Here is a 267,794-nt window from a genome sequence, read left to right as displayed (position 1 = left end):
TTCAGTTGGGAGAAAATGCAAATGTAGAAGAAGGTTGCCTTTTTATGTTTTCTTGGAGAGAAAAAAATAACAAGTTTACATTGTCTTTTCAGAGACCCTCAAGAGTGGAGGGTCCTAGGAGAGAAACAGTGCATTGGAATTAACCTACAGTTCTCCTTCTGTGTCTTTCTTCTGTGCTTCTCCTTTGCTACTCACACGAAACACTTCACCTCTGGTCACCAAGTATATGGAGGTTTTTCCCACGCCAAGTAATTCCCTACCGTACCAGCTGGGTACCCTACAATTTAACTCAAATCTAACACTATCTACCTGGAGACAATGTCAGATCCCAGAGGTTGAGGGCTCAGTCCTACAAGACTGCTCCCACCCTACTTCAGATGCCTATCCCAAGTAGCAGTTCCCCAGGTTACCCACAACTTCGGTCTGATTTCCCACCACCCCCTTCCCCTTTGATTCTATTATTTGCTAGAATAGCTTACAGAACCCAGGGAAGAACTTACTGATGTTTACCAGTTTGTTAAAGGATAAGTAAGGGATACAGATGAACAGCCAGATGAAACCATACATAGTCTGAAAGGGTGCCGCCGCAGAAACCCCCATCCCTGTGGAGCTGGGATACATCACCCCTCCAAAGGTGAATGTATTCATTGGGCTGGAAGCTCTCCAAAGGGTACCACTGGGATTACGGAGGCTTCCTCACATAGGCATGATCAATTATTAACTCCATTTCCATCCCCTCTGCCCTCTCTGGAGAAATGGGGAGCAGGCCTGAAAATTTCAAGCTTCTAAGTATGGCGTGGTCTTTCTGGTGACCAGCCCCCTCTAGGAACCCAGTCAGAGTCACTGCAATAGAACAAAAGATGCTTCTAGTACTCTTGCCACTTGAGAATTTACAAAGGTTTGGGGAACATTGTGTCAGGAACCAGGGAAACAGACCAATATATATATTTTCTATTATCTCACACACAGACTCTAGACTGTACCATATTTGATGCATCTGATACACTAAATATTACATTGCATTTATTGAGGAATTTCTACTATGCTTTATCATTTCCAATAGTGAAGAATTAAATATTTAATTTGTAGTTTTATGTTGCCTCAGATCAGTTGCTGAACATGTTAGAAACAATGTTTTATCTGTCAGAAGTCTATTTCAATAAACTTTTTCACCTACTTCATTTTGTCCCTGATAGAAGTATAAATTTTTATTCTCTTTTGCCATAACAGTCGTATGAACTGTTTAGAATGTATGATGTTAAGTGTACATGAAATACATAGCTCTTAAAAGTGCTTTATATTTTTATTAACTTTCAAGAAGAAATTTCATTGTTAGAATGTGGGGAAATTTTGGTTATGCAAATGACAGATATTTTGCAAGCTCTACAAATGTTTAATGGTAACAATTTCTTTGGCACACTATAGCCTTTATTAGTTGGTTTCCATTTTCATATTTTACAAGCCAATATCCTATATACATATATGCTATTGGCACCTTTAATGTGAAGTTGATCTGTATTATTACATTCCCAAAACAGCTGTGGAGAAGTTTCATTCCATCTAAAAATAAATGTTAAGACCCAATGATGTATTTAAGAAACAATACAAATCCTCTCCACAAAACTGTATTTTTTTCCCACTTTTCATTACAATGAAAGAACATGAAGATTGAAGTTATCAGTTTCCTTTCCGGTAATAGTATGAGTGTCCAAGGATACATAGTGATTTCATTCCACCGCCAAGGAAGTGGGTTTTCTTTTGCCCAGATTCCTCAACTGTAGGAACTTTCTGATGCCCATTATCCTCAACTGTAAAATGAGAGAACTGAATTATCTAAACTTCTTTCCAGCTCTATAATTTTATTATTTTTAATATTGTATGTTCTACAGAATGCCCAGAACAACCAACAGTAACACTTTCTAAAGATCATAAATATTAGAGGAAGGAATCAATAAGCAAGTATAGTACATTGGGCAACTTATTTTTTATCATGCAACCATGCCCGTTTTGAAAAGTTGTATTGTATAATTCCACTACTCCTTCAATTTTGTGCATTTTTAGTAATTACCAGTACCTAGAAAAATTGCAAATCTGATGATATAATACATATTTTTTAAATCCCATGTTGGTATTTCCTTTTTATAAAGAAACTTGCCTGAAACAGTAAATGTATGAAAGCCACTGTTGCTTGTATAATTCAACTTAATGTTTTAAAAAAGCCATGTACACCATCAAGACTTTTTTAAATGGGAGAGGATACAGGGATGAGTACAAGGATACCCAAATCTCTTAAGATTGAACCTGATTCTGAACCTGATGTAGATAATGGTTATGAACATAGGTCTATCCAGTTAGTTCTAAACATACACTGAATTTTTGTGCAAAATCAGTTCTAATGAATCAGATCACTCTCCTAGATATGTAATAGACTTTTTTCCTGAGGCTGATCCCTGTCTCAGTGAATGGCACCACTCTGTCCACTTGTCCGAGAAAGAGATCTGAGAATCATTCTCGACTTCTCCCCCATTCCAGCCCCCCACAAATCCATTCTCCCCGAAGTTACCAGAATGGTCTTTATAAAATGCAAATTTTTACATGAGTCCCTCTTTTGCTAAAAACCCTTAAATGGTTCCCTACTGGCCTGAGGATAAACTCTTAACCCCCTCAGTAGAGTTTCAAGGCTCTTTATAGTTGCCTCCCTCCCACACCCCGACCCTTGCCTTCCTCTTTAGCCTCTCCCCTTTTTGCCAAGCCCACCTCTCCATCTTCTGCCATGGCCCTTGCTCAGTTACTCTGACTTCCCCCAAGTACAGGAATGTCTCTTGGCCCACTCACCCTGAAATGCTCTTTGGCTCTTTCTTCCCTGGCTAGCTCCTACTGTCCCATCAGGTCTCTGATTAGATGACTTCCTCCAAATAGCCTCCCAGGTTCCCCTCGCACCAGCCCTCATAACACCACACTGTAACCCTACCACAGCCCTTACCACACAGTACTGTAATCACCCATTTTCCTCCAGTTCTACTAAGCTACTAAACCGTGCCCTGAAGGAAGCTACATGTGGCAAGAGTCTGAGCTTTCAAATCAGAGAAACCAGTTCCTGCAGGTATAAGTTGTGTGTGCTTCAGCAAGTTTTGTAATCAGCCTGGGTCTCAGTTTCCTATCTGTAAAGAAAGAGGACCATTATAAAGATTAATGAGACAATGTGTAAAGTATTTGCACACAGCTGGGCACTTAGTAGATGCTGAATAAATAGTAGTTACAAATGGTAACAATTCTGCCCCCCAAATCTCCTCCATAGACTGGACTGCCCTCAAGAGAGTGAACACCTTCTTATTACTACCAAGTAGAAAAAGATGAAAGAGAAAACTGATTTTTCTGACCCCCTCCAAAAGATCCTCATTAGCTACATATACTTAAAGGAGGTTATCTGACTAGGTCTTTCATGCCTCAGTTTCTTTATCTGAACATGCCATGTGTAATCGTTATAATCATAGGATAGGCATGAAAGTATTTTGAACAAATACAACATCTTGAAATGATACATCCCCTTGCTTAGTATTTGTTGAAAGAAATATGATTTTCTTTTGGCTGCGCCACACGGCTTGCAGGATCTTAGTTCCCCGACCAGGGATTGAACCCAGGCCACCTCAGTGAAAGCTCCATGTCCTAACCACTGGACCACCAGGGAATTCCCCCAAAAGAAATGAGATTTTAAAACATTAAAATATTGAAACTAGGGACTTCCCTGGTGGTTCAGTGTTTAAGAATCCACCTGCCAATGCAGGGGACACGGGTTTGAGCCCTGGTCCAGGAAGATTCCACATGCCGCAGAGTAACTAAGCCCATGTGCCACAACTACTGAGCCTGCACTCTAGAGCCCATGAGCCACAACTACTGAGCCTGAGTGCCACAACTACTGAAGCCCATGTGCCCTAGCGCCCGTGCTCCACAACAAGAGAAGCCACCACAATGAGAAGCCCGCACACCACAGAGAAGAGCAGCCCCCACTGGCCACAACTAGAGAAAGCCCACGTGCAGCAACAGAGACCCAACGCAGCCAAAATAGATAAATTAATTAATAAATCAAAGACCAAAACTATATATATATATATATATATATATATATATATATATATAGAAACTAATTGGAAGCTAAAAGACCATAAATAATGTAAAACAGTAAACCCTCACTTTTAGTCATGACCCGTAACATTTTCCTTTCTGTATTCTTTTTACCAGAAAAGACAAGTTGTAAAACAGGTTGCTGGGAATTTCACCACACTTTCTGCCCCCATCTACTATGACAGTAGTGGAACTAAGCAAGTGAGTGGCCAGCAGAGGAAGCCCTACTAGTCAGGAAAAGCTATATTCTGGGCAACACAGCCATGCATAATTGAGATTAAGTTTTTTACAATTTATCATCAATCTTAGACTCACAGGCTATTAGAACTAAAAAACACATTAGCTTCTAGAAAAAAAAGAGAAGATTGAGCACATATATATTTCATTTCCTTCCCTCCAAATTATTCAAAAATGACAGTAAAAAGATTGTGTTAAAACACACAAGATAAAAAGAATGAGAGAGGAAGTATAGCAACAAAATGTTGTATGCTGGAAAATAGTGAATGCGTGGTAATTGACTCAGATAGCTGACTTAGATTTAAATCCTAAACCTGCAGAGGGAAAGCTAAGAAGCAAACCAGTTCCACTACAGAATCCCAGGAAGGTCTGGGGTTGGCAGCACCAAGTACCTCTGAAATAGGACCAATATAGGCCTACTGAGGGATTGAGTAAATTTCTGTTTAAGAAGCAATTAGACCCTCAGATCACTCTTTCCCACTCCATGCAGCAGATCAAATGTTTCTCTACCACCCCATCCAAATACTGGAAGTTTACTCTCTGGAGATAGAAGACAGTTTCTGGACATTCGGCCCAGTTGAGAGTACTCTACCCAGAAGTAGTAGCAGAATATTTATATAGTGAAAACGTTGAGAAGACCCTACACACACCCCTCCTCAATCTCTTTTCTTGATGAGCTCCAGAATGAAGGGAGCCAGGGCTATATCTTCGAAGCAGGAAATTGGAAAATACTTCTCTAGAGAACATGAGTAGTCCAAAATAATCTCTGCAGATATGACAAAATTTTCTGGCCAAATCACCCTGCAGTGAATCCTATCATCAACAAGCCCAGAGCTTCCAATAAGCTCAGAGCCCTTAAATATAAGCAGACGGCCAAAGATCACCAGATATCTGAAGGAAAGTCTGTATCACAAAAGACAGAAACTAAAACAAAGGAATGGGTGGCGGGGGGTTCAGGGGAGCCAACTTAGGAAAAAAGGAGACCATATAGGCAAAATAATGCCTTAAATAAATGTAATTAAAGTGCTCAAAGAGGAAAAGCTATTTTACCCGTAGAAAAAGAAAAAGGCACTATCCAACTTCAAGACTTACTATAAAGTTACAGTAATCAAGACAGTGAGATATAGGTGAAAGAATAAACAAATAGATCAATGGATCAGAATAGACAGCCCAGAAATAGACCCTCATAAATATAGTCAGCTGATCTCTGACAAAGAAGTAAAGACAGTATAATGGAGCAAAAAAATGTCTCTTCAACAAATGGTGCTGGAAAAACTAGACATCAAGATGCAAAAAAAAAAAAAAAAAAAAAAAGAATCTAGGCACAGACTTTACACCCTTCACAAAAATTAACTCAAAATGGATCATAACTTAAATGTAAAACACAAAACGATAAACTCGTAGAGGATAACATAGGAGAAAACCTAAATGACCTTGGATACAGTGATGCCATTTTAGATATGACACCAAAGACATGACCCATGAAAGAATTGATAAGCTGGACTTCACTAAAGTTAAAAACTTCTGTTCTGTGAATGACAATATCAAGAGAATGAGAAGAAAGCCACAGAATGGGAGAAAATATTTGCAAAAGACACATCTGATAAAGGAGTGTTATGCAAAATATACAAAAACTCTTAAAGTTCAACAATAAGAAAAAAACAACTCAATTAAAAAATGGACCAAAGACCTTAGCAGACACCTCACTGAAGAAGATATACAGGTGACCTATAAGTGTATGAAAAGATACTCTACATCATATGTCATCAAGGAAATGCAAATAAACAACGAGATACTATTACGTACCTATTATTGTGGTCAAAATCTAGAACACTGACAACTAAAATTACGAAAAAGAATGCGGAACAACAGGAACTCTCATATACTGCTGGTGGGAATGCAAAATGGTACAGCCACTTTGGAAGACAGTTTAGTTTCTTACAAAACTAAACATATTCTTACCATACAATCCAGCAATAATGCTGCTTAGTATTTACCCAAAGGAGTTGAAAACTTATGCCCACACAATAATCTGCATAAGGTGTTTATAGCAGCTTTACTCATAAGTTAATACTTGGAGGCAACTGTGATATCCTTCAGTAGGTGAATAGATAAATGAATTGTGGTACATCCAGGCAATGCAACATTATTCAGTGCTAAAAAGAACTGAGCTATCAAGCAATGAAAAGATATGGAGTAATCTTAAAATACATATTACTAAGTGAAAGAAGCCAATCTGAAAAGGCTACATTCTATATGATACAAACTATATGACATTCAGGAAAATATAAAAATATGGAGACAATAAAAAGATCAGTGGTTGCCAGGGATTAGGGTGAGGTGGGTGGGATGGGAGATGAATAAGCAGGACACAAAGGATTTTTAGGGCAGTGAAAATACTCTGGATGATATTACAGTGATGGGTACATGTTATCATACATTAGTCCAACCATAGGGTGGACAACACCAAGAGTGAACTGCAATGTAAACTATGGACTTTGAGTGATTCTGATGTCAACGTAGGGTTATCCTTAGTAAAATAAAGTACCACTCTGGTAAGCGATATTGATATTGGGAAAGCCTATGCATGTGTGAGTGCAGAGAGTATATGGGAAATCTCTGTACCTTCCTCTTAATTTTGTTGTAAACTTAAAACTGCTCTAAAAAATAAAGTCTTCTTTAAAAGGCATTGTTTAAAAAAAAGAATAAGATGTTCTTGTAAAAAAGAAACGTTCAGGAAACCAAAAGTTCTTGGAAATTACATGTATAATAGTACAAATTAAAACTCAATAGAAGGGCTAGAAGATAAAATTAAGGAAATCTTCCAGAAAATAGAAAGCAAAAACACATAAAGTACTCACTTCAAAGAACATTTATCAAATTGGAATGATACAGAGAAGATCAGCATGGCCCCTCACAAGGACAACACACAAATTGGTGAAGCTTTCCATATTTTTAAAAAAGAAAGGAAGAAAAGAACAAGTAAGAGTGTGGAGAAATTGGAATTCTTGTGCGTTGTTGGTAGGAATGTAAAATAGTACAGCCACTATGCAAAACAGGCTGGCAGGTCCTCAAAAAATTAAACATAGAGTTCCCATATGATCTAGCAATTCCACCTTTGGGTTCATACTCAAAAGAATTGAGGGTAGGGACTCAAACAGATATTTGAACATGCGTGTTCATAGCAGCATTATTCACAATAGCTGAAAGGTGGAAGCAACCCAAATGTTCACTGACAGATGAATGGACAAATAAAATGTTGTATATACAAATAGTGGAATATTATTCAACCTTGAAAAGGAAAAGAAATTCTGACATACACTACAACATGGATAAACCTTGCGGACATGACACCAAGTGAAATAAGCCAGATACTAAAGGACAAATATTGTATGGTTTCACTTACATGAAGTTCCCAGAATAGTCAAATACATAGAGACAGAAAGTGGAATGGAGATTACTAAGGCCTGGGGATCAGGGAGACTTACTGTTTAATGGGTATAGAGTTTCAGTCTGGGATGATGAAAAAAATTTTGGAGATGGATAGTGAAAATGATTGCAATACTTAAAATGGTTAAAATGGTAAATATTATATATATTATACCACAATTTTAAAAACAAGCAATTTAAGCATATAAGTTAGAGACACAGAGGCAAATACTAAAAGAAACAGCTCTAAGAGTTGGAAGTGTTTCCCTCTGAGGATGGGAAGTGGTGGGGGAAGGGATGCTGTTTTCAAACAAGCTTTGTAAAACTACTTATCTTTAAGCTATGTGCACATAAAATTTTGATAATACTATAAAGAACAATCATAGCAAATTTGAAATAATTTTTTAATCCTTCACTTTTATAGATAACCAAATCATGAGAGAGTAGAATCCTTGGCTAAGGTAACTCAAAACAGTGAGTAGCAGATTAAGGAGTTGAACCAACCTGCTCTAAATCAAAGTTCAGCATCTTACCATCACAACACATTGCACCTTACAATAGCATCTTCCTGAATATCTTAAACTTTTGGGAGTCCTGACTAAAGCCTTCTTAAATTACTTTTCTTCATGGTTTACTGAATATGTAATAATAATACAGATTTTCCCATTTTGCCTAGCATTATTTGTTAAAAATGAACTTTTTTCTAATCTGAACACACTTTTGAAATAACATGTCTTTCCAAATTTGCTCCTCTATCTTCATAATTCAAATTGAACAGGATTTTTGAGTCCTGCAGTGTTGCTCTGAGTGGCTAGAAAGGCTTTGCTATTTATGTAAAAACCAGTGTCCTTTACTTTTTTAAAAAAATTGAAATACAGGCAACGTACAATATTATGTTAGTTTCAGGTGTACTACATAGTGATTTGACATTGTCCTTTTTTTCTTGTGTGGAGTATTTTTTACTGAGTCTAAAACCTAACCATAGTAACCTGTATGGCAACAGGAAACATTTCCATTTCAATTCAAGTCACCAGTTTAATATTAATTTTATGTTGATTTTTCCCATTAGAAAAATGATATTATTATAAAGAGTAGTTACATTAAGCAATGATATATAATTTACCAGGCTTCAGACTTTAGAATCAAACTCCATGTGAATGCTTCTTCCAACAATACTCCATTAGTTATCAGTTGAACACATAATAATGGGCACCTATAAAATAATTTTTTAAAGAACTGTAAGGACCTATCATATGCATATCCTCCAACACTGACAAAGTACCTTTTCCCAGAATAATGTGCTTGATAGGTCATCAGTCTTAGAACTCTAAATAAAATATATTGCGTTTAAAATATATATATATTGTGCTTTTAAGATATCACTCCTTATTACAATAGTGTAAATTATTGTGTACGATTTCTAATCTTATGTGATTGTGTGCTGTCTGAAGGCAAGGTAGCACAGACTGCATATGTAATAAATGCTCATTAAGCATTTGCAATGATTAAGTAATGAATCAGAGTATGGAATCATGGAACATTAAAGCTGAAATGTGCCCCAGGGATCTACGGGTCTAACTACCTCTTTTTACAATTAAGAAAATACTAACGAACATTTGAGTGTGTACAGTTATGTCACACATTTCTTGTGCATTTGATCATGGCAGCCCTACTAGACAGATAAGGAAAAAGAATCAGAGAGGTCAGTAACATGCCCAAGGTCACACAGCTAGTCAGTACTAACACTGGGACTCTGACCAAGGTGATTGAAGACCAGAGCTTGTGCTTTGATGAAGCCCCAAGACAGATGTTTACTGATTTACATGTGATCATATGGCTGGCTGCTGACAGAGTCAGGCCCAGAATCAGACTAGCTGACTGCCCAGGGTAGTAGCTCACTGTCAGACCCATTAGTGCGTATATTAAGTTAAAAATGGGTTTCGGAGGGGATTCAAGATGGCGGAAGTGTAGGCGCGGAGATCACCTTCCTCCCCACAAATACATCAGAAATACATCTACATGTGGAACAACTCCTACAGGACACCTACTGAACGCTGGCAGAAGACCTCAGACCTCCCAAAAGGCAAGAAACTCCCCACGTACCTGGGTGGGGGCAAAAGAAAAAAGAAACAACAGAGACAAAAGAATAGGGACGGGACCTACACCAGTGGGAAGGAGCCGTGAAGAAGGAAAGGTTTCCACACACTAGGAAGCCCCTTTGCGGGCGGAGACTGCGGGTGGCGGAGGGGGAAGCTTCAGAGCCACTGAGGAGAGCGCAACAACAAGGTGCGGAGGGCAAAGCGGAGAGATTCCTGCACAGCGGATCAGTGCCGACCGGCACTCACCAGCCCGAGAGGCTTGTCTGCTCACCCACCGGGATGGGCGGGGGCTGGGAGCTGAGGCTCGGGCTTCTGTCGGATCCCAGGGAGAGGACTGGGGTTGGCGCTGTGAACACAGCCTGAAGGGGTTAATGAGCCACGGCTAGTCGGGAGGGACTAAGGGAGAAGTCTGGAGCTGCCAAAGAGGCAAGAGACTTTTTCTTGCCTCTTTGTTTCCCGGTACGCGAGAAGAGATTAAGAGCGCCAATTAAAGGAGCTCCAGAGACGGGCGCGAGCCGCGGCTCTCAGCACGGACCCCAGAGACGGGCATGAGACGCTAAGGCTGCTGCTGCTACCACCAAGAACCCTGTGTGCAAGCACCGGTCACTCTCCACACCTCCCCTCCTGGGAGCCTGTGCAGCCCGCCACTGCCAGGGTCCCAGGATCCAGGGACAACTTCCTTGGGAGAAAACACGGCACACCTCAGGCTGGGGCAACGTCGCCCCGGCCACTGCCACCACAGGCTCGCCCTGCACTCTGTACCCCACCCTTCCCCCGGCCTGAGTGAGCCAGAGCCCCCGAATCAGCTACTTCTTTAACCCCGTCCTGTCTGAGCAAAGAACAGATGCCCTCAGGCAATCTACACGCAGAGGCAGGTCCAAATACAAAGCTGAACCCCGGGAGCTGTGCGAACAAAGAAGAGAAAGGGAAATCTCTCCCAGCAGCCTCAGGAGCAGCGGATTAAATCTCCACGATCAACTTGATGTACCCTGCACCTGTGGAATACCTGAATAGACAACGAATCATCCCAAACTGAGGAGGTGGACTTTGGGAGCAACAATATATATTTTTTTCCCCTTTTTCTCTTTTTGTGAGTGTGTATGTATATACCTCTGTGTGTGATTTTGTCTGTATAGCTTTGCTTTTACCATTAGTCCTAGGGTTCTCTCTGTCCGTTTTTTTTTTTATTTTATTTTACTATAGTTTTTAGCACTTGTTATCATTGGTGAATTTGTTTTTTGGTTTGGTTGCTCTCTTTCTCTTTTTATTACTTTAATAAAATTTTTTAATAATTATTTTTTATTTTAATAACTTTATTTTATTTTATTTTATCTTCTTCTTTCTTTTTTTCTCCCTTTTATTCTGAGCCATGTGGATAACAGGCTCTTGGTGCTCCGGCCAGGAGTCAGGGCTATGCCTCTGAGGTGACAGAGCCAAGTTCAGGACATTGGTCCACCAAAGACCTCCCAGCTCCATGTAATATCAAATGGTGAAAATCTCCCAGAGATCTCCATCTCAACACCAAGACCCAGCTCCATTCAATGACCAGCAAACTACAGTGCTGGACACGCTATGCCAAACAACTAGCAAGACAGGAACACAACCCCACCCATTAGCAGAGAGGCTGCTTAAAATCATAATAAGGTCACAGATACCCCAAAACACACCACCAGACGTGGACCTGCCCACCAGAAAGACAGGATCCAGCCTCATCCACCAGAACACAGTCACTCTTCCACCAGGAAGCCTACACAACCCACTGAACCAACCTTAACCACTTGGGGCAGACACCAAAAACAATGGAAACTACAAACCTGCAGCCTGCGAAAAGGAGACCCCAAACACAGTAAGTTAAGCAAAATGAGAAGACAGAGAAGCACACAGCAGATGAAGGAGCAAGATAAAAACCCACCAGACCAAACAACTGAAGAGGAAATAGGCAGTCTACCTGAAAAAAAATTCAGAGTAATGATAGTAAAGATGATCCAAAATCTTGGAAATAGAACGGAGAAAATACAAGAAACGTTTAACAAGGACCTAGAAGAACTAAAGAGCAAACAAAAATGATGAACAACACAATAAATGAAATTAAAAATTCTCTAGAAGGGATCAATAGCAGAATAACTGAGGCAGAAGAACGGATAAGTGACCTGGAAAATAAAATAGTAGAAATAACTACTGCAGAGAAAAATAAAGAAAAAAGAATTAACAGAATTGAGGACAGTCTCAGAGACCTCTAGGACAACATTAAATGCACCAACATTCAAATTATAGGGGTCCCAGAAGAAGAAGAGAAAAAGAAAGTGACTGAGAAAATATTTGAAGAGATTATAGTTGAAAACTTCCGTAATATGGAAAAGGAAATAGTTACTCAAGTCCAGGAAGCACAGAGAGTCTCATACAGGATAAATCCAAGGATAAACATGCCAAGACACATATTAGTCAAACTATCAAAAATTAAATACAAAGAAAACATATTAAAAGCAGCAAGGGGGAAAACAACAAATAACACACAAGGGAATCCCCATAAGGTTAACAGCTGATCTTTCAGCAGAAACCCTGCAAGCCAGAAGGGAGTGGCAGGACATATTTAAAGTGATGAAAGGAAAAAACCTACAACCAAGATTACTCTACCCAGTAAGGATCTCATTCAAAGTTGACAGATAAATTAAAATCTTTACAGACAAGGAAAAGCTAAGAGAATTCAGCACCACCAAATCAGCTTTAAAACAAATGCTAAAGGAACTTCTCTAGGCAGGAAACACAAGAGAAGGAAAAGACCTTCAATAATAAACCTAAAACAATTAAGAAAATGGTAATAGGAACATACATTTTGATAATTACCTTAAATGAAAATGGATTAAATGCTCCAACGAAAAGACATAGACTGGCTGAATGGATACAAAAACAAGACCCATGTATATGCTGTCTACAAGAGACCCACTTCAGACCTAGGGACACATACAGACTGAAAGTGAGGGGATGGAAAAAGATATTCCATGAAAATGGAAATCAGAAGAAAGCTGGAGTAGCAATTCTCATATCAGACAAAATAGACTTTAAAACAAAGACTATTACAAGAGACAAGGACACTACAGAATGATCAAGGGATCGATCCAAGAAGAAGATATAACAATTGTAAATATTTATGCACCCAGCATAGGAGCACCTCAATACATAAGGCAAATACTAACAGCCATAAAAGGGGAAATCAACAGTAACACAATCATAGTAGGGGACTTTAACACCCCACTTTCACCAATGAACAGATCATCCAAAATGAAAATAACTAAGGAAACACAAATTTTAAATGATACATTAAACAAGATGGACTTAATTGATATTTATAGTACATTCTATCCAAAAACAACAGAATACACTTTCTTCTCAAGTGCTCATGGAACATTCTCCAGGACAGATCATATCTTGGGTCACAAATCAAGCCTTGGTAAATTTAAGAACATTTACCAAGAATCAAGTATCTTTTTTGACCACAATGCTATGAGACGATATCAATTACAGGAAAAAAATCTGTAAAAAATACAAACACATGGAGGCTAAACAATACACTACTTAATAACCAAGAGATCACTGAAGAAATCAAAGAGGAAATCAAAAAATACCTAGAAGCAAATGACAATGAAAACACGACGACCCTAAACCTATGGGATGCAGCAAAAGCAGTTCTAAGAGGGAAGTTTATACAAATACAATCCTACTTAAGAAATAAGAAACATCTCAAATAAACAACCTAACCTTACACCTAAAACAATTAGAGAAAGAAGAACAAAAAAACCACAAAGTTAGCAGAAGGAAAGGAATCATAAAGATCAGATCAGAAATAAGTAAAAAAGAAATGAAGGAAACGATAGCAAAGATCAATAAAACTAAAAGCTGGTTCTTTGAGAAGATAAACAAAATTGATAAACCATTAGCCAGACTCATCAATAAATGGGACCTAATGAAACTGTAAAACTTTTGCTCAGCAGAGGAAACCAGAAACAAGACGAAAAGACAACTGTCAGAATGGGAGAGAATATTTGCAAATGAAGCAACTGACATAGGATTAATCTGCAAAATTTACAAGCAGCTCATGCAGCTCAATATCAAAAAAACAAACAACCCAATCCAAAAATGGGCAGAAGACCTAAACAGACATTTCTCCAGAGAAGATATACAGATTGCCAACAAACACATGAAAGAATGCTCAACATCATTAATCATTAGAGAAATGCAAATCAAAGCTACAATGAGATATCATCTCACACCAATCAGAATGGCCCTCATCAAAGAATCTACGAACAATACATGCTGGAGAAGGTGTGGAGAAAGGGAACCCTCTTGTACTGTTGGTGGGAATGTAAATTGATACAGCCACTATGGAGAACAGTATGGAGGTTTCTTAAACAACTACAAACAGAACTACCATATGACCCAGCAATCCCACTACTGGGCATATACCCTGAGAAAACCATAATTCAAAAAGAATCATGTACCACAATGTCCACTGCAGCTCTATTTACAATAGCCAGGACATGGAAGCAACCTACGTATCCGTCAACCGATGAATGGATAAAGAAGATGTGGCACATATATACAATGGACTATTACTCAGCCATAAAAAGGAACAAAATTGAGTTATTTGTAGTGAGGTGGATGGACCTAGACTCTGTCATACAGAGTGAAGTAAGTCAGAAAGAGAAAAACAAATACCGTATGCTAACACATATATATGGAATCTAAAGAAAAGAAAAAAATGGTCATGAAGAATCTAGGGGCAAGACTGGAATAAAGATGCAGACCTACTAGAGAATGGACTTGAGGACACGGGGAGGGGGAAGGGTAAGCTGGGACAAAGTGAGAGAGTGGCATGGACATATATACACTACCAAATGTAAAATAGATAGCTAGTGGGAAGCAGCCACATAGCACAGGGAGATCAGCTCGGTGCTTTGTGACCACCTAGAGGGGTGGGGTAGGGAGGGTGGGAGGGAGGCTCAAGAGGGAGGAGATATGGGGATATATGTATATGTATGGCTGATTCACTTTGTTATAAAGCATAAACTAACACACCATTGTAAAGCAATTACACTCCAATAGAGATTTTTTTAAAAAATGGGTTTCCATCTGGTGATGCTCTTGATTATAATTCCTCATTTTCATATAGTGAAATTTGAAAAGACTGTACATGTAAATTACTCCTGCAAAATTGTTTCTCTGAAACATGTATCTTAGAACAGAAAAACGTCAGCTTCGATTCTCTTTCATTTCTTAAATAAGGCAGCAGAGGCTCAGAGAGAAGAAACTAATTTAAGATCCTGCCACAGCTAAGGGAAGACAGGGAACTGGGACAAGGTCTCCTGAGGCAGGGCTGCCCCACTCCCACACGCGCTAGTTCCATGCATTGATAGAGACCTCTGGCTCCCATGTTCTGTAAACCCATATCCTAGACATATCGTTCTGGGACTTTTCATCTCTCCAATTAATTTCATTTGTATTTACAGATATTTCCAACCTCTGAGTTACTCCTTACCCATTACTATCTATATCAGATGCAATTTATGTGCATCCTCACATGGGCTCTTTGCCACTTGCAACTTGAGAGCTCTGGCTACTGCCACCATTGTCGCTCCACCGAACACCGGTGAAGTCTCCTTCTTCTACGGGGGGAAGACTGGAGGCTGGCATGACCTCCATCATGCCCACCATAGCAGAAGCCATGGCAGCTCTTACAGACCCACAAAGGCTCTGAGCTGCGAAGCATGGGATATGAATTTCCCATCAGATGTCCAAAGGGGTCAGGTAACACAACAAAAATGGGGCAAATTTTGACCGATGAGAGTCATAAGGAGGGAACCAACAGGTAAATTCATACTCCAACCACCTCTTTTATCAAACTCTCACAAACCAAGCCAATATTCCCCCAGCCCTAAATCACTCCAGAGCCAGGTACTAGATTGCTAGGAATCACTACTATAGCCCAGAACCTGAAGAAATTATTCAAACTACCCAATCCTAAACTATTTAACGTGCCCTGCTTTGCCTTTCCTGAAGAGATCACAGTAAAGCTTGTGCCCATGCTTCCTCCTCTTCCTTCTGCCTCCTGACCCACCCTGGTGCTTCCCTATGCAGCCCTGCATGGAATGTTGTGCCTCCTGTTTCCAGACATCTATGAGTATAAATTTCCTCCTGTATGAAAATCATTTCTGTCTGCATGTCTTACCATACCTAAATTTTAATATAAATTTATTTATTTATTTATGGCTGAGTTGGGTCTCTGTTGCTGCTCACGGGCTTCCTCTAGTTGCGGTGAGCAGGGGCTACTCTTCATTGTGGTGCACAGGCTTCTCATTGTGGTGGCTTCTCTTGTTGCAGAGCATGGGCTGTAGGTGCACGGGCTTCAGTAGTTGTGGCTCGTGGGCTCTAGAGTGCAGGCTCAGTAGTTGCAGCACATGGGCTTAGTTGTTCTGTGGCATGTGGGAGCTTCCTGGACCAGGGCTTGAACCCGTGTCCCCTGCATTGGCAGGCAGATTCTTAGCCACTGTGCCACCAGGGAAGCCCTCCATACCTGATTTAAAACAATCCCAAGTACATTTCTCAACACACCAGCCTAACAGCACCCCTCCTCAGAGACCTGACTTTCAGCTCCAGGGGGCTTCCCCTCTTAGTTTCTAAGTCTTAATAATTTCAACTTCTTTCCTTTGTTTCCCTAGTCCTAAGGTGGTGGTAGCTTCCTGCTACATCCATGACACTGAGTGCTTCCTTTACCTTTTCAATAAAGACTCTTTATATCTTCTTCATATTAATTTTTCTCTGTCAAAATAACCATTGTGTTTTATGCCTCTTGACTAGACCCTGATGAATACACAATTTTATGGTTAATCCTGGCACTTAGGTTTGCATCAGAGCTTAATAATTTATCAATAGCTCATGAGATATTGCCAAGGTAGAAGGGGTGGTGTGTGGAATAAACTCAGCCAGTAAAAATTCTGGGAAATCAAAGCGATTCAGATCAATTTACAATGTGTCATTCTCGAGAAAATAATGCTAAATTCCTCATACCTGCCAATTCCTCATCTTATGCAGAAATGCTATTCTACATCTTCACATTTTATTAGATCAATACTGGAGACATATCCAAGTATTTGTGGTCAATAAAGGTCATGATACATTTCTAATCTTATGAAAATCAAGAAGGTTTCAAGAACTTATGTCATTGTCAGTTTGGGCCATTATAACAAAGTACCATAAGCTGGGTGGCTTATCAACAAACATTTATCTCTCATAGTTCTGTAGGCTGGGAGTCTGAGATCAGTGCCAGCATGGTCGGGTTCTGGTGAGAACCCTTTTCTGGGTTGCAGACAGCTGAAGGAAAGAAAGTAAGCTAGCTGTTAGCCTCTTCTTATAATCCCATCATGAGGGCTCTACCCTCCTGACCTAATTACCTCTCAAAGGCCCCACCTCGTAATACCATCACATTGGGAGTTAGGATTTAACATATGAATTCTGGGGAGACATAAACATTCAGTCCACAACAACATAATAGAGAACAAGACCTTGCTCTGTGAGAGGATATCCTTATCTTCTAGTATGTAAGAATGACTCAGGTATGCCAGCTATTACTGTGATGGTGGGTAGTGGGAAGTACTCTGGTAGATGGCAAAGTACCTGGGTTCTAATCCAGCTATCTATCCAGCTATCTATCCAGCTACTTCATAATAACTTTGTGACCTTGGGAAAAGCATTAAATTCTCTGAGCCTCAGTTTCCTTATCTGTCAAATGGGATTATTAATTATTATTACTTATTCCATGTACCTTACAGGCTTACTCAATTCACTAAGTATTTATAGATCATCTATAGGTAAGTATTCCAAGATATACAAAGAGAAGTAAAGCATGGTCCCTGACTTCAAGGAATTTATACTCCAGTATTTTTCTATGCATTCAACAGTTATGGAGCACCTCCTTCCAGGCACTGTGCCAGGAGTTAAGAATACAGAGATGTCTAAAATATGGCTCTCTAATTCAAGGGGCTCACAATCTGATAGAGAGCTAAAACAAGGCCACAGATAACTAGAACAAGTGGTAGAGTGTGCAATTAAATTTGAAAGAAATCAGCGTGGCAGTTAATGAAACACAAGGCATACACGTAGTTAAGAGAGTCAGAAGAGGCTTTGTGGGTCTAGTGCTATTTGAACTGACAGTGAACAAAAACCTGAAAGAAGGAAAGATGGAGGGAATGACCAGAAGAGCGAGCCTAGTTAGCTGTCAATAAGAGTCTGGGGCTTCCCTGGTGGCGCAGTGGTTGAGTGTCCGCCTGCCGATGCAGGGGATACGGGTTCGTGCCCCGGTCCGGGAAGATCCCACATGCCGCAGAGTGGCTGGGCCCGTGAGCCAGGGCCGCTGAGCCTGCGCATCTGGAGCCTGTGCTCCGCAACGGAGAGGCCACAACAGTGAAAGGCCTGCATACCGCAAAAAAAAAATAAGAACCTGGAGTGGAGAGGAGTTAGTAGAAATCAGACAGAAGAAATGAGTATAAGTGATACGAGATGAACAACGCTTGGAAATTCAGGGGTGATAATTATAATAGTAACTGAGTAACTGGTAAGGATACAACGGTGAATAGGTGGGCACGGCTTCTGTTTTCAATGAGCTTTAGATTAGTTGGGAGTAGGAAAAAAATTTTTAATTTCCCTAATATGGTCTCTGTTTTAAAATATAGTATAGAAATAGGATATTGGAGGTTCAATAAAATCAAAAGGTCAGGAGACAATTGTCACTGAAGAGATGGTTTGTTAAATTCACAGATCCCAAGAGAAGGGGGAATGCCATGCCACACCACAGGGGACCACAAGGGGAGCACTGGGGTCTGTCAGGAGGCAGAGGGGGAGGGGGAAATCATGGGCAAGGGTCTTTATTGTGGTTTCCAGTGGTTTCCACCAGAAGGAAAAAGCAAGGTAGGGTAAGCAGGCTTAGGATTGGCTAGCTTGATTAATTTCAGCAGGCTCTGGGGCTAGGGGTTGTCCCCGTATGTCTGCTACATGGCTCTGCAGTGATTATGACAAGCGGCCCAGAGTATGAGAACCTGATAAAGAAGGTGATGTGGGTGTGACCCTTCCAGGGTCAGCAAGCCTGCAGATGTCAAACCAATGGAGTACAGAAAATAAAACACACGGTTAATATTGATACAATCTCCTTAAAAGTATGGGAGGGAGTTTATTTAGTTTTGTGTCCCTAACACCCACCACGATCCTTTGTACATAATATGGAGAGACTCAGTAAAGGTTTGTTGAGTGACAGGTTAATACATCCTCTCTTTGACTCTTAAACTTTGCTGGAGTTGGACAACTCTCATATACGATTGTGTGTCATCTCAGTGGTGGTCACTCTCTCAGGGAGGCCCTCAGACTAAGGTAGGCATCCCTGAGGTGGACACTGCAATGCATGGCCCCAATCCCCCTTCGTGAAGGAGGGCTGACAGCAGACAGCCTTCCAAGTCTGCCTTTGGGAGATTGTGAACAAAAATTATATAAGTGATACTTTTAAAAATTAAAGATATTATTAAAATGAAAAATGCATAAGACTGCTTATTTCTTTTATGACAAAACTACTTTGTATCATAATTAGTGTTCTTTCAATTTCAAGAGACAGAAATCTAACTCAAACTTGCTTAAGAAAAAAAATGGAGGGGGGAAAGATAGGGAGAGGGATAACTGGGAGATTGGGATTGACATATACACACTAGTATATATAAAATAGATAATTAATAAGGAGCTACTGAATAGCACAGGGAACTCTATTCAATACTCTGTAACGACCTATATGGAAAAAAGATCTAGAAAAGAGCGGTTATATGTATATGTATAACTGATTCACTTTGCTGTACAGCAGAAACTAACACAACATTGTAAATCAACTGTACTCCAATAAAGATTTTTTTAAATAGAATTTACTGATAATATGCCTGGAAAACTGTCTTTAGGCATGGCTGGATCTAAGGGGTCAAATGATGTCATCAGAATTCTCTTCATCTTCGTTTGTCTCTCACATCTATTTATCTCTATTCATGACCTCATCTTTTTTTTTTTTAAACTCCAAATAGCTTCTCTGTGTTTGGGGACAATGGCCTCAAGCAGCTCCAGCTTACTTTATACTTACAGCTCTCGATTCTATAAGGAGAGAAACCATCTTTTTTCCCCCAGAATCCCTATGTAAAACTTCAGAGAGGAAACTGATGGACATTTACATCAGTCAGTATCCAGTCTGGAGATAAAAACCACATTGGTTATTGGATCAGGGAACAGGTACAAAGCAGCAGTTATTTACTTTAGATTAAGGATGACTGAACAATAAAAGACTAAGGACCAAAGGAGCCCCATCTCCACCCAGGGTGAGATTCAGGCCTCTTTGAAGAGGGCAGAACTAACACAAGGGGCAGAAGCTTGCTGCTGGCCAAGAAACTTGCCATAGGGCACCAGCCAGGGCCAAGCTATAGAAGCAGCTTGCCCTTGAGAGAGGGTGTGGACAGGCTGCAGCCGATCTGTACAAGAGTCAACTGTTGCCAGAGGGGATAGGTGACTGCTGTTGAGGAGAGCATGGCCTGAGGGCACAACTAGAATTCTCCTGTGCACTTGCTAGGCTCCCATCCTAAATAGTAGTAATGATGGAGGACCAGAAGCTGGAAGGGAAGTATCTTCCTGCTGAGATTGCTGTGCAGGGTCATTCTATTGCCTTCTGTTGGTGAAGTTTAGTATTCCATTAGCAGGTAAAGGAGAAATGTTTACAGGGCCCAGCTTTAAGATCAAAAAGCAAGGCAAAGAAGGGTGGCTTTGGAGAGACAATAGGTTAGGCACCATCCTACTTGGATCACCACACAGCCCCAAAACAACCAGGTTCAGGTCATAGATTCCCCTGTGACCAGCAGGCCAGGGTCATGTGCTCATACCTGTGCTGTGACCAACCAAGTGGTAGGAGGAGCAGCCCCACCACTACGCGTGGAGTGGCTTCTCCATAGAACAGATGGATTCTTCAACCAGAAGAAAGGAGAGTGTTAGGCAAATAAAAACAATAGCTATCCTTTGTATATTGACCTTAAAAAGTTCGGTTTTATTTGGATTTGTTCATATAGGAAAGGAAAAATTAAAGCCTTTCTTTAAGAATGATAACTGCATTTTAATTCATTCAAGAGACATTTACTAAGCACCTACTGTAAGAAGAGGTCATCCTCACTAGTTCTGGACCACTGACATCTTTGTGGACACAGGCTGAATTAAAAGGTCTAAAAATGAAAAGGCAGTTGGAAAAAAGGCTGAGACAAGAAAATGGTACCTTTATTTACAGATTAAATGTCCTAAGAGATGTATCTACACCTTTGTAGCAAAGTTTTAAAATACTACTCATGGGGCTTCCCTGGTGGCGCAGTGGTTGAGAGTCCACCTGCCGATGCAGGGGACGCGGGTTCATGCCCTGGTCCCGGAAGATCCCACATGCTGCACAGCGGCTAGGCCCGTGAGCCATGGTCGCTGAGCCTGCGCGTCCGGAGCCTGTGCTCCGCAATGGGAAGAGGCCACAGCAGTGAGAGGCCCATGTACCACAAATAAATAAATAAATAAATAAATAATAAATAAAATAAAATACTACTCATGGTCAAATGATAACAAGGCAGTATGACCCCATGGTTGAGAGCACAGATTGTAGAGCAGGGCTACAGGAACTCAAATCCAGTCTCACTACAATGTGACATGGGGCAGGGAAGTGGTAACTTGTATGAAAGTTTTCTCACATACAAAATTTGAATAACAATAATACCTACCTCCTAGGATTGGTGGGAAGATTAAAAAGCTAGCATCAGGGTTTCCCTGGTGGCGCAGTGGTTGAGAGTCCACCTGCCGATGCAGGCGACGCGGGTTCGTGCCCCAGTCTGGGAAGATCCCACATGCCGCGGAGAGGCTGGGCCCGTGAGTCATGGCCGCTGCGCCTGCGCGTCGGGAGCCTGCGCTCTGCGATGAGAGAGGCCACAACAGTGAGAGGATCGCGTACCGCAAAAAAAAAAAAAAAAAAAAAAAAAAAAAAAAAAAAAAAAGCTAACATCTGTAAAGCTCTTAGAATAGCTCTTGTCACATAGTAAGTTAAGTACGATATGACCATTAGCACTTATTATGAATTTGCCATTAGTAGCTGGATATCAAGTAATGAGACTTTCTCTCCATTAACTAATTTGAAATGCTTTTATCTTCAAAATAAGAAAAAAAATATATTTTGTGTTTAAAAATATCTAACTGCTATGTATATTTTAGCACCCACAAAAGAGGCCATTCTATAAAAATAATTTTATTCTTTTCACTACCTTCTGTCTCTCTTTATGAACATAAATCATGTATCCCATGGAATCAAGTAAAAGCAAACAAAAACTGGTTCTATGTGTTATTCCACAGCATATGGAAGAAAATACAAACCTTTCCTTTATCATCTCTCTTTAAATGTTTATAAAATTGTATGAAAAGACAAACTCTTCCCTGAGAATGGATTTGTGTATATATCTTGTCAAAAGAACATTTTTTCACAGAGTACTTTTAGAACTTCTTTTTTGTTTTTAAAAGGAAACTGCCTCTGAGTATTCCGAGCGAGAAATGTACTCCTTCTCTGGCTGAGTCAGAGAAACCCTTTCCTAATGAGGACTCTGGCACTGACTGTGAACCACTGAAGCCTTCCAACAGTGACACATTCTGCAACATTAGTGATAAACTGAAGTCTTAGATACTGAGTCTCTCAGCAAGGCCTCGTCGGTGAATGTTAAGATGTCAGGGAAGAATGGGCCTGAAAAGAAGGAACTGCATTCCTTCTCCTCTCAGGGATAGGGCTGTGCTCTCTAATAACTCTTAACAACAGTCAGAGTTATGGGACTATATGGAGCATCCATACCTGGAAGAAAACAAATAGAAACAAGAGAAAACACCTTACAAAGTACATCCATTTGGAATCTATCCTAAATCATCAAAGTGTGTACACACACACACGCACACACACACACGCACACATGCACACACACACTCATGCTTAGTCTGTTCGGGCAGCCATAACAATACTATAGACTGAGTGGCTTAAACAACAGAATTTATTTCTCATTGTTCTGGAGGCTGGGAAGTTTAAGTTCAAGGTGCCAACAGATTCAGTTTCTGGTGAGGGCCTGCTTCCTGCTTCTTTTCCCTGTGTCCTCCTCACGGAAGGGGCAAGGGAGCTCTCTGGGGTCTCTTTTATAAGGACACTAATCCCATTCATGAGGGCTTCACTCTCATGACCTAATCACCTCTCAAAGTCCTCACCTCCTAATACCATCACACTAGAGGTTAGGCTTTCAACATATGAATTTGAGGGGGCATAAATATTCAGCCCATTGTACACACTCACACACACACACACACACACACACACACACACGCAATGTCCCTAAACTAGAATTACCAAGGAATTCCTTGATTAAAGAACAAATATTTGCTGGATTAAGTAAAATATGATATGGTACAATAATAGTTTTTTGTGTATAAAAAAGGTTAAATGTTTTGATACCAACACGATCCTGATTCCTGCAATAAAAGTTTAACAAATACAACATAGAACTGGCATTTTTCAATCTGGTATAGAATCACACATAAAAAGGTATCAAGTTCATGATCTATGAATGAAGATTTACACAACATTTCACTACTGAAGATATTCTTACCAAAGGTAGAAGCTATAAATGTGGGACAGAGGTGCATCATCTTCCTCATCAAGCTTTGAGGAAGGCTACCATGTTTCCACAGAATACTCTGTTTCCTAAGAGGAAAACCGGGGACAATCATATCTATCTCTTAGCTTTGTTGAAAGATTAAACAACATGTATTGCAAAGGCCAACACGCAGAGTCTGGCAATGATTCCTGCTGACAAATAGTATTTTCCCTCCTCTCCTGGAGGCCACTCCAGGACTTACTCACATGAGGGTGGACACAACCAAAGCATTTTGCTGAAGCAAAAGGGATGTGGGATGTGAGTCTGAAAGAAGACACAGAGTTGGGGCCCAGCTTATATTTATAGTGTTTACCACTACTTCCTCAGGCACGCTGAGAAGAACAGAACTTTGGTCAACATACTCCCAACTAGTCCAGATGTGTAATTCCTGAAGACCAATGAGCTGCCTTAGCCCTGAGCTCTGTGGAGACCTACCCTCCTTTAATTTGTGAATGTGCAAAAGGGAGAATCATATTACCATTTGAACACTGTGATCGTGTTACTTATGGACAGGTAGGACACTTGCTCCCCGATTTCTTCAGCAAATAAATCATTCTGTGGTTGCAAGAGAATGTAAAATTTTTAAAGACTGTGTTGGAAAGTGATTAAAGCAAGATTCCAAAACTGGAAATTAAAAGAAAAAGACTTCCTTGGTCTCTGAAAAAGAATAGTAAGAATAAAATAGGTCTGGACTGTTTTATAGACTTAGAAATTAGTCCACTCTTGTAGTTGTGGGTTTTTAGAATCCAGGCTTCAGTTCTGCAGTTAACACAAAAGTTCCTTAATCTATGAGTCTTATAAGCAAGGAAATCTTTTCTTCTGAGTAGTTGGCTTCCCTGTACACCAGCTGGGCTATATCTACATACACATGAGCTGCATTACTTTACCCAGGATTGTGGACTATCAGGGCCTCATTAGTGAATCAACGAATTTTTAAAAATTCTTTCCCGGTTGGAAATATATTTAGGGAATGTTGGAGTTTTAAAAATAAGTGTTTCCAGGGCTTCCCTGGTGGCACAGTGGTTGGGAGTCCGCCTGCCGATGCAGGGGACACGGGTTCCTGCCCTGGTCCGGGAAGATTCCACATGCCACGGAGCGGCTGGGCCCTTGAGCCATGGCCACTGAGCCTGTGCGTCCGGAGCCTGTGCTCCGCAATGGGAGAGGCCACAACAGTGAGAGGCCCGCGTATTGCAAAAAAAAAAAAAAAAAAAGTGTTTCCAGAAATATGCCATTTTGTTATGGTTTTCCCCTCATCTCACTGACAATTCTATAGCATTTCAGAAAATAAATTTAGAGACTAGAATAATCTTTGGCTATGAAAAAAGACTATTTTAATATCTCTATTAAGTATCTTAATGAACACTTTTGGGAGGGTCTATTTGTTTTTTTTCTATTACCTCTTCTGTTGATGTTTCCAAAGGGTTAGTACTGTACTCCTCTTAAATGACAAAGAAATTACCGTCTCTAAAGATATTCCTTATTTCCACTTTTAATGAATTGTCATTTGCATTTCTTTTAAGTTTGATTCTTTTGATTCTTTATAATGTAGATAATGCTTTGATAGATCGTCCTTGTAGAATTATTTAAAACCTTAAAAACGACATTTATTATCATTTTGACACGATTTTCCCCTGTCAACCAAATTGATACTTTAAAAATATTCAAACCAGCTAGCAAATCATTTTCAAACACACTTAGTTGATAGCAAACATTTCATTTTGGAACTAAAAGCTCACAATGTCAGTTCCTGAGCCTCTAATTTCAATGTTATTTGAGACCACTCTGGAATACACAGCCACTCTTTTCTTTTTCTTTTTTATTAGTTATCTATTTTATACATATTAGTGTATACATATCAATCCCAATCTCCCACTTCATCCCACCCCTACCCCCACCCCACTTTCCCCACTTGGCCTCCATACATTTGTTCTCTATATCTGTGTCTCTATTTCTGCCCTGCAAATCGTTTCATCTGTACCATTTTTCTAGATTCCACATATATGCGTTAATATACGATATTTGTTTTTCTCTTTCTGACTTACTTCACTCTGTATGACAGTCTCTAGGTCCATCCACATATCTACAAATGACCCATTTTCGTTCCTTTCTATGGCTGAGTAATATTCCATTGTATATATGTACCACATCTTCTTTATCCATTCATCTGTCGATGGGCATTTAGGTTGCTTCCATGACCTGGCTATTGTAAATAGTGCTGCAATGAACATTGGGGTGCCCGTGTGTTTTTCAATTATGGTTTTCTCTGAGTATATGCCCAGGAGTGGGATTGCTGGGTCATATGATAATTCTATTTTTAGTTTTTTAAGGAACCTCCATACTGTTCTCCATAGTGGCTGTATCAATTTACATTCTCACCAACAGTGTAGGAGGGTTCCCTTTCTCCACACCCTCCCCAGCATTTGTTGTTTGTAGATTTTCTGATGATGCCCATTCTGACTGGTGTGAGGTGATACCTCATTGTAGTTTTGATTTACATTTCTCTAATAATTAGTGACGTTCAGCAGCTTTTCGTGTGTCTCTTGGCCATCTGTATGTCTTCTTTGGAAAAACGTCTATTTAGGTCTTCTGCCCATTTTTGGATTGGGTTGTTTGTTTTTTTAATATTGAGCTGCATGAGCTGTTTATATATTTTGGAAATTAATCCTTTGTCCGTTGATTCATTTGCAAATATTTCCTCCCATTATGAAGGTTGTCTTTTCATCTTGTTTAGAGTTTCCTTTGCTGTGCAAAAGCTTTGAAGTTTCATTAGGTCCCATTTGTTTATTTTTGTTTTTATTTCCATTACTCTAGGAGGTGGGTCAAAAAAGATCTTGCTGTGATTTATGTCAAAGAGTGTTCTTCCTATGGTTTCCTCTAAGACTTTTATAGTCTCTGCTCTTACATTTAGGTCTCGAATCCATTTGGAGTTTATTTTTGTGTATGATGTTAGGGAGTGTTCTAATTTCATTCTCTTACATGTAGATGTCCAGTTTTCCCAACACCACTTATTGAAGAAACTGTCTTTTCTCCATTGTATATCCTTGCCTCCTTTGTCATAGATTAGTTGACCATAGGTGCATGGGTTTATCTCTGCACAGCCACTCCTTTCTTAAGAACGTCCAGAGACAGTTTTAATATTTATTTCCTTCAGAAGTGTATCTGAGTCTCACAGCTAAAGTCCATGTGTTCATGGCAACAAGAGCAAATGCATATTGATACAGGATAAGTGATTGGTAAGACTAATTAATGTTGGAGCCCAAGACAGTCTGCCCCAAAATGTGCCTCAATGACATATTGATTATTTTGAATTAAAGTTACTTGAGAAACAGCCAGTGGGAAAAAATGATGTTAAAAAACCAACTCTGACCCCTTTCTGTCCCCCTGAAAGCAGGAAATAAATCTCCCATGTGAAGTTATTTTCCCTATACCAGGAGGATAGAAAGCATCCTTACCACTGTTAGGGAATTCAAGGTTAAGAATGCTGTATAGAAAAACCCTATTACTTCTCCATTAGTCTGCTACCCCAAGCACAATCCTCTTTTTTTTTGTTAAATCTTCACAAATAATTGTTTCTTTATCTAAAAATGATATGTATACAGCCTGCTTTGGCCACTTCAGGAGTCCCATTTCTATGAGACCTCCGTGTGTACAAATTAAATAGGTTTTTTTCCTCCTGTTATTCTGTCTTGCGTCAATTTAATTATTAGACCAGCCAAACGAATTCAAGAGGGGTGAAGGGAAATTTTCCCCCTCCCCAGCACTAACAGCGGTCTGCTCCAGCTGTGAAGATATTTCACTGCAAAATCAGCTGTGCAAAAAAAAAAAAAAAAAAAAAATTTAAGTCATTAGAAGACTGTTTGATTCTTATTTGTTCTTTTAGTAAATTGTTACAAATAAATTGGGTGAATAAATGAATGCAAGAATGCCTATGATGTGCTAGGTATTGTGTATCACATACCCTGGATGTATAGTGAGTAGGAAAAACATGGGTTCCTGCCCTCAAGAAACTTACAATCTAGGAGGGGAGAAAAACATAAAACAAAGAATCACATAAATAAATATCTAATCAAATATTTATGACAGTATTGCTGATGAGTTGTTCTGATTGTCATGCCAGTCTTTCTTTTCCTCCATACGAAAATAATTTTTTAAGTGAAAGCTGAAAAGAATTCTCTGAAAACCTAATTCCCGTGATGTGAATCCATTTACTCATTCTCTGGGTGAAAGTGGAAAGTAGTTGTGTCATATTGACTCCACCTTCCTCCTTTCACATCCAATTAGGTGCCACAGCTTATTGATTTTATCATCCAAATATATCTTGTATTCATTCCTTCTTCTCCATTTTCCATACCCAAAAGCAGAGTACCAGTTATCTGGCCCTCTTACCCAAATTATTTTAATAGATTCCCAGAATCACAAACAGAATAGTAGATATTAAAGTAGGAAAAGAGCCTAGAGATCATTCTTCAGATAAGGAAACAGGCTCAGAAAGGCAAATGTCTCACCCAGGACGCCACGATTCAGCCAAGTCACACATGCCATTAACGTTTCTTAGGGGAGCCACGGACGACACTTTTGGCTGCCTGCTTGCAGTCATTCCCAGTCCTTCTTCCTTGTTAGAAAATCTGTCTTCCCATGATAGGAACCAAAAATGACAAATTCTGGCTTTCCTAGGGATGGCCATGTGACCCAGTTATGGCCACCAAGAGATATGGCCACAAGTCTGTTGGCTGGTTTCTGAGAAAGAGTTTGCTTCTGACAAAAAGAGAAATCAAGGACAGCAACCACCACTCCTCTTTCTTCCTATCTCTGGAGCTGAACAATAGTGGCCTGAGGATAAAAAGCCAACCTCTGAGGACGGAAGATCAGAAAATGGCAAGCACTTGGGACCCTTACCTATGAGTTCTGAGCTAAATTTGGGACTGCCTATTTGCAGACCTCTTATTATGAGAGATCGTTAAAAGTCCTTCCTATTTACAACTTGATGTCATGTATTCTGTTACTTGCAGCTGAGCAAACCTTGGATGGACTCCTGCTTTGTTTATTTATTGTCCATCTACCCCACTAAGCTCCAGAAGAGCAAGGAATGGACCTATTTTCTTCATTGCCATATTCCCAGTCCTAGAGCAGAGCCTGGCACAAAAATCAGCCCTTGAAAAATATTTGTCGAATGAATGAATGCCCCCAAATCTTCATTGGTTCTCTACTTCCATAGAATAATATCCAAAGGATTATTCTGGCATTCAAGGTCCTTCATGAGCTGGTCCCACTCAATTTACCTTTCCACCCTTATCTTTTACTTCCACAAATTATATAATTTAAGCAAACTGGACTGCTTCCTGTCCTCCCAAACAACCCCTGTGGCTTACTGATCAGAGCTTTGTTCCAACATTCCTTCCACAGAATATGCATCTCCCCCTCCTCCACTTGGATACTTCCCTCTCACCCTTCAAGTTCCAGATCTTCCCCCATAGCACTGTCTCTGATACTCTCCAGGTACAAATAACTTTTCTATATTTCCTTTCTCTTGTGCCATTTATCACTTTTAAACATTTATGATAATTATTTGGTGTACTCATCTCTATTAGATTATAAGCTTCTTGAGGATAGGAAATCCACCCTCCCAAGAAACAGATACCATGCTTTGCTGCAGTAGGTACCTAGTAAATTTCTCTTTGTGAGTAAAGAAATGAATAACATTAAAGTAAGCCCATTTAAAAAATAATTTGGATGCAGGAATGGATGCTGGCTCTCTTGAAAACAAAGGTCTGAATGAATTGCAGGAGGGGAAAGAAAGGAGGGAAAGAGACTTGTTGGAAGTGTCAGGAGAAAGCACGAGTGCTTTTTCTCTTGCCGATGACGGCAAAGTTCTTAATGGAAGATGATCCCAATCGATAGAGCCAGACAGCTGATTTATGTAACGGAATCAAGCTGAAGTAGTGGTCTTCTGTAGAATGATGTGAAAGGAGAAAAGGTTACTAGACTAGGGAGACCAGGGGACTCCACAAGTGTATCTGCTGGTGTTCATAAATATGTTCCCCATCCACAAACCACAGGAGAGCTCCAGAGAGCAGCCTCCTTGAGCCTGGATGCTGGAGAGTGACAGCGGGGCTGATGCCGCTGCTGTATTTTGGCTGCCGCAGCTGCTGCCACTGGGCAGATACCGCAGTGAGGGGGTCTGACCGCCCTGAGTGCCCTCAGGAGCCTGGGTCTGGCTAGGAATGAGAAGTTGAAAGTGAGGGTTGGGAGGTGGGCAGGACTCACCGAGGAGCTGCAAACCAAAACAAGAAATCTAGGGAGCACAAGGAGAGAAAGAGTGAGCTGGAGCCAAGAACTCAGGCCAAGTGGAACTGGAGGAAATGTCATCATTGGTAAAGGAGGACTTGGAGAAGAAACTGTTTAAGCCACTCTCGCAGAATCTGTACGAGTTTATTGAAATAGAGTTCTCGGTCCAGGACAGGTATTACCTCTGTTTGTCAGGTAATCTGTTCTTTCTGTTATCATTTCAAAATGTAAATAACCCTAATTTGCTTGGGTGATAGAAGGACATTTTTGGGTGTTTATTTTCCTATGTAATAACAGCAGATGTATCTTCTTGTGATAGAACTTAACCATGTGAAGATTACGAATGTGGATTCTACAGAATTTTTTTTAAGTGCTACAATGGAAGACAAAAAAATATTGTATTAAGAATATTTTGGTTAATTGTTCAGAAATGAAACTGAGTATGTGCTTTTGCTGATTTGATTATTTAGTCTCCAGTCTTTTACTTAATTCACTTGCATGGCATGCAGTTTTCTTGTGTAAGAGCTTGTTTTAAAAAATTCAATGGAGGGCTCTCTATATATTTTTAAACATATTGGAGAATTGAGTTATACAACTGTATTTCCAACCAATCTGGACAACTAGGGTTCTTTCTTTTCATGCTAGGAAAGAAAAAAAAAAAAAAAGACCTTAGATTTTCTTCTGAGGCTTATTTAGACTTCCTAGTGGCTTATTTTGAAAAGAGAAATGATCTTTTAAAACTTCTTTCTCACAGTATGCTCACAGAAACTATATTTTAATGATAGAAATTAGTTCATGAAGATGGAACTTTAAGGAAATGTTCTCTAATTAAAATATTTTCCCTCATACTTTAAAAATTCATGAAAATTGTCCAAAGGTAGGAATAAGCTTTTGCACTTAATTATGATTTACCTAACCTGTAATTTTTGTGCTGAATTTAGACAGAAATCCTTGTGCTATTATTGAATTTAATATAAGCATTTCCTTTTCCCAATCCATGCTTTTTAATAGTTTTCAGGGGCTTTGGAGGAAAGAGCTTAGAAACTCTAAGTTTTCATTGTAGACTTTGCTTTTTAAGGCACACAGTTCAGCATTTTCAGAAAATTTGTTATAATTCCTTTCCTGATAATTTGCTTAGAAGAACTTTCAATAGTTGTCAAGAGGGGGTACTATAAGGGAAGTAGAACATCTTTAAAGAAAGTGCTAAGAACTCTTTAAAATTCTGTAATTCCTAATAAGTATACTAATATTTACTTAATAATAAGAATACTAACATTTATCTAATACGTTACCTAGCATATTTTGCCAAATAAATAAAAAGTGTAAGGCTTAGCATATCAGCAAGGTACAAAACTTAAAATCAGTCTGGGAAAAAGAAAGAAATCAAATGGAAAAAGGTCAAATGAAACAATTTTAGAAACTGTATTATATTCAAACGATCAGATCACTATATCTCAAAGTATCTTGACTTAATATATTAGAGAATATGCTTATTCCAACATTAAAATTTAATAATTTTATACCTATTATAATCCTACTTTATAAAACTAATTACTCATCACATAACATTAGTGTATACGTGTTTTTTAAGAAACTTATAAGAAATAGAACAATCAATAATGTATATTTATTTACCAGGCATTATTTACACCTAATTTACCACATGTATCTTAATGCCTGCCTCCAATGATATAATTAACTTGTTCTATCTGGCATGGAAAAAAACCAAAACACTCCTAGAATTAAATTTTGGGAAATGGATGTAATTTTTTCCCCAATATCCTCAAGTTCTGAGAAAGACACTGTGGGTTGGGGTCACCTGTTCTCTGTTGTCATAAATGACATGAATCCTTTTAACCAGGATTGGAACAACAAGGGGTTGGCATTGTTAACATGTGTGAAGGCAACCTCTTTAGGGTTTAATGTTTTCACCTGGACAATGACCACATAAAGTAGGTGATCACTTTCATTAGTAAAATTCAATGATTCTGTCATGTTAGAAGCAAAGGAAAAACAAGGTTCTCTTAGATGTGAGAAAGAGAAGACAATATTGTGATATTCCAGGTAAAAGTTAACATTATAAGTCATGTTCCTTCACCAACTTTATGACTCTTCTATGTATCACATCCATCAACTTGAGAGCACTTTCCCCAAATGTGGCATCTCTTTATGACCATTTCAAATGCAATTAGACAGAACAATAATTTAAAATAAAGTCAGTGTGATGCTTGCTAGTCCTAACTATTTGACTATGCTTTACTCAGAAAATCTCCATTGATAGGAATCAAGCAGGCCATATCTCAACTGTTGAGGCAGGTTACTCCAGGTTTTGAATGTTGGCCACCTTCTGGGAGTAGGGAGATGTATAGTTATGATTTCCTCTTTATATCCTACAATCCAGCAGTTCTAAATTTGTGAGAATCAAGTCTAGAGTGGTTAAATCTATCATGCATTTCTCAAATTAAAGAAGATATGTTTAAATAAGTTAAACTTTCTATTTATCCAATCAGAGTCTGTCTTTTGAAGCGGTCGCACAACCAAATGATTGTGATTTACTGTTGCCTTGATAACTTACTTGGTCAATGTCAAAAAGCAGATGTCTTAAATTCTGTCTCCCTCTCTGAAGTTTGCTAGGATTTACATTGGGGATTTCCTGGCACCTCTGTCTCCTCCCACATCAGGGTTTACATGGTCATTTCCCCTGGAAATTAGCTTCCCCTAGCCTAGAACATCATTATCCCTGGCTGTTAAAAGTGGCAACTTATTAGGAAGGAGGGAGGAGCTCTATAAAGTACGGAAAAAGAAAGGGACAAGTCAGTTGTGCAGTAATGAGAATGCAAATGAGTTAAGAAATTCTGAAGGACTTGAAATCGCATGTAAAGTGATTATGGCTGATTGGATGGGAAGTAGAAGGGCATGGTGGAATGGACCTTGGAAGGCTAAGAGTATGACACAGCTGGTGTGAAACATGACTCTGCTTTGCCCACCTGCCAGCTGTGATATATGGGGCGACACTCTGGCCTCGGTGTTGACCTCTCTGAACCAGAAATAATAACATTTACATCTACACATAGTGCTCTCCTCTTAAATCCTAACTAGGTGGAAAAAAATAATAAATTCTATTCCAAATAGGGCTAGACTTTTATTCCAAATTGGAAGGTGGGGTTATATTGTTAAAATTACAGAAAAGAATGTATCTATTGTGAAAACATATGCTGAAGTATTTATGTATAAATAATATATGCTGTAAATAAATATTTATAATAAAAATAAAATATACAGTAAACATATGGAAGTATGTATATTTATATTTTATAAATAAAAATTGTATACATATTCAGATACAGATTTAAGTATTCACATATATTTAGAAAAACATTCTCCATTCACAGGTAATTTATTTGAAAATAAATGGCATTTGCCAGAATTATGAAGATAGTATGCATAAACTCTCCATACCTATTACATGTTGATGCCAAAAAAGAACTTCTTCTCTGTGAACTGGAGAATTGAATAATTTTGTGAAATCATTTATACTGTTAACAATAAGAGTGTTAAATAAGTTAACAAGAAAAGGAAACAAAATACTAGAGACTGGGTGGCTTATAAACAACAAACATTTATTTCTCACAGTTCTGGAGGCACCAAGAACATGGTGCCTGCAGATTCGGTGTCTGGTGGGGATCTGCGTCCTCATAGACCACCTTTTTCTCCCTCTAACCTTGCAGGGTGGAAAGGGCAAGGGAGCTCTCTGGGGTCTTTTTATAGGGACACTAATCCCATTCATGAGGGCTCTGCCCTCACGACCTAATCACCTCTGAAAGACCCCACCTCCTATTACCATTACCTTGGGGGTTAGGATTTCAACATAGTAATTGAGGGGAAGGAGGGACAAACATTAAATCTAGAGTACCCAGTATTGCGCCAAAATCGATTTGATTAAAATATTTCTAGAAAAATTATTTGAAAGTTATTTTTTTGATGAAATTAGTAATAGCATTCTCAACAACCCCAAGACATCACCAATACATTGAAACATTTTCACTGAGGCTTCTTGTCTTTGATATCTCATGGTAGTTTTTCCCTATTACTTAATTTCAATGATGAAAACAATTATGTAACACTGGGACTATAAAATGACAGTGGTTTATGTATTTAAAGTTTTTCTGTGCAGTTTACTCGTGAGCTACTATTTTTCTTGTTCTGCCAAATTACATTGGTTCACTTGGTCAATCTTCTTTCCGCTTAGCCTCATGAATAATAGTGACTATTTCACCGTGATAATAGAGGCAGTTTTTAACAACAATGTTTATTTTGAAATTAAAAGTGAAGATAAGTTGTTAGCGTGAAGTTAAGATGGTTGTTCTGAAAATGCTAACTAAAATGGTGATACTGGAGCAGGTTCATTTCTGAAAGTCCCTGGGTCTATAGATATCACTAAATCATAATTAGATAGCAGCACATCTGATGTTACGGAAACCAACTCTGTTAACATATTGACTATATAAACACATTTCTGTTTTAAGACAATGTGATGTTTCCACTTTGCCACTGCCTTAATGTGAATACGGCCATTTAATTTTAGCTGGCAGCAGAACTCAAGTATGGAACTTAGGGATTGGGTCCACTTCAGCCTGAGCAGACTTTCACTCTCGACTAAAGACAGTTCTTGGAACCTCCTTGGCTGCAGAGGAGACTATTTTGCCAAATTAAGGAGGTTGTACCGTCTCTGCGCTGCATCACTGTATCAAAAGGTTAACTTTTAAAGCATGCATTTTATTTTCTTAGTTTGTTATTAGTGGGACAGTGACCATTAATGTAAGAAAACTTGATGACTGGTAGATCCTACCTTCTTTACGTCTCTTTCTTCATTCCCTCCCTCCCACCAATCCTTTACAGAACTGCCTGAGAAAACTTTCTAAAATGTAAAGCTCAGCCTGACCATTCACTTAAAGTCCTTCAGTGACAACACTCCTCACCCTCAGCAATCTCCCCAAAACCAGAGCTTTCAGGATAACATTTGAACTCCTTAGCATAGCATTCTAGAACTTTCAGGAACCAGCTCCTGCCTACGCTGCTTCGTACCACCTATTCACCCCTACCCTTCATGCCAGAAATACTAAATGCCTGTAAGGACTCAAAAGATTCAAGTATTTTATGCTTTTGTACACATGCAATTCCAGAACTCCCTTTACCCCTTTCTTCATTCTGCTAACTCCCATGGTCCTTTACAACTCAGATAACCTCCTTCAAGAAGCTCTCTCTGACCCCTAGTGGGATGAAGACGTCCCTTCTCCATGTTCCTATAAGACCCTGTCCATGCCTTATTCACAGCACTTGATCGTGTGTTTTCTCTCTGAAACCCCACTCTCTGTAATCTCAGCAAGAGCAGGAATGGTGCCATAGGGGAATGCACTTTTTCAATGCCTAGCCCAGGGCTTTGTACAAAAGGGGCACTCAAATACTTATCAAATTAATGAAACAAATCAGTGGGTCTACAGTCAATTAGCTGGTTATCATAACATGTAGATGAGGCAGTGGAATGATATTTTTATACAGTATCCAGTTATTTCTCCCCATCCCCATCCTCTCCCACTTCCTAAGTTGCCAGTGAGACAGCTAGACAGAACAAGAACATTATTATTTGGTTCTGAGGTAGAGCCTTTGTTGGGACAGACAATTACCTCCTAGTGGAAGGAACTGCCTCCAAAATCTTGTCCTTAGTAAGTATGACAGAATCAACCATGCTTCCACTTCAACACACCAGCCTAATGGCTTCTTTTCTCTTTTCCTTTCCTCTTCCCAAAGCTAACATCTAGACCAGTGGAAATGGACCTTTTTTAGGGTTGGAGAAGTGTACACGGACAGAAACCCACCAAATTTTGCACAGTTTCAGGAGACTCACAGTCTCTGAGCCAGTTTTCGTACCCAAGGTTAAGATCTTCCACACTAGGTCCCCTACAGGACATGCCCCTCAATTACTCCTTTTGTCCTCAAAATATGCAATCACTCCTCTTTCCAAACTCTTGGAATATGTGATCTAAATCATAGCCTTTATTCTCTTATCTCTCTTTCTAAACCCTACCTAACATAAGAACTGGCACATAGTACACACTCAGTATAGTTAGTCCATGAAGGAGCCCTCTATGAGCTGTTTTCTGCCCTCCCCATTCTAGAGAAACTGCCCTCGGGGAAGAAATCAATGATCTTCTCTAAGTCAGATTCAGTGCCAAGACTAAACAAAGTTACCCAACAAAGTAACTTCATGGGATTGTCTCCAACTCTTGAAATTCTCTGGCCTCTTGATTTCCATAGCATTGCACTGTTGGGCTTGTCTCTTTTCTGATGGCCCCTTCTTAGACCTCTCTGCTGGCACCTTTTTTTTTCTCTACTCTGTTTCACCTCTTTCCTCTGCTCTTTTCCCTATAAACCTAGTTTTGGAAACCTGTCCACACAGAAAAATCCCAAGTCTGTATCTTCATTCCTAAACTATAAACTTCCATCATCTCCTTCTCTTCTGAGATAGTTTATGGAGCTCATCTGTACATCAAAGACTAAATTCACTATTCCGCCCAACCATGCTTACGTATTTGGTTTTCATCCAGTGTTTTGAATGCCTCATTTTAAATCTAACTTAGATTTACCACTTCTATTTCCATTGCCTACATCCTATGCCTAGATTCCAACAACAGCCTCATAAACAAAACAAAACAAAAATGGAAACAATTACTATAAACCAGACACTATCCTAAGTCATTTATATACTTTAATCTTTATACCCTGTGGGTTTGTATCACTCTGATGTCCACTTTCCAACATGAGAAAACTGAGGTTTAATCTCTCTAGAGATTAAATAATGAGATTACAGACCACAAGAAGTGGTGTCATGATTTGAATCCAGAATGTTTAATGCCAGAGCCCACTAAGACACACTGCCTCTTCTAGGGACCTCCAGTTCTTCTCTCTTTTCTTCTTCAATGTATCCTGGGCATCAGTGATTCCAGAAAAATACTCCTTCAACAGGGCACCACTGTCTTAGTATCCTGTTCAAGGAGGAAAGAGACTTACTGAATATGTATTACAGTATGAGCTTTCACTGAACTCCTGACATAGTACCCTCTTCTTAGATTTGTCAACCTGCTCAGACTCCCTTCTCTGGGAGACTGAGCTCAGCTTCATCATGAAGTCTAAACTCAACTGGTTGCCTTAATTTCAGTATCACCTGCACTTATAGAGGATAACTACTCCCTTCACCAGTCCCAACTCTGGAGCCCTCACTGTCCAGGCCAGATTCCAATCCCTCCCATCAGAGGGGGGTTGAGACACCATGAGTCCACAGTGGTTTCTGTCACTTTTCAAAACATTTTCACAATCTGGTTAACCTTGTTGTCCACCATATCCTAACACCAATCAATCTATACAATCCACTATCTCTAATCATACCTGGTGAAGTTCAGGGTCTATTGTCTACTCATTTTGTCATACTGTCCTTCACCTAGAAATGCCGTCAGTATCATCCTTGCCTTTACTAATTTTAAAGCTCTATCTCCAATTCTATTTCTTCCATAATTATTTCCTTAACTATTCAAATCCTCTCCCTTCTTAGAACTTCTGTTGAACATATAGTCTGTTCCATATTGCTTATCTATCACTATGATTATATTGTAATAATCTTCTTAACTAGGAGATCATGCCAAAGTGATGCTTTCCAGAACCAAAAGAGAGTCTTCCCCAAAGACAAATTCCAGTCTCATTCTTTTCTTTTTTTTTTTTTTATTTTTTATTTTTATTTTTTTTCCTGTTTCCCCCCTCATTCTTTTCTTTTAAACATCTTTATTGGAGTATAATTGCTTTACAATGGTGTGCCAGTCTCATTCTTAGAAGACAGAACCACCTTGTAACTCTCCAAGTGACATCATCCATCTTGAAAGTTTAAGATATTCAATTCCCGGCTTCCCTGGTGACACAGCGGTTGAGAGTCCGCCTGCCGATGCAGGGGACACGTGTTTGTGCCCCGGTCCAGGAAGATCCCACATGCCGCGGAGCGGCTGGGCCCGTGAGCCATGGCCGCTGAGCCTGCGCTCCGCAACGGGAGAGGCCACAACAGTGAGAGGCCCGTGTACAAAATAAATAAATAAATAAATAAAGATATCCAATTCCCACCGCCACCTCTTTATAATATACCTGTATACCTTCATATTATATATTTTATGTGACACGTATGTTAGCCTTGTCTCTTCAACAAAACCATAAATTTCCAGAGGGCAGGGACCATGTCTCATACTTGTACCCTCTGTGACATTTGTAATAGTTCTATCAGGCAAATAGTGGATACCCAGTAAATACTCCCTTGGGAACTCATTGATAACTTTCAGCCCAGGAACTCTAACATCAAGTGTTGATTCTTCTAATGTGTTCATATGAGACCAAACACAATGATTTTAAGACCAGGAAATTATTTCCCTCATGTTGTTCACATAAAATAAGCAATGATTTTCCCATACCTTTCAAAGTATAGTACTAAAGTTTTTTGTCTCAATGGCACATTTTGAATACTAGGATTTTGGATACACACTACAGAGGATTAAAAATCTCAAACAATACCAAATAGGTCAGTAGTTGCTGTTTTGCAAGCACTCTTACATCAAAAATCTCGCAGCAACTTAAAAAAAAAAGTGTGCACTAGTATTTTCATGGTCAGTCTTCAACAGTGGGTTGCTGTGTGAGCAGAACTGTTTACTTTCCTGTGCTCATTTTCTTATATTGTCATAAATTAAAATTCCATCTTGTTCTGGTAAACACTTTGGCACTGACTGTATGCTCACACTAAGCCTCCTATTTCCTGCCCTGAGTTGAACTCTATCCTCCACCACAAAGCTCAGAGCTGAAAGCACAGAGCTCGGTGTTCTATCTGACAGACATTACCGCGGCTGTATGTGACCACAACTGCAGTAAAAATAAAGTTAACACACTGAGGAAATTTGAGGGCAGACTCATGAAGCTTCAGATACCTCGGGGTTCATAACTGGGGTGCAGATACAATGTACGTTCAAGTTTATTATAGGAAAAGGAGATTCATAAATACTGAAAAGTATGACGATGAATAATTTATTATCTTCTAAGAGTCTATGTAAACGAAGTGTTTTTCTGTCCTACAGTGACCAAAAATGAAGAAGTAAAAATAATTATGGTGAAACACTACAGAATAGGTTTAGATGAAAAATATGAAGTAACCAAAAAGTGGTCTTTGAACGATCTGCAGATGATCGATGGAAAAGAAGCAGATACAGTAAGTGTTATGTTTTGTAAGGGAGATGTGGGATCAATATGCTGGAGACCTTTATGGTTAATATCTTACTTCATATATTTTTGGCAAGTACTGAATGTTAAAATGACATATTATTCTTAAGTGGTAGAGTTTAATCTACTGGGATTATCTACTGGTTTGTTTGTTCTGTTTTTATGAGTTTAAATTTGAATTTTGTCTATGAGATTTAAAGCATCTTTCCCAAGTTCTTCTTAACAGGTTAAACACAATCTTCCAGTCAGTTCTGAAACTTTAAATATCTGATGCTTCCACCACCACTCTCTCCCCAGCCCAGTTTCCTCTGTAAGTTGTGGGGATTCCTTTCCTCATCTTCAGATTTTACTGTCAGTTAGCTGCTTGATCCTCTGGAAGGATCAATAACCCTTGGAAATCCTACAACCTCAGTGTTGAAAGTGGGGAAAGGGTGTGTACTTTAATCTCTTGTATGACCACTTGAAAGTGGTTTTCCCAGTCTCTCCTTGAACTCTTCTACTGATGGAGAACTCATTACCACATGAGTAAATCCATTCTATTTCCAAATTAACATCCTCTATTTTTACATGTCCCACTTATGTTTAACTAAAATCTCTTTCACTATAACATCCACCCATCAGTCCTAGCTTCGTCATTTGAAGCAACCAGAACAAACCCAACCCTCCTTTCGCATAGCAGCCTTTCCAATGTTTGAAGACACTAATAAGCTTCCCTCAAGTTTTCTCTTTTCTGGGTTAAATGTAACCATTTTATTCTTTAAATAATGTTCATATGAAGATCAAATAAGATAATATGACAGGATTATACAAACACTAAGAGGTCATAGTACTGTTGTTATTTTCTCCCATGACATTGCTGCAACACCCTTCACTATGCAATTTCTTCTCCTCTGGAATGTTTCCGTTTTTCCAGAATTAAATACAATACTTTAGAATTAGCATGACCAGTTTGTATTTCCTTTGATCTGGATTCTTATTTCTAGTAAACATTCAACTGAGACCTCAGGTCTTTTGGGCATGAATTGCCATTTAACCTGATCTGCCATACCTTCTACATACATGGAATAAAATCTAGATAAAAGCCCTTCATGATCTGGCTTCTTTACATCTGGTCATTTCCCCTAAAACTTTTTACAGCAAAAGTACTTTAATACTCTTGGAGCTTAGAAAGCTCAGTCACCTCCATCCCTCACCCCATTCTCAGATTCCCCATGGAGTAAAGTCCTACTCATGTCCCCCTGCCCTATAACCCCATTGCACAGTGGATGTAAATAATCCAACAAACTGCAACTGTTGGCTTACTCTGTCTTCCCTCTGGATAAAAAACTGTAACCATTCCTTTTCATCTTTTATTGTAGGCTTCTGCCTGGCAGTTATCAGAGACTCAATAAATATTTCTGTTATTGTTGGATGAATTAGAATTTAAGCTCATTTATTCTTAATCTGATTAAATGCCATATTCTTAGGTTGGTCTATTGTTCCTGCCTATCAAATCTTCTAATATTTTTATTTTTTAATATTCACTATAGTATGATGCAGATTTAATGCGCACAGCATTTAGGACTTCATTCAAGTCAATAATAAAAATGATGAAGCAGGCAGGGCTAAGTGCATACCTCTAGGTAATTGATAGGTTATCATTACTACTACTAATATTACTTCTACTAGTAGTACTGCTACCTGCTACCATCTCACACTCAGTAAACTCTTACCAGATGACAGGAACCACAAAAAGCTCTTTCCATATAAAACTTCACATAATTGTCACAAAAATCCCATCAATTTGATTCTATCATTACTCCCGATTTACAGATGAGGAAAATGAGACATAAAGAAATTAACTGACTTGCCTAAGGTCAAATAACTACTCTAGAGATGGAACTAGACTTTACCTCCAAATCTATCAATTTGTCTTCTTTGGACTGATTGTTTATCATCTCTACAAATTTGTGTATTCAGTCATTCACTGAGAATTTATGGTATACCAGGCTCTGAGGATACAGTGGTAAGTTAAATGGACACAAGCTCTTAATTCTGCCACTTAATTCTGCCTTATTAATTATCTAGTCTGAATATCTAAATTTTTCCCTTAAGATCTTTACTGAAATCAATATATGTTATCTGCTATTATTTTATCACCTAGGAATCTTATTTTTAAAATTTGGTGTGTTTGGCATGACTTCTTGGTGAAAGCATGCTGGATTTCATTGCTTTCTTTCCTAAGTAATCACATAGCATTTTTCTTTCTTTTTTTTTTTGCGGTACGCGGGCCTCTCACTGCTGTGGCCTCTCCCGTTGCGGAGCACAGGCTCTGGACGCGCAGGCTCAGCGGCCATTGTTCACAGGCCCAGCCGCTCTGCGGCATGTGGGATCCTCCCGGACTGGGCCACAAACCCGTGTCCCCTGCATCGGTAGGCGGATTCTCAACCACTGCGCCACCAGGGAAGCCCTACATAGCATTTTTATGATATTATATTCTACCTAAATGTTCAACACTTAGGAAATAGTTAAATATATTTTTTCATGTCAATATGCTGGAACATTACATGGTCATTAAAAGTCATGTTTCCAAAAGAATACCTCAGAACACATTTGTTCACCATTTAATAAGTTTTTTAAAAATCAGCTAAATACAAAACTTTTCTATAATATTATCTCATTTTACATATTTAATTTATCATAGTATTGAAAACTGAAAGCTGAACCTTAAATTTTAATACCAAAAAATGTATGTGGGTATATAAATGTATATATGAAACTAACCAGTACTTTAACAATAATTATCTCTGTGTCATAGGAGTACAAATTTTTAAAGTATTTTCTTCTATATACTTTTAAGTATTTGCCAAAATTTCTATACTGCATTGACTTTTATACAAGTCAGTGTCAAGTTCACTAAGCTGTAGTTTCAAGAATTAATCATGCCCACCTCTTTTTTGACCATTTTCTTATTTTTTTCTTAAGTTCTCAAGTGAATATAAAATTTATTTAGCATTCAAACTTCATTAAGACATGTGCAATATGGCAATTTTACTGGGGGTTTAACCCTATCTAGGATGATTGTTTTCTGGGGCTTAGCAACAGGGTCCAACTTAGCACTAATTAAATACTTTATTGAATAAATATAATACCAAACAAAATGCATTCAAATGCTTTCTACAAAAAATCAATTTTAAAGGCTTTCTATTCAGGCTAATGGCAAACACAGTAAAGGTAGATATGCTAGTTTAACATAATTGGCTGATTTTATACAGCCAATTATACAGCACTTATATATTTTAGTCTGCAAATATATTATTAAATGATAGAGAACATCTAATACAACCATTTCTACAGAACTAGGAAATAAATTTCTAAGAAAGAAAGATTTTACAGACCCCATCTTTTATACCCACCCCAAGAGTAATACCCCAAATGTTACTAATGTCATAATTATTTTCTATAAGCTTGGTCAGTGCCTGGGGATGTATTAATCAAGACTGCGAGCTTAGATTCATTGGAAGCAGCCAGCTCTGCTCTATTTTCTCCTCACCTTTCTGGCCTTTAATTCCATCTCTATGTTGTTAATTATTCCCTTTCCCATTTGAAGATTGTTATCTTTCATAGTGAACTAGATACAAAAGGGAAATTGAGTATTTCTATTTTTCTGATCACTTTAGGGCCTAAAATATTAAATTGTCAGAAGAAAACCTATAATATCCAAAGAGTATTTCTTTTAAATATTTCTTTTCTGTGGATGAAGTAAAAATATCTCAGTTGTTCTGGGAATTTCCACTTGTCTTCGCTCTTGTAATTGAATCCTCAGGAGTCAGCATTTATTATATTTTTCTCGATAGCAATGATTCAGTTTTACATAGAGCTATTTAAAGCCAAAAGCTGTCAACTTTAAAATGGAATGGAATTGAAATGGAAGTCAATTTATAAAGCAGAAATCAGAATGACTGGGGATTTGGAGACTGACATGGTGCAACAGAAGAGAGAATGATGAAGCAGGAAATGGGGTTGGGCTGAGTGAGAGCTTAGTCCTTGTCTTGGCTCTGCCAATAACTACATGTGTGACCTGGGCTTCACCCCTCTGTAAACTATTATTCACTATCACATTACATTATATTATATTATATTTAATCTACTATAAACAAGGGATTACTGAATGATCTATGAGATTCCCTTTTAGCTCTATCAAAAGAAAGAAAGAGAGAGGAAGAGGGGGAGACAGAGGGAGAGAGGAAGGAAGGAAGGGAGGGAGGGAGGGCAGGAGGGAGGAAGGAAGGAAGGGACAGATGGACGAACTTGTATTCTATGTTCATGCCTGCCTAGGCTTCAATTATTCGGCTAATGGAAAAACTTAATCCTCTCCAAGTATCTCAGAAGAACAAAGGATATTTTCTACATGATAATGAGTAAATGTTTCTGTGAGGAAACTACATAAGGAGTATGATTAGTATCTGGTGACGGAATGGGTGTGATTTCCTTTCATTGAGATTCTCTAAAGAACTGTCCTTCAATCTACAATCATGACAGCTAGGAAACATTTTGCAAGGTGTGACTAGAGAACATTGTACTTAAAATCACATCACCCTTGTACATTCTTTTTCTTAAAGTATTGTTTTGTTTTTTAAAAGTGTTAATAGTGTAAAGCAAGGTGATATTAACACCAGTATCACAATCTTTGGGGACAGATTTGGGAAAAGGAACTATCATTCATTAAGCTCCATACTAGTATCACAGTTTAAATGATTAATCTCATACAAACTTCATAGCAAACCTATCTAAAAAGTGAAGGCCAAATATAACAAGTGCCCTGCCCATGGTTACATCAGAGTCAAAATGGTTGGCTAACTCCAAAACCCTTGTTCTTTTTCCTGTCTCCTCTAAGAATTTTCCTATTTGAAAAAGAAATTGCAGATACATAAGTTCTTATATACAAACTTTACACACTGCATGGTAACAAGTCATTAATACTTTTGTTTGGTCTGGTCTCTCTCTGCCTCTTTATCATTTAGGGCAATGTTTACCTCCACTTCTCTTTTTATAGGATGACTTCAGATCAGTTCAACACACATTTGTTGAGAACTTAGTAGTTGCTGTGGAAACACAAAAGATAAATAACTGAAAACCTCTGCCCTCAAAGAGAGCTAGGAGTTAGGCAGATAATGAATGCTAAAGCATTTAGTAAACTGAAAAGCACTTTATAAATGCAAGGTATAGTTGTTAGTGCTATTAGTAACAGTAGCAATGATTATTATTTTAACATGTAGGACCTAGATCAGGTTTGATGCCTACTTTTCCCTGAAACATCTCCACTATAAGTATACAGCCTAGAGCAATCCAGGGAGTCAGTCTTTAGTAAATTGTCAGTTTCAGTCAAATGATTTAATGATCCTTGCTATTAACTTTAAAAGTAATTACTTGCTATTAACTTCAAAGCCAGCAAGTTGGTGATCTGTTGTATGCCAAAGGCTGATTAGCCATTCTGTATTTCCCCCTTCTACCATTGAAATAGCACAAGGGGCCAACCTCCTAGTAGAGAAAAGGAGAAACCTTTTCTCTCCTGTGGAAGTCTATAATTGGGTTTATTCTTTTCTTCCATCCCCATCCATCCTCTCAAATTCACTACCTTGGGAAGACTTGGTAACTGCACATTTTGACACATATTTATTTGCATAATTGAAAAATCACAGATGCTTCAAAAATAATCTTTCTTATTGTTGTTCTTTGTAGAAGCAACATGTTTGAAACAGGTAGTTTTGGAAAGCTCATTTGTAAATTTTGGGAAAACGTTTGATACTGATACTTTACAATCAATACAACAATCAATATGAGAGAATCCAGGAAATCTAGCTACTTTCCTGGCTACAAACAAAATCATGTCTCTCTTTTTCTTCTAGGACAATCCATTTTTTGATCTGCATTTCAAGAAAGTGTACAGTTTGGAAGCATATAGTTGTGCTTCCAAATATGCCTTTGTTCGAACTGTAAACAAGCTGAATCATGCATACCTCAAGAAGGACTTACAGATCGTGAACTTTGATTCTACTTACATTAATGATGATTCCATTTGGTCCTCCAACAACAAGGATTGCTTGGTCCTTATGAGAATATGCTTTTATGCTTTCAATCTAGTGTGCTTGTCCCTGTGTCCCCTGCCACTCTGAATATGTATACCATGTTCCTTCATCAGTGTTCTATGAAAATGATTCCCTAAGTAAATACTGATAGTCATGATTTTGTTTTTTCCCTTTATCAGTGACTACTATTCATATGAAAATAAAGCGATGCTTTGTGAATTGCAGTGAAATGTGTTTTGATGCATTCATTCAATATTCTGGACTTTTGCCCATGTGTTCTTTGGTAACTTTGGAAGGAATTGGATGGTTTTGCCTAAACTAGTATTCTACTAAGGGGTATAAAAATTATCTTGAAAAGTCTAAATAAGTGGAAATACATCCTGTTTTCACGGACAGGAAGATTTAATATTGTCAAGATGTCAGTACTACCCAAAGTGATCTGCAGATCAGTATAATCCCTATCAAAATTCCAGTGGCTTTTTTGTAGGAATGGAAAAGTCAATAGTCAAATTTATATGGAGCTGCAAGGGACTCCACACAGGCAAATGATCTTGAAAAAGAAGTACAAAGTTGAAGGACTCACACCTCCCAATTTCAAAACTTACTACAAAGGTATAGTGATCAAAGCAGTATAGTACTGGCATAAAGATAGACATACAGACGAATGGAATAGAATTGAGAGTTCAGAAATAAACTCATACATCTATGGTCAACTGATTTTTGGAAAGGATGCCAAGTTCATTCAAAGGAGAAAAAATAATCTCTTCAACAGAGAGTGCTGGGACAACTGGATATCTACATGCAAAAGAAAGAAACTGAACCCCTTTCTTACAGCATACACAAATATCCTTAAAATGGATTAAAGATGTGAATATAAAACCTGAAAACATTAAACTCCTAGAAGAAAACATAGGGGTAAATCTTCAGGACCTTAGATTTGGCAATGGATTTTTATGACATCAAAAGGAAGAGCAACAAAAGAAAAATTAGGTAAATTGGACTTCAACAGAGTTACTTTTGCGTCAAAGAACATTATCAAGAAAGTGAAAAACAAACCTACAGAATGAAAGAAAACATTTGCAAATTATATATCTGATAAGGGTTTAATGTAAAGAACTCCTACAACTCAGTAACAAAAAGACAAACACCTAATTCAAAGATAGACAAGAAACTTGAATAGACATCTCTGCAAAGTATACAGTAAGCACAAGAAAAGAAACTCAGCATCATTAGTCATTAGAGAAATGCAAATCAAAACCAAAATGTGAACCCCCTTCACACCTACTAGGATGGCTATTTTTTTAAAACACAGAAAATAAGAAGTGTTTGCAAAGATATGGAGAAATTGTAACCCTCATATATTGCTTATGGGAATGTAAAATGGTATAGCCATGGTGGAAAACAGTTTGACTTGTCCTCAAAAAGCTAAACATGGAATTACCAAACAACCCAGCAATTTCACTCCTAGGTATATACACAGAGGAACTGAAAGCAAGGAGTTGAATAGATGTTTGTACACCAATATTCATTGCAGCATTATTCCCAGCAGCTGAAAGATGGAAACAATGCAAGTGTCCATCAACAGATGAATGGATATACAAAATGTGATATATCCATACAGTGGAATATTATTCTGCCATAAAAAGCAATGAAGTTCTGATACTTGCTACAACATGGATGAACATAGAAAATATGTGAAGTAAAATAAACCAGATACAAAAGGACAAATATTGTATGCTTTCACTTATATGAAATATATAGACTAGGCAAAATCAGAGACAGAAAGTAGATTAGCAGTTACCAGGGGCTGGGAGGAAGAAAAAATGGGGAGTTATTACTGAATGGTTATAGAGTTTCTGTTTGGGGTGATGAAAACGTTTTGGAAATAGATAGTGGTGATGGTTGCACAACACTGTGAATGTAATTAATGCTGCTGAATTATACATTTTTAAATGGTTAAAATGGCAAATTTAATTTTATATATATTATACCATAATTTTTAAAAATAATGTAATATGTTAAAAATAATTGAATTGTTCACTTTAAATTGGTGAATTGCATGGTGTGTTAATTATACATCAATAAAAATGTTAAAAAGAAAAAAAGGACTACTTTAAATCTACTAGAGGAAAACATGGGTGAATTTTTTTATAAACTGAGAGTGGGGAAAACTCCTAGCTATCACTCAAATCTAGAAACAATGAAGAAAAATGATTAATTTAACTACATCAATATAAGAAGACTTTGCATGAAAAGAAAAACTATATTCAATCAAACAACAAATGACAAACTGGAAAAAGTGCAAGTTATGTAGCAATACACTTATATCTTTCATATACAGATTGCTCCTAAAATTGAAGAGTTAAAAAAACTAACTGCAATTTGCTGAAAAATTAGTAAAAGATACATACGTAGAAAAAGAATTGCAAATGACACTTAAACATATGATAAGATGCTTAACCTTGCCCATAATAGGAGAAATACAAATTAAATATACAGTGTGATCCTGTTTCTTACCTCTCTATTGGAAAATTTTCAAAACTTTGACAATATTCCATCGGGAATGGGAAAACAATTCCCCTCATTCACAGCTGTTGGAAATGCAAGAGAGTACAAATCTGATAGGAGAGGAATTTGAGAATATCTTGCAGAACTACGTATACATTTACTCTTTGATATGTAAATTTTATTTTATTTCTAGGACTCAAAGGTATCCCAAAGGTACTTTGGCAAAGATACAGAATGACAAATGCATAAGGCATGTGACATTGTTTGCAAGAGTAAAATATTTCAAATAGTCCGAATATCCATCTTTAGAGGAAGAGGCCTGATTGGAGGTCATTGGCATGAGGGAAGTGTTGGCGGGCTAACAAGAAGCCAAGCATACTAGGTGATTGGTTAAAGGTATGTATATGGCTTTCTCTATAGTTGGTCCTAAGTCAGAAATGGGGGCCAAAATTAGGGAAGCTGGGTTATTAATCAAGTCCTGGTCGTTTGGGGCCCATTACTACAGGGGCTATTATTAGGCTTTCTAGATTGGTTGCTACAGATAGTAGTTTGACTTCCTGGACTGGTTACTGAACATACTAGTTTGGCTTCTTCAGCTGGTTGCTGCAGGTTGTGGGGCAGAGTTCTATTTTTATATATAATCTGGCCATTGTCCATTTGTATATTCAGAAATATCTTGTTTATGGTGGTGGTTACATGACTGTGTACATTTGTCAAAATCCATCAAACCTAAAACCATATCCAGAAGCTTAATTGTTAGTAATATTGGTAGTATTATTTTGACAGTATCATAGGAGTGTGAGTATTGTAAGATTAACACATGTTATCACGTTAATGTCATTAGAAAGTGAGATTTTTAAGCCTAACAGAGGGAATATACAAGTAAAAAATCAAAGAAATTAAAGCCCAGTAACAGTAAATTTAACTGGAAATGGTAATATAAACTTTCTAATATAAACCCCTCTTTTTTTTAAAAAAAGCATGCATTTTCTAGATTTGTCTACTGAAACTGTGAAGCAAAGACATCGTGAGGCATGAGCATCTTAGCATGCAAGAGTGTTCTGCAAATACCATCTCCCACTGAAAAGACTGGAGACTATTTAAAGAAATTACTGATTCCAGGCCTGGGACAGAAAATGTACAAGATGAACATGGGACATCTTGATGTACCTGGAAGAAAGGAAGCTATCAAAGTCAACTGGGGCCAGTCCAAGGACACAGGAGCCAACTTGAAGTAGCTCCCACTGGCCTAAGATGAGACAATTTGAGCATAACAGGAAAATGACTATAATAGAATGAAGCACAACAGATATATTTAAGTTCATGAATTTACAATACTAACAAAAATATATCATTTGTTGTCACTGAAATATCTGAAAATAGACAAAGGATAGACTCAAGCATCTATCTTGTCGTTCCCGTAGGAACTGTATTTCAGGTGACACATGATGAGGGGAACTTTTAAAGAAGAATTCCAAATAGTGAGTGCTGTAGGAATGATAGAACTAGAAAATTACCATTTTTCAATCTCTAATGAAATAATAGATTTAGGCAACAATTATCAATGAATGTTAAAAACCATTAGGTGAAAGGTTATGGGGAATTTTATAATGGAGGGAGCAGGCTGATTCTACCCGAACCCAGTGAGCAATCTTAGTATCACCAAAAGTGGGTCAGCCAGCCTGAAGTGCTCATGATGTGATGTGGTAAGAAGTACATAAGTACCATCAATGAAGGAGTCTTATCTTAAAAATGAATGTGGGGCTTCCCTGGTGGCGCAGTGGTCGAGAGTCCGCCTGCCGATGCAGGGGACACGGGTTCGTGCCCCGGTCTGGGAGGATCCCACATGCTGCGGAGCTGCTGGGCCCGTGAGCCATGGCCACTGAGCCTGTGCGTCCAGAGCCTGCGCTCCACAAAGGGAGAGGCCACAACAGTGAGAGGCCCGTGTACCACAAAAAAAAAAAAAAAAAAAAAAAAAAAAAAAAAAAAAAAGAATGTGAATCTAATCAGTCTTCTAGGTTTAGATACTGAGTTTTAAGAAATATGGGAAATGAAGGAATAAGCTAAATGGCATGCAAATACAGAATGTGAAATTCTATAGCACCAATGACTCAGTTTCTCTACAAATCAATTTTTTTAAGTGTGTTGGGGGAAGGGGTAGGGAAACTGTTTATTATTATCTTATTTTGTAATATAAAAGAGACAAGAAATATAACATCCAAATATAGCATGTTGGATGCTATCCAGGGACCTGGTGTGGATGGACCCTGATTTGAATATCCCAAGTATAAAAAGACTGAAACAGGGAAATTTGAATTTGGAGGGTATTAGATAGTAAGGAACAATGGTTAATTTTCTTAAGTGTTACAAGGCTGTGATGAGTATGTTTTATAAAAGTCTTTATAAATTAGATAAGACAGTTAGATACTATGATATTTACTGGGGATATGGCATGAAGGGGGGATTTATTGTCCAATGTTGCAGGAATTAAAAATGGAGAACAATGTAAAATAGGATTGTTATAGCCATTATTGAAACTGGGTGATGAATCCATTGGAGTTTATTATACCAATCTCTCTACTTTTGTGTATGTTTTTAATTTTCATAATAAAACATTTTAAAATACTTACATCTATAATTCTGAAACAAAGGTTGAAGATCACTTTGAAATACCATTCTCTTTTACTTGAGAATGGCTGGGGCAAGGAAAATACTAGATGAGCCCAGAACATCTAGGTGCCAGAGGATAAGAAAATGCTCAAAAAAGAAAGAAAGAAAGAAAAGAAAAAAAAAGAATGAGAGCAAAAATACACAGGAGAGAACTTTAAATAGTACAGGAGAGAACTTTAAATAGTTCCCAATAACCAGCACTGGAACAATTTGAACAACAAAACAGAATAAAGTAAATATCTGAGTCCATACTGACAAAAATGAATGAATGAGGGAAGAAGGGATAATTCTTCCTTATGGTATAATTCCAAATAAAAGAAGTAGAAGGAATGAGGAAAGCTAGTAAGTGTAGAAAAATGAGGGAAATAGAGAGTCACCATCAAAACACCACAGTAATAATTGCTGCAGGTAAGATAAATAAATGTGTGTTAAATTAGTGAATGAAAGTTTAAGGAGAAATAGAACATTTTCATAGCCTCAAAGTATCCTTTTATTCAAGAAAGGCCCATCACCTCTGTGCTATTCTTCCCCCAAATCCAAAACTTTGTCTAATTGTGAGAAAACATCAGACAAATCCAAATTGAGGGACATTCTGTAAGTTACTACTCTTGAAACATAACAAAATGAAAAGGCAACCTAGTGAATGGTAGAAAACATTTGCAAATCTTAGATCTGATAATGGGCTAATATCCAAAATACATAAAGAAACTCATACACCTCAAGAGCAAAAAACTAAGCAATCCAATTAAAAAATGGGCAGAAGATCTGAATAGACATTTTTCCAAGGAAGACATTCAGATGGCCAACAGGCATATAAAAAGTTGCTCAACATCATTAATCATCAGGGAAATGCAAATCAAAACCACGGTGAGATATCACCTCCCACCAGTTAAAATGGCCACTACCAAAAAGACAAGAAACAGCAAGTGTTGGTGAGGATGTGGAGAAAAGGACACTCTCATGCATTGTTGGTAGGAATGTAAATTGGTACAAACAGTATGGAAGTTCCTCAAAAAACTAAAAATATAACTAACATATGATCCAGCAATTCTACTTCTGGGTATTTAAAAATACCCAGAAAATGAAAACACTAACTCAAAGAGATATATATACCCCATATGTTCACTGCAGCATTATTTATGATAGTCAAGATATGGAAACAGCCATAGATAGATGAATGGATAAAGAATATGTGACATACATGCACACCACACACACACACACACACACACACACACACACACACACACACAGTGGAATATTATTCATCCATAAAAAAGAGTGAAATCTAGCCATTTGCTACAACATGGATGGATCTCGAGGGCATTATGCTAAGTGAAATAGGTCAGACAGAGAAAGATAGATACTGGATGATCTCTCTTATATATGGAATCTTAAAAAAAGAAAGAAAGGGGCTTCCCTGGTGGTGGGAGTCCGCCTGCCGATGCAGGGGATGCGGGTTCGTGCCCCGGTCCGGGAGGATCCCACGTGCCGTGCAGCGGCTGGGCCCGTGGGCCATGGCTGCTGAGCCTGCACGTCCGGAGCCTGTGCTCCGCAATGGGAGAGGCCACAGCGGTAAGAGGCCCGCGTACTGCAAAAAAAAAAAAAAAGAAAGAATAAAGCTCATGGCAGGGGGTGGGCGGTGGTGGGAGAAATGGGTGAAGGCGGTCAAAGGTAAAAAGAAAAAATAATTACAATAAAGTAAATAAAAATGAAAAAACAATAAGATCAGCTTTCTGAGCCAGGCAAAGGGAAAGAAAGTAAAGGAAACAAAAGTATAAGGTGTGTATATTCCGTATAATTTCCTGACTTAATTGACTTTTTTCAATTATCTGGCCAGAGCTGTGAGGAAAGAATCTATTCCAGGCACCTCTCTCTCTACAAGATGGCTTGTAATGGCCATTTTCTCCGGTGTCTTCACATGATCTTCCCTCTGTGCATGTATCTGTGTCCAAATTTCCTCTATTTATGAGGAAGAGTCATATTGCAAAGAGACATACTGCATTAGAGCCCACTTTAATGACCTCATTTTAATTACCCTCTGAAGACCTTATGTCCAAGTAAGGTCATATTCTGAGATACTGGGGATTAGGACTTCAAAACATGAATTGGGGAAGGCAAGGGGTGGGGTGTAACAATTCAATCCATAACACTGAGAAACAGATTGGAGAACACCTAAGGGGACATGACAACTAAATGCAATGTGGGGTCCTGGTTTGGAGCCTACAACAGAAAAAGGATATTGGTAGAGAAACTGAAGAATTCTGAATAAGATCTGGAATTTACTTAGTGATATTATACTAAAGTTAATTTCTTAGTTTTGATAATTTGACTATTGTTATGAAAGATGTTAGCTTTGGGAAAAGCTGGGCCAAAAGTGTATGGGAGCTCTCTCTACTATATTTGCAATTGCTCTGTAAGATTAAATGTTTTTTAAAAAAATTAAGACCTATTTGAGTTGATTTCTATGAAGCAGCTAAAAGATGAAGAAGGCCATCGTATACAGATAGTATCAAATTGTGGGAAAATGAGTTAGCTGCATTTCCCTCCCTGAAACCAAATCACTGCTTTATCTAGTTATGCTGAAAATGGAAAATGCCCTATAGTTAGGACAACAGGTAAAAATACCTTTTATCAAAGCAGGCAGTTCAAATGAGGATATGCTTGAAAAATCTCATATGTCCTATGCCAAGTCTCACTTTGCTCTCTCAAACTAATAAAAAACTATCCATATAGCTCACGTGTTTGCTTCTCAGGTAAAAAGTTCAGAATGTGGTCAACAAAAGTGACCACTTCCCATGTTGGAGTGATGTCTTTAAAGAGAGAATAGAGTATTATTTATGTTTGGATCATACACTGGAGGCACTCAAGATATGTGTACTTACTTTCTTGACATGTAAGCCTTGCAAAGGAAATCTGACTTTTTAGGTACTTACTGAAAATCGGATCACATTATCATTATGTTATGTTTCTTCTCTCTCTTGCCTTTGCCTTCTCTGTGTTCTTTTTTCCCACCACTCTTTTAAAGTTTAATTCATGTGCAAGCCAAAATGTCTTTAATTCTCTAGACCCTGTCAAATATTTTTTCTTTTACTCCTCTTTTACCTAAGCCACTACAATCAGTTTGAAACTCCTAGTGCCTAGTAAGCCAAGACTAGCAGAATCACCCATATAGTACTTCAGGTTGTACACCACACGAGGATCATATCTAAAGGAGAATCAACCCTATCATTGATAAAAATTAATTGAGATGACATAGGCTCTAGGCATGCAGGCTTCATTAGTCGTGGCATGCAGTCTCAGTAGTTGTAGCTCACGGGCTCTAGGGCACAAGGGCTTCAGTAGTTGTGGCGCACAAGCTCAGTAGTTGTGTCTCGCAGGCTCTAGAGAGCAGGCTCAGTAGCTGTGGCACAAAGGCCCAGTTGCTCCACAGCATGTGGGATCTTCCCGGACCAGCGCTCAAACCCGTGACCCCTGCATTTGCAGACGGACTGTCAGCCATTGCACCACCAGGGAATTTGCAGGTGAAATCTACAATTTCAGGCCACTCTGTTGAGTTGTGGAATGGTTGGGGCAAGCTCCCTCCTTCATAAACACCCATCTGCACTCATAGAGAGTACCAGTGAACTGGCACACACTCTAGCAATTGTCCACACTGCCACTTGACTACATTCTGAGCATCCCTTTGTATCAGCTGGCTATTTTCACAATAATGCCATATAACAACTCTAAGTTGGAGTGGCTTATAAACAACAAGCATTTAGCTCTAGCTCATACATCTTTAGGTTTGCTGGAATATGGCTGATGTAGGCTGGGCTGGGCTAGACTGGGCTGGGTTGGGCACCAAGCTTCAGGTTGAATTCAGGTTTACTCCACATCTCTTTGTGGTATATATATATATATATGTATATATATATGTATACATATATATACACAGACATATATAGTATATATGTATATACATATATATACAATAGAATATTAGCCATAAAACAGAATGAAATATTGCCATTTGCAGCAACATAGATGGGCCTTGAGAATATACTAAGTAAAGTAAGTCAGACAAAGACAAATATTATATCACTTGTATGTGGAATCTAAAAAATAGTACAAATGAATCTATCTAATCAAAAACAGACTCACAGACATAGGAAACATATTTATGGTTATCAAAGGGGAAAGGGAGCAGGGGAGGAATAAATTAGGAGTACAGGATTAACAGAAACAAACTATTATATATAAAATAAATAAGCAACAAGGATTTACTGCATACAGCACAGGGAGCTATGCTCAATATATTGTAATAAACTATAATGGAAAATTATATATATATATATCTGAAAAAAAAAGTATACTGCCTGCCCCAATAGAGGTCTTATAAATATAAAAGTAAGATTTTGTTTAGAACACCAGATTTTTTTTTGTAACAGAGACCTACATTTTAAAGGCGTTACTTTGCTAGTTACCATACTTCTCATTTGCAAATGGTACTTTTTTATTTTTATACTTAAGCAAGTAGCAAATAAGTGTATGATCCTGAAAGTCCATTGACTTGTTACTCTGGAAGTCTGGTTGTGGGAGAAACTTGAAAACTTTCAATTTAGGGGTAAGTAGAGCCAAGTTCTGATAAAGGAGAACTGCTGGGACACTTTGGCTACTTGTTTCCACACTAAGAGTAGCTTATTCAGGAGCTGAGAGCCACCATTTTCCCCTTGGGGAAATTTGAGAAAAGAAATTATGAATTCATTATTTCCCTGATACTGTAGGGGTGCTTAAAAAAATTTTTTTAAATCTTATCTAATATTTTTTAATCATCTAAATCTCTATCCCAAAAATTCTATTTCAAGAAAACTTCACTACAAGTAGAATAGTGATTGTCAGGGACTGGGAGAGGGAAAATGAGGAGTTATTGTTTAATGAGTTTCAGTTTTGCAAGATGAAAAGAGTCATGGAGATGGATGGTGGTGTTGGTTGCACAACAATATGAATGTACTTAATGCCACTGAACTGTACACTTAAAAATAGTTAAGATGGTACATTTTATGTTATATGTATTTTACCACAATTTTTAAGTTAAAAAAATTGAAAATGTAAAGAAAATGAACAATCCACTGTGCTTTCAAATTTCCCACCCTTAAACAAATAACAAGACAACCTAAAAAACATAAACTATCCCCCAAATTAACACTGCTGAGAATGTTAAGCCAAATAGAAATACCTGTACTGTAATTCTCCACCAATGCAAATATTGACAAGACCCATTTACGTTTCACTGTCAAGAAAACATAAAATAAATTTTGTAGACACCTACAGCTTTCAGAAAGAAATCTTTTTTTGTGTGGTACGCAGGCCTCTCACTGTTGTGGCCTCTCCCGTTGCGAAGCACAGGCTCCGGTCGCGCAGGCTCAGTAGCCATGGCTCACGTGCCCAGCCGCTCCGCGGCACGTGGGACCTTCCCGGACTGGGGCACGAACCCATAGCCCCTGCATCGGCAGGCGGATTCTCAACCACTGCGCCACCAGGGAAGCCCCAGAAAGAAATCTTTTATTTCAACCATGCTGATGGAAATCGTTCCAGGTAAACTAAGTTTTTAGTGATGGCTAGCTAGTCTTAATATCAAGTTTTTGTAAGTTGTTCTAACATAACCATTTCAGACTGGACAGCTTATAGCAGATCACTTTTATTGAATTTCTCCTAACAATCATGCTTTTCTATTTCATGGTTTGACTATCCCTTTTTTGCTCACTACCAACTTTAAATATTTTGCCTGACGAGTCTGTGGAAAAATAGGTAACAAGCTTATTATAGAAGTCTCAGAGTTTATACACAATTCTAGGGAAAAAAACAGTCTTGGAGACTCTAGTAGAAAGCCCTTGACCCTCAGGGCCTTCATTAATGGTAAAAATTAATGATCTACACTACCTATCACTAACTAACAATGACAACAGCAAAACCTTATCTTTGTACAGTTTAAGTGCCACTTACCAGAAAGTTACTTACTGACTGCTGTTTAAACACTTACGACTTAGTATATGTGACAATATAACGTCCCACTGAATTTTATCCATACAAATGGTAAACAATTTAATAACTCCTTGGGACAAAGAAAGGATATAAGTTTAAAGCAGTTAGAATAGTCAACATTAAATCTGATTTTCCGTAAAAATGAACACAGGGACTTCCCTGGTGACGCAGTGGTTGGGAATCGGCCTGCCAATGCAGGGGACATGGGTTCGAGCCCTGGTCTGGGAAGATCCCACATGCTGCAGAGCAACAAAGCCCGTGCACCACAACTACTGAGGCTGCAGTCTAGAGCCTGCACTCCAGAGCCCATAAGCCACAACTACTGAGCCAGAGCGCCTAGAGCCCATGCTCCACAGCAAGAGAAGCCACCGCAATGAGAAGCCCACACACTGCAATGAAGAGTAGCTCCCGCTTGCTGCAACTAGAGAAAGCCTCCGCAGCACCGAAGACCCAGCACAGCCAAAAATAAATAAATAAATAATAAACAAATTTATTTTAAAAAATGAACACAGTCAAGCCATTAATATTTATCTTGATTTGCTTACACTTCTAGGGTGCAGGTCTAGGCTTGCCAGCAGCATTGCTCCTGAATTCCCCAAGTACAAAGAGGAGAAAAATATTGTGTCCAAGGCTTGACGTGAGTGTATTAAAGAAGTCACCCTGAGAATCATTAACCTGCACTTCAAGCCACAATATGTGGTGTATTTTTGTCCATGGTAGTCAATTCCCAGAAGAGATTCCGAATTAGGTGAGAGATGATCTCTGCACTTCTGAGAGAATCTCTCCAAACGTAAATAGGGAGCTTAGCACTGTGCCTTTTATTATAATATCACCCTAAAATACGTACATTGAATCAGGTAACTGCATTTAAAAACCTTGGAGATGCAATGCAATTCTGCAAGCCAACCTCTGCCTTCCTTATAGTATTCGTATGCCTTGTTGTATTACTTTTCTGTGTTTTTCAGATGTGTATCTATATCTAGTTAATATCTATTTTTAGTATTTATTTAATTAATAGCAATACAGGTAATTACCATCCTCATTTAGTGTCTCCTGACTTCCTTCCATAAAGCTGCAAAGATATGGAAAGTATTCTGTGGGGATATTTACATCTGTTTCTAATAAAACCAAAACAAACACTGATTGCTTTATGTGCATAATAGCAGAAGCTCTTCTCTCATCCAATCACTGTTAAAGCCATTTATAATGAAAGAATCTAGAAAGTGGAGCACTGTAATCCTCATTGTTCCAAAAAATTTTTCTTGGCATTCTTTGTGTCGATACTAATGCTCTGACGTCTCTGAAAAATTGTTCTTCCTTCCTTAGAAAGGAATGTGCATAATTGAGTTATAAGAAAACAAAGCTAAGAAATAGAAAAGAGAAATACCAAAGTAACTGTTGTAAGAAAAAAGTTCCCAAAATTAGGGATAAGGAAAAAATGAGATTAAATAAACCCATATGATTTCTTCAAAATATAGAGATCCCTTGGCCTCACACTCAAATTAAAGTCAATTAGACTTAAATTAAGGGACAGTTGGGACTGCAGTAAAAGTGGGCCATGCCTCAATCCACTTCCGTGAGATCTGCGGGGTTTCTCACCAAACTCCTCAAAGCCAGTGGCGCTGCCCAGCTGTTGGTACTTCATCATGCAGAGCTCTGTGTTCAGTAGGACACTTCTTTCCTCCTTCAGGGCTTTCAAAATGAGGAAAAGGGACTCCCCCGTCCCTCCAAATGGGTGAAGTGAATGCAGGTTACTCTGAGGGCTCTGAGATCAAGTCTCCACAAGCTTCACACCTCTGCGTTATTGGTGCAGGTTTCAAGAGTGAATTCTCTGAGGAAACAACTTCCTGCCAATATTGTTGGGTAATTTTGCCAATACTTTTTTACAATTTTATTTTATTACTATTTTTTATACAGCAGGTTCTTATTAGTTAATCTATTTTATACACATTAGTGTATACATGTCAATCCCAATCTCCCAATTCATCCCACAATCACCACCCACCTCGCTTTCCCCCCTTGGTGTCCATACGTTTGGTCTCTACATCTGTGTCTCTATTTCTGCCCTGCAAACTGGTTCATCTGTACCACTTTTCTAGGTTCTATGTATATGTATTAATATATGATATTTGTTTTCCTCTTTCTGACTTCACTCTGTATGACAGTCTCTAGGTCCATCCACGTCTCTACAAATGACCAAATTTCATTCCCTTTTATGGCTGAGAATTATTCCATTGTATATAGGTACCAAATCTTCTTTATCCATTCATCTGTCGATGGACATTTAGGTTGCTTCCATGACCTGGCTATTGTAAATAGTGCTGCAATGAACATTGGGGTGCATGTGTCTTTTTGAATTATGGTTTTCTCTGGGTATACACGCAGGAGTGGGATTGCTGGGTCATATGGTAATTCTATTTTTAGTTTTTTAAGGAACCTCCATACTGTTCTCCATAGTGGCTGTATCAATTTACACTCCCACCAACAGCGCAAGAGGGTTCCCTTTTCTCCACACCTGCTCCAACATTTGTTGTTTGTAGATTTTCTGACGATGCCCATTCTAACTACTGTGAGGAGATACCTCACTGTAGTTTTGATTTGCATTTCTCTAATGATTAGTGATGCTGAGCAGCTTTTCATGTGCTTCTTGGCCATCTGTATGTCTTCTTTGGAGAAATGTCTATTTAGGTCTTCTGCTCATTTTTGGATTGGGTTGTTTTTTTTTAAATATTGAGCTGCATGAGCTGTTTATATATTTTGGAGATTAATCCTTTGTCCATTGATTCGTTTGCAAATATTTTGTCCCATTATGAAGGTTGTCTTTTCATCTTGTTTATAGTGATGTTTAAGTTTACAGCTTTGCTGTGCAAAAGCTTTGAAGTTTCATTCGGTTCCATTTGTCTATTTTTGTTTTTATTTCCACTACTGTAGGAGGTGGATCAAAAAAGATCTTGCTGTGATTTATTTCAAAGAGTGTTCTTCCTATGTTTTCCTCTAACAGTTTTATAGTGTCCGGTCTTACGTTTAGGTCCTTAATCCATTTTGAGTTTATTTTTGTGTGTGGTGTTAGACATTATTCTAACTTCATTCTTTTACATGTAGCTGTCCAGTTTTCCCAGCACCACTTATTGAAGAGACTGTCTTCTCTCCATTGTATATCCTTGCCTCCTTTGTCATAGATTAGTTGACCATAGGTGCATGGGTTTATCTCTGGGCTTTCTATCCTGTGCAATTGATCTATATTTCTGTTTTTGTGCCAGTACCATATTGATTACTGTAGCTTTGTAGTATAGTCTGAAGTCAGGGAGTCTGATTCCTCCAGCTCCGTTTTTTTCCCTCAAGACTGCTTGGGCTATTTGGGGTCTTTGTGTCTCCATACAAATTTTAAGATTTTTTGTTCTAGTTCTGTAAAAAATGCCATTGGTAATTTGATAAGGATTGCATTGAATCTGTAGATTGCTTTGGGTAGTATAGTCCTTTTCCCAGTATTGATTCTTCCAATACAAGAACATGGTATATCTCTCCATCTGTGTCATCTTTAATTTCTTTCATCAGTGTCTTATAGTTTTCTGAGTACAGGTCTTTTACCTCCTTAGGTAGGTTTATTATCCTAGGTTTATTCCTAGGTATTTTATTCTTTTGTTGCAGTGGTGAATGGTATTGTTGCCTTAATTTCTCTTTTTGATCTTTCATTGTTAGTGTATAGGAATGCAAGAGATTTCTGTGCATTAATTTTGTACCCTGCAACTTTACCAAATTCATTAGCTCTAGTAGTTTTCTGGTGGCATCTTTAGGATTATCTATGTATAGTATCATGGCATCTGCAACCAGTGATAGTTTTACTTCTTCTTTTCCAATTTGTATTTCTTTTTCTTCTCTGATTGCTGTGGTTAGGACTTCCAAAACTATGTTGAATAACAGTGGCGAGAGTGGACATTCTTGTCTTGTTCCTGATCTTACAGGAAATGCTTTCAGTTTTTCACCATTGAGAATGATGTTTGTTGTTGGGTTTTTCATATATGACCTTTATGATGTTGAGGTAGGTTCCCTCTATGCCCACTTTCTGGAGAGTTTTTATCATAAATGGGTGTTGAATTTGGTCAAAAGTTTTTTATGCATCTGTTGAGATAATCATATGGTTTTTATTCTTCAAGTTGTTAACATGATGTATCACATTGATTGATTTGTGTATATTGAAGAATCCTTGCATCCCTGAGATAAATCCCACTTGATCATGGTGTATGGTCCTTTTAATGTGTTGTTGGATTCTGTTTGCTAGTAATTTTTTTTTTTTTTTTTTTTTGCGGTACGCGGGCCTTTCACTTTTGTGGCCTCTCTCGTTGTGGAACACAGGCTCTGGACGCACAGGCTCAGCAGCCATGGCTCATGGGCCCAGCCACTCCGTGGCATGTGGGATCTTCCTGGACCAGGGCACAAACCCATGTCCCCTGCATCGGCAGGCAGACTCTCAACCACTGCACCACCAGGGAAGGCCTGTTTGCTAGTATTTTGTTGAGGATTTTTGCATCTATATTCATCAGTGATATTGGTCTGTAATTTTCTTTTTTTTTGTAGTATCTTTGTCTGGTTTTGGTATCAAGGTGACAGTGGCCTCATAGAACGAGTTTGAGAGTGTTCCTTCCTTTGCAATTTTTTGGAAGATTTTAAGTAGGATGGGTGTTAGCTTTTCTCTAAATGTTTGATAGAATTCACCTGTGAAACCATCTGGTCCTGGACTTTTGTTTGTTGGAAGAGTTTTAATCACAGTTTCATTTCATTACTTGTGATTGGTCTGTTCATATTTTCTATTTCTTACTGGTTCAGTCTTAGAAGGTTATACCTTTCTAAGAATTTGTCCATTTCTTCCAGGTTGTCCATTTTATTGGCATAGAGTTGCTTGTAGTAGTCTCTTAGGATGCTTAGTATTTCTGCAGTGTCTGTTATAACTTCTCCTTTTTCATTTCTAATTTTATTGATTTGAGTCCTCTCCCACTTTTTCTTGATGAGTCTGGCTAATGGGTTATCAGTTTTGTTTATCTTCTCAAAGAACCAGCTTTTAGTTTTATTGATCTTTGCCATTGTTTTCATTGTTTCTATTTCATTTATTTCTGCTCTGATTTGATGATTTCTTTCCTTACGCTAACTTTGGGTTTTGTGTGTTCTTCTTTCTCTAGTTCCTATAGGTGTAAGGTTAGATTGTTTATTTGAGACTTTTCTTGTTTCTTAAGGTAGGCTTGTATGGCTATAAACTTCCCTCTTAGAACTGCTTTTGCTGCATCCCATAGGTTTTGGATAATCATGTTTTCATTGTCATTTGTCTCTAGATATATTTTGATTTCCTCTTTGATTTCTTCAGTGATCTCTTGGTTATTTAGTAACATACTGTTTAGCCTCCATGTGTTTGTGTATTTTATATTTTTTCCCTGTAATTGATTTCTAATCTCATAGGGTCGTGATCAGAAAAGATTCTTGATATGATTTCAATTTTCTTGAGTGTTCTTCTTTTCCTTTAGGTGTAAGGTTAGGTTGTTTATTTGAGATTTTTCTTGTTTCTTGAGGTAGGCTTGTATAGCTGTAAATTTCCCTCTTAGAACTTCTTTTGCTGCATCCCATAGGTTTTGGATCATCGTGTTTCATTGTCATTTGTGTCTAGGTAGTTTTTGATTTCCTCTTTAATTTCTTCAGTGATCTCTTGGTTATTTAGTAATGTATTGTTTAGCCTCCATGTGTTTGTGATTTTTATGTTTTTTCCCCTGTAATTCATTTCTAATCTCATAGCGTTGTGGTCAGAAAAGATGCTTGATATGATTTCAATTTTCTTAAATTTACTGAGGCTCTTGATTTGTGACCCGAGGTGTGATCTATCCTGGAGAATGTTCCATGTGCACTTGAGAAGAAAATGTAATCTGCTGTTTTCGGATGAAATGTCCTATAAATATCAATTAAATCTGTCTGGTCTATTGTGTCATTATTTAAAGCTTGTGTTTCCTTATTAATTTTCTGTCTGGATGATCTGTCCATTGGGGTAAGTGAGATGTTAACGTCTCCCACGATTATTGTGTTACTGTCAATATCCTCTTTTATAGCTGTTAGCATTTGCTTTACATATTGAAGTGCTCCTATGTTGGGTGCATATATATTTATAATTGTTATATCTTCTTGGATTGATCCCTTGATCATTGTGTAGTGTCCTTCCTTGTCTCTTATAACATTCTTTATTTTAAAGTCTATTTTAACTGATATGAGTATTGTTATTCCAGCTCTCTTTTGATTTCCATTTGCATGGAATATCTTTTTCTATTCTCTCACTTTCAGTCTGTATGTGTCCCTAGGTTTGAAGTGGGTCTCTTGTAGACAGCATATATATGGGTCTTGTTTTGTATCCATTCAGCTATTCTGTGCCTTTTGGTTGGAGCATTTAATCCATTCACATTTAAGGTAATTATCAATACGTATGTTCCTATTACCATTTTCTGAACTGTTTTGGGTGTGTTTTTGTAGGTCCTTTTCTTCTGTTGTGTTTCCCACTTAGAGAAGTTCCTTTAGCATTTGTTGTAGAGCTGGTTTGGTGGTGCTGAATTCTCTTAGCTTTTGCTTATCTGTAAAGCTTTTGATTTCTCCATAAAATCTGAATGAGATCCTTGCTGGATAGAGTAATCTTGGTTGTGGTTTCTTCCCTTTCATCACTTTAACTATATCATGCCACTCCCTTCTGGCTTGTAGAGTTTCTGCTGAGAAATCAGCTGTTAACCTTATGGGAGTCCCTTGTATGCTATTTGTTGTTTTCCCTTGTTGCTTTTGATAATTTTTCTTTGTCTTTAATTTTTGTCAATTTGATTAGTATGTGTCTTGGCATGTTTCTTCTTGGGTTTATCCTGTATGGGATTCTCTGTGCTTCCTGGACTTGGGTGGCTATTTCCCTTTCCATGTTAGGGAAGTTTTTGACTATAATGTCCTCAAATATTTTCTCAGGTCCTTTCTCTCTCTCTTCTCCTTCTGGGACCCCTATAATACAAATGTTGGTGCATTTAATGTTGTCCCAGAGGTCTCTTAGTCTGTCGTCATTTCTTTTCATTGTTCTTTCTCTATTCTGTTCCACAGTAGTGATTTCCACCATTCTGTCTTCCAGGTCACTTATCCGTTCTTCTGCCTCAGTTGTTTGCTATTGATTCTCTCTAGTGTATATTTCATTTCAGTTATTGTATTGCTCATCTCTGTTTGTTCTTTAATTCCTATCTAGGTGTATGTTCTTTAATTCTTCTAGGTCTTTGTTAAACATTTCTTGCATCTTCTCAATCTTTGCCCCCATTCTTTTCCTGAGGTCCTGGATCATCTTCACTATCATTTTAATGAATTCTTTTTCTGGAAGGTTGCCTATCTCCACTTCATTTAGCTGATTTTCTGGGGTTTTGTCTTGTTCTTTCATCTGGTACATAATCCTCTGCCTTTTCATTTTGTCTACCTTTCTGTGACCTTGGTTTTTGTTCCACAGGCTGCAGGATTGTAGTTCTTCTTGTTTCTGCTGTCTTCCCTCTAGTAGATGAGGCTATGTAAGAGGCTTGTGCAAGCTTCCTGATGGGAGGGACTGGTGGTGGGTAGAGTTGGGTGTTGCTCTGGTGGGCAGAGCTCAGTAAAACTTTAATCTCCTTGCCTGCTGATGGGTGGGGCTGAGTTCCCTCCCTTTTGGTTGTTTGGCCTGAGGCAACCCAGCACTGGAGGCTACAGGCTCTTTGGTGGGACTAATGGTGGACTACAGGAGGGCTCATGCCAAGGAGTACTTCCCAGAGATACTGCTGTCAGTGTCCTTGTCTCTGTGGTGAGCCACAGCCACCCCCTGCCTCTGCAGGAGACCCTCCAACACTCTAGCTGGTAGATCTGGTTCAGTCTCCTATGGGATCACTGCTCCTTCCCCTTGGGTCCTGATGTGCACCCTACTTTGAGTGTGCCCTCCAAGAGTGGAGTCTCTGTTTCCCCCTGTCCTGTTGAAGTCCTGCAATCAAATCCTGCTAGTTTACAAATTCTGAATCTCTGGGAATTCTTCCTCCCGTTGCCAGACCCCAGGTTGGGAAGCCTGATGTGGGGCTCAGAACCTTCAATCCAGTGGGTGGACTTCTGCGGTATAATTGTTCTCCAGTTTGTGAGTCACCCACCCAGCAGTTATGGGATTTGATTTTATTGTGATTGCACACCTCCTACCATTTCATTGCGGCTTCTCCTGTGTCTTTGGAGGTGGGGTATCTTTTTTGGCAAGTTCCAGGGTCTTCCTGTCGATGATTGTTCAGCAGTTAGTTGTGATTCTGGTGCTCTTGCAAGAGGGAGTGAGAGCACATCCTTCTACTCCACCATCTTGAACGAATTTCAATTTTTCCAATATTGCTCAAATATCAATACTCACTACTCCTGGCCATTTAGAAGAAACTTTTCCCTTTGAACTCATTAACAATGAAAAATTTATTCCATGCTATCCAAATAGGAGATTGCCTCATATATGATATATGTTAATATATGTGGCCTTCTGCCTATGAAAGGGAAGCAGGACTGCAGGGCCTGAGTGACTATTTCATGTCTTTTGAGAACATAAATCTACCCAATTTAATCTTCTAACCAACTTGCATATAAATAATAGCTACCACTTATTGAGTGCTTACTATGTGCCAAGTGATGTGCAAGTGCTTTACAAGAAATATATCTCAGCTACTTGCAGGACAGTCCCAAAAGATGGCATTTATAATTTTGAATTTACAGATGAGGAAACTCAAGCTCAAAAGAGTAAGTAATCTGCCCTGTGACCACTGAACCAGTAAAGACCAGATTTGAACCCAGGTCTGCATGACCCCAGCAACCATGTTCTTTCCACTGTCTTATGTTGCTTCCCAAGTGTACTTTATGCAGAGAACTATAGTAATATAAAGAGATATTTGCTGAAATAATACTATGTGCCTACTATGTATCTTTGGGCTAAATAATCTGTGTCATTTTCTAATCTTTAAAATAAGGATTATAAAGATTCCCACCTCATAGGACCAAAGTAGTTAATACATGTAAAATGCTTAGAATAGTACAGAGAACATAATAAGTGAACTGATATGCGTTCTAGGAACTGGTAATACATCAGTGAGCAAAACAGAAGTCTTCGTCTTCATAAGGCTTCATTCTGGTGAAAGGGAAAGAATAAGTAAACAAATAACATATGTTAACTATATATATATAGTTATATATATATATATGGCATTATATCTGATATATATATATATATATCAGATATAATGCCATAGTATTGCAAGATGTAATAAGAACCATGAAGAAAAACAAAGCAAAAATGAAAGATAAAGAATGCTAGGTTGGGGCACTATTTTAAATAGGGCTATCATGGAAGGCCTCATTGAGGTAACCTTTGAGCAAAGACATGAAAGGGATGCAGTAGTGAGCCATGCAGATATTTAATGGAAAAACATTTCAAGCAGAGGGAAAAGCAAGAGCAAAAGTCCAGTTTGCCTAGACTTTTCAAGGAACAACAAGGAGGTCTAAGGAAGTGGAGTAGAGTGACCAAGGTGAGTAGTAGAAGATGAAGTCCTGGTGGGTGGGGAAATGGGGAGATTGTGCAGGATCTTGTAGGTCGTTGTAAGAACTTTGACTTTCACTCTGAAGCTACTGGAGGGTTCTGAGCAAAGAGTAACATGATATGGCTCATGTTTTAAAAAGGATCCCTCTGGCAGCTGTGTTAATAATACACTGTAGGGAGATAAGCAGTAATTCAGGAGAGACGAGATAATGGCAATAATCAAGAAAGAGTAGCAATGGAGATGGGGAGAAGTGGTTAGATTTCGGAAATATTTTAGAGGTAGAACCCATAAGATTTCTTGAGTGACTGGATGTAGAATGTGAGAGAAAGAGAGAAGTCAAGGACCGGCCTAAGCAGCTGAGAAGATAGAGATACCATTAACTCAAATGGAGAAAACTCAGGGAGAAGCCATGTTTAGAAATCTTTAATGCATTATTTTATTTTTATTTTTTTATTTTTTTTTTTAACATCTTTATTTGAGTATAACTGTTTTACAATAGTGGGTTGGTTTCTCCTTTACAACAAAGTGAATCAGTTATACATATACATATGTTCCCATAAGTCTTCCCTCTTTTGTCACCCTCCCTCCCACCCTCCCTATCCCACCCCTCTAGGTGGTCACTAAGTACAGAGGTGAACTCTCTGTGCTATGCTGTAGCTTCCCACTAGCTATCTAATTTACATTTGGTAGTGTGTATATGTCCCTGCCACTCTCTCACATCGTCACAGCTTACCCTTCCCCCTCCCCATATCCTCAAGTCCATGCTCTAGTAGGTCTGTGTTTTATTCCCTCCTACCACTAATCTCTTCATGACATTTTTTTTTTTTTTTATTTAGATTCCATATATATGTGTTAGCATACGGTATTTGTTTTTGTCCTTCTGACTTACTTCACTCTGTATGACAGATTCCAGGTCTATCCACCTCATTACAAATAACTCAGTTTCATTTCTTTTTATGGCTGAGTAATGTGGCACATATATATAATGCATTATTTTAAATCCTTTCAGTCTCACCTCTTATTCCAGGTGTTGCTGCAGTGACCAATTCTGTGCAGCCCTCAACCTCAAGATCATCTCCCAAGAACAATATTCCAGCACCTTGCCCCTCTCACTCCCTGCCTCTAGTGTGGGATACTGCAGAAACCAGCCCATAGTGCACATGCGCAATTAGAAGCATGTGGTGCAAGCTTAACCAATGGCAGACAGGAGCTGATAGATAAGTACGTCCTCTTTGTTCTTCTTCACTTCAGTACAGAATTCTGAGACCCATTTCGCTAAGTCTTCTCACAAGGTCCCACAGTATCAATCAACAAATCGCCCACTGCATTTGTCAACTCAATAATGCAGCCTTGTATTAGCTTTTCCACTTTCTCTATTTTGTTTCCCCTGGGCCCCTTAGTCTAGTCCCTGAACTCATTTTCTCAAATAAACTACTAGCACCTAAGCCTTTGTTTGGGGCTCTGCTTTCAGGGGAACACTGGGCATCAAAATTGACTGCAGAGACCCTACTGTATAGCACAGGGAACTCAGTGCTCTGTGGTGGCCTAAATGGGAAGGAAATCCAAAAAAGAGGGGATATATGTATACATATAGCTGATTCACTTTTCTGTACAGCAGAAACTAACACAACGTTGTAAAGCAACTATAATCTGATTTTTTTTAAAAAGGTGACTCCAGAATGTAAAGCCTCAGTATGGGATTTTGGAGGCTGATCCTCCAGCACTGATCACAAGACAATAAGGACCCCTGCTGGTGGTTAAGTAGTTGGTGGTAAATTGCAAGTGGTGACAACCCCTGGCATACAGTAGCATTGCTAATTACCGTGACTCTACTGTTGCAGATTAGAATGAGGTGAGGACAGAAGATGAAACATTGAATTACACGTGGCTATGGTACTTGAGTGTGATGGAGCAATGACAGTCATAAAGTGGGCTGACTTCTGTTAACTGCTTTGGAGATCTTAAGGAGTATAAATGCACAGCCTTAAAATATTACCCGTGTCAAACCTAGGGCCCTGATAGGAAAATAATGAAACCTTGAGATCTAGAATGGGGACATTTGTGTGCACATGTTTTATAATCTTAAACCCCCAGAATTTTTGTCATCCTCTGTGCCAACAGACTCCTTTCTCTTGATAAAGGAAAGCAGCCTCTTCTTGTCTGGAACTACTTCAAAGAATAGATCTGAGGCAAGAGCCTAATTTATTACCTTAATTTTCCCAATATCTTCCCCCAACGACCACTGCCTCAAGCCTGTAACTAGGGTCAGAGCTCAGCAAACCTATGTGGGGATTGCAATCCCTGCTCCAGGGAGAACTAGACCAGAGTTCCTCAACCTCAGCACTAGTGACATTTGGGGCTGGATAATTCTTTGCTGTAGGAGCTGTCCTGTGTATTGCAGCTTGTTCAGCAGCAGCCCTACCCTCTACTCACTAGATGTTAGTAGAACCCCCTTGGTAATGACAACCAAAAATGTCTCCAGACATTACCAAACGTCCCCTGGGAGTCAAAATCATCCCAGGTGAGAACCACTGAACTATAGATGAACTCAAAAAGAATTGCAAAACTGTCTAATAGAAACCAGGGGGTTATTTGTAAGAGTGAATATTTAGAGCAGTAAACCAGAGAAATCAGGTTATAAGTCTGGATATGGGAGAATTTATGACATGGGGCCATTCACCTGTGATTCTGGATTTAATGTTTTGGCAAGGACACCCGGACCCAGTCCTAATACAAAGCCTTGGTGCCTCCTTAAAGCTTGGCTATGCTGATGGCCTGTGCTAAATGAGATGTTATAGAACAATTCTGAACGAGTATTGAGAAAGGAATCAGAAGACTCAGGGAAGCAGAAGTGTTAGAATGAATTTTTTATGTGAGATGAGAGAACCACGAGAATATGTTTCCCAGAAGTAAGGATGTTGGAATGAACTTATTGTAAAACTAAAGTACCTATCGGTTGGATATGTTGCCCAAAAGGGCTATGATGCTAGTTGCCTAATGCTCAGGCCATTTGTTCCCGCAGATCTAAGGGTGCTAGAGGTATCTGTGATGGATAAGAGCCCTGTGTGAAATCTCTGGAAAGCCCCCAGTAAGAGTTGCATCACAGAGCCTTAGTGTTCTACAAGGCCATGCCTGAGGAAGAGAACTATTCTCCATTGGGAACACTAGAGCTACCTATCATGAGCTGGATATTATCAGATCCACTAAGTCATAAGTGCATGGGTACAGTAGCAATCCACTGAAGTCTGTAAATGGTATAGGACTGAGCCTGAGCAGGTCCAGAAGACACAGGTATTGTAAATTACATGAATGGGTGACTCAGACTCCCATGGCACTTCTATAGCACTGGTATCTCTTCCTCAGCTCACTCCTATGCCCTCTTGGAGTTCCCTATGACTACCTATCTCAGAATAAAACATTTGAGCCTGGTTCACAGATGGGTTGGCACGTTGTGTTGGTGTGTAGGAAAAACTGGACTGCTGTTGCACATAGCCCCACTCAGGGGTGGCTTTAAAGAACAAAGGTGAAGTGAAATCTTGCCCGTTGGTAGAGCTGGGAGTATTCTTTATTGTTAGCTTTGTTTATAGAGAGAAGTGGCCCAAAGTACAAATATTTACAGACTCCTAGGTTTGTCTTTCCTGCCTGAAGTGACTCTGCCAACATCCATAACATCAGAATTATAGTATCCTGATCAATGCTACTTTAACCAAGGAATCCATTTTACAGCCTCCTCCTAAAAAAGAAGGTGACAATATACACATGACCAGAGACTCCACTGATATTGCCATATCCCTCATCATTCAGAAGTAGCCAGCTTCTGATGTGGTAAATGCTTAAAACCAAGCAATAGTGTCCCCAACAGCTAAAGACATAGGTCTGGAAACCCCAGAATGGGAGCAGGATTGGCCCATTTTATCATCACTTCCAGTGACGCACTCACAGAATTTGTGTTTCCTGCCTCCCAGATTTAGGCTTTGCTAGATTACAATAATTAGCTCTCCACGAGTTGGGTGGAGGATGCTTCACTGAACTTGAAACTCCCTCACTATCATTTGGTTACTTGGTTTCCCATGGCAGTAGTCACGTAATAATGGAAAGAGTTACTACAGTAGTGGGAGTACTCAACTGTGACTGGCAAAAAATATCTGGGATTGTTGCTATACAATAACAGTAGGGAGGAATAAATCTGGAAGGAATTCAACTGAGGCTTATCTTGGTGTTTCTGTACCCAGGGATAAGTTGGACAGGCAATTATGCAATCATGGCCCAACCAGAGCAAGGTAAACAAAGGCTGAAGGTTCCAGTTACCTCCCTGAGGAAACAACCTAGATCAGCTGATGTGCTGGCCCAGGGTGAAGGGAGGTTAGGATGGGTAGTAGACGAGGGAGTTAATGAAAACAAGCACAGTCTTGGCATCAGGGTAGCAGCAGGGACTGAAGCTTATTCCACCTACTCTCTTATATTAAGTCTTTGCAGAGAGTAGGTGGCCATCACCTTGAAGGGGACTCTGTAAAAGACCAGACATAACGAAGGGCCAAGCAGATGCGAGTGGTACAGAGAGTGGACCGCAATGGACAGCATCTGTGTATCTTCTGTCACCACCTCAAATCCTTTCAGCCTCTTATTCCAACCACTGCTGCAGCAAACTTTTCTGAAGAGAGTTTGATGAACTTTGGGCAAGTACAACATGACTGCACCTCTCTTCTTCCTCAGGACTTCTCTGATGTGGAAGTCAGCTTGGCATTCACAATTTTGCATTTGGGAAGTGTGGAGTAGTTAGTGGCCAGGGGCATTAACCTTTGATCAAAGGGAGACAGGAGCTGACAGATAAATGCCTCTTCCATTCTGGCTTTCAGTGGACAGTTTTGCAAATCATCTCATGAAGCTTCCCAGAAAGTCCTAAGGGATCAAGAAAACATTCAGATATGGTGACAACGACGAACTCAATAACACATCCTTATACTGCCTCTCCCTCTTCCTTGTTTTACTTCCCCTCCCTCTTCTCTCACTCTTGCTCCCTGCTATCAAAGCCCCAAATAAAATACTGCACGTAAGCCTTTGTTTCAGCCTCCACTTTGAGGGGAATCCAGGAGGGGAGGGGAGAAAGGATAATTTAATTTTTAAATTTTAGTTTGAGATGCCTAATAGACATCCGAGTGGAAATGCTGGGGAGGCAGTGGATACACAAATCTGGAGTTCACGTTGTAAAGCAACTATACTGCAGTAAAAATTAATTTAAAAAACCAAAAAACTAGAGAACAACAACAACAAATCTAGAGTTCAGCGAAGAAGTCCAGGCTTCTGAAAAGCAATTCACTTCCCAACTTTGAAGAGGGATGTAAACATACAGGCAAAAAAAAAAAAAGAAAAGAGAAAGAAAAAAGAGGACAAAATAGCACATGCAAATGTCATATAAAGAGTATCCACGGGGCTTCCCTGGTGGCGCAGTGGTTGAGAGTCTGCCTGTCGATGCAGGGGACAAGGGTTCGTGCCCCGGTCCGGGAAGATCCCGCATGCCGCGAAGCGGCTAGGCCCGTGAGCCATGGACGCTAAGCCTGCGAGTCCGGAGCCTGTGCTCCGCAATGGGAGAGGCTACAACAGTGAGAGGCCCGCTTACCGCAAAAAAAAAAAAAAAAAAAAAAAAAAAAAAAAAAAAAAAGAGTATCCACAGTAAACCTTCTGGGAGTGAGCAGGAAGGACCCAAGAGGTCTTTCTAAAGATCAGATCAGATCCTGCTCTTAAAAGGGAAGTCATTCAATGAAACTGAAAAGCATTTCAGGTAGCATTGACTAGAGCATATTGATCTCAGTAGCAAACAGGTCCCTACTATGTTTGCTGATTTTTCCACCAAATTATATCTTCAGCTAAACACTGAAAGATACTTTGCACAGCTCATTTGTCCCTTTCTCAGTGAATCCATCTTGACAGAGTGAGTTACACCCTCTTTTGCATTCCTATGGTGCTACATCTCTTTTTTTCTACATTTGTTGTTTACCACACTAGACTGTAATTTATCGCTCTATTTAATTCTGTCTCTCCAATGACGGTGTGTCTCCTTCTTAGTGGGATCCCTGTCTTTGTATCTCCACCACCTAATACAGTGCCCAGCAATGAGGTGGCTCTGTTTTCAAATGAACGAATACTTGCATTGAACGGGTCCCTGCAGAACCCTTGCAAAGGACGGTATTGAGCTAGAGCAAAGAAATCGCTCCTCGGAATTACCAGCATATTTATCTGACCTGTATCTCTCTTTGGTCATTTATTTTGTCTTATTTTATATGTATTTGTATGTATACCTTGTTTGGCCCTATCATACCGGGAACGTCTTCAGGGTGAGATTCATGTCTGAATAACCTCTGCACCTCAATCAAAGTGCCTGGCATAAAAGAGGTGCCAAACATATGGAATAAATAAATCACTTGTCTTGCAACCAGCAACACTGGCATCACCTATGTTTCTCAAACTTAAACGTGCACAGGAGTCATCTCGTTAAGATGTAGATTACCATTCAGTAGATCTGAAGTAAGCCTGAGAGGCTGCATTTTCTAAAGAACCCCAGATGATGCCCAAGCAGCTGGTCCACAGACCACATTTTAAAATACCAACGTCACTGTATCAATGGTTCTCCACCATAGCTGCATATTAGAATTTTCCCCAAAGATGTGAAAAGTGCTGGTGGGAACTTCCCTGGCCGTACAGTGGTTAAGACTCCCCCCTTCCATTGCAGGGGGTGCGAGTGCGATTGCTGGTGGGGGAACTAAGATCACGCATGCTGCGGGCCTGGAAAAGTAAAAAAAAATTTTTTTTTAAGTGCTGGTGTCTTGGTCCCCCGCGTCCCCACCCCCACATTCTGATTTAACTCATTTAAACTCTCCATGCCATAAGCAGCAAGTATCTAGAGTTAACAGAGCTTTACGTGTGCAAGAAAGAAAACATGTAATCGCATCTCTTCTTAAATGACCTGCTGAAAACCGCTGAATAAATAACTCTTCAAGAGAAACTAACACGCATCACCACATGCCCCAGCTCCCGAGTCAGTCTCCGAGCGACGGGGTCCCGCCCCTGCCTGTCCTAGACACTCCCCTACGGCGAGACCCGCCCCCCAACCCTTCGCCAAGGCCTCTGCCGCTACTCCTTCCGGCTCTACCCCATCGACTTCCGGCGTGGAGGCTGGTCACGTGCCCGGATATGGAAGGTGGGGGCTATCGGCCGTTTCCGGCTCGCCGCTCGACAGAGGAGCGCGTCCTCGTAGCCGTGGCCGCTCTAGCCCCGTCCCATCTCTGTCGTGGAGGACCCGCCTCGGCACAAGCGGGCCCGGTCCGGCCTTGCGGTAAGCCTTCGGCCGCGGCTGCCGAGCAGTCCTGGCGGCGGCGCACCGACGAGCGGACGGGTGGATTCCAGGGTCTGAGGCGGCTCCTCAGTTCCGCTGCTGGCCCAGCACCGGGGGGTCGGGTGCCCCTCCCTCCGCCGTCAGGGCCCGCTTCTCTTCCTGCCTGTCTGGGTAAGACGCAGAGTCCGGTAGGAGCATCCCCCGCCCCGGGGCGCTGGGAGGGCAATCCTCACACCCCTTTCCGGTTCCGCCCTTGAAAACCAGATTTCACTGTAAAAACGGCCCTGATCCCTTTGCTCTCTGGCGTGAACCAGGAGGGGTCCAAATCCACATTTTCTTCTAAATCTTTTAAGTGCATTTCCCTGGCTCCAGGCACCGTGTTCTCTTCTGGAGGACAGTGCTCCACGCGCTAAGATGTCTCGAGAGCATACAGGGCGCAGCCCACACTCACTCACTGACTTGGCACTCCTACAGACAAGGTACCTGCCACACCCTGTAATAATCCAGCTGAATTTAAGGAAACAAGAACCAACGTAGAGTATTGTGGCTGACTGCCACTGGAACATGGTCAGTCATGGGTTCTTAAACGGGGGAAATAGTTTTGGAGGACCTCTAATGGTTCATTCACTGACTTACAAAAAATGTACTGTAAAGACTGGAGAGTTAATCACTCCACCCTGAGAATGTAGATGCCATTGGAGGCATGGCTCTTCCTGTCTTCATGGACGTATCTGTCATATACACCACTGTAACCTAGAATTGTGCCTGGCACTTCGCAGGCATCGATATTTGCCGAATGAATGAGAGTCGCATAGTGCTTTTCATTATGACTAACTCCTTTATGAACTCTGCCCAGTCCAGTCTTGTTTTACCACTTACCATACAGTCAGTCCTTTGCTTTTGACCAAAGAGGGACTGGGTGATAGATGCTGACCACTATTAGTCATTCATTTAACCAGTTTTTACTATTCAGTTCAAGTTACCGCAAGAGGTATTTGTTGAGTACCCACTAATAAAGGACATAAAACTATGCTAAAACACCCCCCATCCCCCCTTTCTTTCAAGAGAGTTGTTGAGATCCAGGAGTTTGTGATTTTATTAACCAGTTGGACAGCAAGTGATTGTTTAGTAAATGCAATAAGTGCTGTAGCAGTTGAGAGGAGAGATCAGTTTGGATTAAGATCTTTATTGAATCAACTTCATGTAAATTATGGAGTGCAGTTAGGGTTTGGATACATGATACTCCCAGCATGGAAAAACTCCTAAGCAAAGATTTTAAAAGACCAGAATGAACAGAGAGCTTGGAGTGGAAGGTTTGTATTTGGGAACATTAGGAAAATGTTGAGCAAGGGCATATTGTGATGAAAGCTATGTTTTAATATTTGTCGAGAGTTTGGGGGTTGTAGAAGCTTGCAAAGAGGTAACCAGATGCTGTGGTGTTTAATAGATGTGGTTGACGTGAACCTGGGTTAGTGTGTTGGCAGCAGGAGCAGAAAGGATAAATTAGATGAAGGAAAATCAGCAGAATGCTTTAGTTGTCATGTTATTTGGTACTGTCATTTTGGTGAATTTATTAAATGCCTGGTATGTCTTTGCCAAGTTCTTGGAATACAAAGATAAACGTGGTCTTGCCTGCAAGGAAATAGTTTTTTTTTTTTCCTTCGGTACGCGGGCCTCTCACTGCTGTGGCCCCTTCCATTGCGGAGCACAGGCTCCGGACGCGCAGGCTCAGCGGCCATGGCTCATGGGCCCAGCCGCTTCGCGGCATGTGGGATCTTCCCGGACCGGGGCACGAACCCCTGTCCCCTGCATCAGCAGGCAGACTCTCAACCACTGCACCACCAGGGAAACCCCAAGGAAATACTTTTAATGGGGGAGAGAATACAACTAGCTAGACAATATGGTTTTTAAGTGCTATGTTAGCAGAATAGAGGAGAAATATTAGAGAAGTAGGAAAGGAATTTTTTTTTTCTTTGAGTGTGTGACTACTTCACAGAAGAGGTGACATTTCAGCAGGATTTTAAGGATGAATTGGAATTTCCCAGGGAGAAAAGAATTTCAGGAAAAAGAAATTGCACAAACAAGAACCTAGAGACAGAAAAGCAAACTGGCCAGTATCCAGCATGGCTTGGGCATAGGATAGAGTTGAGCTTTTAACACAGTGTGTAGGCCCTCGAACATATTAAGGGATAGTAACATGGACATTTTATAATAGGTGGAATGGAGGTTAAGATGGATAACAATGTAGAGAGATGAAGAAGAAAGCAGTTGGGAAAACTTGCTCTTCATAGCTTTTATATTCTCTGCAGGGTAGGTGGTGAAGTCATTTGCAGAGAGGGAGGAGGCTGACACCAGAGTTGGGGGTTGAAGGAGAGAAATAAGGATTTGCAATACTGATGGGGAGTAGGAAGAGGAATCATCAAAGAAGGTGTTGAGGAATTGCTGAGCAACTTTGAAAGTTTAGCTTTGATTGGATTTAAATATTTGTAATGAACATGATGATGAACATGGATATGAGGCCTTCTTAAATGGCATATGGTAGCCAAGAGAAGTAGAGAAAAAAGACAGTTTATGGAGATTGGTGAACAGAGTGAACTGGTCTACAAATGGAGCAAGATCATTGAAGGGGATAGTGTGGGTGTAGGGAAATGAACACTGCCTCTAGGCTAGGTTGGGAAAGAAATTAAGCTTGGAGAGGCCAGATGGACTAGGAGAACAGGAAGGAGGGGGCTGTCAGGAGACTAGAGGCAGAGATGAGGTGAAAGAGGGATAGAAGTGTGATTTTTGTGAGAAAAGCAGTTTTTTGAGTTGGAGCAGAGATAGAAGTTTTACAGATTGAGTAAACTATAGGAGATACCTATAGTTTACAAAAGTGTCCATGTGTTATAAAAATTCACTCTAAGTCATTTATTTATAAGTCATAATTTCTTCATTTTCCCATAGAAGCAGTGTTAGAACTAGGAGTTAATTTCCTAAGCAAGCTCACATGTATGAAATACTATACATCTGCATTGGAAATAATAATGTATATACACACAAATATATATATAAAGTATATTCAAAAAATAAAGTTGCAGTGAGTTTTTTTGAAATATGTAACTTAAGTTATATTTGAAAAAAGATGATTAATATACCATAAAATTCACCTTTTTTCAGTATATAATTCAGTGGTTTCCAGTATATGCAAAGGGTTATAAAAACATCACTACTGTCTAATTCAAGGACATTTTCATCACCCCAAAAAGAAGCCCCATACACATTTAGCAGTCACTCCCCATTCCTCCTTGCCCTCAGCCCCTGGCAACCACAAATCAATCCATCTGTATGGATTTGTCTACTCTGGACATTTCACATAAATGGAATCATAAAATATGTCGTTCTTTATAACTGGCTTCTTTCACTTAGCATCATGTTTTCAGGATTCACTGATGTTGTAGTATGTATCAGTATTTTGTTCCTTTTTTATGGCCAAATAATATTCTACTGTATGGATATATTTCATTTTGCTGTTCATTAGGACATTTGAGATGTTTCCACATTTTGACTATGGTGAACAATACTGCTATGGACATTTATGTACATGATTTTTTGTGGACATATGTTTAGCAGTTCTCTTGAGTATATACCTAGGAGTGGAATTGCCAGGTCATATGGTAAACCATGTTTAACTTTTTGAGGAACCACCAAGCTGTTTTCTGAAGTGGCGGCAGCATTTTATAATCACCAGCAATATATGAGACTTCCTTTTTCTCCACACCTTTACCAACACTTGTCTTTTTAATTTTAGCCATCCTAATGGTGTAAAGTGGTAGGTATCTCAGTGTGGGTTTGATTTGCATTTCCCTAATGGCTAATGATGTTGCGCATCTTTCCATGTGCTTATTGGCCATTTGTATCTCTTCCTTGGAGAAATGTCTATTCAGATCCTTTGCTCAGTTTTTAACTGGGTTACTTGTCTTTTAATTATTGAGTTATACGAGTTCTTTATATAGGAAATTTATATTTGAAGATTGGGCATGGGTTTTTTAATTTTTTCCTAAATTTTTAAAAAATATTATAATATTTGGTGAACACTTCCAAAGATTTTAGAGTTTGATATCACTGGTTCTCTAATTTCTTTTCCAAACATACAGCTTTTTATTTTTATGATGTAGGTGTACTAATGTATTAAATCATTCATCCTACACCTGTTTGCCATAAATAAGATCATTTTTTTAATCCTAAATGGGACAATGTAAGATAGAATGATTTGAGAATGAGTATAATATCTATACTCTGAATTTTTTCAGCTGAGTAAAGATGACAGCAATCAAGCACGCATTACAAAGAGACATTTTTACACCAAATGACGAACGCCTGCTGAGTATTGTCAATGTCTGCAAAGCAGGAAAAAAGAAAAAGAACTGTTTTTTGTGTGCCACAGGTGGGTATTTAGTAAGTCAAGGTTCTTGTTTGGCATTCTTTTATTCCCTAGGGGTCATTTCCTCATTGTTTAAAATATTCTCGGACTTCCCTGGTGGTCCAGTGGTTAAGAATCTGCCTTCCAATGCAGGGGACATGCGTTCCATCCCTGGTCAGGGAACTAAGATCCTAGGTGCAGGATCCACGGGGCAGCTAAGTCTGCGCACCACAACTAGAGAAGCCTGTGTGCTGCGACGAAAGATCCTGCATCCCACAAAGAAGATCCTGTGAACTGCAACTAAGACCTGATGCAGCCAAATAAATAAATTTTTAAAAAGAATGACCATGTATCGCTTTAAAAAAAGAAAAAGAAATTCAATTTCAAAAATAAATAAATAAAATATTCTCATTGTTTCTGTGATTGGAAAATTGGGCCAACAAATTCGGTTTTTTTCAATTGTCTTTAATTAAATCTTGAGTAGATACAAAAATATTTCTTTTTAAAAAATATTTATTTATTTATTTTTGGCTGCGTTGGGTTTTTGTTGCTGCACGGGGGCTTTCTCTAGTTGCCGCACACAGGCTTCTCATTGTGGTGGCTTCTCGTTGTGGAGCACAGGCTCTAGGTGCTTGGGCTTCAGTAGTTGTGGCACGCGGGCTCAGTAGTTGTGGCTCAGGGCTGTAGAGCACAGGCTCAGTAGTTGTGGCACACAGGCTTAGTTGCTCCGTGGCATGTGGGATCTTCCCAGACCAGGGATCAAACCCGTGTCCCCTGCATTGGCAAGCAGATTCTTAACCACTGCACCACCAGGGAAGTCCCACAAAAGTATTTCTGTAACATACATACAAGGTGTGAATACTTATATATACCACTATCCAGAATAAGAAGAATTTTACCATTAACTTTGAAGTCTCCTATGTGCCCTGCCCTGCTCCTGTTCCCTTCCCTCTTTAAGAGGTAACTAGTATCCTGAGTTTTGATTTACTCTTTCCTTGATTTCTTTATCATTTTACCATATGTATTTGTAATCTCGAATATACATTGTTATATTTGCGTGTCCTTGAACTTTACATAAATTGAATCATAGCACAGGTATTCATTTGTGACTTTTTCCACTCAACAGTATGTTTGTGAGTGTTATCTCTTGTTTTTCTCCCATAGCTGTAATTCTTTCATTTCCACTGCTGTGTAGTTTTCTACTCTGAGAGTACTGCTGTTTACTTACCCATCCTACCAGCGATGACCAGGAGGTTTGTTTCCAGGTTTTGCTATTCAGGCAGCACTTCTGTGAGCATGTTTGTCCTTGTCTGCCAGTGTACACAGGCAAGAATCTTCTAGGGTAGACACCTAAGTGTGAGATTGCTGGGTCATAGGCAGTGAATGGTCAACACTACCTTAATAGCAGATTATTTTCAAAAGTAGTTGTACTGGTTTTCACTCCCACAAGCAGTGTGTGTTTCGGGTTCTCCACATCCTAGTCTAAACTTGGTTTTGACAGACTGTTGTTTCCAATCTGGTGGGTGTGAAATAGAAGCTCGTTGTGGTTTTAAATTGCATTTCCCTAAATAATAATGAGATTGAGCCTCTTTTCATGGATTTATTAGCCATTAATTTTCTGGCCTAAGAAATTTGCCTGTTTAAGCCTTTTACTCATTTTTCTATTCTGTTGGTTGTCCTTTTACTGATTTCTTTAAGTTCTGTATGTAATTTGGATACTAATTTGCTGATTGTATGCATCCCAGTTTATGGCTTATCTTTTCACTTTTTGTGATGCATTTTAATGAAATCAGATTAATCAGTCTGATCATTTATGGCTTCCCCTTTTTGTGTCTTATTTAAGATATCCTTCCATACCCTGGAGTAATAAAAGTATTCTCCTATATTACATTCTACAAGTTTTATAATTTTACCTTTTGCATTTCAGTCTTTGATTTACCTGTGTCCATGTTTATAGTGATGAGTGTGAGTGTGTTTCTGGGTCCTTTCTTATATCTGGATTTTATGTTGTCTTGTGTTTTACTTTGTTTTTTCATCTGAATTTTAGAATCAAGTTCCAAATTTTGTTGGGATTTTGATTGGAATTGTTTTGAATCTATAGTTCACTTTGGAGAGAACTTGCATTTTATGATATTAAGTCTTCTTGTTTGTGAATATGGTGTGGTTCTCCATTTATCTTGGTCTTCTTTAATGTCTTGCAATAAGGTTTATAGTTTTAAAGACTTTCAATAAGTTTTATAATTTTATTATTATTATTTTTTAATGTTTATTTATTCATTTGGCTGCACCAGGTCTTAGTTGCAGCACGAGGGATCTTTGTTGCCATGTGTGGGATCTTTAGTTGCAGCATGTGAGCTCTTAGTTGCGGCATGCGGGATTTAGTACCTGACCAGGGCTCAAACCTGGGCCCCCTGCCTTGGGAGCACAGAGTCTTAACCACTGGACCACCAGGGAAGTCTCAAGTTTTATAATTTTAAAGGCTTTGCACATGTGTTATATTTAACCCTAGGTATTTATTTATTCCTAGATTTTTAATACTATCATAAATAATAACTTGTTAGCATTAATACATTTTTAAGACTTTATTTTTTTTAGAGCAGCTTTAGGTTTATAAGAAAATTGAGAGGTAGGTACAGAGATTTCCCATATGCCCCTTTCCCCACACATGCATAGCCTTTCGCTTTGTTAACACTACTCACCATGGTGGTACATTTGTTACCAAGAACGAACCTATGTTAACAAATCATAATCACCCAAAGTCCATAGTTTACTCTAGGTTTCACTCTTGGTGTTGGGTTTGGACAAATGGATAATGTCATATAGAGTATTTTAACTGCCCTAAAAATCCTCCGTGCTCTGCCTGTTCATCTATTCCCCAATCCCTGGCAACCACTGATCTTTTTACTGTCTCCACAGTTTTGCCTTTTCCAGAATATCATATAGTAATTGGAATCAAATAGTATGTAACCTTCTCAGATTGGTCTCTTTCACTTAGTAATATGCATTTAACTTTCCTCCATGTGTTTTCATGGCTTACAGCTCATTTCTTTTTAGTGCTGCATAACATTCCATTGTCTGGATGTACCACAGCTTATTTATCCATTCACCTACTGAAGGACATCTTGGTTGCTTCCAAGTTAGCAGTTATAAATAAAGCAGCTATAAACATCCGTGTGCAGGTTTTTGTGTGGACCTGTTTTCAGCTCCTTTGGGTAAATACCAAGGAATGCAGTTGCTGGATAATATGGTAAGAGTATGTTTAGTTTTGTTAGGAAACTGCCAAACTCTCCTCCAAAGTGACTGTACCATTTTTAATTCCCACCGTCAGTGAATGACAGTGCATGTTGCTTCACAGCCTCACCAGCATTTGGTGTTGTCAGTGCTCTGGATTTTGGCCATTCTAATAGGTGTGTAGTGGTATCTCATTGTCATTTGAATTTACATTTCCCTGATGACGTATGCTGTGGAGCATCTTTTCATGTGCTTATTTGTGGTCTATATATCTTCTTTGGTTGGGTGTCTGTCAAGGTCTTTGGCCCATTTTTTTAATCTGAATTTTTTTTCTTAATTTTGAGTTTCAAGAGTTTTACTTCTCAAGTAATCTGCCTCTGACCTTCTAGTCTGATTTAGATTCTTCCATTAGTATTCTGTGTATTCCTCAGTCATAGCATTTGTTATGAAATACTGTTCCTGTTTTAGTATTGTGTACAGGCACCTAACAGCTGTGTTTGCAATGAATGAATGAAGAATGAGGAAATGAATAATGTCTCTAATGAAAGTGTGTGTTTTATTCAACAGTGACAACTGAACGTCCCGTGCAGGTGAAGGTGGTCAAAGTCAAGAAATCTGATAAAGGAGATTTCTACAAAAGGCAGATTGCTTGGGCCCTTCGAGACCTTGCTGTGGTAGATGCCAAGGATGCTATTAAAGTATGTTTTTGTTAGTTCTATGACATGAATTCTGAAAGTGTCTTTCATTTTATAACATAGTATGTTGTCTTCTAAGATGATCTAAACTTGTTTTGTGACCCAGTAGTTCACCACCTAACCAGCAATTAGTCTAAAGTGTATTATCCATTCTTCCATTCTCTCACTTCTCATTCACAGGCTACTTAAAATAAGTATGTATGTAAGCTTGTTTCATTGTGCTTTTTTTTTTGAGCTACAATTATGTTTGTTCACAGGCTACATAACTAGAGCAAAATAACCTTGACTATACATTTCTGTATTTAGATTAGGTATACTTAGTATAAAATCCATAAATTAGTATGGATTTTAAAGTAGTGTGTTGTGTGAGTAGTTTTTTTAAGAATCATTTGGTAAAACCTAGTTCAGAAATCACAGAAAATATAACCAAAGTGAATCTTCCTTAGGGAGTCCTTAAAAATAGTGTAGAATCACCAACTGAGGCAGCCAAGCTGGCCCTCTGAAGCTATGGTTTGAATATTGTGGCTCAAGTGATGGCAGTAATAGTGAGTTTCACCCCTTATTTTAAGGACTTTGAAGAATAAGATATAAGACATTAAATAAGATATTAAAGAATAAGATACCTTACACCTTAAGTCACACTCAAACTCCAGGAAAGTTGAATAATATGATAATCGTGATAAAGGGCCACCTTTATTCCTGACATTTCAAGGCTTTTCACAGCAATACCCTTTTTAAAAAAAAAAAAGAAAGAAAGAAAGTAGAGCCCCTCAGGTTAAAGTAGGTGCTTCTTCCTCTTCTGCCTCTCTAACCCTGCCCCTCATCTTCCTCTGCAGCCCAGAGGCACCTCCAGAGCTCTAGGGAATGCCTTGCACCACATCTACTGTACTGTGGATGGGGCTGATAGCAAGGCTTACAGTACTGTAACTACATGTGCCCATTGACTGAACTCTACAAGTCTCATACAGTGATTAAAAAGTCACAGAGAAGTGAAAACTACCTTTGTAGAGCAGTCTGATAAAATAAAAGTCTGGTTTTATGCTGACCTGGTACAAACCTCTGAAGAACTAAAAGCTGGACAGAATGACAGGCAGTTGAGTCAGGTGCAAGAAGATTTTTTTAATGAAGCAGAAACAGCTTTAGGAGAGTCCTGCATATCTGTAGAGTTGAGATTTCTTCCAGAATGTAGAGAATGCCTTTTCTTTAAATATTTTAGGCAAACTGGGCCTTTGCTTTATTCCTAAAAAGCACCCAGTTTTTAGAGAAATGTGGGATGTGGAAAACGGGGTCTGACAGGTGCTTTGAATGTGGATGCGTGTATATGTATTTGGGAAGAACATGAAAATGAGACTTTTAAAAACATGTCAATTATTTAATAATTTCTTTTATTATGGAAAGGATCAAGAGTAGAGATTTTCTGTTTAAGACAAAATACTTCAAAGGCTTTTTAGAAATTCACCTTTATTAAAAAGCCTTTTTCTCTTCAATAGTTCCACACTTCATAACCCCACTGACTTGTGTAATTCATTAACATTGCTGAATGCTTACTTGAATGCTTTCCTCAGCTGACACCTCATTGCTGACTTGCTTAATGGATTTTTTTTCATTTTATGCAGGCACCTTGATGTGTGTACGGTACATATGGATATAAAGCATAAAATTTTTATACATAGCCTAACATTAGCCATTTTGCATCACACATTAATATATATTTTTTTAAATTATTTATTTATTTATTTTTCGTTGTGTTGCGTCTTCGTTGCTTCACGCAGGCTTTCTCTAGTTGCAGTGAGTGGAGGCTACTTTCATTGCAGTGCAGGGGCTTCTCATTGTCGTGGCTTCTCTTGTTGCGAAGCACGGGATCTAAGCACATGGGCTACAGTAGTTGTGGCACACGGGCTCAGTAGTCGTGGCTCCTGGGCTTAGTTGCTCCGTGGCATGTGGCATCTTCCCAGACCAGGGCTCGAACCCGTGTCCCCTGTGTTGGCAGGCAGATTCTTAACCACTGCGCAACCAGGGAAGTCCCTGCCTCACACATTGATTTGTGTGAGTGTTGCTGCTGGAGCAGTCAGCCTCTTTTATGGCATTATGTGAAATATTCCCAGGGAAGAGATCATTTCCTTTCAATCTTCATATGAGTTGCCAAGACTCTTAAGATTTCTTTATAAATACTAATGCAATTATTTTTTTTGAATTTTTGAATTTTATTTATTTATTTATATAGCAGGTTCTTATTAGTCATCCATTTTATACACATCAGTGTGTACATGTCAATCCAAATCTCCCAGTTCATCACACCACCACCACCACCATGCCCCTCCACCACTTTCCCCCTTTGAGGTCCATACGTTTGTTCTCTACATTTGTGTCTCAATTTCTGCCCTGCAAACCGGTTCATCTGTACCATTTTTCTAGGTTCCACATATATGCGTTAATACACGATATTTGTTTTTCTCTTTCTGACTTACTTCACTCTGTATGACAGTCTCTAGATCCATCCATGTCTCAACAAATGACCCAATTTCGTTCCTTTTTATGGCTAAGTAATATTCCGTTGTATATATGTACCACATCTTCTCTATCCATTCGTCTGTCGATGGGCATTTAGGTTGCTTCCATAACCTGGCTATTGTAAATAGTGCTGCAATGAACATTGGGGTGCATGTGTCTTTTTGAATTATGGTTTTCTCTGGGTATATGCCCAGTAGTGGGATTGTTGGGTCATATGGTAATTCTATTTTTAGTTTTTTAAGGAAGCTCCATAGTGTTCTCCATAGTGGCTGTATCAATTTACATTCCCACCAACAGTGCAAGAGGGTTCCCTTTTCTCCACACCCTCTCCAGCATTTGTTGTTTGTAGATTTTCTGACAATGCCCATTCTGACTGGTGTGAGGTGATACCTCATTGTAGTTTTGATTTGCATTAGTGATGTTGAGCAGCTTTTCATGTGCTTCTTGGCCATCTGTATATCTTCTTTAGAGAAATGCCTATTTAGGTCTTCTGCCCATTTTTGGATTGGGTTGTTTGTTTTTTTAATATTGAGCCGCATGAGCTGTTTGTATATTTTGGATATTAATCCTTTGTCCATTGATTCATTTGCAAATATTTTTTCCCATTCTGAGGGTGTCTTTTCATCTTGTTTATGGTTTCCTTTGCTGTGCAAAAGCTTTGAAGTTTCATTAGGTCCCATTTGTTTAATTTTGTTTTTATTTCCATTACTCTAGGAGATGGATCAAAAAAGATCTTGCTGTGATTTATGTCAAAGAGTGTTCTTCCTATGTTTTCCTCTAAGAGTCTTACAGTGTCCAGTCTTACATTTAGGTCTCTAATCTATTTTGAGTTTATTTTTGTGTATGATATTAGGGAGTGTGCTAATTTCCTTCTTTTACATGGAGCTGTCCAGTTTTCCCAGCACCACTTACTGAATAGGCTGTCTTTTCTCCATTGTATATCCTTGCCTCCTTTGTCATAGATTAGTTGACCATAGGTGTGTGGGTTTATCTCTGGGCTTTCTGTCCTGTTCCATTGATCTATATTTTTGTTTTTGTGCCAGTACCATATTGTCTTGATTACTGTAGTTTTGTAGTATAGTCTGAAGTCAGTGTCTGATTCCTCCAGCTCTGTGTTTTTCCCTCAAGACTGCTTTGCCTGTTTGGGGTCTTTTGTGTCTCCATACAAATTTTAAGATTTTTTGTTCTAGTTCTGTAAAAAATGCCATTGGTAATTTGATAGGGATTGCATTGAATCTGTAGATTGCTTTCGGTAGTATAGTCATTTTCACAATATTGATCCTTCCAATCCAAGAACATGGTATCTCTCCATCTGTTGGTATCATTTTTAATTTCTTTCATCAGTGTCTTATAGTTTTCTGCATAGAGGTCTTTTGTCTCCCTAGCTAGGTTTATTCCTAGATATTTTATTCTTTTTGTTGTAATGGTGAATGGGATTGTTTCCTTACTTTCTCTTTCTGATCTTTCATTGTTAGTGTATAGGAATGCAAGAGATTTCTGGTGAATAGTGGTGAGAGTGGACATCCTTGTCCACAATTACCTTTTTTTATTTTTTATTTTTTGCGGTACGCGGGCCTCTCACTGTTGTGGCCTCCCCTGTTGGGGAGCACAGGCTTCAGATGCACAGGCTCAGTGGCCATGGCTCATGGGCCTAGCCGCTCTGCGGCATGTGGCATCTTCCCGGACCAGGGCACGAACCGGTGTCCCCTGCATCGGCAGGTGGACTCTCAACCACTGCGCCACCAGGGAAGCCCACAATTACCTTTTTTTAAAGAAATTTATTTTATTAAGTATAGTTGATTTACAATGTTGTGTTAATTTCTGCTGTACAGAAAAGTGATTCAGTTATACATATATATACATTTTTTAAATATTCTTTTCTATTATGGTTTATCACAGAATATTGAATATAGTTCCCTGTGCTATACAGTAGGACCTTGTTTATCTTTTCTATGTATAATAGTTTGGATCTACTAATCCCAAACTCCCAGAACATCCCTTCCCCACCTCTCCTTCCCCTTGGCAATCACAAGTCTGTTCTCTATGTCTGTGAGTCTGTTTCTGTTTCACAGATAAGTTCATTTGTGTCACATTTTAGATTCCACATATAAGTGATATCATATGTATTTGTCCTCTGTCTGACTTACTTCACTTAGTATGGTACTGTCTAATAGCATCCATGTTGCTGCAAATGGCATTATTTCATTCTTTTTTATGGCTAAGTAGTATTTCATTGTATATATGTACCACATCCTCTTTATCCATTCACCTGTCGATGGACATATAGGTTGTTTTCCTGTCGTGGCTGTGGTAAATAGTGCTGCAGTGAACACTGGGGTGCATTTATCTTTTCAAATTATAGTTTTGTCTAGGTATATGCCCAGGAGTGGGATTGCTGGATCATATGGCAACTCTATTTTTAGTTCTTTGAGGAACCTCCATACTGTTTTCCATAGTGGCTGCACCAATTTATAATGCAATTATCTTTTCGTTGTAAGTGAAAGTTTTTAATCTTTTGTCACTTTAATTCTGTTTATTGAGCTATAAATTCATTAGTACATCCATGCTACTGTAATATGATTGTACCATAGGTAAATCTTGATCCCTAAATTATCCCAGATCTTCACAGTGAAAGTCATATCACTTTCCTTGCCTACTTATGGTCTTTATTACAGTTTATTCCCCCTAAATAACACTTTAAATTAATTGAATACATGATTAGCCTTATATAGAACATTAAAAACATTTGAGCCTATCTTTAATTCCTTGGATGTGAAGGAAAGTATACATCCATATGTTTTCATATTTTATACAGTAGTCAAGTAGTTCTAAATTCAAGGGAGAATACCAAGGCATGAAAATATTTCTGTAATGTGACTTAAGAGACATGTAGAGAGCATAGTGCAGTTCTCTCACACCAGTTGAACTTCTTTTTCATTTGAAAGGACCTTAAAAGGCCAGTATTTTTTACTTTTGAGACACCTTTAATTGTTCTGTATTTTCAAAATTGTAAACAGGAGCAGTCCCTGCTTTTCACCTCATTTGTTCTTGGATATCACACTAGGGTATAGATTGTATTTTTTCTCACATGTTATAATGAGAAGATTCACAGCTGTGAATAACAGCACATTATCCAAAAAAAAGTATAACTCTAAAACCCCATAGGCAATTTTTTTTTTTTTTTTTTGCGGTATGCGGGCCTCTCACTGTTGTGGCCTCTCCCGTTGCGGAGCACAGGCTCCGGATGCGCAGGCCTAGCGGCCATGGCTCGTGGGCTTAGTTGCTCCGCGGCATGTGGGATCTTCCCGGACCAGGGCACGAACCCGTGTCTCCTGCATCGGCAGGCGGATTTTCAACCACTGCGCCACCAGGGAAGCCCCCCATAGGCAATTTAAAAAGAAAAATTAGGTCCACGTCAAAACCAGAAACCATTGTCATCTTATAAACTAGGAAGCTGAGACACAGGCCATTAAGTAGACATCCTGTACTTTCACTCATAGACCTAAGGGGCATAGAAAGGAAATTACCAGAACACTATGTTGTTTTTAATCCAGCTTCTTTTGAGAGGTAAACAAAATTTGTGCTATAAATTGAATTCTCCGAACCATTCTCTGCAAGTCACTTAGTCAATTGTGTGTGTGTGTGTGTGTGTGTGTGTGTGTGCAGTTCTTTGCCATTTTATTATGTGCGGGTCCATGTAACCACTGCTACAATCAAGATACAGAAGTATTACAACACCTTAAAGAGCTCCCTCATCTACCTCTTTATAGCACACCCATCCTCTTTCCTCCCCCCAACAATCCCTGACTCCTGACAACCACTAATCTATTCTCCATCTCATCCATTTCAAGTAGAATTTCATTTTGATTTATTTGTAGTTACTGGAGAGTATCTCTTTGTGTAGATATTTAGGTATGACATTATATAAACATAACTTAGTTCTGCTTGTGTTGACATTACCAGTTTCAGTGGGGGAAAAAACCTTTTAGTCGTTTTTTTTTTTTGATGCATTGGATCTTCGTTGCTACGCGCTCACTTTCTCTAGTTGCAGCGAGCGGGGGCTACTCTTCATTGCAGTGCATTGGCTTCTCATTGCAGTGGTTTCTCTTGTTGTGGAGCACGGGCTCTAGGCATGCGGCCTTCAGTAGTTGTGGCACACGGGCTCTAGAGCACAGGCTTAGTAGCTGTGGCGCACGGGCTTAGTTGCTCTGCGGCATGTGGGATCTTCCCGGACCAGAGCTCGAACCTGTGTCCCCTGCACTGGCAGGCGGATTCTTAACCACTGTGCCACAAGGGAAGTCCCTCTTTTAGTAGATTTGTAATGGTGCTTTTTTTCCAACAACAGCTTAAACTTCTTTTTGTTTTATTGAAATATGTATTTTACAATAATGAAGAGGATATGATCAAAACCAATATCTTTTGTATATTTTTATTTCAGGAAAATCCTGAATTTGATTTACATTTTGAAAAAATATATAAATGGGTTGCCAGCAGCACTGCTGAAAAGAATGCATTTATTTCATGCATTTGGAAACTGAATCAGCGATATCTCCGGAAGAAAATTGATTTTGTCCATGTTAGCTCACAGCTTTTGGAAGGTAAAGTTAAATAAAAATGTATTTGTAAAATCAGGTGTATCTATAAGTGAATATATAATTTGGCATTGCTCAAAGTATTTAAAACTCTGAATTATCTTTTTTGTAAAGGAATTTTAAGATAATTTTTCTTATTGCAGAAGTGATACTTGTTCATTATAGAAAACTGATTCATTAAATTAAATGAAAATCACTTATAAACTTAATCCTTGGAGATAACTATGCATTTCTATGCATACTGAAATGCTTTTTTTAAAATAAAGAAATTTATGTTGCTGCCTAACATGCCTTTTCATATAATGTTTCATGAACATTTTCCATGTTATTAAACACTTACTCCAACATTATTTTTAATGGCACCATAGTATTCCACTGTATTGGATATACTATAATTCTTTAATCACTTTTTAAAAATTTTCCAATCTTTGCTTATCTTAAACAGCTCTGAGATGAATATCCTTGTAGTTGTATTTTTGTGTAGAGTGTAGGTGTAGTGTTTAAGAAACAACGCTGGAGTCAGACTGCCTGGGTTCAAATACTGGCTTTGTCACTTACTATAGCTGTGTGATCTTGGGTTGCTCTATGTTTCAGTTTCTTGTATGTCAGAAACAGAGATAATAATAGTATCGACTCCATAGAATTGTTTTAAGGATTAAATTAATATATGAACATGATGAGAACAATGCCAGATACATAGTAAGAACTCAATTATATATTAATAATTATTATTCTGTTATCAGGATAAAGTCCTAAGACATGAGGTTAATTAGGGTATTTTAGATAAGTATGTCTTCAGGAATATTACTAGGGATTATTTTGTGTTATAAGACAAAAACTCTACTATTAATTGTTGAAAACATACAACGAGGTTTTTTTCTTTTAAAATTTCTTTCATAAAGACATACACATTGTGAGAAGATGGGTTCTGTGTGCCTCGCGGATACAATTTGTGTTGCATTCTTTATCTCAGAGAAAGCAATTGAAGTAACAGCAGGTGGACAGAGTTGTTGCCCCTCTTTATTGAGGAAAAAAAAATTAGATTTGTTCTAAATTATATATTAGAAAGAAAACTTAGATTTGTCCTAAGTTGTATATTAGCATTTCAAAATAGAAGCTTCTGTTCTGTCAAGTGAAACATCTGAAATTGCCAATATTCAACCATTTTGACCTATAAAAATGGCAGTTTCAGATGCTTCAGACTATTCCTTGACTTAGTCACTTGCCTCTGTCCTTTCTCCATTTTGTTTTACTTAATTCCTTTGCTGTTTGGTCATCTATCTTTCTCTCCTTAAATGTAGTATTCTTGTCCATCACTTATTAATTAGCGAGGCCATTACTGGTTTCAGGCTTGATGCTTGGAACTGGCAGAGGCAAGTCACATCTCTCAGGCCACATGCTTCTCCCTGCAGTGGGGCTGGCCTTGTGTTGGAGCCCTCAGGGTTGCCATCTCACCAATATTAGCCTCCAGTGTCTTGGTGGTTGAGTGTGCTGAGGGAATGACCTTTAAGAAATTTATGGTAATATTCCATGCCTTGAATAGTGGCTTAATTTGTTCTGAGTAGCTTTTTCTTTTCTTTTTTTTTTTTTAACCATTTCAGGGTTGAACATTCTGATCAGTGAATGATTCATAAGCTTTCTGTTCTGTTTTCGAATATGATGTGTTTCCAGATGTTACTTATTGCCTAAGATGTATTTTAAACCAATATATTTCATTCAGTCAACAATATGGGCAAGTACATACCTACTTGTATTTACCTCATTAAGGAATATTACCAAAATCAATGAGAAGAGTATTGCTGTTTTTTGAGGATGAGGTGACTAGCTTTAAAAAAAGATAAGACATTTAATTTTTCAGGGCCTTAAACGAAGGTGTAGACATTTTTATTTTTATAAATGTCACTTAATTGAGATCAATTTTAAGAATACTGAGATCCTTAAGGAACACATTTTGAAAATCACTTTCTATAAATCAGTAACTGTTGCTTTGGTTTAATGGAGTTCATATAGTAGCTTTATTAATGTCCATAAACCTGTTTAATGTTTTACTGGACTTTAAAATCATGGCCGCTAACTCCCATTTTTAGAAAAAAGTCTCTAAGCTTTGGGTTATGTTAGAAAACAAATAAGAAATTATCAACATCTTTTAAGCGCTAAGTAACCATTCAAATAAGTCAGACTGTTCATTGGGAATGTTAGCAGTAGCAGCTTTAGTAGTTTTTATTGGTGACAGTTGAATGTTCATGCTAATAATTAGAGCTTCTTAGTAGAATAAGTTTCTTAAAACAGGACTTTGTTAGCAGTTGAAGTAGAGTGAAGTTTTTGTTTAGCCTTTTCTTTTTCATTCTTGCAGCCAGATTATTTTTTAAATCTTTGACTTGAATCCTTAAAAGCCAGCTTGAACTGATAATTGCGTGTGTGTTTTTAAACTGCTTCCATCTTGTCCTTTCTAACAATGTTTTATGACTAATCCATTGTGAGGGAGTGTCTGGGTAAAGGTTTGGGCCTTGAGTGAAAATAACTAGACTAAATGCATGAGTCAAAACTAACCTGTAAACAATCCCCAGGAAGTGATCTGTTTCCCAGTTTTCTCCTCCAAGGAGTCAGCAGTACTGTTTCATAAAAGACTAAGAGAAAATAGAAAGATAAATGTATTTTTAGTCACTGTCAGAAAATGAATAAGAAAAATGAACACTGGAAATTTAGCTTCTTGTGGATATTTCCAGTTTGTAGTTGTATTTGACATTGTCTTTTAAGCTTTAATGTAGCCTGAAGTTCGAATGAAATATGGGTAGTATTTTTAAAATTTAAACCTGTGTACGTTTCTAGCAAGCTAATATTCTTTGCTTACTTTCCTCTGCTTTTTTCATACCTTTTTACTCTCCAGAACTGCCTAAAGTTACAGAAGGTGCGTAACACCTTTTCTTCTTATTCTATTCCATAGATTTTTATTACTTGACATTGTTATGTACTGTTGGTTGCATATTTTATGAAATTGTGTGCAGGGAAAAATATATTACTACATGATCCATATGGTAATAAAAATCGATGATAGTATTCATTATTGACTTCCAAAGGGCTGTTTTATGAAAGAGAAAATACTTCTGAAGCAATTATGATCATTTAAAATCTTTGTTTATTTTTAAATATTTACTTGTGCAAGGAGCTGTACAGAATGGTTTAGGCATTCCCTGCCCCCTAGCGGCTAAGAAGCTGTCACACATGACAGTTTAACATTTCCACAGTGACTGTTTCAAAGGACTAGGAGCTCGGCGATGCTACTGTAAGGAACTTATATTTATATACTGTAATCTGTAATTGCCTATACCAAAAGTTTTATCGCCCTCCTTTTTTTTCTGGGACATTATCTAAATCGGCCTAATTGCCATTCTTAAGAGTAAACCATTTGTTACTTTGAATTAGGTGTTTTTTGTCCTAGGACAAATGAACATATGTCATGTCACACTGAATGCAAATATTCATTTTCATACAAAATAATATTTCAAACATCCAGTGTTTGTGATTTTAACGTGTCACATGAGTTGATGAAAATCAGTGACTTTGTTTCGAGGTTTATTTAGGGGTAAAAATTATTTTTTTCATTTTACCTCTCTTAACCTCAAGATTTATATAAATCGCACATGTTGAGTGTATTCTCTCAAAAAACTGAACTGAGGCATTTACCCAGAAAGCATCTCAGATTTGACCTCGTGGTCTTTTGTTTTGAAGCAGGGAAACAGTTTAAATTTTTGTAATTTCACTCAGCCATGTAGTTGTTGCTCTTCTTACTACAGTATACAGTTACTGAGAAAGTTTCTATTAGCTGATCTTTAGAAATTTTATTAACACATGTGAAAAATTTTTAAAGAAAGAAATGGAAAATTCAGTTAATATTTTCAGTGCACAAAATAAATTGTAGATGCATTTTTTAAATTTCAATTGAAAGTTATTTGGAGGAAAAAACAAAGCATAATAAAGACAAAAAGAACAAAGATAACAGAAGAAAATGCTACCTGGGAAAAAAAGGGAAGCAAATTGTTTTTCATGTGTCCTGAACTCATAATCATTGTTTTGTTAGAGCAACAGTTACTTCAGGTAGGGGGAAAAGGTTAGTCTTGCATACGTGCTTTGTTTCTGGTTTTGTATTTGTTTTATAGTTTGATTATGTTTTGGGAAACTGTGACTAAAGCCTATTTTAACACAAGTCAGTGAATTAGACTGCATGCTTTTGTTATAATAGATATTATGTTAACACATGCGGTTCTTCATAATAATAAGTGGTTTTTTCATATATTTTGAATCATTTTTCCTATTTTTCAGCCACTAAATGTGACCTGTGCTTATAACTGACCTTACCTATAAGTGCAGTGCCTATTGTCCATCCTACTTTATTTTTAATTTTTACCTTCTTTAAGAATCTGTTCCAAGTGGAGAAAATCAGAGTGTGACAGGAGGCGATGAAGAAGCAGTGGATGAATACCAAGAGTTAAATGCAAGAGAAGAGCAGGATATTGAGATAATGATGGAAGGCTGTGAGTATGCAATTTCGAATGCCGAGGCCTTTGCAGAAAGGTTGTCCAGAGAGCTGCAGGTGTTAGATGGGGTAAGCCTTTCTTGTAATCTATGATTAGTGATGTGTGTGTAGTGGATTGAGGAGACTGATGATGTTCATATTTTACTGCCTGAGCACTTAAGCCTGGGTAGTGTGATTATTGCTGTCTTTCTCTATAAGTGCATTACCAGCTGCCATCAGTCTTTCACTGTTCTTGTTCAAAAGACAACCATACCTAATAGGCCAATGAAGGCAGTTGGCTGATTTGGGGAGCTTCTTGATTTGAAGTGATGGAAGTAAAAAGTAGCCAACCTGAAACCAACTTGGGGGTTGATTCCTCCAGCCTATGAAACACCTTAGAATAGTTCAGTACAAAAGAATAGCATTTTTGTGGTTTGGAAAAAAAAAATAGGTACAGGTTAGAAGGAGAGAAATTGGGCTGAAAGAAGTGAATCAAAGAGAGCAAGATAGTGTGGTGAAAACAGAGAGCCAGGGGAAAAGGATGTTTGACTCCCCTGCTGAAATGTTTTGGAATAGACTCTATTCATTTGTATGCACATTTCTAAGTTTGTATCTAAATATACATCTTTATTTACTTTTTTTAGAAAGTAGAAAGCTGCAAGTAGCACCTCTGTTATGAGAAAAACCTAAAATGGGAACATTTGGGGTTTTTTTGTTTTGTTTAGACAAGGTATGCATTTAAGAAAAACCGTCAGAGAATAAAAAATATTTAAAAACTTAAAGAATGTTGGCCTTTTATACATGAAAGGTACAGAAGTTATGAGATTGAACTCAGGCCCAGAGATTACATGAACAGTCCAAGCTTACAAATCTATAAAACTCTGGAAGTAAAGCCTAGAAGAGACTTTAAGATGTTAAAGTAGAAATTGTCAAAAAAAAAAAAAAAAAAAAGAAAGAAAGAAATTGTCCTGGGTCAGTTCAAGCCCCACCTCTGCTGCTTGATGTCAGTGGGTCTGAGCCCTGCTGCCTTTACAGTTGGGCTGCACCTACAATTGAGTTATTATGAATAGTGTATAAAATAACACATGTTAAATTATAGCATCAACTGTACAGTGATACGCTTAATTCCTTGTCCAGATTTTTTCCTCATATTGTGTTATCTGCCTTCTTAATGTGGCTTAGTGGTTTGTATTTTCTTTTCTAGTTAATACTGCATCTGTGTTGCAAGTCATCATATTACTTTGCAGTTTAATTTTGGATTTGAAAGCTTCCATATTTCAGGGAATTCAGAATCAATAGTCAGAATCATTTAGAAAACATTAATAAAGGGATGGTGGTTTGTTACTGCTCTGCCTCAAAAAAAAAGTAGTTGCAAATGAGAAAAGAAAGAATACCATGGAAGGTGCTATCTTATGGCAATAGGCTCTTCCACATCCAGTTAGTACAAATCATACAACAGTTATAAATTAGTTCCATGAATTCTTCAAAGACTGGCATACTACTGCTACCCTCTTGACTAAGGTATTAACATAGATGATTATGCTTTTGTTTAGGGTTTTATGTAAATATTACAGAGTATAGAAAATTTCTATAGCTGATAGAGTTGGAAGAAGTATCAGAGATGACATAGTGTAATGCCACTTAATTTATAGAAATGAGAATATACCATTACTGATGATACATCGTGGGGCAGAGCCCTACTTGTTCAGTCTGCAGAAATATGCAATACTGAGGTATGGTCCCTAACCTTGATATAAGGGAAAGTGTACTTTCCTGAAATACTGTGTAAAAAAGTCGAATGTAAACACAAAGTGATAAATTAGATGTTTAAATGTGTATGTCAACCTTTGTTACTCTGCTGTCAAAGAGATTTATCAATTTTTCATTTTTTTACCTCTTTTACACATTTGAAGAATACGAAGTATTACTTATCTTTTTCACTTTGTAGGCCAACATCCAGTCAATCATGGCCTCCGAAAAGCAAGTAAACATCCTAATGAAGTTGCTGGATGAGGCTCTAAAGGAGGTGGATCAGATTGAATTGAAACTGAGCAGTTATGAGGAAATGCTCCAAAGTGTAAAAGAACAAATGGATCAGATCTCTGAGAGCAACCACCTGATTCATCTTAGTAACACTAATAATGTAAAACTCCTATCAGAGATAGAGTTCCTTGTGGTAAGCATGATTATAAATTACCAACAACAATTTTAAAAAATCTAATGATAATATGTAAAGCCCATTTGTAAACATTTTCTAATTTCCTTAGGAGAGCAAGATTTAAAAATACTGAAATTCCAAAGACTTAGTAATAGGATTGAGTAGCATCTTACCTGTAAATTTCCTGAAGAGTACATGTACAAACGGTGTATTTATGTGTATTCCAGAACCACATGGACTTGGCCAAAGGTCATATAAAGGCCCTTCAGGAAGGAGATCTTGCTTCCTCCAGGGGCATCGAGGCCTGTACCAACGCCGCAGATGCCCTTCTGCAGTGCATGAATGTGGCTCTTCGACCAGGTATGACAATAAAATCTGCCTAAGAACCTGAGACTAAGCCTGTGACTTAGTATAAAGCTTTTGACAACAAGTGCATGGGGCAAGTGGTTTAGGGTTACATTCTTAGCTATTAAAACAAGTTTCACTTATTATCAAACATAATTCATATTAGCACTAAGAAATTTTTCATTTCAATTCCTTCTGATTGACCATCAATGACTCTGGTTAACACCAGGATTTTTCTTCAGTACTGTCCATAGAACCTAGCACAAAGTAGATGACAAGGTTTTGCTACGCCAGCAGTTCCAATACTTGAGTTTGCATCAGAATCACCTAGAGCAGGGGTCCCCAACCCCTAGTGCTGCGACTGGTACTGGTCCACGGCCTGTTAGGAACCGGGCTGCGCAGCAGGAGGTGAGCGGCAGGCAAGTGAGCGAAGCTTCATCTGCTCCTCCCCATCACGCGCATTACCTCCTGAACCATCCCTCCCCCCCGCATCCGTGGAAAAATGATCTTCCACGAGGCTGGTGCCTGGTGCCAAAAAGGTTGGGGACCACTGACCTAGAAGGCTTACGAAAATACAAATTGCCAGGTGCCACCTCCAGAATCAGTAGGTCTGGGCTGAGACCTTGGAATCCATATTTCTAACAGTTCCCAGATGATGCTGAGGCAGGACCACACTGTGAGAACCACTGTGCTATACTATTTTTTTCCCCTTACCTTTCTTTTACAAAGCATACAAATAAACCAGTAAAACTATGGGTTCTTCAAAACTGAAATATGGATACTGTTATAAAAGTATTCATTAAACATCGAGGAACTCTTTTTACACATTAAATAAGTCAAAGAATGTTATGATTTCAGGCCATGACATGCTTCTGGCGGTCAAACAGCAACAGCAGCGTTTCAGTGATTTGCGAGAGCATTTTGCCCGGAGACTAGCCAGTCACCTCAACAATGTTTTTGTTCAACAGGTAATTTTATTTTATTATTAATACTGGCATGTTCCTGTAACTTGTTTATATGTATATTAACTTAAAATTAATATATATTAGCTTAAAATTAAATTCCCAGAAAAAATTAGTGTGTTTAATTGGGATCACAGTATATTCCTTTACACATTTCTTTGATTTTAATATTTTTAATAAAGTTTTAATATTTGTAAATACATCTATGAGCAAATATGTGCATATTTGCTTGTAGATGTATTTGGGGCCTCAGTGGCCTCCTTAGGAAGACAGTCTAGTTCCTTTTAGCTAAAGCTCCCTGAGTTTTAAATAACTATGCTTCCATGTTGCATATACCATTTAGAAGTTCTTATTTATAAAAATAAGTCCAAACCTGTTACATGTTTACTGTTTGGCTTGTTTTATTTTTCAGTATTTTGAAGTGAGAACTAGGACTTCATTCCATGTTTGAAGTGTTTCATTGGCTTCATGTACTTACATATATGAGAAAAATGACTAAGTCAGTTGTAAATTCCAGTTGATTTAATCTTATATAAACCCTTTGTCTGCATTTTTATATGGAAAGGGATGTTATAATTAAGGTTGTGGCAATGGTAATAATGCTAATAATATTATTAAGGGTACCTTAGAAGGATTTGAATAGAAGGCATTTTAATATCTGGGCGTTTAGGTTTCGTATATTTTTCATCTCCTTTATTTTAATAGGGTTATTGGGCAAAAAAAAAAAAATTGAGGGAAATTCTGTTCATCAAGAAATGCTGTCTGAAATACTGGATTCTTATTTTGTTTTCACTTTGGAGTATTCTAAAACAATTGTATTTACTATATTTTATTTCTGATTAGTTTACTCAGGCCCTCCTTCAACTCTATAACAGGTCCTACTTTCTTTCGGTGCCTGTGAGTACATCAACTTTGGCTCCAGCTTCTTTGATTCTTTTCTTTTTTCTGTAAAGTTTACTAAACTTAACAGCAGCAGAATCTTTATAGATTATAATTTACTGATTTAAGCTTCCTGTTAACCATATTTATAGCAGTTTTTTAATGTCCCATAACAAAAAGTTTATTTAGGCCAAAAAAGCATTTAATCTCATTCTGCTTGCCTTTCTTCCTGTCATTCTATCACTCACTCATTTTCTCCTTCATATATTTAGAAATCATTTGCCAAGTGATTAGAGATGCATACCAGACATTTACTTGGAATAGATGAGAGGCTGATTCTGCCCTCAAGTCACTCACAGTCTAGAGAAGGGAGATATAATAGACTGATGGACTGAGGGAGAGTATACGTTATGATAGTGGTACTGTGGGAGCATAAAGGAAGACCATCTAACTAAGCATGCAAGGGGGAAATTGGGGGAGACTCTCTTAACATTTTACTTGACGTGAAAAGCATCAAGAAAAAACTAAACCTAGAAATCACATAGGAAATACTAATGCACATTTTACTCACACTATTATTTCAATAATATCTATTTCTACACAGTTCCCTAGTTTTTAAAAATAATCCTGTTGACAGTGATATAGGCCACATTTGTAGATGGTACTGAAAATACTAGTCAGTAAACAATAATCCTTTCTGCACCCTTAATTGTTTGTTGTAACATGCTACTATTTATGATTTTGCTTCCTTATAAACTAATGGCTTTGTTTAAAGTGAATGCTTCCGAGTTCTGAAAATCTAATACGTATTGTTACATGTGAGTAATGCATGTTGAAAACCAGAATGTTGCAACAACCTAGAATGTGCTGAAGAAGGTGGAGGATGATGTTCCACGTATAGAAAAGAGATTTTCTGTGTGTTAAATTTAATGCATTGTGTCACCTAGCAAAAGAGTTGGGAAACATGGGTATTTTCATTCCTGGTCGTGGGACACACTAGCTGGGAAAATTTGATTACTGCATTATGGTTTATCTCTTTGTCAGTCACCAGATTTTTATTGCATGCCTATTTTGTACTGACTGTCATCCATATATAAGAATAAGAAATGACTCCCACCCTCAAGATGCTTATGAGGAGGTGTTAAAAATAATGTACTTAAAGCTCTACAGCAGTGTATACAGAGTACCTTGGAGACATTGAAGGTTCAGTTCCAGACCACCACAATGAAGTGAATATCTCAATAAAGCAAGTCACACAAATTTTTTTGTTTCCCAGTGCATTTAAAATTTATGTTTACACTATATTGTAGCCTATTAAGTGTACAATAGCATTATGTCTAACAAAGGAGTGTACACACCTTAATTTAAAAAATACTTTATTGCTAAAAATTGCTAACCATCATCTGAGCCTTCAATGAGTCATAGTATTTTTGCTAGTGGGGGGTCTTTCCTCAATGTTGATGGCACTGAGGGATCAAGGTGGTGGTTGCTGAAGAGTGGGGTGGCTATGGCAATTTTTAAAAATAAGACAATGAAGTTTGCTATAATGATTGACTTTTCCATTTCCAAACAATTTCTCTGGGGCATGCAATGCTGGTGATAGCATTTTACCAGCAGTAGAACTTCTTTCAAAACTGGAGTCAGTCCTCTCAAATCCTGCCGCTGTTTTATCAACTAAGTTTATGTAATAGCCTAAATGCTTTGTTGTCATTTCAGTAGTCTTCACAGCATCTTCACCAGGAGTAGATTCCATCTCAAGAAACCACTTTCTTTGCTCAGCCATAAGAAGCAACTCCTCATACGTTAAAATCCATTAAGGGAGATTATAGCAATTCAGTCACATCTTCAAGCTCCACTTCTAATTCTAGTTCTCTTGCTGTTTCTACCACATCTGTAGTTACTTCCTCTACTGAAATCTTGAACCCCTCAGAGTCATTCATGAGGGTTGGAATTAGCTTCTTCCAAAACTCCTGTTAATGTTGATGTTTTGATCTCTTCTCATGAATCACGAATGTTCTTAATGGCATCTAGAGTCGTGAATCCTTTTCAACAGGTTTTCAGTTGTCTTTACCCAGGTCTATCAGAGGAATCACTATCTATGGCAGCTGTTGCCTTACAAAATGTTATTTCTTAAATAATAAGACTTGAAAGTCAAAATGACTCTTTGGCCATGGGCTGCAGAATGGAAATTGTGTTAGCAGGCATGAAAACAACATTAATCTCTTTATACATCTCCATCAGAGCTCTTGGGTGAGCAGGTGCCCTGTCAATGAGCAGTAATATTTTAAAAGGAGTTTTTTCTTCTGAGCAGTAGGTCTCAACAGTGAGCTCAAAATATTCATTAAAATATTCATGTTGTGAGCAGATGTGCTGTCATCCAGACTTTGTTGTTCCATTTTTAGGGCACAGGCAGAGTAGATTTAGCATACTTCTTAAGGACCCTAGGATTTTCAGAATGGTAAATGAACATTGGCTTCAACTTAAAGTCACCAGCTGCATTAGTCCCTAACAAGAGAGTCAGCCTGTGCTTTGAAGCTTTGAAGCCAGGCATTTACTTCTCCTCTCTAGCTGTGAAAGTCTTAGATAGCATCTTCTTCTAATAGAAGGCTGTTTCATCTTGGAAAATCTGTTGTTTAGTGTAGCCACCTTCTTTAATTATCTTAGCTAGATCTTCTGGATAACTTGCTTCAGCTTCTACATCAGCAGTTGTGCTTTACCTTGCACTTTTATGTTATGGAGATGGCTTCTCTCCTTGAACCTCATGAACCAGCCTCTACTAGCTTCAGACTTTTCTTCTGCAGCTTCCTCACCTCTCTTAGCCTTCATGGAATTGAAGAGAGTTAGGGCCTTGCTCTGGATTAGGCTTTGGCTTGTGGGAATGTTGTGGCTGGTTTGGTCTTCTCTCAAGACCCCTGAAACTTTCTCCATATCAGCAGTAAGGTTGTTTTGCTTTCTAATCATTCAAGTGTTCACTCGAGTAGCACTTTTAATTTCCTTCAAGAACTTTTCCTTTGCATTCACGGCTTTGATGTTTGATACAAGAGGCCTAGCTTTCAGCCAGTCTTGGCTTTCAATATGCCTTCCTTAGTAAACTTAATCATTGGTTTAAAGTGAGAGATGTGTGACTCTTCCTTTCACTTGAACACTTAGAGGCGATTATCAGAGTATTAATTGGTATAATTTCAATATTGCTGTGTCTCAAGGAATAGGGAGGCCGGAGGAGAGAAATAGGGGAATGACCAGTTGATGGAGCAGTCAGAACACACAACATTTATCAATTAAAGTTCACCACCTTATGTGGACACAGTTCATGGTGCCCCAAAACAATTACAATAGTAACGTCAGGGGCTTCCCTGGTCGCTCAGTGGTTGAGAGTCTGCCTGCCGATGCAGGGGACACGGGTTCATGCCCCGGCCCAGGAAGATCCCACATGCTGTGAAGCAGCTGGGCCCGTGAGCCATGGCCGCTGAGACTGCGTGTCCGGAGCCTGTGCTCCACAACAGGAGAGGCCACAACAGTGAGAGGCCCGCGTACCGCAAAAAAAAAAAAAAAAAAAAAAAAAAAAAGTAACGTCAAAGATTACCAATCACAGATCACCATAACAAATATAATCATGAAAATGTTTGAAATTTTGCAAGAATGATCAAAATGTGACACAGAGACATGCAGTGAGTAAATGCTTTTAGAAAAATGGCGCCAGTACACTTGCTTGACACAGCGTTGCCATAAACCTTCAATTTGTAAAACATTCAATTTCTGCAAAGCGCAGTAAAAGCAAAGCACAATAAAATGAGATACGCTTGTATATTAAATTGCTAATTGTAAGCCACATATACATAGTATTCATATGTATAAGTGCTAAAGAGGTTTAATCAAAAGTGAGTTTACTGAGGATTTAAATAGTCAGATATGGCATCACAGATTAAGACAAGTCTTGAAGAGAGTTCATGCAATGCAGTTTATAGCAAATGTATAGATATCATAATATAACTACTGTACAGAAGAGTCCGGTGGAAATAATCTAATGACCACAACATAACAGTGATTTAAGAGTACTGATTTCTGGTCTTTTTAAAATTCACACATCAATAAAATTAAATTTGGAGACTGACCAAGTCACCAATTTATTTTACAAGTAAAAGTCTTAAAAAAGAAGTATCTCCATCTGCTTTCACTATCGTTTTATTTTTTAAATGACATTTGGTACTAAAAGAAAAAAGGAAGAACATAATTTCATACTTTCTAAATTAATACATTTACCTTTATGAGAAACTGGCTCCCATCCTTTTCTTGTTTTCTTATTGCTGCGGGCCAGTGAGAACATCTTCACGTTTGGGAATCACTGACTCAGAGCACACTCTCTGTGATGCAACTTTCACAGTAATACTTCCACATAGCTATATTTTACTGAAACTTGAAATGTGTCTTTAATATTCACTTCTTACTGTAACATAAGAGTAATGTTTTTAACAATTGGCAAAATTTTTTGGCTCTTTTAGATCTTTTTACACACTCAGCTTCCATTGAAATGATAGACTCTTACTCATAACTTACACATTTACTAGGGATTCATGTATCTAGAAATATATTCATCTGGTGGAATCAGACCAGTTACACTAATTGGTATTCCGATATTGGAAGCAGACAATCAAATTAAGGCTAATAAAATTGAGGAAATATTTGCAAAAGGGTTATGTCATTGTAAAAAATTTTTTGGTTTTTTGAAAGATTTGTCTTGAAAGGATAACTGTTCTCTGCCCCTTTTCTCCCTTTGGTTCTACAGAGACCTCATGATTCTGTGCTCCACCTTTAGCAACATAAGACCAATTATGCACTGAGCTAAAAGTATAGCCAGGAAAAAAACTGAAGTTGTGGGAGGTTTTGCTATATGCTTAAATTTGGAAATTTTTCTTTCAACATATATTTACAGAAACATTATATCGCAAAATAAAACCTGTGTAATAAACCAACAATATTCAGTTCATAACACAAAAATTATTTCCTTAAGCACATTTCACAGTCTTCTAAACATAGGTTGATGTGGTTAAAAACTTAGAAAGAACTATGATTACTTAAGATTGGTTTTCATGTTTGTTGAAACTTTGCTCATATTTTCTTTTTTCTTTAAGAAAATAAAAATAAACATGCTATAACATAGAGTTCCCAAATCTTGAAAATTTGCTCAGTATTTAACATGAATGTGTCATTTCTGTTAGAAGGTCAGTAAAGCAAAGTGGTTAAGAGTATGGATGCTGGAGCCAAGTTTCCTGGATTCCAAATCCTGATTCTGCTGCCTGAGTGACCTTGGGCAAGTGAACCTCTTTGTGCCATTTTAGTTGCCCTATCAAATGAATGGGGGTAATAAAAATACCTACTTCTTAGGGTTGGTATAAGGATTAATGTGTTGTTATATGCTCAGCACTTAGAACAGTGCTTGGTTTTAGTAAAGTGTTCGAAATTAGCTAGTTTTATTATAAATTTTAGTTATATGTATATATATTATATATATACATTACATATTAATATATATCATATATTATAATAATACATATTATATTATAATGTATATTACATATACACATATATACACACACACTAATGAAAATTTATAATTCACTAAGTTTTTAGAAAATGTATTTGTCTTAGCTTAATTTGGAGAAAATCTAATATATTATTTTAAAATTATGTTAATAAAAGGGTTTTGCTATTTTTTAAATGAGGAGAAAAGTAGTCTGCAGAGTTATTGTAAGGATTAGAATTTATATATATAAAGAACCTAGCATGGTAGTAGGCATTCAGTAAATTGTTATTGTTACTAATTTACTTATCTATAATAAGAAACTTTAAACAATGTCTTAATTTTAAAAATATATGAAGAATAAAATTCTTAGCACATTTGAGTTCTAGATGTGATTGTTTTCTATATTGTTTTAAAATTTATTTTATTTGTTGTTTTTGGCTGCGTCGGGTCTTAGTTGTGGCATGTGAGGTCTTTGTTGAGGCATGCGGGCTCTTCGTTGTGGCATGCAGGCTTCTCTAGTTGTGGCATGCGGGTTTTCTCTCTCTAGTTGTGGCTCACGGGCTCCAGCGCACATGGGCTCTGTAGTTGTGGCGTGCAGGCTCTGTAGTTTGTGGCACACGGGCTCTCTTGTTGAGGAGCACAAGCTGAGTAGTTGCGGCACACTGGCTTAGTTGCCTAGCGGCGTGTGGGATCTTAGTTTCCCTACCAGGGACTGAACCCGCCTCCCCTGCATTGGAAGGTGGCTTCTTTACCACTGGACCACGGGGGAAGTCCCTCTATATTATTGATTGAACTAAACAGTTTAAGTATTTGATTTTCCTGTTTCCTATAGGTATTTTGGAAACATTTTCTCTAAAATCTTTCTGTTCACACTAATAACATTTAATATATCTTAATAGTAATAGTTTGAAGGTAATGATGTTCTTTATATCAGAGTGAATTTTCAAATGATGGTGACCTTTAAAATGCTGTTTGCAAAAGAAAGCTTTGAATAGTAATATATGTGAAAGATCTTTGTAAACTGTAAAATCCTCTGTAAATGTTAACTCTTCCATTTTGCAGGAGAGGTGAAGGTTTTTAATTGAAGAGCTTTCCTGACATTAAATTAAATAATATAACAACATGTAATGGTCTGAGTACACAGTTGTAGAAGAACATAAACAATGATTTTGAATCTTAAGTCATTGAGAAAAATTAATGAGGAAGATTGGGACAATGAAAAGATATCTAATATTGTTACTAATAAAGACAGAATGTTTGAAAAACATTTATAAGCTATAACAGTTTTGTCAAATGTTCTTTGCTTTTAGTCAGTGTAACTAGTTAAGACACAATTTGGAGACCTTAGCAGACTTAAAACTATAATATCTATTTATGCTTAATATCTAATATCTGTGATTTAATGGAATCCCAGTCATCCTTCTGATGTGGCCATTGGAAAACATTTCTGTAATGTAATATTTGTATTGACCTTTGGCAATTTTTGAGTCTGGTTAAAATGATTTTGTTTGACATGTTTTTAAAAGAAAACAGAAGTGAGACTCAGATGACTAAGGTTCAGATTCTAGCTTTCCTCCTGTGTGACCTGTGCAAATCACTTAACTCTTTGAGTTTCAGTTTGTTCTTCAATTTTTCTATTGTATCAGATGATCTACTAGTTCTATATACTCTAAAACAAAAGTCAGGAAACATTATCTATCTCAGGCTGTTTGAAAATGTATTAATTTATGTAAGTCATGTCAAGGATGAAAAACAAAATCATATATTTATTTGCTTAATAAATCATTGGGAAAATTTAAATTACATTATTATCAGAGGTTATCCTGGAAAGCCCAGGTTTTAGTCATCTGTAGTCCTTCCTAGTTCTGAAATTCTATATCCTATATATTTTCATCTGTTGCTTTGAATATTGTAGACTCCAATGGAAATACCATAGATATAGACAATTTGTTTTGAATTACTTCCTTATTTGCTGTGTTTCTTAATACAGTTTGTATCATGATATTTATTTGCTTAGTAAATTTTAAAATGATATGGGAGAGGCAAGCTTGATTAAAACATTCATTCTCAACTCCTTTAGAAGATAAAACAAGTAGTTGATTTATCAGAGAACCATTCTTGTGTGTTTATGACTGTTTTATGGTGGTGGTGTTCAGTTCATATACACAGGATGATAAAAGAAGCCAAGTAAGTACTCAGTTCTTATTTTTCTATGTGCTGTTGGTTTTGCTTGGCCATATTTGATCACTGTTTAGAATTTTTAGTTACAACAATGTTTCTTTATACCCTCAATGATATTTATTTACTTACTTACTCATTCTAGGGCCATGATCAGAGTTCAACTCTTGCTCAGCACTCTGTTGAACTGACTTTACCTAATCATCATCCATTTCATAGAGACTTGCTCCGATATGCCAAGCTGATGGAGTGGCTAAAGAGTACCGATTATGGAAAATATGAGGGACTAACAAAGGTATGGATTTGATGCCAATTACTGAGTATAGAGCATACTCTTTTAGAGTCAAGAGGCCATGTGTTCAGTTCCCCACGTGACATTTGAAATACTATTGTATATTCTTAGCAAAGTAGGAAATAATTGAATTTCTAAGTGCTCATTAGCCAGGAAGAACATTTATTTTATTTACTTGGGTGGAGAAGAGCTAGATTTTGAACTTCCAATATAATGTAGTTTTAGGCCATACTGTAGCTTGAAGCATCATTCAGTTTAGTTAAATGCTATAATTATTTCCTGAGTTTCTTTATATACAATATAGAAACTAGGGAGTATGAAGATGCTGTAAGTGAGACATTTGCCCTCTAAGAATCTATAATCTGTTCTTTTAAGCAAGTGCAGTGTGCCTCTTTATTAAGCAAACATTCCACTCTTCTAGGCACACAGAAACATGGGTATTTCTATTCCTGGTTGTGGGACAACTGGGAAGAGCAATTATAATTAAAACGATCAGCAAAAAATTAAGTGCTAAACTGGAAATGAGTTTAAATATGTGGCAGTTTAGAGAAGGGAAATCCATGACTGGAAGCCACGGGGGAAAACTTAATGGAAAACATTGGACTTGAATTGACTTTTAAGTAATGAGTGGAATTAAATTAGCCAGAAATAAGAGGAAGGGCATTCCAGGGATGAGGAGCAAGATGTGCAGACAAAAGGGGGAAAATATGCCCTTTTCCCAGGACTATAAGAAGGCAAGCCTGATTAAAGCAGAAATTCCATATTCTGGAAGAGTGAGAAGTTAGGTTATAGAATCTAAGCCTTGAGACCTAACAGCATTCTTCACACATGGGAAAAGCCTAGATGGGGGAAACTAATTTAAAACTTAATGTAATAACTGAAATGAAATGAAATCTTGAACCAGAAAGATGATAATAGGAATAGAGAATACAAACCAAAAGAGAGAATGCAAAGACAAGGGACAGGATGATGCCAAACTTGCTAGACTTGGAGATTAGAAGAACAGTGGTATATACCACTGACTAAATATCAGCAAGTGGACAAGATAAGAGTCATTCATATATTCATTAAGCAAATGAATTGAGCACATGTTATGTGCTAACACTGTGGTAAGCACTAGAGATGCAGCGCTGAAGGAAGTAGGTGAACACTTGCCTGTTCAGAGTGCATATGCTGGTGGAGAAGGACTGACACAAAGGTCAGTTGTATAGCCTGTTGGAAGTTACTCTAGAGAAAATAAAGCAGGGAATGCCAGGACGTCAGAAAGGTTTGCAGTTTCAAAAAGGATGGTCAGAGAAGGCGTCATGAGAAGGTGACATTTGAGCACAGATTTTAGAACTAAGGAGGGGTGAGCAGTGGGAGTTTCTAGGGAAGGCTTTCCCGCACAGTGCAAGTGGCCCACGCAAGAGCAGCCTGGAGCACTTGAGGAGCGGCAAGGAGGCCAGTGAAGCTGGAGCACCGCGAGCCAGGTTCAGGATTAGAAGGGCAGGTGGGAGAGGTAAGGTGGGTGTGGCAGGGCAGATCTGGAAGAGACTGCGCAACATTGTAAGGATTTGGCTTTTACTTTGAGGGAGATGGGGGAGTGGTGTTGGTGGGCTTTGAGTAGTGGAATGACACGATCTGACTTAGATACGTGGCCATCGTAGCAGGAACCCATGGGTTCAGTACTCTACTGTTGTGTGTTGTTTTGTTTTGTTTTGATTCAGCACAATTCTGATTTGGAGATAGCTTAAAGAAAAATATTTGCATTACTGGAATCTTTGCCTTTTGAAGTTTTAAGAGGATTAATATTTTGGATAATTAAACATTGTTACATCTCCTTAAGAGTTTTGTGCCAACAAGTGCTTTGTCCCCTAGTGAGTATTCAAATGAGTAAAATACTCAATAAGCTTTTTTGCCTAATTGTGTTCTCAGTGAGTATTATTGCCCTATCTTTATATATTAATGTATTCATGAATGTAATTTAAAGTGAAGAAACATGACGATAGCCAATCTAGCACTGAATTATGGAATCATTCTCTGCTCACAGTATATTTTTAATTGACATTATTAATGTGCTTTTTTAAATGAAATTGACTTATTTCCCAGGAATATTACTTGATTCTGTGTTTTGAACCTTTGACAGACCATGTATTTTATGCCTCATAATCTAATTTGGTAGCTGAAGTGTTTTCATAAACAGGATTTTATTAAAAAGAAAGAAGGAAAAAAGGAATGAAAGAAGGAAACAGACTAAACCAGTGTTTCTTTAGTAAGAAATGATAATTAAATCCAGGTACTATTTGCACTTGGTTGGGTGTACACAGCTCACACTTTCTGGCAGGACCAGGAAATGCCTGTTTTAAATTCTTGAGGGATAAGAATCACTAGACCCTGCCCCAACTCTACTTATGGCTGAATCTAAGCAAAGCCCTGATTTTTGGTATACATAATTAGAGCTTAAGGAAAATAGAGGTGCCTTGATCATGTAATGAGCTCTGCTGTCAGAGTGCTTCCTCCCCAACTGTGGTCCTGGGTTATGCATGTAGGGCAATTCATAATGGAGATGGTCCATCCATGCTTAGGTAGGAAATGAGCTTTCCTCTCCTAATAGCCCCCTGAGGTTGGCAGTCAGTCTTGAAGATTGCTCAGACATCTTCTCTTAACCTCAGTTTTACATTTGTGGAATTTTTTGTGTGTGTAAAGAGAAAGTAAAACACGGAGTTATCTGTAAGGCTCTACAGTCAGAAAAAAATAAAGTTGAAAACACTGCCTGAAATAACAATATTTATACTCATAATAGTTAAATTTTAAGTAAGGTGCTGTATGCAAGGTGCTAAGAAGAACACTTACTCACAGTGAGAGAGATATCTGTCAGAATTTGGTAAATGAATGAACTGAGAGTCACACCTGTCTGTGGCCTTTCCCACCAGTGAATTCTGTTGAGGACCTGGAGGAAGCTATTCAGTCATTTGAATTGCATTGAAAACGAAGATGATTTTCAGTAGTCTGCTCAAATCACTGTTTTCACAATACCAAAATAGCTGTTTTGAAACTGTTTAAATTACTTGGGTCATAATGTGCTCTTTAAACAATTTGGGTATTGGAATGCAGTCTGTAATATTGAGTGATTTGAGTGGAAACCACTAATGATTTTATAAATTGTAAGAAGCTAATTTCCCATTTGTCTGTCAGTCCTTTACGGTGATCAATATTTTTATGAGAATTTAAACTTGAAAAAATGAGATGCTGAAAAGGTGAAACAACCCAATGAAATAGGAATAATTTTAGGGTATATTTTAATTCATATTTCCTTTTAAAGTTACATAAAGATCCCAGGAAAGAATTTCCTGTTTGACTAATTTTCTTACAGAGACTGTGTGGGAATGTGTATGGCCTACAGATAGAAAAAAGCAGGATCTATATTATGTTTTATCCAAAAATTGTTTTATAAGGATATACCTATAAAATATCTAAAAAAACATCAGTGGTGGACTATGAATCAGTATACAAATATTTAAATAATGTATACCTTTGAAAGGTGCATCTGATGTTTAAAGCAAAGTAAACCTGCTCTAAAACTGGGTATGTTAATTTGAAATAATAAAGGAAGTAGTGTAGATTCCATAATAAATTTAAAAGAATAGCTAGGTACAGCAGTTTTTCTGCTGTAGATTTATTTAAATTTAGTGAAACTCTACATATGGCACTTAACTTAGGACTTGGAAAAATACATGGTCTCCCACAGTTGAAGAATCTTTCGTAAGGGTATAAGATGTTTTTATGTGATGATAAGCAAATATGATGAAGAAATGAGTTTGCATGTTAAATGATAGATTTTTTTCATTTGAACTAGAATAAATTAAATTTGCTTTTTAAAAAATAAATTATTTAATTATGAAAACTGTAAGATGTATCAATTAAATTCTTGTTGAAAGTAACCTATTTGGGGGTAATGTAATACCCCATACTGGCAAGGTATGGTAAAACTCTGTACTCCTTCATTGCCATTGACAGTGTCTATTGGTATAATCGTCTTTAAAGCAACATGGCAGTATGGAAGAAGAGTTATAAAGATTCTCTTATTCTATGGCACTGTAATTCCACCCTTAGGAAATGATTCCAAGGAAACAATTCATAAGAGATGTAAAGCTTATTGTAACATTGTATATCATAGCAAAACATTAAAACCACTTAAGTGGCCTGTGTTAGGAGATTGGTTTACTAAATTGTGGCATATCAACAAAGCGTAATACTGTGCAGTCATTAGAGTGGGAGACTGGAGAAACATAATTGCTGTAACCCAAATACCCTACACAGTATGATTGCAACTATATTTAAAATATATGAAAGGTAATATGTAAAAATGAAAATGTAAGTGTGATTATGTTCAACTTCATATTTTTGTAAATTCTTAATGTTATGTGTTTAATTTTTTTAAAGGACAGAAAATAGCCTTCTTTTTATATCCTATGAAATGCATCAAAGTTTTAAGAGCACATGTAGAGAAAAAACGTAGGGACACCAAGTGGGGAAAGCCGGGATGTGTTGGGGGGGCGGTGATGAACTGGGAGGTCAGGATTGACATATATATACTAATACGTATTACTGAGAACCTGCTGTATCTAAAAAAAAAGTAAAATTCAAAAAAAAAATTTTAAGACCACAAAATTCAAAACAAGCACAAAGGACTTGGGGGGGGGGTTGAAAAATGGAAATTGTTATGTTTGTTTTATTAATAAGAAGTATGTGTTACTTTTCTTTTTAAGAATTACATGGATTATTTATCACGACTCTATGAGAGAGAAATTAAAGATTTCTTTGAAGTTGCAAAGATCAAGATGACTGGCACAACTAAAGAAAGCAAGAAGTTTGGTAAGCTTAGGCACCTCAGTCCCTTGTTTTCTATTCTACTAAAAATGGTTTTATTTTTGTTTATGACAAATAATTCTGAGACTTTTTAGGCAAGGTGGAAGGAGATACAGTAGAATTCATGAAAGAGTAAATCTAATGCATTGGTTTAATTTATAGGTATTTCATAGAAAAAATATGTCTGTAAATACATTTTTTTACTAATTAAAATTCTACAATATGTGAATCTGACAACAATTGTGTATTCATGCTATGTTTAAAAGTACAATTAGCCTCATATCCGCAGCTGTGCAATCCATAGATATGGAGGACCGCCTATGGGACTTGAGCATCCATGGATTTTGATATCCACGATGGATGCTGGAACCAATCCTGCACAGTAACCGAGGGACAACTGTGTATATTCATAGGAGAAGCAGTTGACCAGAAAACGAAGTGCAATCTGGTAGAGAAAAGAACTAAACTAAGAGACACATGTTGAAAGTTCAGTTACTGATTTCCTAAAAGACTTTTCATAACAGTTGGAGGCAAGTCTGTGATCTCTTAAGTCATTGCTCTCCACAGGGAAGTGAAAGTGATTCCTGGCTTCTTACTTCTCACTGGCTATTTTGAATCAAAAAGAAGGTTTTAAGTGTTTTCTCCCCTGCCAAGGGGCTATAAAAATGTCACCAAAATTTCTCCTGTAATTATACCTTATTTTTCCAAAGAGATATTTTTGAAACAAGTTGGTTTTTGTTGCTTCTAAATATGTTAAACAGACAAAAACATGATTTAAAAGGATAACCAGTGAAAGTATCAAGTTGCGAGGAAGTAATTTGCCGAGGCCATCTGCTCTTGCATGTACCCATCTCTGGACTTCCTTTTGGATGGAGTTCTGTGCCTACTCAAGTCAAAACCTGGCCTTAAATGGCTACAGTGTGTACTCAGTGTGTCTGCATAGCTCCCCTTTAGAACCATGAGTTTAGCATTTGCTTGTTGAAAGGAGCCTATGCCCTAAGCAACTTCCATAATCAGTAGATAGGATTGAAATTGATAGCTCATCATTCCATTATTTTCCTTAGGACAAAGAAGACTATCATTAGTGGGTAATTATTTCATGATTCACTGGTTTGTGGTTGTTTTTTTTAAAATCCAACACTAATATATTGATGATACTAGTCCAGATTTTTTAAATGGTTTGAATCTGTGTACAAATGTATTGATTACACTTTGGTAAAGACACTGATAAGAATCTTGGGACAATAGGCTTTTGGAAACAGAAATGCTAACTCATCCTAAAGGTTAATTGTTTTTAAAAAGCAGTGTGTTTATATCCTTGTTAATGTTTCACCATGGGTATGTTATACTTTTTTTTTTTTAGTAAATGACATATTAATACAGCTACATGTTTAATGTTTTCATTTAGTATATTTGTCACCACTTGTTAGTGAACCATTTTATTTTGAGAGAACTCTTCTACAGTGAAAACTGAAGTAAAAGAGAAATCTTTCTAAAATTATCTCCTCAGGAGGTTATTAATGCCGATATCATAATCAACCCTAAGATTCTCATTGAGATAAATGACATAATAGAAAAGTAATTTAAATCAAGTACAGTAGTATCTTAATGGTATCATTGCATTAACCTGAAACATTAAGTTTTTTCTTTTCTTACCCCTTGAGAAGTTCTTTAATTATCTTGTTAAAAAATTTTTTTAATTAACCTAATACAAGATACAGAAGATACTTTTATAAGTTTAAAAGTGTTAAAATTATATTTCTTCTATGCATCTATTAAATAATAAGGAATAGGAGAATATAAGTTGATGTAATCAAAAAAGTTATAGTTTCTATTACTTCGATATTATCAGTTACAAGAGAAGAAAAACTAAATAATAAACAATTCAGAAGATAAAAACGGTTTTGTTCATCTTTGAAGATCTAACTTATTAGTCAACATTTAAAAATAAATTTCAAGTTAAATACAAATGGCTTAAGAAGTTCTTAAATAGGTAGAATGTAAACTTTCTAAAGGTATCTTTTCAGTGATTTAAATATGTTTAAATTAGTTTTTAGTAGTAATTATGATTAAAAGGGACACCTAAAATTTTGGGAAGATAATTTTTCAATGAATTAAAATTAAGTAATTATGAGTAAAATTTTAATTTGTTTTGTTTTTGACTTGCTCTGAAAATGCTGGGTCACAGATACTAATAAGAGTAGGAAGTCAGATTGAATGTGTTTTACAAATGGAAATTGTGTAGTCAATATATAGTCATGGAGATTCAGGGGAATTCTCTCTTTTTCAATCACTCTTGACTTAAATCTTTAACATCTATTTAGTTCAAATAATTTAAAATAATGTTAAAATGCCAGTAAAGTACTTTTTCTTTGTGATAAGGTCTTTGTGTAGGTCTGCCTTTTTTGATCTGTAGGTTTACTTTGATATCATCAAAGGTGTGGAATTTTCCCCCCAAGATTGATACTTTGGTGTTTTGTTTTCCCTTTGTATTCTACAGATGTACTTAATGAAAAGGCAGGAAAATGAAATTTAGTAATTATTTTTTAAATTGCTTTTTTTTTCTTTCTGCAGCTGAGATAGACACAGATACATATATTATTTAAGCCCATTAACACATATATTTACATAATTACTTCCTCATATTTATAATCCAACATTTAAAATTGATATGCCTGAAACATTTTTACATTGTTTCTCCACTAGATTAAGAAATCTTGTTGATTCCAAAGGGAGTCTTGAATGCAAGACTGAATTCAGTCCTGACTGGAATGGAAGATTCATTCAATAAATGTTTATTAATTACCTATTATATAATAAGCACTGCTAGGTACTGAGAATCCAGCAATGGGCAAAGACCCTACCCTCTTGAAGCTTATAGTCTAGCAGGAATTATTTAAAGATATTTAAAAGTTTACCAGCACATTGTTGCTTGTTGGTGATAATATACACTATTTATGAGCCCCAAATGGGGCACAACTAGTAACTCTGTATTCTTTATTGACTACTAAAAAATATATATATATATATATAAAGCATTAGGCTTTGCTCTGGAGTTGGTGAACTTAGTAGAGTTACACCTTAAGGCCACCAGAAGGTACTATTCAGGATGGCCAGCTAGTAGCTCTAGCATATCCCTCCTTGCTTGCCACTTTAATGTCCAGCCTTATTGTTTCATATCCCCTTGAGCTTTGGGTAGCCAAGGCTGGGAAGATTCACATGTCTCTGTTGTGGCAAGTTAGTACTTCATACTTGGGATTTTGCCTTGAAGTTTGGCAGGAATAGTGACAGTTGACACATTGTTTTCTATTTTTTAAATATTTCTAGATTAAGAGTTATATTCTTTAATTTTCTATTTCATTCTGTAATTTCTTTCTTTGCCTTTCAAATTAACTTCTAATTGGGGTTTAGAATGTTTCACAAGATGATCTCTACAATTGATCTAATAAATATTAGAGAGAGATTTTAGATAAAAGAAGTGCCAGATGACCCTAAAAGAGCTCCGGTTCCTGCATTAAACCTTTTCCCTCAGCTTTATCCTTCCATCTACCCATCTCCTAATAATTAGTATTTTGATACATACCTTTCATTCTAGATGTTCACAAAGCCAGTTTAAGTTTCTTAGTAGTTCAGCTTGTTATTCTAAAATGGTTTTAAAGCCCCACTTGTATAATGTTCTGTCAGATGAAGTATACAGTTATTTAATACAGTGGAGATTCCTTTCAGGAGCTTTCAGTGAATACAAGAGTGTTAATGCATTTAAAGTCTAAATCTACAACTTCATTCTGATAAATTTTCACTCTGTTTTCTTCAGAAAACAAAACTTGCAAATATAGTCTTTAAATTTAAGTACATCAGCTCAATAAACTTAAAAAAAATCATTTTAAAGTGTGGGGGAGGCTTACAGATGTAGATATTTTTACCTGAATATTTGCATAAAACAGTACATTAAAAGACTAGTAAAGTTTTTTCTCTCATATAATTTTTCAAACAATAGCTGACCAACTAAACATACATTGCATCTCTCGTTACTTGATGCTCATGGTTCTTTGCATGTGTCTTTTAAACTAGAGCTTTAACTTCCTCTTGTGCATGGTTTGTGCAAATTGCAGTTTATTAACTTGTCTTTGTCTTTGATGCTTGCAACCTAATCCATCACAGCTACACTGCCTCGAAAAGAAAGTGCTGTCAAACAGGAAACAGAGAGTGAGTATGCTTAGTGTATTAGTAGGTATTCTCAATGCATATTTGTTTAATGTCTAGAAATTAGTTATTTTTCTTGAAAAAAGTTACACCAAAAATACTGATTTCTCTGAGTTGCCAGGTATTGGTGAAAGAAAACCAACATGATGGTAGTGGTATGACTATGACTACATCCAAGAAATACATAATATAGTTAAAAATATTTGGTGGGTAGTCAGAAATTTATGAAAAGTCTTAACCATTATACTTTTGTTTTCAGGCTGTGTTTAGAAACTATAATAATTCTTGAAGATATGGTCAGATTTTACATAATGAAACCAAAGTTTATCTCTAATTGTCCTTATATCTTTTTATCACTTATTATATCATTTGTCCCTCCTGACCATCAGCAAATAATAAAGGTTAGCTGAGAAATATTCAAGAAGAATAAAATGTTTTTATTGTTTAAATTTAATTTAGTAAAAATATCACATTTTCCTGTAAATGGAATCTTTTAATTCTTTTATATATGTAGGATATTCTCCAGACATACTTTCTCATGTTTCCCCATGGCTACGATAGATACCTTTGTTTATACCTAAACTCACATGTCCCATATTAATATAGTTAACGATGGAGGAAACCTGCACAAGCCTCTTAGATAGCCTCATCCACCAGAGGGAAGACAGCAGAAGCAAGAAGAACTACAATCCTGCAGCCTGTGAAACAAAAACCACATTCACAGAAAGACAAGATGAAAAGGCAGAGGGCTATGTACCAGATGAAGGAACAAGATAAAAGCCAAGAAAAACAACTAAATGGAGTAGAGACAGGAAACCTTCCAGAAAAAGAATTCAGAATAATGATAGGGCTTCCCTGGTGGCGCAATGGTTGAGAATCCGCCTGCTCATGCAGGGAACACGGGTTCGTGCCCCAGTCTGGGAAGATCCCACATGCCGCGGGGCGGCTGGGCGGCTGAGCCTGCGCGTCCGGAGCCTGTGCTCCGCAACTGGAGAGGCCACAACAGTGAGAGGCCCATGTACTGCAAAAAAAAAAAAAAAAAAAAAAAATGAATAATGATAGTGAAGATTCCAGAAAAAGAATTCAGAATAATGATAGAGAAGATAATCCAGGACCTTGGAAAAAGAATAGAGGCAAAGATCGAGAAGATGCAAGAAATATTTAACAAATATGTAGAAGAATTAAAGAACAAACAAACAGATAAATAATACAATAACTGAAATGAAAAATACACTAGAAGGAATCAATCACAGAATAACTGAGGCAGAAGAACGGATAAGTGACCTGGAAGACAGAATGGTGGAATTCACTGCTTTGGAACAGAAAAAAGAAAAAAGAATGAAAAGAAATGAAGACAGCCTAAGAGACCTCTGGGACAACATTAAATGCAACAACATTTGCATTATAGGGGTCCCAGTAGGGGAAGAGAGAGAGAAAGGACCCGAGAAAATATTTGAAGAGATTATAGTCGAAAACTTTCCTAACATGGGAAAGGAAATAGCCACCCAAGTCCAGGAAGCACAGAGAATCCCATACAGGATAAACCCAAGAAGAAACATGCCAAGACACATACTAATCAAATTGGCAAAAATTGAAGACAAAGAAAAATTATTGAGCACAGCAGGGAAAAACGACAAATAACATACAAGAGAAATCCGATAAGGTTAACAGCTGAGTTCTCAGCAGAAACTCAACAAGCCAGAAGGGAGTGGCCTGATATACTTAAAGTGATGAAAGGGAAGAACCAACAACTAAGATTACTCTACCTGGCAAGGATCTCATTCAGATTCGATGGAGAAATAAAAAGCTTTACAGACACACGAAAGCTAAGAGAATTCAGCACCGGCAAACCAGCTATATAGCAAATGCTAAAGGAACTTCTCTAAGTGGGAAACAGAAGAGAAGAAAAGGACCTACAAAAACAAACACAAAACAATTAAGAAAATGGTAACAGGAACATACATATGGATAATTACCTTAAACGTGAATGGATTAAATGCTCCAACCAAAAGACACAGGCTTGCTGAACGGATACAGAAACAAGACCCATATATATGCTGTCTGCAAGAGACCCACTTCAGACCTAGGGACACATGGAGACTGAAAGTGAGGGGATGGAAAAAAATATTCCATGCAAATGGAAATCAAAAGAAAGCTGGAGTAGCAATACTCATATCAGATAAAATAGACTTTAAAAATAATGAATGTTACAAGAGACAAGGAAGGACTCTACATAATGACCAAGGGATCAATACAAGAAGAAGATATAACAATTATAAATATATATGCACCCAACGTAGGAGCACCTCAATAAATACATAAGGCAACTGGTAACAGCTGTAAAAGAGGAAATCGACAGTAACACAATAATAGTGGGGGACTTTAACACCTCACTTAACACCAATGAACAGGTAATCCAAAATGAAAATAAATAAGGAAACAGAAGCTTTAAATGACACAATAGACCAGATAGATTTAATACATATTTATAGGACATTCCATCCAAAAACAGCAGATTATACTTTCTTCTCAAGTGTGTATGGAACATTCTCCAGGATAGATCACATCTTGGGTAACAAATCAAGCCTCAGTAAGTTTAAGAAAATTGAAATCATATCAAGCATCTTTTCTTACCACAATGCTATGAGATTAGAAATGAATGACAGGGGGACAAATGTGAAAAACACAAACACATGGAGGCTAAACACAATGTTAATAAATAACCAAGAGATCACTGAAGAAATCAAAGAGGAAATCAAAAAATACCTAGAGACAAATGACAATGAAAACAATGATCCGAAACCTATGGGATGCAGCAAAATCAGTTCTAAGAGGGAAGTTTACAGCCATACAAACCTACCTCAAGAAACAAGAAAAATCTCACACAATCTAACCTTAAACCTAAAGGAACTAGAGAAAGAAGAAGAAACAAAACCCAAAGTTAGCAGAAGGAAAGAAATCATCCAGATCAGAGCAGAAATAAATGAAATATAAACAAAGAAAACAGTGGCAAAGATCAATAAAACTAGAAGCTGGTTCTTAGAGAAGATAAACAAAACTGATAAACCATTAGCCAGACTCATCAAGAAAAAGAGGGAGAGGACTCAAATCAATAAAATTAGAAATGAAAAAGGAGAAGTTACAAGAGACACCACAGAAATAAAGCATCCTAAGAGACTACTACAAGCAACTCTGTGCCAATAAACTGGACAACCTGGAAGAAATGGACAAATTCTTAGAAAGGTATAACCTTCCAAGACTGAACCAGGAAGAAATAGAAAATATGAACAGACCAAGCAAAAGTAATGGAATTGAAACTGATTAAAAATCTTCAACAAACAAAAGTCCAGGACCAGATGGCTTCACAGGTAAATTCTGTCAAACATTTAGAGAAGAGCTAACACCCATCCTTCTCAAACTCTTCCAAAAAATTGCAGAGGAAGGAACACTCCCAAACTCATTCTGTGAGGCCACTATCACTCTGATATGAAAACCAGACAAAGATACTACAAAAAAAGAAAATTACAGACAAGTATCACGGATGAATATAGATGCAAAAATCCTCAACAAAATATTAGCAAACAGAATCCAGCACCACATTAAAAGGATCATACACCATGATCAAGTGGGATTTATCCCAGGGATGCAAGGATTCTTCAATATACGCAAATCAATCGTTGTGATACACCATATTAACAAAATGAAGAATAAAAACCATATGATCGGGCTTCCCTGGTGGCGCAGTGGTTGAGAGTCCGCCTGCCGATGCAGGAGACACGGGTTCGTGCCCTGGTCCGGGAAGATCCCACATGCCGCGGAGCGGCTAAGCCCATGAGCCATGGCCGCTGAGCCTGTGCGTCCGGAGCCTGTGCTCCGCAACGGGAGAGGCCACAACAGTGAGAGGCCCGCATACCACAAAAAAAAAAAAAAACAAACCATATGATCATCTCAATAGATGCAGAAAAAGCTTTTGACAAAATTCAACACTGATTTATGATTAAAAAAACTCTCCAGAAAGTGGGGGCATAGAGGGAACCTACCTCAACGTAATAAAGGCCATATACGACACCCACAGCAAACATCATTCTCAATGGTGATAAACTGAAAGCATTTCCTCTAAGATCAGGAACAAGATAAGGATGTCCACTCTCACCGCTATTATTTAACATAGTTTTGGAAGTCCTAGCCACAGCAATCAGATAAGAAAAAGAAATAAGAGGAATACAAATTGGAAAAGAAGTAAAACTGTCACTATTTGCAGATGACATGATACTGAATCCTAAAGATGCCACCAGAAAACTGCTAGAGGTAATCAATGAATTTGGTAAAATTGCAGGATACAAAATTAATGCACAGAAATCTCTTGCATTCCTATACACTAATGATGAAAAATCTGAGAGAGGAATTACGGAAACACTCCCATTTACCATTGCAACAAAAAGCATAAAATACCTAGGAATAAACCTTCCTAGGGAGGCAAAAGACCTGTATGCAGAAAACTATAATACACTGATGAAATAAATTAAAGATGATAGCAACAGATGGAGAGATATACCATGTTCTTGGATTGGAAGAATAAATATTGTGAAAATGACTATACTACCCAAAACAATCTACAGATTCAGTGCAATCCCTATCAAATTACCAATGGCATTTTTTATGGAACTAGAACAAAAAATCTTAAAATTTGTATGGAGACACAAAAGACCCCGAATAGCCAAAGCAATCTTGAGAATGAAAAATGGAGCTGGAGGAATCAGGCTCCCTGACTTCATACTATACTACAAAGCTACAGTATCAAGACAATATGGTAGTGGCACAGAAACAGAAATACAGATCAATGGCACAGCATGGAAAGCCCAGAGATAAACCCATGCACCTGTGGTCAACTAATCTATGATAGAGGAAGCAAGGATATACAAAGAAGGGAAGACAGTCTCTTCAATAAGTGGTGCTGGGAAAACTGGACAGCTACATGTAAAAGAATGAAGTTAGAATACTCCCTACACCATACACAAAAATAAACTCAAAATAGATTAAAGATCTAAACGTAAGACCGGACACTATAAAACTCTTAGAGGAAAACAGAGGAAGAACACTCCTTTACATAAATCACAACAAGATCTTTTTTGATCCACCTCCTAGAGTAATGGAAATAAAAACAAAATTAAACAAATGGGACCTAATGAAACTTCAGAGCTCTTGCACAGCAAAGGAAACCATAAACAAGACGAAAAGACAACCCTCTGAATGGGAGAAAATGTTTGCAAAGAAATCAACAGACAAAGGACTAATCTCTGAAATAGATAAACAGTTCATGCAGCTCAATATAAGAAAAACAAACAACCCAATGCAAAAATGGGCAGAAGACCTAAATAGACATTTCTCCAAAGAAGACATACAGATGGCCAAGAAGCACATGCAAAGCTGCTCAACGTAACTAATTATTAGAGAAATGCAAATCAAAACTAACACCAGTTGGAATGAGGATCATCAAAAAATCTACAAACAACAAATGCTGGAGTGGATGTGGAGAAAAGGGAACCCTCTTGCACTGTTGGTGAGGCTGTAAACTGATACAGCCACTATGGAGAACAGTATGGAGGTTCCTAAAAAAACTGAAAATAGAATTACCATATGATCCAGCAATCCGACTACTGGACATATACCCAGAGAAAACCATAATTCAAAAAGACACATGCACCCCAGTGTTCACTGCAGCACTGTTTACAATAACCAGGTCATGGAAGCAACCTAAATGCCCATCAACAGACAAATGGATAGAGAAGATGTGGTACATATATTCCAATGGAATATTACTCAGCCATAAAAAGGAACGAAATTGGGTCATTTGTTGAGACGTGGATGGATCTAGAGACTGTCATACAGAGTGAAGTAAGTCAGAAAGAGAAAAACAAATATCATATATTAATGCATATATGTGGATCCTCGAAAAATGGTACAGATGAATCAGTTTGCCGGGCAGAAATAGAGACACAGATGTAGAGAACAAACATGTGGACACCAAGGGGGGAAAGCTGCAGTGGAGGGGGGGATGGTGGTGTGATGAATTGGGCAATTGGGATTGACATGTATACCCTGATGTGTGTAAAATAGATGGCTAGTAAGAACCTGCTGTATTGGATAGAAAGCCCAGAGATAAACCCACACACATATGGTCACCTTATCTTTGATAAAGGAGGGAAGGATATACAGTGGAGAAAAGACAGCCTCTTCAATAAGTGGTGCTGGGAAAACTGGACAGCTACCTGTAAAAGTGTGAAATTAGAACACTCCCTAACACCACACACAAAAATAAACTCAAAATGGGTTAAAAGACCTAAATGTAAGGCCAGACACTATCAAACTCCTAGAGGAAAACATAGGCAGAACACTCTGATATAAATCACAGCAAGATCCTTTTTGACCCATCTCCTAGAGAAATGGAAATAAAAACAAAAATAAACAAATGGGACCTAATGAAACTTAAAAGCTTTTGCACAGCAAAGGAAACCATGAAAAGACAACCCTCAGAATGGGAGAAAATATTTGCAAATGAAGCAACTGACAAAGGATTAATATCCAAAATTTATAAGCAACTCATGCAGCTCAATAACAAAAATCAAACAACCCAATCCAAAAATGGGCAGAAGAACTAAATAAACATTTCTCCAAAGAAGATATACAGATTGCCAACAAACACATGAAAGAATGCTCAACATCATTAATCATTAGAGAAATGCAAATCAAAACTACAATGAGATAATCATCTCACACCGGTCAGAATGGCCATCATCAAAAACTCTAGAAACAATAAATGCTGGAGAGGGTGTGGAGAGAAGGGAACCTCTTGCACTGCTGGTGGGAATGTAAATTGGTACAGCCACTATGGAGAACAGTATGGAGGTTCCTTAAAAAACTACAAATAGAACTACCATATGACCCAGCAATCCGACTACTGGGCATATACCCTGAGAAAACCATAATTCAAAAAGAGTCATGTACCACAATGTTCATTGCAGCTCTATTTATGATAGCCAGGACATGGAAGCAACCTAAGTGTCCATCAACAGATGAATGGATAAAGAAGATGTGGCACATATATACAATGGAATATTACTCAGCCATAAAAAGAAATGAAACTGAGTTATTTGGAATGATGTGGATAGACCTGGAGTCTGTCATACAGAGTGAAGTAAGTCAGAAGGAGAAAAACAAATACCGTATGCTAACACATATATATGGAATCTAAGAAAAGAAAATGTCATGAAGAGATTAGTAATAGGACGGGAATAAAACACAGACCTACTAGAGCATGGACTTGAGGATATGGGGAGGGGGAAGTGTAAGATGTGACAAAGTGAGAGAGTGGCATGGACATATATACACTACCAAATGTAAATTAGATAGCTAGTGGGAAGCTGCTGCATAGCACAGGGAGATCAGCTCTGTGCTTTGTGACCACCTAGAGGGGTGGGATAGGGAGGGTGGGAGGGAGGGTGATGCAAGAGGGAAGAGATATGGGAACATATGTATATGTATAACTGATTCACTTTGTTGCAAAGGAGAAACTAACACACTATTGTAAAACAGTTATACTCCAATAAAGATGTTAAAAAAATAAAAAAATTTTAAAAACCTGCTGTATTAAAAAATTAAATTAAGAAATTAAAAAATATATAGTTAATGATGTATGTATTATGTTTTAGTTGTATTTTAAATATAACAAATTTTCAGGGTGTTTTTTTTTCTCTTCATTTTGTTTAGTTTTTAAAGAACTTGAATCAGTTCATTTACTGTAAAAGCAGAGTTTCTGGGTTTAGGAGTGTATTAAGTTGGATCGTGTGTAATTGACTTTTTTGGTATGGCAGGAATAATTTGATATGCTTCCACCTAATGTGTTGATTTGATGTGGAGGTGAGTAATATTGGGATGTGGCAGTTTTATTCGGAAATATAACTGTCATGTGAACTAGTACCTTAGGGGGTTGGTGACTTTCATCCATAGTCATGTCATTTGAGTGGGAAAGAAATCCTCATCTACTTTAGTCTAGAGAAATCATCAGGCAGCTTAATCTTTATAGTGAGACTGGGCCAGGCATAATGTGATCTTTAAGATATTGTTCAGTCCTATTCTGTGATTCTGTATAGTTTCACTACTCTTTACAGTATGTTCAGGAACAGGACACAAATGTTAATGAAAGAGAAGGACAGCCTACACTCTGTCCCATGTGGTAGATTTGTGCCCTAACTAGTATGAGCCCCAGAAGACCAAGACAGTATAGCCCTGATTTATGCTATGGATCTTTTATTCATGAAGGTCACAACTTTTAAAGTTTTATTATTTCTTAGGTCTTCATGGAAGTTCCGGGAAATTAACTGGATCTACTTCTAGTCTAAATAAACTCAGTGTTCAGAGTTCAGGGAATCGCAGATCTCAGTCATCTTCCTTGTTGGATATGGGAAACATGTCAGCCTCTGATCTCGATGTTGCTGACAGAACCAAATTTGATAAGGTAAAGTAAAATAACAAGTACTTCTTAAACATTACTACTAGTTTTCTATCATCAGTTTTTTATTCCTTTCATTGTGTTCAAAGATTTGGGCTCCGTTGGCTCTTTTAATTAACCATATCTTACTTTACAGTTCTGAATCTGAAAAAATATTGTCAAATGTTAACTGAAATGTGATTTATCAATTAAATGATATAACAGTTTTATGTACGTTTGTTATAAATCATAAAGTGCTTGCAATCATAAATCCAGTTATTTGAGCAACTACAGAGTAAAGAGGAAATAGCTTTTATGAAGCTAAACTGTTCTCTGCAATGCATTAAATAAGTTTAAAAAGTTTATCTCGTAAAGCAATTATACTCCAATAACGATGTTAAAAAAAAAAGTTTATCTCTGTGTTCCTCTTTCCAGATTTTGAGTAAATAATTGTTGTTAGTTTTATTTTAAATATGTTCTGGCCCTGTTATGCCTTGATAATACTGTATTGTCCTTTCAGTCTTGAAAGTGTTTGTTTTGAGGATTCTATTGAGATAGATGAAGCATCCCTGGTACCTGCAGAAAAGTAATTAAATGTGGAATGTTATTTTAAGCATTTTGGTTCAGTTCTTTGTAGGATCATTTTGGTTTTCTTCAGATCTTTGAACAGGTTCTGAGTGAACTGGAGCCCCTGTGTCTGGCAGAACAGGACTTCATAAGTAAATTTTTCAAACTACAGCAACATCAAAGCATGCCTGGAACTATGGTATGGCTCACATTTATTTATTGGCTAGTATTTATGACCTGTAGCATAATTAGCCTAATTAATATATTGCCACAATTTCAATATCAGAACAGAAAAAGACAAAATTTATAATTAAGGTTTTTTAAAATATATTTTGTCATACAAGATAATAAAAACAGTGATAGAGTTTGGGCATCTAATCTAATATTCCAGACTATTTTAGGCCTAAACATTGTCTAAATTAGTAAGGGGGGAAAATGTCTGAATTTACTTTGCAAAAAACTTTTTTTTTGTGGCCATGCTGTGTGGCATGCAGGATCTTCCCAGAACAGGGATGGAACCCAGGCCCTGTGCAGTGGAAGCGCCGAGTCCTAACCACTGGACTGCTAGGCAGTTCCCACAAAAAACATTATTTAAAAAACAGTTTTAGTAATCATCAAGAAAAAGTAGAATTAAAAAAATAAAAAAGATGTTTGCGTATATATTCCATGGTCTTTATAAAAAAGAAAGTAAGAAAGAAAAAAAAATGGGGAGGCCTCAAATCTGAATCTTTCTTATGGCTTTGTTACTAACTAGCTATGAGTCCTTAAAGCAATTATTTAATCCCTGTTTTTCCTCATCTGTGCAATAGGTATAATAATACCTATTCATCATGCCTCTCTGATGGCATAAGTGTAAGAAAGTAAAATGAGAGATTTGTAAGAATATTTTGAAGAACTTAAAAGCACAGTGCAAATTGAGTGGTTTGTTTTTTTTTTTTTTAGATTAAGGTCGTCTTAAAAAAGAGAACTGAGACTTCCCGGGTGGCGCAGTGGTTGGGGGTCCGCCTGCCGATGCTGGGGACAGGGGTTCGTGCCCTGGTCCGGGAGGATCCCACGTGCTGCAGAGTGGCTGGACCCGTGGGCTGTGGCTGCTGGGCCTGTGTCCAGAGCCTGTGCTCCGCAGAGGGGGAGGCCACAGCAGTGAGAGGCCCGTGTACCGCAAAAAAAAGAGAGAACCAACATATCAAAAGCAGGCCTAAAATGAATGACAAATTAATTATTTTAAATGGTTAGGGATTTGTTGTTGTAGGTGGTCCAGGTAGTTAATATGTTTACTTGTTAGCTTCTGTAAGAACTTTGTATAGCATTTTTAATACCAAAATTTTATTAAAATGATCATTGAGATTTCTTTAATTTTTAAAATTCTCTCTTGAAAGTTGTTTCTGGATGTTTTTAGCTTTTTGTTGAGCTGGCTTTCCATTCCCATGCTTCCTCTGAGCCTCCTCAACCTTCTCTCTCCTCCTTTCCCCTCATGTGCACACACACAAACACAACTTCTCATGCCACAGTAATTCTCAGATAAAATCTAAGAACAAAGCACTTCCTGAACATTCTCCCCCCCCCCCGCCCCCCGGCATGCGGGCCTCTCACTGTTGTGGCCTCTGCCGTTGCGGGCGCAGCCACTCCGCGGCATGTGGGATCTTCCCAGACTGGGGCACGAACCCATGTCCCCTGCATCAGCTGGAGGACTCTCAACCACTGCGCCACCAGGGACGCCCCCCTGAACATTCTTAAACAGCATACTAAATTGTATAGTTTTGTCGGTAATACTGCCTTTAAAAATCATTATTTCTCATAATATATTCTCTCCTAGGAATTTTAAGACTGAGCAGGCTATTGCTATATAAACTAGTCAAATTGTTGGTCTTTTATTATATAAAGTACCTGAATAATTTTTGCAGACTGAAGCAGAGGACCTAGATGGAGGAACGTCGTCACGGCAACATAATGCTGGCACACCACTGCCTGTTTCATCTGAGTATGTGTTTGTTACTATCTGTTGTTTATTTTGGAAAAAAAATAAACTTTAAATTGAGCAGAAAGGAGTGCTGCTCAGTGAGGAGTTCAGATGACTCTCCATAACTGACAGCACTCAGAGCATCAGCGTGTGTGCCCGGTGTCTTATCAAACATCTTACTGAAGTAAAATTCGTCCTGTTTATGGCTCTTCGGCTCTTCTTTGTTATAGCAATCACAGAAATGCAATCAATTTTGATATTTGCTGGTAGGAAGTAGCATTTGAATTGCAGTGTATTTCTCAGAAATCACAAAGTACATTTCAGGACCCAGTTTTACAAATGACCAAGTTATTTTGAGTGATAATACTTAACTTCAAAAAAATATGTTTGTATTGGAAACCACTATAGAATAATTAGTTCGTCATATTTGGACAGTGTTAGTTGAAATATCAAATTTTAGTCATTTTGTGTACACCCGGGGGATAAAGTTGAAGATGAATACACCTGAAGCTTGTAATAACTTTTCTATATTTTGTATGCTTTCTGAACAGGAAAGATATGATTCGCCAAATGATGATTAAAATATTTCGCTGCATTGAGCCAGAACTGAACAACCTGATTGCATTAGGAGACAAAATCGATAGCTTTAACTCCCTTTACATGCTAGTCAAAATGAGTCATCATGTGTGGACTGCACAAAATGTGGATCCTGCTTCTTTTCTAAGTACTACATTGGGAAATGTTTTGGTGACTGTCAAAAGGAACTTTGATAAATGTATTGTAAGTTCATTTTTTTTGTTTTTTGTTTGTTTTTTAATAACTTCGAATTCTAACCATTGCAAAAAAATGTATATAAACCAAGAGATTTCCAGCTTTCCACTGTGGGATCTACTGCCCAAAGCCTTGAAGCAAGGTGTTGGCTATGATTTACATGAACATCGTTAATTGGATGGTGCTGTGCTAGCTAGTTTCCCATCTACACTGTGAATCTTGGCAAGTTCTGGAGTAGGTGGCATAGAGGCAGTAGCTGAATAAGAGATCCACTAAGTAACTGAAATCTCAGTTGACTATTAATGATCATAGATTTAATGAAAGAATTGAAACTATCACTTGAATTTATTGTTTTTCTTCTTTTAATATACTCCAATAAGATAATTAATAACTGGATTATTTTAGTTGCTTATTTAAATTAGTTTAATAGCTTTAATTAATAATCATATTGCTTTATTTTAAGAATAAATTGTTCTTATGTTAACTTTTGGCAATCACCATTTTCCTCCTTCTAATAGGGAATAAAAATCATTAACTTTTTTTTTTCTGTTAGGTTTTGGTAAGCTTGTAGGTATGAACTGGACTGGGCCAGGTTCTAAAAAAAAAGTTTCATTTTATTAATATATTTAGTATATAAAAGTGGATATTTATCATCTGAATTTTTCAACTATGTAACCTCTAAGTTAAATCCAGCTTTTGAATAGCCATAGAATAATAGGAGAATAATAAAAATATTAAGGGCAATTAAAATCATATCATTTTTTATACTTTCTAAAAATATTTATTGAGATTCTAAAAATTTAAAAACAGTCTGTGTCCACTGTAGAAACTTAAATGTCATCTCAACAGTCTTGTACCTCCTTCCCTACCAAGTGCTTTCACTTGGCATTTGAAATATTATGAAATTTAACCATTTAAGGCTTATCCTCTTCCCTACCCTGCCTTCTCCAGAGGTGATGATAAACCTGGAAGGTCTGATTGCAAGCTGATAGCCAAAAGGAAAAGGAAGAACTACCAAAGGCTAAGATAATGAGTCCCGTTTGACATAACTGGAACACTGAATCATGAGGATACTATATATTTACAGAATATGAAGGTTCTGTTGCTTTTATCAGGAAAATATAACTATATAATACCTCTCAACCCAATAGAGCATAGTTGTTGAAAGCATAAGATGTAGTATCAGGTAGATGTAGACATGGGTTCAAATGAAGTGCTTAGCACATTGCCTGGCACAGAATAAGAGCTTACTAATGGATCACTTGCAATGGTGGTGGTGGTGGTGATAATAGTACTAGTAATTAATAATAGTTTATTAAAGATTGTTCATGTTACTCTCAAGACTGGGAAGTGAAGAAATTAACCAGAATTAACCTAGACAAAGGTATAAACTCATTTTCTCCTAAATTGCATGTATTTCTAAAGGATATACCTCTTATCACCAAAGGGAGAAGGATGGTTCCTTCTGCTGGCTGTCATCACTCTGTTTATTATTTTAACTCACGTCTTCTCAGTGTCTGGTTGATTGTGTTTGCTCAGTAAGTGTTATATGTTTTGGTACATGGGACAAGATCAGAACCTAGGGCATAATGAATGGGTAATGAATGGGTCTTTGTGTATTAAGACAGAAACATGAATGTCAGATGACTGCAGAAAGTGGAATAGATAGCACCTGAGTTTGGCACTTTCATATGGTGGCCAAGCCCAAACTATTTTTCAAGGAACAGTGCTAAAAATGTTAGCCTAGCAAGAACCAGAGATAAAATTAGAAAGTAACTGACACATCAAGTACTACCAAGCTGGACTCTGCAGTCTGGTACATTTCTTAGCTGCATTTGGTTTGCTTTTCAGGATTCCTCACACTATAGTGACATGGATTTGCACTCTTAAACCTTTGAAAATGATAAGATTTGGCTGTCTCATCATTGTATATTCTTGCCTTCTTTATCGTAGATTAATTAACCATATAAGCACAGGTTTATTTCTGGGCTCTCTGTTCTGTTCCATAAATCTATGTATCTGTTTCTGTGCCAGTACCGTACTGTTTTGATGACTGTAGTTTTGTAGTATAGTTTGAAACCAAGGAGCATAATACCTCTGGCTTTGTTCTTCTTTCTCCAGATTGCTTTGACTATTATGGTCTTTTGTGTTTCCATACCAATTTTAGAATTATTTGTCCTAGTTCTGTGAAAAATGCCATTGGTATTTTGATAGAAATTGCATTGACTCTCTTGATTGCCTTGGGAAGTATGGTCGTTTTAACAATATTAATTCTTCCAATCATTGAGCACGGTTTATCTTTCCATTTGTTTGTGTTGTCTTCAGTTTTTTTCACCAGTGTCTTACAGTTTTCAGAGTACAAGTCTTTTACCTCCATAGGTAGATTTATTCCTAGGTATTTTATTCTTTTTGTTACAACTGTAAATGGGATTGTTTTCTTAATTTCTCTTTCTGATGGTTCCTTATTAATAATATAGAAACACAACAGATTTCTGTATATTTACTTTGTTATCTGAAATCTTGCTGAATTCATTTATTAGTTCTAATAGTTTTTTGGTGGCATCTTTAGGATTTTCTGTGTATAATATCATGTCCTCTGCGAATAGAGTTTTACATCTTCCTTTCCAATTTAGATTCCTTTTATTTCTTTTTCTTACTTGATTGCTGTGACTGGGACTTCCAATAACATTGAATAAAAGAACAATTACTTTTCTAATCCACATGTCATATGGTTTTCAGGTTTTACCCCCAAAACCTCAACACAGTGAAATTTTAGGTAAGAGTTGAAAATGATCCAACAATACTTGGCAATGTAATTCTTACTGTGAATAGACCTAGATAACCTGAGAAGTACATAGAACCATAATTGAACCCACGGATCATTTTGAACCCAAGTGTCTAGATTCTGTCTATATGAAACTTCCCTTTTGCACTTTGTCACCATCATACAGAAGCACTTTGCTTACAAATTTAGAATAAATAACTAATAGATACATGGAAAATTATATAATGCAAATCCATAGTAGAAATGCCTGTTTTCCTTCTCTGTTCTCATACCCCAAAGATACAGAACTTCTCTATCCAAACAAGTTTTAGGCTGCTGTGATTTGGAAATAAACTGTGGTTCTCAAACTTGACTGCATAGCCACCAACCAGAAATAATCTTGAGAAATCCTGTGTGTGCTCTGATATCTGCTCTGCCCCAGAATGGACTATCACTGTATACCTATCTTTTGTAAATGATAAAAATGTTTATTGGTTGTTTTTACTTTAAACAAAGACCTGAGGTTCACAAGCTTTGATTGCATCTTGTTTTAAATAACTCTATATATTTTTCCTTGACTTTATTTTCTTATGTAAAATATATGTACTTTTTAATCTGTAGAAATAGTTTTTCTTAGTTATCCCTATTGTGTTAATCTTTATTTAGTAAACATTCAAAATTTTCTAGGTATTAAATTATGTCCTGTCTCTATGATGTATACATTTGCTTTAAATTATATGCTGTTTCTAAGTTGCTTGGCTATTTTTCTCCTTTGCATTCTGCCTATCTTTAGAGTAACCAAATAAGGCAAATGGAGGAAGTAAAGATCTCAAAGAAGAGTAAAGTAGGAATTCTCCCATTTGTTGCTGAATTTGAAGAATTTGCTGGACTTGCAGAATCAATCTTTAAAAATGCTGAGCGTCGTGGAGATCTAGATAAAGCATATACTAAACTTATCAGAGGAGTGTTTGTTAATGGTAAGCTTTTGTTACATTCTAAAGAAGTTTTTGGTTGGTTTTCATTATTTCTGGTAAGTTAGAAGTTGGAGACAGATGTATTTATTATTTTCCATATTCTATAGTCTTTTTTAAGTTTTCTGAAATTAAAGATTTCTTAATTTTGAAAAATAAGCAGTACATAAAACCCATTTGTATTCACCAGGAACCACTTATATTTTAGCATTCATATGTGCTTATCACTATGCAAAATTGAAATTCATTGTTTAAACACAAAAAATGATCTCCCAGATTACATTGCTTTTTAGCAAGAGTCTTCCAGAGATGATCAGCAGTGATGTCTGTGTAACCTTAAAAAATTCAATTCACTTCTTTAGGCCTGTTTTCATATGTGTCACATAAGGTAGATTAATGCTAAAATACTATAATTCACCGTCTTCCTATGTCAGATCACACAATTAAGTTACAGAAACAGTGTGGATGTGTTGTTTAATTTTAAATGATCTGATTGCATCTATTCAGAAATTTATAAAGCTAAAAAATTGACAGGAAGTGGAATTATCTCACCAGTTATAGATAACATTTTCAGTGGAAACAGGTTTAGGGGAAAGATAGATAAATTATATGATTGAATGTTTGTATGGTTGATAGTTCTTCTAAAATTCAAAGTAGCTTTGCTTTTTCTGATTGTAAAGTAATATATGCTCATTACATACCCCCCAAAATCAGCAAACTGATTTTAATAATCAAGAAGAAAATAAGGATAATTTGTAATCTAATCATGCGAAGATAACATTTAATTTTTTCCCTGCTAAACTTTTGAGTATATCTCTCTCGCTGGTGTATATGTGCATATTGTATGTGTGTGTGTTCTCTAATTTTAAAAGTTTTATCATACCTTACACACTGTTTTGGAACCTACTAGACTCTATACTTCAGGTGTCTTTCTTTGTCTATTAATGTAGATAACCATAATCATTTTTAATGATTGCATAGTATTCCATGTATCATTATTTATTTACCAGATCTTTTGTTAATAGGCATTTAGTTTGTTTCCAGTTTCCTCCATATATTTTTGTATACTTGTCCAATAGTTTCCTTAGGATCAGTTATTAGAAATGGAATTACTGGGTCAAAAGTTTTGTGTCTGTGTTGAGGCTTTTGCCAAATAGCCACACAGAAAGATTATACCAGTTTAGTGCTTTGAGCATTTGGTGAAAGTTTCTATCACATCTGCATCAAAGCCCAATATTACTAGGTATTATCAATCTTTATATTCTTTGTAAACCTGAAAGACTATAAATCAGTTTTGTTTATGGTATGTTTTACCATGCAAAAGCTTTCAAATTTTATTTGAAATATTTATTCATCATATTTATTCGTCTTCCTCTTTATGATTCTAAGTTTGGGGCCATTCTTAGAAGTTCATACTATCACAAAATTATTTCTTTAATTGGTTTTATTTTTCTTAGTACTTATGATTGTATTCATTTATTTGCTTTTAACATTTTAAGTACTTGAGCAATTTAGAATTTGTTTGTCTGAAAGATGTGAAATAGGAATCCAAATTTAATGTATTCCAAAGGACCAGCTAGTTGTCCTAAACATTTTGAATAATTCATCATTTCCCCACTGATTTGAAAAGCCACCTTTATTCTATACTAAGTTTCCATATGTATATATTTAGGACTGTTTTAGAATGATTTTTTATTAGGTTTAGGTAGATGTGAAGATCCTTCAATACAATATATTTTATTTTATTAAGTCCGGAAATGTGCTTACTTCTTCAACTTACAAATGAAAAAAATCATGTAAATTTTTCCTAGCTAAATATGGTTATACTTATGTCATGATGTTACTATGTTTTTTCTGTTTTCATTTTAGTGGAGAAAGTAGCTAACGAAAGCCAGAAGACGCCCAGGGATGTAGTCATGATGGAAAACTTCCACCATATTTTTGCAACACTTTCTCGTTTGAAAATCTCATGTCTAGAAGCTGAAAAAAAAGAAGCCAAACAAAAATACACAGATCACCTTCAGTCTTACGTCATTTACTCTTTAGGACAACCTCTTGAAAAACTAAATGTAAGTATATTTCCATTCAGTATATTTTTCCTGGTTTTGAACCTGTGTACATGTGAATAACACAACAGACATTTGTTTTAAATTTGCTCATATATTGATGTAGGAAGATAAGGAAGGAGAGACTCGGATACTTAAGCTGCCAGTGTGCCAAGACACTGCTAGATGTTTTATATACATTATTTCTTTTAATTCCTATAAACAGTGATGTGGAGTAAGATGGTATTATCCCCATTTTACAAACAAAGAAACTGAAAGTAAATGAAAAGTTATAATAACTGGAAAGTAGCAAAGCTGGGGGTGAACCGTAGATTTAGGCTTTTCCATTATACCAGAATCTTTTATTTCTTACCTCATAAATGGCTAACCTTTATCCCTAGTTCAGGTGAAGATTTTGAAAACTTTATCAGGATAAAAGGAAAAACAAAAATTGTTTTGTTCGTTGCCTTTTCTTTTCCCGACTTCTCATTCCCCAGAGCAAGTCTTATCATTAAAAGTGAGAAATGAGGGACTTCCCTGGTGGTCCAGTGGTAAAGAATCCGCCTTCCAATGCAGGGGACACGGGTTTGGGGAACTAAGATTCCCACATGCCGCGGGGCAACTGAGCCTGCATGCCACAACTACTGAGCTCGTGCACCTCAACTAGAGAGCCCGAGTGCCGCAAATCAAAGAGCCCACACGCCCTGGAGCCTGTGCGCCTCAACAAAAAAGCCCACATATCACTAAGAACCAACACAGCCAAAAAATAATAAATAAACAAAATAAATATTTTTTAAAAACTGAGAAATGATAGTTTTAGAGAACTGTGCAACATAGTAGAAGCTTAAATGGACCCTTCTAACTAACTTTGTCCACAATATGATTAGTCATCTTCTATAAGTTTTTAACTTTAAATGAGTCAAATAAAATTTATGTATTTGTTGTCAATAATTCAAAGAATTGTTTTGATTAAAAGACATTTAATCAAATGCAGAACCAGTTCTTTCTAAAACTTAAGAACAGACAGATATTCCTTTAGGGTAGAAGGTTGGTCTCAGACCTAAAGCCTACATGATACTTACCTGCAACATAGAGGCACTTCCTTTGAAATCAAATTTAAAGCAGAAACATTGATAGACCCCTTATTATTTAACATTGTTATGGAAGATCTAGCCAATGCAATAAGACCGAAACATAAAGATATACAAAGGAGAGTCAAGGTTATAATTACCTATATATAATATGTTGGAATTATTTTATCTGGTAAATTAACAGGATTCAAGATAAATATATCAAAAATATAGTTTATTTCCTTTATGTTATAATAACCAATTAAAAGTCTCTGTAGAAACAAAATTTTAAAATTACCAGGGATAGACTTGTCCAAAAATTACTGTCAAAAAATTAATAATTTATAAGAGTAAATAATAATTGCTAAGAAAATTTTAGAGAAAAGTAATGACTGGATTTGGCTTCTCGGTATTAAGTTATATTGTGCTCAGATAAAGACTTTCCAATCAATATGCATATTAAAAGACCAATTATACTTAAAAGACAACCTGAGGAGAATATGTAACACCATGTCAGTATATTTAATCTAAAAGATCTTTTTAAAATCAATGAGGAAAGCACTAAGACCTCAACATATAAATGGGCAAGGGTTCTGAATGTACCACTAAGCATCTGAAAAGCAGGTTAACTTCATTTATAGCCAAAGAATTGTGAAATAAAATGACAAACTTTTTTCACTTTTTAAAGTGGCAAAGATTTGTTTTTTAATTGTGCTAATGCTGATGATAGTATGGTAAGATAGTATGGTAAGATGACAGTCTCATATACTGTTGACAGAAATATAAACTGCTTAATATATAAATATAAACTTTTCTGGGAAGCAGTTTGTGTATATGAAGAGTCCTCAGAATGCTTAACAATTATACTCCTCAACTGAGGAATTATAGTCTAGAAATTTACGCTGGGTAGTAATCAATAATGTGGGTAAATACGTACATATGAAAGTTATTTGTGACAACTGTATTTATAAGAGATTTTTTTTTTGATGAGTAGATTTTGCCAACTCCAAGACAAAAGAGTGAAAAATATTAAATACTCAATACTGGAGGAATGAATAAACAAATTGTAGTTCAGTCATTGGATGGAACATTATACAGCCATTAAAATTTATACTTTGGGAAAACATATAAAATATTAAGTGGAAAAACAGCATGCAGAATTATAATCTCATTTATGTACTCACACATCAAAAGACTAGCAGGAAATCTAAAATGTTGACAGTGGTTATCTCTGAGTGGTATAATAATAGCTGATTATTATTAAATCCTTTATATTTTCACACATTGTCTTATTTTTACATAATGAATATATACTATTTTATAATCAGATTTTTTTTAAGTGGTAATGAAAGCAGTTCTTAGCCATTATTTCTTTCCATTTCCTCGAAGCATTTCTTTGAAGGCGTTGAAGCTCGGGTAGCACAGGGTATAAGAGAAGAGGAAGTAAGCTATCAACTTGCATTTAACAAACAAGAACTCCGAAAAGTTATTAAAGAGTATCCTGGAAAGGAAGTAAAAAAAGGTCTAGATAACCTCTACAAGAAGGTTGACAAACATTTGTGTGAAGAGGAGAACTTACTTCAGGTATGCTTTAGTTCTTTGAACCATCCTAGATTGCACATCCTTATATATATCACTTTTCTCCAAAATATTCCTCTAGAAATACTATGCATTTTCTAATTTTAGTGTAGGAGTAAAGTTCCACAAGGTACAGACCAGAGTAATGAATTGTGAGGGGAAGAAAGGAATAATATTTATATAAGTTTATATGGCTATTCCTGTTTATTTTGTATTTCTTTTTTATTGTTTTAAGGCATTAAGTTGTTTTTCTTTTGTTTGGGGATGGGATTTTTTGTTGCTGTTTTGTTTTGTTTTAGTTTTGAGGGTAGCAAGGAAATGGAATGGTGTATATAAGTACAGTGGAGTGATTCTGAGCATGGGGGTTGGAGCTGGAAATGGGTTCACAATCTGGCTCCAGATAAAGCTTCATGGTTTGGGGCAAATTACTTCACCTCTCTGAGCCTCAATTTCCTTATTTGAAAAGTAGAAATAATACCTCTCCTGTATAGTGGGCACTACTATTATTGTCATTGCCATTTTATACATGAGAAAATCAAAGCTTAGAGAGGTGGAGAAATATGACCATGATCTCATAGCTAATGAATGGTAGAGTCAGATTTAAACTGCCAACTGAGCCATCATTCTTTATAAGCCATACTGAAAGGCCCAGAGATGAGTGAGAATAATTCTGATTTTAACACCATGGAAGGCTTCATGAAGGAAAGCACTTGTGTTAGCCTCTGAAAGTCATATACTAACTTAACAGATAAAGTAGGAGAAGTGGCCTTCCAGGTGGATGAAATTCCATGAGCTAAAAGATGAGAAGCAAAAAAAGTGTAAGTAAAACTGTTTAGTAAATAGTCTTAAGTTGTCTATTAGGAATTGAGGGTTTATAAGGAAAAATCCCCTCAACTGGCAGATAGGGATGATTTCATAGTACCCACCCTCACCAGGTTGTCATGAGACTTAAAAAGGATAATGTTTACATAAAGCACTTTGTACTGTGCTGATATGAAATAAGTCAATAAATATAACCTATTACTATTAGCTAATATGTCAATGTGTGTATCAGATTCTGTCTTGATAGTTGTCTGCATCATGATTTCCACTTCCAGGTTATAAATTCCTTTGATTGCAGATGATTGGTCTGACTCATCTTGGTGTCCTCCATGGCATCAAGCAATGTTTTGCATCATCAGTTTTAGATAAAGAAATTGTTAAACTTTCATGTGAAATGAAATTTAAGCATTCATTGTTGCATTTCGTTTAATCATTAGTCTTAGTTTCATACATAGTTGTGCATATCCAGATCGGTGTTGGATATTGGAGTAAATATAATAACAGCTAAATGTAATGAGTGCTTACTGTGTCACACTGTTCTGAGCACTTTACGTGTATCCACTCACTTAACCTCACCTGAAGCTTGTGAGGAAGGTATTATCATTACCCCAGTATACAGATAAGGAACTTGAGGCACAGAGCAATGATGTAACGTACTCAAGGTCACAAACCTTATAAGTGGAAGGAGCTAGTTTCTAGCTCCAGAATGTATGTTCTTAACTATTATGCTATTCTAAATCCTTAGAATATATCTTGACATTATTTCTACATACTTGACTGTGTATTATTTCCATTCACAGTTTAATGACTCTTATTTTCATTTTTTATTATAGGTGGTGTGGCACTCCATGCAGGATGAATTTATACGCCAGTACAAGCATTTTGAAGGTTTGATAGCTCGCTGTTATCCTGGATCTGGTGTTACAATGGAATTCACTATTCAGGACATTCTGGACTATTGCTCCAGCATTGCGCAGTCCCACTAAACCTTACAAAAGAAGAAAAGATAAATGAAAAAAGCACTCTGAGTACACCATACACTATTCAAAAACATCAAGCAACCGTTTTGAGAACCAGACTTGAAATTTTATGTTTGAATGTCAGATAAATGGGTAATACCATACCACAAATATTCAAAAGCGAAAGTGCCAACCTATGTGGCAGTTTCATTTGCCCAATAGGTTGTGTACTAAAAGCATTTATCTCGGGTTTCCTTGGTGGTGCAGTGGTTAAGAATCCGCCTGCCAATGCAGGAGACATGGATTCAAGCCCTGGTCCAGGAAGATCCCACATGCCGCGGAGAAACTAAGCACGTTTCCCACAACTGCTGAAGTCCATGCACCCTAGAGCCCATGCTCTGCAACAAGAGAAGCCACTGCAATGAGAAGCCTCTGCACCACAACGAAGAGTAGTCCCTGCTCGCCGCAACTAGAGAAAGCCCACATGCAGCAACGAAGACCCAATGCAGCCAAAAATTAATTAATTAATTAATTAATTTAAAGCATTTATCTCATCATAAATGCCTTTATCATTTTTCTAGACCATCCAGGAAATTTTCCTGTATTGCCTCTCTTCTTATATTTGAGTGGTTATCCTATGTGTAATGCATTAGGAGTTCTTCAGCTTTCACTAATTCAGTATTGCTTACAAATGTAACTACTAAAATTTTGTATAGAACTTTTTCCCTCTAACTAATGTATATATGGATAGGGATCTTGTGATGATCAGTTGTAAACTTGGAATTTGAGGATTATGTGACTCTGTGTAGCAGTGAATCTAAAATAAAGAAGTTTTCAAAAAAATTAAAATTTGGTAGTATTATTCTTAGATCTATCATGCTATCATTTGTATAAAAGCAAGTTCTTATAAAATCAGTATATAAAAATGAATTACACGTCCATTTACCATAAACCACTTAAAAGTATAATAAGATAATGAAAATAAAACCATTTATAATGGCATTAAAAACATTTAGTATTTAGGACTGAATCTAATGAAACATGTGCTATGGACTGAATGGTGTCCCCTCAAAATTGCTATATGGAAGCCCTAACCATGCCCTGCCATGTGACTGTATTAGAGATAAGGCCTTTAAGGGGGTGATTGAGGTTAAATGAGGTCATAAGGGTGGACCCTGATCCACCCTTAGGGTAGAACTGGTACCCTTATGAGAAGAGACACCAGAGCCCTCTCTCTACAATGTGAGGACACAGCAAGAAGGTAGCCATATGCAAGGCAGGAAGAGAGATACCACCAGAACCCAGCCATTCTAGCACCCTGATCTCAAACTTCCAGCCTCCAAAACCATGAGAAAATAAATTTCTATTGTTTAAATCACCTGATCTCTGGTATCTTGTTACGGCAGCCTGAGCTCACTAACACAAGATGAGAATAGACCTTTATGGAGAAAATTATAAAATTATTAAAAGATATTTTAAAAGCCTTTAATAAGTAGAGGACTATTTCATGTTTCCAGATAAGAACACATAACATGGTAGAAATGAGAGTTATTCCCAAATTTAAAAATTCAGTGCAAACTTCCAGCTTCCAGTCCAGCAAGTAAGAAGCTTGAAAGTCACCTCTCCATCCTAACAAGTAAAAAGCTGAAAAAACTTAAAAGCAACTTATTAGATCTGTAAGAGAAGCAAGGTCACAGGGCAAACCACTGCCACAATTGGAGAGATCGATAGGAGAACAGGGAGAATTACAACTTATTAAAACCTCCATAGGAACCAGTGCTAAAGTAGGAAAAACAACTGTAATTGACAAATTGCTGGAGATGAGTGTGGATAAGTCAGAGAAATAAAAACTCTGGGGGAACCCAGTCTTTGGGGGTAAAACTTTTGTGAGTTTTACCTCCTATAGCTCTACCGAGTTCTCACATTGAATATCGGAGAAAAATTCCCTTGTGCTTTTAGCAAAGGGAGGGAAAAAGGAACCAATTTGAAATATGCCAGAATATTCTACTCTTAACAAAGTCTGCTGTCAGGAGAAATTATTTAACCAGAGCCTAACTGATCTGGGAGAAGGGAAATACCCAACTCCAGTTGGCTCAAGCCTTCCACATGGAATGGAAGAGATACCCAACTTCAGCCCACTCTAGTCATCCTTTTCCAACTAAAGCGGGAGAGGGCACTGAAAAGCACAGGTAAAGTTCACAGTCAAGAGTACAGGCTCATTAAAAGACTGAGACCTTATCTTAGGGCTATAGAGCGCTTCCTCTCCCTCTACACCTCACCATCACATTACTAAGACCTATTTACAACAGTTCTTTTTACCCAGTAAAAATCATTATTTGACTACCAAGAAAAAATTATAAGACATACTAAAAGGCAAAAAAAAGTTTGAAGAGACAAAACAAGCATTAGAGCAGACTCAGATATGGCAGGGATGTTGGAATTAATCAGATCAGGAATTCAAAATAACTATGATTAATATGCTAAGGGGTCTAATGGATAAAGTAGAAAGCATGCAGGAACAGATGGGCAATGTAAGCAGAGAGATGGAAATCCAAAGAACCAAAAGAAAATGCTATAGATAAACCTCTACAACAGAAATGAAGAAGGCCTTTGATAGGCTTACTGGCAGACTAGACACAGCCGAGAAAAGAATCTCTGATCTCAAGGATATCACAATAGATACCTCCAAAACTGAAAAGCAAAGAGAACAAAGATTAAAAAAAAAATGTCCAAGGACTATGGGACAAGTACAAAGGGTATAACGTGCTTGTAATGGGAATGCCAGAAGGACAAGAAAGAAAGGAACGGAAGAAATCTTTGAAACAATCATGACTGAGAATTAACCCCAAATCAATGTTTGACACCAAATCACAGATCCAGGAAGCTCAGAGAACTGCAAGCAGGATGAATGCCAGAAAAACTATACCTATGCATATCATTTTCAAGCTACAGAAAAATCAAAGATAAAGATAAACTCCTGAAAGAAGCCAGAGGGGAAAAAAACATATTAGTTATAGAGGAACAAAGATAATTACATCCCACTTCTCAGAAACCATGCAAGCAAGAAGAAAGTGGAGTGAAATATTTAAAGTGTTGAGAGAAAAAACCAACCTAGAATTCTGTAACCTGTGAAATTATTTTTCAAAAGTGAAGGAGAGAGAAAGACTTCCTCAGATAAATAAAAATTGAAGGAATTTGCTGCCAGTAGAACTGCCTTGCAAGAAATGTTAAAAGAACTTCTTTAAAGAGAAGGAAAATGACACAGTTCAGAAACTCAGATCTGCATGAAGAAAGGAAGAACATCAGAGAAGGAATAAGTGAAGGGAAAATTAAAACTTATTTTTCTTATTCTTAATTGGTCTAACAATAACATATTGTTATTGTTCAAAATAACAATAGCAACAATGTATTCAGTTATTTATGCATATATAAATATGCTTATGTATAAGTGAAATGAATGATAGCAGTGATAGAAAAGGATGAGAGGGAGGAATTAGGATTATTTTATTACTATAAGCTACTCTTACTATTCATGACACATTGTAGGGTTATTTGAAAGACTTGGATTAGTTGTAAATGTATATTGCAAACTCTAGGGCAAACAATAAAAAAAAAATTTTTAAAGAAGTATAACATATGCTAAGGAAGGCGAGAAAATGGAATCATATAAAATGCTCAGTTAAAACTACAAAAGACAGAAAACGGAAGAATGACAAAGCTAGGAACAAAGAACAAGGGCAACAAATAGAAAACAGTAACATATATGGGTAGCTACTAGTCCAAGTGTATCAAAAATCATTTTGAATGTCAATGGTCTAAATGCACCAATTGAAAGACAGAGATTGTCAGAGTGGATCAAAAAACAAGACCCAACCATATGTTGTCTACAAGAAATCTACTTTAAATATAAAGACATATACAGAATAAAAGCAAATGAATGGGAAAAAATATACCATGCTAACACTAATCAAAAGAAAGCAGGAGTAGATATATTAATTTCTGACAGAGCAGACTGCAGAGTAAGGAAAGCTGTCAGGGATAAAGAAGGGCATTACATAATGATAAAAAGGCCAATTCTCCAGCAAGACCTAACAATCCTTAATGTGTATATGCCTAACAACAGAGCATTGAAATATGTGAGGCGAATACTAACAGAATTGCAAGGAGAAATAAACGAATCCACTATTATAGTTGGAGATTTCAGTATACCTTTATCAGAAATGGACAGATCCAACAGGCAGAAAATCAGTAAGGACATAACTGAACTCAACAGTACCATCAATCAAATGGAGATAATGGACATCAATAGACTACATCCACAACAGCAGAGTACACATTCTTCTCCTGATCATGTGGAACATTCCAAGGTAGACCACATTCTGGACCATAAAAAATGGTTCATAGTAAATTTAAAAGAATATAAATTATCTATTGTCTACTTTCAGATCACAGTGGAATTAAACTAGAAACCAAAAACAGAAAGACAACAGGAAAATCCCAAAATATTTGGAGATTAAAGACTCAATGCAATTCCAGTCAAAGTCACAAGTGTTTTGGTTCAGTTGGTTTTCATGGGACCCAACAAGCTGTTTCTAAAATGTATACAGAGAAACAAAAGGCTAATAGCCAAGACACTCCTGAAGAATGAGGTAGAAGGAATTTCCTTATCAAGAATTATAATTAAAGCAGCATTGTATTGGTGCAAAGATAAATAAATAAATAAACAAGTGGAACAAAACCAGAAGTCCAGAAACAGACCCATACAAATAGAGACCCTTGCTTTATTACAGATGTGGCATGGCAAATCAGTGGGGGAAAGATAGACTTGGAATAAATAATGCTGGAACAGGTTGTCCATAAGAGAAAAGGTAAAAGTCGAGCCCTTATCTCACACCATGTACAAAATGAATTCCACATGGATTGGATTCCTAATTGTGAAATGTAAAACTATAGAACTTAAGAGAGTATCTTTTTACCTCAGGAATGGGAAGGATTTTGTTAAACAAGAAGAAAAATGCAAATCATAAAGGAAAAAAAGTTGATAGATTTGACTATGTCCAAATTAGGAACTTGTGTTCATCTTTCATGAAAATGAAACAGCAGACCACAAACTGAGAGATGATAACTGCAACACATATGACAATCAGCATCCAAAACTTATAAGGAACTCCTAAAAATCAGTTTAAAACAAAAAAGACAAACCAGGGAATTCCATGGCAATCTACTGGTTAGGACTCTGAGCTTCCACTGTAGGGGGGAAGGGTTCCATCCCTGGTCAGGGAAGTAAGATCCTGCAAGCCACACAGTGCAGCCGAAATAGAAGAAGATAAACCAATAGACAAAAAGGACAAAAAAAAAAGTACAGGCATTTCACAGAAGAAAGTGACAGTATGACTAATAAGCACACTAAGTGTTCACTTGACATCAGGGAAATGTTTTCCCTGATTGAATTTAAATTAAATTTAAAAGGATGTGAGGTCAACAGAACACAAATGCTTCTGGAGGAAGCATAAGTTGGTATAATCGCTTAAACAATTTAACACTGTCTAGTAAAGTTAAAGATGAGTGTAACCTATGACTCAGCAATTCCACCTCTAAGTCTGTGCTCCAATGCAATCAATCTGAATTCAAACTACACCTGGTTAGAATCACCTGGTGTGCTTATGTAATACAGGTGCCTGGGACATTAAATTTCAGCTGAGGGCTTCCCTGGTGGCGCAGTGGTTGAGAATCCGCCTGCCGATGCAGGGGATACGGGTTCGTGCCCCGGTCCGGGAAGATCCCACATGCCGCGGAGCGGCTGGGCCCGTGAGCCATGGCCGCTGAACCTGTGCGTCCGGAGCCTGCGCTCCGCAATGGGAGAGGCCACAACAGTGAGAGGCCCGCGTGCCACAAAAAATATATATATATATTTTTTTTTAAATAATAAATAAATAAATTTTTAAAAAGTGAAAAGGGAGACCTGAATCGTTAATGCATGGAAGGAGGAAACCTTCAGGCGTATTTCTTTACGATTCTCTTCTATGTCTACATCATGACCATATTCTTTTTTTTTTTTTTTTTTTTTTTTCTGCAGTACGCGGGCCTCTCCCGTTGTGGAGCACAGGCTCAGCGGCCCTGGCTCACGGGCCCACCGGACCGGGGCACGGACTCGTGTCCCCTGCATCGACAGGCGGACTCTCAACCACTGCGCCACCAGGGAAGCCCACGATCATATTCTTGAAAGTAAGTTGCATTAGGGCAGAGGCTCTGCCTGCTTTGTTTACTGCTTGAGCCCAGCGCTTAATGTGCCACCTTGCATTAAGTGCTCAGTAACTAGATGTGGAAGATAATGTTCATTCTAGGTGCTGAGTGAAGGAACTGTTATAAGGAAATTGAGCCACTAGATAAAGCAAAAAGAAAAACTGCTCTACTCCCTGTTTTTATACAGGGTCTTGCACAGTGATATAAATTCAACAAAGACTTGATGAATTAGATTCATGGAGGACCTAAATAAACAATGTCTTCTGTAGATTTCAGAAATGCTCTTTTGGGGAGGAGGGTTTTCTAGATATACTGTCAATTCCTCTGATAGACACTGTGGGCTGTGGCGTCTGCCTACTCTTCCTTGCTAACAGAGCTCTGCTTTTTACACAGTAGGAACACGCCAGACAAAAGTGAAAAATCAAGGTTGGCGTAAACCCTTGGATCTCAACCTGCTGCATATTACAGTTGTTGGGGAAATGTTTAAAAATACTGATATCTGCACCCCACCCCGGCCAAATAAATAAGAATCTCTGAAGGTGGAGCCCAGGTTTTTTACAAACCTCCCGGGTGATTATAATGGGCAGCATGTTTGCCCTGGTCTAAGCCCGCCATGACAATCCAGCTCTCCTTTGCCTGTAGTTAATTTAGGAATATGCATCCATGCGACCCAGTTCTGGTCAGTGAGATGTAAGAGGAAAACCTGCTAAGGGGTCCTAGAAAAGATTTTCCACCCTGATATAAGAGGAAGTTCATAAGATATGCAGGGTCTTTATGTCTTCTTCCTTCTTGGTACGTTGTGACATGAAGAGATCATGAGGTAGGATCATGAAGGTAGGAGGATTACCTGAGCCATCAAAGAAAATGTTAATCATGGAATGATACATGTCAAAAAATAATATGTATATAAACAGTAGAGAGAGTAGGTACAATTATTTGAAATTTTAGGGTATTGAATTTAATTTCTTTAATGATTATCTAAATGTTACTATTAATCATTAGAGTTTTCTATTTAATTTTCATTGCACAATCATGATCCTTTTAGCTTTGTAGATGATGTAAAGAATAGTATTGCAAACAGGTCTGAGAGTTCTTTGGAAGAAATTTTATGTTGTTTTATTAGAATTTAATATTTCTTTCATTTGCTATAGTTTAAAAGAACCCTTTATCTCTGGATATTTTTCTGGACCAACAGCTCTTGTTTTACTCCCCCAGACTTTGCCAAGCTGTAACTAAGCCAATATCGATTCTCTGCAACTACTTTGAGGTTAGGTTGACAGTCAATATTGTAGCACTTAGGGAAAGAAAACTTTCTAAAAGGATTTCTAAGTAGTGGAATAATACAGCATTTAATGCAAAACACCCCATACTTTTCTAAGACAGTTTGTAGGCCCTAAATTTAATTTGAAAAAACAAAAAATCTTGAAGTGGTTTGTATTAAAATTTACTCATTATTATTTTACTTACTTTTTTTAAGCCAAGTTTACTTTAAATTAACTACAGCTATAAATGTACTATATCTAACTTGTGCTCATAAAAAGTCACTTCCATATTTGTTTATTCAGCAGGAGTAATCTGCTGTAAGATTGCTCAAACCAAAACATTTATCACAGTGAACAGTTCTCTAAGTAGAAGAGAGAGGAGGAACAGTTAATGAGAGTGTAATAGATGAATACTTTAACCTATACTGATGTAGCCTGAAATTATGCACCTCTCCCTAGGGCATCACCTTAAGAATTGTGATTTCTCTTCTTATTCTCAGGGTCCCTTGTCTTTTAAATAATTTCCTGCCTCTTAGCCTTGTCTTTGGACCACAGATTTTTTTTTCTGCCAGAAAAATTATAGTATTACTGTTCATCAGGGCGTATAAAATGTATCAAAATAATCTAGAAATGAATTGAACTGTTTCTCCTTCTATATCGTAGTAGAATCATTCTGGATCCTGGTAAGACCATCCATCACAGTCTCCATGCTCTACAAAGATTAGGCAGATGACTATATTAGCTGGCCCAATCAGACTCTCTTTCTCTGCCAGGAATCTCAATCTTGGGCAGAGTGACGCTGAGTGGAGTGAAGGCACTTAGAGTTAAATCATTCCAATGGTCACACCAAAAGAGACCACCCATAAATGTCTTCTATAAAGATCTCCAAAGTTGTCCTGGTTTCTATTCCTCCCAAGATCAAGTGGTTCTGTTTTCCTCTGAGTCTGTGACTCACCCAATATTCTTCCCATATTGCAGTCAGGGAGTGGTAGGGAGCCCTTAAGTTAGCTGAAGTTAGTTTCTGTAGCTTGCAACCAAAGATCCCCAATTAATGCAGACTGAAACATGTATGTACACAAAATCAAACAAACTATATAAGACAATAAATGATAGACGCCAAAGGTATGATACAGACAGTAAGTGTTGTAATAGCTCAGAGGAGTTAGATATATCTGTGGTCTGATAAAGTCAAGAAAGACTTTATAAAGGAATTGGGATATGCATCACTGAGTTACTGCCACCCATCCATTGGGCAGCACCCATGAAGATAAATAGCAGTGTAACACTGAGCTAAGAGCTCAGGCTCTGAAGTCAGAGAGAACTGGGCTCAAATCCTCCTCTCTCTGGCTGTATGATCTTGTTCAAGTAAGTCAGCCTTTGTGCCTCAGTATCCCTATTTCTTAAATGCAAAGAGTAGTACTCCTCTCATAGGTTCGTTGTAAGGATTAAACCAGATAATGTTTGTAAAATGTTTAGCACAGTACCAGTAAGCATTCAATTTTAAAAAGAAACAAATCAATCATGCATTTCTTTGCAGTGGTTGAGAAATCAGACTCATCTCTCCAGGGTGAGTGGATGAAATGGAGGAACGTCCTTGAGCCAAAAAAATGACAACACCTAACAGGGATCCACTCCTCTCCATTACCCACAAAGTCTTTGTTAACTTGCTAATGTTATTTCATTAGCCTTTCGCAAATCTGTGAGACAAAGCACAGAAGAAAGTTTCTAGCTTCAACCAGACTTCCAAGAAATTGGTTTCAAATTCCCCCAAATGACATGGGAAAGAAGCTCATTCATGGATTCTGGAAACTAGGTATGAACTGGATCCTGCTTCTTAATTCATACACCAATAATCTATTCACTAGATTGGTATGTCTCTTCTGCCATTTTATTTTTTATTTTATTTATTTATTTTTTTGCGGTACACGGGCCTCTCACCACTGTGTTCTCTCCCGTTGCGGAGCACAGGCTCCGGACATGCAGGCTCAGCGGCCATGGCTCACGGGCCCAGCCGCTCCGCAGCATGTGGGATCTTCCCGGATCGGGGCATGAACCCGCGTCCCCTGAATTGGCAGGCAGACTCTCAACCACTGCGCCACCAGGGAAGCCCTCTTCTGCCATTTTAATCAGACCAGCAAAGTTACGTCCTTTTTAATTTAAAGAAGAATTATTACCTTTTAAAACATTGATGAATCCAATTGCTCAATCTCCACAGTTCATTTTACTTGAGCACATTAGATAGCAGAGTATGTATTGCATATAACTTATAACACATCAAAAATAAAATAAACCATGAAGCTGTGGACATTACTGCTATGGTATCAGATATTCACACAAAAACGCAAAAACCTTGATGAATTGCTTTGTCATCATCCAAACTCCTCATTCTGTTACTCAGGATAAGGTTCCTTAAGTATGATGGGAAGAATTTAAAAGAAAACTGTAAACGAAGCATCATAATTTAATTGCTGTTCTATTTTAATCAGATGTAATCCTATGAAGAAAGCCCCAAAAGTAACTAAACTAGCATCTTAACAAGTTTACATAACAGCAAATTTTTAAAACATTTCATTTACTTATATTATTTGATAATTCATTATTCAATCATTTATTCATTCATCAAACACTAATGGCCTGTGGGGCTACAGAGACAAGATCAAAAAGCGCATAGTGTAATGGTAGAGATGGGCAAGTAAAAATATCCAACCCAAATGCTTACAGTCATTATCTTTAGAGAAAAGAGTAAAATGGGGGACCAGAACAGGGAAAATATTAGAAGTTTTTTGTGACTTTCGATTTGTAATCTCCTGTATGGTTTGAATTCCTCTACAAGCATATACTGGTTGATAAATTTGAAACATGGTAAAATGAAATGTTAATAAGGTTAATATCTTAGACATCATCAACATAATTGCTCTCTTTTGCTTTTCCTAGCACATATTTTTATAGTTGGCCCAAGACATCAACCAGTTTCAGAAGGAGACAAAGAGATCTGTTACAGAATGAGAACACTGAGTGCTCACTGGGCGCCAGGCACTGCTCTAAGCAATTTACATGGAATGCAAGGAGAAAGAATTAATACTCAGCTTCTGGCCTTCAAAATAAGATTGTGCAGCCAAACAATAGTTCAAAAGCCAGGCTGTTGTATTGGGAGGGGATATTCTAAATTCTTTTATTCACCTTCAGCCCCCATCCATTAGCTACTAAGCCTGGATGCCTTGGCTCAGAGAGTTCTCACCTGGGGTAGAGAAGACACCCCTTAGAGAGGGTCTAATTACTCTCTGGTGGAAGGAAGGTGTGATACAGAGGAACAGGAAGGGGAGCCATTCCTCTTCAGCCCCAGGACTGTGGGAAGGAAAGAGCAAGAGAGGAACAGAGTGGTCAGACACGCATCCTGGCATGTAGTACCAGCTAGGGAAGACGTCAAAGGCGGAAGGGGGCGCTTATCTCCACTCCCCATTTGAGACTCGGAGAAGAGGCCTCATTCCAGCCTGCTTCATATCAACCCTAGTGGGGCCAGCATGACCAGGCAGAGGGAGGTCATGAGGTTTAATTTTAGAGTCGGCTATACTCTCTTCATGGCGCCCCTGTGACCAAGACTCTCCAAGAATCTGGCTGGGGACTCATAGTGCCAGTGAAGTGGGTGATGGCCTGCGAGATGGGCTGGGACAAGTCACAGCCAGAAGTCAGAGGAATAAGTTGCGTTGGGAGGAGCCCCAGGGAGGCAGAGAGAGAGTGCCACCAGGGAGGGAAAGAGAGACCCATGCCTCACACCAGCCACAGGCAGCTGCAATGACGGCGACGGTAAGAGCAACCAGGTAGACAAGGGTGGAAGAGGTTCCCAAGGCCCGCAGTCTTCCCTCAGCTACAAGGTGAGGCAACTCCATACCTCCCCACATGCGTACACCCAGTTCACGTCTTGGAGCCCAAAGGGTGAGAAATCTGACAGACTGAGCTTTTATTTTCCTACACATACTAACAACCCCCTTTAAAGGGAGTGTTTAAATTACTGGGTCAGATATAAACATTAGTTGTTTTGTTTTTGGTTTTGTTTTTGTTTTTTTTAACATCTTTATTGTAGTATAACTGTTTTACAATGGTGTGTTAGTTTCTGCTTTACAACAAAGTGAATCAGTTATACATATACATATGTTCCCATATCTCTTCCCTCTTGTGTCACCCTCCCTCCCACCCTCCCTATCCCACCCCTCTAGGTGGTCACAAAGCACAGAGCTGATCTCCCTGTGCTATGCGGCAGCTTCCCACTAGCTATCTACTTTACGTTTGGTAGTGTATATATGTCCATACCACTCTCTTACTTCGTCACAGCTTACCCTTCCCCCTCCCCATATCCTCAAGTCCATGCTCTAGTAGGTCTGTGTTTTATTCCCGTCCTACCACTAATCTCTTCATGACATTTTTTTTCTTAGATTCCATATATATGTGCTAGCATACGGTATTTGTTTTTCTCCTTCTGACTTACTTCACTGTGTATGACAGACTCCAGGTCTATCCACCTCATTACAAATAACTCAGTTTCATTTCTTTTTATGGCTGAGTAATATTCCATTGTATATATGTGCCACATCTTCTTTATCCATTCATCTGTTGATGGACACTTAGGTTGCTTCCATGTCCTGGCTATCATAAATAGAGCTGCAATGAACATTGTGGTACATGACTCTTTTTGAATTATGGTTTTCTCAGGGTATATGCCCAGTAGTGGGATTGCTGGGTCGTATGGTAGTTCTATTTGTAGTTTTTTAAGGAACCTCCATACGGTTCTCCATAGTGGCTGTACCAATTTACATTCCCACCAGCAGTGCAAGAGTGTTCCCTTTTCTCCACACCCTCTCCAGCATTTATTGTTTCTAGAGTTTTTGATGATGGCCATTCTGACCGGTGTGAGATGATATCTCATTGTAGTTTTGATTTGCATTTCTCTAATGATTAATGATGTTGAGCATTCTTTCATGTGTTTGTTGGCAATCTGTATATCTTCTCTGGAGAAATGTCTATTTAGCTCTTCTGCCCATTTTTGAATTGGGTTGTTTGTTTTTTTGTTATTGAGCTTCATGAGTTGCTTATAAATTTTGGATATTAATCCTTTGTCAGTTGCTTCATTTGCAAATATTTTCTCCCATTCTGAGGGCTGTCTTTTGGTCTTGTTTACATTAATTGTTTTTACTCCTTACCAGCAGGTGGGGACCGGGGAAGAAGGCTGGATCAGTTAACAAAGGGACCACAGTTTCTCCAAACTTCCGAGATGTGGTGTGAGTTAAATTCACAATCCTGTTAAGTCAGTCTAAAAATCAATTACAATTCAGGGTATTAAATGCTATGAAAAGAAGCTGCTATGGGAGCTCTATGCAGCAGAAGTAATTAATGTATTAGATCAGACGCACAGAACATCCCACGCGGGATTTGGTCCCCCCAGGGAAACCAGCACACGTGTGCTGAGGGGCCGAGTGAGGGAGCATGGTTGATTTTGACTCGGCATTTCATTAACTGGAAACTTAAGGCTATTCCTTAAAATATCACCAGTTTGGCATCCAGTGATTTCTACAACTCTCCTTGAACATTTTTATACATCTGCACCATTTCTTGGAGGCTTTAAATCTCTGTTTAGAGGCTATTTTGGAAAGTTCTGTTCATCATCACCCAATTTTGGTGAGTTAGGAAGAGTGAGGCAAGGCAGGTTCTCTGTGTATCAGCATCTTCCTCTTCAGATGGTTTTTCCCCTACTTTGCGAAAAAAGAAAGCCACCATGTTTATTTATGTTTGAGGTTTAGAGAGTAAGCATAGTTTGCTCAGAATGGCTCAAAACATAAGTTTTATTTCCTCTCATCCAGTTCTTCCTCTTGCCCCTGGATAATAATTCAGGCAGAACCCATGACTTTTTTGGTGTCTCTGAAGAAGAAGAAGTCCTTGGTTAGTAATTAAAATACCTACAACAGTTCCCTGTCATAAGCAGAACATTAAATGTGGCTTGCTGGTCAATGTTCTCACCCTTTTCCAGCTTGGGTCCGCTGCTGGCAGAGAAACAAAGGGAAGTGGTCCCTTGTTTTCCTCTTTTCCCATTACTACTTCAATTCCTCCTCCACCCAAATTGCTACAGGAGGGAGAGGAGGGAAGAGGCAGGGAAGTTCTTACTTGACCAGTGTTTCTGTGCTCCAACGTCTGCTCTCAGGTGTTTAAACCTGACTCTTTCTTTGTTGTTGCAGATGCTTTGGAGACCCTCCTCCCTGCTCTGTAGGTTTCTCACCTACAGCTCATTTGCCAAGAGTCAGTGCATCTCAATTCCCAGTGGGCTCTTATTCCTCTGCCTCCCAAACTGGCACCAGCCCCAGCTTCCCTCAGCAGAAGACTCCTCGTCTTCCTGCCAGCCTTCCTAGACAGGACCTTCTTCTGTTAGGGTTTAGTTGCAGACCAGAGAAACCCCTCTAGATTGTTTCAGTAGAAATGGACTTACAACCAGGTTGCAGGAGGCTTGCAAAATTGTTTGGAAGGGATAGAGGAACAGGCTCTAGGCAGAGCTTCTAGAAACAGCTCCCACTCCCAAGATCACATCTCCTTTGTGGTCAGGAAAGCTTCCACCAATGCTGCCGGCAGCTCCTGAAGCTACCTGCTCCACCACCCATCCCAGCCAAGTGGATGCCTCCGTCCCCCACTCTCCTTCCTTTATCCCATTCCTAATGTGCCTCACATGAGTGCAGATGCTGGTGGAACTTCAGCTGCAGGCAATCCAGGAAAAACAACACTCAGCTTTCCAGCCTCTCAGACAGGAAGACATGCCAGGAGCCTGGAGTTGATGCCAAGGGACCCAATTCACAGGATCTGGTACAGGAACAAAGATCTCTCACGTGAGGCTCATACCTGATTGTGGAAAAGATACGACAAAGTCTGAGAGGGCGCCCTTAACTCAGGATTCTCTCCTTTGTTCAGGGGACATGAATTAAGTGGTCTCTTTAAGTGCCCTCTCTCTTGATTTGAGATGAAGAGAGAAGTCCTCCAAAAATTCCTGGATCACTTCTAACATCTGGTTACACTTGTTAATAGAACCCTAATTTGGTATGAGAATAGGTCATAACTGATTCAGGCTTTCTTTGCCAGTGACTGCTCTAGCAGGGGGCCTGGAACCTGGTTCTGGCCAATAAAGGGAACTTTACCAGTGGATTCTGGGAGATATTTCTCTTTGATGAGAAAAAGGCCTATGAGGAAAAACCTTTTATTTTCTTATCATGAAATCCCTGCTCCCTGCCCTTGCTTCTTGTTTTGGGTGCTGATGCATGTGGACCTGTTACTTAGACTTGTGGCAGCCATCCTGTGACCATGGGGCAAATGGTCTGAGGATGAAAGTCACCCACTGAGGAGAGAGAGTGGAAGCATGAAAAGTGGTCAGATCCTTGATGGCGCCATTGAACGACAAACCAGGACAGGACTTGCTTCTGTCAGGTATTTTGTCAAGTGAGACCACGAAATGCTTTTATTACTTAATCAGTTCTTAGTCAGGCATTCTGATACTTGCAGCCAAATGCATGTTGACTGACACTCAGGGTGAATCACTGGAACCCATGATAAGTGAGAGAGAGAGAGAGAGATTTGGAGCCCAAGTCAGCAAGTGAGTATTCTCATGTTTCTGCACAGTTAGGACTTTCTGAGTAAGATTTACCAGAACTCGGGTTAAAGAACAAGGCTTGGAAGTTTAATTATGACTATGACAGAATAGATAGTGAGAAAACTCTGGAAAGAGTTACCTCCCTGGAGGTATGTGTTTACATTTCAAGTGGGGGCAAAACCTGGAACTAAGGAGACCTCCCAGGATATGTAAACCAGGAGAGACTTCACTTGTCTTCCCCCAAACATCTATTTATATTCCAGAAGGTCAGAGCCCAGGACCTTTCCCTTATCTTCCCAAGGAAAATTAGTGTTAACTAGGCAGCAAAGCTTTCTCTCCTTTTCTCAAGAGAGGAAGGAAGAGAGCTATTCTGCTCATACATAAACTCTCAGATTCTTATTTGCGGGGGGAGTTCCTCTCCTGCAGTACAAAACCTGGTACATATAGGGCAGCATCTGACTCCCTTCACCTTGCCCTGGGGGGTTGGGCAAGGATAGTTATTGATGTAAGTAATAAAAACTGATCTCTGCGCCAGAAACCTCATATATGCATTCAGGATAATATACATAAATATAGATATTAAAAAACTGGTCAGCTGTAGAAAGAGGCTCGTGCATGGTTCTTCACTGGAGAATGTGACTCAGTTGCTACGAAGACTAATGTGATACTAGACGGTATTAGGATACGTTGAAAGTACTGTGCAGATATTGCAAGGGAAACAAATATATCCTAAGCTTCAGTCCTAATCTGATGCAACCATTTCTGGGTATAAATCTCAATAAGAAAACTGAGAAACTACAGTGTTTCTACTCCAGAGGAAGTAGCCAGATAAGTGATGGGCTTGGAGACCCTGTCGTGAGCAAAGGTGGAAGGGATCTGAGTATTCTGAAAGGTCATCCCACGTATGAGGGAAAAGATCCACTTTCTTTTGATTGCTCAGAACAAGTTGCTCACGCACAAGGAGAGGCAGATTTTGGCATCACATAAAGAAGAATTTTTCTAACAAAGATTTCAGCAATAAAATGAGCTGCTTTGAAAAGTAGTGAGTCCTCTTGTCATCGTCAGGTGGCAGCTGGGATGGCCATCTGTTGGAGAGGCTGTGGAAGAAATCTGTGTTTGATGTGGGAAGTTGGTCTAATTGACATTTTAGGACCCTGACAACTCTATGTCTCCACCAAGTTTAATTGATCATCATCTGAATATTCTCCTTTTAGTTATTGTCCTATAGCATTCCCTTCCTTGATTGTCTGCCAAATTCAGAGTTGTTTTAACTTCCAGAGTTAAAGTCAAGGCTCTATCGCTTACTTTGTGACTCCTGGTAAATTATTTAATCTCATCTGTAAAATGGGGATACCAATACTTCCTACTTCATAGGGTTAGTATGGTGATTAAATGAAATAGTACCTGTAAAGCATGCACAGCACTTAAAATAGAACCTAACAAGCACTCAATACCCAATGGTTGTTATTAGTTTTTTAGCATCTTCACTTATTGTCTTTCTCCACCTTTCACTTGGCTACCTACTCATCCTTCAAGTCTCTGTTGGTTTTAATGTATATGTCTCTTATTTTCAGTGAGTTTGAGTCTCTTGTCACATGATAAAGAGCTATTTGAGCAATTATATTTTCATGCCTTTTTCATTTAAAAATTAATTTCCTGATATATTCTATCATGTGTTAGTCATTTTACTAGCAATTTGTAGGAGCTTTTTATATATTAGGTCGATGATAATAGTTGTAACATTTTCCCCAGCTTATCCTTTGTCATTTGGCCATAGAACTTTTGAAGGTTTCTTTGAAGGTTTCTTTGAAGGTTAGAGCATGTAGAAGGTTTTTAATATATATATTAGTGTTTATTAATATTTTTATTCATGCAGAGCCCCCGCTCTTATCTCTATGCTTACTGACTCCAAAAGGTGATTAAAGATGTAGTTCCTTGCATTAAAATTATGAAATGAACATTTTGATGTCTTTGTAGACACACAAAATAAACTACTCCATCATCGAGATGCTTCAGCACTGTGATTTTAAAAGGGACTCGCCCTTTCTTGCCAATAATTTTCCAGTGTCTCTGCTGCTAAAGAATAGCTTTTCATAGCACCTGATTATTTTTTAGCCAACTCACTACAGAGGCTCCACTGCAAGGCTCCAGACAGACTGGAACTATCATAACCATTTTCCTTATCTGCCGGTAAATAATGAACTTGCCAGCCAAACTATACACCTCTGACAATAGGGAAATTGAGTCCCTGTTGTTTAAATAAAAGGATCTGAATTCGTTGACAGTAATGTTGATATTTCAGCCCCATCTTTAGGCCAGTTACTGAAAGGAGGCAGCTCTGCTATACTGGAATTGTATCAGAAGGCCTGGTTCATTCAGTTCAGTTCTGTTCAATTCAATTCAGTTCATACATCCTGATCTTTTGTTAAGTGCCAGACACTCTGCCTGGGTTATAGGCACAGAGAAGAACACATTAGTCTTCTGTGTACTGTCAGGGGCTCACAATCTAAAAGGGGAAACAGGATAATCTGTGACTACAGTAGAGTGAGTTAGCAACATCCAGATACACAGAATATGTTTTGAATATGCAGAGCAGAAACCTGAAAAAGGAACCTCAAGTTATCTCTCAGTTTCTCCTAGATGTTATCTGCATACACCCAGCTGTTTCCTGGTGAATTTTCTTTACTCACAACACTTTAAACACCAAATGAGAGGGTTTTTTCCTCCTGACACCCAAATACGTGGTGTCTTTTCCAAAACCACTTCTCCAACTCTCTTGGACACCAAGCGGTCCAGAATTCAATTCATTTCTTTTTAAAAAAATATTTATTTTTAAAAAATTTTCCTTATTTTTTTGGCTGACTCAGGTCTTAGTTGCGGCATGCGGGATATTCATTGAGGCATATAGGATCTTCCATTACAGCACGCGGTCTCTTCACCGCGGCCCTTGGGCTGTGGCATGCGGGCTTCTTCCTAGTTGTAGCGTGTGGGTTTTCTCTTCTCTAGTTGTGGCGTGCAGGCTTAGTTGCCCCGCAGCATGTGGGATCTTAGTTCCCCGACCAGGGATTGAACCCGTGTCCCCTGCGTTGGAAGGCAGATGCTTTACCACTGGACCACCAGGGAAGTCCTCAGAATTCAATTCATTTCTGACACCAACTACTTACTACTGTGTTAGTAGAGACCCCACAGGTTAAGGGCTCAGTCCCACAAGACTGTCCCTATTTCAGATGCCAGTCACAAGTCCCAGGCCTCCCATATTTCTGACTGACCAGCTATACATCGGATATTCCTGTAACCCCCTCTCAGGTTAGATAATTTACTAGAACAGAACCCAGGAAGACACCTTACTTACTATTACCAGTTTATTCAAAAGGATACAATTCAGGAACAGCCAAATGGAATTGTGCCCAGGGCAAGGAAGCAGGGAAGGGGCACAGAGCTTCCAAGTCCTCTCCAGGTGCTCCACCTTCCAAGCACCTGATGTGTTTACCCACCTGGAAGCTTTCTGATTCCCATAGTTTAGGGTTTTTACAGAGTTCCAGTAGGTAGTTCCTGCCCATTCTTGCTTTGTAATATTTCTCACATTTCCCTCAGGCCTTTATCTCATCATTAAAATAATCTCTTGTCCTAGACGATCTTGCTTTCTGCACCATTCACCATTCCATCCTTCTACTACCCAAATTAACCTTCCCCAAACTAATTTCATCATGCAATTTTCCAGTTTAAAAGATGTTCAGTAATTCTCCATTATATATTGGATAAAATTCAAGCTCTGAAATCTAACATTCAGTGACTGTTTTAGTCTTTTGATATCACTTTTTTTTTATTCAGTGCTCATTTTCATGTCTTTTAAAATTTTTTAAATTTAATTTAATTTATTTATCTATACAGCAGGTTCTTATTAGTTATCTATTTTATACATATTAGTGTATATATGTCAGTCCCAATCTCCCAATTCATCCCACCATCACCACCCACCCCCCAATATCACTTTTCATTTCCAGTGTTATCATCTATGCCACTCTGCTAGTCCTTGACCCCATCAGTTTGCTGCCTTTGTTATTACTGAAGCAATCATCTTCCCCATAAGTATCTTTCTCATCATGTTATCTCCTCTCCTCCTTTTCCTCCCTCTCCAAATCTCTCTCTAACGCTCTTCTTTTTTTAATACTCAAGATCTTTATTGATTTAACTATAACAGCAACCACTGGTGAGAATTTAATTTTTTCCCTAATTTCCAAACACCTGCTGGTTCGGAAGGACAGTTACAAAAACAAGATACAGAAAAACTGATCATGAAGGAGTCACACAGGACTGCCTGGTGCCCTCTGCTATCCATCCACAACAGAGAGATGAATGGGATGTGTAGGGGAACTTCCAGATCAACAGAGATGAAGAGAAGACCAAGGAAAGTACTGGCAGTCTCTGCTTTTCCATTCAGAATGGATGGAACTGGGCCACTGGTGGCACTAAGACAGGGAAGGGTGTTTAAAATATATATAAAATATTTTAAAGATGCTTTAAATGGACACCTGCAAATGAGAGTGTCCTCTAGGCTCCGCAGGACACCTTTTGGATTGATCCCTGGGGAAGCAGAGGGTCTCCTCACCCAGGTGGAAAGAGATGGGCTCCATCTTCAGGTGAAGGAGAGGCACTGGCTCCCAGTCCTCGGTGACTTGGATACAGACAATGGGTGCAGAATGGCTCACCACACTGCTTGCCCCTTATCTCTACAGTGTCCCTCCCCAGGTCTCCTGGTTTCCTGTAAAATTACCCTTGGTCTGGGCTAGAGGTTTCGCTTTGTTTTGTTTTGTTTTAACATTAAGATAGAGAGTAAGTGGGTACATTGGAGCAAGAATGGATATTCTGTGCTAGATTCGTGGGAGTCTCTAAGTTTGAAGTGTCCAGGGATTTTGGTTTCAAGCACTGGCAAGTGCTCCCTTTGGAAATTTCAGTGTGGCCAAATGACTATCAGGCATTTCATCTCCTCGCTGCCAGCCTCCCACTCTTAGAAAGATGGCAGGGTGAGAGTTATTGTTTGGTTTTGTTTTTTAATTGAAATATAGTTGATTTACAACATTGTGTTAGTTTCAGGTGTACAGCAAAGTGATACGGTTATACATATATATGTATCTATATATATATATTATTTTGGGGGTATGTGGGCCTCTCACTGTTGTGGCCTCTCCTGTTGCGGAGCACAGGCTCCGGACGCGCAGGCTCAGTGGCCATGGCTCATGGGCCCAGCCACTCCGTGGCATGTGGGATCTTCCCGGACCGGGGCACGAACCCGTGTCCCCTGCATCGGTGTATCTATATTTTTTGATTCTTTTCCATTATAGTTTATTACAAGATATTTAATATAGTTCCCTGTGCTATACAGTAAATCCTTGTTTATTTTATATATGGTAGTGTGCATTTATTAATCCTATACCCCCAATTTATCCCCACACCCTCCTCTTTGGTAACCATAAGTTTTCTATGTCTGTGAGTCTGTTTCTGTTTTATAAATATGTTCATTTGTATCTTTTCTTTTAGATTCTGCATATAAGCAATATACAACATTTGTCTTTCTCTGTGTGACTTACTTCACTCAGTACAACAATCTCTAGGTCCATCCATGTGGCTGCAAATGGCATTATTTCATTCTTTTTAATGGCTGAGTAATATTCCATTGTATATATGTACCACATCTTCTTTATCCATTCATTTGTCAATGGACATTTAGGTTGCTTGGCTGTTGTAAACAGTGCTAGCAGGCTGCATTCTAATGGAAATGTTTGAACTGAGACAGTAAATTCTGAGAGTCCCAAAAAGCTGCTAACCCAAACAGTTAAAATAAATAAATAAATAAATAAAAGACCATCTATTTTGACTCCATCTCAAAATCAGAAGGAAAAACAAAATTTATTTAAAAGTGCTTTAAAGATGAGCTCCTGACTTGTGGAAGAAGTACTTTTTTTTTTTTTTAATAAGCTGCCTCAGCAGCAATGCTTCTTATTCAAGTATATTCCAAAGCAAGCAAGGCTATAGATAAGAATATGGTAGGAAGAGGCAGAGCATAAACCTAAACAGAAATTTGCATCTTGAAGATGTCTGAAATCTCTAAAAACTTGGTTGGTTAGAGGTGCCAGAAATACAGTAGACATTGACTAAGAATGTGTTGAACTGACAAGCCTCATATAAGTTTCTCTTGAGGGTGAAGACAGGACTGGTTCTCTTCAAGAACACATTTCCATCAGGAAGCCCAGGACAAGGGGACCCCATAGAGTTAACCTGCACACTGGATTTAAAGGAGCAGTCAAGCACAGACAGACATTTCTAATTCCCAGATGTTCCCTACTTTATTGAGAAGTGGCTTCTTGGATGGGAGAGCCTGCTCAAGTCTGTTTAAGCTAGTGTGGTTGGAGAGATTAAGTACCCAGCATTGATTCTGGTGGGGACCTGACTTCCAGATACTATCATCTATTTCACCCTGAATCTGAACTGTGAACTTTTCTTCAGCCCAGTAACCTAATATCTAATTCACATTTCCTCCCTTTGCTTGACAAATCCTTACTCCAATTAAATCAGCTTTAGTGGCTCAGCTAGAAGGATCCAATTCCCTTTCTTTGTCAATTCCTTCTAAGGGAGACAGCAAATAATTGAGTCTCAGAGACACCAAGCCAAGGACTAGCAAATAAGCATCTTTGGGCTTCTGGCAGTCAGGCAGATGTACCAACATATCTCTCAGTGTACCGTCTGGTTTAAACCTACCCCTGTTGACCTGGTTTCATCCTCTATTGGGAATGTGATGGTTTTAAGATATATCCACAAATTGTTTGACACTGCTCCATTCAGTAGGTGGGGTATAATTCCCTTCCTCTTGAGTATAGGCTGGCTTAGTGGCTTGCTACCATGGAATACATGAAGATGTGATGATGATGATGATGTGATGATGATGATGATGATGATGATGATGATGATGATGATGAAAATGGAAGAAGTGACTGTGGGTGCTTTCGGAGACTGTCATAAAAGGCAGTGCAGATTCCTCCTTGACCTCTCTGTCTCTGGGATCACTCACTTGGGGGCAAGCCAGCTGGCATGGTGTGAGGACACTCCTGCTGCCCTACAGAGAGACCCACATGGGAAGAAACTAAGCCATGCTGCCAATAGCCACAAAGAGAGGGCTTGGAAGTGGTCTGTTCCTCTTCTCTATACATCTAAGTTCTAATTGTTTCAAGGTTCAACTCCAAGTTCCATCTGATCCATGAAATTTTGGTTACTCTTTTCCTCAAAGGATTTTTTTTCTTTTATGAATTCCTGAGACACTTATTCTGTGCCATCAACTGGTAGTTAAACATATATGTATTAGTGTGCTAAGACTGCAGTAACAAAGTAGTTCAAATTGGGTGGCTCAAACAACAGAAATTTATTGTCTGGAGGCTAGAAATCTGAGATAAATGTGTTGGCAGGGCTAGTTCCTTCTGAGGGCTGTGAGGAAGGATCTGCTTCATGCTGCTCTCCTAACTTGTGGTGGTTTGTTGGCAATATTCGGCATTCCTTGTAGACAGCATTTTCCCTGTCTTCATATTGTCTTTTCTCTGTATGTGTCTCTTTCTCTTTACATAGTGTGTTCTTTTTATAAGGACACCAGGCATATTGGATTAGGGGCCCATCCTACACCAATATGAATTCATCTTAATCAATTATATCTGCAATGACCCAATTTCCAAATAAGGTCACATTCTGAGGGGCTTAGGACTTCAATATATGCATTTTGGGGAGGACACAATTCAACCCATAACAATATATAAAGTTCCAACACAAAGCACTCGTTTAAATTCAGCAAAATGCTCTCAGCCAAGAACTATAAAAATAGGAAGAAAGGAAAAACACAATCTGAATAATCTAGGCAGCTTTACCCACTATTTTATTTTATGCTCCCCAGGGGAAATTGAGATGCAAGATGAGATTCTGCTGTTCACTCAGTCAGATGCAATTTCGTTTTGCTTCTTGGAAACTCAGCATCTAGTCACTCTGAATGTGATCTAGTGTTTAAAAATATGTATTTGATAATATGTGATATTTGCCCTATAGTCTGGCTTTATAATCTCACTTCCAATGAGATGCTATATCCTATTTTGCTGGGCTGCTCTATTTCACTATACAGCAATGACAGAATAATGCTTTTACACTTCACTGAATTCTTTCACTTTTACCTGGACAGCCCTCTCCATCCCTCTCCCACCTCAGCCATAACTAAACAAATAAGCAAATATGGAAAGTTATCAGCTTTTAAGTGAAACAGAAAGGGAGGGAGTGAGGGAGGAAGAAAGGAAGGAAACAAAAGATGAAAAACCTTATGCAAGTGTGAGGCTCTGTAGGATACATGACATGGTCTTTTGTCTTTCTGCTCACTCAGACTAAATAAAAGTGTCAAAAACTAGGGGAGTGTGGTGGGTTGAATGGTAGCCCCCCCCCCCCAAGAGACATGTCTACATCCTAATCCCCATAACCAGCAAACGTTACCTTATTTGGAAAAAGGATCTTAGCAGATGTGAAAAGTTAAGGACCTTGAGATGAAGAGATCATCTGGATCATCTGGGTGGGCCCTAAATCCGATGATAAGTGCCTTTATAAAAGACACACATGGACTTCTGGCCTCCAGAACTGTGAGAGGTTACATTTCTGTCGTGGTAAGCCACCCAATTTGTGATCATTTATAATGGCAGCTGAGGAAACTAATACAGGGAGTAAAAGTAAGGGAGGATCAGATGGACTTAATAGAATCAATATCAAAGCCCAGAGCCTAGGAAATCCCTGCCTTCCACAGCCCCACACACTGAACAAGCAAGTGCCAAGGAGCTTCTGGGAGACAGGTTAGTTTGTGCGTGTATATCACTGTGTCTAGGAGCTTTCTCAGTTGTCTTTCTCATTACTATCTGGAGAGCATCCCACATTGATAGCAGCCAGCAAATAGCTTGCTGATGGCCAGCATGAATAATTCCTGTCTGTACCCACAGAGTTTGCTCAGCCTGCAACTGATCCATCCTGCTGGGGGACCTGTAATGAAGTAATGAAGGTGAGGGGGCAAAGAGCATCTACTCCTGATGAAGGTGGAACTACATGGAACTAGCTCCAGACTGCCTACAGAGCAAGACAGTAGGAAACTACCAAGAACTCTGCTGCTGTTAGCCCCCTCAGGGCTACCTGATACTGCCAGTTTCTGGGTCTTGGGGTTTCTGCAGAGTAGTTAGCTTACTTCTTAGCTTTTACCACTGCTGTTTGGGATTCTGATTTTTCAAGGTTGAGAAGTCTGTCTTCTGTTGTCCAACTGCTTCCCAGTCCCAAAATTTTACTGATCTTGTCTCCTCCACTATTCTATTGGTTCTAAAGCCTTTTAAAAAGTACTTTTGGACTTCCCTGGTGGTACAGTGGTTAAGAATCTGCCTGCCAATGCAGGGGACAAGGGTTCAATCCCTGGTCCAGGAAGATCCCACATGCCACAGAGCAATTAAGCCCGTGCGCCACAACTACTGAGCCTGCGCTCTAGAGCCCAAGAGCCACAACGACTGAGCCCACATGCCACAGCTACTGAAGCCCATGTGCCTAGAGCCCATGCTCCACATGAGAAACCACTGCAATGAGAAGCCCGCACACCACAACGAAGAGTAGCCCACACTCACTGCAACTAGAGAAAGCCAGAACGCAGCAACGAAGACCCAATGCAGCCAATAAATAAATAAATAAAAACAATCTGCCTGCCAATGCAGGGGACACAGGTTCGAGCTCTGGTCCAGGAAGATCCCACAAGCCGTGGAGCAACTGAGCCCATGCGCCACAACTGCTGAGTCCGTGTGCAACAACTCCTGAAGCCCGTGTACCTAGAGCCCGTGCTCTGACCGCAATGAGAAGCTCACACACCGCAACGAAGAATAGCCCCCGCTTGCTGCCACTAGAGAAAGCCCATGCGCAGCAACAAAGACCCCATACAGCCAAAAATAAATAAATTAATTAAAGTACCTTTACTGTCATTTTAAAAGGATGAAGGAGGGAGAGAGGGTGAGAGGAAGGCTGAAGCTAATGTGTACATTTAATCTGCCATCTTTAATTAGAATGATGCAAAATTTTTATCTGAAGATTTGTATCTTGATTCAGTTCTGGAAAATTCTTAGCGATTATCTCTTCAAACATTGCTTCTTTACTGAATTAGTGTTTCTCTTCCTACTGTAACAAGTCACCATAAACATAGCAGCTTAAGACAATACAAATTGATTATCTCATAATTCTGTAGGTCAGAAGTCTAGGTAGGCCCTGCTGCCAAAATCAAAGTGTCAGTAGCCTGGCTTTTATCTCAAGGTAAGAGAATAAAGGAGGAAATCTGCTTCCACATTCACTTAGGTTGTTGGCAGGAATTCCGTTCCTTGTTCCTGGAGGGCTGAGGTTCCTGATTCTCTGCGGGCTCTTAGCCTCCCTCAGCTGTCCTAGGATCCCCGCATTCCTCACCACACTGCACCCTCCATCTTCAAACCCCCAACAACCGTCAAGTCCTGCTCACACTTGTCTGTTTTTAAGGGTTTGTGCAAATGCATTGGGCCCACCTGGAATATCCAGGACAATCTCCCAGTTTTAAGGCCTTTAACGACCTTAATTATATCTGCAAAATCCCTCTTGCCATGTAATATAACATATTCATAGCTTCCAGAAATTTGGGTGTGGACACCTTTGCAGGGGGCGTCTGCCTTTCATAGCTCTGGGGCCTTCTTTGAGTCTCTCAAGCTATTATTTGTATTTCTTAATTGCTTTCTAAATATATTTCTTTGCACTAGGTTCTAGGTAAATTTTCTAATTCTTTTCACTATATCTAATCTACAGTTCATCCCATGTAATGTAAAAAAAATTTGATGACTGTATTTTTATTTTACAATTTTTCTGATTGACTCCCTTTCATATGCATCTGTTCTTGTTTCATTTGACAATTCTTGTTCTTTCTAATGGCTGTTATTCCTTCCATCTATCTAGACCAGTGGTTCTCAGCCAGGAGTGATTTATCCTCCCAAGGGACAGCTGGCAATGTCTGGAGAGATTTTTGGTTGTCAGAGCTTGGGGGATGCTACTGGCATCTAGTGGGTAGAAGCCAAGATTGTTATTAAACATTCTGCAATACACAGGACAAGCCCTCTAAAACAGAATTATTCAGCCCCAAATGTCAAAAGTGCCAAGGTCGAGAAACTTCGATCTAGATCACCTTACACATATTCATTCTAAAGGCTTCATCAGACTCTTTCATTTCTTCTAGAGAGAATTCATGTTTTGATATTTTATTTTGTTGGCTATCCTTGTTAGCATTAGATTTCTTCATTGTTTTTGGTTTGTAAGCGCACTTTCAGTGAAAGGTTATTTTTTTTTCTCTCTGCATCTGGCTCTCCCTCCCCCCAGTTATCAGTTTTGAGGGTGGCCCCAACAGGATTGCCCCACAATTCACAAAACAACTTATTAAAGCACATGAGAAAACAGACAAGGCACACACAATTAAAACGGTTAAAGCAATATATGAATGGGTACAAAGTATTCACAACCCACAGAGCAGTTAGGTGATACCCAAAGATTAGGTACATTTTCAGAACGGAAGTCCTACTTGGGAGAGTAGTAAATAGAAAGGAGGAAATTAGCTCCTCTCTGATCATCTAGAAGTTTTCACGCGAGAAATGGAATTCTAGGATTTGACCATGTGTTTTCTATATATGAGCAGGCTCTCTATAACCAGTTGATTTAAATGTAATTCCATTCACAAATGTTTACTGCGGTCGGTGCCAGAGAAACTAGCTGAGTAAAATAATCTTGACTCAAGGAATTCAAAATTGGAGGAGGCAGGGAGAGACATATAAACAAATAATTACATTTTGACAGGATGAGTTATAACTCATGGGAACAAAACATAGTGATATTATACTCATCGTAATGGGATGAATATAATATAAGGGTCTACACATCGGGGACATGGGTGTGGGTGGTTCTCAGGGAAAGTTGCACAGACAACTGGCTATTTAAGCTGGAGTTTACGTGGTGAGTAGGCGTCCCTCTAGTGGGTGAAGGCTAATCCGCAGCAGGGACCAGGGCTGGGCAGGGTTTTAACCCCGCGTTCAGAAGGTTAAGGCACCCGACGGAGAGGATGACACCGTCTCTGGCGCCCGCTGAGGTTCGGGGTTCGCCGGCCGCTAGGGGGCGCCGCTGCCTCGCGCCGTGCGGGCCGTTGCGTTTCCGGGCCGGGCCTAGCGCCGCCATAGCTATCTGGAGCGTCCCAGCCGCGCGCGGCGAAACGACTGCTGCTCCCGTTACCGAGGCAACCACGGCACCTCCTCCGCGCCGGCCCGGATAGTCTCTCCGCGCCATTTTCAAACTGTCCTGGAGCCGGAACCGGTGTCTGGGGCGGAAGGAGCCAGCGAGGGAGGCGAGGCGCGAGGGAGAATGCGACCGCAGGCGGAGGGAGCAGCGGCCGGGGCTGCGGGTGAGCGCGGCGCGGGGCGGTTCCCGCTGCCGGGAGGGAGGCCGCGTGGCCTCGGGAGGAAGTGGGGCCTGGGTGGGGTGGCGGACAGGGCGCGGAGACTCCCCGCCGCCCCGCTGCTGACACCCTTTCCCTTCAACACCCGACTGCGGAGCTGCGGCCCGGAGGTCGGCCTGGGGCCGCGGGAGGCCCCTGTTTCCTCCTACCCCTCTCACCGCGAGCGTCTGTGGGGCTCCCGCGGACCCGCCTCCTACTGACTGATGGGTTGATTTAAAAGTTAAAATGCTCTTTTCGTATAAGAATCATACAGGCTCTTTGTAAAAACCAAAGTGCCCAAAAGCGTAGGACGACAGTCGTTTATTAACCATTGTCTGGCGCCTTAGTAAACATCCCCTCTTGCTTCCACTCTGAAATGTGTGAGGATTCCCGAGATAAACTCAGTTAAGGTTGGTTTTGGGGTGTGTTTTGTTTTGTTGGCCCCTGTGCATATGTACGCACAGGATATTTTTGCAAAAATAAGATGTACTGGCTTTCAGACGTCAACCTCTCAGAGTTAAGCAAGTGGCTGGTTCTAAACACGTATGCGTGAAGGACCTCCAAACCTTACCATTTATGTTGTTTTGCTAGAAAATGTCAGTATAGCCAGTGTTTGGATAATGGAGATGGGGTTGGTGGTGGAGGACAGCAGCCTATAGGGTGGGGAAAACCTAATACGTGTTTTTTGTCCTTGTTGGGAGGATTTTAATCTTTTTCATCTGTCCTGTGTGTTGATGATTTTTTGATTCATATTCATATTCTCCCTCTGTCTCAGAAGGATGTGAGGAAGTATTATTTCTGGATAACCAAAGTGGGTTCCAAACAAAATGGAGAACTGTTTGAATGTTGAGGCCCTACTAGTTCTTGTTTTGACAGGTGCATTTCTGATGTCACCAGGACTTTTTCTAGAGCACCCTACATCAGTCAGGTCCCTCTTGTTGAAGGAACCTAGAAAGAACCTAGTATAGAATGGGGACGCCATTCAAAGAACAGGCTAGCAAGAGTGTGGAGAAGGAAAGATTTGTAGAAAGGAGTAATCAAGGAGAGGTACTAATTTAGGAGTGATTTGGTAAGTTGAGGCAGCATAGTACAGAAACCAGAGTGCTGGATCAGGACTCAGGGGACCTGAATGCCCACCTACTTCGTGGCCTTGTGGTTTGGGAAAATAGTTACTCTCTTTTTATCTATCTATTTATTTATTGGCTGCCTTGGGTCTTCATTGCTGCGCGCGGGCTTTCTCTAGTGGAGAGCGGAGGCTGCTCTTCCTTGTGGTGTATGGGCTTCTCTTGTTGTAGAGCACGGGCTATAGGTGCACGGGCTCAGTAGATGTGGCTCGCAGGCTCAGTAGTCGTGGCACGTGGGCTTTGTTGCCCTGCGGCATGTGGGGTCTTCCCACACCAGGGCTCGAACCCGTGTCCCCTGCATTGGCAGGCAGATTCTTAACCACTGCGCCACCAGGGAAGTCCCGGAAGTTACTCTCTTGAGGTAGCCTTACCTTATCTTTGAACAGGGAGGGTGTCCTTCACCCTGTCTTCCTCACAGGGTTGTTGTGAGGATCAAATTTTGCATGTATTCATATACTTGCATGTTTTATAAATTGTGAACAGTAGAGATGTAAAGCGGTTTTTATTTGGTTTAGAAATATGAGTATTAGGACCATATTTACCTGGCAAAGTTAGAAAAGAGCACATTTTTCTAAAGAAGTGATCTTTGGATGACTCCATTTTAGGGCAGGTTGATAGATAATATATTCATAAATATTTAAAAAGACAAGAATAAAACATGTACAGAGATACTTATGCGTTTGTGTCTTTTTTTTCTAATCTAAGTAAAATTTACATGGTGAAATGCACAGATCTTAAGTGTGCTATTTGAAAAGCTTTGATAAATGTATACACTGGTGTGACGTCTGTCCCCCTCAACACAATATTTTCATTACCCCAGAAAGTTCCCTTGTAGCCCTTCCAGTCAGGCTCCACCCGCACCCCCATAGCCCTAGGCCACTGCTATTCTGATTTCTGTGCACATGGTTTAATTTTGCCTTTTCTTGAACTTCATATAAATGGAATCATACAGTATATGTATCTTCTGTAACTTATCTTTCCTCTATTGATGGATAAATAGGTTGTTTCCAGTTTGGGGCTATTATGAATAAAGCTGCTTCGAATATTCTTGTATAGTCTCTTTGTAGTTGCTTATTTTCATTTCCTTGAGTAAATATCTTGGCATAGAATTAGAGAGTCATACGATAGAAGTATGCTTAACTTTATAAGAAGCTACCAGGCTTTTTCCACAGAGATTTTACACTCCTGTCAGCAATGTGAAGATTCTTGTTACTCCAAGTCCTTGACGACATTTGGTATTGTACCTTTAATTTTAGCCTTTCTAGTATGGGCATAATTGTATCTCATTGTGGTTTCAATTTCCCTGATGTCTAATGGTATTAAGCAACTTTTCATATGATTATTCCTATTCAGATATCTTTTGCAAATCTTAGCCCATTTTCTTACTGGGTTGTCTTTATTATTGAATTGTAAGAGTTCTTTCTGTATCCCGTATACAAATCCTTTGTTAGATATTATGAATATTTTTCTCCTACTCTTTTGTTTTTGTTTGTCAAATAAAGGCATATTTTGATGAGCAGACTTTTTAACTTAAAGAAATCCAATTTATCAAGTTTTTCCTTTGTATTTAGTGCTGTTAAAAGAGGCTTTTCTAAGTATTCTCTGCCTGTCTCAGGCTTGGGAAAATATTCTTTTTTTTTTTTTTTTTTTTTTTTTTTTACTAGAAGTGTTATTGTTTTACCTTTTTTTAAAAAAATTATTTATTTATTTTTGGCTGCATTGGGTCTTCGTTGTGGTGCGCGGGCTTCTCATTGCAGTGGTTTCTCTTTGTTGCGAAGCATGGGCTCGAGGCGTACAGGCTTCAGTAGTTGTGGTGCAGGGGTTTAGTTGCTCCACGGCATATGGGATCTTCCTGGACCAGGGCTCGAACCTATGTGCCGTGCATTGGCAGGCGGATTCTTAACGACTGCAACACCAGGGAAGTCCCTGTCTTAACTTTTCCGTATAGGTTTATGAGGAGATGTTTATTTTAATGCAGCAACGTGAATATCATAAACATTGGATTTAAATCAATCTAAATATTCCAGAAGACTGCCTACCTGAAAAGAAACAAAGAATAATTGCTTCATATTAAAAGATTCTTTTCTTCTTAATGTGAAACAATAATAATAGCTGATAATAGAATGATGTTTCATTCTTTTCTTTTAGGATTTTAATTTTTGGAAATGAATAAAACTACTTTGGAAGACAAGATGACTACAGCTGCAGAAAGAAAATATATTAATATTAGGAAAAGATTGGATCAGTTGGGATACTGCCAGGCTCTGACAGTGGAGTGTTTACCTTTGGTAGAAAAACTTTTCAGGTAAAGATGAAAATACAGTTCTAAACCTGTGTGATCCTTAATCCCATTTATCTAGTTTCTGATTGAACTTTATCCTTCAGTAGAGAAATGGGTAGATTTTTTAAAAGTCCTTAAGTCACCTGAAGTTTCTCTATTCTTCTTAGATTCTACTCTGCTGTCATCAATTCAGGGCCTCCACATTGCAAAATTCTAGGGTTACCATTCACACTATACTATTCAGAGTGAATGTTTCTGCAGGTTTTGTCTGTGAGTAAAAGTACAATTTTTAATGTGATTTTCTGATCTAGTTGGGAGTTCTGTAACTGCTTTATTCACTGGTCTTTATTTTTTTATTGAAATATAGTTGACATTATGTTAGTCACTGGTCTCTAATTACTGTTACATTTATAATGTTTCTCTAATGTGGTTGACCATGACTTTAGCTGTTACTTGTTACTTTAACTGAAAGAGTCTTTGTGATTTTTGTTCTTTTCCGCATGAATTCTATAACTGTGATTTGAGACTAGAGCAGGGAATTGGCCTAGGAAGCTTTTGCAGTAGGACTATAAGTGATGGTGATGGAAAGGAGAGAATGGATGAAAGATACTTTATGGTCTTTAGCATGGCCTACAGAATCCTTCATGATCTAGTACTAGATTGACAATTTGGAGTTATAGGGTAGAAGTATATTTAACTTTTCAGGAAACTGACAGACATTTTCCACAGTGATTTTATACTCGTACACCTTCATCTCCCATGTATTAACCGCTTGAAGCTCCTAAACGTGTTCATTTTCTCCCTTGGTCTCTCCATATGCTGTTCTATCTGCCTATAAAGTCCCTTTCTCCTCTCCCTCCTGCCTTGCCCTTATGTTCAGTTAGCCATATGGCCTGCCGGACTCTGTCACATCTGCTGCATGTTATTAGCTATTATCATTGTTGGAAACTTGTTTTATCTTCCCGATAGAATGCAAACTCCATGAGACTAGAGACTGACTTTATAACTGGCATACCTAGAACAGGCTGAACACATTGTTGGCACTGAAATATTTGTTGAGGTTATCACATAGTATTATAACTTTTGACAAATTGTTAGTAGAGTATAAGATCCGTGATAGTGGGTTCTTTACCATGTCCCCTGCTCAGTAAATGTTGATGGAGTGAATATTCCACTGGTCTGTGTTCTTAGAGGTCGGGAACTGACTTATTATTTGTTGTGTCCCTGACACAGCATATAGCAGGCATTCAGTAAATGTTTGTTGAATGAACAAATAAGTTTCACAGATTCCACAGGATCAGGTGACTAATTAGACATGGGGGGGTGAGTTAGAGGGGAGATTGAAAGATGATTCTGCCTGTGTGTATATGTTTCATAACTTTTAATTAATCCTGTTTTGGGACTTCACTGGTGGCTCAGTGGTTAAGAATCTGCCTGCCAATGCAGGGGACACAGGTTCGATCCCTGGTCTGGGAAGATCCCACATGCCGCGGAGTGACTGAGCCCGCGGACCATAACTACTGAGCCTGCGCTCTAGAGCCCGTGGGCCATAACCCCTGAGCCCATGTGCCACAACTACTGAAGCCCACATGCCTAGAGCCTGTGCACCACAACAAAGAGTAGCCCCTGCTCGCCACAACTAGTGAAAGCCTGCGCACGGCAACAAAGATGCAACACAGCCAAAAATAAAATAAATTTATATTTTTAAAAAATTTTTAATTAATCCTGTTTTAAGAAATTTTTGAGTACTTCCTGGTACCTTGAAAGACTCCTAGTGTTTTTTTTTGTTTGTTTGTTTTAGATTTGAGCTCACTTAACATTAACATTTATTTTAAGTCTTTTTACAAATATGTTTTTAGTTTTTAAAAGTTAATGGAATGTTTCCTTGTATTTACATTTTCTGTTCTTGAATATTAGTGATCTAGTTCATACAACAGAAAGTCTTCGGAAATCAAAATTATCTGCTGTGAAAGCTGAAAAAGAAAGTGCCAATTTTGATTTTGTATTGGAACCTTATAAACTTGAAAATGCAAGATTGAGTAAGGAAAATAATGAATTATACCTGGAATTAATGAAACTGAGAGAACAATCAGGCCAACACATTAAAGGTAAAATTTTGTGATTTTAAAAATGCAATATTTTTGCCCTTTTCATTTTATATGTAAGAAAGACTAGTCTACCTTTAAAACAGTTGATTAGAAAATGAGATAGTCATCCTGTTGACACCTCTTGAAATATTGTAGGGTGTGTTGAAGAGTTTCCAAGAAGGAAAGTAAATATGCATTCCATAACTGTATTCATTTTTACTTTATGTGGATTAAATTTTTAGAATTAAAATTGCTGTAGAGGGCCCTCCCTGGTGGCACAGTGGTTAAGAATCCACTTGGCAGTGCAGGGGACATGGGTTCGAGACCTGGTCCGGGAAGATCCTAGCAACTAAGCCCATGCACCGCAACTACTGAGCCTGTGCTCTAGAGCCCATGAACCACAACTACTGAGCCTGTGCTTTAGAGCCCGTGAGCCACAACTACTGAAGCCCACGTGCCACAACTGCTGAAGCCTGTGTGCCTAGAGTCCATGCTGTGCATGGAGAAGTCCGCACACAGCAACGAAGAGTAGCCCCCACACGCTGCAACTAGAGAAAAGTCCGCATGCAGCAACAAAGACCCAACACAGCCATAAATAAATAAATAAATAAATTTATTATTTTTTTAAAAATTGCTGTAGAAAATATTAATGCTGGTACTGAAGAAATGTTCTTGAAATAACTTTTGTTTTTCTCTTACTGAGAGAAAGCCATGTATCTGTTGTTCTGATTCTTTAATCTGAAAGGTGGAATTAGAATGATTTCAAAGGTACTGGGCAAGGGGTAATTATATGGCTAACTTATTATAAAATCTTTTTATATTCAATAGGAAGCCCTGTCTGATACCTGGCATGAATTCATAATCCTTTAGCTTCATATTCAATTTACTGGATCAAAAGCCATGATTTATATTAGGCTCATACCACAGAAGAAAAATATAATTCCTTTTTGTGCTGGTGACTTATTTGCAGTTTGTTAATAGTGGTAGAAAAGGTATAGCCTTTCTAACAAAGCATACATGAGAATCAGGTGGAGCCTTTCAAATTACTATGACTTTTTGTATTTTGTGAAATGGAAGAGTTTCTAGATTGTAAAATACTCTGAATCTTTTTCATTTTAAGAGTTGAAAACCACATTGAAAAAGTGTGCACGTGAAACAGCTGATCTGAAATTTCTAAATAATCAGTATGTTCATAAACTCAAACTTCTGGAGAAAGAGAGTAAAGCTAAGAATGAAAAAATTGAACAACTTCAAGAAAAGAATTTGCAAGCTGTAGTACAAACTCCAGGTGAGTCTGTGCCCTCTCAAAACAAATTGTACACATGTAATATTTTAAAGATATTAGAACTGTTGACTGAAATGGGACTTTGGATTTTCATGCTTAGACTTTAGTATTTTAAAAAATATACTTGGCTAGTCACAAAAATTTTTAAATTTATTTCTGAAGATCCAGCTTATACTCTATACATGTGCTTAGAAATTTATGTAATAATAACTTCTTAGATACAAGTAGTCTGGCTTCAGTGCCTAGAGTTTTATTTCTTTAATCATTAAATTCTTTTTTCTATTATTTTTATCATTATTTCAGTTATAAAAGTAATTCATACTCATTAAAGAATTTGGAAATGATGTACTTTCTTATTTCTTAGTTTATTTTACTCTTTTTAGCTTTATGCTCAGTAGTTCTCAAGCAAGAAAAAAGAAATGATGGGGTATATGCAGAGTTGATGGTTGTCTGGGCATAAAGTCAGTGGAAGAATCTCCAGTACTAGTAACTAGATCATTGAGATGTCTAAACCATGGGATTAAGATTATGGAAGTAAGTGAGGTGTAGGAAAGTGCTGAATTATGAGACTAGGTAGAGACTGAAGTAATTTGGTCAGAATGAAGATTGCCATCAGAAGAGAGTTGAAGATCTGGGCACTGGCACAGTTCTAACCAGTGACAAAGTCCAGGCGTAATCATGTTATTGTGTGCCTATAGCTGAGTGAAGAGGAGACTCATGAGAGTTAAGAAATTGTGAACCGAGGGGTCAGGGTGGGGGAGGAATCAGTGGGACTTGAAATGGCAGGAAATGAGATGGAGAGGGAGGACCATAAGCCAAAGGCAGAAAAGATGGAGAAATGTGGGAGAAGATCTCAGAAGTACCTAGAAGATTAAGAAAACAAAAAAGAGGATAGATTTTCTGAGAAAAGAGTGGGACAGATTCAAGAGAGATTTAGGAGGTGTAATCTCTAAAATTTAGTGACTGAATGTGGTAGACTTGGGAAGCAGAGGAATTCCTAAATTTGTTTGAAGGGAATGAGTGGGTGGATGATGGTAGTATTTCTTAAGATAGAGAATGTGGAAAGCAGAACACCCTTCACAAAGGGTGTGTTGAGTATGTTATACCTACAGGACATTCACACTGAGATTTCTAGTATGCAGTGGGATATGTAGATCTGTTCTCAGAAGTATGATCCCAGACGGAGATTCACATTTGGGAATCATTGGAATATCATGAGAATTGAAGCTCTGAATGTGGTAGGAATTATCTAGTAAGATTATGTAGACTGGAAAGAGAGGAGAACCAAAGACAGACCCTAGGAAATTGACATTTAAGGCACAGGTGGAAGAAGAGGGTCTTTGAAAGAAACTGAGGAGCAACCAAGGAGGAAAACCAGGAGATAAGGGAAGAAGAAAATGGTTTACCTGTTCAGGTGTGTATACAAGCAGGTCATTTAAATGCTTTTGACCCAGTTTCTTCATCCTCAGAACAAAAGATTAGGAGTATAAAAAATTTGGATTCTAATGAAGACAAAGGATTCTAACGAAGACAAAGTTGAGGGTTATGTTTGTTCTTTGTGAGGGTCAATTAGTTTTTCAAGTACATGTCTAATCTTGGCCAGATACTGGAAAAGGTAAATTATCCATGTGGTTTGGACCAAGGCAGGATATATCTAACCATAAAAATAAATTACTCCTGCTAGTTTTAAGGATAATTGAGACAATATACTAATTAAGAAATTATACTAATTCAGGTTATACATTCCGCTGTATACTAATTTTGCTTCTTAAAGTTTCAGTTATCTTCTCCTTTGGCATTGCTTAATAAGCATGTCTATTTTAGTTGTCACTACCTTAAGCTCCTCGTTTGACAGTTTTCTGCTGGTGATGATTTCTTGAGCTTATAATAGCAAATACCACAAGGCACACTCAACTTTTAATCTTGTCGAAGTCTGGTCCTCATCTCCTGAAGGAACAGATTAAATCTGGGCATATGTACCAAGCATGCAGAAAATAAAGCTTGTTTTATAGCCATATCTTGTTGAGGTTTTCAGGAATGCATTGTTTAAAGATCAGGTGGGTATTTATATATAAGGGAGAAAACATTTTATCAGTATAATATGAGCTAGAGACACACTTTATAACTAAAAGGCTAACCTTCTGAAATATTTAATTCTGAGACTGTTTTGTTTTGTTTTAAATTTTTTTGAAATACACATTTGCTTTTTTTTAGGTGGCAAGAAAAGAAGTATTGCTTTCAGGCGCCAGCGTATGCAAATTGACGAACCAGTCCCTCCCTCTGAAGTCAGTTCTTATCCAGTTCCTCAGCCAGATGACCCTTACATTGCAGACCTTCTGCAAGTGGCTGATAACAGGTGCATTAAATAATTCTTTGTTGGCTTTAGTTAATTGATCACTTGGTTCGCCTTCAGTTTCTTCATAGTAGGGCTTCTGTCTTCTTAACTAGCGTATCTCTGGTGCCTAGCACAGAACTTTGCACAAGCACTCAGTAAATGCTTTCTGAGTGTATTCTGAATACAGAAGGTTTTTACTTGTTTTGAAACTTTTGATTTCAAAGAGGTCATATATCTGATGTTTCTGTCCATATTTGATTTAAAACAATTTAGTGCCATCTAGAGCCTATTTCAGTAGAGTTGCTTTGACATTTAGTTTCATCTCCCAGTAAATCTTTTACGGACTCTATTACTTCATATTTTTGTCAAATACCAGTAGACATGAGTAGACTTGTAACTGGCTTTGAAATTCTGCTTCATGATTCTCTAGCTCTATATGTTGATATTTCCTTCAATTGGAATCAGATGTAAATTCTGTTTTAATTAAAACTTCATTAAGCTTTCTGGAAAAGGCACTATGTAACTGTTCTTGGGATGTAAAGATGAATAAGGTGGTGTTGCAGCTTTTGAGAAGCTTATAACCCAGTATAATAAAGATGAGACAAGGGAAATATACAAAATGCCATTAAGAAAATTATATAAGAGGTACAGAGGAGTGAGAGAGCACTAGTGACAGCCTCTGTGGTCATAGCTACAGAAACAGTTTAAAATATGGAACACTAGTGGAAATGGTTAGTGCAGTTAGCTTTTTACTTTGTAGATTACGCAGAAAATATGGGGAAGTTTTCTACTTTATTAATCTCAATATAGCAAAAAAAAAAAAAGACATTGATTGAGGGACTTATTAGGCTCTTTTAGCTCAGTTCTGCTCACACAGTATTATGTACTTGTATTTATATAGTTATCTGACTTACCCATGAAATATCTTGGGTTTTGTTTTTCTGGTACAGTTATAATCTAAGACTTAGACAGTGTGTTAGTATTATGCAAGAAGTTTTTGGGGGCTACATGTGTTATCATTTTCTGTCTTTTTCTTTTGCCTTAACATTCTTCTTCATTCTTCTTTTCTATCAAACCATCATAGGTAGCATTAGTCTCTTGATTATCTTGTTTGTTTTAATTTGCATGTGCACATTTAACTGTATTCAGAGTCATTTGTGCATATATAAGTGTGGTTGCATACATACTCCTCTCCTACACCTAGATTAGTAGGAAATGTTGGTTCCAGTAATGGCAGGGACGAGCAGTGTTTAGCCTTACTCCCCCTACTCCATGGAAAATCTCTCTTAAAAGCAGACCTGGCTTCAGGCTTTATTTTTCCAGTATGAAAGTGGTTGTGTCATATTTATGTTAATGCGTGGCAAAGTTTGATGTAAAACAAATACATTTGGGCAGTTGCAGAATTCAGATAATTTAGACAAATCTTGTTTCTCTTAGAATTAACGAGTTCCGGAAAGGAGTAGATTTTTTGCTGTAGTTACTTGGAAAATGGTAGTATTTCTCAATATTTTTCTTTTTTCTAGGATTGCAGGATAGTTCATTGGAAAATACAGGATCATGTAGGGTCCCTTATTTCACTTTTTTGAATTTTGGACTAGACGCGTAGTTCCCTGAACCTGAGAATTGGCAACAGTACCTGGAAGAGTTGTCCTGAGGATCAAAATGCAGTAGTAGGCATAATGTATCTGAGTTTCAAATTATTTACCACTCAATTTTTTATCTATTCTTGGAAAATTAAATCTGCAAGATGATGTACTCTACGCTGTGGCTTTGGAACCCTTTGGCACAGCACCTCCTACCTCACTGAGAAACAAAAAGTAGAGGGTTTTTAAGAGAAGGCATCTAGTTTCACTTTTTGTTATTTTGTATTTCTTAACAAAAATATATTGGTATTAGTTGTAAATGTGTTTCAGAATTCAAGAACTTCAGCAAGAAGTCTACCAGTTACAAGAAAAGTTAGCAGTGATGGAAAGTGGACTGAGAGATTATAACAAGCAGGTAGGATTTTTATTTACTTGCATAGTAGGTGTGATTGTAAGTGAAATTAAGTTATATTTGATATTACTGATACTGAGTTTTTAATACAGCTCTTCTTTTTCATAAATTTGTTAATATTTAGAATTAATAGATGGAATGGCTTAGATGGCTTCAGGGCATTCAGTCCATTCCCTTCATTATGCATGGAGGTGAATAGTAGTTTTTTGTTTTGTTTTGATTTTTTAAGGTGAATCATCTGTCTCCCCAAATATAACCATATTAACTGTTTCCATCTCAGGACGTATTTTATTAAAGTGTGTTATGCTTTGTAATGGTATTTTAAATAATTTTTTAATCTTACTATAGATTTTGTCATTTTGAATATAAGGCTCTTTGAAAGTTACTTTTCTGTGTTGCCGTATTTGTTGCATGTTTTTGCTACAAGCACTAGTACCCCATAACACAGTTTTCTAAAGACGCAGGGGAATTAATAGATGCAGAGTTAGATTATAACTTTAACAACCTTTGTTCTTTCCTACTTTCTGTTGGTGTCTTGGCTAAATTCTGACTTGGATATTTATAAGCTTTCTTTCTTAACATGCTTACTGAAGTTTAAATTGGGTAACATGTTTTTCATTTTCTGCACATGACTACGTTTTTTTGGAGTGAAGAAATCTGCACATACAAATATAGATGTAACTTATGTGTTGGTGTAACTGTTAAGTTTATAAAGTACTTTGAAGATTACTTGGATAAAATGGAGTTAAAAGGAATTGTTATAATGTCAACCAAAAAACTTACTTCATGGAAAGATGTTGAACATGTCAAATATGCACATGAGATGAATTGTATTGATATTTTTCAATTAATATTCAGTCATTCTTTCATCATATTTTTTTCCAAGTACTTCATGAACATAAACTGACCGATCTTTACTATCTCTGCATGAGGTGGCTGGGGTGTTTGGAGAAAATAACCTGACCATTCTGATTGAAACCACCAATTTATTGTGGTTATCAATCTTGATTGAGTCTACTCTGCATTTCCTTTCTTCTCCTAGGATATTGCTTTAATCAATTATTCCTTAACAAGCTTACATGGCCGCTTTACAATTATAAATTTTTTAGTCTTTTGAGGAGGCACTAGTGTCATCACTAATATCCCTTTAAAAATCTCTTCTAACTACGTTTCCCTCTTGCTAATTAATGTCTTCTCCCTCATAAGTACTTCTCTAAAGAGTATCTTATTCTTCCTTCTCTGCTTCTTCACCTCCTGTTCACTCCGTAACCTTTTGCAGTCTGGCTTCTGTCCCACACTTTATAAATTGATCTAGTAATTGATACCACTGACACTAATTGCTCTCTCCAGAAGGATACTTTAAGTCTTCATTTTCATGACCCACTCTGTAGTATTTGACATCATTCACAATTTTTCTTTGAAACTCATCCATGGCTTCATTTTCTTTTGGTTTTCCTTTTCTTGCTTTTTTTTTTAACCTCTTATAATATCTTCTTTGCTTTTTTCCTTTGTCTGCTCCCTAAAATATCACTGTTTCTCAAGATTCTGTCTTTGACTCCTTCTCCTCTCCCTCTGTGTTTTCTCAAATAGTATCATCCACTCTCTTAGTTTATTACCTGAATACTGATGACTCCCCAGTGTCTCAGGCTCAAACCTCTCTGCTGAGGTCCAGACCCATATACCCAACTTGACACTGGGCATTTCCACTTGATTGAATGCTCTCTGTACACATATGCCTAGTACTGAACTTGCCAACTTCTGTCTCAAATCTCTTTTTCCTCCTATATTCTCTACTTTGGTTGGAAGCATCAGCATTTGCCCAAGCCAACATTCTGAAGTCTTTCTAGATCTCATTCTCCTCCTGCCACACACCACTCACCATGCTCTGTCAGTTCTGAGTGCTTCTTAAACTTACTCTTCTGCTCTGCCCTATACCACTGGCCCTAATCATCTCTCATATATTCCTACAAGAGGTCTTCCTGCCTCTGGTCTTATTCTTATCAAATTCATCCTTTAGTCCAGAGTAATATTTCTCCCAGTGAAGTATTCAGTGCTTATCATAATTAGTTCCTGCCTAATTCTTCAGACTCATCTCTAACTATTAGTTTCCTCGCACATTACAGTCCAGTCACACTGAGTCATTTCTGCTCCCTCAAACATATCGTGTTGCTTTATGCTTCTTTGTCACTGCCTGGAACATCCCTCCTTTCTTCTCTGCCTAGCATCATTTATAAGTTTTTTAGACTTGTTTATTTGATAAGGCCTTCATTAATTTCGATAGACATGACTATATTGTGGAGTCTAAATCAATTTATTCCCTTGACTACTTTGGTACCATATACCTATTTGTATTTTTCTACCATTGAACAACATATTAAAGCAATTATTGGTTAGCTTGCTTGCTTTTCCTGTAAAGCTGTGTGTTCCTGAAAGTAAGGGACTGTGTTTTATTCATCTTTGTATACTCAGAACTAAGCTCAATAATTGTTTGTTAAATTGAATACTTGGTTTTTGTTTTCAAATTTTTGGAAAAGAAAACCAAAGATTGAAAGTGTGTGGGTTATTCCAGATTCTTTTTTTTTTTAATATTTGAATTTTATTTTATTTATTTTTTATACAGCAGGTTATTATTAGTTATCAATTTTTTTACACATCAGTGTATACATGTCAATTCCAATTGCCCAATTCATCACACTACCACCCCCACCCTCCCATGGCTTTCCCCCCTTGGTGTCCATACGTTTTGTCTCTATATCTGTCTCTCAACTTCCGCCCTGAAAACCGGTTCATCTGTACCATTTTTCTAGGTTCCACATACATGCATTAATATACAATATTTGTTTTCCTCTTTCTGACTTACTTCACTCTGTATGACAGTCTCTAGATACATCCACGTCTCAACAAATGACCCTATTTTGTTCCTTTTTATGGCTGAGTAATAGTCCATTATATATATGTACCACAACTTCTTTATCCATTCGTCTGTCGATGGGCATTTAGGTTGCTTCCATGTCCTGGCTATTGTAAATAGTGCTACAATGAACATTGGGGTGCACGTGTCTTTTTGAATTATGGTTTTCTTTGGGTATACACACAGGAGTGGGATTGCTGGGTCATATCTTAGCTCTATTTTTAGTTTTTTAAGGAACCTCCATACTGTTCTCCATAGTGGCTGTATCAATTTACATTCCCATCAACAGTGCAAGAGAGTTCCCTTTTCTCCACACCCTCTCCAGCATTTGTTGTTTGTAGATTTTCTGATGATGCCCATTCTAACCGGTGTGAGGTGATACCTCATTGTAGTTTTGATTTGCATCTCTCTAATAATTAGTGATGTTGAGCAGCTTTCCATGTGCTTCTTGGCCATCTGTATGTCTTCTTTGGAGAACTGTCTATTTAGATCTTCTGCCCATTTTTGGATTGGGTTGTTTGTTTTTTTTAATATTGAGCTGCATGAGCTGTTTATATATTTTGGAGATTAATCCTTTGTCCGTTGATTCGTTTGCAAATATTTTCTCCCATTCTGAGGGTTGTCTTTTCATCTTTTTTATGGTTTCCTTTGCTGTGCAAAAGCTTTGAAGTTTCATTAGGTCCCATTTGTTTATTTTTGTTTTTATTTCCATTATTCTAGGAGGTGGATCAAAAAAGATCTTGCTGTGATTTATGTCAAAGAGTGTTCTTCCTATGGTTTCCTCTAAGACTTTTATAGTCTCTGCTCTTACATTTAGGTCTCGAATCCATTTGGAGTTTATTTTTGTGTATGATGTTAGGGAGTGTTCTAATTTCATTCTTTTACATGTAGCTGTCCAGTTTTCCCAGCACCACTTATTGAAGAGACTGTATTTTCTCCATTGTATATATAGCCTTGCCTTCTTTGTCATAGATTAGATGACGATAGGTGCGTGAGTTGACCTCTGGGCTTTCTATCTTGTTCCTTTGATCTGTGTTTCTGTTTTTGTGTCACTACCATATTCTCTTGATTACTGTAGCTTTGTAGTATAGTCTGAAGTCAGGGAGTCTGATTCCTGCAGCTCTGTTTTTTTCCCTCAAGACTGCTTGGGCTATTCAGGGTCTTTTGTGTCTCAATACAGTTTTAAGATTGTTTCTTCTAGTTCTGTAAAAAAAATGCCATTGGTTATTTGATAGGGATTGCATTGAATCTGTAGATTGCTTTGGATAGTATAGTCATTTTCACAATATTGATTCTTCCAATCCAAGAACATGGTATATCTCTCCATCTGTTGGTATCATCTTTAATTTCTTTCATCAGTGTCTTATAGTTTTCTGCATACAGGTCTTTCGTCTCCCTAGGTAGGTTTATTCCTAGATATTTTATTCTTTTTGTTGCAATGGTAAATGGGAGTGTTCCCTTAATTTCTCTTTCAGATTTTTCATCATTAGTGTATAGGAATGCAAGAGATTTCTGTGCATTAATTTTGTATCCTGCAACTTTATTGATTTCATTGATTACCTCTAGTAGTTTTCTGGTGGCATTTTTAGGGTACTCTATGTATAGTATCATGTCATCTGCAAGCAGTGACGGTTTTACTTCTTCTTTTCCAATTTGTATTCCTTTTATTTCTTGTTCTTCTCTGATTGCGGTGGCTAGGACTTCCAAAACAATGTTGAATAATAGTGGCGAGAGTGGACATCCTTGTCTTGTTCCCGATCTTAGAGGAAATGCTTTCAGTTTTTCACCATTGAGAATGATGTTTACTGTGGGTTTGTCATATATGGCCTTTATTATGTTGAGCTAGGTTCCCTCCATGTCCACTTTCTGGGGAGTTTTTATCATAAATGGGTGTTGAATTTTGTCAAAAGCTATTTCTGCATCTGTTGAGATGATCATATGGTTTTTATTCTTCATTTTGTTAATATGGTGTATCCCATTGATTGATTTGCGTATATTGAAGAATCCTTGCATCCCTGGGATAAATCCCACTTGATCATGGTGTATGATCCTTTTAATATGTTGTTGGATTCTGTTTGCTAGTATTTTGATGAGGATGTTTGCATCTATATTCATCAGTGATATTGGAATGTAATTTTCTTTTTTTTTTTTTTTTTTTTTTTTTTTTTTTGTATCTTTGTCTGGTTTTGGTATCAGGTTGATGGTGGCCTCATAGAATGAGTCTGGGAGTGTTCCTTCCTCTGCAGTATTTTGGAAGAATTTGAAAAGAATGAGTGTTAGCTCTTCTCTAAATGTTTGGTAGAATTCACCTGTGAAGCCATCTGGTCCTGGACTTTTGTTTGTTGAAGATTTTTAATCACAGTTTCAATTCCATTACTTGTGATTGGTCTGTTCATATTTTCTATTTCTTCCTGGTTCAGTCTTGGAAGGTTATACCTTTCTAAGAATTTGTCCATTTCTTCCAGGTTGTTCATTTTATTGGCATAGAGTTGCTTGCAGTAGTCTCTTAGGATGCTTTGTATTTCTGCGGTGTCTGTTGTAACTTCTCCTTTTTCATTTCTAATTTTATTGATTTGAGTTTGCTCCCTCTTTTTCTTGATGAGTCTGGCTAATGGTTTATCAATTTTGTTTATCTTCTCAAAGAACCAGCTTTTAGTTTTATTGATCTTTGCTATTGTTTTCTTTGTTTCTGTTAAATTTATTTCTGCTCTAATCTTTATGATTTCTTTCCTTCTGCTAACTTTGGGTTTTGTGTGTTCTTCTTTCTCTAGTTCCTTTAGGTGTAAGGTTAGGTTGTTTATTTGAGATTTTTCTTGTTTCTTGAGGTAGGCTTGTATAGCTGTAAACTTCCCTCTTAGAACTTCTTTTGCTGCATCCCATAGGTTTTGGATCATCGTGTTTCATTGTCATTTGTGTCTAGGTAGTTTTTGATTTCCTCTTTAATTTCTTCAGTGATCTCTTGGTTATTTAGTAATGTATTGTTTAGCCTCCATGTGTTTGTGATTTTTATGTTTTTTCCCCTGTAATTCATTTCTAATCTCATAGCGTTGTGGTCAGAAAAGATGCTTGATATGATTTCAATTTTCTTAAATTTACTGAGGCTCTTGATTTGTGACCCAAGATGTGATCTATCTTGGAGAATGTTCCATACGCCCTTGAGAAGAAAGTGTAATCTGCTGTTTTTGGATGGAATGTCCTGTAAATATCAATTAAATCTATCTAATCTGTTGTGTCATTTAAAGCTTCTGTTTCCTTATTTATTTTCATTTTGGATTACCTGTCCATCTGTGTAAGTGAGGTGTTAAAGGCCCCCACTATTATTGTGTTACTGTTGATTTCCTCTTTTATAGCTGTTAGTAGTTGCCTTATGTATCGAGGTGCTCCTATGTTGGGTGCATATATATTTATAATTATTATATCTTCTTCTTGGATTGATCCCTTGGTAATTATGTAGTGTCCTTCCTTGTCTCTTGTTAACATTCTTTATGTTAAAGTCTGTTTTATCTGATGGGAGTATTGCTACTCCAACTTTCTTTTGATTTCCATTTGCATGGAATATATTTTTCTGTCTTCTCACTTTCAGTCTCTGTGTGTCCCTAGGTCTGAAGTGGGTCTCTTGTAGACAGCATATATATGGGTCTTGTTTTTGTATCCATTCAGCAAGCTTTTGTCTTTTGGTTGGAGCATTTAATCCATTCACGTTTAAGACAATTATCGACATGTATGTTGCTATGACCATTTTCTTAATTGTTTTGGGTTTGTTTTTGTAGGTCCTTTTCTTCTCTTGTGTTTCCCACTTACAGAAGTTCCTTTAGCTTTTGTTGTAGAGCTGGTTTGGTGGTGCTGAATTCTCTTAGCTTTTGTGTGCCTTAAAGCTTTTGATTTCTCCATCAAATTTGAATGAGATCCTTACTGGGTAGAGTAAACTTGGTTGTTGGTTCTTCCCTTTCATCAGTTTAAGTATATCATGCCACTCCCTTCTGGCTTGTAGAGTTTCTGCTGAGAAATCAGCTGTTAACCTTATGGGAGTTCCCTTGTATGTTATTTGTCATTTTTCACTTGCTGCTTTCAATAATTTTTCTTTGTCTTTAAGTTTTGCCAATTTAGGTACTGTGTGCCTCGACGTGTTTCTCCTTGGGTTTATCTTATGTGGGACTCACTGTACTTCCTGGACTTGGACGGCTATTTCCTTTCCCACGTTAGGGATGTTTTCGACTATAATTTCTTCAAATATTTTCTCGGGTCCTTTCTCTTCTCCTTCTGGGACCCCTATAATGCAAATGTTGTAGTGTTTAATGTTGTCCCAGAGATCTCTTAGGTTGTCTTCATTTCTTTTCATTCTTTTTTCTTCATTCCGTTCCGCAACAGTGAATTCCACCATTCTGTCTTCCAGGTCACTTATCCATTCTTCTGCCTCAGTTATTCTGCTATTGATTCCTTCTAGTTTATTTTTCATTTCAGTTATTGTATTGTTCATCTCTGTTTGTTTGTTCTTTAATTCTTCTTGGTCTTTGTTAAACATTTCTTGCATCTTCTCGATCTTTGCCTCCATTCTTTTTCCAAGATCCTGGATCATCTTCACTATCATTATTCTGAATTCTTTTTCTGGAAGGTTTCCTGTCTCCACTTCATTTAGTTGTTTTTCTGGGCTTTTATCTTGTTCCTTCATCTGGTACATAGCCCTCTGCCTTTTCATCTTGTCTATCTTTCTGTGAATGTGGTTTTTGATCCACAGGCTGCAGGATTGTAGTTCTTCTTGCTTCTGCTGTCTGCCCTCTGGTTGATGAAGCTATATAAGAGGCTTGTGTAGGTTTTCTGATGGGAGGGACTGGGGATGGGTAGAGCTGACTGTTGCTCTTTGGGGCAGAGCTCAGTAAAACTTTAATCTGCTTGAATGCTGATGGGTGGGGCTGGTTTCCCTCCCTATTGGTTGTTTGGCCTGAGGCAACCCAACACTAGAGCCTAGTGGGCTCTTTGGTGGGGCTAATGACACTTGGGATGGCTCACACCAAGGAGTACTTCCCAGAACTTCTGCTGCCGGTGTCCTTGTCCCCATGGTGAGCCACAGCCACCCCCCGCATCTGCAGGAGCCCCTTCAACACTAGCAGGTAGGTCTGGTTTAATCTCCCCTGGGGTCACTGCTCCTTCCCCTGGCTCCCGATGCACACACCACTTTGCGTGTGCCCTCCAAGAGTGGAGTCTCTGTTTCCCCCGGTCCTGTCGAAGTCCTGCAGTCCAATCCCACTAGCCTTCAAAGTCTGTAAGTCTAGGAATTCCTCCTCCTGTTGCTGGACCCCCAGGTTGGGAAGCCTGTCGTGGGGCTCAGAACCTTCACTCCCGTGGGTGGACTTCTGTGGTATAAGTGTTCTCCAGTCTGTGAGTCACCCACCCAGCAGTTATGGGATTTGATTTTACTGTGATTGCACCCCTCCTGCCGTCTCACTATGGCTTCTCCTTTGTCTTTGGATGTGGGGTATCTTTTTTGGTGAGTTCCAGCATCTTCCTGTCGATGATTGTCCAGCAGCTAATTGTGATTCTGGTGTTCTCAGAAGAGGGAGTAAGAGCACGTCATTCTACTCCGCCATCTTGGTTCAGGTTCCGGTTTTTCCAGATTCTTCTATGTGAATTTGTGGTTGGTAGTGATGTTTTTAATCATAGTCTGTTGTTTTCTAAATAATAGATAATTAATTAAATTCACTCCAACCTCATATCCTTTTTAATATTGAGTTTCAGTAGCAAATCACTTTCCTTTGTGTTTTACATTCATTTGTTTATCCCACATTTATTCCACCAGGCAGTGAAGTAGTTCAGACTCAGTTCCAGTAGTTAGTAGTTTCTTTTTATATAAACATTGCCTACTCTTAGAGGAGGGAAAAACAAAACAAAAAAATTAAATTAGGAAGAATCTCTTCAATAAAAATACTTATGAAACCTATGTTGACAATTCTTAGGTTGATATTTTCTGTGTATATTTTTGCTCTGCATAAATGCATTTCATAATCCCATTTATGTGTGGGTATATATATGAACGTTAATCTTTTGTATATATTGTGGGACCTAAGAAAAATGGAAGTATATCCAAATAAATGTTTGTCCAGTGTTAATCATTTTAGTTGAAAACCCGAGTTTTTAAAATGATAGTATGACTTTATGTCTTCAGATTGAACTAAGAGAACGAGAAATACAACGACTATCGGTTGCATTGGATGGGGGTCGCTCCTCTGATATCCTTTCTCTGGAGAGTAGAAATAAAGCCAATGAAAAGCTTATTGCTCATTTAAATATTCAGGTAATGACTCATAATTATTTCACTGAGCATATAAAATCCTAAGTGTTTATGATTGTCTATGGGTTTGTGAAAGTGACGGTGTTGTTTGCTTTGCTATTATTTACAGTGGAAAAAATTTGATGGACTCAAAGTATACAAAATTGGGTGCAGCTATTGAAAAATCATGTTTTTAAAGAATATTTAATGAGGAATATATACACCATAATGATAAATATTTAAAAGAAGAGAATAAACCATAGGTAAAATGTAACCTTCAGTTTGCTTTAAAAAAATGTGTGTGTATAAAATTGATGACTAATAAGAACCTGCTGAATAAAAAAAAAAAAAAACACTAGGTGAACACACACACACAAAAACAATGTGTGTATGCATTCAGAGAGAGAGAAAACGCTAGAAGAGAATATACCAAAATACACTAACAAAGTTTATCTTTGTGTGATGGGATAGTCTTCTTTATGATTTTCTCCATTTTCAAAATTTTTATGATAGTATTTCTTTTATAATATAAAAAAGATGATTTTTTTAAATAAATGTAAAAATTAAACATATAGTTTTCACTTACCTATGTAGTGGTTTCCCTTGTCATGCATTTGACCTAAGAGTGAAAGAACGAGAGACTTCTATGAAGCATGACAAATAACCTTTAGGAATTTATTTGTTTTTTAATTGAAGTATAGTTGAGTTAGAATGTGTGTTAGTTTCTGGTATACAGCAAAGTGATTTAGTTATATGTATTATATATGTATTCCTTTTCATATTCTTTTCCATTATGGTTTTTTTTTTTTTTTGGCGGTATGCGGGCCTCTCACTGTTGTGGCCTCTCCCATTGTGGAGCACAGGCTCTGGAGGCGCAGGCCCAGAGACCATGGCTCATGGGCCCAGCCACTCCGCGGCATGTGGGATCCTCCCAGACCGGGGGACGAACCCGTGTCCCCTGCATCAGCAGGCGGACTCTAAACCACTGCACCACCAGGGAAGCCCTTCCATTATGTTTTATTACATGATATTGAATATAGTTCCCTGTGCTATACAGTAGGACCTTGTTCTTTATTTTATATGTAGTAGTTTGTATCTGCTAATTCCAAACTCCTGATTTATCCGTCCTCCATCACCTTACCCCTTTGGTAACCATAAGTTTGTTTTCTATGTCTCTGGGTCTGTTTCTGTTTAGTAAATAAGTTCATTTGTATTATTTTTTTTATTCCACATGTAAGTGATATCATATGGTATTTGTCTTTCTCTTTCTGACTTACTTCATTTAGTATGATAATCTCTAGGCCCATCCATGTGTCTGTAAATGGCATTATTTCATTCTTTTTTATGGCTAGGTAATATTCCATTGTGTGTGTGTATACATATACACACCACAACTTCTTTATCCATTTCGTCTGATGGACATTTAGGTTGTTTCCATGACCTTCAAAAATTTAGATGTCACTGCTGCCTAGACTGCAACCAGAATAGAGTAAGCCCCAAATAATCAGCAGTAATTCTCGAAAAGTGCTGTTCAGTAGAAATAGGATATGAGCCACATATGTAATTTAAAATTTGCTAGTAGCCTGATTTAAAAAGTAAAAAGAAAACAGATGAGATTAATTTTAATAATGTATCTACCTAAATATATCCAGAATATTACCATTTCAACATGTAATCAGTGTTGTCAAATATCATTGCAACATTTTACTTTTTTTTGTACTAAGCCTTTGGGATCCTGTTTGTATTTTACATTTATAGCACATCTCTGTTTGGACTAGCCACATTTTAAGTGCTCAGTAGCCATGTGTGTATGCTAGTGGCTGCTATATTGGACAGCACTCTTGACTAATATTATCATATAGTGATAATCTTGTGATATTTTTTAAACTCTGTATTGGGAAAAAGTTCACACAAATTTCTTACTTACCCTTTCCTTCCATGCTTGAAAATTGAAGACAGTGGGTATATATTTTTACTAAACCACACATTGTCAGTTTTGCAAATCAAAACAGTATAAATTTGCAAATGTAAAATAGCTGGGGTTTTAAATTTTGTTTTTTTAAAAAAATATAGTATTTTGAAATATTTTGGAAGTTCAGTATTTTAATAATTTTCCAATTTATATACCTTATGAATTACAAATTCAATTTAGGTTGACTTTCTTCAGCAAGCTAATAAAGACCTGGAAAAGCATATACAAGAGCTTATGGAAACCAAGGAAACAGTAACTACTGAAGTTGTTAATTTAAGTAACAAAAATGAAAAACTCTGCCAGGAATTAACTGAAATAGACCAGTTAGCACAGCAGTTGGAAAGACATAAAGAAGAAGTGCTCGAGACTGCCGACAAAGAACTTGAGGAAGCAAAGGTGTGTCTAGGTTTTGGAGGTGCTCATTAATTCTTCTAGAGTATGGTGAGCTTGAGACCTTTTGATGTCCTATTCAAGCCTTTTGGTTTGTTTTATAATTCACGTTTTTCTAAGGTATTGTTTACATCCCCTAAATTCTTGCTCTTTTTCTAGTTGTTTGTCTTTCTGAAGCACATCTCTTCCTAGGACAGCTCTCCAGACTCTGTCCTCTTTTCCTGAAAGATTTTCATCTCTGTCCTTTTATCTCTGCATTGTGAGCAGTCTTCTGAAGTTTATCCTCTAGGTCATTTTGTGCTCATGAACCTTTAAGGGTATTTTTTTTTTTTTTTTTTTTTGTGGTATGCGGGCCTCTCACTGTTGTGGCCTCTCCCGTTGCGGGGCACAGGCTCCGGACGCGCAGGCTCAGCGGCCATGGCTCACGGGCCCAGCCGCCCCGCGGCACGTGGGATCCTCCCGGACCGGGGCACGAACCCGTATCCCCTGCATCGGCAGGCGGACTCTCAACCACTGCGCCACCAGGGAAGCCCTAAGGGTATTTTTTTAAACTGTGTATGTCCTTGCACATTTTTAAGTTGATAGCTAACATTTTTCATCTTCAAGTTTAAATAGATGCAAAGGATGTAATTTCTAATCAATTGTAAGTATTGATCTCTTAAAACTGTCATATCATTCTTTTAAATATAGCCAGTATAATCCAAATGATCCTTCTTGAAATCCTCACAAAATTTTATCCTATTTTAACATATTTTATGCTTGAATATCTTTTTATAATAACTCATATCAAATGTCTCTGCAATTAAAAAAAATACATGAATTGAAATTTTTTATTTTAAAAAATGTCCTGCGACTGTAAGGTTCAGAGCGTTAGTATTTTCTTCTAAATAGTGTTATCATTATAATTATTAGTAATCAGTGGATCAAAGTGACAACTGTAGTACAAATGTTGATAAATACTTATGAAATAAAAAAGTAAAATTTTATTGGAAATACATCTCTTAGTAAGATATAATGGGAGAAAATAGTGTCTTAATCAAAGGCTTCGGCCAGCTCCAACATTTCAGGTTATCTTTTTGTCTGGTGCTTCGGAAGTTTGGTGTGTTTTTTTTGTTTTTTTTTTTTGTTTTTGCAGTACGCGGGCCTCTCACTGTTGTGGCCTCTCCCATTGCGGAGCACAGGCTCCGGACACACAGGCTCAGCGGCAGTGGCTCACGGGCCCAGCTGCTCCGCGGCATGTGGGATCTTCCCGGACCAGGGCACAAACCTGTGTTCCCTGCATCGGCAGGCGGACTCTCAACCACTACGCCACCAGGGAAGCCCCAGAAGTGTTTTATAAGTAGAGATAGAATTACATTAGATGCATGCCCTTCTTTTGAAAAGTGGGGAAAAGGCAGTTTTGGAAGGGGAGGTGGGAAAGAAGAACTCACATGATACCTAGAGCACAAGCAAGTTCTCAGGTAGATAATTTTTAAGAAGGACTGTATGTGCAAATTAAGAATCCAGATATTGATTCCTTAAAACTGCATATATATATAATTTTTATATTGTAAATAATATATTATTTATATATATATATGATAATTTTACATAGTACTTGGATAGTCTTTATGTTATCCCAGGAATGAGTATAACCTAGTTTGAAGATCACTACTTTACATCAGTTGAATAATATGAGTTAATATTATAGTGTCACCTCCACTAATTAGGGGAATAGAAGGAAACTACCTCAACATAATAAAGGCCATATTATGAAAAGCCCACAGCTAGCATCATACCCAGTGACAAAAGACTGAAAACTTTTCCTCTAAGGTTAGGAGCAAGAGAAGGATGCCCATTCTCACTACTTCTATTCAACATAGTACTGGCAGTCCTAACCAGAGGAATTAGGCAAGAAAAAGAAATGAAAGGCATCCAAATTAAAAGAAAGAAGTAAAATTATGTTTCCAGATGAGATGATCTTATGTGTAGAAAACCCTAAAAATTCCATTAAAAAGAAAAAAACAAAACAAAAACACAACTAATAAATTCAGCAAACTTGCAGGATACAAAATCATTGCATAAAAACCTGGTGCATTTCTATATGCTAGTAATTAAAATACAAAAAGGAAATTAAGAAAATAATCCCATTTACAATAGCATCAAAAAAGAATAAAGTATTTAGGGATAAACTTAATCAAGGAGGCAAAAGACTTGTACCCTGACAGCTATAAAACACTGCTGAAAGAAATTAAGACAGAAATAAATGGAGAGATATCCTGTGTTCATGGATTGGAAGACTGTATACTGCTCGAATGTCCATACTACCCAAAACAATGTGCAGATTCAGTGTAATACCTCTCCAAATCCCAATGGCATTTTTTACAGCAATAGGAAAAAAATCCTAAAATTCATGTGGAATCTTAAGGGACCCAGAATAGTCAAGACAGCCTTGAAAATGACGAACATAATTATTGCGGTTTTAATTTTGCTTTTGTGGCTTTAGTTTCATTGCAGCACTCCTATATCTCCTTCCTCTCCTTTTCCACTTCCTTTTGCGTATTCTGTGCTGTGCATACAACATATTGAACACAGCTTCACGTGTCCCATTGGCAGTAATCAAGAGTAACAACTTGGCTCAATAAAAGATTCCTATTAGGTTATAATATTTTAATCTTGGCATTCAGCACTCTCAGTTGCAGTATAGAGGATCCAGGTTGGTAGGAGCAGGTGGTGAGAAAGCAAATAAGATAGGAAAATCAGGAAATGACAGGGCCACAAGATGAATCTTAAAAATCAAGGGTCAAGGAAAGTCCTACAAGTATACAGATAGAAAAAGATTTTCAAGTAGCCCTCTCGTTTCACATGTTACAGATAGGTCCCTGTGAGCATTCAGGATACCAAGAAATTAAAGAGAAACCTAAACTTTGCCTCCTCCTCATTGAAACTGAGGCTTGGGGCTGGCTAATGCCTCAGATCTCACTGGTAAGAGGGAGTATGCACTTCTCGAAGGATGGCTTGGTCTCATTTGCACTGTGACTTAGTGATAAGTATTCTTGACTTTTAGGTATTTACCTAATAGGCTTTTTATTCCTAGAAAGAGATTAAAGAAAAGCTATCTGAAATGCGGAATCTTGAAGAAACAATGGGAAAACTTCAACTGGTAAGTAGGTGTTATATTGCAGGGGTCCCCAACCCTCGGTCCGTGGACTGGTACCGATCTGCGGCCTGTTAGGAACCGGGCCCCGCAGGAGGTGAGCGGCGGGTGAGTGAGCTTCATCTGCTGCTCCCCATCACATGCATTACCACCTGAGCCATCCCCCACATCCGTGGAAAAATGGTCTTCCATGAAACCAGTCCCTGGTGCCAAAAAGGTTGGGGACTGCTGTTATATTGAATTGCCAGCATTTTCATCAAGAAAATTTTTATGTTTTATTTTACTTTTTTTTTTACTAAGATATAATTAACCTATCATGATATTCACTCTTTTAAGTGCACAATTCAGCAGTTTTGGTATAGGCACAAAGTAGTGCAACCATAGTTTGTCCAAATTATGGAAGACATTCTAAACCATGGCAGGATGTTTGGATTTTATTCTAGTGGACAATAGAAAGCCATCTAAAGTTTAAGCAGAATAAGATAAAGGCATCAGAGATTCAAATGAATGAACTGTTTTCTTAGAAAATGTGTGAAAGTAATTTAAGGTATTAAAATGATCTTCATCTCTCGGGTCTCATTGCTACTCTGCTCCCACAGTTTTGTATCCACTCCCTGAGGGGCTGTCTGGTCAGTCTTTAACTTGCCATTGGCAAGGCTGGCGTGGGCAAAAGAGTAAGGAGGAAGATAGGAGGTGCAGTTGTTTTTTCATTACTATCTAATTCCAGAACATTTTATCACTCCAGGAAAAAACTTCATATCCATTAGCAGTCACTCCTCATTTTCCTCTCCTCAGCCTCTGACTACCACTGGTCTGCTTTCTGTTTCTGTAGTTTTGCCTATTCTGGATATTCTGTGTAAATGGAATTATATAATATGTGACCTTTTGTGTTTGGCTTTCACTTACACAATGTTTTCAAGGTTCAAGCATGTCATAGCATGTATCATTACTTCTTTTTATGGTCAAGTAATATTCCATTGTATGTATATATTTCATTTCATTTATATTTTTATAATTCTTTAATATTATATATAATAGATAGCAAGTTACACTCAAATTTGGAAAACCTGTTAAGAATTTTATACTCTTTAAATGACTTCATGACTTGTCAGTTTACTAATATTTAAACTAAAAATTGATAGTTACTTCATAAAATTTCATTGACTTTTATTAAAAGCACTCAGTTGTCTTTTAATAATTTTGTTTGGCATTACAAACCATTTTACTAGTCATATTGTTTGTTCTGGTGGTCTTCAAATGAGAAAACTAGTAATCATCCCAGCATAAACCTAGATATAGCATGTAGTCTTAGAGTCTAGAACTGGCAGAAAGAATGTCTTGCTTACAGGTAGAAACTTCTAGGTGGTCATCCAAAAGATTGTTAAGATTTTTTTTTAATAGCCTGTTAAATTGGATGAGTTTCCACTAATATTGCAAAGACTAGTACTAATTTCCAACTTTTCTCATTACTTATACTCTTTTTACAGTCAAGCTGTAATGTTCTGGTGGCAGTCATAAGGCAAATTAAAAAACAAAGCCATTTGTGATATGCTGGCACATAGTAGATGTTCAAATACTTGTTGATTTTTATATGCTCACTATGAACAGTGCATCACAGTGGCTTCCTGTTTTATTCAACTGCAGATATTCAGTTCAGCTCAATATTGAATAATTGAATTAGCTAAACCTGCTAAATGTTGTCTACTCTTGAGTTTCATAGATATTTAAAAATTCTCCAGTGAGGTCAATAAATGTAAAGTAAATGTTTTGAAGATGTTTTCACTGCAGTGTAAGCTCCGTGAGGACAGGGATTTTTGCTGTTTGTTCACTGCTGTTTGTATGCACACTGTATACAGTTATATGTGATTCATAATGCTTGTCTCAGAACTCTGACCAAGTTTCAGTATTGTTGCCTGACAGCAAGATGTTGCTGTACTTCTGACCTTCTTATTTTTTTCATTGGTACTACATTTTATGTATTTTTAAGGTAAATACTAATGATATTATTAGCTAACACTTATTAAGTACTTGCCATGTGCCGGACACTGTACAGAGTGCTTCACATTCATAGAGTCATCCATTCATAGGTGAATCCTCAGTGTCCAGGTACTGGTCTTATCCTCATTGTGCAGATGAGGCTGAGAGAGAAACCTTTCTACTTATGTATACCTATGGTAGTCTTAGAGCACTGTCTTAACTTCTGCTTTCCTTTAAACATAAAAAAAACTTAAAAATTTTTTTATTGCACAAGTACTTTTTTTTTTTTTTTTGCTGTATGCGGGCCTCTCCCATTGCAGAGCACAAGCTCCGGACGCGCAGCCTCAGTGGCCACGTCTCACGGGCCTAGCCCGTGGCTTGTGGGATCTTCCTGGACCGGGGCACAAACCCGTGTCCCCTGCATCGGCAGGCGGACTCTTAACCACTGCGCCACCAGGGAAGCCCCCATATTCATTTTTTAAAAAGACAATATGCTAAACAAATTAAAAGAACATAAAATCCAGTAGTTCTACTACTTTAGAAAGGAGCACTGTTGAATTTGAGTTTTATTGTTGCTTTTAGCCACAATTGATAATTAACTTTCATTGAAACCATATATATTTGACTGACTAAAAGTGTGTATGTGAATTACTCTTAAATAAATGTGCTTACAAATATCTATTTTAAGTACTATATTTATAAAGTTGCTAGAAATCTTAATTATAGTGTTAAAATTTTCAGGAATTAAACTTGTGTCATAAAGAAAAGGAGAGACTGAGTGATGAACTCCTTATAAAATCAGACCTGGAAACTGTTGTTCATCAGCTTGAACAAGAAAAGCAAAGACTTAACAAAAAAATTGAAAGTTTTGCAGTTACAGGTAAAATATAAAATGTTGATAACTTAAAAAGTGATTGTGATTTCTTCTTAATGTATTATTTTTAGTAGTAGATCTTTCATTCATTCATTCAATAAATATTTATTGAGTGCTTGCTGTGTATCAGAAACCAGAGTAGGCACTGAGATACAGTAGAAAACCTCTCTGCCTCAAGGACCTTACAGGGGCCTTTTACATTCTGACTAGTTGGTACAGGGAACCCCGTTTGAATATTTTTCAATGTACATATATCCTTCTTTGAGGCATGCAGTAATAGAATTAATTAAGACTACACGGAAGACCATTCTGAAATAGTGGAAAATTGAAGTTTAGAATCTTTTTAAGTAAATGCAGTTTTATCACCTTAAAGTACACACACACACACACACACACACTTGAAATAGGCTTTCTGCCAGGTATCCCATCCTAAAAGAGTTGGTTTAAGGAACTTGTAAGAATTCATTCATTTGTTCATTCATTCATTTGACAAGTGTTTATGAACCGGTTTTGGTTTCAGGGTACATAATGGTAAACAAGGTACACAAGGCCCCTGCTCTTCGGCAGCTTTAATCTAGTTAGGGAGACAAACTAGTAGCACATAAGTGAAGAAGTTAGTTTTAGGTGATGAGGATTTTCAAATACAATGGGAGGGTATGCTAGAGATTGACTGATCCAAGGGCTTAGTGACCTGACACCAGCCATATGAAGATCTGGGGCAATTTTCCAGGCAGAGGGGATGGCAAGTGTGGAAGCCTGGTGCCATCAAACTCCATGTAGTGAAAGAAAGCCAGTTTGCTATTTTAAGAAGAAGCTATATCCTAGGCTCTTCAGCATTCATGTGGATAATCTGTCTGACCTTCTCTACTTACCAGCTGTATGACTTGAGCATGTTACTTAGCATTGCTTCTGTTTCCATATCTATGTGGTTAATGATGGCACCTAACCCAAAAGGTTGTTGTGAGGATGAAATGGGTTAATATATTATTAAAGTGCTTAGACCTACATATAAAAGTTTGCAATTCACTTCCTTTCATGCTAGCTCTATCCTGCCATTTCAGTGTAATTTTTCAGATACCTGAAACTCCCTCGTTCCTTTGTGTTTTGATTACATCCCCCTGCCCAAAACCTAGCCATGGATCAACCAGAGCACTCACACACAAGCAGCTAAGCATTCCTTGTGTGTGCACCTGACGGTATCGACGGCACGGTAACTTGTATCGTCCCAAACCACAGCACCCACCCCTCAGTGATGTATGGAAATCTTACTCTATACTTCTTATTGCTTAGTTGCCCAGTCTCTGCAGGGAACATTTTCAAGTGTTTTTCATTCTCAGTAAACCCATGCTAAGAGGATGATCTTAACTTTTGGTTTCCCCTAAGAAAATGGAAGCCATCCAGGAGGCACTCCGTAGGTTTCCTGTCCCCAGATCTTGAACCTGTCCATCTTTATCTTCCCTCCTGTTACTTATACCTCTTATGAAAGGCCACTGCCTCCATCTGTTCTCTAGATCCCATTCTCTCTAATTTTAAAACGCTTTCATATTAATTATCTCCTTTCCTAACTTTAGCCTTCGTACTGTTTTTTCCCATTGGTATTCAAACATGCTTACCCTTCTCCCATTCTAAAAGCAAAAATTGTACCCATTCCTATCCAGCCACTCTTTCCTTCTCATCATAGCTTTAACATCTTAAAAGTCATCTATACTTTTCTGCTTGATCACCAACTACCCTTTAGCACCTCAGTCCACTCCAGTTGGCTCTGTCCTCACGTCACCAGTAAAACAGCTCTTGTGAAGGTCATCACTCACCTCCATTATGCTAAATGCAGTGGACACTTTTCCATTCATCAATTTATTTGACTTAGCATTTAACACATTTGCCTGTTTCTTCCACTCTCATACTTTCTTACCTTTCTGGTCACTCCTCAGAATGAATTCCCCTCTTCATCCTCCAGATTGCATTGCATGCTGTTCTTTTGTAGCTCTTGTCCTACTACAACTAGAATAATTATTTGACCTTGACTATGTTTTTCATGCTTGTATCCTTAGCTCATGCTGGGCATATAGTAAATACTCAATAATTATCTGTGGAATGAATGAAAGAAAAGATGGGAAGTGAATCAGAATATGTCTTGAAAATCATTTCATGCTTTAGAGTTGTAAAGAATATCAGTTAAATTGAACTATATGAAATTGCCAGTATTAGGCTACTTTTGACTCCAAAAAGGTGATTTCTGTGGTAAAAGTTAATAATTGTGTTTATTTGAAGAAAGACTAGTTGTTTTGACCTCTTTGTGTATATACTATATTAAATTCAAGCTTAATGTTAAAATTGCACACAGTATGATCAATTGTTTACAGGTAACTTTTCTTTTAGTGCATTTTCAGGTCATCAGAACGTACCATGTGGTGATTTACTGCTTCACTGTGTAGTACTAAATAGTACCTATCCTTGTATATGACAAAAGCAGAGGACTTTGACTTATTGGATTTTATTTAAACTTTTAATTTTTGCTTTTTTTTTTTCTCTTTTCCTTTCAGCATTTACCTCTTTGATATCTGGCAGTTATAGGTGATATACGAAGTAGATAATGATTTTTAGTAACTTACATTGTAAAAGTTATTGATATAATTTATTTGGCTGATTATACGTTTTATATGCAACATTGTTTCAATATTTTATACTTTAATTTGCAGAAAGAGAACTTACTTTGGAAGTTGAGAGGATGAGGCTAGAACATGGAATAAAAAGACGAGACAAGTCACCTTCTCGTTTAGATACGTTTCTGAAAGGTATAGAAGATGAACGAGATTTTTATAAGAAAGAGCTAGAAAGACTCCAGCATTTAATACAGCGAAGATCTTGCTCTCGAAGTCATTCTACATGTGAAAAAATTCCAGTATTTAAGACACTAGAAAAGGTAATATCTCTTTATGATAGTAATTGATAAGGCAAGAAAGTATCTTTATGAGCAAAATTTTATGGTTTATTATTGTATTAAATGTAACGTTATTCTACTTGCTTTTAAGAAGTCTTTCTTAATTTTGATTTTTGTTTTCTTCCATGACCTGTACTTTAGGAACACTGCATTAATTAGGAAAACTACTTAAGAACAAAGCAAAGCATACTGACTCCTGGAAATTAAAGAAAGATTGAATAGCTCATTATATATATGGGAGGAGTGCAGGGGCATCTGAGCTTCCAGAAACTGGGACCAGGAACTCATGCTATTGGACATTTCCTCTCTTTCTATCCTTTACTTTCTGTATCAGATGCATGTTGTCTCTTGAAGCAGAGTGGCTTTGTTTATATGGCTTCGTGCCATTCCCAGCCTTGGACCAATCAGAAAGCCAGGCCACATTGTACAGATCAGTCATCTTCCATGATAACTATGCAACAGGGGAAGGTACAAAATGTCAGTGAGTGCTGGACAGATCATCCCATTTGTCCACTACAATCACATGTACAACTCGGTGGTCTAAAGACATATAGTACTTAAAGTTAACCATGATTTATAAGAGATTAAAAGCATGTGTCTCTATTTTAGGTCTTAATTATTTTCAACATTTTATGAATATCGTTTGGGTTCTTTAGATTTTCTTTGTTTTAAGCTTTGGAGCTATAGGAGTCCTGGAGGCTTATGTGACCCTAACGTCTACACACTAGATAAAATTAGGGGAAGTTGGGAGTAATATCATTAAAACTCAGAACATTTGATTTCAGACTTGGCTCTATTAACCAATTATGTCATCTTTTTCCTGAAGATCTCTGTCCATTGTCAAATGGTTTTGAGTCATTTTCTGATTAGACTTTTTAACCTTATTGGCTAGTGGCTGAATTTGATTTACCAAGTTTAGTTTAAACACTATGCTATGTTATCTGTTACAAGCACAATGAATTGGTGGAAAATGCAGTGTAAGTTAATTTATGTGTACTGAGTTATTTTTCAAGCTCCATATATACCTAGGGATCAGGAAAAAATCACTGAATTGATTACCTTCATTGTGTCAGACAATCTTCTACAAGGTGGTTGATGAGTTTAATCAAGTATTTATTAAATAGAACTGAGTAGATAAGTACCTCAATGCTTTAAAATATTTGATTTGGTTGCTTGGTGTGAATTCATAATTGAAAGACAAATTGAGATATACTGGTAAGGTACTGGTGAAATTAGAAGAGACTTTCTCCCTCTTCAACTTATTTACTTCTTGAAATATTCTAATGTTACCTGACATAGATAAAGAATTCACTTTTTAAAGTTTAGAAAGTTGGGACATTGATAGCATTTTAAAGTCCCAGTAATAAATTTCCGGCATGGTAGGGAATAATAGGTGATGTACGGTGAGTGAAATGGATGGAGTGTAAGACAGTTGTGAGTGCTGGGAACTAGAGTAAATTCCCACCTAAAATTGGGTATTTTAAACGTGTTTAGAAACACTTGTTGGCAGACAACAAAGATCTCTCTATAGCTGAATTAGGTACAGGCTGTGAGTTTTCAACCCCTGCTTTATGGCAAATTGTTAGGCAGAGTTTCTTGGGATTGCAGCAACTCAGAAAAATATTGACATTTTTAGTATCAATGACTTTTGTCAACAGTACACCCATTGATTCTCTGTTGTCTGTGTAGGGATGGCACTGTCCTCTTTCACCTTGTACTCACTAGGGTTCCGAATGTGAGTTTTGAGTATAGTGTAGCGGAAAGTGCTTTGGAGTTGGAAACCTGATAGAAGTTTCAACTCTGCACACTGGCTTTATGACCTTAGACAAGTTACCTTAGACAAGTTACCTAACTTCACGTTTCCTCATTTGCAAAGTGAGGAAAGTAACTACAGCCTCTTGTGAAGGTTACATGAGATAATTTGTAGAAGGGTTCAGCATAACACCTAGTTCCTAGTAAATGTTTCATTTCCTTATTAGTTGCTGGTTCAAAGCACATGAGGTCTAGGTAGAAAGTTAGGTTCAGTTCAGTAGACATATACTGAGAATGTACTATGAATGAACACCCAGAATATGAGATAAAGAAGACCTATTTCCTATCCTCACAGTCTTTAGCGTTGTGTGTACACGTGTGTGTGTGTGTTAGGAACCATGGAGTGGTAAAAGGGAATTATTAACACAAATATAAATACCTACATACAAGATATATTTGGAAAAGTAGGGAATTCATTCATTTTACTGGGTACCATGCTAGGTGCTGAAGATGTGGTAAGACCAGATACCTACTGGGTCCCTGGTAGAGCTTACATTTTAGTGGTAAAGACACATTAAACACTCAATCATGTAAATAACTTTATAATCTCATGTACAGTAAGTGTTAATGAGGCAAGAATACAGGAAAGATTCAGAATGCTATGAGTACATTGAGGGAGATCTGAATTAGGTTGGAGAATCCTGAAGGACTCCTTAGAGAAAGTGATGTTTAAGCTGAGACCTAGACAGTAATGAAAATAGACTGTCAAATCCTTACTCATTGAGCTCTCCTTTTCTAAAATATAGGCAGCCTACCTCCTTTCTGTAAGATATTTTTATTTAGATACTGTAATCGTTATTTAAACCTTGATTAAGTCCTCACCCTAATTACTTTTGTCCTATAATACATCTTGTCCTTTAAGGTGTCCAGATAGCTAATCTCATCCATTATGCCTTGATTTTGCTTGTTTACCCAAGAGGATAACTTATTTCCAAGTGGCAGGTGAAGGGAACTTCACAGATATCTACCATTTACCAAGTCTACATTGGTCATGGTATGTGCACAGTAGATATTGAATAACATAGATCAGGATGCTTCCCAGTGTACCAGATTATCAGATTATCACTATCTGGAGCTTCTGCATTTAGTACTTGAACATTAATATACCACAGATCCCAAGTCTACATTTACCATGTTTATTTTCTACAATAGCTATGAAGATAGTGGATTTTTTGAATTGTACTGGAATAATAGGCATATCTTGTCTTAGAAATGTTGGAAGTAGTTGCTTATTCAGTGAACGTACCTAATGTACACCATCTGGTAGAAATATTTATATTGGGACTTTCCTGGTGGTCCAGTGGTAAAGAATCGGCCTCCCAATGCAGGGGACGCGGGTTCGATCCCTGGTCAGGGAACTAAGATCCCACATGCCGCAGGGCAGCTAAGTCTGCGCGCGCCACAACTACTGAGCTCGCCCGCCTCAACTAGAGAGCCCACGTGCCACAAACTACAGAGCCCATGCTCCCTGGAGCCTGCACGCCACAACTTCAGAAGAGAAAACCCACACTCCACAACTGGAGAGAATCTCGCATGCTGCAACGAAGGGCCTGCGTGCCGCAACTAAGACCCGATGCAGCCATAAATAAATAAATTAAATAAATCTTAAAAAAGAAATATTTATATCGATCTGATTGCAAAAATAGACCTCGCATAGGTTTGAAGCTGGGATAGTTGGGGGTTGGTGTGCTAGGGAAATTGATCTTAGATTCAGTCACAGAAGACACTGAGGAATGTGCTAGGCTGTACAGTTACTTGTACTGGATGAGCAGCTATACACATACCCTCTTAATTCCTCCCCTGGAGAGGGTTATAAACTAGGGATTCCCAACAATCAGTATGAATCAGAATCACCTGGAGGGCTTGATAAACCAGTTACTGGGCCCTGTCCCCAAAGTTTCTGATTGAGTAGGTCTGGGGTGGGCCCCCAAACTTGCATGACTAACAAGTTCCCAGATGCTACATGCTTCTGGTCTGGGAATTATACTTTAGTTACCACCAGTGTAAACAACTCAGGGAGAATGACAGTTGAAACATCTCATGGAATCTGATCAAGTAGTATCAGTGGCAACTGGGTCCCTTGCTGGGAACTTGAAGGCCAGGAAATTTGCCCCAGTACTGCCAGCACTCTCTCTCCTTCTCTCCTTATAGATTAAAAATTGTGTTCCTTAATTACATTAAAGGAAGTTGTGTTCTTTTGTCTGTTAGCATCTTTCAGTCAGTCTCATCATCAACATCCTTGTGGCAACCAAATGGTGATAATTACAACAAATGATAACTTCTGTTTTTGAATTATGTTTCAGGGTGATTACAACTCAGAAATTCATCTGATCACAAGAGAAAGAGATGAACTTCAGCATATGCTAGAAAGATTTGAAAAACATATGGAGGATATACAGTCCAATGTTAAACTATTGACAGCAGAAAGAGATAAACTAAGTGTCCTATATAATGAAGTAAGATATTGATTATAATTAAGCCAACAGATTATATAGCACCAGTTAACTGTAATGGTACCAGTATATATCCTTTAAATTACTGTAATATATGGACCTTAGTGATTTTCCTTCAGAGTTAGAATTAATAAGTAAGAGTTTCTGCTATCATCCTGTTCCCAAAGCAGAGATTTCTATTGCTTTTTCATATTTCTTCTTCTTTTCTAGCTTATCTATGGGTCAGGTCAGTTAGGGATAATTCCCTATTTCTAAAACTACTGAATGAGTCTCAGCCTGACTCTGAGCCAAGTGTATCCTTGGGATTCAGACAGGTTGGGATATGTCTGTGAAACAGTGGGTAGCACTCACTAATTGGATATTAAGGACTTTGCCTCTAGGGATAGGGAGGGGAGATTCAATACAGTTTGGGCTAATTCTAAAGCCTCAGTTGTTAGAGGGCAAGGTGAGTCTGAGCAAAGCATGGTGTTTATCACCAAAATTTGTTCCCATACCAATCTCCCGTGAAATCCTATTGCTGTTTTGAGCAGGAGAGAAGGACATACGGGTTAAGAGGCCAAGTTGAAAAAGCCGTTTTCACTTCTGGTGCTTTTTTGGGATTCTGCAGTACAAATTGATCCACTTCTGGGCTTTTCCCACTGTTGGCTTAGATTTTTGCTTTCTTGGGACTGCTTAGTTTATTACTAGTTGTCCATCTGCTATTTGGTTTCCCAAATTTTGTGGCTGGCACTTCCCTCAATCTCCTTGTCCTTTGTTTTTATCATTACTATTATTACATTAATCCTTTTACTCTCATTTTGGTGGCATTTGGGAGGAGAGCAAAAGTAGCATATGTTTAGTTTGCCTTTCTTTAACTGGGAACATATCCAATGTTTTTTAATTTACATCTTTAATACATTAAGGCTCAGGAAGAATTATCTGCGCTCAGACAAGAATCTACCCAAACCACAGTCTCCCATAATACTGTTAGTCTTATGGAAAAGGAAAAAGAACTTGCATTATCTGACTTAAGAAGGATTATGGCAGAAAAAGAAGCTTTAAAAGAAAAGTTAAAAGTACGTATTGACTTAATTGACTTATTTTTAAAAGATAATTTATTGAGAAAAGGGGAGGTCTTTTTATATGTTTTCCTGTGACATGACTATTTTGAATCTAGATCAGGGGTTGGCAAACAATGGCACATGAGCCAAATCCAGAACGCTGTGTTTTTGTATGGCCCATGTGCTAAGAATGGTTTTTACATTTTAAAATCATTGAAAAAGTATCAAAAGAAAAATATTTCTTGAGACGTGAAAATATTTTTGTGCTGCAGTGGCAGAGTTGAGTAACTGCAACAAAAACTGTATGGTCCACAAAGCCTAAAATATTTATTATCTGGTTCTTTATAGAAAAGAACCAACTTCTGATCTCAATAGGAAGTCCTTCATGTGGAGGGGCGTTATCTTTTTTTGTAAAACAACTTCATTGAGATATTCACTTTACAATATAATTCACCCACTTAAAGTGTACAATTCTTTGGTTTTAATATATTCACAGCCTTGTTCAACCATCACCACAATCAATTTTAGAGCATTTTCATTACCTCAAAAAGAAACCCTGTACCCAATAGCAGCCACTCTTAATTTTCCCCAGCCTCCTCAGGCCTAGACAACCACTAACCTACTTTCTATCTCTAGATTTACCTACTCTGGACATTTCATATAAATTGAGTCATTAAGTTTGTCTTTCTTTATGTCTGGCTTCCATAGCTTAGCATAATGTTTTCAAGGTTCATCCATTATGTAGTATGTATCAATACTTTATTCCTTTTTATTGTGGAATAATATTCCATTTTATGGATAGAAAATATTTTATTTATCATTGGGGTGGTTTCCACTTTTTGGCTGTTATGAATAATGGTGCTGTGAACATTTGTATACAACTTTTTGTGTAGCTATGTTTTCATTTATCTTGGACATATACCTAGATTCATATGATAACTATAACTAACCATTTGAGCAACTGCCATGCTCTTTTCCAAAATGACTTTACCATTTATATTCCTACCAACAGTGTATAAGAGTTCTAACTTCTCTACATCCTCACCAATACTTGTTATTATCTATCTTTTTTATTATCATCATGCTGGTGGGTGTGAAGTAGTAGTATCCGTTGTGGTTTTTATTTGCATTTCTCTGTTAGCTAATGTGCTTATTTTCAGTGCTTATTTGGTCACTTGTATATCTTCTTTAGTGTCTATTCAGATCCTTTGCCCATTTTTAAATGGGGTTGTCTCATTATTATTGAATTTTAAGAATACTTTATATCAGTATATTCTCAATACAGTCCCCCTATCAGATATATGATTTGCAAATACTTTTCCCCATTCAGTGGATTGTCTTTTCATTTTCTTAGTATTGTCCTTTGAAGCACAGATAGTTTTTAATTTTGATGAAGTCCAATTTATCTGTTTTTTCTTTTATTGCTTGTGCTTTGGGTATAATATCTAGGGGCAGTATTTTATATTTCATAATCTCCCCCAAATTTTGATATACATAAAGCACTTAATACTGCTCAGTACATCATAAGAACTCAATATTAACTATTACTGTTACTATTACAGAGTCCATAGTTTACTTCCAATAAATATTATTGAATTAATGCTTAGAAATTAGTCGCTAAGATTAAGAATAAAAACATTTAAGTATTATAAGGGTAGTCTTTATGTCATAAATTTTCAGTTAAAGTTTTACCCCTACAAAATACTTTTAATTGGGATCCTTTGGAATATTGCCTTCCAGAAAGTGCTTTTTAATAAAAATAATTGTTAAAATTACCAAATGGAAAACTTCTGTGCAATGTGGCAACTTTTAGTACAAGCTACTGGTTTAGCCTTTTCCATATCGTTGAAATGACTAAGGAATGTAAAAACAGGATTAAAAAATGCACTTGTACCAAAAACTCGGAAGAAGTGACATTCATATTACCAGAATCTTTCTGGATTACAAGAGTCAGGATTTATGAGTTTACAATAAGTCTTTTACATAAAAACTGAACTAATCCTCTCAGTCTTTAAGTCTTCTCTAGTAGTTTCCTGTTGTTCCACTATCTATCTACCCAGTTGTTGAACCCAGGCACTGAGTCCTCTTTCCCTGAAAGTTCCTATCTCTCATTTAATCACAAAGTCCTATTGATGCTACCTCTTAAATAATAGTTAACATTTATTAAGCCCTTTCCATATGGAAGCTCTGTTCTGAGTGCTTTTTACAAGAGCTGTCTCAATAAATCTTCACAATTGCGTTTTTAGTCGGGTAATGCTTACAGATGCGGTCTCTGAGTTACAGGGAGTTTAAATAATTTGCCCAATCAACAGACACGTGAAAAGATGCTCAACATCGCTAATCATCAGAGAAATGAAATTCAAAATCGCAACGAGATATATATCACCTTATACCTGTCAGAATGGCTATTGTCAAAAAAAAACCACAAATAGCGAATGTTGGCAAGGATGTAGAGAAAAGGGAACCCTTGTATACTGTTGGTGGGAATGTAAATTGGTGCAGCCACTGTGGAAAACAGTATGAAGGTTCCTCAGAAACCTAAAAATGCAACTACTGTATGATCCAGCAGTTCCACTCCTGAGTATATATCTGAAGAAAATGAAAACACTAATTCGAAAAGATACATGTTCATAGCAGTATTATTTATAGTTGCCAAGATATGGACGCAACTTAAGTGTCCTTCAACAAATGAACGGATAAAGAAGATGTGGTGTATATATATATATATATATATATACACACACATACATACACACACACAATGGAGTACCCACTGAGCCATAAAAAAGAAATAAATTTTGGCATTTGCAACAACATGGGTGGACTTGGAGGGTATTATGCTTAGGTAAGTCAGAGAAAGACAAATACTGTATGTTATCACTTATATGTAGAACCTGAATATAACAAAAAATAATCAGACTCACAGATAAAGAGAATAAACTAGTGGTGACCAGTGGGGAGAGGGAAGGGGAGAGGAGCAAAATGGGGTAGGAGATTAAGAGGTACAAACAACTACGTATAAAATAAGCTACAAGGATATATTGTACAGCACAGGGGATACAGCCAATATTTTATAAAAACTATAAATGAAATATAATCTTTAAAAATTGTGAATCACTGTGTTGTACACCTAAGACATATAATATTGTGAATCAACTATACCTTAATTTTTAAAAAGCAGTAATAATAATTTGTCCAAGATCACCTGCTAATGAAGTCACAAAGAATCTGGCTCCCCAGCTCACACTGGTTTCTCTTCAATAAGCCTTGTTTCTGTTCCCCTGCTACCATCCTATTCTGGCCATTATTCTCTCTCAACTGTACTAGTGTATTAGTGGCCTCTCAAATCTGTATTTCACACTGAAGTCAGAGTCATCTTTCAAAGATATAAATCCGATCACATCACTTCCTATTTAAAATCCATTAACTGTTTTCAGGGACTTCGATGATTGGCCCTTGCCTACTTCAAGGTCTAGCTTCTTTTCCCCAAGCTCATCCCCCCCATTCCTCACCCCTCAGTTTCTCAACGCCAGGCTTAATGGACTTTTTCTTGCCCCCAACTTTCTAAGGAAAAAATCCTTTACCCCTTCCAGTCCCCTCACCTGGCTAATTCCTGTTCATCCTTTATAGCCAAGTTAAACGTCATTTCCTCACAAAGGAAATGAACCCTAGATCCTAGACTCCCTTTCAATATGTCACCATAAAGTTCCTTTTCCTAGCAGAATATTCATGGATTTTATTTTAATATCTTGTTTAAGGTTTGTCTTTAATAAACTATAATGTCTATGAGATCAGAGACTATCCATTTTACTGTATTCCTAATACCTTACTTGGTGCTGGGTATATAGTATGTACTCAATAGCGGTTGAATGATTTAATAAACAAAAAAATGCATACAGCACAGTGACCTTTTCAATGAAATATATAATCCAAACATCAGATGTCTTTACTTATTTTTAATGAATAACATGGATGGAAGTAAGAATTTGCACGAAAAATTCTCACAGAACACCAATATATCACTTGTCCTAGACTTAGCATCAGCAAAAGTTGGATAAGGTAATATAACCAAAAATAACAACACTCTTGTTTACACTGTTGACCAGCTCATTGTTGAAACTCTTATCTCTTGCATGGCCCTGTAGTATTCTCCTTCCTGTGTCTTTCTGATCCCATCTGTTCTTCCTTTATACTCTGTTCCTCTTAAATCTCCTCTCATGAGGGCATTCTCCTGTGCTTACTTAAACCTGCTCGGTTTTTCCCTTTATAGCTGTGCTAATGGATTGATTTGTGTAAATCTTTGTAAATGAACCCATACCAATCTGTGTCTTCTGTTATACATGGAGGTAAAGCATAAAAGATGAGAACCTCTTGTGTTTTTGTTTTCAACCAAAAGCATTGTTTTTGTAAAATTTCTAATGATTTTCTTTCTAAAACATTTCTATGTTATAAAAAGACAGATAAAATAGTACTGTAGACTTGCATTGCTTACTTTGGTAATTTTGTTTTATTATCTGATGTGAATGAACATCTATAAAATTCTCTTACAGCATCTCCATGAATTGAGTATTTTTGGAAAATCAGAATTAGAGAAAACTGTTGAACATTTGACATGTGTTAATCAACAGGTAACTTATCAAACTGAATTTGGGGTATATTTTGTTGTATGAATGACTATTTTAATTATAGTTTTAATGTACTGTATGTTTTTAAAATTACAAAATAATATGTTAGAGAAACTGTATAACAGTGACTAGGAGTATGTACTCTGAAGGTTGACTACTTAGATTCAAATCCATCTTTGTCACCTATTACCTGTAGGCAAGTTTCTTAAACTTTTCATCCCCTAATTTCTTTATTTGTAAGATAGAAATGGTGCTAATACTTACTTCTTAGAGTTTTTGTGAAAATTAAATGAGTTAATAGATATCAAGAACTTAGTATAGTTACTGGCATATCGTAAGCACTCAGTAAGTGTTAGCTATGATTATTGTTGCTTTGCTCTTGTTTAAAAAATCATGTATGTAATACAGACAGAGTAAAAAGTGAAAATCAAGAGTAAAAAGTGAAAATCATTTTCATTCCTTATTGCTCTCACTAGAGATAGGGCTTTTAACAAATTGGTATGTGTTCTGATAGTCTTTTTTTCTTTCTGTGTTTTGTTTTGACTAGTTTCCTTTTCCCTGTCTTCACTGTTTTTATTTGTCTACTAATTCTATCATTGTTTCTATCAGCTTTGGAGCAGTTGATTTTTTTTCCTCTTCCTCATAGGTTGTATTTTCCTGCTTCTTTGTATGCCTGGTAACTTAAGATTGGATGTCAGACATTGTGAATTTTATTTTCTTGGTTGCTGGAGAGCTTGTATTCCTAGAAACACTCTTGAAGTTTGTTCTGGGATACACTTAAGTCAGATGGAAGTAGCTTGTTCCTTTTTGGTTTTGCTTTTAAGCTTAATTAGGTGCGACTAGAATGGTATTTAGTTTTGGACTAATTTTGTTTTACTACTGAAACCAAATCTTTCTGAGTACGCTCACTACCTGTTGCCTCATGAATTATGAGGTTTTCAAATGACTGATGGGAAAAGAAGCTATTCCTGGCCCTGCATGAGCCGTCAGTACTGTTTCCTCTAATTCTTTGATGGTTCTTTCCCTGGCCTTGGGCAGCTGTCTGTGAGCTGTGCTCTACTCAGCTGAAGTTTCAAGGGGCACCCTTTATAGATCTCTGGTGCTCTTACTCTGTGCAGTTCTCCTCTGGTATCTGCCCTGCGAATTCTAACTGCTTTGGCCTCCCTTGACTCTCAGTCCTGTATTCTGAAGTTAGGGGAATCACCAGGCCCAGCTGATTTCTTTCCCTGTGCCACAGCCTGGAAATTCTTCAGGCAATAAACTGGAACAATTATAGGGCTCATCTCACTTGTTTCATCTCTCAGGGGTCACTATCCATCATTGCCTAATGCCCAGTGTCTTGAAATCCATTGTTCCATATACTTTGCCCAAATTTTTAGTTATTTCAGGTAGAAGGGTCCCTGTCACTCTAGCCTGCCCAGAATCTGAAAGCAAGAATTAATGAACTGGAAAATATATCTGAAGTACTAGAAGTCATTGAAAAGAGACTAGGAGATAGAAAATATAAAATAAGTTAAAGCCTTAGAGAATAGGGTTTCCCTGGTGGCGCAGTGGTTGAGAATCCGCCTGCGGATGCAGGGGACACGAGTTCGTGCCCTGGTCCGGGAAGATCCCACGTGCTGCGGAGCGGCTGGGCCCGTGAGCCATGGCCACTGGGCCTGTGCGTCCGGAGCCTGCGCTCCTCAATGGGAGAGGCCACAGCAGTGAGAGGCCCGCGTACCACCAAAAAGAAAAAAAAAAAGCCTTAGAGAATAAAGTGAGAAGGTCCAGCATTTATTTAGTCAGAATTCTAGGAGAATATAATAAAATATGGGAGAGGCTGTATTTGAAGACATAATAAGATACTTTTTTAGGTATGATAGAAAACACAGGAATCCTCTGATTTAGGATGTACAGTGAATTCCAGTAGCATGACAAATCCCAAGCAAGATAGATAAAAGGAAAATCCATACCATTTTTATAGCAATAAATAATACAAGATACCTATGTATAATTTTGCAGGATCTTAATAGAAAACATTTTGCATCCTTACTGAAATATATTAAGGAAGACCTAAATAAGTGGAGAGATATATCCAATTTATTTAAAAGGTGACAGATATTATGTTTATAAAAAATTGTAAATTCTCCCCAAATTCATCTGTAGAGTTGGTGTAGTTTCAGTTGAAATCCCAAGAAGATGGGTAGGTGGGTGGATGTGTGTGAGAGTGAACACTGACAATAGATTTTAAAATTTACATGGAAGCAAAGAGCCAAGAATCACAAAGAAATTTTAAAGAAGAACGTGGTGTGGAACTTGTCTTACTAGATATGAAGGCTTTAGAGTCATTAATGAAGATAGGGTGGTAGTGATCAGGGATTAAGAGAGTAATAAAACCCAGTAGAGAGCAAACCCACAAAATATGGAAATTTCATATGTAGAGGACTCAGATGAATGGGGTAAGAGAGGATTATTCAGTAATTTATTGTTTCTGGGACAATTGTTCATATATATGTATGTAAAAAAGTAATTGGGGACTTCCCTAGTGGTCCAGTGGGTAAGACTCTTCACTCCCAATGAAGAGGGCCCAGGTTCGATCCCTGGTCAGAGAACTAGATCACACATGCATGCCGTAACTAAGAGTCTGCATGCTGCAACTAAAAGATCCCACATGCCGCAATGAAGATCTCGTGTGCCGCAACTAAGACCCGGCGCAGTCTGGATGGATGGATAGATGGATAGATAGATAGATAGATAGATAGATAGATAGATATTATTTTAAATAAAAAATAAAATAAAAGAGGAATTGGGGGCTTCCCTGGTGGCGCAGTGGTTGAGAGTCCGCCTGCCGATGCAGGGGACACGGGTTCATGCCCCGGTCCGGAAAGATCCCACATGCCGCAGAGTGGCTAAGCCCGTGAGCCATGGCCACTGAGGCTGCGTGTCCGGAGCCTGTGCTCCACAACGGGAGAGGCCACAACAGTGAGAGGCCCATGTACCGCAAAAAAAAAAAAGAGGAATTGGATCCTACCTAAAATATACCAGACCCAAAAATCAGCTCAAGGTTACTTGCAGCCTTGAATGTTCAAGAAATAGCTACAAATTTTAGAAGAAAATACAAGAGAAAAATCTTTTTTACCTTGGCATAATAATAATTATAACAATCATTTATATAGCATTTACTGTGTGTCAGGTACTTTTCTCAACATTTTATATATATTCATGTATATAATTTTAATTCTCACAACAATGATAAGAAGTAAATGCTAATATTATCCTTATTTCACAGATAAGGAAACAGAGGGGAAGCTTGCCCAAGATCACATAGCTAGCAGGTGTCAGGTGCCAGTGTTTGCTCCTAAACAAGACACAAATAAGTTTATTCCTTTAAAGAAAACATAGATAAATAGGACCACATTGACAAGAACATCTTTGTTTATCAAATAGCCATAAATTGAAAAGACAAGCCACTAATGCAGGGAACAACTTACCATGCATTTAACCTAAAAAAAACTCAACAGAGGGGTTTCCCTGGTGGTGCAGTGGTTGAGAATCTGCCTGCCAATGCAGGGGACACGGGTTCAAGCCCTGGTCTGGGAAGATCCCACATGCCACGGAGCAACTGGGCCCGTGAGCCACAATTACTGAGCCTGCGCGTCTGGAGCCTGTGCTCCACAGCAAGAGAGGCTGCGACAGTGAGAGGCCCGCGCACCGCGATGAAGAGTGGCCCCCGCTCACCGCAACTAGAGAAAGCCCTCGCACAGAAACGAAGACCCAACACAGCCAAAAAAAAAAAAAAAAATCTCAACAGAAGATGTGAATTGACACATCATGGCAGAAGAAACTATAAATGATTAATAAATATAAAAAGATGTTCTACCTCAATAATAGGGGAAATACCAGTTACAACTACAGCAAAATCATTTCACATCCATCAGGTCATCAGAAATTAACAAGTTATAGCTAGTATTATTAGTTTTGTGAATCTTCTGGGAGTGCAAACTGGTGGTACCTCTTTGGAGAATAATTTGGCATTGTTCTGGGTTAGCAAAGGCATACTGTATTAGCCAGCAAATCCATTTCTAGATATGAACCCTGGATCAAAGTCAATAAACTATGGCCCCTAGACCAAATCTGGTCTCCAGTCTGTTTTTGTAATAAAGTTTTTATTGGAACACAGCCATGATTATTTGTTAATACATTGCTTATGGCTGTTTCTTTGTTACAGTAGAGTAGTGGCAAAGGACCATATGGCTCACAAAACCTAAAATGTTTACTCTCTGACAGAAAAACGAAAACAATCTGGATGTCAGTTGTGAGGAAAATAAACAGTGGTAAGTCATACAATGGCGTGTTACAGAGCAACAAAAATGAATGAATAATAGCTGCAAACATCAACATGCATGAATCTTGCAAATATGATGTTGAAGAAAACATGCAGTATGATTCTGCTTATGTAAAGTTCAAAAACATGCTAACCTAAACTGTAAATTGTTTGGAGATTCATACAGATGTGGTAAGGAAAAGCAAGAAATGAGAAACAGAAGACTCAGGTTAGTGGATACTGTGGGCAGGAGTTAGGGGATGTCATTGGAGACTACTCACAGTAGTTTCAAAGGTTCAGGTAATATTTTTTAAGCCAGGTGATGGGTACACAAATGTTCCTGTTTTTAATCTTTATACCACACATGTACTCTTGTTTGAACAAGAATTCTGGAAGATTTTTAGTGCAAAAAAATTTTTTTTTCCTTTCCCACCTGCATATCCCACAAATTACCATCCACAACTCTCTTTCCTGGTGTTTACCTCCCTGTTTCTAAATAATGTGCTTGTGCTATTTAGTCTTTATTGATTTAAGGTTATTTAGTGAGTCTCCGTGATGGTAGATGATGGATTAGCACTCCCCTTTTCTTCCCCCATTACATAGTTTAATTACATATTTTGCTCACTTAAGTAGTTATTGTTAATATTACCAAGACTTCTCGTGGTTTACGGCTCAGCCAAGTGGGATGGTACTACTCTTACCTTTTTTCTTGTAGACCATTTTCCTGGAGTTAATAATTGCTTTTGTTTTGTTTTGTTTCATTTTGTTTTTTGTTACTTTTCTGTTTTTCATTGCTAATTTTTATCAAGAACTCTATCTCTGCCACATGCCTTTCAATATTTTTTGAGTTTTCAAACTTACCAGTTCTGGTCTTTTTCCCCCGAATACCTCCCTTCTTGAGCTTTCTATCTTGCTTTATTATGGACTATGTCTCTCCATAGCTGTCCTCATAAGACTTTCCCTGTCCCCCTCTCCTGTGTTGAACCTCATGTTTTCTTCTTTTCTTGGTTTGTTCCTTCATTATGGTATAGCATCTTCTCCAGCAGTTTCCTGAAAAAGAATACATGGGAGGAAATTTTTTTGGTACTCTACTTGCCTGAAAATTTCTTTATTCAACTTTCATAATTTATGATTTGGCTTAGGCATATGGCAGTCTAGATTGGAAAATTATTTTCCCTAAAAATTTTGAATACTGTTCACCATTGGTCTTTCAACTTTCTTTGAGATGTCTGATGCTATTCTTTTCTGAGTCCTCTGTATATGACATATTTTTATTTCTGAAAGGATTTGGGGTTTTCTCTTTATCTTGTGTCTCCAATTTCTTTGGTAATTTACTATACTCTTCTGTTTTCTCTCTCTGGAGCTTTATTTGTTGGTTTTAGACTTCCTAAAGAGATCTAGTGTTCTTATCCTTTCTCTTTTATTTTCTCTTTGACTTTTCTACTTTCTGGGAGATTGCCTCAACTTTGTCTTTTAGCCCTTCTGTTGATTGCCTCAACTTTGTCTTTTAGCTCTTCTATTGATTTTTTTAATATATTTGATTTCCAAGAGAACTTTCTAGAAAGAGATAACTGGGGTATGAGTGTCCCAGTATATAGACTTTCAGCCAATCTCCTTGTTCAGTTCTCCTCGTGACCCCACCCCACAGCTTCATGCCTCCATGTGTTGAGCTTCTTCAGGCTGAGTCCACTGGCTGCGCTCATTGGTATTTCCTACAGTGGCCATTTTAGGTCATTGATTCTCTACTGCGGTCAGTTCTGCCTCCTAAGAGATATTTGGCAATAATCTGGAGAATTTTTGTCTGTCACAGTTAGGGGAAAAAGTACTTCTTGTATCTGATAAGCAGAGGGCAGGGATGCTGCTAAACGTCCTACAGTGCACAGGACGGCCCTCACCACAAAGAATTATCTGGCCTCAAAGGTCATTAGTTCCTAGGTTCAGACCCTGCTTTAGATTGTATACATCTTTCTTTCACTCTGAACCACTCTCTGCCCTTTGTCTTCCACAGGTTTTTGAAGTCACTTGTTCACCCTTGTTTTCTCTCTTGTTCTCTCTGTCCTTATGAGTATATAACCTTCTTATTTCTTTACTGTCATTTTAGCACTGTTTCCAGAAGAAGGGGTGTTAAAAGTATGTGTGGTCAGTCTACAGTTTCAACTGGAAGACTGAAATTTATCACTGATGTTTCTTGGTTTTGAATTTTGTATATAGATCATTATTGCATCTAGAGTTTATTTTTGTACATAAAATAAAATAGAATCTAGCTAATTTTTTGTCTCCAGTGAGTGGCTATCCCAGCTCTATTTTTAAAAAGTTTATTCTTTTCCCACTTTCTTAAAATGATGCCTTTTCTAAACTTACATCTGTGATGTATCTGCTTGTCCATATGTGAAATCCATACTGTCTTAATTATAGTAGCTTTTTCATTTATTTTGATATCTCATAAAGCAAGTCTAGCTGCAGTCTTCCTCATGCCCCCCATTTTTACTGTTTTTTCTTAACTTTCTTTTTTCCTAAATAAATTTTAGAATGAAATCTGAGTCACCCATCTAATTTTAAAAAGGTTGTGTCAGGATTCTTACTGAAATTTTATTGAATTTACAATTATTTCAGGAAATTTTAATCCATTTCCAGTATTGTGTTCCTGTTCGGAAACATGTGTGTTCACATTAAGTCAGGTTGTGTTTTACGCTCTTCAGGAAAATGTTACAGGTTCCTCATATAAATCTTGTCCATTTTGTGTTTGGGTTACGGTATTTTCTGCTCTGATTTTTCTTCAGTTCAGTCCTACCTACTTTTTTTTTTTTTAGAAATTTCTCAAAATTTTGGCCTGCTAGTGGTTTCCTTTCATTGCTGTTATGGATACATTCTTTTCTTCCTTTCTTGCCTTTCTTTTTTGGTATCTTTTCTTTGATTTCAATGATATTGAAGAGGAGAGAGAGAAAAATGTGTTTGCCTATTCTGACATCTAGAACCTAAAGTGTACACATGACTTTTAAAGTATTTTAAAATAAATCTAATTTATTTCCTTAGTCTTCTTCCAGAAATATTATGAAAGAGTGCTTAAGGAAAAGAAACTGAGACATATACCTATTAATTTTTAAAATTTAATTACAGCTTGAAAACGAAAAAAGTGAATTAAAGTCTAAAATGTTAAAAATGAAAGAAACAACAGAGTCTTTAGACAAAAAAGTAAAACTCCAAGCTCAAAAACTTAACCATGTGGCTGGTGACTCATCTCATCAGAAAACAGAGATGAACTCACTTAGGTAAGTTTATTGAAAGTTTCATTTCTCTTCTGGGAACAAGCTTGTTGCTATATAAGGTTCATAATGGTGGCATTTTGGACTAGGCCTTTGAAAAGCAGTAGTTCTCAAAGTTGGCTTTGCAGCAGAATCACTTGGGGAGCTTTTGTAAAGTATGGATTTAGGGACTGATCTCTGGAGGTTCCTGTTCACTGAGTGAATCTGGGTAAGTTTTGAGTATCTGTACTTCCATTGCGGAGCACAGGCTCCAGATGCACAGGTTCAGCGGCCATGGCTCATGGGCCCAGCTGCTCTGTGGCATGTGGGATCTTCCCGGACCAGGGCACGAACTCATGTCCCCTGCATCAGCAGGCGAATTCTCAACCACTGCACCACCAGGGAAGCCCCAGATATATGTACTTTTTTAAAGACTTTCATAGTTTGATATGATTGCAGGCAAATTTTTTTACCTACCTCCTTCTAAAATCTCCCTAACAGATACAGGCATACTTTGTTTTATTGTGCTTCAATTTATTGTGCTTTGCAGATGTTGTGTTTTTTACAAATTGAAGGTTTTTGGCAATCCTGCATCAAGCAAGTTTATTGGTGCCGTATTTCCAACAGCATTTGCTCACTTCGTGTTTCTGTGTCACATTTTGGTAATTCTTGCAATACTTCAAACTTTTTCATAATTATTATGTTTGTTATGATGATCTGCGATCAGTGAGCTTTGACTATTACTGCAACTCACTGAAGGCTCAGATGATGGTTAGTATTTTTTAGAAATAAGGTTTTTAAATTAAGGTATGTGCATCATTTTTTTCAGACATAATGCTATTGTACACCGAATAGACTACATTATAGTACAGACATAACTTTTATTTTTATTTACTTATTTTTTTAATGGCTTTGAATTTTTAATTTTTTTTATTGAAGTATAGTTGTTTACAATGCTGTGTTAGTTTCTGGTGTACAGCAAAGTGATTCACTTATACATATGTGCATATATATATATTTATATATATATACACACATATATACTTTTTCATATTCTTTCTGTTATGGTTTATAACAAGATATTGATTATAGTTCTCTGTGCTATACAGTAAGACCTTGTTGTTTATTTTATATATAGTAGTTTGTATCTGCTAATCCCAAACTCCTAATTTACCCCTTCCCCCTTCCCCTTTGTTAACCATAAGTTTGTTTTTTATGTTTGTGAGTATTAAACATAATTTTATATGCCCTGGGAGACCAAATAATCCACATGATTCACCTTATTGTCATATTTTCTTTACTGTGGTGGTCTGGAACCAAACCCACAATATCTCCAAGGTATGCCTGTACTTCAGATTATTTGTACTCCTTAGTGTAGAATTGCTGGAAATTACAGAATTTTTTTGCTACCTATGTCATTGTTCTCATTCTTCTTTCAGAGAAATGTAAAATCAGAATATTTATATACAGAGTCTAAAAGGTGATGTGTCTGAAAAATGGTAAAAAAAGTGTCAGTATGGCCCAAGTAGGCTCTATCTACAGGTTGAAGTCAGGTAATAAAGAACTTGGTATGATGACCAAGAGTGTCTGGATTTTATCTTATAAACATGGAGAACAAACAATTGTTTAACCAAGGGGGTGACTTCCTACCATGCCTCTTAGGAAGTGAACTCTCACAAAAATAGGGAAGGTGAATTTGGAGTCTTAAGAGACTGATGGCAGACAATGGAGACAATGAGTCTGGAGTGAAACAGTGGCAATGAACTTGGAGAACAGTGGCCGGATTTAGGAAACATTTGTTACACAAAATCAAAACAAATTATGTAATAAGACCAAGAGCTGGCTGTTCGTTTGTTTAAGAAGAACTAAGGTAGAAGCTTCTTTTTCCTTTTTTTTTTTTTTTTTTTCTTTACAAGACACTACATACATCCTATGAAGGAGAGCTACCTGAATGGAATGTCCCATTCCGCTCTGGTTCATGTCTATGTTCAACTCCAAAGTACAAATACCATGGTATATTTCTGTCACCCAGAATTACTAGTCTACCCTTTTCCGTTTTGTGTCCAGATGATTGGAGCTGCATTTAGTCCATCTTGCTTTTTCCTTCAAACTGTAGCTATAACTCCCCTTTCCTTCCCTCACAGGATGCCCTTTCCAATCTTATAAGACAGAGCTTTCAGTGCCCTCCCTTGAATCCCCTACCGTGCAGCTCCTTTGGTGTTTTCTCTGCTATACTAATACCCTTTTCTTTTACCCAGCCTGCTACTTCCCTCACCTAGGAATAATGCAGTCACTGTGTTATAGGAATGGGTTGTGGAGAATTTTCTCTTTACCTTGTTATAGGAATGGGTTGTGGAGAGTTTTCTCTTTACCTTTGTTTGTCTGTAAACAGAGACAGGTAATAATGGGGGGATTGCAGGATTCCATAACTTTTTTTTGCTCTGACAAATATCAGACTTGTCTGTGAGGAAGGTGTGTCAGTCACATTCTCCATATCAATATACATCGGTAAACATTAGAACCATGAGTTCAAGCTGTCAAGTTCACATCCAAAGCTGAACCCAATACAAACATAATACCAAGCACTGTATGGAAATAAAGTCACCTTGTCCAAACCTCATGCAACTTTTGATATGTTTAATAGAGATCTTGCTATCCCTTTAATCACATCAAGTTCTGTTTTCCTTAACATGAAGACATTTAAGAAGCTGATATTCAGATAGATAAAGCATATATTCCTTTTCATCCACCTGGTGGGCCCATTTTCTCTTTCCCTTCCTGAGTTAGGCATTTTTCATCAAATTTCAGTGCCACCAAACAGTCTTTTCTATATCAAGCATAGTCTCTAATTGTCCAAATAGAGGATCTATGGTCTAGTCTCTTGGTGTAGCAGCAGAGGACAATAGCCTTAATCCTTACCACTGCTAGCTATGAGGCTCTAAACATTTAGATTCCTGCAGCTGGAAATACCGTCAGACTTTTCATTTCACGTTAGTCTTTAGTTATTCTGTGTACCTTCTTTAAAACTAGAGGGTTATGTACTTACCCAGGATCAAATAAATGCATTAGCTGATTTTCCTGGAAAGAGCCCATAAGCTCTAGTTAGACTTATTATTATGGCAATAAGTATCAGCTTTTATAGTAGAGTGTGTTTGTATATTCAGAAAACCAAATATAACTGGTCTCCTTTGAGAAGCATTTATTTGTTAAGGGAATTGAGAACCATTTTAGATAAGGCTCATATATTCCTTAGGATGCCTAGGAATTATCTTCTGGGCATGCCTAACATTTTTTTCTACAAAGACAGGAAGAGGAGCCAGGGCCCTAAGTAAGGACAGCTGAGCTCATGGAACTGGAGTTGGAAGGGCCAAGGGACCTAGGACCACCAGATATAAATCATCATCCTTTTCCAAAAATGTGAAAGAAAAGCCAGTCCTGATCCCTTTCCCCCTCTCTCAGTTATCAAGAGATGATACTTTCTCAGTTAGCAGTGGGTCATAACCATAGAGTCTTGGAGACATCTGAAATAAAACAGGGATACCAAAAAAACCCCAGTGATACTGGGCTACCCTGGTGGCGCATTGGTTAAGAATCCACCTGCCGATCCAGGAGACACAGGTTCGAGTCCTGGTCCGGGAAGATCCCACATGCCGCAGAGCATCTAAGCCCGTGCACCACAACTACTGAGCCTGCAGTCTAGAGCCCGAGCAGCTAAGCCTGTGCACCACAACTACTGAAGCCCGTGCACCTAAAGCCCATGCTCCGCAACAAGAGAAGCCACTGCAGTGAGAAGCCTGCACACCACAACAAAGAGTAGCCCCACTCTCCACAACTAGAGAAAGCCTGTGGATAGCAACAAAGACCCAACGCAGCCAAAAATAAATAAATTAATTTTAAAAAACAGGGATACCATATCAATCTCTCTTTCTTCTAAGAGGCCATTAAAATTCCAAACCTATGCCTCTTAGATGGAGCTTCAGCTCCATTTTACAACTTGAACACTTCTTATGAATAAAGCACCCTTTATGATGCTGTCTTTGTTTAAAATATACTCCATCATGAAGAGAAGTAATTACTTTTGCCCCCTAAGATGGGAGCATGTATATATCCATGTACTGTAATAAAATTGAGGAATTTGAGGCTCAGAGAGATGGTCTTATCCAGCCACATGGCTGGTAAGTAGAGAGGTAGAATTTTGATTCTAAGTTTTATTGCTTCAGTCTCTGGTGGGAAGTCATCACTTCCCTTTGCTTTTTGCTTATAGCACTTTCGAAGCTAAGAAATTAGCTCATCCTAGCAACTTAGTTCTCAACAGGTTCTCAAATTTTCCTTTCCAAACACCATGATGACAAATAATATGATAGTCACTCAGCTATTCTTTCCTATGAACTTTATACCTCAGTTCTTTCGTTAAGAAGACCTTTATCTTAGCAGCAATCCTTCTGTCAGAAAGTTATCACTGAGGTCTGTGTGGAATCTCTATTATTCCCTTGCCTGCCTACACTAGAATATGAAAAGGCAAAGCTATTTTTAAGACTCACTAAGGGCCTTCTTTATATGTATAATCAATCAAGATGTTATCCTGCCTTCATTTATCAACCCTACTTTCATTAGGAATTAACCCTGCTAATGAACTTAGATGTAAAAAAATCTTTACATTTCTACTTAGGATTTCAAGCACTGCCAACTACTCGGTGTCCATTAGGAACTCTGGGAGCCATTCCATTTTTGAAAGGATTCTTTATAGCTTACTGGCAGAAATTTTCCCTTCCATACAGAAGATGTCGTTTGCTCTTCGTAGTAGGCAATGTGATGTAGTAGAAAAACATTGATATCAGGGTAGACTAAACTGGATTTATATATTTTCTTTGCCTTAATAGCTTTGCCATCTTGAACAAGTTATTAGTTATTTGTTTCTATAATATCGAGATAATGGTTCTAATTATGGAACTGTCCTAGGAATAAATGAGCTAATGTCTGTAAATTATCAGTACAGTGAATATTAGCTTTCTTTTTTCTTCCCTCCATGTAGTTATATTCCTCAGAGTAATAGTTGTAGCTTTTACAAGCAGCTTGAATACAGTGAGTCACTTGGACCTCACAGATGATTTTATGAAGTAAAATTGCTTGAACCTAGAGTCTTTCTGACTTGGTTTTATTTGGTTGTGCAATTCTAAAGAAGTCAGCCTCACCTTGACTTCCCTCCCTGCCTCTGGGTCATCATTCACTTGCTATTAGAACAGTCAGGGTCATGTCTTTTGTGTTTCAGAATATCTCAGTGTTGCATGTAAAACTTCTTCATTTCTGTGGGAGATGTCCCATCTTACTAGTGGTTTCAGAATCCAACCTCCTTCCTATTAGGCAATTCTAAGCTAAGCCACCTTTAGTATCTTCTGCTATCTCATCTTCAAACAAACCCTAAAAGGAACCTGTGGAAGTCCCCAATAAATAGCCTAACATGAGAGCCATGTTTTTCCAGCAAAGCCAGGCTAAGAATTCCTAGGCCAGGACTAAAAGCTTCCAAAGACCCTAGATGCCATGAGAGCAAATTCTTGCTACTTCTGAAAAAAAAATTAATCTTACTGATCAGTAAGGGATTCATCTGAAATTATCTTTATTTTTGCTGTATGTCCTTTTTTTTTTTGCTCCCTGAAACCAATCTTTAGTCTTAAATCCTCATTGCACTACAGTAAATACCTATTTCCCTGTTTACTATGACCTCCCGTTGACTACCTATCAAAAAAAGTCAGAATGGGAAGCAGAATTAAAAGCTTGCTGGTCAGGATGTTGAAGCGCTAGGCCATTCTTTAAAAACAAGACTTTTCCTTTGCCTTGACTATTGGAAATAGATTTTAAAAGAAAGAGGGTTGATATTAGGAAACTGAGAAAAACTTTAAAACTACTAGGAAGCCTCTAGAAAAAAGTATACAATTAATTTGATTTTTACACCATATTATTTTGAGGAAGATGGAACAGTTTTGAAGAAAGGAATAATATATATAGTATAATGCTATATAGACTGGAAGAGCTTTAAAATAAGGAATAAAAGAAACTTTAAAAATGAGAAAAATATATTTTTTAAGATCTTTCATTTAAAAAAAATATTTCTACCAGAGATAAAGAATACCATTTGTTTTTGTCCACTGACTCTTTAGGCTAGTAAATGAGCAGCTACAGCGGTCACTTGAGGACTATCAGCACCAACTTTCCATGAAAAGAAGTGAACTTGAATCAGCACAAGCACAAGTTAAAATACTGGAGGAAGAAATAGGTAAGTATTCTTAAATTTTGTTTTTGCGAATCCTAATTTACTTTGTCTAACAAACATTTCTTTTTCATTTATAGATAAACTACACTTCAAGATGACTTCACAGAATGAAGAGGCTCATGTAATGAAAAAGACCATTGGTGTTATTGATAAAGAAAAAGACATCCTTCAGGAGACTGTAGATGAGAAGACAGAAAAGATTGCAAACTTGAATGAAAACCTAGCTAATAAAGTATGTGACTGTTAAGTAATGTTATCCAGCATCTGAACAGAAATCTTATTTTAGTCTCTGTTTTAGATATGCAGTTCTTATTGCCTGGGTTCAAGTTCCTAAGGCCCAAGGCCGTATCTTATAATGTGTTTAAATTTCATTTTATACCAATAATTTGAATCTTTAAAAGTTCTATTTTGGGCTTCCCTGGTGGCGCAGTGGTTGGGGGTCCGCCTGCCGATGCAGGGGACACGGGTTCGTGCCCCAGTCCGGGAGGATCCCACATGCCGCGGAGCGGCTGGGCCCGTGAGCCATGGCCGCTGGGTCTGCGCGTCCGGAGCCTGTGCTCCGCAACGGGAGAGGCCACAGCAGTGAGAGGCCCACGTACCGCAAAAAAAAAAAAAGTTCTATTTCTAGAATAGTTTTTTTTTTTAACATCTTTATTGGAGTATAACTGTTTTACAATGGTATGTTAGTTTCTGCTTCACAACAAAGTGAATCAGTTATACATATACATATGTTCCCATATCTCTTCCCTCTTGCGTCACCCTCCCTCCCACCCTCCCTATCCCACCCCTCTAGGTGGTCACAAAGCACAGAGGTGATCTCCCTGTGCTATGAGGCAGCTTCCCACTAGCTATCTAATTTACATTTGGTAGTGTAGAATACAATTTTATCATATGTGATTATAGCAAACTCAAGGAACAATTCAAATTCATAGAGTGGGTAGAAATATGTCAATATATGAAATATAATTGGTACATGGAAATATGTTTACTTGGAGGTTTCTTTTATAACATAATTTATGTAATTGGATTTAAACTATATAAATGTGACTGTATCAATTCAAATGAAGACATTTCTATATGAATGGTTTAGAATCTTACATATTTTTATAATTTCTATAGGAAAAAGCTATTACTCAGATGAAGATAACAGTCTCAGAGTATGAATCTTCTATGAAGTAAGTAATCAATGGAACGGCATCCAGTTTTTTTAGAAATTTTCAGTGAATGCAGCTTTATCTATTTGAATAGCAATCTGGCAATAGGAAAATTTCGTTTTCAATTTTCCTGTTTTTACCAGTAGCAGTTATTTTTTCAGTCTCCTGCATGGAAATGTTATCCTCTTTAACTTTCTTTCCTCCTCTGTCATCCACATCTAAACAATTATGTCTTATTAATTATTCTTTTACATACCTACTTGCTCCTTATTTCTACTGTAATTACCCTGTGCCGGCCCTAATCATTAAAACCTAGATTACCCTAGTAGCCAGTGTTGAATTTATTCCACATCTAAACCATTTTGAACATTGTTACAAGACTTTACATTTTAGGTCTGGTCTGTACTTCAAGACAAAAGTCACTAATTGTATTTATTTTATACACCCTTACATATTATATAATAGTGGGGACTTAAACATTAAATAAGTGTTTGCCAATTGAATTGTTTACGTTCTGCTCCTAACACTTGAAAGTCTTCTGTTTTTACTTGACTTTTGGAAGGATATATTTATTTTATGACTTTATTTGCACATAATGATTGGTAGAGACCTAAAATATCTGCTTCACCTAATTAATCATCTTAATGCAGTAGTTGTAATTTCTTTTTTAAAATTTTATTGGAGTATGGTTGATTTATAATGTGTTAATTTCTGCTATACAGCAAAGTGAGTCAGTTATATATATATTCTTTATCATATTCTTTTCCATTATTTTTTTTTTGTTTTTTTGGCTGCATTGGGTCTTTGTTGCTGTGCGCGGGCTTTCTCTAGTTGCGGTGAGCGGGGGCTACTCTTTGTTGGCGGTGCACAGGCTCTAGGTGTGCAGGCTTCAGTTGTTGCAGTGCGTGGGCTCTAGGGCATGCGGGCTTCAGTAGTTGTGGCTCGCGGGCTCTAGAGCGCAGGCTCAGTAGTTGTGGGGCACGAGCGTAGTTGTTCCGAGGCATGTGGGATCTTCCTGGACCAGGGATTGAACCTGTGTCCCCTGCATTGGCAGGCAGATTCTTAACCACTGCACCACCAGGAAGGTCTCCCATTATGGTTTATTACAGGGTATTGAATATAGTTCCCTGTGTTATATAGTAGGACTTGTTGTTTATCCATTCTGTAACACTAGCTTGCATCTGCTAATCCCAAACTCCCAATCCTTCCCTCCTCCAGCCCCCTCCCCGTTGACAACCACAATCTCTGTCTGTGAGTCTGTTTCTGTTTCTTTGATATGTTCATTTGTGTCATATTTTAGATTCCACATATAAGTGGTACCATATGGTATTTGTCTTTCTCTTTCTGACTTATTCGTTTAGTATGATAATCTCTAGGTCCCTCCATGTTGCTGCAAATGGCTTTATTTCATTCTTTTTAATGGCTGAGTAGTATTCCATTGTATATATGTAGCACATCTTCTTTATAGATTTCACTGTCAGTGGACATTTAGGTTGCTTCCATGTCTTGGCTATTGTAAATAATGCTGCTATGAACATAGGAGTGTGTGTATCTTTTCAAATTATAGTTTTGTCAGGTATAGGCCCAGGAGTGGGGATGCTGGATCATATGGTAACTCTCTTTTTAGTTTTTTAAGGAACCTCCATAGTGGCTGTATCAATTTACATTCCCACCAACAGTGTAGGAGGGTTCCCTTTTCTCCACACCCTCTCCAGCATTTGTTATTAGTAGACTTTTTAATGTTTGCCATTCTGACTGGTGTGAGGTGGTACCTCATTGTAGTTTTGATTTGCATTTCTCAGATAATTAGCAATGTTGAGCATCTTTTCATGTGCCTATTGGCCATCTGCATTTCTTCTTTGGAGAAATGTCCATTTAGGTCTTCTGTCCAGTTTTTGCTTGGGTTGTTTGTTTTTTTGTTATTGAGTTGTGTGAGCTGTTGGTATACACCCTTGTTGGTTGCATCATTTACAAATATTTTCTCCCAGTCCATAGGTTGAGTAGTTGTAATTTCATGCATTCCTAGTATACTTAAATCAGAGTACAACAGTTTTTTTTTTAAATGAACTAAATTTTCCAAAAAGCTTTCTTTATTGTTGCTACACCACCCATGTAACAGCCACCTAAAGGAAACATTGATTAATCAGGACCGTGAGATAAGCAGCCTCCGGCGCCAGCTTGATGCAGCTCACAAGGAACTTGATGAAGTAGGAAGATCTAAAGAAATGTCTTTTAAGGAAAACAGAAGATTACAGGATGATCTGGCTACAGTGGCAAGAGAAAACCAGGTATGAGCACAATGCATAAACTTTGATAGTTTTATAGCATACAGTTATACAATATATTCATTGTTTGCTAAATTTTAAAGCGCTAAATATGCTTTCTAAATTTTAAGTATATAAATATCAACAACAAAAGAAATAATTCTTTAAAGAGAATAGTGTTTATAAGGGTATTTTAAAATGTGGTTTAGAATGCTGTGGTATATTACAGGGTGTCTAATGGGTACAACTGTAGTCACCTCACCATTGTGATCTTTGTTGCAAGGAATACTGAAGCTGGGAGCATGGTGTTCTCTATGGCAGAAATCAGTGTTACCCTACTGGGTGAGGACCTCAGCATCACTCCCAGGGCAAAGTTGCTGTGTTTTAAAGACCCATGATAGATTTTAATTAGTTGTACTTACTTCCAGGGGCTTAGAGATATGCCTGTAAGTTAATTAATGAATATTTTAGAATGGCAAATACTAAAAGGTATTGGTTTTGTTTGTGCTAGTTTATTAAAGGATTACACCAAGAAAACCAATGATTTTCTTATTTTAAATATTTTATTTTTAAAAATTATTCATTATAGAGCATATTGCTGATATATAAATTTTTTATAATGTCAACCTCTGAGCATAGCTAGCCCCTGGTTTAAATACCAGATATGTGGTCACATATATTGTGGGAGATATATGGTAATATTTGGTTAAAAAGTCAAGACCAGTCAAGAAAAACATGTGAAAATAACAGTCAGGAACAGTTTTCCTTTTTTCCTACTCTCCCTTATTCCCCAAATTCAGAAAGAGCTATTTGAACATAAATAGAACTCATTAGGTGCTACATTCATTTTAGATTTGTCTTCAATTTTCTGATTTATAGCAAATTTCATTGGAATTAGAAGCAGCAGTGCAAGAAAAAGAAGAAATGAAGAGTAGAGTTCATAAGTACATAACTGAAGTGTCACGATGGGAGAGCTTAATGGCTGCTAAGGTGAAAAAATATTGTATAGGTTGGATTTAAGACTGATTTTTTTTTAACTTTTTCATGTTTCTTTATTCTGTCTCCTCTATTAGATATTAACATATGAAAGTGGAGATCTTGCCTACTGTCTTTGTATATTTTCATACAGATCTTACTTAGTATAGTGTCTGCACAGATAGCTTATGCTTCCTAAATTAAAACAAAAATCCCAATGTGTGTATATGTTTATGACATGGGTATTCCAGTGAATAATGATGACTAATTTAGAAACAATTTAATTGTGGTTAAACCAGGAAAGAGAAAATCAAGATTTGTTAGATAGATTTCAGATGCTTCATGACCGTGCTGAAGACTGGGAGGTCAAAGCCCATCAAGCTGAGGGAGAAAGCAGCTCAGTTCGACTGGAACTTCTTTCTATTGACACAGAGAGGAGACACCTTCGAGAAAGAGTGGAGCTACTAGAAAAAGAAATTCAGGAGGTAATATATTCATTTGTCTTGCACAGGCAGAATTTAGTAAAACAGAAAACATTCAAAGGCATTTTATTAAATTGAGGTTTAAGCATTGGTTAAAATCAGGTTCAATGGTAATCTGTCATTAATTCAGATAATTTGCTTAGGAGAGCTGCATTACTTTTATATTATAAGTAAAATATACATAATATCGAATTTACCATTTTAACCATTTTTAAGTATACAGTTGGCAGTTAGTACATGCATATTGTTGTGCAACTATCACCACCATCCTTCTCCAGAACTTTTTCATCTTCCCCAGTTAAAACTCTGTACCCATTAAATACTAACTAGCTCCCCATTCTCCCCTCCCTCAGCCACTGACAACCACCATTCTACTTTCTCTCTCTATGAATTTGACTACTCCATGTCCCTCTTATAAGTGGAGTCATACAATATTTGTCTTTTTGTGACTGAATTATTTTACTTAGGCCTAAGGTTCACTTAAATCTCAAGGTTCACCCATGTTGTAGCATGTGTCAGAATTTCATTCCTTTTTAAGGCTGAATAGTATCCCATTGTATGCATATACCACATTCTAAACATTCATCTGTCAATGGACATTTGGTTTGTTTCCATCTTTGGCTATTGAAAATAATGCTGCTATGAATATGGATGTACAATATCTATTTGAGTCTTTATTTTCAGTTCTTTAGGATATACCCAGCCATGGAATTACTGGATCATATTGTAATTTTATGTTTAATTTTTTGAATAACCACCATACAGTTTTTCACAGGGGCTGCACCATTTTACATTCCCACCTGCAATGTTAGGCTTCCAGTTTCTCCACATCTTCACCAACACTTGTTATTTTCTGGGGTTTTTTGTGTTTTTTTTGTTTGTTTTAATGATGGCCATCCCAGTGGGAGTGAAGTGGTATTTCATTTTGGTTTTGACTTATATTTTCTTAATGATTAGTGATGTTGAGCATATTTTGTGTGTTTATTGGCCATTTGTATATTTTCTTTGGAGAAATACCTATTCAAATCCTTTGCCTAGTTTTTAATCAGGTTGTTTTCTGTTGTTGTTGAGTAGTAAGAATTGTTTGTATATTCTGGATTTCAGTCCCTTATTAGATATGTGATTTGTGCATATTTTCTCCCATCTCATGGCTTACCTTGTCACTCAGTTTTATCCTTTGATGCATAAGAGTTTTAAATTTTGATGAAGTCCAATTTATCTGTTTTTTTTCTTCTTGCCTGTATTTTTGGTGTCATATCTAAGAAATCGTTGCTAAATCCAACATAATGAAGCTTTTCCCCTGTTCTTTCTATGCGTTTTATAGTTTTAGCTCTTACGTTGAGGTCTTTGATCCATTTTGAGTTAATTTTTATACATGATATAAGGTAAGGTTCCAACTTTTGCATGTGGATTTAAATAAGCTTTTGTCACAAAGACAGTTTAATAAAAGTCTCTTAATAAAATTTTGAGTTTAGTTAAAATATAGGGACCCTAAATAAGTTAGATTGATAAGGAACAGTTGGCTATTAGTTCTACTTTTGTTTTGTTTTGTTGGTATAGTATTGTAGTCGGTCTTTATTTTTTAGAAGAAAGTATTGATTATCTGTAGTGCATAGAATTATGCACCTCTCCCCCCCAAAATATATTTAGGTCCTAGCTCCCAGGACCTGTGAATGTGACCTTATTTGGAAATAGCATCTTTGCAGATTTAATCAAGTTAAAATGATGTGGGCTTCCCTGGTAGCGCAGTGGTTGAGAATCCGCCTGCCAGTGCAGGGGACACAGGTTTGTGCCCCGGTGCGGGAAGATCCCACATGCCGCGGAGCAACTAAGCCCGTGTGCTACAACAACTGAGCCTGCGCTCTAGAGCCCACGAGCCACAACTACTGAAGCCCGTGCACCTAGAGCCCGTGCTCCGCAACAAGAGAAGCCACCGCAATGAGAAGCCTGCGCACCATAACAAAGAGTAGCCCCCGCTCGCTGAAACTGGAGAAAAGACCACGCAGAGCAATGAAGACCCAATGCAGCCAAAAATAAACAAATAAATATTTTTTTAAAAGGTTAAAATGAGGTGACACTGGGTAGGATGGACCCTAATCTGATAACTGGTGTCCTTGTAAAATAAGGGAGATTCAGACACAGAAGACATAGGGGAGAATGCCATATGAGGATAGAGGCAGAGATTGAAATGATGTGTCTACCAAGGCCAAGAACCCCAAGGATTGCCAGCAATCACTTGAGCTGGGAGAGAGGTGTGGAAAAGATTCTCGCTCAGAACCTCCGGAAGGAACCGATCCTGCTGACATCTGGTTGTGGCCTCCAGAACTGAGAGGGAATACATTTCTATTGTTTTAAGCTATCTAGTTTCTGGTAATTTGTTATGGCAGCGTTAAGAAACTAGTACAGAATTTGGTACCAGGAAGTGGGATGCTTTTGTAACAAACCTAAAAAGGGTCTTTGGAATTGGGTACAGGCTGGAAGAGTTTTGTAATGGGTACAGGCTGGAAGAGTTTTGAGGTGCTTGATAGAAAAGTCTAGACTACCTTGAAAAGTTTGTAGGTAGAAAGATGAACACATTAAAGGCAATTCTGAAAAAAATTTTTCTGAGCTCAGAAAAAAAAAGGAAAGCTGTAGAGAAAACTTCTATTATTTACAAAATACATAAATCGTCATGAATGGAATTTGTCCAGAAATAAGAATGTTTCTTCTAGTGAGGTCTCAGGTGGAATTGAGGAACATGTTATTGGACACTGAGAAAAGGTAATTCTTATTATAAAATGGCAGAGGACTTGACTGAATTATGGTATACTCTTAGGAAAGTAGAACTTATAAGTTATGAACTTGGATATTTAGTTGAGGAAATTTCCAAGCAGAGTATGAAAGGTGCAACCTGGTTTCTCCTTGCTGCTTATAGTAAGATGTGAAGGAAAGAGATAGATTGAAGAAGGAATTGCTAAGCAAAAAAAGAGCCGGGACTTGATGATTTGGAAAAGTCTTAGCCTATCCAGATAGTGTGTTCTGGAGGCAGGGCCGAGAGTGTGGCTAGGCAAAGAGAGTAGGTGAGTGACTCACAGATCCAACCAATCACCTCAGCAGAAACACTGCCAGCTTGGGCTGAAAGGGATAGAAACAGGATACAAGGAAAGGCTAAACTTCTTGGATCCTACTAGCAGAAAACAGGCCACTAGAGTTATGAACATATGTTCTTCTTCAAGAAAAGGGAAGAATTAAGGTGGCTCAGACATCAGCAGGGCTGCCAAGGGCATCTCAAAAGCTGGTGGACCTGCTACACTACCATAGGCCCAGGGGACTGGGCTCTTTCTTCCTTGATTCCAGAAGGCAGCACCACTGCCACTGTGAGCCAAGAGATGGGGCTATACCTGAAGGCTGAGAAGGTGGGGCTGCCCTAGCGGGTCCAGAGGACAGAGTATCAAGACACAGATAATTATTTTTAGGCCTTGAAATCTAATGGAATTTGCCCTACTTGGCTGCAAGCTTACTTTGGACTAGTAACTCCTTTATTCCTTCTATTTTCTCCCTTTCAGAATGGGACCATTTTATGCCTTTTCCACCATTTTATTTCAGAGGGAGGTAACTTGTTTTCTAGTATCAAAGGTCCGTGGAAGGAGAGGAATTTTGCCCCAGGAAGGACCATACCCAGAGTCTTACCCATTCTGATTTAGATAAGATTTTGAACTTAGAGTTGATACTAGAATGTTGGGATAGAATGAATATATTTTGCACATGGGAAGGACATGAATTTGGGGGAGCCAGAGAGTTGATAGAATTATGGCCCCCCCAGAAAAATATATTGAAATACGAACCACCAGAACCTGTGAATGTGACCTTTTTGGAAATAGGACCTTTGCAGATATAATCAATTTAAGATGAGGTCATACTGGACTAGGGCAGGCCATAACCCAATGTTTGGTATCCTTATGAGATAAGAGAAATCTGGACACAGAAGACACAAGGAGAATGTCAAGTGAAGATGAAGGCAGAGATTGGAGTTATGTGTTTATAAGGCAAGGAACACCAAGGATTGCCAGCAATCACCAGAAGTTTGGAGAGAGGCATGGAACAGATTCTCCCTCAGAACCTCCAGAAGAAGCCAACTCTGCCAGCATCTAAATTTCAGACTTGTAACCTCCAGAACTGTGAGGGAATAAATTTCTGTTGTTTTAAGCCACCCAGCAATTTGCAGTAATTTGTTACAGCAGTCCTAGGAAACGAATACACTATTTCTGTAAGTTTTTCTGTTAAGAGTATAATAACTAAAGGAATGTTTTTCAACCTTCAAAATAGTTCTCAGGAGAAACTATTCTTTAGTTCTTTTGTTCTTTGTCATTGTTCATGTTCTTATGTGGTATATAAAATTGACTTACATATTTATATTTCTTTGGGGGAATTTTGATTAATTTATTAATATTTGTAAAATCCAAGTACTTTTCTGCAATTGTTGAAATTTATTAAATCTTCAAAGCAGTGTGTTAGATTTTTAATGTTGATTCATTTTAGTAAAGCTTGTTTAATAATTTAATTTTCAAATGTGGAATTCTTCCTAAATTCTAGAAGTAGAGTTTATACCTGTTTGTATTTATCACTCACATTTTAAATTGTGAAAAATTTTAAATGTGCATTACTCGGGACTTCCCTGGTGGCGCAGTGGTTAAGAATCTGCGTGCCAGTGCAGGGGAAATGGGTTTGAGCCTTGGTCCAGGAAGATCCCACATGCCACGGAGCAATGAAGCTTGTGCACCACAACTACTGAGCCTGAGCACTAGAGCCATGAGCACAACTACTGAAGCCTGCGCACCACAACTACTGAAGCCTGTGCGCTGCAACTACTGAAGCCCACACGCCTAGAGCCCGTGCTCCGCAACAAGAGAAGCCACTGCAACGAGAAGCCCACGCACCGCAACAAAGAGTAGCCCCCACTCACTACAACTAGAGAAAACCTGTGTGCAGCAACGAAGACCCAAAGCAACCAAAAATAAATTAATTAATTAATTCTTTTTTTAATGTATATTACTTTAGGAAAGAAGTGTTTATCAGTATTTCAAATTTTGCTCATTATTTCAGTTATTAAAATCTTATAAAGTTAAATTAAGGTTAAATTAAATTTATTAGGTTAAATTAAATTTAAATATGAGTTTAGGTATATAGTTTTAAAGCAAACTCCATTTTTGAAATTCAGAATTTAAAGGCAATTGAGGAGTGATAAGTATACATGTTACTTTAAAAAGCATTATTATAACAGAGTTTATAAAGGAAAAATTTAATATGACTTCAAAGATCTCTCATGTTCACAACCCTAAAGCAGTAATTTTCATCTTTACATCTTCCAAATATATACATGAAGTACTTAGTTACCATGATTAATAATTAAACACAGTTTATTTTTTTAAGCATTAAATAGGCCATCTTTAGCAGACAACTTCCTGAGAGTATCTTAAAATTGCAAAATTTTTAAAATTTCAAAAATTGGCTTTTATAGTTATATAAAGTGATGTTGTAGCTACACAGATTCAAACCTTTAATATTACTGGGTTACTTTAACTTTGTACCTGTTTTCTTATTTTCAGCACATAAATGCACATCATGCTTATGAATCTCAGATCTCATCGATGGCAAAAGCCATATCTAGATTAGAAGAAGAGCTGAGACAGCAAGAAGATGAGAAAGCAGCAGTATTAAATGATGTGTCATCTCTTAGAGAACTTTGCATTAAGCTTGATTCGGGCAAAGATATTATGACCCAGCAATTGAATTCCAAAAACCTTGAATTTGAGAGGGTAAGAACTTAAAAGATAATATTGTAGCATATTGTTTTTTTTATATATAAATTTATTTATTTTATTTATTTATTTTTGGCTGTATTGGGTCTTCATTGCTGCACGCGAGCCTTCTCTAGTTGCGGCAAGCAGGGGCTACTCTTCGTTGTGGTGCATGGGCTTCTCATTGCAGTGGCTTCTCTTGTTGCAGAGCACGGGCTCTAGGCGCATAGGCTTCAGTAGCTGTGGCACGTGGGCTTCAGTAGTTGTGGCTCATGGGCTCTAGAGTGCAGGCTCAGTAGTCGTGGCACATGGGCTTAGTTGCTCTGCAGCATGTGGGATCTTCCCAGACCAGGGCTCGAACCCGTGTCCCCTACATTGGCAGGCGGATTCTTAACCACTGTGCCACCAGGAAGTCCCAGTAGTGTATTGTTTTATTCAGCCCTACTCTCATTTGACTACTACATTCTTTGTCGAGGTTTCTTTGGCAAACATGATGATAAAATTAGGTGCTATTTTGAAGCAGATGGGTATTTAGGAGAATACAAGTCTTCTAATTATAGAATAGGAACATATCCCAGTACATTCTCTGTTTAAAACTAAGACTTATATGAAGAATTGAACAGTTCATTCCTTTCTAAGTGGAATATTTTTCCTGATAAAAATCTTACTTAATTTTAAAAGTCGAGTTAACTGGAACGTCCCATTCCCAAACTGAAGCATTACTTTAAACAACCCAATGTGTGTTTTTAAACATGGGTGTTTCCAGTTTTCACTCATTTAGTAGTAACTTTATTTTCAGGTACTGAGAAGCTTCAAGACTGGTTTGACTATATAATCAGAATATACATATTTAATAAATCAGAAGGCCCTCCTTACTGATAGGGTGGTCACATTTTAGGATTTTATGTTAATTACCCTCTCTTGACAAGATAACACAAAAGAAAACTATTTGAGGGTTGGGATAGGTCTTTGCTAAAAATAGCAAAGATTATCTTGAAAATAAGATGTTTTTCTTATATGTGAAAAGTATTACAGAATCTTTAATCAGTACCCAAAATGAAGCAACTGATGTGTGTATAGCTCTGCAGATAATTTTTCAGAGTAAGTCTAAAATTATACTGAAGTAATCTTGCTTTGTTTTTCTTGTAGCTTGCAGTGGAATTAGAAAATGTAAAATCAGAATCAGAGCTGTTAAAAAAACAACTGTCAAGTGAGAGACATACAATTAAAAACCTTGAATCATTGTTGGCTACAAATAGAGATAAAGAATTTCATTCCCATTTAACCTCCCACGAGAAGGATACAGAAATTCAGCTACTTAAAGAGAAGTTAACCCTTTCAGAAAGCAAATTGTAAGCATCATGAATCAACTTGTGTGAGGAAAATAGCTTGTCACAAATAATTTTTCAATATGAATAGTTTTTTATAGATTTGTTGCATAAAACAAATGATAGAAAAATAACGGAGGAAGCAAAAAAAATTTTTTTTTCGAAGTGTTGGGGGACTGGGAGATGGGAATGCAAAGCAAAGTATTTTGATTACATGGCCGCTGCTTTGGGAAACTCAGGGGGTTTAGCTCAGAAGAGACATCATGTTTGGGGGTGTAATTTGTATATGTTCTCCACAGAGGTGGTACCCGTGGAAGTGAACAAGTAGACTTCAGAAAAATACCTAAATTTGAAGAATGGAGAAGTCAGCGAAGGGGAGAGCATTTCAGAATGGGGAGAGTTGGCTGTGTTTCTTGCTGTGGATTAGGAAAAAGACTTAGAAAAGGCCATGAAATTTGACCCTCATAAGGATATTGATTACCTTTTAGGAGATTGATAATGGAGAACTTTGGACATATTTTTGGAAGAAGGGAGGAAACAGTAGATAGTATGAGTGGAATAATTAACTTTTAAAAGGAATTAGAAATATATCTCTTTCTGAGGTAGGAGTCAAGAAAGAGTCAATAAAGATACTTTACTTTTTTTTTTTTTTTTTTCTTTTTTTCTTTTTGCGGTATGCGGGCCTCTCACTGCTGTGGCCTCTCCCGTCGCGGAGCACAGGCTCCGGACGCGCAGGCCTAGCGGCCATGGCTCACGGGCTTAGTTGCTCTGCGGCATGTGGGATCTTCCCGGACCAGGGCACGAACCCGTGACCCCTGCATCGGCAGGCGGATTCTCAACCACTGCGCCACCAGGGAAGCCCGATACTTTACTTTTTGATGTTACAATTCATGTCTTCTCACATTTGTATCTCCAGCATTGCTGCAGTGCCTAGCACATACTAGAAGCTCAGTAAATGTTCGTTAAATAAATGAGATGAATGAAAAAGAAAACTTTGTGATAGAAGCTCCAGACATTTATGGAATTATTGTTGAAAAGTCTTCTCTTTTTTTCATCCTTATATGTCACCTCCATTTGTATTTATTAATAACAAAAACAAAAATCCATAGCACTTGTTGCTATAAAACAGAGTATTATTTATTTGATTTTCTAAATTTGTTTTTAAGAAATAGTCAAAGCCGGGAAAACACCATGCTTCGGGCTAAAATGGCACAATTACAAACAGATCTTGATGTTCTGAAAAGGCAGATTTCAACTGAAAGATATGAACGGTAAGAATATATTTTTAGTGTTGAACAGCGTTTTTATTTATTCCCTATTCTATTCCAAAAGAATTTAATATGGCTTACAAATAGCAAACTTTTCTTAGCATTAATATGTAAAATAAAGTTCTTTGGTAATTCTTCCTAAAAAGGCAACGAGTGTTGTAGAAGATAATATCCCCACAATAAAGTAGTAAGTATTGTATAAGTGTTTGTTGTAGCATTCCTCAGGGCAAAATTAGGGCATTATTTCAAAGGATATAGTTAGGGAATCAGCAAGCTAGTAAGGATTCTAAAAGAGCCCAAAACATTATGGTCCAATAGGAAATTCCAAATACAAATCATCTTAAAAGCGATGATGCTGATGATCTTAAGGGCACTTAACAAATATATGCCAGATACTATGTATGTATTTGATTAATCCTATTAACTATCTATTATCGTGCCTATATTATTATTAGAAACTAAGGTCACGCAAATAGTAAATAGCAGAGCCAAGACTAAAATCCAAACAGGTTTGTCTAATTTTAAAGCCTGTGCTCTTAATCTTTTCAGTATATTCCCTACAGCTTAGGAATTTTCATAGTCACTTATATTTCAGTTCATTTGCTTTATTATGTTGAAAATTTTAATCTCCAAGTGTTAGGAACAGGAATGAGACCTGCTTTAACAGTTAAAATCCAAGTCTAATTTGTGAATCAATTTGTCAATTTACTTTTCTTCCATTATTCTTTCCTACTGTATTAATACCATAGGCATCAGCATTCCTAAGATTTCATTCTCAAATAGTGGTCAGATTGCTTATTTAGGTCAATATTTTGAGTTCTCTAATCTTATTCTTAACCATTTGCTTCAAAACTTTTAAGTGATGTGCAATTTGGATTATAGATGGAATTTGCTAGGAAATCAATATTTGTGATTTCAAAGAGAAATGAAGCCTGAGGTTGCATCAGTGTCATGAAAGCAGTGTTGTTAATTCCTTGTAATTTAGAAGATCTATTTTCTGAATGTACTAAACTGTATATGTGTAATGATTTTCATTTATTAATGGCAACTGAAATTCTCTTCAATTCAAGGGTCCTAAATCTAAGCTCTCTGTTGCCTAGGGTTGTAGACTCCCTTAATTCTTCTCCTTTTTCCTTGCCCCTGGTCCCCAAGGAAACCTTGACCCACATGACCATGTCTTTCCTTCTCTTTACCATGCAACTAGATCATGCATTTTTAAAGAGGCAGTATTGTCACTGCAGGGAACAATATGGATTCTTGGGGAAGAGGGAATGGCAAAGAAACCTTAGGTACTACAGTGATTTACGGCCCTCCAAAGGGCCACAGTATATTAACAGTGTATCTGTGTATTAAAATCTGATGTATTAAAATTGGACGGAGGGGGAATAATTTGGGGAGGGGCATCTAAAAAAGTTTTTTTAGGGGATTATAATGAAAAAAGTTTGTGAAGCACCCATCTAGGTAGAAATCCTAGGTACCGAAGAGCTCAAGCCAGAAAGTCTGGGCCAGGAACTGTGAAGAGCCCACAGTAGAGGTGGCAACAGAGTCATCATGCTTTGTGGGGCAGACCCAGATATAACAGAAAGTAGAGTATTTTACTTCTAACATTTAGGCGTTTTGAGACAGGAAGAAGGAAGAGGACTAGATTTATGTGCAAGAAGAGGTGGGAAAGGTAGGGGCAGAGAGGGGAACCAACCAACTTTGAAAATCTATATTCAGAGGGGCTTTGAACAATCTCTTCAAGTACATATTCCTTTAATTGACATCTTTTATCCTCAACTTAAAAATGATATAAAGACATAGGATTTATTTATTTGTTTGCTTGTTTGTTTATGGCTGCGTTGGGTCTTCGTTGCTGCGTGGGCTTTCTCTAGTTGCGGTGGCAAGCACGGGCTACTCTTCGTTGAGGTGTGCGGGCTTCTCAATGTGGTGGCTTCTCTTGTGGAGCACAGGCTCTAGGCGCGCAGGCTTCAGTAGTTGTAGCTCATGGGCTCTAGAACGCCGGCCCAGTAGTTGTGGCACACGGGCTTAGTTGCTCCGCAGCATGTGGGATCTTCCTGGACCAGGGCTCAAACCTGTGTCCCCTGCATTGGCAGGTGGATTCTTAACCACTGTCCCGCCCGGGAAGTCCCTACAAAGGATTTAAATTTAGTTGAAATACTAATTAATCAATTGATGAGAAATTACTTAACTAATAACATTAACAGGACCTTTTATTTGTTTATCACTTTTTGGTATAATCTCTTATTTTGTCTTTATTGACAGAGAACGAGCAATCCAAGAGATGCGTCGGCACGGTCTTCGCACACCGCCGCTTAGTTCTACTCTGAAGTCTCCTTTACATTCTCCTGAACATGTAAACTGATTATCAGAAAGGTATGTATGTAACACCAAGTACAAGCAAAACTTATCTCTGGTTATAAAAATTACAAAAGTTGTTTTCTGTGTGGGGCGAGAGGAGATTGCCTATAAAGGTGGTAGGGAACTTTCAGAGGTAATGGAATGTGCTGTATCATGGTAGTGATGGTTATATGCCTGTATACAATTGTAAAAATTCATTGAACTGAACGTTTACAGTCCATGTATTTTATTGTATATAAATTATACCTTAATTAAAAAAGAGAAGACATCTGGGGACTTCCCTGGTGGTCCAGTGGTAAAGAATCTGCCTTCCAATGCAGGGGACATGGGTTTGATCCCTGATCAGGGAACTAAGATCCCACATGCCGTGGGGCCACTAAGCCCATGCACCACAACTACTGAGCTCGCGTGCCTCAGTGAGAGCCTGGGTGCCACAAACTACAGAGCCCACGTGCTCTGGAGCCTGCACACCACAACTAGAGAGAGAAAACTCACGCACCACAACTAGAGAGAAGCCCACGTGCCGCTACAACTAGAGAGAAAACCTGCATGCCACAACTAGAGAGAAGCCCATGCACCACTACAACTAGAGAGAGAAAACTCACGTACCACAACTAGAGAGAAGCCCATGTGCTGCTACAACTAGAGAGAAAACCTGCACGCCACAACTAGAGAGAAGCCCATGCGCCACTGCAACTAGAGAGAGAAAACCCACGTACCACAACTAGAGAGAAGCCCATGCACTACAAGGAAGAGCCTGCATGCCGCAACGAAAGATCCCGCATGCCTCAACGAAAGATCCCGCATGCCTCAATGAAGATCCCACATGCCGCAACTAAGACCCGATGCAGATTTAAAAAGAGAGAGAGAGAGAAGACATCCACAACAAAAATTAAATGACAGTATGAAATATCACAGGGTAATATTTGATGAAGTGCCAAACTCAAGATACAAATAACAGATAGTGAAAGTATGGACAAAGACATAGAAAATATTATTTAATATTGAAAGCTAGATATTTTAAGGTAAATTATTATATACATACAGAAAAGTGCTATATCATAGGATATACAGCTCAATGTATTTTTACAAAGTGAACACACCTATACAACCTGCACCCGGATCAAGAAACAAAACATGACCTCTCTTGGGTGTCCTTCTGGTCATAAGCCTTACCCTAAAAGTAACTGTCTCGGTTATTAAAAACATAGATTTCTTTTGTCTGTTTCTGGACATTTTATAAATGAAATCATATATTTCTGGCTTTTTTTCTCAATAGTACCTTTGTGACATTCATCTGTACTGCTGTGTACTTGTAGACGGTTCAGTCTTGTTGCTATATAGTATTCCATTATGTGAACATACCACACAGTCCATTTACTCATTCTGTTTTTGATGGGCATTTGATAATTTCCAGTTTGGGCTATTACAGATAGAATTATGATGAACATTCTAGCAGCTTATGTTGGCGAACAGATGTGTGCGTTTCTTTTGGGTATACACTTAGGAGTGAGATTTTCAGGTCACTGGGCACGCATGTGTTCGAGCTTGAGTAGTTATGGTAAGTCAGTTTTCCAAAGTGATTGTAAAGAGCTAGGACATATTTGGCTGAGGAAGCGTCAAAGTGATGTGCTCATGGGAGATGGAAGTGAATGGGAAAGAAGCATGTCAGACCCAGGGTTTGAAAAGTAGCTGACTAAAAAATGCAGGCTTATTGACAGAAATAGTGAAATCAGTCCTTTAAAAAATTATTCATTTTTTGGCCTCTCTCAGTAGAATTTTATAGGAGATAATTAAGCATATCCTTGGTGACTTCGGAATCCTCGTAAGAGTATTAGCTATGTTCTATTCTTTAATATACTGATGCCTCAGGGTTTATTGGTATTTGTAGGGCCTATGTTTAAATGATTTCTGATTGCTGCGCTTTTGCTTTTGTGTTTGTTTATTTGATTAAAACATTTGTTTTCCTCTTTCATTTTGAGGACCACTTCCTAGTGCTGGCAGCAGTCACTTTGTCCTCACAGCTTCTAAGCTGCTGCATTAATTTGAATGTGATTAGATGGAGGTTCTGCTTCTCATTATAAAGCCTCTTGGCAGTTGTGACACAAGCAGTTTTTCATGCTTGATTCACAGTTACATTTTAGATCGAGGGTTGGTAAACTAGGCCCTATAGACCAAATCCACACCACTGCCTATTTTTGTAAATTAAGCTTTATTAAGCCACACCCATTTGTTTACATATTGTCTCAGACTGCTTTTCTGCAGTGGCAGAATTAGGTAGTTGTGACAGAGACCGTGTGGCCCACAAATCTGAAATATTTATTTACTAACTGGACTTTCACATCACATAGCCCCTGGAAAACATCTGTATACTTGTGAGATAATAAGAGCGAAAAAGCAAGTAATTCCTTAGTTTATGAAAAGAGGCTTGACTCCCAGGGATCCCCAAACTATACTTTAAGAACCACTGATCTAGAACATAGTGCTTTCCAGCAATCTCTAAAGCTGTAATGAATTAGAAAACTTTTTAAAATTATGATAAAATATATATAACATGAACTTTGCCTACTTTTTTTAAAAGATTTTTTTTTGATGTGGACCATTTTTAAAGTCTTTATTGAATTTGTTACAATATTGCTTCTGTTTTATGTTTGTTTGTTTTTCTGGCCAGGAGGCATGTGAGATCTTATTTCCCTGACCAGGGATCGAACCCACACCCCCTGAATTGGAAGGCGAAGTCTTAACCACTGGACCACCAGGGAAGTCCCTGAACTTTGCCTTCTTAACTATTTTGTAAAGTGTACAACTCAGTGGCATTAAATTCAAAATGTTGTACAACCATCACCACTATTTCCAGAATTTTTTATCACCCAAACAGAAACTCTATTAAGAGACTCTATTAAGCAATAACTCTCCAGTCCCCTGTCTTCACTTCCCTGCCCCTGATAACCTCTAATCTACTTTCTATCTCTATAAATTAGCCTACTCTAGATTTTCATATAAGTGAATTTATATAATATTTGTCTTTTTGCATCTAGCTTATTTCATTTAGAATAATGTCTTCAGGGTTCATCTGTGTTGTAGCATGTATCAGAACTTCATTCCTTTTCATCCCTGAATGATATTCCTTTGTGTTTATACCACATTTTGTTCTTTTGCTCATCAGTTGATGGACACCTGGGTTGTTTTCATCTCTTAGCTATTGTGAATAATGCTGCTGTGAACATTGGTGTACAAGTATCTGTTTTAGTCTGTTTTAATATCTTTTGGGAGTACCTAGAGATGCTGGGTCATAAGGTAATTCTATGTTTAACTTTTTGATTACCTGCCAAACTTTTTCCACATGACTATACCATTTTACATTCTCAACAGCAGTCTAAGAGTTCCAGTTTTCCAAGTCCTTGTCAACACTTGTTATTTTCCATTTTTTAATTACAACCATTCTAGTAGATGTAGATTAGAAAATGTCTATAACCATTAACAAATTCCCAGAGTATCCTAATGATGTTGTTAATTGGTAACACATTTCCATTCATATTTTCTAACATTGTCACTAAAATTAATTTTAAGGGGTTTCCCCATAAGTACCCAGAAATGAATATGAAATATTCATATCAAGCCATATTTACAGTGTCTCTAATAGTTAACATATATAATCCAGTTTTGCTTTTACTGTTTTGATTATTGCATCTAAAAAATGCTCACTGAGAAAACAAAATACAAAAGTATAAAGAAGATAACCAAAATCACTTTTTTTAACTTTTTTTTTATTGGAGTAAAATACACATACGGTCAAATTTATCATTTTAGCCTTTTTTTTTTTTTTTTGTGGTACACAGGCCTCTCACTGTTGTGGCCTCTTCCGTTGCAGAGCACAGGCTCCGAACGCACAGGCTCAGCGGCCATGGCTCACAGGCCCAGCCCCTCCGTTGCATGCGGGATCTTCCCGGACCGGGGCACAAACCCGTGTCCCCTGCAGGCAAATTCTCAACCACTGCGCCACCAGGGAAGCCCTTAACCATTTTTTTTTTTTTTTTTTTTTGCTGTATGCGGGCCTCTCACTGCTGTGGCCTCTCCCGTTGTGGAGCACAGGCTCCGGACGCACAGGCTCAGCGGCCATGGCTCACGGGCTTAGTTGCTCCGCGGCATGTGGGATCTTCCCGGACCAGGGCACGAACCCGTGTCTCCTGCATCGGCAGGCGGATTCTCAACCACTGCGCCACCAGGGAAGCCCCCCTTAACCATTTTTAAGTGTACATTTCTCTGGCAGTTAGTACATTCACACTCTTGTGCAAAAATCATCTCCACCATCAATCTTCAGAACTTTTTCATCTTCCCCAGCTAAAACTCTGTACCCATTAAATACTACCTCCCCATTTTCTCCTTCCCTTAACCTCTGACAATCACCATGACAATGTCTGTCTCTATGAATTTGACTATTCTTTGTACCTTAAGTAAGTGGAACCATGCAGTATTTGTGTTTTTGTGACTGACTTATTTCACTTACTATAATGTTTTCAAGTTTTATCCATGAGGGAGGGAGTATGTGTCAGAATTCCCTTCCTTTTTGAGGCTAAATATTATTCCATTCTATGTATATAGCACACTTTGTTTATCCATTCATCACTTGGGTTGCTTCCACCTTTTGGCTATTGTAAAAATGCTGCTGTGAACATGGATGTACAAATCAAAATCACTTTTAATCCTACAACCCAGAGAAAATAGCAATTAGCCATTTGGTACACTCCCTTCTTTTTTTTTTTTTTTTTTTTTGCGGTACGCGGGCCTCTCACCGTTGTGGCCTCTCCCGTTGCAGAGCACAGGCTCCGGACGCGCAGGCTCAGCAGCCATGGCTCACAGGCCTAGCCGTTCCGCGGCGTGTGGGATCTTCCCAGACCAGGGCACGAACCTGTGTCCCATGCATAGGCAGGCAGACTCTCAACCACTGTGCCACCAGGGAAGCCCCCTTCTTTTTTTTTTTTTTAAATAAGGTCTTTTTTTTTTTTTAACTTTATTTATTTATTTATTTTGGCTGTTACATGCGGCATGTGGAATCTTTGCAGGATCTTAGTTCCCTGACAAGGGGTCAAATCTGTGACCGCTGCATTGGGAGGGGAGCACGGAGTCTTAACCACTGGACCACCAGGGAAGCCCCTACTTCTTATGTTTAATTTGTAATAAATATACACACAAGCATAGACATACATGTATAATTCTAATAGAAATCATACTCAAAATAGTTTTTATCAGTTTTTTTGTTTTGTTCTGTGGGGTTTTCCCCTTAATAGAGTTGCATGCATTTATTCTTATCATTAAAAGCATTTTCAAAAATGCCATTTTAAAATAGTGATTTAACAGTTGATCACATGGATATTCCATGAATTATTTAATCATTCTCCTCTTATGGAACATATATCGATAGTTTCCAACTTTTTTTTTTCTTATAAACAATGTTTTACATCAGTATTTGCCAACCTGTCTGATAATTTCTTCTTAAGTATGTCTTCCTCGGTGTAGAAAAAAATAATTACTTTCTCTGTGTTTCCATTGTGTGATTTTTAATATTTTAATGTCTGTGTTTTTTAATTGGGAGGGTGGTTAGACAGCACGTAAGGTCAAAATACTTGGAAAAATATTTGACTATCCCTAACATGCTATTTTAAGACTCAGACAACGTAATTTACAGTACTTGTTTGTAATTTTATGAAACCTATACATCATAGTATCCCTTCTTTTGAGCAATTTTTCTCAATTAACATTCTGTGTTACCCCATTCTTTTCACTGTGTGTCATTCTTTTAGTACTCATATACTTCGAAGTGCTCTTGTATAATAGTTTAAAGGGAATATCTTTTTGAAATATAGAACAGTACTTCTTGACTATTAACTGTAAATTTGATTGTGGGCAAAGTTTTTATTAGATTATAATTTCAGTTAAAACATTACTGAATTGCAGTTTTTCGTGAAAGTACTGAATAATTTTATCATTTTTTTCTTAATCTACCTTTCCCTTCCCCCCTTTTTCAGAATGATGGCTTTCATGAGTTGGCTATATGGATTTTTTTAAAGGACAAACAGTAATGAAATGTTTGAAGCACTTGTTCCTGAAAATTATGAACATTGACACAAATTCTACCTCTGTCAACTTTTATTTAAATCAGTGAATATTTATGTAAGAATTTGGTTTAAAAGAGCTTTATCCATGTGTATATTTTCATATATATGACAGAACTGAATATGCATGAATAGTGCTAATGTTATATCTGTATTTTTATTATTCCTGATTTAAATTACTTCTCAAAGTGTGCTTATACTGTGGATTAATATGATGTATTATTCACATTATGCTTTAAAATCTTTTTCTTAATGAGCCATGATATATGTATATAAATATTCTAGTTTCCATGCCTGTGTTTATAACCTATATCATTAATACATTCAGAAGGGATGATCAACTTTGATGCTATGCTGTCATGTTTAACGTTTTTCTTCTAAATGTAAAATTAATTATGTACCAATATGCTGTCTATCATTGAGGGGACTATATTCAGGTCTATTCTTATAATAGCAAAGGTCTTGATAAAATAATGGTTACCATATATAATTTGTTATTGCCAACTAGAAGAACTGTGATAGAAAAGATACATTGGGCTTCCCTGGTGGCGCAGTGGTTGAGAATCCGCCTGCCGATGCAGGGGACACGGGTTTGGGCCCCGGTCTGCAAAGATCCCACATGCCGCGGGGCGGCTGGGCCCGTGAGCCATGGCCGCTGAGCCTGTGCGTCCGGAGCCTGTGCTCCGTAACGGGAGAGGTCACAACAGTGAGAGGCCCGCATACTGTAAAAAAAAAAAAAAAATTCATATATTATGTACAATATTATACTATTTTGGCTATCACATGGACTCTTCACATAATATAAATGCTATCAAAATTAAACTAAAAGCTGTATTTAGAATTTTGTAAAACTATAGAACAGAAATTTGGGATATTTTTCAGTAAATAAAATTTCTCACTGTACTAATCTAAAATTTTGAATACAAAAGTATCAATATATGGGGTAAATACAGTAAAACATTTTGTTAGAATTCCAATATACATTCAATAATATCCAGGTTTTTGCTTCTAAACCTGTGTTGTAATTTATCAGTCTTCCAGAATAGTATGTAAACACTGACCTGTGGTGGCATATTAGATAGAAAACAGCTTTTTACAGTGAATTTTCAAAGTTGTAACTTTAAAGGATTTAGATATATACAGATATTAATAAAAGAACAAAAGTACAAAATAGATTGTCATACAAAAACTAATTGTGTGGGCTTCCCTAGTGGTGCAGTGATTGCGAGTCCGCCTGCTGATGCCGGGGACATGGGTTCGTGCCCCGGTCCAGGAAGATCCCACATGCCGCGGAGCGGCTGGGCACGTGAGCCATGGCCGCTGAGCCTGCGCGTCCGGAGCCTGTGCTCTGCAACGGGAGAGGCCACAACGGTGAGAGGCCCGCGTACCGCAAAAACAAACAAACAAACAAACAAAAAAACCTAATCGTGTTTAAACCATACACATTTGAAGAAAATCCTGTTTTTAATAGATTTCATTATGATCTAAAAAGAACTTAAAAACTAGCATTGGAAAATGGAAAACCAATTATTTATGATACATTTTATTTCCTCCTGTGGTTTAATAAAGTGGAGTTTGTGTGTGAGTGTTTGTGTGTACCTGGGGGTGGGCAGCGCTCTTTTTCTAAAACTAATATTCCTTATATGTTCTCATTATGCCCTTTGCAGTAATTAACTGTGTATTTGGTGTGATGTGGCTTACTTTTTCACCATCTATGTAATTTTATATATTCTATCTCCTGTGTGTGAATTCACAGCAAAATACAATAGAAATGGGACTATTTACAATGTCATATGGAAAATCTTTTAATAAATATATGTAAATAAAAGTTAAAAATTTGTCCCCACCTTTTCCCCAAAGCAACATATCTAACAGCAAGGCATATTTTGTTAGATATTTTATTTTTAATGTTTCTATAATTTAAAAATGTATTGTTTGCCATAATTGTTTATTTTCATAACCAGCCATGATACAATTTTTTAAAGTAGTTTTATCTTGAAACACTGAATGTTCTGACCTTTTATAGATGTTTTTAATTTGTTTTAAATAATTTTAAATTATGGAGCTTGCATAGATTTTCCAATAAACTTTCCAGTCAATTTATTTTCTCTTTCTTACAAATAATTTTGTATAATGGTAGCAATATTCTTAATTCTAAAGTTAAGTATAATTTACTCAAATCAAATTGTATCATGGTGGGATATGGGGAAGTCTCAGAACTCAGATTCCAGGCACTTTCTTTTTTTTTTTTTTAACATCTTTATTGGAGTATAATTGCTTTACAATGTTATGTTAGTTTCTGCTGAATAACAAAGTGAATCAGCTAAACGTGTACATATATCCCCATATCCCCTCCCTCTTGCATCTCCCTCCCACCCTCCCTATCCCACCCCTCTGGGTGGTCACAAACCATGGAGCTGATCTCCCAGTGCTTTGCGGCTGCTTCCCACTAGCTATTTTACATTTGGTAGTGTATATATGTCAGTGCCACTCTCTCACTTCATCCCAGCTTCCCCTTCCCCCTCCCCATGTCCTCAAGTCCATTCTCTACATCTGCGTCTTTATTCCTGTCCTGCCCCTAGGTTTGTCAAAACCATTTTTTTTTTCAGATTCCATATATATGTGTTAGCATAATGGTATTTGTTTTTCTCTTTCTGACTTACTTCACTCTTTATGACAGACTCTAGGTCCATCCACCTCACTACAAATAACTCTGTTTCGTTTCTTTTTATGGCTGAGTAATATTCATTCCATTGTATATATGTGCCACATCTTCTTTATCCATTCATCTGTCAATGGACACTTAGGTTGCTTCCATGTCCTGGCTATTGTAAATAGAGCTGCAATGAACATTGTGGTACATGACTCCTTTTGAATTATGGTTTTCTCAGGATATATGCTGAGTAGTGGGATTGTTGGGTTGTATGGTAGTTCTATTTTGTTTTTTAAGGAACCTCCATACTGTTCTCCATAGTGGCTGTATCAATTTACATTCCCACCAACAGTGCAAGAGGGTTCCCTTTGCTCCACACCCTCTCCAGCATTTATTGTTTGTAGATTTTTTGATGATGGGCAACTGGCACAAAAACAAATACAGATCAATGGAACAGGATAGAAGGCCCCAGAGATAAACCCACACACATATGGTCATCTTATCTTTGATAAAGGAGGCAAGAATATACAGTGGAGAAAAGACAGCCTCTTCAATAAGTGGTGCTGGGAAAACTGGACAGCTACATGCAAAAGAATGAAATTAGAACACTCCCTAACACCATACACAAAAATAAACTCAAAATGGATTAAAGACCCAAATATAAGGCCAGACACTAGAAAACTCTTAGAGGAAATCATAGGCAGAACACTGAGATAAATCACAGCAAGATCCTTTTTGACCCACCTCCTAGAGAAATGGAAATAAAAATAAACAAATGGGACCTAATGAAACGTAAAAGCTTTTGCACAACAAAGGAAACCATAAGCAAGATGAAAAGACAGCCCTCAGAATGGGAGAAAATATTTGCAAACGAAGCAACTGACAAAGGATTAATCCCTAAAATTTACAAGCAGTTCATGCAGCTCAATATCAGAAAAACAACCCAATCCAAAAATGGGCAGAAGACCTCAATAGACATTTCTTCAAAGAAGATATACAGATTGCCAACAAACACACGAAAGTTTGCTCAACATCACTAATCGTTAGAGAAATGCAAGTGAAGACTACAGTGAGGTATCATCTCACACCAGTCAGAATAGCCATCATCAAAAAATACCTCCCATTTTTAATCTCCCATTTTAAAACCCTCTCGAACCATACCATTCCATTTTTCATACTCTTTATAGCAAAAGTTCCTTGAAAGGAGTTATCCATATTCACTTCATGCCACCTTTCCTTCTTGAACTATTCTAATCACAATTTATTCCCATTACTCCAGTCAAACCATTCTTATCAAGGCACCAACAACGCCCATGTGTTCTTTATTTCCACTATTACCTTTTTCATAACTAATATTTCCACTTAGTGCTTTTTCGTTATGTTTTGTTGTTTGATACTGCTCCTATTTTTCTTTGAGGAAGGATTAGGTATAGATATAGCTTTAAAATAGTGCATTTGAAGATAAGATTGAGGACTTCTTCCAGAAGGCATCAGAAAAAGAGATCGAAAATGTAAAAGAAAAGATGAGCATCATAGAGGATATGTGTAGGACTGCCAACATCCAGGTAATAATGAGCCTTAGAAATGATTAATACTAGAAAGGAGTGTAGAAAATAGTTTAAGAAATAATGGAGATAAATGTCCCCAAATTAAGGATACTTTAATAAAGTCTGAGGTCTTTATTAAAAGGGCTCAGAGAAAGCCAAGTAGGAGAGAAGGAAAAACCCACATTTAGACACAATATTGAAGACAGGAGAGAAATTATAAAAGCTTCAGAGAGAAAACAGGTCACCTAAAAAGGAACAAGGTTCAGATTTACATGTTATGGACTGAATGTGTCTCCCAGAATTGCTATGTGGAAACCCTATTTTCTAATGTGATGATATTAGGAGGTGGGGCCTTTGTGAGGTAATTAGGGCATGAGGGTGGAGCCCTCATGAATGGGATTAGTATCCTTGTAAAAGGAATCCCAAAAAGCTCTCTTGCCCTGTCTGCTGTATGAGGGTACAATAATAAGTCAGCAGTCTATAACCCAGAAAAGGGCTCTCACCAGAACCTGACTGTGCTAGCACCCTTATCTCAGACTTCTAGCTTCCAAAACCATGAGAAATAAATTTTTATTGTTTACCAATCTATGGTAAATTATTATAGCAATTCCAACAGACAGAGACAACATCAACCTTCTCAATAATTACACTGGAAACAAGAGCAACATAGTATTTTTAGAATATTGAAAGAAATGAATTTTGAACCTATTTTATAACTGTGCTGTTATTCAAATCTGAAGGTGTAATAAAAATGTTCTTAGGCATACAAAGTCTCAGAATGTTGTCAAGTGAAGATCATTGAAAAAACTTGAAGGAAGTAATCAATTATAGAAGTAGGTACAGAAGATGCTGCAAGAGATGTTATAATTAAAGATAATAAAATAGCTTGGTAAAGCATATTAATAAAAAGAGGAGGGACAAAAAAAGAAACAAAATATATCTATAAAAATTAAGACCAAAATTTTAGAATCTGGATAATACCAACATGCTAGATAGTGGGGAGGAGGACAGAAAGAGAAGAAAGGCACATGAGAAGAGGTAAAATACTTGTCAGGAGAACATACAAATCTCAATATTTCAGAAATCAACAAGGAGGGCTAACAAACAGTTGTCTTTAAGAGCAACTATCAAAATGATATAACAGGGCTTCCCTGGTGGCACAGTGGTTGAGAGTCCACCTGCCGATGCAGGGGACACGGGTTCATGCCCCGGTCCAGGAGGATCCCACATGCCGCGGAGTGGCTGGGCCCATGGGCCATGGCCGCTGGACCTGTGCGTCCGGAGCCTGTGTCCGCAGCGGGAGAAGCCACAACAGTGAGAGGCCCGCGTACCACAAAAAAAAAAAAAAAAAAAAACAGTAAACACATAGAACTTTACTCTTACCAGGCACTTTCTCAAGAGTTTTACATATATTAATTAATTCCCACAACAACCATATTCTCCTTTATTCTCATTTTACAGTTGAGAGCACAGGCAAGACTTGCCCATGACCACTTAACTAATAATGATGAAGTCATTTTGGGACGCTTTCAAAAGTAATTTAATATTTAAGCCAGCAGAAGAACACTTGACCTCTGCAGTGTAAAGCAGGAAAAGAAAAAAAAAAATCAAGAAAACAAAATTGAAGTACAGTAGATGGAAAATATGAAACAAAATGGCAGAAATAAATCCTTATGCAAGAGTAACCACAATAAATTGTAAATTGATGGATAAAATCTATCAATAAAAAGAAAGAATCAAGGGCTTCCCTGGTGATGCAGTGGTTAAGAATCCACCTGCCAGTGCAGGGGACATGGGTTTGATCCCTGGTCCGGGAAGGTGCCACATGCTGCGGAGCAACTAAGCCCGTGAGCCACAGCTACTGAGCCTGTGCTCTAGAGCCCGCGAGCCACAACTACTGAGCCCACACACCACAATACTGAAGCCTGTGCGCATAGAACCTGTGCACCACAGCAAGAGAAGCCACCACAATGAGAAGCCGACACATTGCAACGAAGAGCAGCCTCCGCTCGCGGCAACTAGAGAAAGCTCATGCGTGGCAACGAAGACCCAACACAGCCATAAATAAATAAGTTTTTTTTTTTTAAGACAGAATCATATTAAATTTAAAAGACAGGGGACTTCCCTGGTGGCGCAGTGGTTAAGAATCCGCCTGCCAATGCAGGAGACACGGGTTTGAGCCCTGGTCCGGGAAGGTGCCACATGCTGCGGAGCAACTAAGCCCGTGCACCACAACTACTGAGCCTGCACTCTAGAGTCTGCGAGCCACAACTACTGAGCCCATGTGCCACAGCCACTGAAGTCTGCACACCTAGAGCCTGTGCTCCCAACAAGAGAAGCCACTGCAACGAGAAGCCCGCACACCACAACGAAGAGTAGCCCCCGCTCACCGCTACCAGAGAAAAGCCCGTGTGCAGCAATGAAGACCCAATGCAGCCAAAAATAACATAAATACATTTTTTAAAAGAAAGAATGTACAGGGATACTCAGGGGTGTATGGCACATTGCCTGTCCCAAGGATATTCTATCCCTTGATCCTATACATTCTTGGCTGAAGTTGAGTATGCCACTCCATTGACCACTGCCTAAAATGCCCAACAGAGGCTGGGACCAGACCTGTTCAATGTGTCTCATATAGCATTAATTAAGGCTAATACCAGTAAGATTCCAAAAGCAGAAGGAAGAGGCTAACCAGCAGTACTGATCTCAATTGTGCCTTCCAGGATCCCAGACATAGCCAACTATAGTTATCATGGGGAACAGAGGGTGTTATTTTAGACATGAAGGATGTGGTCTAAAGTCATTCTGCTATCCAATATGACTCATGCAATTTAGATTGACTGGCTAATCTCTGGTGTCATTGCCGATGGGGCAATAGGTGAGCAAAAAAGCAACCCTCATCCACAATGGAGAGTTCATGGCCATCTCTCCCCCACATACAAACAGATAGCCCAAAAGTCACAAGTCACTCCACTTTGGGGTTTGTTGTTAAACTTGATTTGGATCATCATCACATTGGTTTGGTTGAGAAAAACCTGGGCTATGTCACTGGGTAGTGATAGCCTTGAGACTTGTACATGGCATAACCCAAAGCTGCTCAGCAGTCAGGAGAAGCATATGAATTTGTATCAATCCGATTTTTAAAAGATTGCGTTGGTGTGTGTGTTTGTACATGTACAAGGCAGAGTCCATGCCTGGGAGCTTCTATCGATGGCATTAGGCGTAGCAAAATAAATGGTTCAAGAGTGGATGAGTTTTTCTGTTTTCATAGCATGTGGACAGGGATGACAGACACAGCAGCAGGTCAGATTGCCAGCCACTGCAGTTTCTTGATTCAGGCAGACCATATGATTTTTTGCAGGCTGCAATGTAGGCTCTTTGTAGGGGACAAAGAGAGCATTCATTGCTATTGGTTTGGGCCCCGCTCAAAAAATGCTGATTTGTGGGTTAGCTGATATAAAGAACCAAATAGAAAGCCCAAGTGGGCATATACTCTCTCCAGTTCCCCAAAAGTCCAACAAGAAGCTAAACCTCAAAGGTTTGGTTGGAGGAAGAGGGTAGGTGGAGCAGATATACAGCACTCTTTCCTGGGGTGCCAGAGAAATAGAGGGTTGTGAATCTGCCCATTTAAGTCCAAGAAACTTCACTTGGAAAGCCAGCCTGTGGAATTTGTTGGGGTTTATCAGCCACCCCGCTAGTGTAGGTGTGATAGTCAGGGGCCTTGAGATGGAGGCTTCTGACTTGCCAACCAATAGGATGTCATCTATAGGGTGAAAACTTTGAAATCAGAGGGTAAAGGCACACCCACTAGTGACAAATGGCAGAGAGTTCATCTCACAAGCATATCTCTACTTTCTGTACTTCCCTGATTGGGATAATCCCCTCTGTTACTTACAGGATGGAAGTATAAGCCTATAGCACCTCAATTCCTACTATTTATTCAAATGTACAGGCAAGAGCCGAACATTGAATTAGTTCCACCCATATGGTCAAATTAGCTTCTCTTCCCCATTCAGAACCCTGTCCTAATCCCATCAATTAAATTTGAGCATCAGTGGGCCAGGCAGGATGGTGACTTGGGTGCCTATATCCAAGGAAGCCATAGAAATTTGAGTCCCTCCCCTCCCTGAGGTTCCTAAGTATATTTGTACAGAGTGTGTATGGCCTTCAGTCCTCCTTTGGGACAAGGAGATCTTGACCCAAACATTTGGTTTCTTTGAGTAACAAGACTATCCTGACGTCAGAAAAAAGAAGGAGGGAGAGATTGGAGGGTGCAGGGGGAGAGAGCAGCTCCTCTCTTTGGACGAAGAATGTCACCTGCCATATCAGTAAGCAAAGGATGTTGTGGCCATCAAGCCATCAGTGACTGCACCCTGAGGGCATTTCAGGATGGACAAAAGCAGGATCCTGGCCCTGGATAGCTAAGGTTCATATCAAAGGAATGATTTCAATGAGCCCAGACCCTTGCATCCTCCCATACCTAGAAAAGCACCAAATTCATTAACTTGAGATGTCTGTTTTTATTTAATTAACAGTAATATTTTGATGTTCCCACTACCTGGTTTTTGTTGCAAAGAAAACCGGCCCCTCCCTTGTGTACCCTGGCCCCTCCCTTACCTCTTTGGAGCAGTCCCTCAGAGCTATCTGGGAGGCTGTCTTCCAGGCTTAAGTCCTCGGTTTGGTCCACCAAATAAAACATAATTCCCAACTTTTAGGTTGTACCTTTTTTTTTTCAGTTGACATCCCCAATAAGCAAAGCTTTGCACTGACTTCTAATTTCAAGTGGCTGAACCGAAGTTCTATGTCCTTATTGCTGACACCATTTATTTCAGCAGCCACAGTGTATTGCCTTTTGACTGGGGCTGTAGGGCTTGCTGCCCGTTGTCACGATGACATCTCTTTCCTGTCCCACCTGAGCAGGAGAACACCATTCCAACAGCTTGTTTCAATCCCACTTCTCATTGCTCAGCTTCTAAATATTCACTAACAGGTAGGATAGTCCAGGACCCTTATTTCATCACCTTCACTCAACACTTGGGTGAGAGCATTCACTACAATCAGTTCCTGCGCAACCTTCTCCTGTCCCCTAACTTCATCCTTTCTCTTCAGAGAGCCATGTCTGTCAGCACCCATCCTTTTGTGGCCCAAACTGGAGAACTGTGAGTGGTCTGAGACTGTTCTGCTCACAGCCTGGCATGTAGACTGCCACATGTTCCTGAGCGCCGGCAGAGGACAAGAGACTCCTGGGTCAGGGACGAAGCTCTTTATCACTGAACAGCAGGCAGTGTGAGTTTTACCCCAGTTCCTCCTGTCCCCATATCCCACAGGGGGCATGCAGGCAGACCTAGATGGATGCTGCACATGCGGTGGGTTTATATCCCAACTGAAGAATTGGAATTTAGGAAACCTCAGTCTCAAATAAGGGGCTTCAAGCAAACCTGCACAACCTTTGCCCTAGAAGGAGATGTTATCTTTCTTACATTGGACGGAAAACAAAGCTGCCTTGTTCTCTGGGGTGACATTGTCTCTACCTCCCAAGGCTTTACAAGCATCCTTGAAAAGATTGTTCAGAACAAAAACTGTCCCTCAGCAAAAAAAAAAAACCATGCAGAAATTAGAACTCCGTGGACAGTTGTCTCCAACACCTGTAATGTTACCTTTTTTCAAATTCTGGTAAGATGTACGTGAAATGTACCATTTTAACAATTTTTAAGTGTACAGTTCAGTGGCATTAAATACATTCACAATGTTATAGTACTATCACCACTATCCATTTCCAGAACTGTAATATTATTTTTAATGCACCGCTGGTTTTGCATGTAATTTGAATTTTTTATCTGTGCTCATAGGTGGGACTGGCCCATGGTCATCTTTGGTGTGAAAGCAGTGTTGTCTAGCTTTGATGTCATAGTCATCCTTGCTTCCCAGCACATTATGGACCAGAGGGTTTTTGCAGAAACTAATGCCTGTGTCCGGTGATGTGTTATGTACGTGAATATTGAAACACCTGCATTTGAGTAAATATCAACAACATTTTTTTGCGACTTTGTACGTGTCATACTAAGGCATTTTAATATTTTGTTAGAGTGTGATAGGCATTATAAAGGCACCTCCGTGCAGGAGAACAGAACATCTATTACAACTATGCCGTGTTTCACTGCACTTTCCCTGCAAGAGCAGACTACACTTTCTGGCGGCACTTTTTTTCTTGGTCTTGTGGGTATTATTTCCTCTAGAATATGTTCTTTTATTTTACCTGATAGTCGACAAGGTGAATCTTTGCAGGGGGCTCTTTTAGAAACTCCACCAGAAGGACCAGGTGTTGGACTACCATTACATTCACCAGAATGGTCAGTTACCCATTCTCTAGCTAGTGCTAACAAAAATTGCTTGTAAGTCATTTTATTCTGTGCATTAAGGCTACAATAAATTTTAAATGCATTGAATAAACTGCAATTACTCAAATAGAAACCCACTTTCTTATACCATTTTTGAGTTTTCCAGAGGATATTGAAGTTTGCCAGATATTGTTAGGATCAATCAACTCCTTGCATATATTTATTATACTCTAATATACAAGTGGGCTTAGTTATCTGATGGCCAGTCCTCCTGTCTTCCTTTCCTGTAGATGCTATGGAGGTGTCATGAATAGTTGTCACCATGTGGACTACCCTCTTTCCACATGAGAAGAATCACTTCTCCCTTCCATAAGGATGTCATTTCTCCCCTCTGTAGATTTTTAGATTTCTCCTTTAATTGGTTTGATAGACCACAATTCTCTCTTATAATCCCACAAACTCTGGTTTTATTTTTCAACAATATTTCAGATGTGGACACACTGTTGTAATAATTGTTTTGGTAACTATGGTGCCATGAACCAAGATAAGGTTGTAGGACTGATGATATTGTTTCTTGCAGTTTCTTTCCTTCACCTGTGTAAATCTCAAGGTTGCATATATATCCAGTTTCACTTCCGCTAACCATCCTGGCCAAAGCTCCACATTTTGTAAGTTTTCCAGGATTCTAAGATTTTTTTAAAAATATTTATTTATTTGGCTGCGCCAGGTCTTAGTTGCAGCATGCAGGATCTTCGTTGGGGCGTGCGGAATCTAGTTCCCTGATCAGGGATTGAATCCAGGCCCTCTGCGCTGTAGCATGGAGTCCACTGGACCACCACAGAAGTCCGTGAGATTATAGGTTTTGAATCTGAGTTGTCCTCTCCACTTTATCATTGCCTCATCAAGTGATAGCTCTTGTTTGGGTATATAGATCAATTGAAATTTTGGTAGAAAATAATCCAAAAGAGGTTTAACTTTTGAAATTGTGTCCACAGGAAGTGGAGTTTCTGAGTTATCATTAAAGTGAAGAAATTATTTGTTTGAACCTTCTTCTCGTCATAATCTTTGGAAAGATAAGTGTTTCAAGTAAGGGATCAGTTGACCAATATTTTTCCAGTGTGGCTTTCTTATTTTTTCCATCAAAATTATTAATCCAAGAAACTTCATGTCACTGTTGGCTACATTAGTCCATTTTAAAGCCTTACCATACTTTTTATATGATTCTTCATTCTGTTGGCGATACAAGTTTGTTTGAGAAGCAACCAACTCAGAAAAGTCATTACTGGTACGTCCCTGGTGGCACAGTGGTTAAGAATCCACCTGCCAATGCAGGGGACACGGGTTCGAGCCCTGGTCCAGGAAGATCCCACAAGAAGTGGAGCAACTAAGCCCGTGTGCCACAACTACTGAGCCTGCCCTCTTCAGCCCTTGAGCAACAAAAACTGAGCCCGTGAGCCGTAACTACTGAGGCCCAGGCACCTAGAGCCTGTGCTCTGCAACAAGAGAAGCCACCTCAATGAGAAGCCCATGCACCACAACTAACAATAGCCCCCACTCGCTGCAACTAGAGAAAGCCTGCGGGCAGCAATGAAGACCCAACAAAGCCAAAAAAAAGTCGTTACCCCAAATTAATTTTGCTATTTCACTAACACTTTGCGGGTTATTACATTCAGTAGTTACACCTGACACACCTGTAAAGTCTTCTAATTTTCGTGAAATGTTGTCTTCAATCCATTCTTCTGTAGAAGCAAAGGAGCATTCTCCAGCACCGTGAGTTTCATCTTCACTTTCTGTATCAGAATCAATCAGTAAGGTTTTTTGTCTTTCTGTTGGTCTAATATTCACATCGTCTGAAGAACTATCATCTTCTGAGACATTAGTATATATGTCACTCGGACAATCAGAGAAAGTATCTGCATAAAATTCACTGAAAAATTCTTCACTCAAAATTTCATGGTGTCATTTTTGAAAATTTTATGGTAATAAACTTGCATTTATAATATACACAAGGTTGGAACAAAAACCTAATGGAGCAAAATATTAATGATAATGACAATCATAAGTTGTATAATGAACTCGATCAATTTTAAGCTCTAACAGCTTCGCAAGGTGATGTTAATTAATCACTCTCTAAAATACGTAGTGATACGTCTCTGGTCAATAATGTTCGGGTAACAAAAGACGTATTAATACGTCTCTGGCCAATAATGTCCTGGAATGCGTAGTGAAGTTTCTCTTTTCCCATGCCCTGGAACCCCTTGCATTACATGGGAATTGTTGACTCCTTGAAAGTTTGTTAGAGCTGACTCATGAAGTTACCTGGCTAGGTGTCTTTTTTAGAAGAAAACATTTGACCACCTTTTTGATTTCTCCTACAATATTCATCTATTCTGATTTTCTTCCCCTTCTCAAGTCACTTTTGGAAATTCAGTTTTTCTGGAAAATCTGTTTCATCTAGATTTTTAAAAATCCATACCTTAATTGTTTCTCTTGTGAAACGCTTATTTTTTGTCTCTTCACTGACTGACCTTTTCCTAAGAATCAACATTTTATTTTGCTGATCAAATCTACTGTTTGTTTTTATTTCATTACTTCTGCTTTCATTTCCTCTTTTGTGCTTTCTTTGCCTTTATATGTTTTCATTCTTGAGTTATATACTTAGTTTACTTTTAATCTTTCTTAAATTTCCTCTAAGAACCTTGGGCTGTACCCCCAAAGGTATTTTGTCATTACTTTCTAAATAGATTCCTATTTCAGTTCTGGATTATTCATTAACTGGGGTCACTATATAATTCATCATCCAAACTGGGATACTTTCGTGAGTGAAATATGCATATTATGTCCAGACAATAAGTGTAAGCTGGGACTGTTTTGGATGAACCAGAAACGTTCTGGTGAACCACCCTATTTTTTTTTTTTTGCGGTACGCGGGCCTCTCACTGTTGTGGGCTCTTCCGTTGCGGAGCACAGGCTGCGGACGCACAGGTTCATTGGCCATGGCTCACGGCCCCAGCCGCTCCGCGGCATCTTCTCGGACTGGGGCACGAACCCGTGTCCCCTGAATCGGCAGGTGGACTCTCAACCACTGCGCCACCAGGGAAGCCCCTAAACCACCCTATTTTTAACATGAGTTATTTAAAAGGAAGTTTAAATTTTTCACATAGGACATAGGATCTTGTTACAACTTTCTAATGTACTGAATTTTAATCACATAATGTGGTCTGTAAGGATTTTTTTTAATTTATTGAGCTTTTGGGGGTGTGTGGCGCTAAGACTTGGTAAAGTTTTGTGACTGTGCCACATGGTGCTGCACGGAATGTGCATGTTTTCTGTTGGATATACATTTCTTGACATCTTTTAGATCAAGCTTGTTAATTTTCTGTGTAGTTATCTTTATGTGATGTGTCAATTTCTAAGAAAAGTTAAAAGCTCTCTCACTATGACAGTAGATTTTTAACTTTTCCTTTTATTTCCGTTTTTGGCTTAAATAATTCAAAATTTCTATTGTTAGATACGTAAATTTTCAAGACAGTTTTTTTGTTGTTGGCTTGTACCTTTTAGCATTTGATACTTTTTACCTTAAAATCTCTTTTATCAAATATTAATATTGCTGCCTATGCTGTCTACCTTTTTTTGAACAGCTTTATTGAGATATACTTTATATATCTCCATAAAATGCACCCAATTAAATTGTATGATTTGATGATTTTTAGTACATTCACAGCATTGTACAACCAATTTTAGAATATTTTCATCATCCTAAAAAGAAACCTCATACCTATTAAGAGTCACTCTCGGGCTTCCCTGGTGACGCAGTGGTTGAGAATCTGCCTGCTAATGCAGGGGACACGGGTTCGAGCCCTGGTCTGGGAGGATCCCACATGTCGCGGAGCAACTAGGCCCTTGAGCCACAACTACTGAGCCTGCGCGTCTGGAGCCTGTGCTCCGCAACAAGAGAGGCCGCGATAGTGAGACGCCCGCGCACCGCGATGAAGAGTGGCCCCCGCTTGCCACAACTAGAGAAAGCCCTCGCACAGAAACGAAGACCCAACAAAGAAAAAAAAAAAATTAATTAATAAACTCCTACCCCCAACATCAAAAAAAAAAAAAAAAAGTCACTCTCCATTCTCCCCACTCCCCCTCCCCCCAGCCATGAATCTCCTACTGTCTCTATATATTTGCCTGTCTGGACATTTGATATAAATGGAATCATGTGATATATAGTCTTTTGTGCCTAGCTTCTTCCATTTAGCATAACGTTTTCAAGGTTCATCTGTGTGGTAGCATGCATCAGTATTTCATTGCTTTTTTATTGCCAAATATTCCACTGTATGGATAATACCACCTTTTGTTTAATCCATTCATGAGTCGATGTACATTTTGATTATTTCCACTTTTGGCCATTATAAGTAATGCTACCATAAACATTCATGTACCTGGTTTGTGCCGCATATCTTTCATTTCTCTTAGCTGGGTACCTAGGAGTGGGATTTCTGGGTCATATGGTAGGTAACTCCATATTTAACATATTTCGGAACTGCCAACTATTTCCCAAAGTGGCTGCACCATTTTACATTACTACCAGCAATGTGTGAGGGTTGACTGTTTCTACATCCTCACCAACAATTGTTATTATCTATCTTTTAAATTATTGCTATCCTAGTGAGTGTAAAGTGGTATTTCATTGTGGCTTTGATTTGCATTTCCCTGTTGGTTAATGGTGTTGAGCATCTTTTCATTTGCTTATTGGCCGTTTGTATATATCTTCACTAGAGAAATGTCTATTGAGATCCTTTGCCCATTTAAAAATTGGGATATTTCTCTTTTAAACTATTGAGTTGTACAAGTTCTTTATATATTTTGTCTACAAGTCCCTTATCAGATACATATATGATTTGCAAATACAGGTATCCCTGGATTTTCAAAAGTTTGCTTTATGCCGCTTTGTTGTATTAGTACCTGTTTTTGCTAACTGAAAGAAATCCAAAGAGAATTTTCTCTTTTGCAGAAAAAGTCAAAAAGCAAAAATAGTGGTCAGTGTTTTACAGCAAGCTGTTATAGAAAAGATGTACATCCCAAGCAGTGAGAGTGGCACTGCCAAGCTCTTTCCCCAGAAACTACACTTAGCATCTCAGCATCAAGCTGCTATAGTTTGAACTGTCTGTATCTGTGCCTTATCTTTTTAAAGTTGTGTTATTATTTTTTTATTGAAGTATAGTCGATTTACAATGTTGTGTTGATTACTGCAGTACAGCAAAGTGATTCAATTATATATATATATACATTCTTTTTTTATATTCTTTTCCATTATGTTTTGTCATAGAATATTGAATATAATTCTCTGTGCTATACAGGAGGACCTTATTGTTTAAGTGCTTTACCTTGATTTATTTTGTGCATCTGTTAGCAAGCTGTGTCCTAAGGTAATGGCTTCTTTGCTTTACACCACTTTGGATTATGAAAGTCTTCATAAGAATGCTCTGCTTTCAGATAGCAGGGGAAACCTGTATATTTTCCCACCCTGTGGGTCATATTTTCACTCTCTTGATTATATTATTTATAGCACAAAAGTTTTGAATTTTGATGTAGTCTTGTTTTATTTATTTTTTCTTTAGTCGCTTGTGCTTTTGGTGTTGTAGCTAAGAAACCATTGTCTAAGCCAAAGATGTGAAGATTTACTCCTATGTTTTACTTGAAGAGTTTTACAGTTTTAGCTTTTACTTTTAGGTCTATGATCTATTTTGAATTAATTTTTGTATATGGTGTGAGATGGTGTTTCATTTTGCATATTAATACCCAATTGTCTCCATGTGCTTTCTTTTTGTTAGTATTTACCTAGTATACTTTGCTGTTACTTTATTTTTAGATACCATTATAACTTTGTAATTTATTTTTAAAAATTTATTTTATTGAAATATAGTTGATTTACAATGTTTTAATTCCTACTGTATGGCAAAGTGAAAGTGATTCAGTTATACATGTATATACATTCTTTTTCATATTCTTTTCCATTATGGTTTATCACAGGAATAACTTTGTAATTTAGATGTAAGATATGTAACATGCAACAATTATCCCCATTTTACAGACTTGAAGAAACATCTGAAATTAAGTGAATTATCCACAAACCCATGCACAGAACACAAAGCCAGTACTATGGATAGGGTAGGTGTTATTCTGAGTATCACCCCATCCCACGGCCACTGCCTGCCCTTTGAGTCTTTTAAATAAGTCCACCTCACTCACCTTGAACTCTGAATATTCACAACAGCCCATCCCCTGGAGTGGTCAGAAGGGAATTACTAACCTTATCCTTGACTAATAGAAATTTTCAAAATGATGGTATACTTCAGTTTTCTCACTTTGGAGGTTAAGGCTGTTGGGAACAAGGTTCTGAAGAAGTTGCAAGGGACAATCACAAAACTTCCTACACCACAGTATTTCTACTACTTTAGCTTTTTCCTATCTTTATTTATTACCTATATAACTTTTATTTGCACAATTACTGTTTGTCCCATTCAGTTCATTGGTCTCTCCTCCCAGTGAAAGATTTTACTATTGTACTCCTTTCCTGAGCACTAAGAAAATTCCATGTGAATACACAGGGAAAGGGATGTTAAGCAGACATGGTGGAGTATAGAATCTTGAGGCTTTGGAAGTCCATGGTCTAATTCAGGGTTTCTCAGCCTTGGCACTGTTGACATTTTAGGTTGGATAATTCTTGGTTGTGGAGGCAGACCTGTGCATTGTAGGATGTTTGGCAGCATCTCTGGCCTCTACCCACTAGATGCTCGTAGTAGCACCTACTAAGCAGTTGTGACAACCAAAGATGTCTCCAGAAACTGCCAAATGTTTCCTAGAGGAAAAATCATTCACAATTGAGACCTGTTGGTTTAACTATATAATTTCTTTCTCATATCCTTTAACCTGTATCCTCTAATACAGCAGTTAAATGGTTAAATATTTAAAAAATTCTTAATGTTCTGCATCTTTCTTTTGTATCGTATTATGGTCTCTGAAAATCCATGTGTTACATGTCAAAAGTGGAATAGTGGACTGATACCTGGTTTGATGTGCCACATTGTTATTATAGCCCTGAATGTAGTAACTAGGAACCAATGTGTTTGAAAAGTGAGGGAAAAAACGGCACCTGTCAAAAGTGGTGCCTGATAGCTGCTGATTTCTGAGGTCCATGAGACACAAAGTCCACTAGAGCTAGAGAACTCTAACGTAAGCATAAATTCTCTAGAACTCTTTCAATATTTTAAGGGTGTATAATTTGGTATTCCTTGCCCTGCAAAATTAAAAGACAGTAGACCTACACTTGATTTATGTAAATTTGAATATTTATAGTGTGTGTATTCATGTCCTTGGCAAGACTATAATATGTCAAGAAAAAGACCCCAGTTATATGTTCTACACAGATTTAATTTTTGGCTTCTGAGAACTTCTAGTGCTACTAGATCAAATCAAAGAGAACTTGCTCAAGCCTTTATAAAACTCTTCATTATGCTTATTTGGAACAAAACAGACATCATTTAGAATATGCAAGCACTGAACAATGATATCTATATTTACAAAAATACACAACCATATTCTGTAGTGAATTGTTTATCTAGAAAAACTCAGTTGGATAAGGCAATATGCACTATTCTCCCACTATCAAAGTTGCTCTTGTAAGTCAGGCACCTGCATTTAAATTAGTAGCCCTGGTTTTGGCATTGGGACATCCAACTCAAGATGGAGCACCTATTAGGGTTACCCCTCATCTTCTGCTTTGTTTTCAACTTCTTGATTAATAATGATACAAAATTGTTTTTAGCATCTTTGCATGCATAGTGAAGGAAAAGATCACTAGAAACAGATTTCCAAGTTCCATCAAAATAGTCATAGCAAAACATATGGAGAAAAAACCTTAGTGTTTCCAGTTAGGCCAAAAAAGGAAAAGATAAATAGTTTTCTTAAAATATCAAAGTCAATATTTAATTATGGCTAGGGATAATAATGCCCAATGTCAGTGTCAGTCTGTTCAGATGTACAGCGACTCAGCAAAGCAATTTTGAGCCTTTCTATTTCTGTGTAGCATCTTTCAACTTGTTTGACTTTCAGAAGTCCAATGCCTTTTCTCACTGTCTGGGCTCTGCAGGGCGCAACTCCTTCTGGAGTCCAGGTCGTTCCCGTGAGTCTCTGGCTCATCCAGGTACCAGGGGCCAGCCTTGCATCCCGTGCGGTGGTGACTTACGGTCCCCGGTTCTTGCCCCACGTGAGCCTCCCTGGGAGCTCACCACAGTAACCTCCGACGCCACGGGTTCAGCCGGGACATCCCTGCAGTGGTAGGAGGGCACTGACCAATCCCACGCCCTTCCCTGTACCCGGCTCCGGTTTTGGGGCACCACCCACTACTCCCCCGGGAAGGGAGCCGTCCTGCGCCTGTCTTTCCTGGAGGGCGCGAAAGGGAACTCGGGGCTCCCTGCACCTCGCAGCAGGGCCCGGCGGTCCACGCGCAAAGCCAGGCGGGGCCGCGGCGCGGGTCCGAGCGCCCGAGGCGCGGGCGGAGCATGTGACCACGCCGCGCGGGGCCGGCAGCGCAGTGCCGCGCGCTGGCGGCGGCGGGGAGAGCAATGGAGGCCGCGGCCACCTGAGAGGCGGGTGCGCTGCCGGTGCTGCTGCGGAGTCTGCTGGTGCTGCGGCAGCGCCGCGGGCTGTGCATCCGCGCCCGCCGCCCGCGCGAGACCGCCCGTCGCCGTCCAGCCCCTCTGCCAGCCCCGGTTCCAGGCGGGGACCTCAGGTGAGCGCCCTCCCGGCCCGCGGCCAGAGCCAGACAATGGGTGCAGCGGGCGGGCTTCTCCCTTCCCCTCGCGACCCGCGGGCCAGGCCCCCGCGGCGCCCCGGGATCCCCGACCTTGCCTCTGCCCTGGGGGCGTGGGCTCGGCGTGGCCAGCCGTGGACTTTGGGGCGGTGTCCCCGCGCGTTCTGCGCGGACCCTCCCTGAGGCACCCGCGCGTGGTGTGCGCCGCTTTGGATCCCACTCGAGGAACCTGCGGACCGACTGTGCCCCCGGGAACTTGCCGAGAGCGTGGGACCTTCCAATTCCCTCGTTCCTTCCCGCGCCGCAGCAGCCTGTCCCGGGGTCCCCGGCTCGGGTCCCGACTGCGGCGGGGGTCAAAGCGAGACCTCGCCGTCTGGGATCTCGGACGCTGACCCGGCTCAGCCCTCTCCCCGGGCCTGAGCTGCATTGCTTTGTTTAACCTCTGCCAAGTCATTTCGCACAAACTCTTGTTGCTCCAATTCTGATGAGCCACCAGTTTGATGGCTGAGGCAAGACAAAGGTTTTCCCTGTTTACAAGGGCTGGAGTCGGGAGACTGCACGCTGCCAGTGGTGTAAAATGTGTTTTCCTTATCTCCTCCCAGAGGTTTTTCTGGTTCTATAACCCTCCTTTCTTGCAGAGCTCTGTAGTGGCGAGATTGGACCTCCTAACCCTACCGAGACGGTGGGTGGGGTATGGCTTTTATTCCGGCTTATCAGTAAACAGAAGGGCAGACGGGTACATTTGAGATAGTCTCAGAATAGAGGCATCGTAATCATCTTCTGAATTTTGCATTTTCAGAGAAAATAGATATATTTAAAGACACATTGATTCAGTGGATGGGCGGGGTGGCAGGGGGCAGAAAACCTAGTAACTACCACCGTGTGTTGTGAAATTTTAATATGGTTTTAAGAATAATGGCCCGGAAACTGATCTGGTGTAGGTGAGGGAGTGCGCGTGTGTTGGGGGTGGTGGTGATGGAGAGGGAGTGGTTAGAATACAAAGGATAAGGCAATTTTAGTAAAGGCTTCTTAGTATCAAGTAGCAAATTTTCAGTTCATCAAGTTGTCATTAAATCATTGTTTCCCTGTAAAAATCACCTGTAGTAGTTGTTGAATTATATATAAAAAGGCTAACAATTATTTGGTGTTGTATGTGACTCAGGAATCTGAAAACAATTTTGAGTAATTTTAAAAAGTCAACAAAGGAAAGACACTTCCACTACTCCCTCCTTTATGCAATGAGAAAACTGAATCCTAGTTCAATATATTCAACAGAAAATTAGCTGTAAGAAAACAAGATTTCAAAGGCAGGTTTTTAAAAGAAACATTTTGAAAAATGCATCTTATGTAGGCGATATGGTTGCGTTACTTCAGCTCAGACATGTGAAGGGAGGAAAATCAGGCTACTAGATTGCCCCTTTCCAGAATTAAAAGGTAGTTTCTTCAAATCCGATATTTACAGTCATCTCAGAAATGGGGAAACTTTCACTTTAAAGACTTAGCAGTCATTTAGCACTGAATTTGGAGTCAGGAAGATAATAATACTGACTTGACACACTTAGGCAATTGGTGTGAGAAACAAAAGCTTCCACATAGTTCTTTCCAAAAACTATAAAGCACTGTAATAAATGTAAGTTATTATTATTGCTGGGTGAGGAAGCTGTATTTTACAGTTTTCTCTTACACAATTTTGGGAAAATTAATTGAAATTAATATGAAATTCTCCAGGGTAAGGGACAGTCTGGTATATACTAAGTGTTCAATAAATAGTTGAGGAAAGAATGAATTAATGAAAAATAAAATGCAAATGGATAAAATATGCATACAGATCGAATTGGTTTACGTCTTTTAGTTTAATGAACATTTACTGAAGGCCTACTGTGTGCCAAGAACTGTACAGACTGTTTCCACACACAGTTTATAATAAAAGCCTGGTGACCTTCCTTTTTTGATCATGTGTGATGTATGTTTCTATGAAGACTGGGGCCCCTTGGGTCATGTTAATGATCATCTCATGTAACTGAGTAACACAATAGAACATTTCACTTGTTATATGTACAAATACTTTCTCACAATGGCCTGTGGGGAGGCAGGGCAGATACTATCATTCCCGTTTTGTAGGTGAGGAAATCCAGACACAGCGAGATTAAATGACTTGCCAACTCCTCGCCACTGAAACAACAATGCCAGGGACAGAAGCTCGACCTCACGCCTGGTGCTTTCATCTCTGAATCACACTATCTTCTCCAAGATATGCTGCACCTCCAGAAAATCTCTTGAATTAGTCCTTATTAAAGTCTACCTTTTGAATAACTTTTACATAAGGAAAAGTTATATCTTATAACCCACTACTTAGTGAAGTGATTAAATGTGCAGGTTCTGGAGACAGGTGACTAAATTTGAACTCTGGATTTACCAGTCACTAGTTCTGCATCTTTGGCAAGTGACTTAATCTCTCTAAGTCTCAGTTTTCTCATCTGTAAAATGGTGAAAGTAATAGTACCTGCCTACCTTACAGGATTTGGGGGAGGATCAAATGAAACAATGTGTTTAGCATAATGCTTAGCACAGTGTCTAGTAAAAACTAAGCATTCAGCGTCAGCTAATTACTTTTTTTTTTTTTTTTTTTGCGGTACGCGGGCCTCTCACTGTTGTGGCCTCTCCCGTTGCGGGGCACAGGCTCCAGACGCACAGGTTCAGCGGCCATGGCTCATAGGCCTAGCCGCTCCATGGCATGTGGGATCTTCCCGGACCGGGGCACGAACCCGCGTCCCCTGCATCGGCAGGTGGACTCTCAACCACTGCGCCACCAGGGAAGCCCCAGCTAATTACTTTTATTCTCATTATTGTAATGAAGCAGTGGCTTTTAAACTTTTTTTTTTGGCACAATAAGAGATGAGTTTTACTTTGCCATCCAGTATACAGATACATTACAAGTGTGTTTTATTTAAAAAAACTCATTAATCAGTGCTCAGACTTCGTATGTGCAATGCATTCTTATATTTTTCATTCTGTTTTATTTAGAAATGCTGGTTGAGATACACTAAATAATTTCATATCCCGTTAATGCACCAGGACCTGCAATTTGAAAAACACTAATGTAAAGGATAATCAGGTTAATAAGTGCATTAAAGAAAAATCTGTTACTGAATCTTTACGTTTTTCCCTCTAATGATTTACAGCATCTTTTGGAATTTGAATGTTAAATTACACTGAAAATAGGTTTTTAAACATTTCTTAGTAATTATAACTGTCTAGGTACTGTGCTAAGCAGTCTATTTTTGTGTGTTATCTAATTTAGTGCTCATGACAGCCTTGTAAGAAGGTCTTCTGTTTCCATTTGGTAATTGAAATTAAGACTCAAAGTGGTTTTAGGAACTTGCACAATGTCACAAAGTTAGTGAGAGTTGAAGCAAGAATTGTTCTGTTTGACCCCAAAGCTCTCTGCTCTTTCAGCCTCAACACTGTGTTCTGAGGTTCTCTCACAGCGATTTCTGAAGACATATCATTCCTTCTTTTGCATAAATTTGAATGGTAATATTGAGAACTTACCCGTTGTTGTGGTGCATCTTTTGTAGTTTCCTTTGAAAGGACCCATTTGAAGAAAATCTTCAAGTTAGTAAAGTAAGAAAGTAGACTGCATAGACTAGTATTTCATTTTGACTTTGGCTGGTCTTTGATGTAAACATTTTGGAATAACTTCTCAGGTTTTTATAACAGAGTCACTCAATTGGTCAGTTTTATTGTGCACCCAAAGGTTTAATATATATTCAGAAGAGACATGAAATAGCTGTGTCACTATAAAAAGATTTCATTACAGATGAATGTCGGCTTTTGTTAAGGCACAAAATGAAGACTTAAGAGCTACAAGAGTACTTTATAGTATATTGATTTGTTTCAAACTCACCAGGCAGTGAAAGTATTTATTTTGTAAAGTACTTGTAAGAAACCACCACTAACTGTACTATTAATTTTTTGTTTTTGTGTTTCACTTCCTTGCAAATGTTTCTTAAATTTTTAGCAGTATTTTAATTTTAACTTTTTGGTAGTTCTGGGACTTTCCTCCTCTTTTAAAAATATTGTGAGAAAGAATTTAGGAAATATATTTTATAAAGAGTAATTTGAAACACAGATAGTTTTACATGACAATGGAAAGGCAAATTTCACTGTTTCTTTCACACTTAGGTCTGACAGATTCAGTCTTTTTCAGTGTCTGGTTGAACGCGTAGGAGTGTCTCATAAATAAGATAATTACCAGGTGCTTAAAGATATATAAATACGCTCTTCCTTTTGCATTATAGCTTCCGTGTGTATGGAGCTTTAAACTTTCCCCGGTATGTTTAACTAGTTTATTTGTTGAATTAAGGTTGGTATTTTCAAAACTGACAATTTTTTAAAATCAGAGTTTGTGTAGATCATGATGCTATATTAGACAAAGATCAGCAGTTTCATGGTTTATGTGAAACCACATATTTCTTTTCATAAACCATCATTTTCTGTTAAGATTAGATAAAAGTGAGTATATTGTTTCATTTATTGTTGGACATCAGATTTTATCCATAGATGAGCCCTCAAAAACTTGTTTTGCCCCTGACAAAATTGTGTACAGTTGTCATAAGCTTATGTTTTATGCTAATTTTATTAATTTATTCCTTTTGTCTAACACTTGACCCTTAGAGGATTGGTATAGTTTTTATGAGCATCAAGAAACATTACAGCTATTGAATGGTCACTGTAATGTTTTTATATTCAGGCAGGTAAACTGGGTTCCCATTACATTTTGTACTACTTTTATTCTTGATGTGAAAATTCTTAGAGATAAAAAGAGCAAAATCAATTTAGATATGTACTTGTACTAGTGCCTTTGAGGTGGATACATAGGCATATTTTGGATCTACTTATATGTATGATTTCCACAGTTACATGAGAAGTGCAAGATTCCAAGCTCTTAATCCATAAATTTAAAAATTATCTTAAGTAACTGGAAATGAAAAAACTGAGTAAAAACATTTAAGAGATGTTGAATGCTTTAGTCGCATGTTATCAGAAATATTTAAGAAGCCAAACAGAACAACCATACATAATAGCTTTTATATTCTAGTGAGTTTGCATGTGGAAAGATGATTCCATTTAAAATGTCAAAAATAAAATGCAGAAATATTTTCAATCAGATTTTAAAATCTTCAGCATCTCTTCCAGATGTTTGTAGAATTTTTCAAATAGTATTCTTTGAGGCTTGCTTGGAAATTTTAATAAACTTACTTCTGAAACTGGTACTATTTTAAAATTGTGTCTTTGAGGAAAAGATACAGAAGCTGCATCCCTGAAACACTTTGGGAAATATTTAAATTGGAAGTACTCAGCTCACTAGGGACAGGTTTTTAGAGTAGAATTTAGAGCTGATACCAGCTGCTAAGAATTATTCTCATTAACAAGAAAGGAGGGAACACTTGTAAAAAAGGTGTTGGGCTTTTTACCAGGGAGAGTAGGGATAAGCCACCCAGAGGTCCACTGGCCTGTCTCCACTCCCTTGGTCAGGGATTGGCTGGCACTAATAGGGGAGAAGGGGAGCAGGCAGGGGCTACAGAGAAACTCAGTTATTGTTTAAATCTGGGATAAGCCGGATTCAACAAATAATCTGTGAAAGTTCCTGTATGTAATTGTTAACCCACACTTTTCCAACTTGGGAGAAAAAAAGGAAAGTCCATGGCCCCAAGATCATGGTTTTTGGAAGAGGAAGCATCAGGACTCCATTGTCAAAGCCGTTTGTGGTCTCAGGCCAGGGCCACTGCTGACGTTCTTAGGGAAGCTTGCCGATGGATTCAGCGGAGCTGGTAAGACACTGCCGATGAATTCCAGCTGCCCTCAATGATTGCATTCTGGCTTTTCTTCATTTTGAAAAGTTCTTAATAAATGTAGAGTGACTTTTTCTTTACCAGAGTATTATTGTGACAGATGCAGTGGGCTTGCTTGGCACTACTTAGGATGCAGCTGCCCAGGCATGTTTGTGATGGGTTAACTGTTTTCTAGAGTTAATGAGGTCAGGGTCACAGGTTCAATTCCCAGGAAGGCCAGTTAGCTTTGCTTTGTTCTCTGATCTCATGTTGTGCTCTTAACACAGACCAGCCATCTGGCGAAGGCAGATCATTGATCACAAAGGGACTAATAAGCAAGACGGTGTGGGAGGAGTAGCATGAATCTTCCTCAGTGGCTGTTGAGTAATTAGAGAAACAATTCCAAAAGCACATGCACATTTGTGTTTCCTAGCATTATCTTAATATGTGGAAGATAACATGGTTGTCCCATAATTTTCTGTGTCATTTCTGTTGAACTCTCGTTTTAACAGTTGTTTTTTCTAGTTCTGAGGTTTTAGAAGTCTCATTTATTTAGCAGTTATACATTGTCTTGAATGTTCTTAGCTTTCCTTATAGGTTTGTAGGACAGTGGCTCTGTTAGTGAGAACAGGGTAAGTCTGACAGTAATGGGTTAGACCACCTAGTCAGTTGTTTACAGATCCAACCCCATTTGAATTTAAAAAATAAAAGTTAAAAAAAGCAAAACACCATTTTGAACGAGAATGAATAGACTGAGAATATCCAGAAAACACTTTATAGTTTTTCTAAGCATACCTTCATCTCCAAATCTCTTATTCTCTTTATTAAAATTACTTCTAGTGTCGAGAGAAATATCCAAGATCATCTGGACCAGTGGTGTGTCGTACAGTAACTGGTCCCCATGTGGTTATTGAGCATTTGAAATGTGGCCTGTCCAAATTGGGAGGAGCCCTACGTTTAAAATACACACTGGATTTCAAACACTTGGCATGAAAAAAATGTACAATATATCATTGATAATTTTAAAATATAACATGTTGAAATAATGTTTTAGCTATGTTAGATTAACTAAAACATTATTAAAGTTAATTTTACCTTTTTTTTTACTTTTTAAAATGTACCTACTAGAAAATTAAAAGCTACATATGCGGCTTGCATTATATTTCTATTGGGTGGTGTTGTTCTAGACCAACCCTTCACTTT

General features: G+C 37.9%; 3 protein-coding genes and 1 non-coding gene across 21 annotated transcripts; all 4 read left to right on the top strand.

Moving 5' to 3' along the window:
- Positions 1-7,212: 7,212 nt before the first annotated feature.
- LOC131759091 (U6 spliceosomal RNA) lies at positions 7,213-7,316 on the top strand. Its single transcript, XR_009336418.1, has one exon. It is a non-coding gene; the product is annotated as a U6 spliceosomal RNA (small nuclear RNA).
- Positions 7,317-30,015: 22,699 nt separating this feature from the next.
- Positions 30,016-45,532, top strand: EXOC1L (exocyst complex component 1 like). Its single transcript, XM_059065937.2, has 3 exons — positions 30,016-30,136; positions 39,100-39,230; positions 45,130-45,532. Exons 1-3 carry the CDS (start codon positions 30,016-30,018, stop codon positions 45,394-45,396), a joined length of 519 nt encoding a protein of 172 aa, XP_058921920.1. The 3' UTR covers positions 45,397-45,532.
- Positions 45,533-73,213: 27,681 nt separating this feature from the next.
- EXOC1 (exocyst complex component 1) lies at positions 73,214-137,572 on the top strand. 18 transcript variants are annotated; one of them, XM_067035786.1, is made up of 21 exons: positions 73,256-73,575; positions 77,694-77,827; positions 81,602-81,732; positions 88,679-88,838; positions 91,720-91,740; positions 93,248-93,435; positions 95,294-95,521; positions 95,731-95,863; positions 96,707-96,816; positions 97,654-97,707; positions 105,534-105,683; positions 110,429-110,534; positions 111,593-111,616; positions 123,083-123,246; positions 123,878-123,985; positions 125,688-125,764; positions 126,295-126,523; positions 130,072-130,255; positions 132,119-132,318; positions 134,754-134,948; positions 136,598-137,572. In XM_067035786.1, exons 2-21 carry the CDS (start codon positions 77,704-77,706, stop codon positions 136,748-136,750), a joined length of 2,739 nt encoding a protein of 912 aa, XP_066891887.1. In that variant the 5' UTR covers positions 73,256-73,575; positions 77,694-77,703; the 3' UTR covers positions 136,751-137,572. The 18 variants fall into 18 exon arrangements, with proteins under 18 accessions (XP_066891898.1, XP_066891899.1, XP_058921918.1 ...); XM_067035784.1 differs by lacking the exon at positions 111,593-111,616 and adding an exon at positions 114,690-114,734 and having other exon boundaries at positions 73,279-73,575; XM_067035785.1 differs by lacking the exon at positions 111,593-111,616 and adding an exon at positions 114,690-114,734 and having other exon boundaries at positions 73,307-73,404.
- A 26,527-nt stretch (positions 137,573-164,099) lies between these two features.
- Positions 164,100-243,196, top strand: CEP135 (centrosomal protein 135). Its single transcript, XM_059065925.2, has 26 exons — positions 164,100-164,339; positions 167,645-167,801; positions 169,695-169,885; positions 170,985-171,152; positions 173,364-173,505; positions 175,398-175,482; positions 184,551-184,679; positions 186,808-187,023; positions 190,094-190,159; positions 192,872-193,010; positions 195,704-195,927; positions 200,061-200,213; positions 201,113-201,265; positions 205,801-205,878; positions 213,296-213,447; positions 219,576-219,691; positions 219,766-219,920; positions 220,808-220,863; positions 222,962-223,130; positions 223,986-224,096; positions 224,381-224,566; positions 230,149-230,358; positions 231,490-231,692; positions 232,835-232,939; positions 235,202-235,312; positions 241,324-243,196. The coding sequence occupies exons 2-25, from the start codon at positions 167,662-167,664 to the stop codon at positions 235,299-235,301; spliced, it is 3,447 nt and encodes a 1,148-aa protein (XP_058921908.1). The 5' UTR covers positions 164,100-164,339; positions 167,645-167,661; the 3' UTR covers positions 235,302-235,312; positions 241,324-243,196.
- Positions 243,197-267,794: the final 24,598 nt, after the last annotated feature.

The sequence above is a fragment of the Kogia breviceps genome, chromosome 6 (assembly GCF_026419965.1).
Source record: "Kogia breviceps isolate mKogBre1 chromosome 6, mKogBre1 haplotype 1, whole genome shotgun sequence".
Lineage (NCBI taxonomy): Eukaryota > Metazoa > Chordata > Mammalia > Artiodactyla > Physeteridae > Kogia > Kogia breviceps.
This window is presented reverse-complemented; position numbering and strand designations above follow the sequence as displayed.

Coding starts and splice junctions, on each gene's coding strand:
- CEP135 (XM_059065925.2), top strand. CDS start 167,662: ATGAATAAAACTACTTTGGAAGACAAGATGACTACAGCTGCAGAAAGA. Junction 201,266..205,800: donor CTTTAAAAGAAAAGTTAAAA/GTACGTATTGAC, acceptor ATTCTCTTACAG/CATCTCCATGAATTGAGTAT. Junction 224,097..224,380: donor AGAGCTTAATGGCTGCTAAG/GTGAAAAAATAT, acceptor TGGTTAAACCAG/GAAAGAGAAAATCAAGATTT.
- EXOC1L (XM_059065937.2), top strand. CDS start 30,016: ATGTCATCATTGGTAAAGGAGGACTTGGAGAAGAAACTGTTTAAGCCA. Junction 30,137..39,099: donor GTATTACCTCTGTTTGTCAG/GTAATCTGTTCT, acceptor TCTGTCCTACAG/TGACCAAAAATGAAGAAGTA. Junction 39,231..45,129: donor ATGGAAAAGAAGCAGATACA/GTAAGTGTTATG, acceptor TTTTTCTTCTAG/GACAATCCATTTTTTGATCT.
- EXOC1 (XM_067035784.1), top strand. CDS start 77,704: ATGACAGCAATCAAGCACGCATTACAAAGAGACATTTTTACACCAAAT. Junction 93,436..95,293: donor AGCTGCAGGTGTTAGATGGG/GTAAGCCTTTCT, acceptor TTCACTTTGTAG/GCCAACATCCAGTCAATCAT. Junction 123,986..125,687: donor AAAGCATGCCTGGAACTATG/GTATGGCTCACA, acceptor TAATTTTTGCAG/ACTGAAGCAGAGGACCTAGA.